General features: G+C 39.7%; 2 protein-coding genes, 1 long non-coding RNA gene, 1 other non-coding gene and 1 pseudogene across 15 annotated transcripts; 3 read left to right on the top strand and 2 right to left on the bottom strand.

The window, feature by feature from the left end:
* Window positions 1–7,443: 7,443 nt before the first annotated feature.
* LOC146889158 (uncharacterized) lies at window positions 7,444–9,360 on the bottom strand. The gene is made up of 2 exons (XR_015000370.1): window positions 9,259–9,360; window positions 7,444–7,695 (listed from the first exon to the last, which is right to left on the bottom strand). It is a non-coding gene; the product is annotated as an uncharacterized LOC146889158 (long non-coding RNA).
* A 67,162-nt stretch (window positions 9,361–76,522) lies between these two features.
* Window positions 76,523–87,314, top strand: Fgf16 (fibroblast growth factor 16). The gene is made up of 3 exons (XM_085684456.2): window positions 76,523–77,186; window positions 84,870–84,973; window positions 86,311–87,314. The coding sequence occupies exons 1-3, from the start codon at window positions 76,913–76,915 to the stop codon at window positions 86,554–86,556; spliced, it is 624 nt and encodes a 207-aa protein (XP_085540582.1). The 5' UTR covers window positions 76,523–76,912; the 3' UTR covers window positions 86,557–87,314.
* Window positions 87,315–112,790: 25,476 nt separating this feature from the next.
* On the bottom strand, window positions 112,791–273,111 carry Atrx (ATRX chromatin remodeler). 12 transcript variants are annotated; one of them, XM_085684635.2, is made up of 37 exons: window positions 272,869–273,111; window positions 257,869–258,007; window positions 242,529–242,752; window positions 228,953–229,065; window positions 220,472–220,527; window positions 218,896–218,948; window positions 217,858–217,982; window positions 215,020–215,133; window positions 208,859–208,968; window positions 206,469–206,536; window positions 202,772–205,818; window positions 196,751–196,823; window positions 186,179–186,312; window positions 185,596–185,772; window positions 183,574–183,667; window positions 182,216–182,318; window positions 180,220–180,444; window positions 176,207–176,348; window positions 175,103–175,212; window positions 174,032–174,178; window positions 173,709–173,886; window positions 170,253–170,390; window positions 168,906–169,081; window positions 167,145–167,262; window positions 160,772–160,902; window positions 159,582–159,670; window positions 159,281–159,453; window positions 152,659–152,812; window positions 150,601–150,707; window positions 144,679–144,787; window positions 142,157–142,334; window positions 140,923–141,117; window positions 119,182–119,331; window positions 118,116–118,241; window positions 117,174–117,269; window positions 116,544–116,672; window positions 112,791–115,631 (listed from the first exon to the last, which is right to left on the bottom strand). In XM_085684635.2, the coding sequence occupies exons 4-37, from the start codon at window positions 228,966–228,968 to the stop codon at window positions 115,353–115,355; spliced, it is 7,320 nt and encodes a 2,439-aa protein (XP_085540761.2). In that variant the 5' UTR covers window positions 228,969–229,065; window positions 242,529–242,752; window positions 257,869–258,007; window positions 272,869–273,111; the 3' UTR covers window positions 112,791–115,352. The 12 variants fall into 12 exon arrangements, with proteins under 12 accessions (XP_085540761.2, XP_085540762.2, XP_085540763.2 ...); XM_085684636.2 differs by lacking the exon at window positions 257,869–258,007; XM_085684637.2 differs by lacking the exon at window positions 257,869–258,007 and having other exon boundaries at window positions 242,529–242,744.
* LOC125389512 (U2 spliceosomal RNA) lies at window positions 143,570–143,756 on the top strand. Its single transcript, XR_007228465.2, has one exon. It is a non-coding gene; the product is annotated as a U2 spliceosomal RNA (small nuclear RNA).
* Window positions 246,957–247,057, top strand: LOC146889159 (U6 spliceosomal RNA; annotated as a pseudogene).
* Window positions 273,112–288,358: the final 15,247 nt, after the last annotated feature.

Here is a 288,358-nt window from a genome sequence, read left to right as displayed (position 1 = left end):
TAGGGAGGAGGAGAGGGAGGGGGGAGTGGGAGGGTGTTGGGAAGAGGGGCATAAATGGAAACTTTTATAATTTAATAAAATTACTTAAAAAAAAAAGAAAACCAGCCTAGTTAATATGAAAAAGCACCATTTTGAAAAGAAGAAAAGAAAGACAGGTATAGAGGCTCACACCTGTAATCCCAGCTCTTGAGAGGCCGAAACAGGAACTCTGTCGCAGCTTCAGTGGCAACCTGAGCTACGCAATGAGCTCTGGACTAGCCTGGGCGACACTGTGATATCCTGTCCTCCCAAAAACAGAGTTGATAGTGGTGATGCATACTCCCAATACTCAGGAGGCCGTAGCAGGAAAACCACCAGTTCCAAGTCAGCCTGGACTATAAAGCAAAACTCTATCTCAAGAAAACCCAAAAATTATGAAAATGAAAATGTCTGAAATTGTCAACTTTAAGAGAGAAATGGTTTATTTGCCCTCACAGTTGCAGAGGTTCTAACCAGGAGAATGATATTTGTGTTGCTTCAGAGCCTGCAGTGAGACAGATGGTCATGGCAGAGAGGGCACGGTAGGGATGCTCACCTCATGGTGGCTAAAACGGAAAAACAGAGGCTAATCCCAGCAGCATCTTCCAGGACATTCTCCCAAGGGCCATACTTCACTTCCTAGGCCCTACCTCCTAAAGGTCTCAACACCTCCCAATGACATTCCTGGTGGGGACCAAATCTTTAACAAGTAGGCCTTTTAGCAAGAGGAGAGACTCAAACTACAGCCATGATCACTTACCTAATAAAGCAGGAAGAGGGAGCCAGCTCCCTCGAGTTGTCCTCTGACTGCTCCATGTGCATCATGGCATAGACGAACTAAGTATATGGACCAATAATTTTTTTAAGAACCATAACATTTATTGAGATCAATCATGATTGTCTGCATATGTGTGATCTTTGGTTATTTGTTTTATTATTTTTTAATTTTTATCGTTTTTATTGAACTATATGTTTTTCTCAACTCCCTTCCCTTCCTCCCCCGTTTCTTTCTACCCTCTCCCATGATCTCCATGCTCCCTATTTACTCAGGAGATCTTGTCTTTTTCTCCTATGTAGTTCCACACGTGTCTCTCTTACGGGCCTCTTTTTTGTCTGGGTTCTCTGGGGTTGTGGGCTATAGGCTGATTTTTCTTTGCTTTATGTCTAAAAGCCATTTATGAGTGAAGACGTATTATTTTTTCTTTCTGAATCTGGGTTACCTAACTCAATATTTTTTTTCTAGATCCATCCATTTGACAACAAATTTCAAGATGGCATTGTTCTTTTCTGCTGTGTAGTACTCCATTGTGTAAATATACCACATTTTCCTTATCCATTCTTCATTCGAGGAGCATTTAGGTTGTTTGCAGGTTCAGGCTATAAGAAACAATGCTGCTATAAACATAGTTGAGCACATGTCCTCGTAGTACAATTGAGCATCCTTTGGATATATACCCAAAAGTGGTATTGCTGGGTTGTTGCAGGAGGCTGCCTGTTTGTTCCCAGATGCCCAGAACCGAAATAATGACACAGGAACTGTATTAATTACAACACTGCTTGGCCTATTAGCTTAATGCATATTTCTATCTCACTCTTATCTCTTTAATTTAACCCATTTCTATTATTTTATATTTTACCACGAGGTTAGTGACTTACCGGCGAGGTTACAGATGGTAGCTTATGTCTTTCTCCTCTGGCTTCTCCATGGTGTCTCTTCATTCTGCCTTCTTTCTCCCAGCATTCAGTTTAGTTTTCCCCACCTAGCTCTGTTCTGCCTTGCTGTAGGTCAAAGTAGTTTCTTTATTCATTAACCAATAAAAACAACACATAGACAGAAGTACTTCCCACACCACTGGGTCTTAAGGTAGGTTGTTTCCTAATTTTTCTGAGAAACTGCCACTCTGACATCCAAAGGGACTGTACCAGTTTGCACTTGCACCAGCAATGGAGGAGTGTTCCCCTTACCCCACATCCCCTCCAGCATAAGCTGTCATCAGTGTTTTTGATCTTGGCCATTCTTACAGGTGTAAGATGGAATCTCAGAGTTGTTTTGATTTGCAGTTCTCTGATGGCTAAAGATGTTGACCATTTCCTTAAGTGTATTTCAGCCATTTTAGATTCTACTATTAAAAGTTCTCTGTTTAGGTCTGTACCCCATTTTTTATTGGATTATCTGTGCATTTATTTGATGACCAATTTCTTTAGTTCTTTGTATATTTTGGAGATCAGACCTCTGTCTGATGTGGGGTTGGTGAAGGTCTTTTCCCATTCTGTAGGCTGCTGTCTTGTCTTGTTGACCATGTCCTTTGTTTTACAGAAGCTTTTCAGTTTCAGGAGGTCCCATTTATTAATTGTTTCTCTCAGTGTTTGTGCTACTGGGGTTATATTTAGGAAGTGGTCTCCTGTGCTAATGTGTTTAAATATACTTCCCACTTTCTCTTCTATGAGGTTCAGTATGATTGGTTTTATGCTGAGGTCTTTGATACATTTAGACTTGAGTTTTGTGCATGGCAATAGATATGGATCTATTTTTATTATTCTACATGTTAATATTCAGTTATGCCAGCACCATTTGTTGAATATGCTTTCTTTTTTCCATTTGTTACTTTTTGCTTCTTTGTCAAAACTCAGGTGTTTGTAGGTGTGTAGATTGATATCCAGGTCTTCAGTTCGATTCCATTGGTCCTCCTGTCTGTTTTTAATAAATAATGTTTTAATGTACACTTACATTGAGAAATCAGAAAATGTATGGCTCTTTAGTATGGAATATCAAAAGCACCAAGCTACTCTCTCTCTCTCCCTCCCTCCTGTCTGTCATTTTGTGAGTGGCTTTACTATACCACATAGCTCCTTTCCTGAGGTTCTGCCTCCTCAGGCAGAATGAAGTCAGCTGAGCCTGGACAGAAACCAAGGTAGACATCTATAGGCAGATATGGAGAACAACGGCAAAACATCGTGTCTTTCCAAAAATCTTAGCATGGAGAGGGGTAGGGGCTACAAAGCTCCACCCCTAGATGAGGAGCTTTGGGTATTGATTGTTACTGGGTGAGGGAGAGTAAGTTTTCTTCAGTGGAATGATTCCAGATGCATTGATCACATTCAAAGGCATGTCCTGCAATCAGAATTAGTCAGCCAACACAACACAAACTAGATTCAGTGGAGAAGGGAAGGAAAAGGGAGACAGAGAGGAGAGGGAGAGAGAGAGAGAACATGATGCTTGGGTGAGTAGAAAAAGTTGAGGTAGATATGATCAAACTATCTTATAAGAAATTTTCAAAGAATAGATTAAAACATTATTTTCTAAAGGCACTGTGTCTTTCTAGGTCCTTCGAGAACAAGGTTTCCTGTACTACACACAAGACTCCAAAGCTCACCCTACCGACTCTAGGCTGCTGGCTTAGTGCTCTGGCACACTGTAGGTCTTTTCAATCATTAGAGGACAAGAGACCAACCATTCCTGACCTTTTGCACTTTAATGATGAGCTCCCCATCCAGGAAGTACTGATAAAGTGATACCAGGCATTGCCACAGCAGAACCTTCTAGAGCCCAGACATATTTAGACTTCTCTTTCTACCAGAGACACTGGAAGATTATGCTCTCTTGCCACCTTGTAGTTAAGACCCTGCAATTTGTCTGGAAAGTGACAAGGCTTGCTTTGGGGCCAAAGCTTTTGTTATCAGTGTGAGCCCTCCAGCAATCTGTATGCCAGTCTGGCCTCAAATTCCTTGGCTCAAGACTTTCAGACCAGTGAGGACCAGGTATTCATGTGATGATGGATGCCAAAAGTTCCCCTCTGTCAGGCTGGGCTCCAAAAGGACTGGAATGAACCCCTGGGAAATGCATGTTAGACACACACATGCACAAGTAGGATTGATCCTACGGAATCACTAGGAGTTTGGAGAAGAACTTGCTCCTGAAGAACAGCACATCATAACCTATCCTAACACCAAAAAGAGAGACAGCCAAGGCAGCAGGAAGAGGCAGGGACAAAGGAAGATTCATATCCTTCTTATCTCTAAAATAAAAGAGGCTATTACTTGCTCAGTTTATATGTTTTCTGTTTTGAAACATGTTGTCCATATGGTTTAATCTTGACTTGTGCTTAACTTGACTCTGCTTCTATATGGTCCTTTCCTCCTGACCTTTCCACTGGGCAGTTATTTTAAATCTTTCTTCGTTGGCTAGATTCCATCCTTGAGCAACTTTTTCAGTCGTTCATTGTTGCTTTCATATTCAAATAATTATCTGAAAAATATATAAAATTCTTAGATCCATCGTTCTCTTATAATTTTCTATACTATGTCCTACATATAATCTCACTGAAAGTAGCAGGCTTTCTTTTGGGCCACCAACCAGCTCCCAAATCATGACATGGAGACTTATCAGTTTTGAATGCTCAGCCTTATCTTATGCTTGTCCCACTAGCTCTTTTTTTGTGTATGTGTTCAGAGTAGGTGTGTTTTTTCTTTTTAATTTTATTTAGTTAACATTTTTATTTATTTTACATACCAACCAGGTTCTCCTCCCTTCTCTCCTCCTGGATAGATGTTTTGCAGACAATAAGAGACCACAGATGCCAGCCCAGACTATTATACCCAGCAAATCACCATAGATGATGAAAACAAGATATTCCATGACAACACCCACTAGCTCTTATAACTTATATTAACCTATTTCTCTTCAGCTATGTTTTGTCTCAGGGCTTTTTTCCTTTCTTTCATTCTGTATGTCTTACTCCATGTCTGTCTATCTGGCCCCAGGCATCTCCTCTCGTTCCCCCTTGTTCTCTCTTCTTCTCTCTTCTCTTTCAAGCCTAGATTACTCTTCTTACTTATTCTCTCCGCCCATCAGTCCCATCTTTCCCTCTGCAGAGTAGCTGTTGGCTGTTCAGCTTTTTATTAGACTATTCAGGTGCCTTAGGCAGGCAAAGTAAAACAAGTGCAACACCTCTTTACATAGTTAAACAAATGCAGCATACACAAATGTAACACATCTTTGTCTATTAAAATAATATTCCATGACAACTGAACTACTCATATCACCCTCCTAAGTACTGGGATTGCAGGCATGTACCACCAAGCATGGTTTGATTTGATTTGGAACCCTTGAAGAAAACTTCTTTTTCTGGGGTGTGTGTGTGTGTGTGTGTGTGTGTGTGTGTGTGTGTGTTGCGGGTGTTTTGTTTTGTTTTTTTGAGGCAGGGTCTCACCATGTTGCCCTAGCTGGCCTGGAATTCATTATGTAGACCAGGTTGGCTATAAACTCACAGGATTTAAGCTTACCTCTGCCTCCCAAGTACTGGAACTAAAAGCACGCACTGCTATGCCTACCCCTAAAGCTCTTAATTTAGCCGATTTTAAAGAATTTTTATTTTGCTCATGTGTATATGTGTGCTGCTATGTATATGTATACAGTTTATGTGCTGGTACTCACAGAGGCCAAAAGCAATTTGGAAGGAAAGAGTTTATTTCATCTACAATTCCCCATGAAAAGAAGTCAGACAGGAAGTCAAGGCAGGAACTGATAAAGAAGCCATGGAAGAACACTGTTTACTGACTTGCTCAGACAACTTTCTTTCCAGAATTACCAGCCTAGAGGTGGCACTGCCCACATCAATCAGCAGTCAAGAAAAAGCACCATGGATTTCCCTCAGGTCAATCTAATGGGGACATTTTCCCCATTGAGGTTCCCACTTCCAAAATAACTCTAGCTTGTGTCAAGTTGACATAAAACTAGCTTTGTTCTTGGTCTTAAAGGAAATGTTTTCAATTTTTCCCATTTAGTATCATGTTGACTCCATTATATTGTACACAGTCTTTTTATGTGGAAAGGTCTCTTCTGAATCTATTGAAGTGACCACACAATTTCTGAAATTAAGTCTAATTACACACTTATAATTGTTAATTTACATATGTAGAAACAATCTTGAATGAAACCAACTTGGTCATGGTTCTTGAGTACAATTTTCAAGAATTTTATTGAGCTTTCTTGTGTCTGTGTTCATCAGTGAAATTGGTGTATGACTTTCTTTGGTGTTCTTATAACCCTATCTGATCTTGACATAAAGATAATACGGTCTTCATTAGTGCTTCGTCCCTTTCTGTCTTGTAGAATAGTTGTGTAGTGCTAGTGTTAGCTCTCACAAAAGTTTGGAAGATGCTAGGCTTTTCCTTGTATGGGAGCTTTTACCATTGCCTTGATGTCATTGCTTGTTCTGAGTCTGTTTACTTCATTTTTGCCAAGCTGTATGTGTCTAGGCATTTTTTTAAAGTATTCCCCAAAGTTTCTCTAGATTTCACTGGAATGTGTTGTACCTTCCCCCCCCCCTTTTTATCCCCAATTTTATTAATTTGGGTTTTTTCTCTTTCCTTCAGTCTGAGGTCTGCTTGGCTAGGAGATTGTCAATCTTTTTATATTTTAAAACAGCCAGCTTTTTCTTTGCTAGATTCTATGCATCGTTGTTTACTCTTCATTTTATTAATTTCCATGCTGGTCTTTATTGTTTCCTGCTGGCTAGCACTTTGGGGCTTGTCTTGTCCTTGTTTTTCTAAGACCTGACTCATACTACTGGCTTATTTTATATCTCTCTAATTTTTCAATGTAGGCTCTCATAGCTACAAACTTCCCTCTTACAACTGTCATAACTTAAAGAGGGTGGAAGTGTGACAGGCCCGCAAGATGGCTCAGCAAACAAAGCACTTGTCATGCAAGCCTGGTGAGCTGAGTCCAGTCCCTAGAGTGTGAAGGTGAAAAGAAAGAAGCAATTCCAGAGCCCTGTGACCTCCACATGGTGCTGTGCTTGTCACGCGCCCACTCTCCACACATAATCATACGCACACATACATCATAATAATAAAGAAAATAATTTTGAGAAAGAACTGTTTTAAGTTTACTTGAGCTAATGGGAGCTCACCAACTCCAGCCAGACTTGGAAGGAACAAGCATAGGATCAAACTAGTCCCTCTGAATGTGATTGACAGTTGTACAGCTGGGGCAGACTGGGGGTGGGGGGCACTGGCAGTGGCACTGGGATTTATCTCTACTGCATGTACTGGCTTTTTGGGATCCTATTCTCTTTGGACGTATACCTTGCTCAGCCTAGATATAGTAGGGAGGACCTTGGACTTTTCACAGGGCTGTGTGTCTTACCCTCTCTGAGGATTAGAGGGGGTGGGGTGGGAGGGTGTGTGGATGGAATGGGAGGAGAGGAGGGAGTGGGAATTTGAATTGGTATTTTTTTTGAAAAAAAAAATCTAGTAATGAAAAAATAACTTTAAAAAAAGAAAGAAAGAACTGTTTTAAATATACCTTAAAGGTTCTGGTAAGTTGTGCTTCAGTTTTCTTAGATTCTAAGAAGTTTTTATTCTCCTCTCTGATTTCAATGACTCACTCCTTATTCAAGAGTATATTGTTCAGTCTCCAAGTATTTGTGTAATTTCTCTTGCTATCAATTTCTAATTTTATTGCATCGTAATCCAAAAAGATACAAGAAATTACATTGATTCTTATTTTTAAGGCTTGCATTGAAGCCTATAATGTGATCAATTTTAGAGAGAAGATCCCATGGGCTGCTGAGAAAAATTTGTACACTTCTTTTGCATGGAATATTCTGTAGCTATTTGTGAGATTCATTTTTAATTCTGCTGTTTCTTTGTTGATTTGCCATGTGGTGAGACCTAAAAATGAAAATGGAATATAGAAGTCATCCACTATTCTTGTATACGAAGCTCTTAGACATTTTACATTCATTAGTGTCTGTTTATGAAACTTGGGGCCACAATATCTAGTGCACAGATATCTAGAATTGTTGGATAGTCTTGGTGGAGTTTTTATTATAAAGTGGCCTTTTAATCTTCTGTCTAATCTTGTCTAAAAGTCACTTTCTCAGCTGTGAGAGATATTGCAATAGCTTTTTCTGACTCCCATTCACTTGATAGATTGACTTTAGCTATCAGTCTGTGAGTGTCTATACCAACGAAATATGTTTCTTGGAGACAACAGATAAAACAGATTTGGTTTTTTAATGGAGCCAGCACCTCTCTGTTGGTGACTTGAGTCTATATTCAATGATGTTAGTGAGAGATGTTCATTAATTCTTGTGAAATTGTTGTTAGTTGGGCTGTTGTTTGCTCTTTACTTTCTCTCCTATCACCATTAGGGGTTTGCTGATTCGCTGTGTTGGACATGACACATTACTTCCTATTATTCATCTGTGCCTCTCATGAAATGTATTCATTCTTGTGCTCTCGTGATGGAGATAACCTTCCTTCCTTCTCCATCTGTAGTTTTACCTTAGGTACCACCTGCAGTGATAGCTTAGCGGTCATGGACTGCCTTTGTTTATGCTTGTCTTGAAATGTCCTTATCTCACAATCAGTTTTCAAAGATAGCTTTTCTGGATATAACAATCTTGGTTGGAAGTCATTTACTTTCAGGACCATTCTCTCCTATATTTTAATGCTGTTGGTTAGAGATCTGATACTAGTGGATATTTTTGTAAGTAGGTTGACTTCCACCTTCTTTCATATTTTAGCATTATTTTCTTATATTTTTGAATCTTAACAATGATATGTTGTAAGGGCTTTTTCTCTGCTTGTGTCTATTAGGGGACTCAAATGTCTCTTACATCTGGATATCCATTTCTTCCTCTAGATTTGAGAAATTCCATGCTATAATTTCACTGTTAGTCCCTTAGCTTTTATCTCAGCTCTTTCTTTTATCCTATAAACTCTTAGATTTGCTGTTGTAGATGTTTGGGTCATACTCAGTATTTTCTTTGTGTGTTTTCTTTGTTTTGTTTTATTTTCCCTTATTGATGTGTCAGTGTGGTATTTCCTTGAGCTTTCTCTCTATCCTTGGTAGTCTTTTTTCTGCTTGGTCAACTCTATTAGTGATGCTTTTTACTGCTATTGTTTTATTTTAACTCATTGAGGTTTTTCTATTTTCAATATTTCTAGGAGTTTTTCCAAAATCTCCATTTCCTTGTTGAATTTTTCTTCCATGTTACTATTTTCAGTCTTATTGTGGAATTTTTCTTCCAGGGTGGTGATGCTTTCAACCTTTTTTCATCTTTAACTTTTTTCCTCTATGTTGTTGACTTTCCTATTGAAATAATCTTTTTGTATCCATCTTAAGGTCACTGATCATTTTTACTAGTAATCTTTTAAGATCTTTATCTAGCATTTTACCTATTTTAGTGTCATTGAGTTGGTAGTTGAAGAGGACTCATGCTGACTTACTTTTTCATGCTTCATGTGATTCTTGTGATACAATTTGATGATCTGTTGATTTTCATATCTCTTCCAGCTTGATTTTGAGATCTTATTGAGCAGCTCAACTCTGTTTAATGAAGAGAGAAGAGATTGCTGAAACAGCAACAACATCAACCTTTACAATATAGGGAAATGTACTTAAAACTAATTAGATGCTACTAATCACCAGTGTCCATGCTCAAGCACTGTAGACTGTGAAAGACGTTGAAAAATTATTTAGGGCTCTGGAGAGATGACTCAGTGGTTAAGAGCACTGACTGCTCTTCCAAAGTACCCAGGTTCAATTCCCAGCACCCACATGGCAGCTCACAACTGTCTTAAGTACAAGATCTAACTTACTCACAGAGACGTACATTCAGGCAAAACACCAATGCACATAAAATAAAAATAAACAAATTTTAAAAATTATTAATAGTAAAAGTGGAAATTGTAAAGGCACAAGATAGATGAAGAAGGCAGAAAAGGGTAGAAATAGAGGAGAAACCAGGTTAAATTAGTTAAAAGACAAAGGAAATGAGTTGGGAGAGGGGTGAATATGATCAAAATATATTGTACAGAATTGTAAGAATATTTTAAAAACAAACAAAAAGAAAAAGAGTGGAAAATGTTAGAGAGTGAAGAGAAAGCAGCAAAAGATTAGAAAAAATTAAAAAAAAATTATGGGGCTGCAGAGATGGCTCCCAGGATCCAGTTCCCAGCACCCATATGGTGGCTTGCAACCCTCTGTAACTCCAGTTCCAAGGGATATGATGCTCTCTTCTGGCCTCTGCAAGCAACAGGCATACATATTGTGAACACACATACATGGAGGCAAAATACTCATCCATTTAAAATAAAAATAAATAAATTATTTTTAAAAATATAGTAAAGAAAAGATTTTTCAATAATGACAAAGTTTGAAAACAAAATTAGGTAAATATAAAAAGGGGAATTAAAACAAAACATGGGTTTTTAGCTGGGTATGATGACACACCCCTATAATAACAACACTTGGGGTGTTGAGGCAGGAGGATCAGGAGTTGAAGATCAGATTCAGCCACATAGCAATTCAAGGCCAACCTGAGCTACATGATGAGATTGTTTTATTTTTATTTTATTTATTAAAAATTTCCACCTCCTCCCATTTCCTTCCCACTCCTCCCCCTCCCCCTCCCTTCTTACGACTGCCTAAGAGAAGTCAGGGTACCCTGCCCTGTTGGAAGTCCAAGGCCCTCCCCCCTCCATCCAGGTCTAGGAAGGTGTGCATCCAAACAGACTAGGATCCCAAAGAGCCAGTATATGCAGTAGAATCAAATCCCAGTGCTATTATCATTGGCTTCTTGGTCAGCCCCCATTGTCAGCCACATTCAGAGAGTCCAGTTTGATAACATGCTCGTTCAGTCCCAGTCCAGTTGGCCTTGGTGAGCTCCCATTAGATCAGTCACACCATCTCAGTGGGTGGACATACCCCTCGCAATCCTGACTATCTTGCTCATCTTCTCCCTCCTTCTGCTCTTCCTCTGGACCTTGGGAGCTCAGTCCAGTGCTCCAGTGTGGGTCTCTGTCTCTATCTCCATCCATCGCCAGATGAAGGTTCTATGGTGATATTCAAGATATTCATCAGTGTGGCTATGGGAGAAGACCAGTTCAGGTACTCTCTCCTAAGCTGCGCTAGGACCTAGCTGGGGACATCCCCTTGGACATGAGGTTGTTTTTTAAAAGGTAGTTTTAAGCAAACAAAAGCAAAATTTCAATAACATAAAGTCACACTATAACTAAAGATATAATAAAGAGTGCATAAAATAAACATTTTATGGAAAATAAGGGAGCAAAAAAAGATTGACCAATAGTGAGGAAATTTATAAATAAAATCATTATGAATGTATGAAGGAGAAGAAAAACATAGTTTAAGACTTTTTGTGTACAGATACTTTACACGCATGCACAAAATGTTTATGCTTAGTGCCTGTAGAGGCCAGAATAGGTCATTGGGTCCTCTGGAACTGGAGTTACATGACGTGCCACATAGGTGCTAGGAACTGAACCTGAGTCCTCTCCAAAAGCAGCAAGTGTTATTAATTGCTAAGCAATCTCTCCAGTTTCTAAAGACATATTTTTAATCCCACAATACAAAAGTACTACTGACAGTATGATAAAAAGAAAAGCAAGAAACACAAGGGACAGAAAAATGATGGTGAAATGTTGAAACAGCTCCTTTTAGGATGCTCAAAATTTAGAAACTGGTAGTTACATGCTCAGGGTAAGGAGAGGTGTGGTCTCTTGTCTTTCCTATGGCACATACTGATTTTGAACCTGTACTGAACACTGTCCAATGTCCAGCAGAGTTGTCTTCATATTGTTTTCATACCAAGGGACTCTGCCACCACAATTAGCTTTACAGCTAATTGGGCAGTTTCTCTTCCCTTCCCGCGACTCCTCAGATTGCACTCCCTGGGTTGGCTAATGTTTTATTTGGGGTATCTGCCAAGTGATAAGCAATCAAAGCACTGAGATTGATGTGACCAGAGGACCTGTCTTCACATTTTTAAGACCTTCGAAGTTGTAATCACCCTGTTGAAAGGATGCAGCTATGGTAGACTTCTGGAGCCACAGAAAATTGGGGCTCTCTACCCATGGATTGCAGATGGGCGGCTCAAGCTGACCTCAGGTTTCAGCTGTCAAACTCCAGGGTTATTCTTAGTTGATGAAAGCTGCTCCCAGCAGCTAGATGGGGTTACTGTCTCCTATACATTTCACTGTTGGACTGAATCTCTCTGCCTTTGAGACTCTCTGAACCTCTCTGAACCTTTGAGCTTGTCAGTGTCTTGTTTTTCCACTCATGTACATGTATGAAAACACTATATACCCATTATTAATTATAATTAATATATGCTAATAAACCATTTGAAAATTTTTAAATACCAAAAAAGATTTTCACATACTAGGATGATACATATTTCCATTTGCATAATGCCTTGAAACTTATAGTTATTTCTATATTTATAGGCATTATAGTTAGCTTTAAATATCAAATTGGCCCAGCCTAGAGTCATCTCAGAGAAGCCTGAATTGAGGAATTGTCTAGATCAAATTGGCCTGAGAAGCTGTCAGTGAGGGATGACCTTGATTGCAAATTAATACAGGAGGGTCAGGCCCATTGTGGGTGGCACCATCCCTAGGCAATAGTCCTGAACCATATAAGAAAGATAGCTAAGCATCAGCCTCTAAGTGAGCCACAGAGAAGCCAGGATGTAGCACCCACTTCAAGACCCTGCTTAAGTTTCTGTCCTGACCCTCAAAGACAGATTGTGACCTGGAAGTATAAGACAAACCAATGCTTTCTTCCCTGTGTTACTTTTGGTCAGTGTTTTATCATATTAATAGAACGAAAATAGAGCACAAGTCCGTGTCATACAGTCCACAGATTTAACCTTAGTAATTGTGTAGAATAGAGTCACTGTCCTGGACAGAACCAGCAAAAAAAAAAAAAAAAAAAAAAAAAAAAAAAAAAAAAAAAAAAAAAAAAAACACACACAGATTTTTCTGAGAAATCGCCACACTGCCATCCAAAGGGGCTGTACCAGCTTTCATTCCCACCAGCAATGCAGGAGTGTTCCCTTTTCGCCACACCCTCTCCAGCATAAGTTGTCATCAGTGTTTTTGATCTTGGCCATCCTTCCAGGAGTAAGATGGGGATCTCAGAGTTGCTTTGATTTGCATTTCTCTGATGACTAAGGATGTTGAGTATTTCCTTAAGAGTATTTCAGGCACTTTAGATTCCTCTGATGAGAATTCTCTTTTAGGTCTGTACCCCATTTTTTATTGGATTATTTGCTCTTTTGATGACCAGTTTCTTGAGTGGTTTATATATTTTGGAGATCAGCCTTCTGTCTGATGTGGGGTTGGTGAAGATCTTTTCCCATTCTGTAGGTCGTCGTTTTATCTTGTTGACCGTGTCCTTTGTTTTACAGAAGCTTTTCCATTTCAGGAGGTCCCATTTATTAATTGTTGATCTCAGTGTCTGTGCTACTGGGGTTTTATTTAGGAAGTGTTATCCTGTGCCAATTCGTTCAAGTGTACTTCCCACTTTCTCTTCTATGAGGTTCATTGTGGCTGACTTTATGTTGAGGTCTTTGATCCATTTGGACTTGAGTTTTGTGCATGGTAATAGATATGGATCTACTTTCATTCATCTACGTGTTGATATCCAGTTATCCCATTTGTTAAATATGCTTTCTTTTTTCCATTTGATATTTTTAGCTTCTTTGTCAAAAATCAGGTGTTCTAAGGAGTGTGGATTAATATCTGGATCTTTGATTCGGTTCCATTGTTCCTCCTATCTGTTTTTATGCTAATACCAGGTTGTTTACAGTATTGTAGCTCTGTAGCAGAGTTTGAAGTCAGGGATTGTGATGCCTCCAGAAGTTCTTTTATTGTACAGAATTTTTTTGGCTATTCTGGGATTTTTGTTTTTCCATATGAAGTTGAGTACCGTTCTTTCAAGGTCTATGAAGAATTTTGTTGGGATTTTGATGGGCATTGCATTGAATCTGTAGATTGTTTTTTGTAAGACTGCCATTTTATTATGTTAATTCTACACACCCAAGAGCATGGGAGATCTTTCCACTTTCTGGTATCTTCTTCAATTTCTTTCTTCGAAGATTTAAAGTTCTTGTCATACAAGTGATGGCAGAAGTCACAAAATAATACCACACTAGTTCAGAATTATGAATGATAAAGGGTTATTTATTTAAGGAAGACTTATAGATCACTGTTCTAGATAACAGTCCTCTTCATAAATGGGGAACAGGAACAGAGTCTAGCAGCTGAAAGTGAGAGCTAGAAGGAAGAAACTGAACACTTGCTTTACAGCTGCACTTATAAGAGACCACGCCCAAGTGGGCTAATATCTTAAATGCTATTGGCTGAAGGAGCAGAATGTGCTCCTACAGAATCTCCCCCATTTGTTTAAATAAGAGAGTTTCAAACCCAATGCAAAACTACATACACTAGGAACAGATATCAAGTATAAGATTAAAATTACAACCAGCATAAACAAAATTAAGCAAGGAATGTATGCTAAATGTTTTAATAAACATTCTATTCTAAGGAGTTTAAGTCTTGTATAGGAAATGATTTGGCTAGATCATAAAAGGGTGATAGCTATGACTATCTAATCTTCAACCCCATCAAAGGCCTGAGAAGGGAGATAATATTATGTGAGTAGGCAGGAAGTGCACTCAAATAGCTTCCAAAGCAAGCAATATATGACAGAGACAATTAGCTACCTGAGCAATCACCCAAAGTCTCATTTGCAATGTTGAAGCAACCAACTTTGGCTAAAGTCTAGTGTAACTGACAGATGATTTTCAGAGGCATAAAATTTTTCAGAACTATCTAACCCTGTCTTGGCAAGATTTGACAGTCTTTTTCCTTGTGTCCTGCTTATCCATTTCTGGATACCATGTGCTTTGTCAGTGGTTGAGGTATGGGCAGTTCCATGCCCAAAGGTCAATTGTGCCAAGCAGAAAACAAACTCTGAATGGAGTGTCTTTGGTGCTCAGTATTCTCTAGGAAGTAGATTGGTGCTGTCAGGAACAATCAGGTCTCATGTCAACAGAAGCCTAAGTTATTTAAATGCCATGTTCTACAGATACTTGAAGTGGTTGAAGATTATCAATCTAGACAGAATACAATCTCTATGCATCTAAAGAATCTAATTGATCTGACTGTATGTACAATAAACATGAACAACTATAGACCTATAATATTTAATACCTTAAAGACTAAAACTTCATGTCAGAATATTAAATAACCTGTAAACAAATGTGCAACAAATGAGGACAATGACCTCAAAATATAAACAGTGTATAAGTATCTTGATCAGAGGTAGGAGTAATATATAATGCAATATGAAAATCTATCCTAAAAGTTGTATCAATATACAACATGTCCTAAACAGAGGTAGAATTATTCATATATACAATCTGACAGAATAACTTTGTATAGGTGTACAAATATTGTAAAAAGAAATAAAAAATATAATTTGAACTTGTATCAATATACAAAAAAACTGTACCAATTTAAATTACTCATAAATAATAGCTCACTCTATTACCCACTATTATTATTCTTTTTTAAAAAGACAAACATAGTTTTTATCCCAACTCTCTATCTAATACAAGTAATAATTAACAACCCCTAAATGGTGTTTTCAACCCTGAGGACAAACCTTTTTGGGATAGGGGTGTCATCCTCTAGAATTGCTTCCTGCTGTCATGGGGACGATGTTTTCTTAATAGGTGATGGTTAAAAATAAATATAAAAAATATAAATAAAAAAATAAAAATAAAGTGATGGTTAAGTTTCAAAATTACTGTCTAGAACAGTTGCAAACAATTTCTGAGTAGTCGATAAGGTTTTTTCCAAAGTTCTTATTTGGAGTTCTGGCTAAAATGTCATGAAAAGGAGCACCATTTCAGCAGCTGGTACCCAAAAAACTGGTCTTATAGTAGCACTATCAGCATCACGATGTCATCTCAACCAGATGGACTTGTTACTGTGGGGCCCCATTTTCTTCCTGGATTATGACCTCATAATCCATATTCCTTTTTCTAAATGATCCTTAGTGGATAGTTATTTTTCCTTCTGAGAGCATTCAAACATACAGGGTCTCTTGAATTTTTGAAGATGTGTATTTTCCAGTTAAGATAAGAGCAGATCCCTGCCCCAACACTATATACTTTCCTTACCACCTGTATGATTGTCACCATTATGGATGAACTGTCATTTCTCTTTTTCAGGAGGTTTCTCCTTTTCAAAGCGAATCTTTATTAATTTTGATGGTATCCATAGTTTTTCTTCTCCTGTTGAAACAAAAGCAGAACCCCTTCCCCAACATAGCACATCTTCTGGTTTCCATTGTGATGTAACAACATCCTTGAAATACACTGGTTGTTCAGTTCAGGAGTTTTGTCCATTATCCAATGTCTCTCTCCTGCTGTTGTTCTTTTCTCATTAGCATTAAGAAAATTCAAGGTTAATTAAGCATTATGCAATCTATTTCTGGGGGTATTTTCCATCCCTTTCTGTTTTCTCAGCATATCCATTATTGTACGATTTAACCTTTCTATAAATGCCTGACCTGTAGGATTATTTGGTATACCTGTAAGGAACTTTATATTATAATAAGCAAAAATGTTTTATTTTCTTAGATTCATATGCTGGACCATTGTCTTTCTTTATTTGTGCAGGAATGCCCATGATGACCATAACTTCTAGTAAATGCATGATTACTGAATCAGCCTTTTCTGAGCTCAGGGAAGTTCCCCATTGAAAACCTGAGTACGTGTCTATGGTGTGGTGCACATATTTTAATTTACCAAATATGCAAAGTAAAACACATCCATCTTCCAGATTTCATTCCTTTGAGTACCCTAAGGGTTACTCCCTACAGGTAATGGTATTTGTTTATATAAAGAGCAAGTAGGACATCTCTTTATACTCTCCTTAGCTTGTTGCCATGTAATAGGAAACTCTTTCTTTAAACCTTTGTTATTGACATGATGTTTTTATGAAATTCAGGGACCCACAACACATTTCCAATCAATAATTGATTGATTTCTGCATTACCTTGTACTAGAGGACCTGGCAGACCCATATAGGATTGGATGTGTGTTATGTATGTAGGATAAAGCATATTCTTGATTATGTCTTGCACCTGGATAAATAATAAAGTCAATTCCATGTCATCTAGTATAAATTCAGCAGTTTCAATGTGCAAGACAACTCTTTCTGCATATTGTGAATCAGTAACTATATTTAGAGGTTCATTAAAATCCCTAGTACCATAAGAATAGCATATAATTCTGCCTTCTTGACAGAATTATACGGGCTTTATTCTACCTTACTCAATTCTTCTGATTTGTAACCTGCCTTCCCTGATTTATTTGCATCAGTATAAAATGTACAGGCTCCAGTTATTGGTGCATCACATGCAATTTGGGGAATAATCCAAGAAGTTCTCTTTATAAGTTTAATTCTATCACTTTTGGGATAATTGCTATTAATCCCCCCCAAAAAAATTAGCACAATCCCTTTGCCAGGGTTCATTGTCTTCCCATAACTTTTTTATTTCATCAGCAGTAAAAGGCACTATAATCTCTGCTGGGTCTATACCTGCTAATTGACAAAGTCTCAATTTACCTTTTATAATTAATTCAAAGACCTTTTTCACATAAGTTTTTAATTTTTCACTTGGTTTATGTGGTAAAAAGATCCATTCTAAGATAATATTGTCCCTCTGCATTAAAATTCCTGTAGGAGAAATTCTGGAAGGCAATATGACTATAATACAATTAAGATTTTAATTCAGCCTATCCTATCCACATGTGCCTCCTGCAATTTCTCCTCAACAATTGTCAGTTCCTTTTCTGCTTCAGCTGTTAATTTTCTGGGACTATTTAAGTCCTTATCACCATCTAAAGTTTTATTCAAATGAATTATTAGGTCAGTTGTTATCCTAATAGCCAGTCAGAGACTGGAGATGTCTCCCAAAAATCTTTGAAAGTCATTAAGAGTCCGCAAACAGTCTCTCCTAATTTGTGCCTTTTGTATTCTAATTTTCTGCAAATCTATTCTGTAGCCTAGGTAATTAACAGAATCTCCTCTTTGAATCTTTTCAGGAGCAATTTGTAATCCCCATTTAGGCAAAACTTTTTTTACTTCTTCAAACATCCTTTCTAAAATATCTGTATTTGAATCAGATAAAAAAAAATGGCATCCATGTAATGGTAGATTATAGACTTAAGAAATTGTTTACATATTATTTCCAATGGCTGGCTGACAAAGTATTGGCAGAGGGTGGCGCTATTGAGCAGTCCCTGTAGGAGGATGGTCCATTGATATCTCCTAGTAGGCTGGGAATTGTTATAAGTAGGCACCGTGAAGGTAAACTTTTCTCTATCCTGTTCTTGTAAAGGTATAGTGAAGAAACAAGCCTTGAAATCAATAACTACAAGAGGTCATGCCTTTGGTAACAGAGAAGGTAGAGGAATTCCAGATTATAGAAGGCCTATAGGTTGAATAACCTTTTGATAGCTCTAAGATCTGTCACCATTCTCCATTTTCAGATTTCTTTTTAACAACAAATACAGGAGAATTCCAAGGGCTGGTAGATTCTTCAATATGCCGAGTATCTAGCTGCTCTTGTACCAGCTGTTGCAGATGATGGCTAGTCACAAAATATTTCCACACTAGTTCAGAATTATGAATAATAAAGGGTTATTTATTTAGGGGAGACATACAGATCACTGTCCTAGATAACAGTCCTCTGTACAAATGGGGAACAAGAACAGAGTCTAGCAGCCAGAAGCAAGAGCTGGAAGCAAGAGAGTGAGCACATGCTTTACACCTGCATTTGTACTATAAGAGACCATGCCCAATTGGGCCGGCATATTAAATAATATTGGCTGAAGGAGCAGAATGTGCTCCCACAGTATATAAGTCTTCCACTTATTTGGTTAGAGTTACTCTGAGATATTTTATGCTATTTGTTGCTATTGTGAAGGGTGATGTTTCTCTGAGTTCTTTCTCAGCCTATTTATCATCTGTGTACAAGAGGGCTGCTGATTTTTTTAGTTAATCTTGTATTCCGCTAAATTACTGAAAGTGTGAATGAGTTGTAGAAGATCCTTGATAGAATTTTTGGGGTCATTTATATAAACTAACATATCATCAGCCAATAGTGAGACTTTGACTTCTTATTTTCCAATTTATATTCCCTTGATCTCCTTTTGTTGTCTTATTGCTGTAGCAAGAACCTCAAGAACTGTATTGAATAGCTATGGAGAGAGTGGACAACCTTGTATTTTTCCTGATTTCAGTGGAATTGCTGGGAGTTTCTCTCCATTTAGTTTGATGTTGGCTGTTGGCTTGCTGAAAACAGCCTTTATTATGTTTAGGTATGTTCCTTGTATCCCTACTCTCTCCAAGACCTTTATCATGAAGGGATATTGTATTTTGTCAAAAGCTTTTTTGGTATCTAATGAGATCGTCATGGGGGGTTTTTTTCAGTATGTTTATATGGTGGATTACATTGACAGATTTTTGTATGTTGAACTATCATCCCTGCATCTCTGGGATGAAGCCGACTTGATTATGATGGATGATGGTTCTGATGTGTTCTTGGATTTGATTTGCCAGTATTTTATTGAGTATTTTGGCATCAATGTTCACAAGTGAGATTGGTCTGTAATTCTTTCTTAGTAATGTCTTTCTGTGGTTTGGGGATCAGGGTAACAGTACTTCATAATAAGAGTTTGGCAATGTTCCTTCTGTTTCTATTGCATGGAGCAATTTGGGGTGTATTGGTACTAGTTCTTCTTTGAAAATCTTGCAGAATTCTGAACTGAAACCATCTGGTCCTGAGCTTTTTTTTTGGTTGGGAGACTTTTGGTGACTGTTTCTATTTCTTCAGCAGTTATAGGACTGTTTAATTTAATTATCTGGTCTTGACTTAATTTTGGTAAGTGATATTTATCCAGAAAGTTGTCAATTTCCTTTAAGTTTTCCAATTTTGTGGAGTACAGGTTATCAAAATATGATCTGATGATTCTCTGTATTTCCTCCACATCTGTTGTTATGCCCCCTTTTTTTACTTCTGATTTTTGTTAATTTGGATATTCTTTTTCTGCCTTTTGGTTAGTTTGGATACTGCTTTGTCTATTTTGTTGATTTTCTTGAAGAACCAACTCTTTGTCTCAATGATTCATTGTATCGTTTCTTTTGTTTCTATTTTGTTGATTTCAGCTCCATTTGATTATTTCTTGCCATCTAGTTCTCTTGGGTGAGTTTGCTTCTTTTGTTCTAAAGTTTTCAAATGTTCTGTTAATTCAATAGTGTGGGATTTTTCAGACTTCTTTTTGTAGGCATTTAGTGCTACGAACTTTCCTCTTAGCACTGCTTTCATTGTGTACCATAAATTTGGGTATGTTGTATGGTCATTTTCATTAAATTTTAGGAAGTCTTTAATTTCTCCCTTTATTTCTTCCTTGACCCATTGATGATTCTGGTGAGCAATGTTTAATTTCCATGTGTTTGTGGGCTTTCTGGAATTAGTATTGCTGTTGACTCCTAGTTTTAAACCATGGTGATCTGATAAGATACATGGGATTATTGTAATTTTTTGTATTTGTTTAGGTTTGTTTTGTTACAGAGTATGTGATCAATTTTTGAGAAAATTCCATGAGGTGCTGAGAAGAAGGTACATTCCTTTATGTTTGGATGGAATATTCTATAGAGTCTGTTAAGTCCATTTGAGTCATAACATCTGTTAGTTCCCTTGTTTCTCTGCTAATTTTTTGTCTGACTGACTTGTATAGTGATGAAACTGGAGTATTGAAGTCTCCTACTAATAGTGTGTGTGATTTAATGTATGATTTAAGCTTTAGAAATATTTCTTTTACATATGAGGATCTCCTTGTATTTGGGGCATAGATGTTCAGTATTGAGATTTCCTCTTGATGGATTTTTCCTGTGACTAATATGAAATGCCCTTCTTTGTCTCTTTTGATTGATTTTGACTTGAAGGCTATTTTGTTAAATATTAGGATAGTTACACCAGCTTGTTTCTTAGGTCCATTTGATTGGAAATTTTTTCCAAATCCTTTCCTCTGAGATGATGTCTGTCTTTGAGGTTGAGGTGTGTTTCTTGTATGCAGAAGAAGGATGCATTCTGTTTTTGTATCTAATCTGTTAGCCTGTGTCTTTTTATAGCTGAATTGAATCCATTTATATTAAGGGATATTAATGACCAGTGATTGTTCTCTCCTGTTAATTTAGTTTTCATTGTTGGTGATGCTAATTTGTGTGTTTTTCCCTTCTTTGTGATTTGCTGCTATGAGACCATCAATTGTTTGTATTTTTGTTGATGTAGCCAACTTCCTTAGATTGGAGTTTTCCTTCTGGTATTTTGTGTAGGGCTGGGTTTGTGGCTAGGTATTGATTAAATCTATTTTTTTTGTAGAATATCTTGTTTTGTCCTTCTATGGTGATTGAAAGTTTTGATGGGTATAATAGTCTGGGCTGGCACCTGTAGTCTCTTAATGTCTGCATAACGCTTGATGATGACCTTCTGGCTTTCATTGTCTCCAATGAGAAGTCAGGTATAATTCTGGTAGGTCTGCCTTCATATGTTACTTGGCCTTTTTCCTTTGCAGCTCTTAATATTCTTTCTTTACTCTGTATGCTTAGTGTTTAGATTATTATGTGGCAAGGGGACTTTTTTTTGGCCCAGTCTGTTTGGTGTTCTGTATGCTTATTGTATCTTCATAGGCATAACTTTCTTTAGGTTGAGAAAGTTTTCTTCTATGAGTTCCTTAAATATATTTTCTGTGCTTTTGAGTTGAACTTCTTCTCTTTCTTCAATACTTATTATTCTTAGGTTTGATCTTTTTATGGTGTCCCATATTTCCTGGATATTTTGGGTTAAGAGTTTCGAACATCCTTCTGAAGTTATTTTTTAGGTAATTTTCTTCTGCTTCATCTATATTTGGTTATTCAAGTCTTGCTGTTGTAGGGTCTATAGATTTTACTGGTGGTGTGTTGCCTTTTGTGGTGTTACATGTGTTCTTACCTTGTCTACTCACCTTTTCCTCTAATGGGTGTATTTGGTGCTGTCTGTGATTCTGGTGATTAATCTTCTAGGTGCCAGTGAATCCAAGGCTCAGATGGTTGTTTCTCATGGTACAGTCAGTGCCACAGTTCTAGTTACGCTGTTGGTCATTCCGTGTTCCTGGAGATTACTCAGCACTCCTGGGTTTTGCTCCACTCCCATGGAGTTTGCTGTCTCAGGCCTGCTCTGGCCTAGGTTGTCAGCTCAGACCTGTTTCTGTAAATGTCCCTGGTCTGAATCTGCTCCTGCAGAGATCCCTGGCTTGGGGTTGGTCCTGCAAAGGTCTCTGGCTCTGATCTACTCCCTCAGAGGTCCCAGACTCGGTTGTACCCAGACCCACAGAGGACCTGGCTCAGGCCTACTCCCTCAGAGGTCCCAGACTCATGCCCAGACCTACAGAGATCTTGGCTCAGGTCTACTCCCTCGAAGGTCCCAGATTCATGCCTAGACCCACAACAGTCTCTGGCTCTTGCCCACTCGCTCAGTGATTGTTCCCCTGTACCTTCTTCTGTGGAGTTTGCTGTCTCAGGTCTGCTCTGGCCCAGGTTGCTGACTCAGTTCTGCCTCTGCAAATGTCCCTGGTCTAGATCTGCTCCCTTTACCATGGAGCTCTCCATTTCAGGACACTCTGACCTAGGTATCTGGCTCAGTCCAGTTCCTATAGAGCTCACTGCCTCAGGCCTGTTCTTGCCTAGGTCACTGGCCCAGTTCTGCTTCCACAAATGACCCTGGTCTGAATCTGCTCCTACTCCCATGGAGTTCACTGTCCCAGGCCTGCTCTGGCCCAGGTTGCTGGCTTAGACCTGCTCTTTTGGAGTTCGCTGCCTCAGATCTGCTCTGGCAGAGGTTGCTGGCTCAGCCTTGTTCCTATGGAGTTCACTGCCTCAGTGTTTGTTTGTTTTCTATTGTTTGGTTTAGTTTGGTTTGTGTTTTTTATTGAGGGGGTGCAGGGTCTCACTATGTAACAGTGACTCACCTGGAACTCACTATGTTGACCAGGCTGATCTTGAACTTACTTAGATATATCTACCTCAGCTTCTCAAGTACTGGGATTAAAAATATGCATTACCATGTCCAGCTAACAGTTCACTTTTCACATAGAGTTTGATATTCTCCCCAAGATGCAGCCAGAGGAGCTGATCTTCCAAGAGATGGCCTGTTTGGCCAGTGGCACTAAAGGTCTACTCAGGTCAGGAAGCAAGAAACTTCTACCTTCCAGAAGGCTCTTACATGCCCTTCTCAGTCCATTTCTGCTCCACCACACAGAAGTAGCTATTTTCTGACTTCTATCAACACAGATTTGCCTTTGACATCAACTGTCAATTTATGTAAATTGTCTTGAATCCTAATTTGTGAAATTCCATTTATGTTACCAAAAATTTATCTTACCCATTCTAGCATGTGTACTGGGATGATCCTACTCACTTTTATTTGTCTGTTCCCAAGTTGTCTGGATTCCTGGTGAGCACTGTGGATGTCTACAGTGGGCATGTACACAGGTTCTACTGGATGTCCCAGTTGACTGACACTAAACAAGGTCAAATCTTAACCAGGGAAGTGGGTAAATGGGTCAGCCATTTACCTTTCCTTCAGACTGTGATACCTGTTGTGGAATATTAGAAGTAAAGAAATGTGGGAACTGCAGCCCCGAGTTACTTATCCCTGCCCCCATTTGAGGTGCTTATCTGCAAAGAAAACATAATAAATTCCCTCTACTCCTGGAGTTGGGAATGGAATTTTGAGTTCCTTAATCCCTGCTGAGGTCAGGTGACAGTCCCTTCGCAGCCCACTCCTCTTTTGGTGCCATGGTATAAAAGCTAGCCCCAGCAGGACAATAAAGAAGCTGTTCCACCTCAACCTCGTGCTCTGTGGATTCATTCAACCTGGACACCCTCTGCCAAGACTTGTGGTTCCAGACTGTGCAGGCATGGTAATTGGAGCCCCTCCCCACCCTGAGATCGGAAAGGTGAGGAAAGTGGACTGGGTCATCCTGTAGTCCGGCCAGGATGCATTGGGGATTAAGATTTAATTAAGAAATAAGAGATACTTAAGATAATTAAGAGATAAGAGATAATTAAGAAATGGGGAATACTCTGGGTAAATCAGAGCTAAAGTTTCAGTTAAAAAGGTTATTGAAAGAGCAGGGAACAGCTGTAAAAACTAAAACTTTAGAAGATTTTCTTAAAACTATAGAAACGAGGAGTCCCTGGTTCATCACCAGTGAAGCCCTCAATATTTCTGAATGGGAACAGGTTCGTGGGGATCTTCAAAAACCTTTGAGAAAGGAGGGGCCTGAAGTCCTGCCAATCACCACGTTCTCCCTTTGGAGACTGATCAGGGATGCTTTGCTTACAGAGAAAGTCCGGGTTAAGCAGGCTTTGGAAGCAACAAAAGAGGTGTTATCTGAGATTCAAGATAGTGAGACTAAGCTCGCTCAGCCTGGTAAGGTAAAGGAGAGGAAAATTAAAAAGAAAAAAACCTCCAGACAGGGAGGGAGAAATGAATCACGGGACAGAGTTTCCTCTCAGAATTTAGGGGCTCGTCCCAAGCTCACAATTTTCACCTACTGGTGTTTTTTGGCAAGGGGGACCCATTTATTGGTTACATTTACCTGCTTCCCCTAAGAAGGTAGTGACCCCATATTATGAAATGGTGCTACAGCTGCTATGGAAGGCATATGATTTTAGTTTACAAGTTTTTGGCAGGATCCCAAATAAATTTCTAATCCCTTATCAAAAAAAGGAAATAACAAGGCTACAGAGGGTTCAAGATGGATGGACCTTGTTCATCGCAACCACTGGAGCCATTTTTGATAACCATTATACTGATTGCCATTTAATTTCATTTCTTAAGAATCATCCTGTTATCTTTCCAAGAATTATTAAAACTTCCCCCCTTAAGGGAATGCGCTCAGTGTTTACTGATGGTTCTTCCAAGGGCTATGCAGTAGTGGTCTCTGGTTCATTTAAAGAAAAGCAGCCCCTAGGTCCAATTTCTGCCCAAGATGCAGAACTCACGGCCTGCCTTATGGCCTTTTCTCTTTTCAAGGATCAACCCTTCAATTTGTATACTGATATGGCCATTGGAAACCTTGCCATACATATTACCTACCTCTCAGGTTTTCCACCTTTTGGTTCAGCTGCAAAGTCTTATATGCCGAAGAGTGTTTCCTGCCTTTGTTGGCCATATTTGGGCCCATACTGATCTGCCAGGGTCCTTGACAGAGGGAAATAAGCTTGCAGATTCCCTCACCCACCCAATGGCATTGTTCCTTTCTGAGGAACAATGAGCCCGTCATCTTCATGAAAAGTATCATTTAAATGCCTCTTCTCTAAAGTTTCACTCTGGCTGTACTCTAGCCACAGCTACTCAAATCACATCCCAATGTCCAGCTTGTGCTCCATTTCATAATTCCCCCAATGAAGGTGTTAATCCTCGAGGCCTCCGTCCTAACCACCTTTGGCAGATGGATGTTACCCATTTGTCTCAAGCTGGCAGACTTAAATTTTTACATGTCTCTGCAAACACTTACTCCAAGGTAATTTATGCCTCTCTACATTCAGGAGAAAAGGTTAAGGACGTTATTGCTCATTGTCTACAGGTTTTTGCCTATATGGGCATCCCAGATTTTCTTAAAATGGACAACAGACAGGCTTATACCAGCCAAAGGTTTACAAAATTTTGCCAAGAACATCAAATTACACATACCTTTGGAATTCCACATAATCCCACAGGACAGGCCATAGTGGAGCGCACGCATGCTACCCTTAAACAATTTTTTTGTAAAATAAAGAAGGGGGAGTATATCACCTCCCCAAATACCCAGTTATCTACAATTTTATACATTTTAAACTTTTTAACAGTAGATAAACAAGGTCTATCAGCAATGGAAAGACATTGGCAGAAACCTTCCCAATCTCTGGGTTGGGTTAAATAGAAGGATAGTATCACGGGACAATGGCAATTACCACACCCATGTTGGCTAGGGTGAGGGGAGCCATTTGTGTCTTCCCTCCAGGAACCAAAAATCCCATTTGGGTGCTGGAGCAGAATGTTCCGCCAATGGAGCCAGGCCCTACTGGTCCTGATAACATGGATTCAAGTGAAGAACATCGAGGGAGGCCTGAGATGGGCACTGGTGAGGAATCCACACATACTGATGCCAGTAAGTAAAATAAGTTCTGTTTTTCCATCCTTTTATTCCACCAATTATACATTGGGGGTTCCTGCAGCAAATACAGCATTAGAAAGATCTCCATTGGGTAATTTAACGTTTGATATATCCCATGCCCTCTGCTTCCGGAAGATTAGCAATATTTCAGAGATGCCTAGTATCTCTTTTTCTGGACCATGTGTGGTCCTTAGTAATTATTCTCTGGGAGACTTTTCTTCTAATTCTTCTGGGCATCCTTGTTTTGGATTGAGAGATATCTTGTACCCAATAAATTTTAAAAGAAATGTTTCTGGACTTCCAACTCCTCCGAGACCAGCTCCCATATGTTGGAAGACACCACAATCCTTCAGATTGTATTTACCATTATCTTGGGGAAATTGTGCTCCCAAGGAACCATGGAAATTGGAGGGAGATAAATATTTATGGTGGTTTGGTCACCGACCTACTTTTAAAAACTCCTTGAAAGGGGCCTTTGATTATTCCTATAGAAATCCAAATATGGCAGGAGTTTCACCTACGTTCGCAGGCATGTTTCTCTGCGGCCCTCGTGCATGTACAGATATTAGGCCTTTAGCCCTTCAAAGGGGCTTGACTTTCAATGCTACAGCCAGATGGAACACATCAGACATCTTTGAATCATCCCTCCAGATTAATTATGCAGCGGGAATGAATTTCTCTATTGTCAGTCTAGCTTGTGTTTTGCCTCCCTTTATGTTTGTCTCCTTTAATGGGTTGGTCGGGGAGGATGGTGTCCTTAATTGTTCTTCCACCTCCTGCTTTTTGAGCAACTGCTGGTCCCCAACGAATGAGTCCGTGCTGATGGTGAGAATTCCTGCCCTGGTTCCCCTGGTGGTAGAAGACCCACATGATGGACGAGAGCTTATCTTGTATCGAGAAAGAAGAGACTTTGGGATCACCACTGCAGTCATCACAGCTATTGCCATATCAGCCACAGCTGCCACCGTTGCAGGAATCACCGTGTCCCAGAATGCAGCTACTGCAGAGACTGTTAACACTCTTGCTGCCCGCATTACCCAGGCCTTAGAGACTCAAAATACTATTAACTCACATATTCAATTGGGGATGTTAAATTTAAATCAGCAAACAGCCTTATTGCAGGAACAGATTAATGTGTTGTGGATGGTGCAACAAGCTTCTTGTTCTCATTTTTATCATTCTGCCTGTGTGACCCTTATGGAAGTGAAAAATATGTCCTTTAAGGTGCAACGCCTTAATGCTTACCTTAGGGGGCCTTGGAATGATTCCTTTGTAAACTTTACCCACTCTTTGGTACATCAAATTATTGCAATTAATGAAACTCGTGTTAAACCTGTATCTGCTGAGGGATGGTGGAATACCATGACCCAGATTGGGGGTTGGGCACAGCGATGGGGATGTGCCTTGTCCGTGAGGATCTTGGGACTAGTAGGGGTGGCAGTAGGCCTGCTCCTCTTAAAACGAGTCCTAAACACCTTCACCATGACTGAGCTTGTCCACCGTCAGGTGTTACTCAGTCTGGCCCATGACTCTCCCGGAAGTCATGAGGTATAGCTGCAGATGCTGAAAAAATGAGGGTCTCCAAGGATGGGCAACCTGTGAGGAGACCCCCCCCCAACCTAAGACAGAGCATCGGGGGCCCAATGACAGGTAAGGGAAGGTACTTCCTTCGCAGAACCTAAGACAGGACCCCTCATTATAAAATAAAGTAGGGGGAATTGTGGGAACTGCAGCCCCGAGTTACTTATCCCTGCCCCCATTTGAGGTGCTTATCTGCAAAGAAAACATAATAAATTCCCTCTGCTCCTGGAGTTGGGAAAGGAATTTTGAGTGCATGGTGACCGTTCCTTGATCCCTGCTGAGGTTAGGTGACAGTCCTTTCGCAGCCCACTCCTCTTTTGGTGCCATGGTATAAAAGCTAGCCCCAGCAGAACAATAAACGAGCTGAAGTTGTTCCACCTCAACCTCGTGCTCTGTGGATTCATTCAACCTAGACACCCTCCGCCAAGACTCGTGGTTCCAGGCGTGGTAAAGAAAGGTATCTAGAAAGGTAAAATTTCAGAGGCAAAAGACAAATGGGATAATTTAAGTTAAGAGAAGCTGGCAAAAAAAAAATGTAAAATATCTTGGGGTAACTCTGACCAAACAAGTGAAAAACCTGAATGACAAGAACTTTAAATCTTTGAAGAAAGAAACTGAAGAAAACACAAGAAAATGGAAAGATGCTCTTGGATATGTGGAATTAACATAATAAAAGTAGCAATTTTACCAAAAGCAATCTATAGATTCAATGCAATGCCCATCAAAATCCCAGCAAAATTCTTCACAGACCTCAAAAGAACAATACTCAATTTCATATGTAAAAGCAAAAAAACCACGATAGCCAAAACAATTCTGTACAATAAAGGAACTTCTGGAGATATCAGCATCCCTGACATAAAACTCTAAGACAGCCTGGTATTGCCATAAAAACAGACATGAAACCCAATGGAACTGAATCAGACGACCAGATATCAATCCACACACCTATGAACACCTGATTTTTAACAAAGAAGCTAAAAACATAAAATGGGGAAAAAAGTATATTCCACAAATGGTGCTGGCATAACTGGATATCAACATGTAGATGAATGAAAATAGATCCATACCTATTGCCATGCACAAAATACAAGTCCAAATGGATCAAAGACCTCAACATAAAACCAATCACACTGAACCTCATAGAAGAGAAAGTGGGAAGTACATTTAGACACATAGGCACAGGATAACACTTCCTAAATATAACCCCAGTAGCACAGACACTGAGATCAACAATTAATAAATGGGACCTCCTGAAATGGAAAAGCTTCTGTAAAGCAAAGGACATGGTCAACAAGACAAAACGACAGCCTACAGAGTGGGAAAAAATCTTCACCAACCCCACATCGGACAGAGCTGATCTTCAAAATATACAAAGAACTCAAGAAACTTGACATAAAAAGAACAAATCATCCAATAAAAAAGGGGGTACAAACCTAAACAGAGAATGCTCAACAGAGGAATCTAAAATGGCTGAAAGACACTTAAGGAAATGGTAAACATCCTTAGCCATCAGAGAAATGCAAATCAAAACAACTCTGAGAATCCATCTTACACTTGTAACAATGGCCAAGATCAACAGCTTATGATGACAGCTTATGCTGAAGAGGATGTGGGGTAAGGGGAATGCTCCTCCATTGCTGGTGGGAGTGCAAACTTGTACAGCTGCTTTGGAAATCAGTACAGCGATTTCTCAGAAAATTAGGAAACAACCTACCTCAAGACCCAGCAATACCACTTTTGGGTATATACCCAAAGGATGCTCAATCATACCACAAGGACATATGCTCAGCTATGTTCATAGCAGCATTGTTCATCATAGTCAAAACCTGAAAACAACATAGATGCCCCTCAACTAAAGAATGGATAAGGAAAATGTGGTACATTTACACAATGGAGTACTACACAGCAGAAAAAAGTAATGACATTTTGAAATTTGCACACAAATGTATGGATCTAGGGAAAAAAACATATTGAGTGAGGTAACCCAGACCCAGAAAGACAAAAATAATATGTACTCACTCATAAGTGGCTTTTAGACAGAAAGCTAAGAAAATTCAGCCTACAGTCTACAACCCCAGAATACCTAGACAACAATGAGGACCTTAAGAAAGACATGTGTGGAAGTACATAGGAAAGAGAAAAAGACAAGATCTCCTGAGTAAATTGGAAGTGTGCATGGGATCACAGGAGAGGGTAGAAGTGGGAAGGGAGGAAGAGAGGGGAGGGAACAAAAATATATAGCTCAATAAAAAAAATAAATTAAAAAAATTAAAAACATGTCTCATCAGTAAGTATTAAGGAAAGCCGCACTGTATAGTTTAAGGAAAGATCACTAAATCTAGAGACATGCAGAAATCCTTAATCTGTACTAGGAATTATTGTAATCTCTATTCCCACCCCTATACCTCGGCCACTTGTCTTACACACTCAGAATAGTTGGGGACAAGGAACAGTGGTCTGAGAATGATGCAGAGAAGGTGGCCCTGCTTTAGAAATAGAATAGATTTTAAAAAAAAAAAAAAAGAAAGAAAGAAAGAAAGAAAGAAAGGCTGGCTAGAAATAAGCCAAGCTATGGTCAGGCATTCTTAAGAAAGAATAAGTCTCTGTGTTTTTATTTGGGATCTGACTGTCGGGCTTCCAAAGAACAAAGAGAATATTCAAAAAAAACCCTACAGATATCTCTATAGCCAAAGAGCTGTTTCATAGGGCCATACTCACTGGAGGTAGAACTCCCTCTCACCCCTAATTTGCCTCACAACAGTCTCCCTGTAGTCTTGTTCTAGGATGATACCAGTGATTGCTCTAAACATTTGCTAAAAGCAGTAATTTACAGGCATTGCCTTTGTGTACTATAAAAGAAAGCTCCAAGGCAAATGTTGGAGGAGCCGCTTTTTCATCCCAGCTGCCCAGAAATGAAATAATCACACAGAAACTGTATTAATTAAATCACTGCTTGGCCCATTAGCTCTAGTTTCTTATTGGCTAACTCTTATATCTTATTTTAACCCATTTCTATTGATCTGTATATTACCAAAAGGTTGTGGCCTACCAACAAAGTTTCAGCATGTCTATTTCCAGCTGCAGATCCATCGCTTCTCCCTGACTCTGCCCTTCTTCCTCCCAGCATTCAGCTTTGTTTCCCCTGCCTAAGTTCTGCATTGCTATATTCCAAAACAGTTTCTTTATTCATTAACCAATAAAAGCAACACATAGACTGAAGGACCTTCCATACCAGGCAAAGGTCAGTTATCTCTGTGAGTTGCTTTCCTTCTGCCACTCAGCAGTCCAGAAGTCTAAGCCCTCTGGGGGCCAAAAGGACCCTTTCACAGGGGTCACCTAACCACCAGAAAACACAGATATTTGCATAATGATTCATAACAGTAGCAAAATTGCAGTTAAGAAGTAGCAATGAAATAATTGTATTGTTGGGCATCATCACAACATGAGAAGCTGGATTAAAGGGTCACAGCATTAGGAAGGTTGAGAACCACTAGTCTAAGAAAAGCCTTTAAAGGGAGGCATGGGGAGGAAAGAAGAGTGGGAACCTGGCAAAGTCACATTTGACTGCATACCCTTCTGATCATCCCATGATGTCTTATCTCAGAACTAGTGACTGAGCATGTGGGCCCTAACCAGAGCAGGGAACACAACTGGTATCTGGATTCAGATGCATCCAGTTTATAGGAGAGTTCATAGAAGTGTGTAGATGATGCGTAGCAGAGATAGGCTTTTCCTGCTGAGACAAACACGTCAGACCAAAGAGCAAAGACCAAGGCTGTTTTCTCCCTCCCTGAGGCTGCCCAGCCCAACCCTGCAAATGTAGCTGTGTTAGGAAACAGCAAATCCTCATCGTCTACAATGGTACCACGGAGTCCCGAAAGAAAATTTCTTCAGGAAATCCCTGGGAATTCCTTTGTGCCAGGAAGGTCTACCAAAGGAGGCACTATCTCTTGGGAAAAGGATAATTTCACAGTTCTGATTACTTACCTTACAAACAAGTCTCCAGATACATGTTTGCTGGCTCCGTTCATCTTATCTACATATTGTAACACTGCTACAGACAGGGCAGGGAGATTGCTGAGAGTTTTTCTCTCCTCACTTCTTACCCACACTGTAAGTAAACTCATTTCCTTCTAGCAATTCCCAGCTCATGGGTTTTTGGTAAGGAAAAAAAAATGAACTTCAGATTCTGCTAACACCCCTGTGCAATGATGTGAAGGTGAGAAGGCCAGACCGATAGGGGATTTAGTAGCTGGCTGCAGACAGCATCCCTCTAATTAGCTCTTGTGACCTTTTTCCCTGGAAGTGCACAAATGATTCTGTGTCACTTTCAGCAAAGCTTTTCACCTCATGGCAGCAGGGAAACAGAGGAGCTTGTGGCTTTGATTCTATAATATTACCCATGAAGCAAGTGTAAACAGAATTCTAAACCTCGCTCTTCTCTTTCTAGTGGCCATGGCTTTTTTGTTATTGTTGTGGGGTTTTTCCATGTTATTTTCCATTTGGGAGTTTGTTTATTTGGTTGGTTGGGTTGTTTTGTCTTTTGAGACAAGGTCTTACTTTGCAGCCCAGGCTGGCTTCAAACTCACTTTCCTAGTTTCCTAGCTGTCAACATGACACAGCCGAGAGTTATCTGAAAGAGTCACCGTCGACCATATTGGCACATCTGTAATGCATTTCCTTAATTGCTAATTGATTTGGAAGGTCCCAGGCTACTGGAAGCAATGCCAGCCCTAGACAGGTGTGCCTAGGATGCATGAAAAAGCTAGTTAAGCAAGCCAGTGGCAGAAAGTCAATAAGCAATGTTCCCTATGGTTTACGTTCCAGTTCCTGCTTGAACTCCTGCCTTGACTTCCCTGGATGATGGACTATGTGACTTGAAAGTATATCAAATGAATCCTTTCCTCCCCAAGTTGATTTTGGCCATTGCGTTTACCACAGAAACAGAAAGCAAACTAAGGCACTCAACATCCCCCTGCCTCATCCTTGCAGGTGCTGAGATTACAATTGTGTGGCTCACCACACGTGGTACTTTGGAAACAGCTCTTGCCTTCAGATACAGACACAGGGTGGTTAGCCTCGCATGGGGCTAGGGAGTATCTTGATTATTGCTGCTTTTCCAAGTTCATAAGGCCCAAGATGAAGTTTAGCCTTGACAGGACAAACTACGCAACACCTTGTTGACCACAATACGGCTCTTTGCTCATTTTCATAAAAACAGGAAGGCACTGAGGGTCTGAGCACAACCGTGGCATGGTCACCTGACCTCAGTCTGCTGTATCCTTCCACTTGACTAACTCCCTGCTCACCAAGATTCCTGTCTTGGTCTTCAGTGGCCATTGAAATCCAGTTCACTATTGCTCCAGTGTCTGTGCCTGACTGGATGGCCACTGAAGACCTCCGGCTGCCTCTTTCACGCTTCTTGCCTATTTTCAGACCCTGTGCCTCAGTTGGTCTCCTCTCCTCTGCAGCAGGGCCTCTGCCTAAGGCCTTCTCCACCAGGATAAGTATTGAGATCCCAGGGATACAAACTGGCCCAAAGGAGCCAGATAGTCGACGTGAAGGAAATACGCAGAGTTTTTATAAAAGACCAGGAGATGTGGGGACCATGGTAAATGTGAGGGCAGATCCTGCCTCAGTGTGGCGGGCACTATTCAGTGCCAAGCAGGCACCTTGCCCAGTGTTATCTGATCCTACTCTTTTCAGTGTTCTGAGTTTTCACATGTGGGCAACCAGTGCGAAATGTTTCAAAACACTGTAGGTCACACAGAGTGTGAATGCTGGCTTGAGCCTTCTGGGGCCCACTTGGTAGCTTCTCCTCTCATTCTAAGGAGACCTGTCACTCTGCTTGCTCTCCACCTCACTTACCAAAGGTGCTCAGAGAAGCAGTTCTAATGCCTGGGTCCAACAAGGCATCAGCCTGCAGTTCTATTGTCCTAAAAGAAAGTCATCTGTTGATCATCTATTGAACACCTCTCAGCTTTAGCAGCCTCGTTCAAAGACCAGATCCATCCAGATCTCTCATAAAGTATACATTCCCATGTTCTTGAGAGAAGGGGCTCCATCTGCACCCCTGGAACTGACACTACCTATAAAGGCTAAGAAATAAATCCTTTCGAAACTGAAGAGATGTGAGGCTCCTTCTCTTCGCATTTCTTCAGGAGCAGTGAGCAAGAGACAGAAGATAAATGGGGGGCATGTTCAAAATGTATTCCGGAGTGGCACCTTCTGAGTGGAGAACAGTAAGACCCAGAGGGACCGCATCATGTCCTGGGTAGCTCAACAGAATCAGAAACAACGTTTGGAGGAGCCTAGGTGGTAGCTTTATTTACCTGCCAGGCAGCAAGGAAAAGCAATTTATTTTTATAACCAGGGCTAGAGAGAAACCCAGCTGCAGAGCGTTTGCTTAGCATGTATGAGGTGTTAGGTTCCAACCATAACACCATGGGGTGAAAATAGGAAATTTCCACAACCAATTCCAGAAAAGAACCAAAAGACAAGTTACAGAGTATGCATACAGAACACACACATGCAGAAACAAACTCATGCCTGGATGAAAAGAAAAAGAGAGGGAGGGAGGGAGGGAGGGAGGGAGGGAGGGAGGGAGGGAGGGAGGGAGAGAAGAAGAGAAGGAGGGAGGGAGGAAGGAAGGAAGGAAGGAGGAAGGAAGGAAGGAAGGAAGGAAGGAAGGAAGGAAGGAAGGAAGGAAGGAAGGAAGAGAGGGACATGACTGTTCCTAGGTATGGTGGAGAAAGTTTATTGTAGAAAAAGAAAGGAGCGCATAGCCAGAGGCAGAGACATAAAGACATCTGGGAGAGTCCAGGGTGAACCTGACCAGACTGAGCTGGGCCAAATGAGGAGAGGGGTGAGAAGAGAGGGGAGAGGAGCAGCCAACCAAGAGGGACAACCCAGACCAAGAGACTAGCCAAGAGAGTAAATGACAGACCAAAGGGAAAAAAGGAGCAGCGTTGCAAAATGGCTGGATTGTATAAGGAAGGGCAGCCCAGTCCAATCCCTGGGCTGGAGAGTTCAGGATAGGAAATAGGGGATGCCAGCCAGAAGGGCCCTGTAACAGAGACTGAGGTATCCAGGGAGAACTTGGCAGCTAGCATCTGTTTTGATACCTTATTGGACACCTTGGGTAACCCAGTTTGAACCTAACAATATAAATGCACTCACGTATGTGCCCACACGTGCCCCTTCCCACACCTGTAAACTCCAGCTAACCTTAGCCAGTAAACCCTTCCCTTCCCCTCCCACCTTTGCAACCCATGCACTGATATGTGAGGCACAGAACTTTTTCTGCTCAACATTAATAGCACCAGAGGATCTTTTAACCCAGAATTCCACCTCTTTCCAAAGGAGTTTAACACTGGACCCCAGCAAAGGCCCCAGGCTCTGTGAGCATGTGAAAAGCCTCAGGGGCTGCCTAGGGGGATTAACGGAAATAATCTTTCCAGGATAGTGGCTTTTGTGGACCCCGGGACTGGTCTCCAAGCCTGAAACAAGCTCATCAGGCTGGGTGAGTCAGTGTGACTCAGGCAGGGCTCTGGGTAGAAGCAGGTAAATTGTTAGTCGGCCTTCCACATGCTCTCAGAGGCCAAGCAGAAGGCATCTTTAGAGTGACTCCCAAGGCCTCAGGCATTTCCTGAATACAAATTCATTGTGTTTGCTGCCTGAATAAAATGCACAGGGCCCCTGAGTGAGCAGTTTGAGAAACAGCTTCAGAAACCCCCTCTTTCCCCAACAACAAACCCTGCCTCTCCAGCGCAAGCACCTGGCCTCCACCATTACTCATTCCTGCCCACCCTGGGAAAGCTCCCGGTGGAAATGTAAATACATCATCCAATTAACACCTATTAACACCTCAGCACGGATGCCTTTTTCTAGCTTTGGTGACAAAACAGCGTAGAGAACAAAACGTCCAGTGCTGAAAGGGATGGTAAATAGGTTTAGGTAAAGGAAGAAGTTTCTCTGCCAGATAAGAGAGGGCTTGATCCTCACGGTAACCCGGGTGTGGCCTCTGAAACACCTGGGCTTGCAGAGGCTAATTGACTTTCTCAAAGCCTATCGGTGCATCATTTCACTTCAAAAACCCTTCTGGGCCCTCTGCTCTACTGGGCAGTACGGTTCTTTGTCCGGGGATATAGAGACTACAGAGGTGGTCAAGACATTAGCTCCACTTTCAAGGCCCCGAAACTACCCCAGGTGGACCCTCAGGAAGCAGTAGCAATGGGAGGCAAAGACCTCCAGGTGAGAACCTGTAGGTCTTGCTGCAGCAGCTGAGTCTCGAAGAGAGACATTCTCCATGTGGGCCATTTACCGCCCTGCTGATAAATCAGCTTCAGTTGCCTCCACACCGGCTTTCCCAGCCACTGGTTCCGGGAGAACGTTCTTTAAGACACTAGCATCCTGCTTGCAGGCCCTAACTCAGGTCAGCCAGGCTTCCAAGCACTCAAGGACGTGATTGAAGTCCAGGTTCCGCTGCACTGAAAACGAACCGTTTGTTCCTTATTGGCGAGCGCTAATTAAAAAGAAAGGTGGGGGAGTGTGTGCCAGACTTCTTTGTAGACATTATCTCATTTTGTCCTCCAGCAGCCCAGAGCAGTAGGTACCAGGAACAGCACAGGTTGACAGATTGAGGAAAAGAAGCCTTGGAGAGTTCCAACTTGGCAGAGCCTGGGATTCTAACCCAGGCCTGTGTAGTGTGGTTGACCATACTATTGTTTCTGGCAGGTCGTGAGCCGGCCTTCTGTAACCTTTGCCTCTCGGCTACTCATTCCACCCACTCACTCACCCATTAAGCACCATTACACTGAAGATACTATTCTTGAATAGGCTTCAGTAGAGATTCTAAGTTAGACAAGCCAAGGACATTATCTTCCTGGACTTTCCAGAACATAAATCCGCCAATGTTAAAAACTAAGAGGTCACATTGTCCCACCTCTTCATCTTACCTATAAGGAAGCAGAGTCCTGGCAAGGACAAGGGAGAGGTGAGGGGAGCTGAACCAGGCGGTCAAGCTTTGCTGGTTCAGAAACATCTAATTTAAAATGCATATGTCATTTTCTGACTTGGTGGCTCTCAGAACTCCAGAGCTCTTGCAGGGAGGATTGCCGCAAGTTCCAGGCCAGTCTGAACCTACATAAGTGAATTCCACGGCTGCTTGACATACGGAGTGAAATCCTGTCTCGAGGGTGGCAGAGAAGAAGAAAGAAAGGAAGGACATGGGGGAGGGAAAAGAAAACAGAGAAGAAACAAAAATAAGGAGAAAATGATGGAGGGGGAGGCAGGGAAGGAGCATAGACAATGAAGCTGTAGTCAAAGAAGATTCTGTGCTGATATCCCAGAGGCCTTCCTGGGGGGGGGGGGGGGGGAACAACGCTGACATTGCAGGACAAGAAGGATGAGATGGGCAGGGCAGAATATAGTACAGGGAGGGGACATACTCTGAACAAAGTGAAGACAGAGAAAGGGTTTGCCCAGTGCTGCCACATTCAGGCCATAGAGTTTAAGTGAGGGGCTTCTCTCATGGAGCTCATACAGGACAGGCGACATAGAAAACTGAACACCAGAAAAGCTAAGCTGAGGTGGTGACAGGTGTCATAACAGTAACAGTAAGATGGCTGTGGTGAGAGATGCTACCTAACAAGGGGATGGGAGGACACCCTCTGAGGGGTCATATTTACCATAACCCAAACGGTGATAGATGTGGATAAATGGTTACTGAGACCATAATCAGGGCCTTTTGGTTTATCTACTTTCCTCTAAGCCCAGGTAAAAGACAAGTAGGGCAACATTTGCCCTATTTTCTGATTTGTTCAAGCTACAGTGGGGTTCAGAAGAGAGGAAAATGGTTTCTGGGTCACTGGCTAAGATTACATGGGTGGAGCCTAGCCTGGCAGAGTAGGTATCTAACAGCACACTGGGCCTAGCATACAGGCCTCTCACTGAACCTAAATTCTCAGAGTTACCAGCTTCTCTGGCTCTGTAGGATGCAAAGACCTTGCAGCCAATGCCTGACCCACAGAAACTGCACAAGGCCCTGGCCTCTGACTAAATTGAGCAGACAGCCACCTCTGTTTTTTAAACTTGGATTCTTGCTCTACAACCAGGGCTTGAGTTCCAGGCTGAAGAAATGGCTCATTAAACTTTAGTAACTTCCCCTTGCCACCTGTTGCAGGCAGGAAAGCTGGCCCCAGGGTTCTGAGAGCATGAAAGCAGGCCCTGCCCCTCATCAGCTGCAGCTCTCAGGGGAGCAGACCCTGCACCTCTATTGGGGCAGCCCAATAGAGCTAACCCTGTTGACCAGGACCCAGGTAGGCCAGCCCTGAGAACGTGAGCATGAGCGATCTAGTCCCGCCCCTCATCTGCAATATGGTAGCTTGGTCAAGGGAGAGAACTCGCTCCCTTGCCACCTGTGGCGATGGAAGAACTGTCCCTGAGGTCACCAGCTGCAGCACTCAGGAGAGTGGCCCCAGCACCTCACCTGAGCAACACAGTAGAGCTGGCCCTGGTGGTGTAAGGGCAGGTGAGCCAGCCCCAGGGGAGAGCAGGAGAACTGGCCCGCTTTCTGCCTGCTGCATTGGGTGAGCTATCTGGGGAGGGGCTGGAGAGTTTACCCTGGTGATGAGGATGAGGGAGAGCTGGCAGGCTGACCAACCCAGCTACCACCCAAGACCAGAACCTGGGCTATGAGTTGGCCCAGCCTAACATCCACCCCATCTATAAACTGCTGGAACATATGAAGGGGCTGGTTCTGCAGATCCAAAGCTGCAGGAACTCCACGACACAGGGCAACAAAAGCTATCCAAGAGGAGTCCCGGTGAGGGCCTGTTATCGATAGTGTAGCAGAAAGCAGAGGCTTCAAACCAGACCAATGACTCATTGCAATGAGCACTTACAAGTAAAGATGTACCGACTAAAGAGTATACTGTGTGACTCACTGTGTCACACTACAGTTTCCATGATGCGATTTTTTTTTCTTTTAAATTTTATTTTATGGTGCTAGAGAGATGGCTTAGTGGTTAAGAGCACTGACTGCTCTTCCAGAGGACCTGGGTTAAGTTCCTAGCACCCACATGGCAGCTCGCAACTGTCTGTAATTCTAGTTCCAGGGACTCTGACACCTTCAGAACAATAAAATAAAGTTAAATTAATTTATTAAATTATTTTATTTTATTTTATTCCAGGGGTGGGTTGCGAGGACAGAGAGCAGATAGGAAGGGACAGGGAGATGAATGGGATCAGAATGCATGATGTAAAATTCACAAAGAATCACTAAAAAGTTCAAAATTCTTTTCAGTAACTTGCCTTGAACAGGTCACACCTAAAATCTCAGAATACAGGAAACTGAGTCAGGATGTTCTCAAGTTCAAGGACAGCCTGGACTTAACAGAACAAAACCCTATTTGCAAAAACCTTTTCCAGTGACTCTTTTAGTACTCCCTTCATTACCCAACCTCTAACCCTGCAGTAACTTCACCTGTCACACTTAGGTCCAAAACTGCTTTCTGGCCAAGCCATCAAGTTGTCTCCTGTCCCAGCAGCCCCTCTCTGTGGTCTTCTCTTCCTTGAGGATGCTATTTTTCCCCTGGCTATGTGTTCTACACTCTGTGGTCTCTATGTTCACTTCATCTCCTTCGCTGAAGAAAATATTAAAATCTCATTAATATGAAGACTGAAGCAGTTAATGGGGATGATAATGCATGCCTATAATCATAGCAGTAAGAGGTTGAGACAAAAGGATGAATTCATGGCCAGTCTGAGCTACATGTCGAGGCCTTGTCCCAAAAGAAGCAAACAAAAGATGAAAGTGATTAATGAGGTTTGGGGAGCGTTTGTGTGTTGACTGGAATTTTAGGTCTTAGTGAAGTGATACGGAAGGGTCTATTTGGTTTGTTGGTTTAGAGGGAAGGTGAGATTAGGTGGATGAGACAAGGTGTGGCTGTGTTGCTGAAGCTGGCCTTGAACTCTTTGCCTCCTAAGTTTCCTGTATTGTATAGGTGTTTACCACCGTGCCTGCTTGGGTCGGCATTATTTTGCTCATTTTTTGAGACAGGTCTTACTGTGTAGCCTAATTCACAGTCCTCTTTCCTCACTACGCTGAGTGCTGGATTTTAAGCAAGCATCACCATGCCCAGATGGCTATCCCTGCCCCACCCTACCACCACTTTCTTAAATTAAGTACTTTGGGTGCTGGAGTGATGACTCAGTGGTTAAGAATATTGACAACTCTTCCAGAGGACCCAGGTTTTATTCTAAGTACCCCACATGGTGGATTGCAACCGTTGGTAATTCCAGTTCTAGGAGATCCAACACCTTCTGCTGACCTCCACACACACGATGGCTAGCAACCACCTGTAACTTCAGTTCCAGAGGATTTAACTTTCTCTTCTAAAATACATGTGTTGCACAGACATATAGGTAGGCAAAAGACCCAGACATACAAAAAATTTAAAATAATTTAAAAAATAAGTTAGGTACTTTGGAATGGGGCATGAACCTCATGGTAGAATACTTCCCTAGTATACATGAAGCACTGGGTTCCATCCTCTGTGTGACAAAAGCAGAATCAAATCAAAGCAAGTACTTTGCCTGCAACCCTAAATGTTTTTAGATAGCTGCCTGCTGGCTTGTGGAGGCACACCTGTGATCCCAACGACTCAGGATGCTGAGGCAAGAGGATCGAGAGACTCAGGCCAGCCTGAGTAAGATAGTAAGACCCTGTCAAAAAATTTTTTATTTTACTAAAATAAAAGAAAGACCACTGCCTACTCTGAAAATATAGAGTTAAGCTGTGCTTCCAAAAGGCACAAGCTAAGGACAATGTAGGAACAAGAAAGAGCCAAGACCCAGATTTGTCATAACTGCGGGGGTGAGTTTTGTTTTTGACCATAATAATGATTAATATTATGGCAACACCCTACATTGCGGGTATAAAAACACAATTCTCTCCCAAAATATGACTCAGCCTCCGTGCTCCCAGATATCACCAGCACTCCTTGGAAGGCAACTGGGGCTGCATCCCTTGCACCTTCCACGGCTGGACGAGACAAAGCAGACTGGAATCTGCTGTTAAGTGCTCAGTCTTAAGGGAAGGATTGTACAATGAAGGAGACATCCTGCCTACTACCTGCTGCCACCTAGGCTGCTTCTGGACCAAATTCTACATTTAATGGCAATCCAAGCACCATCATAGTTTTGGGACAGGAAGGACTTATGACAGATGAATGGGGGAGGGGGTGTTTTTTATCTTCTTCTGCAACATTCTATATTTTCAGAAGCATGCCCCCGACACATACACACACACACACCCTGTTCTTTCTTGGGGACTCTGTAATTGTATCTTTTATGTTAAGAAATTAAACAATAACTTAGCTCCTTTGCTAAGACCATAGCCTTGGGTGTGGCTTTTCAGTTAAATGATGCCTGAGGAGCAGAGGTGGAAAAGGATGGGGGATGTGAGAGGCAAAATCTTAGAAGCCCAAGTATTCGAATTAGCATCACTTTTGAGTGCATGATCCAGACCTTCTGACTCCAGCCAAGAGCTCCATCCAAAAAGATGTGTGATTCTCCCCAGTGAGTCAGCGAAACTGCAGAGAAACAGGGTTATCAGAGGAGAGGGCTGCAGCTCCAGCGCTTTCATTCAGCCTGCTAATATGAGCAGGACAGAGACAGACAAACAGGGCCTCAGTGGATCAGCCAGGAAGGCTCAGCTTGCAGAGCAGGAGAGGCAGCAGCATGATCCTCTTTCAAAGATGCTGCTCCAGTACGAGGCCACCCTATCTATACAAATGTCCCTCACTATGGTGACAGGGGTGGGGAAACAGTGACACATGAGAAAGAGAAAGAAAAGAAACTGGGACAAGGGTTTGGATGGGGGGATGACCCAATGTTTGAAAATGATTGAGACGCCACCACAGGATTATTTGGTATCCCAAGAGAAGAGATGCTTCTTTCTCTGCACCCCCACCTTGGGCTCACCCTCTTTTCTTTCCAGGTACCTGGCTTGGGCTCCAAAGCCTCTGGACTTAAACTGTTTTGAAGGAATGGGGTCAGTTCAGTCTGTTTGCTGTCTGACCTATATATGCAGATGTTAGTAACCTCTACCATTCCCTAGGAGACCCAAGCAAAGAAAACAGGAAAATATCTACTCCAAGTACTCTACTTATAGCTAATGAGGGAAATGGCATATTTCCTGACTTTCATGTCCACCGCCACAACATACACACACACACACACACACACACACACACACACACACACACACACACACACACACACTGTAGCAGTGGGCTTTACTAGTCCCACAGGCAAAAAAATAAATAAAAAACACAAACCACCAAGAAAAAATTGTGGAATTCAAATGAACAACACTTCATTCATCTGGAACAAACTTCTCTGGAAAACTCAGATCCGGAACAACAACAAAAACAAAAGATGAAAGACAGGGATGGTGGCTCCCGCTGTAAACCCAGCTACTCAGGAAACAGAGATTGGAGATTGCCATACATTTGAGGGTAGCCTGGACTACTTATCGAGATCGTGTGTAGGAAAGAGAGGGACTATTAATTTCTTCTGCTGTTACCCAGAGGACTTGTATAAAATCTTGTACTCAGGATTGTATAAAGATGGTTATTCCAAGAGGTTTCATTATAGCCAATGGGACAAGGAACTGTCAGATTTCCCGCTCCCGCACCGTATCACAACAAAAGGACTTCTCAGTGTCCCTACTGAGGTAACCGGCTAGGATTATGGATATAGCTCAATGCAGAATGCTTACCTAGCAAGTTTGAGACTTAGGCTCAATTCCCAGAACCACAAAAATAAAAGATGGAAAAAGCCCCTAGGAGACCTAAATAGATGTCAACATTCGTACACTGAGCTTTGCAGACTTCCTTCATAAAAGAATTTCACAGGTCTATTTTTTTAAGTTAAGACTAAATCCTTACAAATGTGTTTGTTGTTTCCAGAATCATAAAGAATGAGGAATGACAAATAATGAGTCAGAAATGCTGAAGAGCATGTCGTAGATGTAGGCAGTGTATCAGAGAGAGAGAGAGAGAGTCAGAGACTCTGGGTGCTTCATACGACAGCAGGCTCATCCCTCCAGTCCAGTAGGGAGTAGCTGGCTTAGCAATAAGAAAAGTGGCCAATTCTTGCCGGCCCGGAAAGCCCAGTGGTCTGCTCTAGGGCACTGTCAATTGCTTCTCAATTATCCTTCCAGCCTGACCATTTGCTTCAGGATAATGAGTTCTGGTGATGGCCATTTGTAAGGCTCCTCCCTAAATTTAAGAAATCAAATTAAGGGGAATTGTTTTTCCTTAAGCTCTACCAAGGTAAAGTCAGTCCTAGTGGATTCATCACATGACAGCGCAGACACCGGAGCATTCTAAGTAGCCCAGAGGTGGGGCAGCAGCAGCAGTGTCTGGGGCAGGATTTAGGGCACCAGACTTGTCTCTGCAGAAGAAGCGACCACAGACAAGACACTCTTCCAGTACTGGTCCTACCAAGTCGCCAAGTCACTGGGGACTTTTCTGTCTTTTTTTTCTGTGGGGGTGGGACTGCACCCAGATCCTAGGGCCTCCTGAATGGTAGACACGTGCTCTACTGTTGAGCTGCATCCCCTACTCCTTTGTGAGTCCTTAACGCCTATCAAACCCTTCCCTAGGAAGACGCTCGACTTAAGAAGGCTGGGATAGTCACCTGCCTCACACTCCCCTGTCCACGTCGCTTTCTAATCAGAAGCCCACCCAGCCATCAGGCTCAGCATGTCAACAGTTCCTGCATGTGCTCTCTGCGGTAAAGACAAGCTGATAAGACTGCCACTCCACTCTCGTTTCTGTGTGTCAGGGTGTGACCCATGAGTAGGGAGGGGAGCAATATTAGCCCTAGAAGACATGAAGTTGAGTCACTACCAAGATCACTTTTAGGCCCTGAAGGAAGAAGTACTGGCATAGAAACATGCACCTTGGTACCAGTCATGTGGGGCTCAGTAGGTCAGTTTGGTATCAGGATGCAGGGTCCCAGACAGCAGGCAGACACAGGGGCTACCAACTACCATCATAGCCAGAGAACTTAGGTGGCAGGCAGCAGAACTTCTCCCAATTAAACAGATGGCTGTAGAAGTCTCATTTACAGCTGTGCCTCAGCTTGGCATGCTAGGAAGAAATGTAGACCCTGACCAGCAGGCCTTAGTTCAAACAGAGAGCCAGAGCTCCAGGAGGAACATTTTTTTCAGGCAGTCGCCAGGGGTCTGAACCAGCTGAGGTGTCTCCTGTCCATTTGGAACTGGCTCAAGAGTAGGAACTGCAAAATGGTGTGGGAGAATTGTCTGTATTCTGTCAATCGTGTATTTTAATAAAACGCTGATTGGCCAGGCAGGCAGTATAGGCGGGAAAGCAGACAGGAAGTAGAGGTGGAGCAGAGACTGGGAGTATTCTGGAAAGTAGGAAGCTCCCTCTGCCACTCCTGCGCAGACCACTGAAAAGGCAGCATGTAACTTGACTAGCTGAGAAAGGTACTGAGCCATGTGGCTAATGTAGATAAGGATAATGGGATAACATAAGTTATAAGAGCTAATAAATAGCCTGACCTAATGGGCCAATCAGTTTATAATCTTATAGAGATCTCTGTGTGATTGATTTTCTCTGGTACTTGCCGGCTGTGGGGTACTGGGCGGGACAGAAACCCCAACAAGCCAGCCCCTCATGTTACAGCAAAAGACTGAGAAACGTAGGGCTTTCAGTTCACCATCAAGGTCCCCAGGTATGTCAGGAAAAAACTCACCTTGTGTTGTTTAGATTTCTTTGACAATTCTTCAGCCTATTTTTAAAAATAAACAGCTTTAAAGAGGTCTATATTCATGTACTAGAAAACCATATTGCTCAGATAAATGTACATTCCCTTGCCCACTAGCCTGCCACCAATCCCTCCCATTACACTAATCTGGGACTGCTTAGAGTCTGAGCTAAAAGTTCCAACAGGAGTATCACTCAGCCCTCATCAGAGAAGCGTTTTCTTTCAAGAGATAGTAGTTGGTATAGAGATCTACACATGGACAGTGTGAGCATTTGGTCCTAAATGGGATGTCTTTATCAAACCACTTCCCTCAAGGCTCAGGGATCTATGCAGAAGAAGAGAGAAAAGATTACGGGCCAGAGGCGGTGGCTGATGATGCACGTGTGAACTCACAGAAATTATGAAAGCATCAATAAGTCCTTCACAGGTTCAAACCAGACAAAATTGTTGTCTAAGGTTTCTGTCCTGCCTGGTTGGTTCAGTCCCAAAGAAACACACAGAGGCCTACATTAATCATAAACTGGTTGGCATATTAACTCAGGCTTCTTATTAACTCTCACATCCTAAATTAACCCATAATTCTTGTCTGTGTCAGCCAAATAGCTTGGTACCTTTTATCAGTGAGGCAGTCTCATCTTGCTTCCTCTTCATCTGGGTAATGCCTGCAGACTGAGTCTTTCCTATTCCCAGAATTCTCCTGTTCTCATCACCCCACCTACACTTCCTGCCTGGCTATTGGTGAACAGTGTTTTATTAAAACAATACAAGTGACAAATCTTTACAGGGTACAAGACTATTGTCCCACAGCACAAAACTTCAACACAAAAGTTCCACTTCTACCCAGTCAGCTTTTTGCTATTGACAGCTGCTCTGAGAGATAAAATCAGTTTTATCAACCACACTCCAAGTCAGACCTCATGCTCAGCAGTAGTTGACCAACAACACAAATGTTTGGTGTGTGTGTGTGTGTGTGTGTGTGTTAACAACTTAATATTTGTTAAGAGAGAAGAAGAGGGCTGAAGCGATGGCTTGGTGATTAAAAGCACTGCCTACTCTTCCAAAGGTCCTGGGTTCAATTCCCAACAACCACATGGTGGCTCACAACCATCTGTAGTACATGCATACAGGCAGAACACTGTATACTTAATAAATAAATAAATGTTTTAGAGAGAGAGAGAGAGAGAGAGAGAGAGAGAGAGAGAGAGAGAGAGAGAACACTTTAGTAGGTGGAGTGTGGGAAGAGAGCTGAGAGGAGTTGGAGGAAGGGAAAGAATATGATCAAAGTATATTGCATGATAAGACTCCTAGCAATAGGGAATATGTAGCCTGAACTAGCGATCCCCTGTGACCAGGAAAGACTTTAGTGGAGGGATCAGGACACCAACCCAGCCACATAACTCTTGACCTACCTAAAGTCTGTCCTGCCTATGGGATGTGCTGGCATTGGTCCCTAGCCCAATTGACATCAGAGAGATTTCATCTAGCAACTGATGGAAACAGATGAAGAGACTCACAGCCAAACATTAGGTGGAGGTTGGGGAATCCTGCTGAAGACAGGAAGGAAGGATTGTCTGAGCCAGGAAGGTCAACTACCCTGGCTTCAAAGGGGCTCACAGAGACTGAACGAACAAGCAGGGAGCCTGCATGGGACTGACCTAGGCCCTCTGCATATGTGTTACAGTTGTGCAGCTTGGTGTTCTTGTGGGACTCCTAATTGTAGGAACAGGGGTTGTCTCTGACCCTTTTGCTAGCTTTTGAGGCCCTACTCCTCATACTGTGTCACCTTGCCCAGTCCTTGTATTAAACAAGGGGAGGTGCTTAGTCTTACTGTAACTTGATATGCCATGTTTTGCTGATATCCATGGGAGTTCTGCCCTTTTCTGAATAGAAACAATAGAAACAGAGGAGGAGTGGATGGGGGGGAGCAGAAGGGAGGTAGGAGAGAGGGACTGGGAGGAGAAAAGGGAGGGGAAACTGCAGTCCAATGTAAAAATTTTAAAGAAGAAAGAAAAAATATATTGCATGGAACATTTTAATTAAAAATAACAGATTTATAAAGATATATTTTACATACCACACAAGCGACCCATTTAAAATATATAATTTGTCAAGCATGCTAGAAAGCACCTATAATCTTTACATTTGGGAAGTTCTGAGTTCAAGGCCAGCCTCATCTTCATAGAAAGACCCTGCCTCCAAAAAAATGTAAGATTGTTTACATTATTATAGATACAGTCTTTTTAAATTTTTTTATTTTTAATTTTAAAAAAAAATTATATGTATGCTGGGTTAGAAATATTGCTCAGTGGTTAAGGGCACTTACTGATCTTGTAGAGGACCCAGGTTCCATTTCCAGTACCTGCATGATGGTGCACAACCTCCTGTCACTTCAGGGAATCCAGTGCCCTTTCAGACCTCCATGGGCTCCTGCACACATGTGATACACATACACACACTAAGGCACACACGAACATATTAAGTAAATGTGTGCTTCTCTGTGTGTGCCACGTATGCGCAGAGGGTAGAGAGAGCATCTTGAAGCTGGAGTTGTAGATGGCTATAAGATGACGGAGCTGGAAGAACAGCAAGTGGCCTCCGACCCCCACGGCCACTCATCTGCAAGTAACATTTTTATTTAACACTTTGGTGACTCATATGCATTTATAAGAAAAAATACAGGGGCCAGGTGTGGTGGCACATGCCTTTAATCCTAACACTCGGGAGGCAGAGACAGGCAGAGACTTGATCTCTGAGTTCAAGGCCAGTTTGATCTACTTAGTGAGTTCCAGGACAACCAAGCTACACGTTGAGACCTTGTGTCAAAAAAGAAAGAAAAAGAAAATGAAGGAAGGAAGGTAGGAGGAAAGGAGGGAAGGAAGGAAGGGAGGGAGGGAGGGAGGAAGGGAGGAAGGAAGGAAGGAAATTGCGAGGATTGAAGCAGTAGCTCAGTTGGTAAAGCCCTTGCAAGCATGAGAACCTGAGTTTGATCTCCAGCATGTACATGTAAAGCTAGGCATGGTGGCTGACTAGCATTTATTATCCAGGGTTGTAGAGCTGAAGACAGTCAGATCTCTGGGGGCTCACTGGCAAGTTGCCTAGTCTAATCTACAAGCCTTAGGTCCCAGTGAGATACTAAATCTCAAAACACAAGGTGGGCCTGCGGCTCAGGTCCTTTCACACGCTCCAGCAGGTCACAGAAGCGGTGGATGTTGGAGCGGGCCAAGTCATAACCCTGGATCTGGACCTGGGCAGCTGTAGAGCTGGTCTGCCAGCCAGTTCTCCCCTGTCCTCACCACCAGAGTGAGCTTTCCTGCATTGCCCCAGCTAATTCACCTCTTACCTTAACGAACAAGGGCAGAGCTGGTTCTCCTGCTTTCTTGCCCCCAGGGTTAGCTCTCTCACACCTACACCATTAGGGCCAAGTCTACTATGTTGCCCAAGTAAGGTGTAGAGGCCATTCTTCCAAGTGCTGCAGCTGACAAAGGGGTTTACTGCGTGACTTGGTGTGTCACACCGCAGTTTCCATGATGAGATTTTTAATTTTTCCTCCTTTTCTCCTTTTTTCTCTTAAATTTTGTTTTGTTTGAGGGGAGTGAAGGGCAGGAGGGCAAATGCAAGGAGATGATGAAATGAATGGGATCAAGATACATAATGTAAAAGACACATAGTATAAATAAAAAGAAAGAAAAAGGGAACGAGGTGGGTAGCTCCTGAGGAACATCACCAGAGGTTGACTTTTGGGCTCCACCAGCATATGAATACACACACACACACACACACACACACACACACACACGTGCACCTGAACACAGGAATGTGCACACACATCTACACACACAAAGAATACATAAATTTCTATTACAGTTTCCAAGTGTCTCTAATAATAACACTTGGTGAAACTATAGTACACTTCTACAGCTCCTTCTTTCAATCCCTCCAAGCTCTCTCTCTCTCTCTCTCTCTCTCTCTCTCTCTCTCTCTCTCTCTCTCTTTCTCTCTTTCTCTCACTATGCTCTCCTCCTCCAATAAATACAAGTAAAACCAAGGAAATCAAAGAACGCCAGCAGGGTGTGAGATGGGGGAGGGGAAGATGGTTCTGTAGATAAAGGCATTTACAGTGCAAGCCTGGCCACTTGACACCTGAATTTGACCCCTGAGCCCATGTAAAGGTAGAAAAGGAGAACCAACTCCACAAGGTTGTCCTCTGACCTCTATAGGTGTACCATGATGGTACACCCCTCATACACAACACACACACACACACACACACACACACACACACACACCCTGCTTGCTTTCTCTGATTTCTTTGGGTTTCCTTGTATCTGTTGGAGAGGGGAACATAGCAAAAGCATGGGCCTGGAGGGGTTGAAGCATGCTGAAGAAGCTGCAGAAGTAGGGGCCACAGGCCCAGCATAACCCTTCCATCTTGAAGATGTTCCTGGAGTCTTGAGCTGCACTTAAGCACATACCACCCGCCCCCCTTTCAGTTGAAGTGTGAAGCTCAGTTCTCCAGAAATCAGACGCCAACATTTGTCACCACAAGACATCTGGCATTTGGGGACTCCACCCATGTCAGACCCCATTCTCTAGAGGGGACGCCTCGGAGGTAAAAATCATTAATTATAGCAGAGCCCAACCATAGAGTATGGAACATTCCAGAAACTGTCCACGCACCGAGCGGAGGTTGTCTTTGGGGGAAGAAAACCCACTGTAGTAGCCAAGGAACCTCAGGAAAGCCAAAGACTCTTGCTTTACGCTTTGAGTGGTTGCGCTGGGGAGGACACACTCCAGCAGCCTGGACAGGGCTCATCTGCGTTTAGTCTTTTAGGCACTGAAACCTAGAGAAAGGTGTGCACCTGTGGCCCCAGCTGCTGTGAGACAGGAAGATCATGTGAGCTTGGGAGTTCAAGGCCAGGGCTGCAACACAACAAAATCCTGCCTCAAAAAAGAGAAACAAACCTGATGAGTTCTGCTGCTTCAATTGCTCTTCATCAGAACGTGCTACTTCTTATAATATCTGTACTTTACCACAATGCTAGAGCAGAGCCACATACAGAGAACATGCCTCAAAAAGTTTCCTAAAGCAGAGACAGAGGGCTTGCTAAGATTACTAGTTAAGGTTACTATTGCTGTGATGAAACATCATGATAAAAAAAATACTGGTGAGGAAAGGAAAGGGTTTATTGGGCTTAGAGTTCTAGACCATAGTCCATCATTGGAGGAAGTCAGAATATGAACTCAAACAGGGCAGGAACCTGGAAGCTGATGCAGAGGCCATGGAGGCGTGCTGCTTACTGGCTTGCTCCCCATGGCTTGTTCAGCCTGCTTTCTTATAGAACCCAGGCCCACCAACCTAGGGATGGCACCACCCACCATGGGCTGACCTTGTCTCCATTAATCACTAATTAAGAAGGTGCCTTACAGGTTTGCCTACAGCCTGATCTTATGGAGGCATTTTCTCAATGTTTCTTCTTTTTCATGCCAGGTTGACACAAAACTAGCCACCACGGCGATACTGTAAGGGCTTCTTGGAGTTAGGCTACGTACAAGAAATCCCATGCTGGGAGTTAAAATGTTTCTGAGGTCAGCAGAAAGACTCATCTGCAGTTCCATGAGGGAACCAACACCTAAACTTCCATATGGATACTCCTGAAAGATGGATACATCTTTCATCCGGATTGTTCCATCTTCTCCGTAAGTCGGAACGCTGCTGAGGGAAAGGCAGAGACCAGTGGAGCATTTCTCACTCCACAGATTTGCTCAGAACTGTCAACAAGGCCATTTGCTCGCTCTCATCTATGTTATAACATTTTCTCGTAATGTGGGTGAGCAAATGGACCCAGGGCCAGGCCCTGGCAGAGCTCAGGTAACAGTGCTCCACATGACTGCTTCAGCATGGACAGTCCGGTGCCTTACTCAAAACTCTCACTCAAAGAGATGATCTAGGCCCCTGCCCTAGCACCATTCCAACTGACTACGATGATTAGCATGACTAATGCTGGCAATCCATTCTCATTGACAAGAACCCAGGCTTGTTCATTTATATAATAGAGCCTGGTAGGCTAGCTACACAGGTCAAGGTGCCTGCTGCCAAGCATGACTACCTGGCTTCAACCTCCAGAACCCACCTGGTGGAAAGAAAGAACCAACTCCTTCAAGATGTCATCTGACTTCCACATGCTTCTGCTTGCTCCTGCTTGCTCCACTAAGTAAATAAAATGTCATAATAATGGCCTTTAGGAGAAAAATGTATATAATTAATAGGCATTTAAATGGGATTTGTGTGTGTGTGTGTGTGTGTGTGTGTGTGTGTGTGTATTGTGTGTGTGTGTGTTCATTGCTCTTGCAGGTCAAAGGAGGATAACAGATACCCTGAACCTGGTGTTGTGAGCTGCCCAATGAGGATGCTGGAAACGGACTCCAGGTACAGAAGAGTAGCAAGTCCTTTTAACCTCTGTTCCATTTCTCCAGTGCCTAAAATAGTTTGTCGCTGAAATTAGCGACATACAAAATATGTGGACCAATTTGAATAGTTGTAGTTGACTAAAGTATAAAGATTCCAGAGTTCCTTTAGAACTGATACTCTTCTCTTCTTTTCTCCATTCTTTTCTTTCTTTCACAATCTTTCTTTCTTTTTAAAGACAGGTGTTCACTTCAAAGCTCTGGCTTACCTGAAGCTTACTACATAGACCGGGCTGGCCTCAAACTCACAGAGATCCACCTACCTCTGCCTGCTGAATGCTGGGATTAAAAGCATGTGCCACTACCCAGCTAGAGATGGAACCCTTTGATTGGTGTTGTAACTCAACAGCAGAGCACCACTTGGTACACATGTGACCCTGAGTTTCATTCACAGCTTCCAAAAAAAAAATAATAAAGAGAGGGAGAGAGGGGAAAAGGAAAGGAATGGGGAAGGAAGAAAGGAAGAAAGGAAGGGAGGGAGGGGCAAAAAAGTAAATCCTATATTTTCAAATAAGATGCAAGAAGTCCACAAAAGGAAGGCCTCTGAAGTGGCCCACTGTGACTAGGTGTCCTGGGCTTCCGTGTGACCTTTTGGCAAACCTTAGTTTCCTCATCTATACAATGGTGTCAAATAACACAGGACTGAACGGTACAGGGTGGGTCTACATAATCTAGGACAGTGGCTGACACACAGAAGATAATTTGTGAGCTGCAGACATTGTTCAGTTGGTGGAACAGTTGCCTGGCATGAAGGAAGCTCTGGATTTGATCGTCAACATCATATAAACCAGGCACAGTGGGCACACACCTGTAATCCCAACAATGGGGAGGCAGAGAAAGCTGGACCTAGATGGAGTTCAAGGTCATCCTTTAGCAGTAGCTAGCTTTCTGCAGGAAGTCAGCGCACTACTCTGGGTGGGTCATGAACCAGTCATATAGTACATGTGACTGAACACTCTCCTGATAGGACAAGTACCATGATCACCTGTCTAGTTGGGCTAAGAAAACAAGCATAGAACATGTGGAGTCTTCATGGGTTCAGCTCATAATACACTCAAAAATAACCAGTCTCAATAAAGGTGAGCTCAATATTCATCCAATTCACACAATGAGATCCATAAGAGACCACTGGGTGGGGCAACATGGTGGTATTAGTCCCTTGGAGGTCTTTCTCACTTTTTCTTAATCTACATTCTTTCTATTCACTACTTATCTGCGGTCCCTTGTTCTTCTTGGGTGTGAAATTATGAACTCACAAAACAGTTCCAGGGTGATATTGGTAGCCATGACCATTTGGTACCATAGCTCCCTGGGTTAAGCTCACCAAAAGCTGAGAAAGGCTCTGTTACTCTCAAACAAACAATGTCAGTCCTTGGGTACACAGTAGAGCCAGCCTGGGCTACATGAGATCCTATCTCAAAAGAAAAAAGATACTTCATAGATGAGATATACACATAAGATTCCTAACACTAGGATCAAGGTAAGCAAGTTCTCCTTGATCTTTGTATGTGTGTGTGTGTGTGTGTGTGTGTGTGTGTGTGTGGTGCTTGGGATTGAACCCAGGACCCTGCTCAGTGTCTTTCTCTGTCATAAAGAGGGGAACTCAGTAGCTAATAGATGTTCATTGGCCTCATCAGAGGGGAGTCTCACAGTATAATAGATATTCCAGAAAGAAAAAGAAGCCAAGTGAGGAGTGCACTTGCAGTTCTAGCAGCACTCCAGGGGTGAGGCAGGAGCATGGTAAGCTCAAGAGAAGCCTGGGCTCCATTGCAAGAGCATCTTTTATAAATGCAAAACTAGAAACAATACAAAGACAGAGAGATGTCGCATTCCTGCAGCTTTCTGTCCTTTTGCCCTGGATCTTGGTCCCCAAGCACAGAGAGCGATTCCACAGTAATGACTCAGAACTCTGCAGCTGACTGAAATCCATCAATCCTTAGCACTATTCCCCAAGGAAAGTCTTCTTGAGGCAGACAGAATTCTACCCTAGGCTACAGAGCCTGATATCTCTTGAAATTTGGATGATGTTCAGGAATTGAATGAAATAAAATATATCATTACACTCCCTATAATTTGTGCTGCTGTATTATGGCAAGTAATGGATGAATTCCCATGTCCTGAGACATGTCTTTGGATGACCACTCAGTTGCAGTGGAGAAGGACCATAATATAGGCAGGAAAGCCAATAAAGAAGTTCCTGCAAGGTGGGCATGTTGGTACATGCCTTTAATCCCAGCACTTTGAAGGCAGAGGCAGGCGGATCACCAAATGTGAGGCTAGCTCAGTCTACAGAGCAAGCTCCAAGACAGCCAGGGCTAACCAGAGAGCTCCTCCACCCCCATCCCACTCCACCCAACCCCCACACTGGAGAGATGACTCAGCAGTTAAGAGTACTTGCTGTTCTTCCAAAGGACTTGGCTTCAGTTCCCAGCATCCATCACAACCATCTGTAACTCCAGTTCTAGGGGATCCAATACCCACTTCTGACTTCTTCAGGCACAAGGCACACACACACATGGTGCACATACATACATGTAGGCAAAATATTCATACACATAAGGTAAAATAAATAAACCTTAAAAAGAATTAAAAGACACTCCTGCAGCTGTACATGGTAGCGAATGCCTTCCAGGCATCAGGAGGCTAAGGCAAAAGGATCACAAATTTGAGGCCAACTTTTACTACATAACAAGATTCCGTCTCGGAAAATAGAAACTCCTGCAGTTATCAGTAAAGAGAGTGCATGGTAGTTTGAAGGGATGGAAGAAAAGGGGAATGATGGGTAAAATGAGCTAAGGAGAAGGGAAGAAAGCACAAGGTACAAAGCAAGGGTAAAGGCTCACTTGTTTGTGACAGGGATTGCGTTGGAAGGAGCCTGAGCCATTCTAATCCCATACTCTCAACACTGTCAGCAAATCGGCAGCTAGCTCATCTCCCAGACAATGAAAGGACGGTGGCAGCATAGTTAGGCATGTGTAGGGGGGTTTGTATCATGGCTTCACTGTGACTCCATCCCATTTGGTCATGAGATTTCCTAGGGAAACAAACATAGGGTGTGGTGTACTCAGATAGCATACCTGACAGGACAGTGCCTTCTACTGAGAAGCCTATGTGTGAGCGAGGATTAGGGAGAAACTAGAGATAAAAGGACAGGCCACACTTTCAAGAAGTGTGTCAGAAGCCTGGCATGGTGCATGCCTTTAATGCCAGCGTTTGGAAAGCAGAATTAGGAGGATTGCTCATCTGAGGCCAACCTGAGCTAAGTAGAGAGCTCCTGTCTCAGCAAACAAAACTCCCACTTCCTTATCTTGAGCAATTATGGGAATGAAAAAGAATCAAAGGACTCTGTCAACAGTAAAACCATGTGTCTAGAAAGAAAAGTAGCTGGAAAGATGGCTCAGCAATTAAGAGCACTGGTTAATCCTCCAAAGGCCTAGGTTCAATTCCTAGCACCTGCATGGTGTCTTATAACCATCTGGAACTCCAGTCCCAGCTGATCCAACACCCTCTTCTGGCTTTTACAGTGTTTAATATTGACTCACTGTGAAATTGCCAGATCATGTATGTAGCTTATATGGTCCATAAAATACATATCATATATTATATTTTAGCCTTACAAATCACCTATCAGCTAACTTGAAATATTGTTTCAATTTTCCAGCCAAAGAGATCGAATTGGAAAGATTCAGGGATTTGCCTAAGGTCACACAGCTGGTGAGAGATAGATCCACACTGAGATCTGTCCAGCATCTCTTTGTTGTGGAGTTTGAGACAGGGTCTCACTCTGTAGTCAGGCTGGCTTTGGACTCTTGAGTCTCCTGCCTTTGGGCTCCGTGTGCTAGGATTACAGACATGCACCACTGCACCTGGCCCGATTTCTTCATTGTCGTGGTTATTGTTGTTATTGTTGTTTGAGCTGGGGTAGGTCTCTCTGTGTTGCCCAGGCTAGTCTCAAATTCCTGGGCTCTAGAGATTACCTCCTACCCCTGCCTCCCAAGTAGCCAAGCCTACGAGCATGCCACATCCAGTACTTCTCAAGCCTTTATCTGATACATAATGCCTTCTACAAATTCTCTCGTGGACTCCAAGAGAGCCTGAGGTATACCAATTATGGTATCTGATTCCAAGACTGTCACTCCTCTGGATGGCCAAGCTCCAAACCCTTGCTGGAGGGCAAGTTATCCCACCCCTAGTAAGCAGCCAGCTGGCCCCACTTATGGTTTAAGAAGCTGAGCAATTTCCGCTTGGGTTTTCTCTCTTTTTTCCTTTCCTTTTTCAGGTTGAGGTCAGTAGGTTAAACACCCTCTGCTTTGGAAATCTTGAGAAGATGAAGCTTTTTGTATCTGCAGAAGATTTGATCTCTGTCACATCAAGACAAACATTCAGTGTTGGCCCCACCCTGGCATCATGTGAACCATGCTTACCTCCCCAGTGCCCAACCTTCCCATATGCCGTACTCTGTTCAGGCGAAAGTCACAGTTTTACAAATAGCTTCATGGTCGAGGTTTTGTATTACATAACCCCTTGGGTAAACTATGAGAGTACAAACTTTAGCTTTAAACAAAGCTGTTTTATGGGCAGCCAAGTCGTGACACTGTCATCTCATCTCACACCAGGCTGACCTCATCCTCCACTGTGGGCCTCAGATGCTAATCAAGAAAGGCCTGGGCTTGGGGAGGTCCAGACAGTCAAGAGCCAGTGAAGTTAACGCCCTGCAAGGGCAGTTTTATATTCCCTTCTTGGAGTGATGGGGAAGACCAGGGAGCTGAACAAATGTATCCCTCAGAACTCTGCTGTGGAGATTTGGAGCAACAGTGTGCCTATAGGTGCCGGTATGGGTAACATTCTGATGATATGCCCAGCAATATGTCCTGTTGACCTAGGGCCACCTACCACGATTGACGGGTTTATTCTCCATCTTTATAAAACCCAAATTCCAAGTGTGTTTATCAAGTTTCCCTCAGTACAACAAAATTCCTGCAATAATTGACTTGCAAAAAGAAAAGGACTATTTTGGCTCGCTGTTTGAGGGCTTCCAGTCCATGACTGGTCAGACCCATGGCTCTTCGGTCTTTGCTATGGGTGCCAGATGGCAATGACATGAAGCACAGCATGGTGATGTGAAACATCTCATCTCATCAAGAGTCAAAGTCAGGGCTGGCAAGATGACTCAGCAGATAAGAACTCCTGCTGCCAAGCCTGATGACCCAGTTTTTATCCCTGGGACCCACATTGTCTTAGGGTTACTGTTGTGATGAAACACCATGATCAAAGCAACATGGGGAGGAGAGGCTTACACTTCTGCAGTGCTGTCCATCATGGAAGAAGTCAGGACAGGAACTCAAACAGGGAAGGATCCTGGAGGCAGGAGCCAATGCAGAGGCCATGGAGGGTGATGCTTACTAGATCGCTCCACATGACTTGCTCAGCCTGCTCTCTTATAGAACCCAGGACCATCAGCCCAGGGATGGCACCACCCACAACATGCTGGGCCCTCTCCAATCAATCACTAATTAAGAAAATGTTCTACAGAGGAATATATGGAGGCATTTTCTTAACTGAGGTTCTCCACTTTCAGACAACTCTAGCTTGTGTCAAGGTGACATAAAATGAGCTGGCACACACATGGTAGAAGGAGAAACCCAACCCTGGAAACCTGTCCTCTCACCTCCATATAGGCATCATGGCACACATATGTTCACACAAATAAATAAGTAAAAATGCAATCTTAAAAATAAGATTTTCTTAAATACAAAGGGCAGGTGGGTAAGATGGCTCAGCAGGTCAATAAACTTTCCCTACAAGCCTAGTGACCTGAGTCCAATTCCTAGAACTCACAGAAAAGCCCAAACACAGTAGTGAACATCTGTAATTCTAGCACTTGAATGAAGAGGTGGAAGGCAGAACCAGGAGCATCAGCTGGCAGCTCTCAGGCCAGCTTGTCAGTGCTCAGCATCACAGAAACGAGGGAGATCCTGCATCAGAAGCAAAGTGGAAGGAGAGAAAAGACTCCAGAAAGTGTCCTCTGACTTCTACATGCCATGACGTGTGTGCAACCTCCCTACACACACAAACAGTACCAAAAGCTATTTATTTATTTTATAATAAATATATTCTTCTCCCTCCTCTTCCCCCATCTTCTCCCTCTGCCTCCCCTCTATAACCTCCCCCAATCCACTCCTCTTCTGTTTCTGTTCAGAAAGGGACAAGCCTCCCATGGGTATCAACAAAGCATGGCATATCAAGTTGCGGTAAGACTAAGCATCCCCCCCCAGCTTGTATTAAGGCTGGGCAAGGCAATCCAGCATGAGGAGTGGGTTCCCAAGAGCCAAAGTGTTAGGGACAACTTCTGCTCCCATTGTTAGGAGTCCCACACAGTAAACCAACCTGTCACAGTAAACAACTGTCACATATATATAGAAGACCTAGGTTAGTTCCATGCAAGCTCCCGGGTTGATGGTTCATACTCTGTGAGCCCCTATAAGTTCAGGTTAGTTGTTTCTTTATGTTTTCTTGTGATGTCCTTGACCCTTCTGGCTCCCACAATCCTTCCTCCCTCTCTTCAGCAGGATTCCCTGAGCTTGGGCTAATGTTTGGCTGTGGATCTCTGTATCTGTTTCCATCAGTCACTGGATGAAGGCTCTATGATGTCAATTGGGGTAGGCACCAGTCTAATCACGGGTGAAGGCCAGTTCAGGCTCTCTCTCCATTACTGCTAGGAGTCTTAGCTCGGGTCATCCTTGTAGATTCTACCTCCTGGTAGTTTCCCTTGCACCAGGTTTCTACCTGACCCCGAAATGCTCCCCCTTTTCCAGTCATCTCTTTTAGTACTCTCCCCCTCCATCCACCCCCCAACCTGATCCCTCAGGTTCCCCTCTCCACCCACCCCCAATTCACCCAGGAGATCTCCTCTATTTCCCCTTCCCAGGGAGTTTCATGCATCCCTCCCTTGGGCCCTCCTTGTTGCATAGCCTCTTTGAGTCTGTTGATTATAGAGTGGTTTTCTTTTGCTTTACATCTAATATCCACTTATAAGTGAGTACATACCATGTTTATCATTCTGGGTCTGGGTTGCCTCACTTAGTATGATTTTTCTAGTTCTATTCATTTGCCTTCAAATTTTCTGATGTCATTGTTTTTAACAGCTGAGTAATATTCCATTGTATAAATGTAAACATTTTCTTTATCCTTTCTTCAATTGAGGGGCACCTAGGTTATTTCTAGGTTCTGGCTATTATGAATAAAGCTGCTATGAACATAGTTGAGCAAAAGTCCTTGTGTTATGATTGAGCATTCTTTGGTTATATGCCCAGGAGAGGTATCGTTTTAAAAGAACCTTTAATTCCAGCATGTAGGAGGTGGAGGCAGGCAGATCTCTGTGAGTTCGAGGCCAGCCTGGACTACAGAGTGAGATTCAGGACAGTCAAGGCGACACTGAGAAAACCTGTCTCAAAAAACAAACAAACAAACAAAAAAGAACCAGAAAGTACATGGTGGGACTGAAGTTGCACTGTCCCCTTCAAGGGTACACTGTCAATAACCTCCCTTCCTCTCCCTAGGCTCTACTACTTCCCCACTGCACATGAGCTTTTGGGGGATATTTAAAATGCAAACTGTAGTGTCTGGATATGTTCTGTTAAGAATCAGAGGAAGATTTGAGCTCTCCATCTATAACTCACCAACTAAGACTCATTTTTTAATATTTTAAAACTATTTTGTTTTATTTTTATCTTGGTGCCAGAGACCAACAACCCCAAGCTTTATGCATCCTAGGCAAACCCTTTGTTGTTGGCTCTTAGTTGACCTCTAAGTTCAGTCTCAGCCCTTGGCAAGCAGGGCAAGTGCATCTTTATGAGTTTGAGAGCAGCCTGGGCTACATAGAGAGTTTCTGGCCAGCTAGGGCTGCATGGTAAAAAAAAAAAAAAAAAGGAATTTCGGTTCCGGTAACTGGGCTCTTGTCCCTTCCTTCACACATGTCTGCCTCTGTCCCTATAATTGGACTCTCATCTTGCCCCCTCAGAGTCTGAGGCTCAGGATATATCCTTAGGTACCTAAATTTATCCAGACCATAGGCGAGGACTTCCCTGCCAATCCCTCCAATCCCCACCCAAGTAGGAACTTTGTGGATGAGTCCTTTGGAATTTTAAATTCTTACGTATTCCAGTTCCAGACATTATATTTCTTGGCTTCCTATAGGAAAAGGTAATCAGCACTCATCCATTTCTGCCTTTTCTCTCTTGTTGCCTCTTTATTTCCTTCTTCGTTCTCTCCCCTACATTCTCCCCTCCTCTTCTTTTCCTTTTTCGATGTCAGGACTTGACCCTAAGCTTTATGCATGCTAACACTTCCTATTTAGTCATGTCAACATTTTCACTTCGCCCATTTCTAAGGTACTGTTAACACACCCTGCCACCTGTTGCTGCTTTTCCCTAAGACCAGTTCCCTTCCTAGACCCTTAGCTCCAGTCAGCTGCTCGACTTTCCGGATTCCACCTCAAACTGCCTTAAAGCAGGTGGCATCAAAGAAAAGTCTCACCTACAGGGTGCAGAGCTAGTGAGGACTGAGGCTTTTTGCAACAGGTCCCCGGACAACTCACTCCTAGGCCAGCAGTGGTGCCAGGGGTTCCAGGATGGAGAACAGAACTGGAGAGATGGCTCATCAGTTAAGAGCACTGGCTGCTCTTCTAGAGGACCCAGGGTTGGCTCCCAGCATCCACATGACAGCTCACACATGGCTGTAATTCCGGGAAGTCCAGCTCCTCTTTCTACCGTATTCTTGAGACATGGAGCTCACCACTTAGCAAGGTTGTCTGGAACATCCAAGGTACTGCCTGTCTCCTTCCCTCTTGGGATCCAGGTTTTCACATCAATGCTTAGTGTCCAAGCTCAGGTTCACATACTGACCTGGCAGGCGCTTGACCCGTCGAGCCATCTCTCTAGCCTTTGCTTTTGTATTCTGAGACAGAGTTTCCCCCAATAGCCCAATCTGGTCTGGAATTCCTTGCAGACCTTCTGTTTTAGCCTCCAAACACATTGGGATTACATACCAGACTCCAGAAACTCCATTTTTGGTTGCTTCAGCTGAAAAAAAAATGAAATAGACTGATCTAGCTCAACGCTATGTTTTCATGGGTAGAACAACAGGGACTCACAGGTAATGAATAATTCGGCCAAAGCCACATACAGTGCCTTCGCAGCAACAGCTAGAACTATAACCCACCTCTGTCAGAATGGCAGTTTCTTCCCAGCTAGTTTGCTGTCCTGTGTCTACTGTCTTATCTATACATCGTTGCTGACTATTGTCTGTTCTAGCCATGTTTGTTTTGAGGAGGCTCATACAACCTGTCCTGAAGGAAAGCTGTAGCTAGGAAGCTCCGAGAATAGGGTAGATGCTGGGCTTCCTTTCTATAGCATCAAGTACACTGAGTAACAATGTGTTTCTCAGCTGTCACCTGTGAATGATGAGCATACACGTTCGTGCACACACATGCAGGAGCATGCATGTATGCACATGTGACCCACAAAACAGAGCAGGGTTTCAGGACCTTCATAGACAGAGGCAAAACAACAAAGAAAAGGTTCTGCTAATCAGAAGGCGCAGTGGGAAGAGCTGAGCTCAGGACTGGTGAGCTAGCTCAGAGGATACCTGTGCCCTCAGCGTAAACCTGACAGCCTGAGTTCAGTCCCTGAAACCCACAATGAAAGGTCTAATGCAGTGATGCACATCTGGAATCTCAAAATTCCTCTGGGTAGACCAGTACAAACAGGAGAAACTGCCCCCAACAAGGTGGAAGGAGAGAACTAACTCTTGAAATTTGCCCTCTTAACCCCCATAATTGTGCTATGACACATATGCATGTGTGTGCGTACACACACACACACACACACACGAGCTAAGTCAAGCTAACTGCCTTCCCCCTCATTTACACAGAGTTCTATAAGGCCACTTCATCTCATGTCTGGCATCTCGTTCTCCCTCAGGCTGCTAGGCTAAAATAATTACTTCGTATGAAAATGAAATGAATTTGAGCTGGCTGTTCTGTGATCTCAGCTCTCAAAGAGGCAGCAGCAGGAGAGACATCTGCTGTGTAGACATCCTGGTCTACACAGCATTTCAAGCCGGGTAGGGCCACATAGCAAGATTCTGTTCAAGGTTGCAGGAAGAGACCTTGAATTTAAAAAGTCAAACCACCTTCAATCTTCCAACCCGGAACACTAGGGTCCAGAGAAGAAAGAAAGGCTCTCTGGCTGAGATGAGCCCCTTGTCTTACCTTTCTGCTCAGTCTCCCGCAGTGACACAGGGCCCCAAGGCTCTTTTGTCCCTGCTGTCAACTTTACAACCATCAAGTCTATTTTTCATTCAAATTAGCAGAGACTTCAACTAAATTCATAGACTTACAGATACCTTAAACCTAAACCTATAACTCTGGATTCTACCCAGTCATATGCAAATGCCTGTACACTTCACGTTAGAGAAAGCAAGCAAGCAGAGCCCTCTGACCACATTCCCCCTCAACACCCAGCTCCACGTGCACACAGCCGCCATGGAGAGCCACATCCAGAGTCTCAGACAGCAGCCTGAGATGTGGGGCAGGTCGCCAGCCTTAGAGTCACATTCCATAGTGTCCCAGTCCTCTCGAAGAACTAACAGATCGATTCACAGAGATGTCATCACCTGCCGGCTAATGTCAAGTTACAGCCAGAATAAATGGTCCATTACCTCCCCCATTACAGGTAGGCCCAAGGGAAAATGACAGCAGGGACAAAGGAGACTTGTTCCTCCGTGTCACTGCGGGAGACTGAGCAGAAAGGTAAGACAAGGGGCTCATCTCAGCCAGAGAGCTTTTCTTTCTTCTCTGGACCCTGCTGTTGGGGGTGGGGAGATTGAAGATAGTTTGAGTTTTGGAAGACTTCTCAAGCCCTGGATACCTAGGACAAAAGAAAAACAAGAGGAGTGGGGGAGGGGAGAAGGGAGGGAGAAAAGAAGCAGAGGGGAGGAGAAGGGATAGATGTTGCCTCCTTTTTGCAGTACTGGAATGGAGGCCAGCCTCAAGCATGCCAGGCCAATGGTCTACCATTGAGTCACACCCCAACACAGACTAATGTTAACTGGGTTCATCCTTCCCAGGATGATAGATACTTCCTCTTTCGCATCAAACCTCACAATTCTACAGACAGTTCTTTATCATTAGCAATCACTGACACCAGAACCCAGGTCTCTAAATTGCAGTTCCACCTTATGACACGTCTGTATGACATTAAGCAAGTGACTTTAACCTCTCTACCCGCAGATTTAACATTTGTTAAAAACTGAGATACTGAGATAATAATAGCATCTACTTCCTGGTGTTAGGACATGATTTAAATCTAAGGCACTTACAAAAGTGTCTGGAACTTAGGATGCTCAATGAATGAATTACACAAATAAGCAACTTCTCATTTTCCACTCCCTTACTATTTGCTTGCCCACCCAGGGCTGACAGTGTGGTTGCTTTGTTTCTGAAAGACAGGCCTTCTGAAGCCCAGAGAGAAGAGGGACTCAATACCACGGAAAGAGGAGCAAGGTTAGAGCTGCTTGCTTCGGTGACTCTGCCAGCAGCCAAGCTTCTCACGTACTCCACCTGTTCTTAGGTGCAGAAAGCAGAATGTCATTTTTAAAGACCTATTTTTATTATTGTTAATGACGTGTCCTGTGTGAGCACATGCACATGAGTATAGGTGCCCAGCGGCCAGAGGCAGCAGATCTCTCTGGGGGTTGTGAGCTGTTGGCCTTGAGTACTGGGAATGCAAGCCAGGTCCTCTAGAAGAGGAGGACGTGTTTGTGACACCTTCCTGCCCAGAAGGAAAAGAAAAAAAACAAAAAGAAAAGAGAAGAAAGGGCATAATTTAAAGAAATTAGAAGAAGAAACATAGCTGAAGCTGGGGAAAATGTAAATAATAGGAATGAGAGAGATGGCTCAGCAGGTAAAGGCACTTGCCATGAAGCCTGATAAACTGGGACCCATGGTGGAAGCAGAGAATCAACTCCTAAAGTCTGCCCTTCATCAACATATGAATTTCAGGCACATAAGTAATAAATAGATGATGATAGATAGATAGATAGATAGATAATAAGCAATGACATATTAATATGTGCCAGGCACAGTTTTGCTGCATATTATTTCATTTACATTTCATAGCAGCTCCTGCCATCCATCTCCTAGAGAAGAGGAAACTGAACGACCTGGTGCTGTGCTTATGAAGCTAAGCCGTCTGACTCTCAGGATGGAGTGTTCACATCCTATGCTACCCTGTTGGCCTCAGGAAATGGAAAGTAGGAGAAAGGCAGGACTGAGGGCAGAGGAACAACACAAGTTCTTTTTGAAGTAAACTAGGGTGGTCCATCATTTTGGGTCACTTCAAATCAAGATTCAGAGTAACTGGTTGCCTGCGGGTGGAACTCAATGCTGGAGCTCTTGCTTACCCTGTGTGATGCCCTGAGTTCAGTCTCCAGTACCCTCCAAGAAAGAAATACACCTGGACTTAAGTCTGATCTTCGCTACTAGGTGCTGACTCCCTTTGGGTCTGTTTCCATACATGTGAAATGAAAATAAAACTATTTCTTACAATTGTGATAAGGCTCACTGGAGATAAAATATGCAAATCATCTTGGCTTAACCCGTGGTCTATAAACAGGAAACTTTGATGTCCTTGGCTGTCCTTTACCCTCCTTGCAGTTCTTCTTGAGCCTCCTCAGCGAAGCCTCACCACAGTGGAGAAAACATTTCTGAGTTGTTGATGAAGTAAAGAACTGGGTAGGGTAACGGCACTAGGGATGCCTTGCCACTTCCTGAGCAGTGAGACAGCTTTTTCAGCAATGCCTTCTTCCTCCAGAAACAGGTTGGCAGCTTGTTTGGAGCCCCGTTCCCAGCTTCACTTAGAGTGGAAGTCAGAATGTTCTTTTGTGGGTTTTGAGTGTAACTCAGTGGTAATCTGGCGTGTATAAGGCCCTGGGTCCAATGACTATGGGTGCAATGAAAAAAACTTGCCTTTTTTCCTTCCTTCTTTTCTTCCTTCCTTCCTTCTTTCTTTCTTCCCTCCCTCCCTCCCACTCCCTCTCCCTCATTCTTCCTTTCTTCATTTATAACACATCCTTGTTTTATAGCCTACCCTGGCTTTGAGCTGGCCACTCTCTTGAATACTGGTCTTACAGGGCTGTTTTTCCATGTCCTTTCCACACCAGTCTCTTTGTTTGCTTCGGTCTTGGGAGGTATTAAGAAAAAAGGAAGGTGGTGTGGGAGTCAACAATTCTCCATGTGCTGGACCATGCTGAATACTTTCCAACATTCAGCCTCACGGTGCTCTTGGGAACAGATGCACTTATACGCCCTTTCTAAATCATGCCCTCAATCCAATGAAGATTTTTGTTCTTTTGGCCCCATCACCCTCAGTCCTGGGAACCTCATGCATGCTACATTCACAGCCTCCCTCCACTTTGAAAATTTTGAGGCAGGTTCTCACTAAGTTGCCCAGGTTTCCTTTGCACTTACTCTGCAGGACAGGCAGGCCCTAAATTTGAAACTCCCCGGCCTCAGCTTCCAGAGTAGCTGGTTCTGCTGGCATCTGCCACAGAGCCTGATGAGTTCTTTTTGTAATGTGCATTTTCTTCTCATCCCATTCATCCAGCCCACAACTAGCCTAAGACTGGGTCCTCATGAGCGATTTCACTGGGCTGAAATGTATCTGTTTTTGCATAGTCACCAAATTCATAAATTGAGAGTAGTTGGTCGTAGTAGATCTGAGACCAGATTCTGACTGCTACTTTATGACTGATGACTCAGTGCTAACCACCTGAAATAAAAATATTGGCACCTCTTACTCCACAAGGTTGTGAAAATGCTTTCAGGAACATTCTGCTGATTGGAATGATTCATAGAAATATTGCTTAAAATAGGGACAGCAAGTGGTTGGCTCAGTGGGGAAAGGACTTGCCTCAAACACCTGACTACCTGAGTTCAATCCCCAGAACCCAGGTAAAGTGGAAGAAGAAAACTGACTCCACAAAGTTATACTCTGACCTCCACATGTGTACTGTGTATACAACACACACACACACACACACACACACACACACACACACACACACTAATAATACTAATAGTTAAAGAAATATTTCTTAAAATAGAAGCATCAGTCAGATTAATCTCAAAAGAACTCCAAATGGGGCAATGGCGTTCTTCAACCTCTGAACTTCATAAAGTCAGGGCTTACAGGTCTGACAACTGTGGTTGTGATATTGAATTTGGGGGCCACAGCCTGTATCCCAAGTCAGGTCCAACCACCCATCATCCATAAGTCAATTAGAAAGGATAAATTAAAAGTAGAAAGCAAAAGCCGGGCCGTGGTGTCACACACCTTTAATCCTAGCACTCAGGAGGCAGAGGCAAGCGGATCTCTGAATTCAAGGCCAGCCTGGTCAGAGCGAGTTCCAGGACATCCAGGGTTACGCAGAGAAACCCTATCTCAAAATACCAAACAAACAAACAAAAAACAATGCTAATGGACAAAACCCCACAAAATCCTGTTGAATGTGTGATTTGCTCTCTGTTCCCCCAGTCTCACTGCTAGCACTGCAACAGAACACCAGCTACAGCCTTCTCTCCTCCCCTGCTCACACCTCCTGTGGACCCCACAGAGCATCCCCTCCTAACCTCACTCCCCCGCTCACTACTGCATCCCAGCCCCCAACTCTAGCAGTCACCCTCTGTTAAACCGCAGGCCACACCTGCCAGAAAACCAGGTAGGCTGTCCACACACAGACCTTCTCGTCTCTGTTCCACCAGACCCATTTCCTCAGTCTTGTCCTCAGTATTGCAACAGAACACCCACAGCAGTCCTCCCTCACAACTGCCCACATCTCCTATGGATTCCACAGATCTTCCCTTCCTAACCCCCTCCCCCAACTTCTTGATTTGTTCCAGACCCCCAAATCTACCAGGCACACCCTGCTAACCCAAGTTTAGCTCTTCTCAGGGCAACAAGTAGGCTGAAGGCAAAGTGACACCTCTCTCATCCCCAGCTCTGTAGCAGGAAACCCACTGTGATCTGTATGACTCCGTCTCCAACAGATCACAAAGAGCTGGTCCTCCAACCTTCCTTCCCTCAACTCATCCAACTATCCCAGCCTCCAACACCAACATGTTCCCTGTGAACACACCCGCTGAACAGGCCAGGGAAATGAGCAACACACTCTGAAAATCCAGAGAGGAAATCGAAACCAAGAAACAAAACACCCACCTAACAAAGACAAACTCAGAGATCAGCACCCAGACCTACAATCTCTTGAAATCCAGAAGCCTAGATACCAGTTTAAGAACAAAATCAATAGCAATCAGGGCAATATGTCTCCACCAGAACCCAGCTATTTTACCACAGCAGGCCCTGAATAGTCCAGCATAGTTGAAAGCCTTAAAGATGATAGAGATCCTTAAAGAGGAAATGAATAAATCTCTTAAAGAATTCCAAGAAAACACAAATAGTATAAAGGAAATGAATAAAGCTGTTCTGAAATTGGAAATTTGGAAGCAATAAATAAAATTCCAAATGAGGGAAATTTTTAAATGAAAAATTTAGGAATTTAAACAGGAATTACAGAGGTAAGCTTCACCAAAAGAATGGAAGAAATGAGAGAATCTCAGACATTGAAGATATGGTAGAAGAAATAGATACAACAGTCACAGAAAATGTCAAAAATTTAAAAAAACTCCTGACACAAAACATCCAGGAAATATGGGACACTATAAGAAGACCAAATCTAAGAATAATAGGAATAGAGGAAGAAGAAGAATCCCAACTCAAAGGCCCAGAAAATCATAGAAGAAAACTATCCTAACCTAAAGAAGGGCATGCCTATAATGGTACAATAAGCTACAGAACATCAAATAGATTGGGCCAGAAAAGAAAGTCCCCTTGATGCATAGCAATCAAAGCACTAAACATACAGAACAACAACAACAAAAGAATATTAAAAGCTGCAAGGGAAAAAATCAAGTAAAATATAAAAGCAGACCTGTTAGAATTACACCTGACTTCTGAATGGAAACTCTAAAAGCCAGAAGGGCCTGGATAGATGTGCTGCAAATGCTAAGAGACCACAGATGCCAGCCCAGACTACTATACACAGCAAAACTTTCAATCTCCATAAATGGAGAAAATAAGATATTTCATGACGATATCAAATGTAAACAACATCTATCTACATATCCAGCCCTATGGAAAGTGCTAAGAAAAGTCCAACTGAAGGAGAGTAACTACACCCATGAAAACACAGAAAATAAATAATCTCATACCAGCAAAACCAAAAGAAGGAAAGCATGTCTGCACACACACACACACACACACACACACACACACACACACTAACTCACCCACTCATCCATACACCACAAACAACACAACAAAATAACAGAAATCAACAATCATTGATCACTGATATCTCTCAACATCAGTGGTCTCAACTCTCCGAATAAAAAGGCTAATAGAATGAATTAAAAAACATAATCTATCCATTTCATCCAAAAAACACACCTCAGTATCAAGGGAATAGACATTACCTCAGAAAAAAGGATTGAAAAAAATATATTCCAAGAAAAGAAGATCCAAAAATCAAACTGGTATAACTATTCTAATATCTAAAAAAATAAACTTCAAACCAAAATTAATTAGAGATGGGAAAAAAATCTATCAAAATGATATTTCAATTCTTAACAACTATGCTTTCAAAACTAGGGCACACACTTTTGTAAAAGAAACACTACTACAGCTTAAATTACATATTGACCCTCAAACATTGACAGTGGGAGACTTCAATACCCCTCTCCCACCAATGGAAAGGTCATTCAGACAAAAAAAAAATAACTAAACAGAGTAACAGTAGAGCTAACAGACATTATAAACCAATGAACCTAACAGATATCTACAGAACATTTTACCCAAACACCAAAGAATATACCTTCTTTTCGGTACCTCATGGAACCTTCTCTAAAATTGACCACATACTCAGTTATAAAGAGAATTTCAACATATGCAAGAAAATTGAAATAACTCCCTGCATCCTATCAGACTACCATGTATTGAAGCTGGGCATCAACAACAGAAACAACAGAAAGTTTAAAAATTCATGGAACTGAAAAACTTCTCTACTGAATGAAAAAAATGGGTCAAGACAGAAATAAAAAAGAAATTAAAGACTTCCTAGAATTCGCTGAAAATGAATGTACAACATACCCAAACTTATGGAACATAATGAATTTCAGAGCACCATCACATAAAAAAATTTAGAGAGATCTCATATTAGCAAGCTAACAGCACACCTGAAAGTTCTAGAACAAGAGGAAGTAATTACACTCAAGAGAAGTAGACAGCAAAAAATGATGAAACTGGGACACGAAATCAATAAAATAGAAGCAAAGAGAACAATACAAGGAATCAATAAAACAAAGAATTGGTTCTTTGAGAAAATAATAAAATAGACAAGGCCTTATCAAACCAATTAAAAGGCAGAGAGAATATATTCAAATTAACAAAATAAAAAAACAAAAGGGGGATATAGCAACAGACATAGAGGAAATTCAGACAATCATAAGGACAAACTTTAAAAACCTGTACTCCAAAAAATTAGAAAATCTAAAACAAATGGGTAATTTTCTCAGTAGACACAACTTATCAAAGTTAAATCAAGATCAGATAAACGACTTAAACAGATCTTTAGCCCATAGTGAAATACAAATAGTCAGTAAAAGTCTCCCAAACAATAAAAACTCGGGGACAGGTGTTTTTAGCACAGACTTCTACCAGACTTTCAAAGAAGAGTTCATGCCCATACTTCTCAAATTATTCCACAAAATAGAAACAGAAATATCGTTACCCAATTCATTTTATGAGGCCACAGTTACTCTGATACCCAAATCACATAAAGACTCAACAAAGAATGAGAATTACAGACCAAGTTCTCCCGGTAGGTAGTTATGTGTGTTAACTTAACACAGTCAGAGTCATCAGAGGAAGGAGTCTCAGCTGAGGAAATGCTTCCTTGAGATTCAGCTGTAAAGCATTTTCTCATTTAGCAATCAATGGGGAGGGCCCAGCCCATGGTGAGTGGTACCATACCTGGGATGCTGGTCCTGGGTTCTATAAGAAGATGGGCTAAGCAAGTCATGGGAAGCAAGCCAATAAGCAGCACCCCTCCATGACCTCTGCATCAATTTCTGCTTCCAGGATCCTGCCCTGTTTGAGTTCCTGTTCTGACTTCCATCAGTGATAAACAGCAATGCTGAAATGTAAACTAAATAATCCCCATCCTCCCTAACTTATTTTTTGGTCATACTGTTTCATCATAGCAATAGAACTAAGACACCCCATGAACACTGATGAAAAAAATACTCAATAAAATACCGGCAAGCCAAAGACAAGAACACATCAAAAAGATCATTCGCCATGATCAAGTAGGCTTTACCCCAGAGATGCAGGGATGGCTCAACATATCAATATCTGTCAATGTGATCTACCATATAAACAAACGGAAAGAAAAACCCATATCATCACGTCATTACATGCAGAAAATTAGACAAAATCCAACAACTCATCGTAATAAAAGTCCTGGAAAGATTAGGGATACAAGGGACATACCTAAACATAATAGAGGCAATTTACAACAAGCCTATAGGCAACATCAAATTAAATAGGGAGAAACTCAAAACAACTCCACTAAAATCGGGGACAAGACAAGGCTGCCCACTCTTTCCATATCTCCCCGATACAGTACTTGAAGTTCTAGCTAGAGCAGTAAGACCACTGAAGGAGATCAAGGGAGTACAAATCAGAAAGGAAGAGGTCAAAGTACCTTTATTTGCAGGTGACATGATAGTATACATAAGGGACCCTAAAAATTCCACCATGAACTCCTACAGCTGATAAACATTTTCAGCAAAGTGGCTGGATGCAAGATTAACTCAAAAATTCAATAGCCCTCCTACATACAAATAGCAAATGGGCCGAGAAAGAAATCAGGGAAACAACACCTTTCACAATAGCCACAAATAATATACATTATCTTGGTGTATCTCTAAGCAAGTGAAAGGCCTGTATGACAAGAACTTCAAGTCTTTGAAGAAATTGAAGAAGATACCAGAAGATGGAAAGGTCTCCCATGCTCATGGATCAGTAGGATTAAAATAGTAAAAATGGTCATCTTACCAAAAGTAATCTACAGATTCAGTGCAATCCCCATCAAAATTCAGACACAATTTTCACAAACCTTGAAAGGGCAATTCTCAACTTAATATTGAAAAACAAAAAACCCAGGATAGTTAAAACAATTCTGAACAAGAAAAAGACTGCTGGAGGTCTCAACCATACATAACTAAGTTATACTACAAAGCTACAGTAATAAAAATAGCATGACTTTGGCATAAAAACAGACACATTGATCAATGGAATTGAATTGAAGACCCATACATAAATCCACACACATATGGACACCTGATTTCTCATAAAAAAGCCAGAAATACACACTGAGAAAAAATGAGCATGTTCAATAAATGGTGCTAGTTAAACTGGCTCGCTACATGTAGAAGAATGCAAATAGACCCAAGTTTATCACCCTGCACAAAACTCAAGTCCAAGTGCATCAAAGACCTCAACATAAAATCAGATACAGTGAACCTGATAGAAGAGAAAGTGCGTAATAGCTTTAAACACACTTGTAACATGAGGGCCGGCTTGTTGGGGTTTCCGTCCCGCCCGGTACCCCAACAGCCGGCAAATCCCAAAGAGAAATTACACACAGGACTCCATAAGGTTATAAACTGATTGGCCCATTTGGTCAGGCTACTTATTAGCTCTTATAACATATATTACCCCATTATCCTTATCTATTTTAGCCACATGGGCTTAGTACCTTTCTCAGTGTGACAGCTTACATGTTGCCTCTTCGGTGGTCTGTGCAGGAGTGGCTGAGAGAGAGCTTCTGCTTCCAGAATACTCCCAGTCTCTTTGCTCCACCCCTACTTCCTGTCTGGCTTTCCCGCCTATACTGCCTGCCTGGCCAATCAGCGTTTTATTAAAATATGATTGACAGAATACAGATAATTCTCCCGCACCACACACTGGCACAGGAAGCAACTTTTTGAACTGATAGCGCAGGCACTAAGATCAACAATCAATAAATGAGACCTCATGAAACTGAAAAGCTTCTGTAAGGCAAAGGACACTGCCAATCAGACAAAACTGCAACCTACAGAATGGGAAAAGATTTTTACCAACTCCACATCTGACAGAGGACTAATATTGAAAATATATAAAGAACTCAAGAAACTGGATATCAAAAACAAATAATCCAGTTTAAAAATGGGAAATAGCTCAGCAGTTAAGCACACTGACTGCTCTTACAGAGGACCTGGGTTCAATTCCCAGCACCCACATGGCAGTTCACAACTACTTGTAATTCCTAAAAATCAATGTATATAAAATAAAAATAAATGCATTATTTTTTTTAAAAAATTGTTAAATGGGGAACAGATCTAAACAGTAAATTCTCAATAGAGAAACCTTAAATGGCTGAGAAACACTTAAGGAAATGTTCAATATCCTTAGGCATCAGGAAAATGCAAATCAAAACTACTTTGAGATTCAGCATAATAAAAACCCAGAGACAGATATTGGGGTCCAATCTGAAGATCAGAAAAGCAAAACAACCAAGCCACTAGAGAGCTCTTACCTCTATGAAATCTTCAAACTGAAAAGCAAGCTCTTATCTAATCCTGCCATATATTCCTCTCTAGTTCTGGGATTAAAGGCATGCACCACCACCGCCTGACCTCTATGGATAACTAGTGTGGCTTCTGGGATTAAAGGTGTGTGCTACCACTGCCTGGCCTGTATGGCTGATTAGTGTGGTTGTTTTGTGTTTTGATATTCAGGCACACTTTATTTATTAAAATACAAATGAAATATCACTACAATCTTACACCTGCCAGAATGGATAAAATGAATTATACAAGTGACAGTTTATGCTCATGAAGATGTAGAGCAAGAGGAACACTCTTCCATTGCTGGTGGGAGTACAAACTTGTACAACCACTAAGAAAATTAATATGGCGGTTCCTCAGAAAATCAGGAATCGATCTACCTCAAGTTCCACCTATATCACTCTTGGGCATATACCCAAAGAACTCTCTATCCTTCCACAAAGACATTTGCTCAACTATGCTCATAGCAGCTTTATTCATAATAGACAGAAACTGGAAACAACCTACATGTCTCTCAAGAAAAGAATGGATAAACAAATTGCGGTATATATTTACACAATGGAGTATCACTCAGATATAAAAAATGACATCATGAACTTTGTAGGAAATGGATGGAACTAGAAAAAAATCATCCTCAGTGAGGTAACCCAGATGCAGAAACATAAATATGGTACTTATTCACTTATAAGGGGATAATAGCCATTACATAAATGATAACCAAGCTGCAATCTGTAGACCCAGAGAGGTTAGGTAAAGAGGGTGGGAGGCGTCTAGGAGGGAAAAACAGAATAGATTTTACTAGTTGACTGGAAATGGGGCCAGAACAGGAATGGTGGATCAGATGATGGGAAGATGGGGTGGAGGGAGAGAGCAGGGAGAGATGGCTGGAATTGTGTGTACATTTAGGGGTGGGTGAAAACCTAGTGCAGTTGAAACTTCCTGGAATGTATGAAGGTGATCCTAATAAAGACTCCTAGTAATGGGGGATATGGATTCTAAATTGGTCATCTCTTGTTGCCAGGCTAGGCTTCCTGTAGCAGAACTAGGATTATTCAGGTGAGTTGTTGGCCAAGGGGGTTCTATGGGAATTCCCAAACAACCCAGGCTGTTGCTAAGAAAGAAGGTTGCTCTCTGAAAACTGACACTGGGCTCCATTGAGGAAGACAATACACACACACACACACACACACACACACACACACACACACACACACAAACTCATTAAGCATGAAGAAGTCAAGCTGGTGCCTGCATGGAACCCTCATCCCTACACTCTAGTCCCTTTGGTACAGGAAGGTACTCTGTAAGCTACTGAGAGACACCAACCTAACCACAAAACCTTTGACCTACAATCTGTCCTTCCTGCATAATATGCTAGAGCAATGGTGGCACAGAAGTTGTGGGAGTAGCCAATTAATGTCTGATTTGACCCTAAGGCCCACTCCATGAGAAGGAACCTATACCCAACACTGCTTGGGGGACCAAGAACCAGAACCTGGATAGCCCAGAGACTTAGGGTAAAACCAAGTACTACTAGTCTAGAAAAAAAATCAATAAAATAATCCCTAATGATATTCCCCTATTTGAGTATATATCCAGTCATCATTAGAGAGACTTCCTCCAGCAGCAGCAGAGACCCACAGCCAGACATTATACAGAGAGAGAGTCTAAATGGGAGGTCTCCGTCAAATCATTCCACTTAGAGCTCAGGGAATCCCATGGAAGATGAGTCAGAAAGAGTGTAAGAGTCAGAAGCAATGGAGGACACCAGGAGAACAAGGCCCTCTGAATCATCTAAGCAAGGTGTATATGAGTTCACAGAGACTGGAGCAACAAGCACAGGGCCTACATGGGTCTGCACATCTGCATATATGTTATAGATATTAGCTTAATATTTTTATGGGACTCTTTTGCTTTGTTTTGTTCTTTGAGACAGGGTTTCCCAGTAGTTATGGATCCAGTCCTAGAACTCACTCTGTATATGAGGCTGGCCTCTAGCGCAGAGAGATCCACCCATCTCTGCCTCCTAAGTGCTGGAATTAAAGGCGTGAGTCATCATGGGCTCTTGACTGTGAGAACAAGTGGGTCTCTGACTCTTGCACCTGCTCTTGGGACTCTTCTTCTCCTGTTGGGTTGTCGAATCTAACTTGGATATGATAGCTTTTGCTTCATCTTATTATATTTTGTCATATTTGGTTGTTGTCTCTCAGAAGTCTGTTCTTTTCTAATGACAGACAGAAAGGGAGTGGATCCAGAGGAGAGGGGAGGGGAGGAAGAACTGGGAGGAGTAGAGGAAGGGGAAACTGTTATCAGGATATACTGTATAAGAAAAGAATCTATGTTTGATAAAAGAAAAATATGTAAAAATGTATGATTTATTTTATCATAAACATCTACATTCTTTATAGATTGTGCTTATCAAAGTTGTTTCATCTAATTTTTTCATTTGACACTCATTAAAATCTTCAAGAATTACTTTTTAACAATTAAAATTGTTCCATTTTCTTTGTTTCTATTTTTCTCCACTTTGGAAGTGATCCTTCTGACTCTACAAAAAATTCTTCCCAGATTTACCTCAGGGCCCATTCATTACAAAAAAATCATCTTAGCCCAGAATGGGTCCAGGACCCCTACCTAGATACCTACATCACTTCTCTCTCTCTCTCTCTCTCTCTCTCTCTCTCTCTCTCCCTCCCTCCCTCCCTCCCTCCCTCCCTCCCTCCCTCTCCCCCCTCTCTCTCTCCCTCTCTCTCTGCTTCATGAATCTACACATCACCATAAACCCTTGTTTTGTTGTTGTTGGAACAGGGTATCAAGTCCAGTCCTAGCCTTAAACTCCTGATCCTCCCGCCTCCTCCAAAGTGTTGAGACTGCGAGCGTGTGTTACTGTGTTCAGCACTTTAGATCGTTTCTTATTTGTTCAGTCCTTCATTTAAAACAGGTTCTTGCTGTGCAACTCAGGCTGGCTTCACTCTAAATTCTGCAAGGGCTGGAATTTCAGGCCGGAGCCACCACATCAAGTTCTTACTTGGGATACTTTTAAAGTAATCCAAGAGAGCGTGTAATTTCTTTTATATGTATTCTAACATGGACTCCACCCTTTTAAAGATTTTTTTTAGTTTTTAAAAGTTATGTGTACATGTGTGCCTGTGCACATGTGTGTGGGTGCCTGTGGACACCAGAAGAGGGCATCAGATCCTCTGGTGCTGCCGTTCCAGGAATCTATAAGCCAATGTGGGTGGCTGGGGCAGAACCTGAGTCCTCTAGAAGTGAAACACTCGCTCTTCAGCACTGAGCCATCTCTCCAACCTCGGACTCCACCATTTGCATTCGTGGGTCCACTATGACTGGGTGGTAACTTGCATCTGTGTTCTCTGTTACTGAGAGCATAATATTACTTTTGAGTGCCTACATGTGTCAGGCATTGTACTTGGCCCTGGAGGTTCCCTCTGAGCTAAAGAGGCACAGCAGGGCCAAGCCACAGTGTTATTCCAAACTGAGAATTGCTACAGGAAGTGAGCACAGAACGCACATGGGAGCTTAAGAGTAGGGCCCCTAATTGCACTGAGTTGTGGGGAATCTTGTTTACTCGTTTTTTTATGGTAACCCTGAATTTGAACTTGCAACTCGGTGGGGTCTCCAGCAGGAGGCGCAGCAAAGGCGCGGAAGGGTAGAATTGGGGGTTCAGTCACCACAGGAACCTGGGAAGGCGGCCAGCGCCTGCTGCGTGTGAAAACTGCAAGCAACAACGCCATTTAATAGGCAAGAAGGAGGCCAAGCGCCAGAGCCCCAGAGGGACCGTGGGGTTCAGGTGCGGGGCAGAGAAGCAGGGGCTCACCGCAGGCAGGCACCTGCTCGCCAGGTCCTCTCCACCCAGCCTGTCGTCCTGGCTACCGCCAGTTCCCACCCCGACTGCCTCTCTTCCTGATAGAATATCTTGGAACAGGGCACAGGACAGAGCGAGGAAACACCTGTTTCCAACAAGAAAAGAGATGGGGGGAAGCCCCCACCCGGCTTCCAACAGCCTCTCACCGAGTTTGCTCTCCTGAGCCTTGTAAAAGTGCGTCCAGAAAGCCATGGAGATCATTTTTCAAAAAGATCGCTTTCTATTTCTCAAACCCCCCACCCCGGTTTCTATGCCTAAACCACAGCGTCTCTTTTTAAATCTTCTTTCCCTTCTGGGGTTTCCCGCTCCTCCCAAACCCCTTAAGAGCCCCCCTCCCTCGTTTTGGTGTCTTCATGGACCTTCACCACCTCTCAGTCCTTACTGTTGCAACTGTATTCGGCTTCAGGATCTTTTTCGCTTCCTCGGCCCCTGTGGACCTACAGGTGGGGAGTGGGACTACGGGACTACAGAACAAAGGAACCGGAGCACCCCTGTCCCGGGCCAGACACCCCTTCCGCAGTCTCTTATGGGCCAGAGAAGAGGGGCTCAGCGGCTCGAGGATGCCCTCCCCAAACCCCAGTCTCAGTCACTTTCCCGAGGGGAGCAACCAGAGGATGCATGGGAGGTGGGGATTGCCCTTGCAGCAGACCAACAAGCAGACCCCCGCGGAACCGGCCTGCGTGGCCGTGGGCGCCGATGGCTTCCACGTACTGGACTCCGTTATTTCATCAGCAGTTTAAGAAATCCTGCCAAAAGCAGTTATGCCTCACTGCAATGTGTAGCTTTTTCCTGCCTTTTTTTTCATAATAAAAGAGGGAGTGAAGCTCGCTCGCTCCCCCCTCCACCCCCTCTCCCAAAAAGAGCCAAATGGATACGAGAAGGGGGGAAAAAAGGAAAGAACCCACACACCAATCTCTGAGGGGATGCCAGTGAGGTGTGGCTTGTATTTAAATATCCAATATGTCAATGGAAGGGGAGTGGGTACGTATATAAAGTGCCGTTTGCATCTGATAGCTCCACGAAGCCAGCTATGAGAGGCCAGGAGAGATGGATGCGGAGGGGAAGCCGCACTTTAACTGAGAGCAAGGTCAGGAGCGCGCTGCCCCACGCTCCCCGCCGCTAAGAAGTTCTTTGGACGCGAACAGACGTGTGCTGCAGCTGGGCAGAGCACGGAGCCTCGCAGCGAGCGAGCGCCGCCGACCCGCCCGCGCCCGCCGCGGGGAGAGGCAGTTCGCGCCCCGCGGCCCCGGTTCAGCCCGCGCCGCCGCCAGCCCCGTCATGGCGGAGGTGGGGGGCGTCTTTGCCTCCTTGGACTGGGACCTGCACGGCTTCTCCTCGTCTCTGGGGAACGTGCCCTTAGCTGACTCCCCGGGTTTTCTGAACGAGCGCCTGGGCCAGATCGAGGGGAAGCTGCAGCGCGGCTCGCCCACAGACTTCGCCCACCTGAAGGGTATCCTGCGGCGCCGCCAGCTCTACTGCCGCACTGGCTTCCACCTGGAGATCTTCCCCAATGGCACCGTGCACGGCACCCGCCACGACCACAGCCGCTTCGGTGAGGACGCGGCCGGGAGGAGAGGGAGGCGGGTGGACCGCGTACGGGGAGCCGACGGCTCGGGGCTGTCACGCAGGGGGCCGCTGAGCCTCCCCGGGCCGGGTGCCGTCCGGACCCGTCGGGGCGGGACGCAGTGGCAGGGCCCTAAGCCTCGCGGCGACCCTGAGGCCCCCCATGCCCCGCGACGCTCCCCGGAGGGGGCGGAGGCGCCTTGCGGTGCGGCCTCTCCCACCCACTCCACCCTCCCTCCTTCGGGACCTAGGGGCTCCTTGTGAGAACCCCAACGTCGGGCCTCTGATGGAAGCAGGTGGAGCCAGGAGAGGAGTGGGAATCCTAGCCTAGGAGGCAAGGGGACTGCGGCTGGCGGAACCTCGAGGGTGGCAGGCCCATCGCAACTGATCACCCAGAGCAGGAACCTTCAGGGCCCACGGGCGTGGTGGCCGGCGGCTCGCACCCGGATCACTTTTATCTGGCCGGGACCCTGCAGCCATGGCACTGGCCATACTCGGGATAGCTCAGACCAGGGTAGGAGCCAATTCAGGCAGCATGGCATAAACCGGCTACCTGAGAATCTAGGAAAAACTCGCGGTACCCATCGCAGAAGGACACAAGTCTTGGGCATCTTTTGCCTAGAACTAACTCCCTATCCACGTGAGGAAACTGTCCTGAGCCCACTGCCAGCCCCTGAAACAGGTGTCCCCTGAGCCCAGGACAGGAAATGTCTAATCTCCAAAGCGGGATTGCCTCCGCCTGCCCGGAACTATACAGACTGTTCAGAGCACCCAGCTGCCTGCCTACATTCAGAACTAATTACGCGATTAATAGAAACCTTGATCCGCGACAGAAATCTTTAGCTTGCTAGCAAATGTGTTTCCTCTTCAACAATTTGCCATTTTTATTTTCAATTTCCTATTCTCTATTAAACCATCAAACAGGTGCTGTGACCGTTACCTTGTCTCCTCCATCTTTCAATGTCCTCTGCTTCCTCCCAAGATCCTTGTAATGCAAGAAGTGTATTTTCTATGCCTACCCTTAAGCGGGACATGCTTCGTTTTCCCCCCATCCTTCCTATCTTTCCATTCTACATGCTTTTCTAGAGCTGCATCTGGAGTGCTCAGTTTTAAACAAAAGAAAGAAAATAAAGGGGAGCAGAAGAGGGGGCACAGAGGAGGGCCAGCTTAAGGCCAAGAGTAGCAAACAACTAGGACCAGGGTTGGTCTTCCTTGCTGGGAGCAGGCAGGAACCCTAATGAGGTCTGTGTCATCTTGGAAAAATGCACTCAACGAGAGCTGGAGTACAGTAGGTTGGGAGGGGTAATGGAGGGGTGCAGGTGTCTGTATAAACTTGCAGCAGGTCCTCAAAAGGGTGATGAGGTGGGGTGGGAGGAGAGGGAGTGTTAACTTGGCTTCTTTCCCTTCCATCACTTGTGATTTAGAAGTCCCCTTTTGTTCCTCTTCCTAAGGAATGGGACTCCCACCCCGAACTCAGACGCTCCCAGAAATAGCCTAAAGAATTGGACTGGTTCATACATAAAAGAAGTGCATATATGTGCGTGTGTGTTTATATGTATATGTGTAAAAGCAAAGTCCTGAAATGATGGTGAAATGTGGGGTGGGGGTAATGAAATTGGTGAACTTGTGCACTGCTCCCAGCTGCTATGTTTGTCTGACTCTGCCTGAGCTGAGCCCAATAATCTACAAGGTCAACATAAATCAGTAATAGGCTCTTGGGATAAGTGGTCTTTAATTGCCTCCCTAAAGACACATCTTGATTTCTTTTCATCTCCCATACCTGCTAAGGGTGTTAAGTTTAAGGAGAAACCAGAGGAAGTAAAGCTGGCGGAGGAGGGGATGTTTGCACTGCCGCTTAACTGGCTGCTTCAGTTTGGGTTTGGCCTTTTAGAAAAAACAAACTTCCTGAGACCACCTCCACATCACCTTTTCCCTTTCCTCCTTCCTTGATTTCTTGGCAGATCCGTGGATTTCCTGTAAAGGAAATGATAACTGGTCAAAGCTGTCTCTTCGTAACCTCCCCTGCCAACTTTCAAACACACTCTTACTCGGTTTAGCATTTGGCACAGGATGAGGTGGTGTTTGAGTTTGCTCACACTCTCCGCCCTCCACATTTGAGTTAATCAGCCAGAGTATTCAATAAATCGAAACTTTAACATTCCATAAGTGCTTTAGCAGTCAACATTCCAGCAGGGTAAAGTAGGCCAGACTTAAGATATAAAATATTATAGATTTCTGCTTGGGGGGAGGAGGGAGTCTCCGAAGGCCATGTAAAGTAAATAGCTATTTGTTGTAATTGGAGAGCAGGGCCCCCAAGGATTACCCTGGAATCCATGTGTTCTAAACAAGTCAGGCTGAGCCCAAGTGCAGCCCCGACTCCAAATAATAACCTGTTGGCACTGCACATGCTCTCTGCTCTCCATCTGTAGTCAGTAGCCAGGAGTCTTTCAGTCCCAGCCTGGCTGGTGGCATTTACATGAGCTTCATAGGGAGCCTGACATTCCTGAGGGGCACCTGTGGACTGACCGAGCTGGGCTGGGGAGCCAGACTGGAGGAGAGGCCTCCTGCCAGGTGGGATGGAGCAGGCTGCTGCAGCTGCTTTGGGTTTTGAGCGATCTGGTTCTTATTTGGCCGAGGGCCAGGGCAGCACTGTCTTGGCCCTGATGGTCTGACAGGATGGCTGAGGGAACCAGATTAAATGACACATTAGCCAGTCATCTAGCAAGGTCCTGAAACAGTGGGGCCCAGGATAGATCCGTTTTGATTGAGGCCCTGGGGAGGGAGGTGTAAGAAGAGTCTGGAAACTGTCGAGAAAATGCCAGAGCATGAGGTGGGCAGGTCAAGATGAGGCAGAGGGGCTGGCGGTCCTGGGCCTCGAAGGGGTGAGAACCAATGACAAACTTTGTCTACTTAATACTTTGCCTCAACGCTCTGCTGTTAACACCCCTGTCCAGCTGTAGCTGGGAAAATATGAAAATGGCTTGTTTTCTCTCCCCTTTCATGCTGGCTGGGATTCAGGAGAAGGTTTAGAAATATCTGTTCCATCATCATGTGCCACTGGGTTCCCACAGTCTGAATCCAACTAATAGGAAAGTTGGCAAAGGCAAATGATGCCCAAAGACAGCTGGGCAGGGATGACTCCAGCTGTTGGAGACCCCTGTTACTGGACACAACCCAAGCAACATCCTGTATGATCTGTCCTTTGGCATCAGGGTTCACAGAGAGTTGGAGGGAAAAAAAAATCTGGTGACTCAAATGGCCACACCTCTTGGGTTCATGATTTGTTCTCACACCAGGTCTCTGGAAGTGAGATCACAGGCTTCCCTCTGCTACTTAATGAGCTCAGGGTAGTCTGGGACATGGGATACTTCGAGAAAGGGGCAACTGCTGTGATTAGAGGCTCAGAGGTGAGCTGCTTTGGCAAAGCAAAGATGGTTAGTAGCACGGTTTGGTGTCCCTCAGGGTTTAGCACCCAGAACAGAATCAAAGTATGGCTTGGGATCGTCTTGCCAGATAGGCCACTCTAAATTTTTTTTCCAACACCCTTTCTCGGCACAGTAGAACCAGACACAGAACCCCAGCGTGATCCTGTCGGGACCGAGTGGAGGGGCAGAGCAGGCCCTTCTCTCATGTTAGTAACTAGCGCTCTCTGAGTACAGCCTACCCCCACTTTTGTTTCCTATTTTATACTAGGTTTTAATATATTTTTCAATTTTAAAAAGGCATCAAGGTGCACAATCTGTAATACCAGTGCCTAGGAGATGGAGCAAGAGGATCAGGATCAATCAGGTCATCCTCAGCTGCATAGAGTTCAATTTCAAGGCCAGCCTATACTACCGGAGACCATGTCTCAAAAACAAAAACAAATTTAAAAGATTTAAAGACAGCGTTTCACTATGTAGCCCAGGCTGGCCTCAAACTTGGGACCCCCATCTTTCAGCCTCCTAATTCCTGGGATTATGGGTGTGTGTCAATTTACCTGGTCTTTGTTTGTTTGCTCTTTTGTTTTGGTTTTGTGTTTTCCAGACAGGGTCCCCCTATGGAGCCCAGGCTGACCTTGAACTACCTGTCTTCCTGCCTCAGCCCTCATGTATTAGTAGTACAGATATATGCCTCCACACCCAGATAACAATCCATTTTTGTTTGACCTGTTTTATATTAGCTTTTTGAAATTTTATTTTTCATTGAAGGGTTGGGGAGGAAGAAGAAGCCCCAGTGCCTGTATGGAGGTCAGAGGACAGCTTGCAGGAGTCGGTTCTTTCCTTCTGTCATTTGAGTCCCAGGATCAAACTCAGGTTGGAGGTTAGGCAGCCATCTCTTTTATCCACTGAGCCATCTTGCCAGCCCTACCTTAACTTTAAAAATATTATTATATTTTATTTCTTTAGTATGTGTGTGTGCGTGCGTGTGTGTGTGTGTGTGTGTGTGTGTGTGTATGAGAGAGAGAGAGAGAGAGAGAGAGAGAGAGAGAGAATGAATGAGTGTGTGGAGTGGTTGGGTCAGGCATGTGTGCCACCCACAGCGGCACGTGTGGAGGTCAAAAGGACAGCAGCTTGGGGAAGTTCTCACCTTCTACCATGCGGGTCCCTGGAATTGAATTCAAGTGCACAGGTCTGTAAGCAGGTACCTTTACCTGCTGAGCCACTTGTCAACCCTACATTAGCTTTTCAATAATCCTGTTAATCACCAACATAATGAGCTAACTGCTCAATGAAATCCCAGAAGCCATTGCTATTTGAGTTTCACTGGGCTACACTCCCCCATTGTAGAAACAGGCAGACTTATATATAATTAAAATACACACTGCATATTCTGGGTACTGGGTTCAATCTTCAGCACCAAAAACCAAGAGAGAGAGAGAGAGAGAGAGAGAAAAGAAAAAAGTATTAAGTGCACCACAGAAATACAAAAGTACACACACTCTCAAGAAAATACACAGGTTCTAGGTAGATAGTGGCAGATTACTTACCTGGCACATCCAAGGCCCTACGTTCTGAAGTGGGAGGTGTATGGGGGTATGATGCAGAGATGTCAAGAGAGAGATAGATGGTGGAAAAGCCCTCGAACAACGCAACTATGACAAGAGGCCACCAGCTAAAGAGTGAAGTTAGCTGTGTGCATGTGACGCTCACCCTCCCTTAACAAAACCCCAAACACAAACCTCTAGTGAAGCTGATTTGGGGGACCAAGGTACAATACTTTTATTGACTTATAATTATGCTTATTCTGTTGGAGCCAGCCCATGTTCCAACCTTCTGAAACCTCTTTGGATCTTGAGTATCTCATCCCTTCCAACTGGGTCTCTGCTGGCGCTAAGGGAAGCTGCGCTCCTGTGTCCTCTTTTGAGTTGTTCCTTAAAATGTTTAAAGGGCCGAACCTCTTTCAGAGCAGTTGAAGCTCTGTGTTCATTAAGTCAATGGTTGACTAGCCCCCATCATCACCGTCTTCCCCTTCCTTCCTTAAGGCATATGGCATTCTCCTCCTGAAACCATCTGCACTGTGCTATAAAAGCTACTAGGAAACAGGAGCCTGATGAGATAGATGGCTCAGAAGTCAGATTTGCTGCGCATGCCTGAGGACTAGAGGTCAATCCCTGGAACCCACGATAGGAAGAAAGAAGTGATTCCCCCAAACTGTCCTCTGATCTCCACACGTGTGGAGATCATACACAGCAACACAACAATAACAATAATAAACAACTTTTTAAAAGTTACTAACAGTCAGAATAAGGATAAGACTCAGAGAATTTGAAAAGACCAACCCTCAAGTGTTCCATAGACAGGTAGCAGAGCTGTAGATCCTTCAAATTGATCAGAATGAGCCATCCAAATATGTCCCCCCCCAAAGCTACCATGATTGACTGACTACCTCCATTGCCAGGCTAGCTACTAGAACTTGAGAGAAAGCTTCCCACTGGAGTTTTCAACCTGATTGCAGAATGCAGTACTTCTAAGTTTTTACTTTAGCCCTTGGGAGATTGAGGCAGAAGGTTAGCCTGGACTACATTGCTAATTACTTTCTCTCTCATTAAAAAAAAACTTTATTACATTTATGTATTTATTTATCTATTGTGTTCATGTGTGTGTATGTGTGTGTGTGTGTGTGTGTGAGAGAGAGAGAGAGAGAGAGAGAGAGAGAGAGAGAGAGAGATGCATAGAGGGATGCATAGAGAGATGCATAGAGGGATGCATAGAGGGATGCATGTACCATAGCCCAAATGAAGGGCAGAGGAAAACTTGCAGGAGTCAGTTCTCTCCTTCTACCATATGGGGCCCGGGGATTAAACTCGAATCTCCAGACATAGTATTAAGCACTTTTACTACCCTCTGAGCCATCTCAACAGTCTCCAATATCTTATCTTTCTGGGACAAGTTCTACTTCTCATATAGAATATCAAAATATTACCCTTACTAATCAATCATACTTTTGGCATGAAAGATAGCTAAGTGTGTGAACTCAGTGCATGCTTTCAGACAAGTGTGTGAGTTTTTGGTCTCTGCTGAAAATGTGGTTAGAGGAAGGAGTGGCAAAGAACAATCTAGCCGGGCAGTGGTGGCACAGGCCTTTAATCCTAGCACCGTGGAGGCAGAGGCAGGTGCATCTCTGTGAGTTCAAGTCTAGCCTGGTCTACAGAGTGAGTTCTAGGATAGCTAGGGCTACTCAGAGAAACCCTGTCTCAAAAAAACCAAACCAAACCAACTGAAGAAGAGGAGGAAGAAGGATCTAGTTGACTGTCTTCAGTACTATTTTGATTTAGTTTCTGTGTCCCTTTACCCCTTAATAATTCATTTTTTCTCATGGGGTAAATGAAAAAATTTTCAAAACTTCACCTCTAACCTTGTCAGTTTAAAGGACATTTCTAATTTCTTCCCTTTCCCCTTAAAGTTACAACATCTCAAATCAGTTTAGAGTCCAAAACTACCTGCCAACTCAGCCATGGCTCAACTTTAAATTCTCAAGAGAGGGCAGGAGATTGACAGGCTTGTCAGTTTGGGGCTGAACGAACTGAGAATGTTTTCAGGCCAACTTTTCCCTCCTGCCATAAACAGGGGAAACAAACTTAGTGCATGGCCTGTGTGGCATTTGTTAGAGTCAGCTACAGGCAGTTGACAGCCTTGTGTGGTTTTTAAGGACATGGCAGCTGAGAGGGTGAAAAATGCGTTCAGCTTAGAGGACAGCAAGGGAATGCAGGTGGGTGCCAGAGAGGAAGAGGGTGGCTTGGCATTGAGAACACTGCTTTACCGTTTCTTGAGAGTGTGGTATTCCACTACACTGATGCCATAATTGTGGAGCGTTTGTTAGCAAGCCTTTCCATGAGTTCTTCACCCTAGCATACCTGAGGGGCCTGGGGGTGGAGCCTAGTGATCAAGCTTTTTCCTAGCATGTCCTAAGTTCCAACCCCAGCACCGCAAAATAAAGAAGAAAATCGCAGTGTTAAGTGGAGGAAAGGATTGTTTCCCGTTTCACACGTGGGGAAACTGGGGCTTAGAGAGAATGGGCACTTTCCCTGAGGTTTTCCTTTTTCTCTGCAGAAGACTGATTCATCAGATGATTCTCCATGGATACCCAGGGTTACCTGTAGTTGGGGGTAAATGACGGGTAGTTCTGTCACCTGAACAGCCTCTTCTAGCTCCATGTTAGTAACAGAATGATGGTCTACTTTTTGTCCCAGGAATTCTGGAGTTTATCAGCTTGGCTGTGGGGCTGATCAGCATCCGGGGAGTGGACTCTGGCCTGTACCTAGGAATGAATGAACGAGGAGAGCTCTATGGATCGGTAAGTTTCAGCTTTCCTATTTATCAGAGGCTATTACCACCAGTGTTTGGACAACCTAAGGCAGAGGATAAAATTGTTTACCTGGCACTTGAAAGGCCTGTTACGACTGTACGGGATTGGTGTCTTCTTGTTCCTGGCTCCTCAGGGCCTTGCTCCAAAATACCTTTACCTGTTCAGCCCTCCATCTTAAATTTTCTGTGATATACTTGCTTTCACCTTTTCCATTAGAGGACCCGCTAGTGCTATAATAACAGGAAGCCATGCTGGTTTGTCAGGAGCCGCTTAGGCTTGGGGGCATTAACATTTCGAAAGAGCACATCCTAGTTTTAATGGGTACCCAGAGCAGTAGCTGATGGGCAGCCACAAAATAGCACAGTAAAAGATTCGGTCTTCCAGTAAGAAGCACAGCCCCCGATTTCCAGATTGTCTCAGCTGAACCTCAAAGGCCAAATAACACCAACAAATGAAGAATGAGGGTTCTAGGGACTGGTGACAGCCCCAATCCCCTAGTTAGGAATGGGCTGGCTGCAATACATTTTCTGTGTTCTGGAAGCTAGCCCAGCAGTGGGTCATGGTAAGTGACTTTGCTGACCTTAACCCTTTCGGGGGATCCCAGGATCCTGGCTCGGACTTTCGAGTCACATAACACCCTTTCTGGCTGGCTACACCCCATGAAATCAGAACACATTTTTCTCTGACACCTAGGAGATAGGCCTGTCCCCAGCACTCGGTATCGGACACCCCAGCAAGCAGTATGGCGGCCTGATCATGTATGAGAAGGGCCAGAAGCAGGAAGCCCAGGAGCTGCCAGCTTTAAGTAGCCAGATGGGAGGAGCTTTTCAAGGAGATCTTTTCTGAGCGTTCCAGCTGACAGGCTGCTCATTAGGAGAGATCACAGCTCACCTCCCATGCAGCTTTATATAGACCCGTGGCCTTTGCCTGCCAGTTGATGTGGGTGACTGTAATCTCAGTGCAGTCAAACATTATTAGCCCTAAGTAGGAAATGAGCCCGGTGGGTGCCAGAGGGGCATTGGAAGGCCATAATAGAAATTCTGGGGTTAAAGAGCCAGCCAAGGCCAGCTCCTCCAAATTCCTTCCCTTCAGGAAAGATCACACCCAAAACATTTTTGTGTGGCTCGTGAAGGAGGATGAAGAAGATACAATGGGGGTGGGAGAGTTGCACTGCACGGAGGAAAGACTCCTTGGTCACACAGGGAGACAGGACTGAAATTTTCTAATCTCAATGTGCTGTTGCTATTTCAGGCTTTCCCAACCAGCAAACTGGGATGGCGGAATAGTCATATAATGGGCTCTGCTTTATTTTCTCACCCTCACAGAAGAAACTCACGCGTGAATGTGTTTTCCGGGAACAATTTGAAGAAAACTGGTACAACACCTATGCCTCCACCTTGTACAAACACTCGGACTCGGAAAGACAGTATTATGTGGCCCTGAATAAAGACGGCTCACCCCGGGAGGGATACAGGACTAAACGACACCAGAAGTTCACTCACTTCTTACCCAGGCCAGTAGATCCTTCTAAGTTGCCCTCCATGTCCAGAGACCTCTTCCGCTATAGGTAATGGACCTCTGGTGCCACCTCTGTGACCCGTGTACTCTGCGGCCATGGTTGGCTCTGCAAACACTATACTCATAGCTTTTCAGTCCTTCCTTCCTATCAATTAGATAACAGAGAAGCACTTACTGTTCAACTTGACCCAGCTGTCCCCTTGTTCAAAGTGTATATCAAGGTTGGGTTATTTTGGGGAGGGACATGGGGGGAGGGGTGGGTCAGAGGGAATCTTGTATATACTTTTTGCTTTACTCATGTTCTTTCCCATGAGGTGGCATGACAAAGAACAGGGGCCCCCTCACTAAGGGCCAAGGCTGTCTTGCCTCACAATCTACCCAGCTACTTTGAGATGGGGTGCAAATGAAAGACCAAGGAATCTGCCATAGATGCTACCTACAGAGCTTTGGGAAAGTGTCATTTGGAAAATCCTAGGGGCTCCAGCCCTGCTGCAAGCCACTCCTGCCCTGGCTCTGCAGATCTCTCATTCGTCCTGACATGCAGTTTTCCTGCCACCGAAGTGGGAGATATGGGGTAGGTTGTAAGGAAATGATATTAAAATGTAAGCATGGATACTGTGCATAAGGACAAACTATTTATGAAATGTATATGCTATTTATTTTATATATTTATTTATTTCAAAATAATTTTATTTTTAATGAGAGATGCTATGACTGGATTTTCATCAGAAAGAATAAGGTCCTACTGAAACAGGAAAAAATGAGTTATTAAAGGCTTTTATTGGCAATAAAATTGTCTTTATATTATAAACCAGTGTCTAATTCTATTGATTTGTGCATTCAGTAGCATGAAACAGCTGGCCAGCTTTCTTCTATCCAGGTCATTAGAATTCCTGATGGCAGGCTCATGCAGCTTGGACTGGGTGACTCCAACATCCAGTGTGGCAGCATTATCTAGGGGCCTCCTTCCAGACCTAGCATTCTTTTCTATCCTATGACTTACTGGAGAATTAGGAAGGAAGGCCTCAACCAACGCTCTTACTAAAGCTACTATTTCTTTAGGACTGGGTATAGAGGAACCCTCTTTAGGGACTTGATGAGGGCTCTGAGCCCCCAGGGTGGACACTATTGGTGCACCTCTACTTCAAATGTGAAAGAAAAGCAAGTGAAAATGGTAGTCAGCAAGGAAAGGAATTTTTGAGCCAGTCAGTTTCCCTTCAAGAAGATATTATCCTACTGGTTCTGACCACACCCAGCATCTCTTGCCAGGGCTCCTCCTAGAAGACTCTGGGAAACTGTCAGTACATTCATTCCCTTAGAGAAGCAGTGCTCAGAGCACATGGTCTCTTGCCCAGCAGCATCACTTGGAAACCGCTCAGGAATAGAAATCAGCAGAAATTTGTGGCCAAGCCAGACACCTTGCATGGTATCAAGCTTTCCAGGGAACTCCTAAGCACAGCATGATACAATTTGGGAACTAACACCCTAAAAAGATGTTGTTTTTGCAACCAGATGGTTCATACGTGAATTGGTGGGATAGTGTTAGTCCAGAGAATGAAGGAGGCATACCTCAGAGCTCTCCCTCCCAGATCAGTCTTAAGGTATCTTGTCTTCAAATCCCTGGACTCTTGACTGGAATTTCCAGAAGTAGGGGTAGAAGAGATTAGAAACAAATGGATGAAAGCCTTGTTAAGCACACAAACAATAGGAAAGCCTGGTGGGCAAAGGTTTGGCATCTAGGATAGCTCTCCCTCAGCCTGCCCATCATATAGGCATCGACTATTTTTCTAATTAATTGAACATGTGAGTCAGACTGGTTACATACCAGCTCACTTGTGCAACAAAACCAGTAGTAGAGGTATAGATCAATGGTGAAGTGCTTCTTAGCATGTGCCAGGCCCTAGAATCCACCCCCAACACTGTCACCTTCCAGCACCACAAAAAAGCAAAACAAAAAGAGTTATAAAAGCTCACCCAAATTTACGTGCCCAATAGAGAAGTCACACACCTGAAATACCAAATAAGACTGTGTGGTGAGAACTAAACAGGGCTGGGAATACAGTTCAGTGGAAGAGTGCTTACCTCCCATTCATGGTTCAATTCCTAGTGCCGAGCAAAAAGCAAGTTATTGCATGACATGTATGATCATTAACCAGCATGCTGATTGGTGGGATCCCCAAGGTGGACATTTCAGTGGTCTAGGCCAACTAGGGTGTTTTCCAACAAGGAAATGTCTGCTTTGAAGAAGCAACAGGATTAAAAAGAGCAAAGAGCCATTGTGTGTGTTAAACTGTGGAAAAGAGACACAATCTGTAAAATTCTCCAAGATTAAGACCCAGCTACACTAAAAAACAATTATGTTCTTTTGAGACAGGATATCTCTATGTACTCCAGGCCGAGAAACTTGCTGCATATCCTAGACTGACCTCAAGTTCCCAATCCTTCTGCATCAGCCTCCCGAGTGCTGACTTTACTGAGGTGCATCTCCTCACCTGGATTATCATGTCAGTAATGAGCATCAGACTTTGATGGCTTGTTTGTTTGAGACAGGGCTTTGCTATGTCATCCAGGCTGACCTCAGACTCCTTTGATCAGGTGATCTTTCTGCTTCAGCCTCTTGAGTGCTAAGACTACAGATGTGTAACACTACACCCAGTTTTACATCTGATAACTGTGGTTTTGTTGGTGGTGGTGGTTGTTAGGTTTGGTTGTTTCTTGTTTTGTTTTGTTTCTGTTTGGGGGTTTTTGTTTGTTTGTTTGTTTTTTGAGGCAGGACTTTATATAGGCCAGGCTTTCCTTGAATTTAATTTATGGCTGAGAATGACTTTGAACATTTGATCCTCTTTTCTCTACCTCACAAGTGCTGAGATGACAGGCAGATACCATCATGCCTGGCTGCACTTTGGTTTTTCTAATTCACTTTTATTGCATTATTTATTTATTTATTTAGTGTGTACATGCATGTATGTGTATCTATCTGTGTGTAGGCATGTATGTGCCATGGGTGAAAGTCAGAGGACAATGTGCAGTAGTCGGTTCTCTAGTTCTTCCATGTGGGTCCTGGGGGTTGAAATTAAGTTATCAGGCTAGACAGCAAGTGCCTTTACCATTGAGCCATCTCGCTGGCCCTGCATTTTGGTTTTAAGACCTAAAATTTACCTATGCTATCTATCAGTGTCCAGCTACCTAGAACTTTTGATAAACAGCCACAGTTTGAGACATTTTGTGAGGTACATAAAATCTGCTGTAACCAAAAAGAGAATGACATTTCTCTGTAAGCAGGGATACTGTTGTGGAAATGAGCCCATTATCTCCAGCTTGGAAAGACCACAGGCACCATATTGTAGAGCAGGATGTGAAGGAGAAATGCCATAGCGATGAGACAGGGAAGAACCCCAAATGCCAAGTCAGTTCTTCTTCCCTCTGGACAGGAGCAGAAGGGACAAGCCTAGAAGAGCGCCTCAGTAGGGTGCGTGGACCTGGTGATTGACTCACAGTAGCAGTCGATGAGGCATGGGGACAGAGATTAGGAATCCTGGCTACTCTCACTTTCAAAAAGAGAGGTCAGTTCTGGAAATGGGAGTATAAGATACATGTGCTAGTACCATTACATCAATCAACAGCAGATCAGCACCATAGCCCTAAAGTGCTAAAACAACCTAGAGAAAATTCTAGAAAAATAAGCTCTGCAGCTCTGGTCTTGGATTAAATCACATAGAGAGACCACATTTTAGTTGTCTCTGTATCCCTTCCTCATGGCTAGGACATTCCTGGAGCAAAGCAGGCACTTGAGAAATCTTGTTTACACTGAGAAGTTGAAAGAATGAATGGACAAGTGAGTAAATGGACAGAGCCATAGGTGTTTCCTTAGCATGTATACATGTCTCTGTATATATGCATACAAATGCTACAAATACTGGGCAAGAAAGAACTTAGGTATTATATAACAAAATAATCTAGAGGGCTATGTCAAGTTTTATGTGAACCTAAATAGGACTATGACAAACTTGAGTGTGTTAAGGGAAACTAAAAGGGTTCAAAGGGTTCCCTGTCACTATAAGTGCAACCACTTGACAAGAATATTGTGTCATTTGGTGTACACAGGGTAAATACGAGATAGATGGTAGGGTATAGTATTAATTTACCACCTATATAGTCTATGAGGCTCCCAGAATTCTCCTGAACACCAATGTTGGTTCTAGAAAGAATATATAAGGCCTAAAAGTGCTACCCAATTGCTATCTCTGTCAAGGAAAACAGTGATGATCAGAGATTCCCAATTTGGAGTTCATGAGATTTTTAATGGTCCAAAGAAGGCATGAACAAAATAATATGTTTGGTCACATATATTTGGTCCTTGAAGCATTCTTCAAGAGCTAGAGATGGGTACCTTAAGAGTTTTCAGAAAGCATCTGACATAAGAACTGGTGGGCACTGTTGTCCTGTGTGAAAACGCTAACAAAGTCTGTAGGTGTTTGTTTGCTTGCTTGCTCTTGCTTGCATACCCCCAAAATGTGGGTCTTCTGGTCCTCTGAGGGAGAGCTTCAAAATTGACAAGATACAAGTGAGGGCATGGAGGATAGCGCCACCCCTTGGCAGCAATGCTAACAGCATTATTCCATTCCCTTCTTTGTCCCCTTCTGCCACTTGTCCTTAATGACTTGCTTTGTTCTTTTCTCTTAATTTTAAAATTACTATTATTTTTAAATTTTATGCATGGGGGTGTTTTGCCTACATATATGTGTGTATCTTGTGCCCAAAGAGGTCAGAAGACGGTGCCAGATGTCCTGGAATTGGAGTTTCAAATGGTTGCGAGACAACATTTGGGAGCTGGGACTCAAATCCAGGTCCTCTGGAAGAGCAGGCAATGCTCTTAATTGCTGAGCCTTCTCTCTGGCTCCTCTTGCTCTATTTTCTACTTCAATTCCAGTATACCAGAGACTAGTTTATAAAGAACAAGCATTTGGCTCAGGGGTCTGAAATGTAGGAAATTTGTGCTCAGACAGCTACATCTGCAGGTCCTCTTCACTGGCAGAGACTCTAGGCAGAGTCCCAAGGTGGCACGGGGCGTCATGGGGCAAGAGGAAGCCATCTGCCTATGGCATTAGTGCTTCCCCTTAAAATCTCCTTAACCTTAACCACCGCCATGACACCACCACCACCTTCTCCACCACCAGATATCACAGTCAGATCAAGTCTCCACCTTGAAAGAGTCTGGCCGTGTCTAGCCCAGGATGATGTCAAACTCTAAATCCTCCTGCCTCAGCCACCAGAGACAGCAAGCATGCATCACCGTAGCTAGTGAGTCTCTACCTTCATAACAACACAAAATAGAGATTAAAGTTTAACAGGAATTTTGGTAGAGGCATTTGAGGCACAAGGGTTGTTTATGCTCAAAAAAACCATCAAAGTACTGAACCACTAGGCCAAGCCACAGCAGCTCATTGGAGGCACATGGCAGGGCCTTCCCAAAGGAAATTAGTCAAAGAACGTAAAAAAAGGACCTGAAACACTCTCACCTCCAAATCTCTACATTAATTCATTGAGTATTTGTGGAGCACATATTACATCCTTAGAGGCAGAAATGTGAATAGGACAGTTTCTGTCTTCCTGACATAGCTTGATCAGATAGTCTGACACAAGCAAGTGAAGTGATACAGATCACAGAGAAAGAGAAGTACAAAGTGTTGCAGTAGTGTGCCCAGAGAAGCTGGCTGTGATGGTATGCCCCTGCCACCCCAGCTACTTGGGGAGCTGAGACAGAAGGATCACTGTTAGTCCAGGAGTCCAAGATCAGCCTGGCCAGCACAGTAAGGCTCTGTCTCAGACCAAGGCTGCAGGTTGGTGTGGTGCATGAGAGAAAAATAATCAGTTCAGGGGATTGTGAAAAGTCCCCAGACACTGATGCGTAGGCCGAATGCCCACCACTAGGAAGATACTAAGAGTCCAGTGCATCATAAAGGAGCCTGAAATATAACTCAGAGAAGAAGGAGGTGGAGCCACTCTATAGGAAGGCATTGTGTCCTTCCATTGCCCTGTCCCACTAGCCCAAAGCCCAGCACAATTTCCAGATCCCTCCTCTAATGGAGGAAACGATAGGTTTCCTCAGCTTCCCCTCTTAGGCTATTATGTCCACATGCCAGAGGGACCTGAACTCTTCTCCCCCCACATAATCCAGGTCAGAGCTTCTCAGTGGACAATCTGCATGCCAGCCGCATGTATAGTACAAGGTGAATTAAAGAACCTCATCCGAGCCCCAGGTAGCTGGAGCTTCCAGTGCCCACCTTCTGTTCTGTCCTTGGGTTGTCGGCACAGTTAGATCCAGCTATGCAGATCAGCTCATCGAGCACTGTCACTACCCACACAACCTCCAGGGGACCAGCTATTTGCAGCCTGACAAGTCTGATTCCTCTAGTTTTAATTCCACCCGTCAGTCATAAACACTGCTGGCATGCAAACATCTTTACATTGGCTCAACATGTACCAAGCATCCTCAGGAAGTACCCAGTCCAGTTGTCTAACAACAGAGTCCAGGGCCCCAAGAAAGACTTCCTAAATCAAAATTTCCACACTTGCTCCTAACCAAAAGGCGAAGAAGCCATCTAAAGGACAATTTCTAACTGAAATGATTGTTTTTCTCTGTCAATGGTTCTCAAGTTTTTGTTCTCAGAAACAAACCCTCACACTCTCAAAAATTACTTGGAAAATTGGGAACAGTGGTACATGCCTATAGTTTGTATAAAATGTTAATGTAAGTCATATTTAATAAAAATGACTATGTTCTCAACAATTCAATTAAGGGTGATAGTGTTTTACAGTTCCTACTCTTTTGTGTGTCTTTTATCAGGAGTGTGTGTGTGGGGATTACATCATTTATTTATTTCGGGGAAGGCACAGAGTGTCAGAGGGCTACTTTTCAGGGGTCAGTTCTCTCCTTTTATCTTGCTTGAGGCAGCATCTCTCTTGTTTCTATTGCATTTTGTGCTCCAGACTAGCTAGCTTCAGCTAATTCTGTCTCTGCCTCCCATCTCACCACAGGAATACTGAAATTACAAATGCTCACCCTCAAGATCAGTTTTTTAAAATAGTTCTAGGGATTGAACTCAGGTCATTAGGCTTGCTTAGCAATTGCTTTAACCTGCTGAGCCAGCTACTTCCTTGGGCATACAACATACATACAAACATACATATATATATGTATCATGAGGGGGGTTGGCTTGTTGGGGTTTCTGTTCCCGCCCGTTACCCCACAACTGGCAACTCCCAAAGAAAATCACACACAGGACTCCATAAGATTATAAACTGATTGGCCTTTAGCTCTGGCTACTTATTAGCTCTTATAACTTATGTTACCCCATTATCCTTATCTACATTAGCCACATGGCTCAGTACCTTTCTCAGCTGTGCAAGTTACATGCTGACTCTTCGGTGGTCTGTGCAGGAATGGCAGAGGAAGCTTCCTCCTTCCTATCCTTCTCCTGTTCTCATTGCCCACCTCTATTTCCTGTCTGGTTGACCCGCCTATACTTCCTGCCTGGCCAATCAGCGTTTCATTAAAATACATGATTGACAGAATACAGACAATTCTCCCGCACCATATATACACATATGTTTTTCAAGACACGGTTTCTCTGTGTAGCCCTGGCTGTCCTAGAACCCACTATGTAAACCAGGCTGGCCTCGAACTCACAGAGATCCACCTACCTCTGCCTCCTGAGTGCTGGGATTAAAGGCGTGTGCCACCACCACCTGGCCACAACAGATATTTTAATAATTAATTTTTTTAACATTGTGAAGATTGTTTTAGATGGTGCAGGTTAAACTCAGTGGGCCACGAAACCAAAAGGCATGACCATTGAAAATGAAGAGGGCTTGCTGGGGCAGAAGGAAGATAACAGGGGGTCCGAGGTGAGAGGGAATCAGAATGCATTATGTCTGGATGAAATTGTCAAAGAAGAAATTAATTTTAAAAATGTAAGAGAAAAGAGATGATTTGAGAGAAACATCTTTTCTCCTTGGACGTTTGATGGAATGCTTCATGTGTGACTTAATCTATAGAGAGAACTGAATTGGGTAAGCTGTGTTAACATTGGGACCTACAACTATGCTCTTTTTCCCCCTACCGAGGCTCAATTCTGCTATGGTTTCAGCAGCAAATAACCAGTTCCCACTGTAACAAGAACTAACTCACAGCATTACAAAAGTTTACAGAGCCCCTATCTTCTGTCATTTTTTTCTAACTGCAAAAATTACAATGGCAGAATTGAAGAGATGCTCACATCTGCCTGCCCCTGCATTCAATTTGCTGCTATATGTTCTTTTGGCTGAAATATAGAGGAAAATCCAGCTAGTTTCAGAGATATGTAACTGGAAGAGAGAGGGCCTCACATGACCCCCAGGACTCCTTGGACAGTACTTTGAGAATCAGTGCTCTGTATGGTTAACAAGTCCCCAAGTGATTCTTATCATGAGAACGGGGCGTGAACATTGGTTCAGCTCCATTTGCCTCGAGCTCAGCTCCAGTCTGTTCTGTATCAAGTACTCTTTGGTCTCTGAGGATGAGCCTCCCTCACGTTTTGAAGAAGACGCAAGCCATCCAGTGGTATTTCCTATCAATCATTGTGTGTGTGTATTTTATTTTTCTTTGTTTTTTAATGAAAATTTCATTTTTGTGATAAGATATACATAGCAAAATCTGCCATTTTACCATGTACACACAATGACATCAATTATACTTTCAGTATTGTGCAACTGACACCACAATACTTCCAAACATTTTCATCACCCCAATCAAAAACTCTGAAACCATTAAGCAATATCTCCTCATTATCCCCTTCTCCAAGTCAGCCCCTGGTAACCCCTAATCTACTTTCTGTCTCTATGGGTTTTTTTTTCACTCTGGACATTTCCTATAAATTGAATTTTACAATGTGCAATCTTTCATGACTGGCTGCTTCTCTGTAGCACAATGTTTTGAAGGTACATCCATTTTGTAACAATATCTTTTTTTCTCTCTTTTGGTTTCTCAAAACAGGGTTTCTGTGTAGCCCTGACTGTAGACTACACTGGACTCAAATTCACAAAGATCCACCTGTTTCTGCCTCTCAAATGCTGGGATTAGAGGCATGCGCCACCACCGCCTGGCTGCATTCCTTTTGATGCTCGAATAGTATTCCTTTCTAAGAATATACTATATTTTACCAGTTGCTAGGCATTTTGGTTGTTTCTACTTTTTGCATATGGTGAATAATGCTACTGTAAATATCCACATACAAGTGTGTGGGAATGGTTTTCTCCTCTTGGACATATATCTCATCATGGTCAGCTCTAAGAGGAACAGCTTTGTTTGAAAAGGTTGCTCCATTTTGTACACCAATAGTAGATGAGAGTTCCAGTTTTTCTTTTCTTTTATTTTTTTCACCTCTTAGATTTTTTTTGAAACTATGTCTCAATATATAGCCCAGGCTATCCTTGAACTCACAGTCCTCCTGCCTCAACCCTGAGTGCTGGAAATACAGGCTTATGCCAGTACACCTGGCTGGCCTCTAACATCTGGACATCCTAACCTCCACTTGTTTCTCATCATTCCTATAGTCATACTAATTAGGTATGAACTAGGATCTCATTATGATGTTTTGAGTTGTACTAGTTTTAACTGGCAAATTATAATTGCATATATTAATAGGATATAATCTAATAATTTAAAATATATGTACAATGCTGAATGATTGACTAAGGCTAATGAACATATTAATTGCCGCACTTGTTTGGTAGTGAGACGACCTATAATGTTCTTTTGTTTCTAGATATATTAATTTGTTTTATGTGTGTCAGTGTTTTGCCTGCATGTATGTACGTGCATCACATGTGTGCCGGGTGCCTAAGGAGATCAAAGGGGGCATATAATCCCTTTGAACTGGAGTCATGGATGGTTGTGAGGCATCACGTGGGTGCTGGGAAGCAAACCCAGGTTCTAAGCAAGAACAATGAGTTCTCTTAACTGTTGAGCCATCTCTCCAGTTCTAAGTTTTGTTTTGAAATATACTATGAGATGCCATTTTACACCGGTCAGATTAGCTAAAGTCAAAAACACCAATGATAGCCTATGCTGGAGAGGATGTGGAGAGAGGGGAACTCTCATCCATTGTTGGTGGGAATGCAAACTTGTGCAGCCACTGTGGAAATCAGTGTGGCGGTTTCTCAGGAAACTGGGAGTCAACCTCCCTCAAGACCCAGCAATTCCACTCTTGGGAATATACCCAAGAGATGCCCTATCATACTACAAAAGCATTTGTTCACCTATGTTCATAGCAGCACTATTTGTAATAGCCAGAACCTGGAAACAACCTAGGTGCCCCTCAATAGAAGAATGGTTAAAGAAGGTGTGGAACATATATACATTAGAGTTTTACTCAGCGGTAAAAAACAATGACATCTTGAATTTTGCATGCAAATGGATAGACATAGAAAACGCTTTACTGAGTGAGGTAAGCCAGACCCAAAAAGAGGAATATGGTATGTATTCACTCATAAGTGGATTCTAGACATAATTAAAGGTCTTTGAGTCTATTATTCGTGATCCTAGAGAAGCTAAATAAGAAGGTGAATCTGAAGAAAATCATGTAGTTATCCTCCTGGAGATTGGAAATAGACAAGAGTCCCAGGTAACCTCGGGTGCATGGGGGGGGGGTGGGAGGGTTGTTGGAAGGGGAGAGGGTTAGAGAGAAGGGAGTAGGGGAGGAATGGGGAAAGCTCGGGGGACTGGGATGAAGGATGGATATGGGATCAGGAAAGAATATATCTCAACTAAGGGAGTCATTTTAGGGTTTACAAGAGACTTGATTATAAATGGGATCCCAGGTTCAAGGAGAGATCCCCGGATTGTTCGCTGGACAGAGGAGAGGGTGCGTGAACCGGCCTTGGCCCATAACCATACTGATGAATATTTTGCTTATCACCATAGAACCTTCATCTGGCGATGGATGGAGATAGAGACAGAGACCCACATTGGAACACTGGACTTAACTCCCTAGGTCCAAACGAAAAGCAGAAGGAAAGAGAACGTGAGCAAAGAAGGCAAGACCAGAGGGAACCTTCATCCGACGATGGATGGCGATACAGACGGAGACCCACATTGGAGCACCGGACTGAGCCCCCCAAGGTCCAAATGAGGAGCAGAAGGAGGAAGAAAATGAAAAAGAAAATCAGGACTGCGAGGGATGCGATCACCCACTGATACAAGGGGACTGATCTAATGAGAGTTCACCAAGGCCAGTTGGACTGGGACTGAACGAGCACGTGATCCAACCAGATTCTCTGAATGTGGCCAGATTCTCTGAATGTGGCTGGCCCGGAGTCTTTCTGAAAAGCCATTGACAATGACACTGGGACTTGTTTCCTCTGCATATACTGGATTTTTTGGGATCCAGTCTGTTTGGATACTCACCTTCCTGGACCTGAAGGGAGGGGGGAGGAACTTGAACTACCCACAGGGCAGGAAACCCTGACTGCTCTTAGGGATGGAGAGGGAGGAGGAGAGGGAGTGGGGGGAGTGGGAGGGTGTTGGGAGGGGGGCGGAAATGGAAACTTTTATAATTTAATAAACTTTGAAAAAAAGAAAAGAAAAGGCAAAAAAAGAAATATACATTATCGTTCACTATTATCACCCTACCGTATAGCAGATTTCAAAACGTCTACTTGAATGTTTGCATCCTTACGCCAATTCTCCACCCCACCCCCGATAGCCATCATCCTAACTCTCTGCACCTTGAAGCTTGATTTTTCCCCCTGAGGTTGTACATACAAGCAAAACCAAGTGGTATTTGTCTTTTGTGTCTGCCTTATTGTGCTTAGCAGAAAGACTTACAAGTTCATCATGTTGTCACAGCATCAAGATTCCTTTTTAAAACCAGCTGTAGCGGCACATACCTTTACTCCCAACATCTGGAAGGCAGAGACAGGCAGATATCTCTAAGAATTTGAGCCAGCCTGATTTACAATAGCTAGTTCTAGGCCAGTCAAGCTACACAGTGAGACCCTGTCTCAAAATCAAAACAACCAAACAAATGCCTCCACCAAAAAAAGAGAGATAATTTCTTTTTACAAACTAATATTCTTGGGGCTGGGAATGTGGGTCAAGTAGTAGAATGTTTGCCTTCCCATAAACCGAAGCAAGGTGGTATAAGCATGGAATCCAAGTATTTGAGAGATGGAGACAGGAAGACCCCAAGTATAAGGGGATGTTTAGTGAGTAGACAATGTCTCAATACATACATACATACATACATACATGAAATTAATGGTGTGGGAGAATTGTCTGTATTCTGTCAGTCATACTTTAATAAAATGCTGATTGGCCAGGCAGGCAGTATAGGCGGGAAAACCAGACAGGAAGTAGAGGTGATGCAATGAGAACAGGAGAATTCTGGGAAGCAGAGAGGTTCCTCTGCCACTCCTGCGCAGACCGCCGAAGAGGCAGCATGTAACTTGCCCAGCTGAGAAAGGTACGGAGCCATGTGCTAACATAGATAAGGATAATGGGGTAATATATGTTATAAGAGCTAATAAGTAGCCAGAGCTAAGGGCCAATCAGTTTATAATCTTATGGAGTCCTGTGTGTGATTTTCCTTGGGACTATGCCGGCTCTGGGGTACCGGGCGGGACGGAAACCCCAACAAGCCAGCCCCATCATACTACAAATTAAATTAGAAAAACTAGTATTCCAATGTGTTTAGACCATTGTGCCTTTATTTGTTCAGCCTTTGCATAGTTCTGAGGGTGACTCTATATCTTGGCTATTGTGTCTAATGCTACAATGAACTCAGGGGTAAGAGTCTCTTCGACTATTAATTTTACTTCCTTTGGTTTCTTGACAGTGAGACTGCTGACTCATAGGACAGGGCTTTTGTCTGTCTGTCTGTTTGTGAAAGGGCTTTGACAGATAGCCCAGGCTGGTCTCAAACTCACATCCTTCCTGCCTCTATTTCTTATATGCTGGGGTTACAGATGTGGCACACAGATGTGGTGCACTGCCAGCAATACCATTTAATTGTTGCTATTGTTTTGAGGCAGGGTCTCACTGTGTGGTCCTGGCTGGCCTGACACTAAACATGTAGACCAACCTGGCCTCAACCTCACAGAGATCTGCCTGCCTCTGCTTCCCGGGTGCTAAAATTAAAGACTCTGTTTTAAGGGGTCACCATACTGTTTTCTCTAATGGCTATCCTAATGTCCATTCCTGCCAATAGTGTACCATGTGCCATGATTCCCTTTCCATTACATCCTTACCAGCACTTAGCCTGGTCCATGTGTGTGTTCGTATGGGTGTGTGCCCGTGTATGCACATACATCAAGAGGCCAGGGCTTGACTTTGAACGTCTTCCTCTGACACTCCCCATCTTATTTCTTTGAGACAGTGTGTCTTACCAAATCTCTGTTCTCCAATTAGGCTAGGCTGGCTGACCAATGAGCTCCTGGAAATGCTCCTGTCTCTGTCTCCCCGGTGTTAAGATTAGTAGATGGGCTCACCCAATTTTTTATGTGGGTGCTGGAGATCCAAACTCAGTTTTCATGCTTGCATAGATATCTAAGTCATCCCACTCAGCTTACCTCACTTGTGTTGGTACAATTGCCTGGAAATACAGAGTCCAGGAATCTAAGGGAGACTTAGTCTTTTTCATAGCCATTGTACTGCGGCCAGGTGCATTGAGGTTTGGGTTTGCATTCTCTGAAAATTAGTTAAGCTCAGCTCAGCATTTTCCTATACCTTCTGGCCATTGGCATGTGGTCTTCTGAGAAGCACCTGTCCATCTGGTCAACCCCGTTCCCCTTTGATTTGCTTCATTTTGTTTGACAATGCCAGAAATGGAACACAAAGTGCTGTAATAGCCAAGTATTCTGTCCCTGGGCTAGTCCGCAGTCCCCTTTGTTCAGTTTTTAATTGCATTGTTTATTTTATTCCTATTGAGTTGTTTGAGTTCCTTGCATGTTTTGGATATTAACCTTTTAGCAGAAAAATTGTTTGCAAATGCTTTCTTTTACTCCATATGGTAGTATTCCTTCTTTCTTCCTTGCTCCTTTCCTTCCTTCTTTTGTTTACCTCTCTCTTCCTTCACTACTCCCCACTTTCTTTTCTTCTCTTCTATTTTCTTGAAATAGAGTTTCAAGCAGTCCAAGGTGACCTTGAACTAGCTTTAGTTTTGAATGAAACAAACCTTCTTACCATGACATACCTGATCCAAATTCTGGGATTACTGTTTTTCTCTCTGTGTCTCGCTGTCTGTCTCTCTGTCTCTGTCTCTCTCTCTCTCTCCTTTTCTCTCATTTTCCTTTGAGTCCTGTGTTTTGTGGATCATATCCAAAGAACCCTTGCCCAGTTCAATGTGGAACATTTCTCGTATGTTTTCTTCTAGTAATTTTACAGTTTCAAGTCATACATTTAATTTCTTAATCCGTTTTAAGTTGATTTTTGCAGATGGTGTGAAGTAAAGATCAAATTTCATTCTTTTGCACGTGGATATCCAGTTTCCCCAACACCATTTATTGAAGGGATTATCCTTTCTACAGCATGTATTCTTGGCAACTTTTCTGAAAACAAATTGACCATCAATCCATGAATTTATTCCTGGCCTTTCAAATCCTGTTCCAGTGGTTGATATGTCTGTTTTTTATGCCAGTACAATGCTGTTTCAATTACAATTTCCTTATAACATATTGAAATCAGGGAGTATGCTGTCTCCAACTTTGTTTTTTTCGTCAAAATTGCTTTGGCTTCAGGATCTGGAGAAGTAGTTCAGTTAGCCTAACATGAGCAAGGTACTGTGTTCCATCCCTAATTATCTATCTATCTATCTATCTATCTATCTATCTATCTATCTATCTATCTACCTACCTACCTACCTACCTACCTACAGACATACATACATACCACCAAACTATCTCTGTTGGCTATTTGAATTCTTTTGTGGTTCTGTACACATTTAAGGATTGCTTTTATTCTTTCTGTAAAAAAATGGAATTGGTGGCCAAGTAGGACACTTCATACCTTTTATCCTACCACTGGGGAGGCAGAATCAGGCAGATCTCTGTGAGTTTGAGGCCAGCCTGGTCAACATAATGAGTTCCAGAACAGCTAGAAGTACACAGTGAGACCCTTTCTAAAAAACAAACAAAGAATTGGAATTTTGGTAGGGCTGTGTTGCATACGTAGGTCACTTTGTGTAATATGGGCATCTTAACAGTAGGAATTCTTCCAATTCATGGGCATAGGACATATGTGCACATTTTAATATTTTCCTGATTTTCATCAGTGATTTAAATATGATTACACTGAACTACATTTCATTGCTGTTATATTTAGAATTGTCTTCTGAAGTCTTTTCTCTAGATTGCTATTAGCATATAGAAATATTGCTGGGTTTTGTATGGTTTTCAAAAACAAGTTTGCACTATGTAGCCTATGCTGGCCTCAAATGTGTGACCTGCCTACCCATGGCTCTGAAGTGCTTCTATTGCAGGTGTGTGCCGTCCCCACTAAGCTCTTGGTGCATTTAAGTGGTTTTGTCTTATGTTATTAAGTTTATTTATATAGTCTTGATTTTTGAGACAAGGCCTCATTATGCACGCTATACTGGCCTTGAGCTCACAATCCTCCAGCCTCAGCCTCTGGAGTACTAGGTGTAAACCTGTCTCCTATTCACGTAAATCCAGTATTAGCTATACGATTTGTCAATATTTCTCCCATACTTCAGTCTCTTCTTCCTTCCTCCTTCCCTCACTCCCTCCCTCCCTTCCATCTTTTCTTTCTTCCTTCCCCTTCCTCCCTTTCCCTCTCTACCCGCCCCATTATCAAATTCAAGGCTTTGCGTTTGCCAGCAAGCACTCTGCCACTGAGCTAAATCTCTAACCCCATCACATTCTTGGTAATGTCATTTTTGTAGGTGAGGGTTGAAACAGGACCTCACATTGTGGCACAGGCTTTCCTTACAGGGTAGACCAGGATAACTTCAGATTTGTGGCAATCTTTATATTTTATCCACTCAAGTGTTAGGTTTACAGGTATATCATAATACCTGGCCTTAACAATGTCATTACTTGCCTAGCATGCCCAAGACTGTTCATGAGATCACACACATGAACACACACACAAATCAATAGACCAAGGACTGGATTCAACTTGCTGCTCTTGCAAGTAAAACACTCATATACATAAAATACAAATAAATCTTTTAAAAATTCAATGGACCAAAGATATATACACTTGAGAGGCGACAGAATAAGCATGTATATCTTTACCCCAACACATGATTGCCATGGATGCCCTCCCTCTTAACACCCGTGTCCTTTTCTGTGCTTCTCCGTGAATTCTTGCACTTTCAATACATTCAAGTTTCTCACTAGTTGTGGCGGTTTGAGTGAGAATGACTCCCATAGACTCATGTATTTGAATGTTTAGTCCCCAGGGAGTAGAACTGATTGAAAGGATTGTGAGATGTGGTCCTGTTGGAAATGTGTCACTGAGGGTGGCCTTTGGGGTTTCTAAAACCTACACCAAGCTCAGTGGCTCTTTCTCTCTCTCTGCCTATAGATTAGGATGTAGCTCTGAACTCCTGCTCCAATGACTACCTGCACGCTGCCATTCTCCCCACTATGATGAGAATGGATTAAGCCTCTGAAACTGTCAGCAAGACCCCAGTTAAATATTTTCTTTTATAAGAGTTGCCTTGATTATGGTGCCCCTTCACAGCAATAGGACAGTGACTAAGATGCTGGTCATTACAAACCTATGCTATCAAAGAATGAAACCATCAAGAAAATATAAAGAAGTTTGACACGTCTAAATATAAAAAGGAATAAAATAAAAGGTAAAAGAGAAGACATTTGCAACAAAATTAAAAATTTGCTTTTAACATGCAGAATACATTACTCATACTCATCTGTAATAAAACCCACTATTTCCAATATAATATGAACAAAGCACATAAACAATTCACCAAATAAGACATTGAATTTATTTTAAAAATTTGCTTCAACCTCAAAAGCAATTAATAAAACACCAAAAAATGAAGCAAATTTTGCCCATAAAATTTTTTTAAAAAGTTTTGGTGTTCTCTTTTGGTAATTTTTTTTTCAAGACAGTTTGGTTGTATAGCTCTGGCTGGCCTTGAACACCTGATCCTCCTGTCTCAACCTCCCAAGTTTTGGAATGGCAGGTATGTGGTGCCATGTTCAGCTCAAATTTTTCACTCCTACAAATTATCTCAGGTTATTTTGCCACAATGACAGAAAGTAGACTAATATAATACTTGAGCCAATGAGGATATAAAGAACTAAGTAAGCATAATCATATCAGGAATGAATATAAATCTTGAGACTACAGCTATAACCCAGTGGTAGAACACCTGCTTAGCATGCAAGAGACCCTGGGTTCAATCTCCAGTACTGCAGGAGAAAAAGAGCTTTTAAAAAAAAAGATCATGTCTTTAAAGCAGTGAGAACGCAGAGTCATAAAGAAGCTCATTAAAGTATTCTGCATAAAAACCCACACTTTCAGTAACAGAAAAATAGCTGTAAGTTATGGTACATCACTATGACCTGTTATCATACTGTTTCTTCAGTTATTTAGTTTTAGAGTGTCACTTATTTATTGGGGATTGCATTCATGTATATGCAAGGGCTTGCTTGTGTGGGGGCATGTGGAGGTCAGAGGATAACCTCGAGTGTTTTTTACTAGGCAAAAAAAAAGGTGGATGGAAATCAGGTGGCTAATCAATTGACTTCAAGACGGCAGAGGATGGTCTAGCTTGTCTGGGTGGGTCTGTCTACCTTGCATTTGCTTGTTTTAATTGTAACAAAAATATCACATCAATTTTTTGTCACCTGATAATAAAACTACTAAGGGCCACCAAAATCATATGAATAAATGTTTCAGGCTGTGCTCCCAGCAGAAGAAACTACAAAGGAAAAAAGATACACTGTATTACCTCCTCAACCTCTGGCATCCTCCATCATTTCTAGCTGGAAACTCTTTGTAGCAAAGCAGATCTCCTTTTAGTACTAACTGCCCCAGCAGTTTCTTGACTTTCTTTTAGCGTGGCCCTCTTCTGTATCATCTAGTTCGAGGCTCGTGGATCCACTGAAACCAATAATCCACCCCTCTAGCCACATATTCACTCATTAATAGAGCCACAGCTGAATGTGAGATCTACTTTACAAGTGTCTGAGGATGAGTGTGATGCTGTTCCATCACCTTCATCACCTTCTGCACCTTCTGATCCTTCCAAGGTGGAAGTCACAAAGCCCACACAAAGGAGAAGCTACTTTCTGTTTTGAAACAGGATCTTTCATTAGGCTCTGGGACTTGCCAATTAGGCTAGGCTGACTGGCCATCAAGCTCCACGGATCCACCTGCCTCCACCTCTCCAGTACTGGGATGACAAGTGTGGACCACTGTGCCTGGTTTGTTATGTGGGTGAGATATATATAGATTGATTGATTGATTGAGATAATGAAAAGAAAGACGAGGTTAAGTAGATAGCTCAGCCAATAAAATACTTGCCTTGCAAGAATCCACATAAAACAGCCAGGTGTGTTGGCACAGGCCTTTCATCGTGGCACTCAGGAGGCTAAGAGGGGAGGATCCTGGCAAGCTCCAGGTCAGCCATGGCTACATTGTGAGACCTTGTCTTAAATAAAAAGCTGTAAATGTTACTACAAAGTCATGTGTGATGACCCATGCCTACGGCCCACGCCTGGTGCGGGAGAATTATCTGTATTCTGTCAATCATATTTTAATAAAACGCTGATTGGCCAGGCAGGCAGTATAGGCAGGAAAGCCAGACAGGAAGTAGGGGTGGAGCAAAGAGACTGGGAGTATTCTGGAAGCAGAAGCTCTCTCTCAGCCATTCCTGCGCAGACCACCAAAGAGGCAACATGTAAGCTGTCACACTGAGAAAGGTATTGAGCCCATGTGGCTAACATAGATAAGGATAATGGGGTAATATATGTTATAAGAGTTAACAAGAAGCCTGACCTAATGGACCAATCAGTTTATAACCTTATGGAGTCCTGTGTGTGATTTTCTTTGTTGCTTGCCGGCTGTTGGGGTACTGGGCTGGACAGAAACCCCAACAAGTCAGCCCTCTTACTACATATGGCGCCAACGTGGATAACTGAATCCACAGAAAGCTTGAGAGAGCTTGGGAACAAATAGAGTAAAGCATGTTTTGTTGGTAGCAGCAATTTCTCAGGTCTGCTCTGTTTGCTAGAGGCAAGCAAATGCTCTCGTCTAAGGGAGGCTTCCTGACTCAGCTTTAGCTGCAAAACTTTGTAGCTCATTAAGAGGTCCTGCCACGAAACACTTAAACGGTGTTGGTGAAAAACTGAATGCATGCTTTTCGGTTTTCAGCCGTAGCAGGAAAAAAAAAAGCTGCGCTGTTTTAAAATGCCGTCTTTCTGGGCTGTCCTGCCAGAGCAAACTCTGACTCTTTCAGGCAGGCAGTCCGACTGAGTGTGGTCTGTGAGCAGAATGCTGCAGCTTGCTTGCTGGCAAGGACCTTGAAACGCCATAGAGTTGTGGCAGTGAACACAGCTCTGGCTGGTACCTCAGCCTTGAGGCTGAAATGCTAAGGAATGAGCTGGATCTAGCTGTCAAAGCCACGGCTCTCCATATTGCTTAGTAAATTAATGGCTCATGTGGTCAGAAAAAGAAAAATATACAGTAAAGAGAGATTCAAAGAGGAAGAAAACCTCTAAATGGTTTACAGTGTGTATATGCAGGCTAAAAGTTAAAGTTCTTAAAGTTAAAAGGAAAGAAAGAGAGTAGTTGGGTGTGGTGGTACACACCTTTAATCCCAATGCCTGGGAGGCAGAGGCATATTGACCTCTGTGACTTCAAGGGGTAGAGGTAGATTGACCTCTGTGACCTCAAGGTGTGGTAGTACACGCCTTTCATCCCAATGCCTGGGAGGCAGAGACAGATCTCTGTGAGTTCAAGGTGTGGTAGCATACACCTTTAATCCCAGCACTGGGGAGGCAGAGACAGGAGGATCTCTGTGAGTTCAAAGACAGCCTAGTCTACAGTGTTATTCCAGGACAAAGATATACAAAGATCCTGTCTCAAAAAGTAAAAGTAAAAATAAAAGAAATAGAGGTTAAAATAAAGCCACATAAAGATGGAAAATGCACAGAGAATCTTCATACTGTATGCTTTTATGCTCTCTTTAAATTGTTTGATTGCTGAGGAAGGAGCAACAACTGCTAAAAGACTTTTGTTTATAAATGCTGCTGAACTAACCCAAGATAGGAATTTTGAAAATACCTTGGCTTCAAAACTGAAGTCAAAAGGTATGTTACTTTGGAGAAGAGATTTTGCTTTTGTTTCCACAGAAAACGAGAGACTCTGGATTTATTCAGAGTTAAGAATAATCACCTTTGACCAAGGGAGGCCACCTGAAAAATCTCTGATAGGAACAGATGGCCCAGATGACAGAGGTCTACATCCAGAACTGATCCAAGGCTGCTGCCTGAGATGATCGAGACTCACAGGATACTCCAGTCATGACTTGATTATAACTCTAAATTTTCTTTAGGTCCCCTTAAGACTATCAGCGCCCCCAACCAGCAGGAAGTAGCCTGAAATACTACGCCCACATTCCCAACAAATGGATTATGGGTATTTTCCTTTGTTTAAAAAAAAAAGAGGGAAATGGTGCGGGAGAATTATCTGTATTCTGTCAATCATATTTTAATAAAACGCTGATTGGCCAGGCAGGCAGTATAGGCAGGAAAGCCAGACAGGAAGTAGGGGTGGAGCAAAGAGACTGGGAGTATTCTGGAAGCAGAAGCTCTCTCTCAGCCATTCCTGCGCAGACCACCAAAGAGGCAACATGTAAGCTGTCACACTGAGAAAGGTATTGAGCCCATGTGGCTAACATAGATAAGGATAATGGGGTAATATATGTTATAAGAGTTAACAAGAAGCCTGACCTAATGGACCAATCAGTTTATAACCTTATGGAGTCCTGTGTGTGATTTTCTTTGTTGCTTGCCGGCTGTTGGGGTACTGGGCTGGACAGAAACCCCAACAAGTCAGCCCTCTTACTACACACGCCTATAACCCTGCACCAAAGGGGCTAGGCATAGGGCTAGGAGGACTGCTGTGTTTGAGGCTAGATTGAGCTACATAGCGAGTTCCAGGCAGACCTTGTCTAAGGAAAGTGACAAAACAAAATGAGATTCATGAATATCTTAAATGACACTGGAATTAAATTATCCCAGGATAATTTAAAGGGGAAAGCAAAATGGAAATCACATTGCACTATAATTTTAACCATGTCCATATTCCACACATGCAAACATATCCATAGGAAAAAGGAATAATGGTAACTAGGACAAAGGTTGGTGGTTGTCTTCAATAAATCCTTAGCTTCTGTACTTTCTGCCTCCATTTTCAAGGGCTTTGTGATTGTTTGGACCCGTGAAGGCAAACTAGGTAACACATCTCCATCTCAGACTAATTGAGGAAGTATTGAACGTGCGTTCAGACACTTGGCTGAGGCAGGAGGAAACATATCAAGTCCTCTGTGTGACAAGTGGAGTATTTCAGCCCTCCTACTTGCCATTTCAGACACATGTTTGGATCAAGGAAGGAAATGAAAAAAAGCATCATGTGCCCTGGGTGCTGCTTGCAGGGAACACACGAGAGTACCTGGAAAACACCCATAGGGTGGGAGATTCTAGTTCAAAGCCTTGCTTCAGATAAGACATCAAAACAGGCGGCGCTGGTGGCACACGCCTTTAATGCTGGCACTTAGGATACAGAGGCAGGCTAGCCTTGTCTATAGAGTGAGTTCCAGAACAGCCAGGGCTATACAAATACACTCTGGGGGGTGGGGGGGGCACAAAACAAGTTCAAAATGGCGAAGGCCTGTGAACCGTTTTCAAAGGGCTGGGCTTAAGTAGCAGTGCAAGGAAGATTTGTCTTGCTCAGCCACAAAGTGAGCCATGAGCTCGGAAACCTGCCTCTTCTAGGTAGCATGACACTGCATAGAATTCTATTAATTCAAACCTAGTTCCTCGTCTGTAAAACAAGAAAAACAAAAGGCAACTGAGCGTAATGTCTGTGACGTTCAAAGTGTCCAATAAGGACTGTTCGCCCTGTGAGAGGAGATTCTGAGGGATGAAATGGCACGAGGTGGAGGTACCTGTGGGGTGTTAAAATTGAGTCTTTCAGTTCTTTGCAAATATGTAAGCTATTCATGGTCCTTTATGGCACATTTCTATAACACAGCAAAAGTGCCGCATATTCTAAAGAGATTTTAAAATATTTTTTAAAGATTTGGTTTATATGTATGAGTGTTGAACCTTCATGTATGTTTGTGCAGCACATGTGCACCTGCTGTCCATGGGGGTCAGAAGAAGGTAGCAGACCACCCGGAACTAGAGTTACAGAGGATTACGAGCTACCATATAGGTGCGGAGAACGTACCCGGGTCCTGAGCAAGAGCAAGTGCTCTTAAGCACGGAGCCAACTGGGTTGGCCGGTAGAGATTCTTAACATAGACCTTTCTATCTTGTTCCGGAAACTACATAAAAATTTTCCATTCTAAACAGAGGTTTTTGAAATACTATGGGAACCTGCCTGGCCTGAGGAAGGCTGAGGGAATCCATCCTAGGCCTTGAACACAGAGATGCATAAAGCTCTCAGATCCTATCAGTTTAGCCCATGTTAAGTGTGGTGAAAGAAAAACCTTTTAAACAAATTAAATATCCCTCTGAAACAAAATCCTGAGGCCAATGGGCTGGATGCCAAATTAAAGGCTTAGGGAATATTCCTGGGTCTTCCCCTTCCATGCTGTGTGTGTTGGTTGCAGTTTCCCACCCCCCGTTTTGGTTCACATATTCTTCCACGTCCCAGAAACAGTGCTCATTTGAAATGTTTCTTCAGTAAAATTACTCGGAAAATGTACCTAATGTTGGCTGACAGACTGAAAAAAAAACCTCAAGAGGAATTAATTGTAGTAACCCATCTGAAGGGAGTCGAGAGAACTGGAATAGGAAGACATAGGTGTGGGATGCACCGCATTCCCTTCTCTCTGGTCGGAGGCTGGCCTACCATCCTTCTAGATCCAGCATCCTTTGATTCTAGGTCTCCCCTTAAGCATTATTAATGGGGCTGTATGTGTAGAGTAGATTTTGGGGAATCCAGTATGGAGAAGAAAAGGGTAAAATTTGGAGGCCCACACTTGGTTTGTTTAGTGCATCCAGGAGGTGGGAAAAGAGGGTGGGAACCCTACAAATAGAATAAATTGTTTTCTTTGCTGAGTAGGATACACTCCAAGAAGCCGTGCTTCACTAAAGACTTTGAAGCCCAACCTCTCCCAGCTGTATTGTTGCAAAGCTGAGGGCCGGGGATGAACTAACAAGACCTCTGACGGTTCTAAAGCACAGTTCCCGCCTCCTTTTCTTAAGTTTGGTTTTGTTTTCATTGAGATTTATTCACAGGCTTCTACCTGCTTTCCTGCTGGCATGCGGGGACAAGCAGCTACAGGAAAAAAAAAGATCACTATTTCACTCTTCTATTAGTTTGCTTCACTTTTGTCACGATTGGACTATGAACCTATATGGCAAAAGAAGACACATCCTATGTCAATGTAAATGTCACCTCCTCCGGCTCACTATAAACTTCATCCAGACTGGACCGTTTAGGAATTGCTCTAAGCTGATTTTTGTTTTGTTTTGTTCTTCTGTTGTGAACAGCAGAATGGGAAATCACCAATTGTTTGCTTTAGAAGCTGGCTTTGAAAAGGCCGATTTGCATTTACCTTGATGTTTTCTCACACTCATTCCAACCACGCAGTTAGGATCTAAGAAAGAGCCTCCTTGGAAACATGTTTTTTCCATTTTCAGCAATGAGTTCCAGAGGCAGTAAGAGCCACACAGCTCTGGGAGTGCCTCTGGGCAAAAGATAAAGGAGGTTATAGCTAGTGGAAGTGGTAATTAGAGCCAATTACAACGTGACTTATCTGCTTTGTCATTAAAATGCCTGTCAGACCTCTCATTTTTCTAAACTAGAGGAAAAGAAAAGGTATAGCTTAGTGGGGGAGAGGGTTAGCCAAAGGGAAAAGGATTTCTAACGCCGTTCTCAAACTCACCCTGTAACCTTAGACAAACACATAGTCTTTTGAGCTTCACAATGCTTTGCTCACAGTTAGACTCTAACTCTGGAAGCTAAAAGGAACTTGGGAATCACTTGGTACAGTCGCTTGCCTTCCCGCAGGTATTATAGCCACGCCCCCTTCCAAATGAGACATGAAAAACTCAAAAGACTAACTAGAATCTATCTTGTGTTTATATGTTACGGCTTTGACTTTGATCTCATTTTTACTGTTATTAAAAAGAATGTAATTTCCCTCACAACTCTCATAGGTATTATACAGGTTAACACATAACAGCAAAGCACTTTGAAAACCTTCAGAGAACCTTATAAATAGGACCTGGCCAAGAGATACTACCACTCTAAATGAATTAGTCTTGAGGTAAAGCAATAGAGCAGGCTTTTTGATGGACTGGCTTGATGCAGGCAGGGCATGGTGGCTCCCACTTGAAAGCCCTTACTATTTAGAGGTCAGCCAGGAGGACCTGTATCCAAAGACCAAAAGAGAACTGGCTTGAGAAAACATTACTTTCTGCAGAACAACAATGTCACTACTGGATATATCATTTTGAAAAAGTAAACAGTAAATGAAAAATGGAATCCTGACATTTGGTCTCTTGGGGGCACAGGTGAAAGGAAGTAGCAGGTTTTTCTTACAAACACCATATACATCTACTATTCTATACAATCTCTTAATGCTGGGCTCCTTTGTTCTTCAAAGTAGTCTGGTCACTGAATACCAGGACTCTGTCTTCTAGTCTCCAATCTTTCTTCACTTTACATTCTAACCCATTCAAATGACCCCACCCTAAAACTCCATCTTTACCTGCTACTTTGAACACATTGCCTGCCTTACAAACCCTAGTTATCCTCTATATTAAATTACTCATTCGGAATTTCAAGGTCTTTCTCCATCCCTACTGACCTTTGTTCCCTTTCTTTCAATACTACACTTTCTCCTCATATACCCGAAATAAAGTCCATCATCTATCTGACAAGCCATCTCTCTTCACCGTTATTGAAAGCCAACACCTATTAAATATGAGGATACAGGGATGGAGCTGGGCACATAGGAACAGGTAAAGGTCTCTTAGTAGTCATCTCATGACAGCCAAGCTCCCGCCCTCGCCTGGATCCTCTGCCAGAGAAGGGCACTACAGGCACAATGTCCAGGAGAATGTAAAGCATTGCCTTGCTGAGCAGATTGTGATATGCCCTGAGAATTAAGTTTGTATTCTTACTCTTAATAGAGGCTTCCATTTTCCTGACAAATGTTATGTATTGGTCACTAACACACAATCACCCTCTCTAGTCTTAATGAGGACTAGAGCGCCAGGCAGGTAATTTTTAAGAGGGTTTTATGTATACTGAGAATACTGTGGCAGAGCATACCCTAGGGACACACTCTTGAGGTGAGGTACTCTTGCATTCTTAGACCCAACACTAGACAGATTTGATTTTGAGACACTCAAAAGTCACTTGAAACAAGTCTGCTGATACTAGATTGGTAATGGCCTGAATATAACTTTGAATGAAACAAACATGTAAAATAACCAACCTATTCTACTTGAAGAATCACAAACATGTGGTACCTTCTTTCCAAAGAATTTATGGTTACTAGATCATGTAATTAATTGATTTCAAAGTTTTGTCTGGAAGAAACTGAATTCATGCAAAAAAAAAAAAAAAGGTGGGGTGGGGTGGGCAAAGCTCAAGCAGTCTACAAACTTGCAGTTCTTTTAGGGCCAGGTACATGACTTCCAGGCATCCGCTTGGACTTTTGGGCAGTAAATACCCAAAACATGGTTGGGGAGTGGCCTCATTTGACTTAAATGAATGGCAGAGATGTCGGGAAGCAAGGAATGGTGCTGGATTACACAGAGACAACCAAAATGGAAACAACACACACAAGGCTTCCTGGTATGTAAATTCTTTTTGAGGTTAGAGATCTCCTTTTACAGAATTTAGTATATAACAGATTCAAAAACCAAACTTCTTGACCTCTCAAATAGTAAACAACTAAATGTGCAAAAGAACCACCATTAAACAGGACATCAAAAGCTATACATTTTCTATGAAACAATATGTGCACAGATTTTTTTCAAAGCTGTGAAAATGCAATAAAGAGCACAACACATTTTGGTCACTTTATTAAATGACATTAAATAGTTTAAGTTTCAACTACTAAACAGCACTTTGAATGGTGAAAACACAGATAGTATATTGTCATACTTGAATGCTTTTCTTTAAAAACACAATTCCAGTCCTTATATATATTACAAAACAGCCTTAAAGAAAGAAGTGACATCTTTTCTACAGTACTTAAGATACTCAATACAGAACTGAAAAGCAGTCTAACAGAAACCAAGGCAAGTCTTCACAGCTGTATGATTTCAGCAGCCAAAGCTGGATGATGGACTGAAACATTACTATACAACTGGGACAAAACATATACAATATCACAATTCTAGGCCAAAACGCTTTACACCCAAAGAAATAAAACAGGTTACAAAATGTGGAGAATTTAGCAGGCAAAACTGTATTACAAGCAACATTTTTAAATCGTCATTTTAAGCCATTGCAACTATTTAAAACATCTAAAACAAATATAAAAATGAGCTTTTTAGTATCTTACGTGATTTTTGTCTTTAAATATTTGTTAAAAGTTGATGTTATACTCAAAGTACATATATCATGTTGCTAAAATATCAAGTGAGAAGAGCGTATGCAAAGTGGTCCAAGATTTATTTCAAACTCTCTGATTTCCAATTAGTCCTTCTAATTACTATTCAAGTTATAACTTCATCCACTGTGAAAACAGATTAGAAGGTTGCCTAAAATTTTCACATCTATGTCTTTGAGTAATTAGACCATGTTGAAAATTCCCAGGTCTAGTAAATCAGTTTAAAAGTATTCTGATAACAGTTGGCCAGAGCATACTGCTTTCAAATATTTATCTCATAAATCTTGCTTCTTTTATTTCTTCCAAAGTAAACACACATCTGCCCCCCCCCATTAAATGAACTCGATTAAATGGCTGGGATAGTATCTAAATACATAAAATTCATTAGTGTGTTTTATCACAGGAAGGTGGAGCCACCAAACCTCACATATTCTCCATTATTAACACAGTGTGTGTGAATGTTTCAGCCACTAGTTCTTCCAAGATAAAAATGGAAATCTTTTATTATTCAAACAACTAAAACCATGATCAATTTTAGCTCATTGTTTAGCTCATGTTCAATTCGATTAAGTCCAAAGATGCCTAGAACAAATACTCCACCCAGATTTTCTTCAGCTATTCTACTACTTGTTATATCATTCCATAAATGATATTGCTATGATGAGTTGACTCCCATAGTCAAACACAATGTTTTTATTGAATAAACTCAAGCAATCAAATTGAACATGAATAAAATTATACGTCACATTTCATAAATATGGATCTAGAAAATGAAATAATATGATTTTCTAGTAAAAAACCTTTATGAATTGGGTGAATTAACTTTGCAAAAAAAAAATCACCGCAGAGATCAAAACAGGAAAAAAAAATCAAACTGAAAATCAATTTACTAAAATGTAAAGGAACCAGGAAAAAGGAACACGGTGATGAGCGAAAAGGAGAGCATAGAAGCCAGTGATTCTAATCTTTAAGAGGAATATTTCACAATACTGACAGTACTGGGGACTGTTAAAGCACATTCCTCATGTGAACTTAAAGTCAGCAATGATTCTGCCATTTTGATGTTTATAAAACAGGGTGTGAACCTAAAACCACAACTTTGGCGCTAACCTCTTCAAATGCTCTAACATGATTTTCTTAGTTTGCATCCCACTGCCAGCAACAGGATGAAGCACCAGCACCGGCACCATGGCTGACAGGTATGTTTCCATTAGTGCCAGGAGACAGGAAACTCATGTGCAGAAGATAATCCACAACCCTGAAATCTTACCAGTAATTATTTCAGCACATACAACTGAAAATAAAAATGGCAGAAAGACTAAATAAGAAAAAGGAATTTCCTTGTATTTGACTGTACTTAAGGCTGTTTATACAATGTGAAGTTAACTGCAAAGCTCCTCCAACTTTAGAGTAGTAGTACTTAAGAATATTGCACACGCTTCTCTGTCTAAAATAATCCTTAGATCTAACTTTTAATCACAGAGACAATATAGCAGGAGCCCAGTTTCAGACTTCAGTCAAAAGAACAGTAAGACCATTTCAGTCACTCTAATCAAGAAATGGATTAAGTATAAAAGTATTTTTATAACTTGAGGAATCAACTCTAAGAACTCAGCTGTGTGTTTTTATATGTAAAGAGCGAATATATAAATCTTTATTCATTTCTAAATTCGTTAATTTTATGACAATTTTATGGTTGCTAAAAGCAGGCATAAAAATTTAGAGAGGAAATCTGTGGAGCTGTTACTGTTAGGGAAGGATTTGTTTTCACTGAAAACAATTTGAAATATCTTCTGTACTCAATGCGTGTAAGAAGATTGTAGGCAATATCACTGACAAATGTCAGAGAGAAATGGTATGCCCTATTTAAAAAAATTTAAAACTAATATGGAAGATTGGCATTTAAGGGGTCCAAACTATTTATACAGTTGAGTTCTGTTAAGTCATTGATTCCTAAAAAAATAAAAGATCTTTCTATGATTTTAATAATCCTTTAAACTTTTAGTGCAAAATCACATAGATTTCCCTGGGGAAGGTCCTGGATTTTTGCTTCTCATTGGGGGTGGTGCACGTTGTAAGGGTGGTGGCTGCATACCACCAGCCACTGACTGATACATTCCTCTCATATCAATCTGCTGGTAGTTAGAAGGAGTCATGATTAAACTTGGAGGCTTTGGCATCATGAGGTGACTCAGAGTTGCTTGCTGATAAGTCATTTGTTGTTGTTGCTGCTGATTGTATTGTTGCTGGAGCCTTCTGTTCATAAGTATTCGCTGAACACAGCTGATTAACTGCAGAGAGAAAAGGGAACTGTATATATACACAAGTGTATGTCCCGCCTCAAAGACGCAAGTATCAAGTTTTGAGTTAAAATCAATTTGTTAAGGGAGTACCATACCAAAGGGAAAACACATTATTGTTATCACCGTTACTAATTTGATGGTATTCAGAAGACCATTACTGTAGAAACCAGTTAGTAACAGCATTTAGGACTAAATTCTCTTAATGACGTGACTATTAAATTGCAGTCCTGCACTGTGATTAGTCTCAAGTATTAGTTACAGAACTTTTTGTAAACTCCCCTTTCTTTGTCATTCTCTTAAATATTTTACATGACGACAGACAAACATTTCAGTGATGAACACTAAAGGGAAAAGCATTTGTGGCAGGAATAATTCCTACCTGAAGGTCTCAAATTCCCTAAGATAATTTAAAAGCACAATTCCATAGTGCTTTCTAAGTAAAACTCATGTCACAGAGATTGATTCCCCGGTGTCAAGATAGTGCTGGGAAAGATGATCAAGGATCATGAAATATGGCAATTTTTGGAAGAGTCAGGATAAGCAGGAGCTTATACATCATTCAGGATACCACTTCCATTTTCCAAACAAATACACTGAAATTTATACTTTTAGAAGATATTAGAAAGTGATAGAAGAAGTAAAAGTCTTGAGACAATTCTAAATGTTCAAAATAGATAAAAAATAAAATTAAAGAAATAGGTCCCATAAAAACATACAGGAGAACTGATTGTGGGGCCACTCTTTTGGCCAAATATCTCTTAATATTACTAGTTGTGTTTTTTTTTTTTTAGCAAAACTTGAGCATAATCAATGACCATTCATCCTGTATGGTTATTACAGTCTTATCAACTTATTAGAAACTGAAGACAATCCAACAAAGCCTAGAGACAGAGTTCTTACCATCTGTTGTTTTGTCAATACATCGTTGTAGATTGCTTCTCTTCGTTTCACGTCAAGCTCCTGGCTGGCTTGTCTACTTAATGCTAATGCCTGTACTTGGGCCTCAGAGAGATTCATGTTTTCTTTCCACTAAAAGAAAGACATTTCCATTTACTCCTTATAACTGTACAACAGAGGGGAAATTATTAAGGTACTTAAATACAGTCAGAATTTTTTAATCCCTGTTCCCCTTTCTTTACTCGTTTCTAAAGAAACCAAGGTTAGAAAAACAGGGTACTAAGTTGTCCACTATTGTATGTGTGTTGGCTTCCTCTGGAATAAAGAACTGTTTGGATTTAATCTGTATAAATGGTACATTTAAAACATGATTATGCAAACAAACAATGCACACATTTTTTCCTATGCTTGATGTCTCAATTCTTATCCATTTCTGTCAGCATTTATGCAAAATGGATGAATTACAATCTAAGACTGTTATCCAGCTTATTGATACTTCACTATTTCTAATCCAATTATAAGGATTACATGATTCCCCCTCCCAGAAAGTAGAGAAGTGAACAAACGTTAAAACAAATGATGTGAGATGCACATAAGCTGGAAGCTGATGTAAGTCAACTGTCAGTTACTTACTACAGTTGAAATGATATCTTCAAGAGGCTGGATCCTCACTGCTGTCACACTGTTCGTTGCTTCTACAACTTTTTCTCTTCCTTGATTAATAAGGTCCTAGAAGGATGTAAGAAATAAGCTATATAGGGTAGAAAGACAGCAGAGTCCTAAAGTACACAGACCATTCCTCTTGTCAATTTATAGAACTTGATTTAAAACCTAAACAATTAAAGACAGCAACAAAACTCAGCATCTAAAGTGAAGTAAAACTCAATGATGCAGAGGCAGGTGGATCTCAAGTTCAAGGAAAGCCTGGTCTACATGGTGAATTCCAGACAGCAAGGGCTACACAAAGAGACCTTGTCTCAAAAAGCAAAAAAACTCAATGATGCAAGAGACATTTTAGAAAGATGCAAATTTGGGGTTTATTGAACCAATTAATTTAAATAAACCCATTAAGTAAATTTTAAAAACGAAACCAAATTCAGTTAAATTATAAAACTATTGGTATAACTGACTTGTCTCATTTAATTAATATTTTATTCTAGTTTTAAATCACAAACATCATAACGATGGACAGTAGTATATACCTAATGGCACCTCTACATTGCTTGTAAACTCATGTATGCATTTAACCTACTTTCAAACATTAAGTACTTTGTTTGTTCCAGGTATTTTATAATTGATCAAAGTGCTATTTCCCTAGCCGTTCAGCTGCCCTATTGTTCCTTAATTAAAATAATTCAAACTACATTAATTCAAGGATTGATTCCTTTGTGCTCTGTACAAACTCCATTTTGCTATATTAGGTTGGTGAAAAAGGTCAACAAATAGACGAAAACTTTTTTGGTCTATTCAGGGTAATCTTTCAGAGAATGTGATAGTGCTGCAGTGGGAGCCGGCAACAAGGCAGCTGGCACTGCCTTTAATTCATGTTAACTACTTTTGTCCTTTAAAACTCACCTCCAGCTGTTGATTACTCATTGCTGACAGGGCTCCCAAATTAAAAGGGATATAAGGAGTCTGAGAGCTGAAAGTGACAGGGGGTAAATTGGTCCCAGTTGGTATGTTGAAACGCATGGTCAGTCCCTAAAAATCAAACCAAAAAAAAAAGGTTATGTGCTTTTCACATTGTGATTAAAAACTTGAAATTCTACATCACCTACTGGTTTAGTAAAGAATCTACTTTCTCAGATCTAGGAAATTATTAACACTCTTCCACACATAAACAAAACACCCTTTTTACCTGAAACTAAGATCTTATTACATGGAAAGGTTTAACCCGTAAAGGTATATTCTTTTTTTTTTTCCTGGTAATTCCCACAGACCAAGAGAACTCTGTGAATTCTGATGAGACTCCCAACATCATATTAATGTTAAAGAAGTTTGGTACAATAAGTTAGGAGTTAGGGATTCAGGTATTAGGATAAGGTTTCCATGCTCAGTCACATTCTTGTTCAAGTGGGCTGCTGTTTAAAACAGACAAGAATTACTTTAAATAAAATTGCTGGCAGAGATTGACATTAAATGTACAGCTCTTAATTAAGGAAGGGCTAAACAGAAATGGAGATTTTTTTTTAATATAAACTGCTTTCTTCTCCCTACTTTACTACCAAGCATAGGCAAACCCCATGAATTGAGACTCCTAATTGGGGAGCCTATACCCGAGGACCAACTATATTAATGTCTTCCTTCAAAGATGACACCTCTCTTCTTCATTGCTCTGTCCAATGACTAACAGAAAAGCAGAAACAAAGAAATCTTATTTGACTTGTTTCTAATTTGTTACCCAGACCAGTTTTTAACTGTTGAGCTCAAATAATTCCCCTGTCTCAGTCTTTCAAGTATCTGGGACTACAGACACTGCACCTAGTTCCAAAGAATTATCAGTTATAAGCAGATCATTATGATATAAAATAAAAAATTTCACTGTGGCATACATGCAGAGAATGGACTCAAATCACAGGCACGCTAATTAAGCTTCTTTTCCCTCCACAGATCCAGGAAAAGGGCATTCTGAACAAAATACCTTCTTTTCTGCTTCATATTCAGCCCAAGCTGCTTTTCTTTCTTCTTCAGTCAGCTCTTCTTCTTCTTTGTGGTCCAAAAGAGAATCATGTTCATGATATCCTACAATGTGTTCTTTGTGTATCTGAAGAAGCTCTGCAAGTATGGTATCCTGTTTTGGGGGGTGAAATCATAATTATTTCCCCTCTGGATCATGTCTTCATAGTTCTAAACTGTTAAGAGTAGAAATCGACTGCTTTTCACATTTCCAATGTATACTATATATTACCTAGAAAATAGACCGCATATCAGAATTTCATAATTCAAAATATTTAGAGATTTTTTTAAAAGAGAGTTGATCTCTAACTTGTTATGTAGCAAAGAATGACTTTGAATTTTTCATCTTCCTGCCTCCATCTACAAAGTGCTAGGATTACAGGTAGGTACCACCCCATCTGATTATCTACAAATTTAAACTGATATACATTATCAATTAATTACAACAAAGTCTTTACAAATGGTGTCCTGAGCTTATTATTATTTGTATTGGTGTAGTGTGTGTGTGGATACACATGTATGCCACAATATACACCATAGCATGCATGTATTGGTGTGGTGTGTGTGTGGATACACATGTATGCCACAATATACACCATAGCATGCAAGTGAAGGTCAGACAACAACTTGCTGGAACTGTTTTCTCCTTCTACCTTATGGGCTCTGGGGCTCAAAATTCAGGCCATTAGGCTTGGAAGCAAGCACTATTTCCTACCAAGTAATTCTTGCCAATGTGTGTTTGTGTGCTGAGTACAGTGCCCTCAAAGGATAGTGGCATTGGATTCCCATGAAGCTTAAGTTACATGCAATTGTGAGCTGTGGACATATGTTATAGAATCAAACTCCTTTACAGGACGGTATATGTTCTTAACTGCTGAGCTATCTCTTTAGTACTAAGTCTGTCTTTGAACACTAAAAATTGAATGCTTAAACATAAAATCCTGCTCTTTGTAATTATGACTATGGGAGTATGTTACAAGAGAGAGATGGGTGCAAGTTGAACGTGATAATTTTGCTAATAGAAAATTAGTCAGACAATGTAATACAAACCTGTAACCCCAGCAACCCTTTTTTGTTTTTTCAATAGGAGGTTTCTCTTGGTGTAGTTTGGCTGACTTGGAACTCATTCTGTAGGCCAGGCTGGCAGATACACTTGCCTCTGCCTCTTGAGTGCTGGGATTAAAGGTCACAAGCTCTCAGTCACTCTTCAGGTAAGGCAGAAAGGCTCACAAGTTCAAGGACTATTCAGTGTATGACCCTGACTCAAAAACCTACCAAACCTAAATGTGGTACATGCCAGTAATCCCAGTACTTGGTAGTAGAAAATGAAGTTTGTTTGAAAATATCCACAAGCTGTTAAAAATCATACATGAAAACATGGATATAAAAGAAAATTTATTTACAAATGATTTTGCAAAGTTGTTAACAAGTTCTCCTTGATATACTTTCTAGAGAACAAATTACTGATCAAATGTATGGTTGTGGGGCATACGGCACATAAAAGCAGACAATTTGCATCAAGCAATGCTTAACTCATGCATAAGTTTAAGCATAGACAAATCCCACACTTGCAAAAAAACTGTCTCCACATATTTAGCCATACCTAGAAATAGGATCCAAAAAAGGCAGGAAGTCAAATGTATGTTAAATAACTCAAGATGAAAGATTTAAATCATGAAGCCCTAAGTCTTTTCCTGTACAACAGCCAACGCTGACACTAATTCCATATAATGTGATATTTAATCTCATATAAACAACCTTTAACTTGCTACTGTAGCAAACCCTTGAAGTAGTTACTTCCTTTCAAGAAGGAAAAAGAGCTGACTTTTTAAAGCTATAGCTATAATTCATTTTGACCTGCAGCATGTGCTTTGTTGAAGTAAGCAAGCTTTTAAAGGACCGTACAAAGAGAGGATTTCAAGAAAATTTCCTGGTAGAACCCAAAGATGCTATGAAAGGTACTTCTGATATAGAAATCTTCCATCCAATCTCAGTTGCTGGCCTGTGGACCACTAAACAGGCTTATCATCAATTGTTCAAAATCCACAGCAGTTACCAGGACTAGCGGACAAAGAGATGTGCCTGTCTTTATGAACTCATCTACGAAATGATACTCCCATGACCACCCCAAGCACAAAAGAAATAAACCAGGTAACACTCAGTTTTTAATTTATATATTTTGTTTTGTTTTCATGAGACAGGGTCTCAGACTGGCTTTGAGCTCCTAATTTCTTGCCTCTACTTCATACGTGCTGGGATTACAGACATGAATCACTGTACTCAGATTTTTTTTTTTGAGGTAAGAGTTTTGCTATACATCACAAATTAGGCTCAAACTCATGATCTTCCTGCCTCAGCCTCTTGGGTACTGGGATTACAGGCCTCAGTCACCACATTCAGTCTCTAATATTTTCACAGGTGAACATTCAAATAGAACTATTTAAATTACAAGGCTCAGAGGCTTGATGGATAGTACCTATTTTATTTCCACCTGACAGTAAGAGAAAACTGTAACCACAATTACTATCAGTTCATTTCTCTGACCAAGCTACCTACTCCAGGGACCAAGAAAACTCTACACCTTTGGACTTGGGGCTATACCACTGATAACTCTGGCTTTGAAGAGAAGTTAAGTATGGATGAAATACTACTTGCTCACAGAATAACAAGATGGTACAAGAATGGCAGAATAAATGAAAACATCTAACCTTTAAAATAATAAAGACCTTGTCAATTGAGTAATGTCTATTTCTCAATTACACCCCAAGTCAGATATTACTTGTTTACTGTGAAGGAGAAGCCTTTCCAAAAATACATGTGTACACACACAGTAAAAATGCCTGAGACATCAGCGAGTTTTATCAGGTTGGTCCTTAGCATCCTATAATTTCAAAACCCAAATTTACTGACTTGAAATTAGGAGAAATTGAGGACCAGGCAAGTGACTTTTCCAATTATACAAGGGACTAGCTGGAACTAGCAACTGAATTTTCCAACTCTTCCCCAGTAATTATTATTGTATCACACTGTAGACAATGCTTATTTTCACTAGGCATGGCTCCTCCATTTCCTAGATCTACATATTTAGATAAAAAACATAATCACTTAAAGGACTCTGGGCAAGGAAGAAATATAATGAGGTCTTTCATTTTTCTTTCCTTTTAATACTTGTAACTTCTTTGAGATTTTCCTTAACAAGTATAATTTTTTCAAGATTTATTTATCTTAACTTTATGTATATGGGTATTTTGCCTATGTGTATGTTTGTGTACCATGCATGTGTCTAGTACCCACAGAGGCCAGAAGAGGGCATGGCTTAACTGGGACTAGCCTAATAGATGGTTGTGAGTCACGATGTGTGTGTGCTGGGAAGTCAGGTCCCTTGGAAGAAAAGCCAGTGTTCAAGGGCTGAGCCATCTTTCCAGCCTCAGTGGAAACTTGTGAAAGACTAGTTCATGCTCATACCAGAGTTGGCATGCACTATTTTAACATTTAATCCCAGATGCAAGATTGATTCTATCAAAATGAAACACAGGAAATGAGTTCAATTTCGAGCAGCCACATGGTGGCTCACAACCATCTTTTTATAGGGGGATCTGATGCCCTCTTCTGGCATGCAGTTGTACATGTGGATAGAGTACTCACATACATAAAATAAATTCCTAAAAAAAGAAAGTTATTTTTTTGAAAAAACGAAACACAATTGGCCAATTAAGGTCAGGCAATGGTGACAATTCAGCCTCTGTCCCAGCAATAATGTTCCTTTTGATTCACAGCCAAAGAAATAGGAGTAAGTCACAGGAAAAGTTTACATTTCTTTGATTTCTACCACTAATAAATTTTATAGCCTTACTAACATAGTACCTTCCACATTTTATCAAGTCAAACCTCAAAAACCAAAACAGAAACTATTCATATTGTTTCTAATGAATGTGATAGTCTCTCTTTTTAAAGAAATTAATGAAAATAATACTGGTATCTAACTATACAAATTGGGAACAGCTATCAGCAATATGTTATGTATTCGTCCACATATTTATACACTCAGCTTTGCATAAAAATGGGAATGTATTATATTTAGTTGAAACCTACTTTTCTCTCTTGCTATCTTTGCATGAACATCATTTTACACCAAATACAAACCATAAGTTTTGATGGTTGCACATTATTATAAGTGTTTTTCAACCTGTGGGTTTCAACCCTTTGGCAAACCTTTCTCTCAAACAATATTTACATTATGATTCATAGCAGTAGTAAAATTACAGTTACAAAGTAGCAACGAAAATAATTTTATGGTTGGGGGTCACCACAACATGAAAAACTATATTAAAGGGTCACAGCATTAGAAGAGTTGAAAACCACTATATTATACAGAAAAACGTCATCAACTATTCATTCCTAAAAAGTAATAGTGTTTGAAGACATTAATTTTTTCCTGTTATTATGACACCTGCAATGAAATGAATTTGTGAATATATTTTAATAATTTCTTCATATACTAATTATACTCAAGCCCTTAAACAAACATTGTGTACGAGCTCAGTTGGTAAAGTATTTGCTCTGTAAGGACAAGAGTCAGTTTGGATCACCAGTACACATGAAAAAAGCTGGGCATGGCTGTACATGTCTGTAAACCCAGGGCTGAGGAGGAAAAGAGAGGAGGAAATCTGGGGCTCCACAGCCAGCTAGCTTAGTCAAATCTACAAGCCCCAGATTCAGCAAGAGACCCTATCTCAAAAATTCAAGATGAAAAAAAGTCGACTTCTGGTCAGATGAGCTTTCACTCACAAATTCGTACATATGCCACCCCCACTCTCTCTAATTTACAAATAAAAAGACAACACACATAAATGAAGCTATTGTCTTAGAAAAATAAACTAATAGTTCAGAAGCAGGAAAGCAGACACCGTTTCCACATCTTTGGTTTTTAAATTAATTGCAGCATTCAATAAATACAATTAAACAAATAATGATATTAAGAGGGCCAAAAAGTATTTGTAACACGATCCTCAAGATTACTTCTTCAAGAAAATAAGTTTTGCACATCCCAAATAAACTATGAAACTTACAGTTCTCATCCCATGTAAGATACAATCAGTGGAAAGGGTTTTGTTTCCCCCTTTAAAGCAGCATTTATATTTGTTGCTATAGTAACACTATTATTGAAAACAATACTGGAACAGAATCTATAATCACCAAGCCAACAGTCATCAAAATGAGGTTTAAATTACATCCAAATGTGTACCTTTACTTTTCTTTGTTTAAACTTTATTTTTGCTTAAATACCCCCCTTTTAAAAATAAGCCTACAAGCTGAAAATAGAATGGTTTGTAGTTCAGCTAACCACCTAAATTTTAAGGTTTAAAAATGACTAGTTCAATTAATAAAACAAAATTAATGATAAATTAAAAGTTTAAGTTAATTTATTTAGAAGTTTAAAGTATTTGGCAAGCTGACAAAAATTCCTATCTAATTAATTCTGAAATCCAACCTTGAAAATAAAATTGTTAAAAAATAATCAAGGCTTAGCCTGGGGTTAGGGTAGGAGGTTTGCCACATTTCAAAAATATTTTGCTTACTATCACTTTGAATTTGGGTTTTATAATATCTGGAAATAAAAGGTCACTAGAATACTTAACTGCCATATAACCCACTAACAAGGCTATGAAAAAGTCCCTTTTATTACTTGAAGAAGTCTAGCATTTAAGTGAAGCAATTTAATAATCCTAGTCCAAAAGCTTTTCCTTTCCCATTTGAAGTCAGTTTCTTCCCACAGACTGTAACGGGAGAAAAACTAGTGTGTGCAGTAAGAAACTGGAGAATACACTGAATGAACGTCACATTAGACTTGTGTGTCTGGAGCTCCTAACCTTTGCTAGAGAACATTAGAAACAGGCCCAGATTTCCAGAGTATTGGTGTTAATTGGTGACAACCCTAGAACTTGTCACTTCTAGGGAAAGAAAAGGCATGTCTGCTAAGCTGACATTCGCAGGAGGTAAGAACCACGTTTAGTAAGAATTTTTTTTTTCTTTAACATTTGAAGAGCTTAACATTATACTTGGTATCTAGACCTCAAAAATCTGTTATCGGGTTACAATGATTACATGTGCTACATGCCACTATGAGATGGAGAGTTGTCATTGTAGAGTTTATATGACCACAGTTAGTCTACAGACTATAGTTTTCCAAGTAGGACCTAAACTGGAAATCAATTTTCATCTCACACAGTCTGTAGTTAACATGACCAACTGCTATGTTTTTGCAAACATTTGTACTCTCTAAGTCAAACTAGGTATGTTATAACACTAACACACACACACACACAGAATAGAAATACAAACATCAGAAGACAAGTAAATGATAAGAAGGATATAAACATTTAAAAGATACGGATAAGGTCATTCAGTAATTCTAATATTGAATAAATAATGCTCTTCTGTAATTTCTGTTCTTTTAAGGGTCCAGAATAATAAATGTAATACAAAAGCTTAGCTATGCAATCTAGTAGCTGAATCTAATAATTCTCGTAAAAGGGGCACAGCTTCAGCTCCGGTCACTCTTCCTCTTCTCACATGTTAAAAGACCCAAATTTGAATTAGCGAAACTAACTGGTAGTAACAACTCTATTAGCACACAGAAACCGCGCTACTGAAATTACTATCTCAATGAAGGGTTGACCCTAAGGAGCTGACAACTTGTTAGATGTGTCCTCCACTCCCAGAAATGTAAAAGAAAATGCCTCATGGGCTTTCTTCTGTAATAGACTCCACAACTAAACTGCCCGAAATACTAAGACCAACAATAAAACTGTGCAATCAACTTATTTTATAAAAGAAAACCCGCATTAGCTTTCTGAATTTCAGATGGAAGATAGGGCAGGATTTTAAATGCAACATACACATAATCACATAAACAGAAACCATGGTAGTAGTTCAGAAGAACTAAAACTTTGGCTTATTTGTATATTTTTGGTTTTTGAGACAGTTTCTCTGTGTAGCCCTGACTGTCCTAGAACTTGTGAGGTAGACTAGCCTGGCCTTGAAGTCAGAGATCTGCCTGCCTCTGCCTCCCAAGTACTGGGATTAAAAGCACGTGTCACTACCCACTGCCTAGCCAAGAAGTGAAGGTTTAAATTTTAGTATAAACAGCCATATGTAGCCTGTTGTACTAGACAGTGCAACTCTAAGGTTATTAAGTTTTTCTCCTTTACTAGCCCTATGTCTGAGCACATTATTTTTCTTTATATGTGTATAAATTGAGTCTACAACTTTTGTGGTGATATATGCAATGGTCGCAGACAGAATCATATCTTTTGTTTATTTATTTAAAATTTCTACCTCCTCCCATTCTCCCAGTTTCCCTTCCACTCCCCCTTCCTCTCCAGTCCTAAGAGAAGTCAGGGTGCCCTGCCCTGTGGGAAGACCAAGGCCCACCCCCCTATATCCGGGTCTAGGAAGGTGGTCATCCAAACAGACTAGGCTCCCAAAAAGCCAGTACATGCAGTAGAATCAAAACCCAGTGTCATTATCATTGGCTTTTCAGTCCGCCCTCATTGTCAGCCACATTCAGAGAGTCCGGTTTGATCACATGCTCGGACAGAATAATATCTTATGTGTAAATAATTATCAGAAAGAACTGAACCGCTCTTTCTACCAAAGTAGTTTCTCCTCTTAGTAAGCTACTAGGAAAACTCCATTGGCATTATTTATCAGTTTTCTAACACCATTTCCAAGAAAATCGTAAACATATAGCTGCTAAAGAAAGACTAATAAAACCTGTCTTAAGAATAAGTATCTATATAATTACACATATACCCACAATATGCAATGTATATACATATAGTTTTGATCTTAAAAATTAAGATATTTAGCTGGGGTTTCTAAGATGGCTCAGTGGCTAAGAGCACATATTGCTCTTCCAGAGGACTCAAGTTTAATGGCCAGAACCCACATCAGGTAGCTCACAAGAAAGAACCTGTAACTACAGCATCAGGGGGTAAGATGCCTCTAGATTCCATGGGTGTACACACACACACACACACAGACACACACACACACACACACACACACACGCTTAAAATAAATCTTTTGGGAAAAAAAAGAAATCTAGCAGATACTTTCCATTATTTAAAGTAAAAAGAATGATAAATCCTAAGCAATTTATATGTAAGAGTATCAAAAATTCTAGAACTACAGGGAACTTTTAGCAGTCAGTGTAAGAGACTGAGGCATGGAAAAAACTTGAATGCTAACAATGCACAGGTTTGTGTAGAGAGCTATAGGGCCTGTTTTACATTTTCTCTTTCTGAGTGCTAACTTTGCTCCTTAATGAGTAGGTGGTCCCTTACCATAAAAAGATAATAGCACAGATAATTCACATTAAGGATTCATTTTAAACTGTTCTTTGAGTTCTAGATTGAACCAGAGTCTCATGCATGCTAAATGCACACACCACCACAGTTATACCCCAGCCCAAAATAATTGACTAAAGGTCCACATAAGTACTTCAGAGATATTAATCTTTTATCCTCAAACTTTCATTTCTGTTCTTCTGTCTTTCTTTTTACTCTGGGCAAGGGCGATGAAGAGGGGAGAGTGCCATCTTTAATCCTAGCACTGGGGAGCAAGGGATAGGCAGATCTCTGTGGGCTAAAGAACAGCCTTGTCTACATAGCAAGCTCCAGGCAAACCAGGGATATATAGTCAGATCCTGTCTCAAAAAAGGGAAGATTCTGAAAATTAACCAAGTTTTTCTATGCTTTCTTTGCAGTAAGAAGTCCACACAGCAGACTGTTAAGCAGATTAGGACAGCTTGATCTCTAAAAGAGTAGGTCAGAAAAACTTAGTCCATAGGATATATTTTAGCATATCAAAAAGTATACTGCTCTAAATTTGAGATGAGAACACAAGTCAGACCCCTGTAAAAAAATATATTTTATATATGCCTGTATGGCAGCACTATCATATGAACTTTGCATGGAACACCCAATGTTCATATCACTATGAAGGATGTATTACTACACCCAGTTTATGGACCACACTACAGAAATAAAGCAATATGGGCTTTGAACATGCAACCATTGTGCTTCAGTGTCTCAAGATGTTGGGATCACAAGCATGCATCACTAGACGTGGCAAGTAGTAAATATTTGTAGTGGATCAAACTCTCCATAAGGAAACAATTTAAAACTCCAGCTCAATTCTTCACCAATAGAATCTTGCAAAACACCCTGGCCAGCAAGGATACGTTACATATGATGTAATTTCTACTGGCAATAATTTCTAAGACAGTGCAACTTGCCAAAGTTTGAGAATATGCTATCTGGAGGTATCACAGGCACCATGGTCTCTATAACCTAAAGAAAGACATGGTGGCCTTGGCTTACTAATTTTCACTGTGTTTTAAAAAGAGGAAAAAGAAAAGGGAAAAAAAAAAGATCCAAAGCAGCACCATAAAGCACTAATAGCAAGTATATTTTGTGTCGTTTGTAGGAGGGAACCAAAAGTATTCTTTTATTTTGAAAAATTACTCTAATTGAAAACTGAGATTCTCTACTAAATAAGATATTCTAAAACCTAAACAAATACTCCAGAAGCACCAGGTGACTAAAAGATAATTCTCCTCCTATATTATCTAAGAAAGGGGTAAAGAAATCCTTAGTTATTGGAAACTGTATTCATTCTTTGGTAACTGCATGCTAGCTTCATTGGAAATGATTATCACTTTTGAGTAATTAATGTTATTATTCTGCCAACTGATCCAATTAATATCTAAGGAAACTCAAGCCTCCAATACATGTTTCTTCTATAATGTAGCAAAGATTATTTCCTTTGGTCCCTAAAAGTTTTTATTCATGTCAAGTTTTGATCTTATAAGGAGAAAGACCTCATGTAGTGCCTTTTTAAAGAATTTAAGTCTACCAGGCAGTGGTGGCACACGCTTTTAATCGCAGCACTCTGGAGGCAGGGACAGGCAAATCTCTGTGAGTTCAAGGCCAGCCTGGTCTACAGAGTGAAATCCAGAACAGGTTCCAAAGATAGACAGAGAAACTCTACCTCCACAAACCAAAAAAAAAAAGTCTATTATTACTTTCAGAGAATTTAACTTAGCAAAATGGCAACACAGCAACAGCTATGGAATGAAAACTAGTAGTGAACATTGGTGCAGTTACCACATATGTAACAATAAACACACACGCACACATTTATGTCATCTCTGTGGCATCATGCCCCCTCACCAAAAATAAACTTTAAAAGTTAAAGGAAATGACAAGATTTACCTCCAAAGGGGTGTTTAGCAGATGACTTGGAAGAAGGATATATATAAACTATCGCAACGAACACCAACTAAGATAATTTAATAACCTACAAAGTAATGGTACAACTTAAGTAATTCCTCTTAAGCCTGTTGTATTTTCTAGTATTCTATTCTTACTCAAATAAATAATAAGCCTTTTTGTACCAGTTAACATGTATGTGTGAATAATAGTAGACTTTGTTTTATTAAACAAAAAAGATTAAAATCATAATAAAAGGCAGAGAAGTAAATGACAATGGCAATAAACTTCATATTTCAAATAGAACCATGGCTTCTTAGAAGTCATCAGAATTTGAGTTCATGTGCCACCATGTGGTTTTTACATCTCTAAAGTCAATGTATGCAAGCTCAGAGAAAGGTCCTGAGATAAGCTGATTAGCAATTCTGTTTTACATCGATTAATTTTGATGAAAAATATTCCACTCTAGTGATAAGAATGACAAAGGCAAAACCTTATATTATCATGTGCTGGCTAATAAAACTGTACAATAACATCTCTGTTCAGTAAACTATGCTTTGAGGTATTAAAGCTTGAATAAAGGACTAAAGACTAGGAGAGAAAATTGTACACAAAATCAGGGTGGAGAAAGCCAACCTAAAGCCTCACTTAGAGTACTTTAACTTAAATCCCCATTTTGTCTTCTCTATAATTACCACCATGCAGTCCACATTTAAAGAGACATAAGTGGTGCAGTGCTGAAAAGGGGAAGTGCAGAAACGCTTCTATGCCAGTTCTACTGGCTTTTGTTTTCTTAATAAAGGGTACGAAACTTAGGCTGTGTACACTGTACTTAAGAGGAAAAAAACCACCCACTTAGGCGCGTATTATGAAATGTGGCCCTGGCCAAGATTTTAATCACTGAAATCTATGCAATCTATAAGTTTATTGCCAGAACAGCATTTTCCCAAAGAAATTTACATAAACGTTAACAAAGGTGAGATATTAATATTTAAGAAACAAATCGTTCACAATCAGTCTCCAACTCCATTATCAATATAGCCTGGTTTGGCAAATTTGTAAGTTTGGTGAAGGCTTACAATGACTGAAAAACGTAGCATGAATAATAAGAACCCAGAGACAGATACTGGGGTTCAACTTGATGATCAGGAAAGCAAAGCAGCCAGCCATTGGCTCTTTCCTCTACCTCAGACCAAAAATGGCCAATATCATGTTTCCACAAATCCTGAAGACACCACACCCCAATGAGTTCCTATCTCTCTACCCTTTATATTCCTCTCTCCACCCAGCCATATCACACATTTCTCCACCTCCCTATTTCTGGGATTAAAAACATGTGATACCAAGTGCAGGGATCACTTCTGAGTGTTTCTCTTTTAGACAAGATCCAATCTTGTGTAGCCCAGGGTGGTCTTGTAGTCACAGAGATCAGTCTGCCTCTGTCTCCCAAGTTCTGGGATTAAAGTTGTGTGCCACCACTACCTTGCCTGTATGGCTGACTATTATGGGTGCTTTGCCCTCTGATTTTCAGGCAAGCTTTATTTATTAAAACACAAATAATATAGCACTAAATTTCCCCTTTATTGTATAAAATAAAAAGGCTATAACTAATATAAGAAAAACTATATGCAATAAGTATAATAACTATACACAATATGTACAAGCATTAAGTACATCAACAATTATCTAGTCAATTTCCATTTGACAAATTCAGAGAAAATACTCCATATCTATTCTATCTTGGTGAGTTCAAAGCCTTATATCTTATTTACTTTGTATCATAACTTGTTTCCTGTGTATGACAAACAAGGAAAACTAAAGCTATCTGCAATTCCTTCAGAGACCCAAGAAAGAAAAATAATATTAACTAAGCAACCATTAAGTGTGAGCAAGCAACTTCCAAAAACTGTGAGAAATGACACCTGGCTGCCTGGACAGTCATCCAAAGTTCCTCTACAATGTTGGGGTATCCATCTTCAGCCTACAAGCCTAGCATATGATAGACTTTTCTGTTAAGGAAGGTATTTTGAAAGACTGTCCCTGTTTGTCTTGACAATGTTTGGCAGTCACTTTCTTTTCTGTCTTGCTTATTAAATTATTACAGCATACTGTCAGCAGTTGAGGTAAGTGCATTTTCTTGCCAGGTGACTTTTGCTAAAAAGAAAGTAAACTCCATGTACAGTTTCTTCAGTGCTCATTATCTCCTCTGAAGTAGGTTGGTGCTGCCAGGAGCAGACAAGTCTTATTGTCATAAAACAAAAAATAAAAACATAATGAGGCTGGAAGTTTCTGTCCCTCACAGTCCAGCAGCCATTCAATTCCAATTAAACACAGAAGTTTATATTAATTATTAACTATATGGCCTTTTGTTCAGGCTTATTACTAACTAGCTCTTATAACTTAAATTTCATCCATAATTCTTGTCAATGTTTAACCACATGGCCAGGTACATTTTCTCAGTAAGGCAATCTCACCTTGCTGCTTCTTTATTTGGTTGGTAAATGGCTGTCTGCCTTTCCTTTTCCCAGAATTCTCCTAGTCCTGACTATACCTTCTGTCTGGCTACTAAACAATGAACATTTTATTAACACAATATGAGCAACAAATCTTTACAGTGTACAAGAGCATTATTGCACGTTTTCCCTTATTTTCTTTTCGAAACAAAAACCCTGAATCTATTCTCCTTTTTTAGCTTTCTTCTTGACCATTATCCATAACAATCTGTAACCAAAATGCTTCACAAAGACAAACATCCATAATTCATTTTGGGGGAATGTGGGTTATAGTTTTCCAGACTACTTCCTGCAGACTGGGGGCACTGATAATCTTATGGGAACCCAAAGAAAATTTAGAATTATGATCAATTCCTGACTGGAGTATTCTCAGTCTTGAGGCTGAGAAACTGCAACAGAGGTACTTTGAAATGTTGGATCATCTGGGCCATCCATTCCCATTGCAGTTTTTTCGGGGGGGGGGGTCTTCCTTGATAAAAACCTTATTTTTCTTAACCCAGAATGAATCCACAGCCTCTCATTTCCTGGGGAAACAAAAGCAAAACTTCTTCTCAAAAGTAACATATCTTTTGACTTTAAATTTTGAAGTCAAGGCATTTTCAAAATATATAGGTTGGATTAATACAGCAACAGTTATATACAAATGTGTTTCAGCAGCTGTTGCTCCTTCTTCAATAGTCAAACAATTCAAAAACACAGTAACATACAGTATCAAAATTCTCTGTGTACTTTCCATCTTTACGTGGCTTTTTAAAACTCTATTTCTTTTACTTCTTTTTTTAATTTTTGTTTTGTTTTCAGAGAGGGTTTCTCTGTGTATCTTTAGCTGTCCTAGATCTCACTCTGTAAACCAGGCTACCCTCAAAATCAGAGATCTACCTGCCTTTCCCTCCCAAGTGCTGGCATTAAAGGAGTGCACCACCACACCTGGCTACTCTATTTCTTTTTTCAAGGGCTTTCTCTATCCTTTTTCTTTCCTTTCCCAAGCCTACATATATTTTTAGATACACTATAAATCATTAAGATGCCTTTTTCTGTCTGAATCCGTCTTTACTACATATCTCTATCTTTTTCTGAGCACAAGTCTTTAAGCTGTTATGCGGAATGGCTAGGATTAAAGTTGCAGCTTTGGTGGCTGACTCCGTCCCATTCCTTAGCTTCCAGAGAGACTAGCTTCATGTTGGAGGGACAGGCAGGAGTCACATTTATTGCCAGAACTCTGGAGAAAAGAGGGTTACAAAGAAGATTCATTTGACTCTGTTCTTCTCTGTCTAGAATCCTTTTTTCTTTTTTAAAAAGCTTTCTCAGGCTTTATGTGGAAATACTTGCCAAATGTTGGGCACAAATTATAGAAGGAATAATAAAAATCCAGAGAAGGAAGGATATTGGGGTTAAAGCTGAAGATCAGAAAAGTAAAACAGCCAAGCCACTAGAGAAGTCTTACCTCTAGAAAGGCTGGGTGACTGCAGACAGAACCCTGATCTTCTGTCTCCTCCCATTTTATATTCTCCACTAGTGCTGGGATTAAAGACATGTGACTCACTAGGACTGAGATTAAAAATATGAGCCACCATCACCAAAATCTATTTCTGCATTGATGTTGTGTAGCCCAGGGTGGCTCACAGAGATCCATATGCCTGTCTCCCAAATCCTGAGATTAAAGGTGTGTGACAATATTGCCTGGCCTCTAGTGGCTTAGTTTTACCTTCTGACCTTCAAGGTAAGCTTTATTTATTAACAAATAAATAAAATATTGCTGTTATTGAAACATCTTAAATGCCATATTCTGTAGAACTCTGAATAGTTTGATAATGACCTGTCTATCTAAAATAGACCTTTGTTTGACCTTGAAAATCTACCTAATTTAACTACAAATTTGATTATAATAGAGGCTTAACTACTAACCTGCATTTCCTTATTATCCTAAATAGTTGGTAACAATTTAAAAGGACTAAAAATTTGTATTACATTGTTAAATGAGTTGTACAGGTACAATAACTTGAAGAGTAGAAATGTATGTACAGTATGCTCTAACAAAATTAATCTGAAATTTTTATCAATATACAAAATTTATACAATATACAAGAGTCCAGCCCAATGTATAACATTTAAAACTAGTAATTGCTCTTTAAAAGCAGACTCAATAATCTATCTTTTTATCATTTATCTATAACCTCTGTTTTTACTTTTCAGAGTAGATTCAATCTACCATTTTATCCTATCACATCTGTATCACTTCTTTTTAGAATAGATTCAAAAATCTACCATTTTATCCTAACACATCTATACCCCTTTTTTCTTTTCAAAACAAGAATCTTAAATTTAATTTCTTTTGTTTTGATTTTTTTCCTGGCTATAACCAATAACAACTTATAACCAAACCCAGTCTCTGTGTAAAGGAAAGTACAAGACTTGTCTCAAGTATTGGCTAGAGTAGTCTGCTAGGGTGGCTCACCTCAGCTAGCCACATCAAAATTGTTCTGAGAAGTTTGTAGTCCAAAGTCCATCTTTAGGTGGTGTTTTTCAGCTTAGTGATATTATAATACTCCTGAAGGAATTGTCAAAGTCATGGTTCACTGCAGAAAATTGATAGAGACTAAAACCCGAAATCATGTACAGGAAGGTAGATAAAACCTTTTTCTAGAATTAGCACTCTATATGACCATTAATTTCATGACAAAAGTTATATATATATATATATATATATATATATATATATATATCTTATGAATCTTACACCTTAAGAAAAGCTGTTAAAGAGTCAAAAACCAAAGGATTATGAGATTAGTGGCAATAAAAGTCCTTAAAGGTTTGCTTTTCTTCTGTCCCATATCAGGTGGCTCTTCTGACATGAGACAGAGATTTTGGATTTCACTTTAATAACATGCTTGGGTTTAGTCCAATTCAAAGCCATCTTTAATCTTTAATTGGAGTGGGACTTGAAAAATATCATTTGTATTAATATGTCTATAGAAAATAGAAGAAACAAATGTTTGGGAAGACTTATGAAATTTTATCCTGTTTGGAAATGTGATATACCAATAGGCCAATTTACTTTTATTCTTGAGACATTTTTTTTGGATGATTTGTCCTTTTTCTTCAGATGTCTCGTTTGTCCAGTGTTCTTTGGGTTCCTTGGCGGGATGCTTTTATTATCCAGAAAAGAAAGAAATAAAACCCTTTCTCAACCCTAATTTTGGGGAGGTTCTTTGTTGGCAAGTTATTTCTGATCAAATGAAAAGCATGTTAGATTTATAGGTCAGTTTAGATAAAACAACCATGCTGCTTGATAAAAAAAACAATTTGGATGCCAAGATTCGGATGAAATTATTGCTACATTCACACCTGTGTCTACCAGACGTTTTTATAAAATTTTAGTATTCATTTATAGAAGTTTGCCAAAATACTTGCTTTCCTGATTTTTTTTTGTTCTCTTTTCTATAGTTACTCTATTATCCAGAGCAGTATGGTTTCTTACAATAGGCATTAGGTTCATTATTGCTCTGGAAAGGAGTTTCCTCTACTATGGCAGGAAATGACTGAACAAGATTTGGCATAGGGGACTGAAAAGAGACCCCTCATGGAGTTTCTGGATGGCAAAGGATTACATAGAAAACCCCTTGTTGACCCACATTCATTAGTCCAATGTCTGCCTTTGCCACAACTTCTGCGTAATACAGAAGGGGGGTGTTCTGAATGGATTATGCTTGGAAAAAATAGTTTCTAGAAACACCCTGTTTACAGTCTCTTTTAAAGTGACCTTGTTTGCCACAATTGAAACAAAACCTGACATTTCAATTTTTCTTCAAACCTCTGAAAAGTCACTTCTCTTACCAAGCATCATCATGGTCATGAGATTCAACACTAATTGTATCTAGGATTAATTACTCCAAAGATGCTGACCTTGTCTTTAACAGCCTAATTATCCTTCTGCATTGAGAATTAGTATTCTCTCATATTTTTGGTTATAAGCCTAGCCTTTTATGGCTGAGACATCTCTCGAGCCCGATAATTAGCAATCTCAAAAGCCAGAGATTCAATCATTATTTGTCTATGTTCTGAACTTTGGTATCATTCTATTTATTACTGATGTCAATCTTTGTAAGAAATCCATGAAGGTTTGTTTCTTTTGGCCCCTGTACGACTTTAGTAAATGATTCAATCCTACTTCTTCTTTCCATCCCAAGGATTTAAAACTGCTGCGTGACATAAAGTCACAATGTGATCATCATATAGAGATTCCCTTGCTATAGTAGCTATAGTAGCATACAAGAAGTTCATTGGGAGATTTCTATACCTCTAGCTCTACTCCATTCTTCAACAGTATTAGTCTCTTCTCTGAACCAGGTACTCCATTGTAATAATGGGACAGGCTCTAAAACAGCTTTAACCAACTCTATCCAGTTGTTAGGGATAATTCTATTACAAACTGTAATACTCTTATCTCAGTTGGCAGAGCATGAAACTCTTAAACTCAGTGGAACATGGATAATAAAAACCGAGAGACAGATAATTGGATCAAGCTGAAAGCAGTCAGCCACTGACACCTCTACCTCAGACTAAAAAAAATGGATGGGACCCTGTCATCATGAATCCTAAAGACTCCACACCCCACATTTCACTGAGTTCCAATATTTTCCCCTTTATATTTCTCTCTACAACCAGCCATAACACTCCTGTCTCCATTTCCCTAGTGATGGGATTAAAGGTGTGTGATCCTAAGTGCTGGGATCACCTTTGTATGAGCTGTTTCACTTTTAGACAGATTCAAAATTTTTTTTTAAATATTTATTTATTTATTATGTATACAATATTCTCTGTGTGTGTGTGCCTGCAGGTCAGAAGAGGGCACCAGACCTCATTAAGATGGTTGTGAGTCACCATGTGGTTGCTGGGAATTGAACTCAGGACCTTTCGAAGAGCAGGCAATGCCCTTAACCAAAGAGCCATCTCTCCAACCCTCAGATTCAATCTTGTATAGCCCAGGGTGGCCTTGTAGTCACAGGGATTCGCATGCCTCTATCTTCTGAATCCCCGGGATAAAAATGTGTGCCCCAGTCCCTGGCCTGTATGGCTGCTTTGCTCTCTGATCTTCAGGCAAGCTTTATTTATTAAAACACAAATAATACACCACTAGAGAAGAACATTATAAAAGGATGGACTGAAGCTAGTATTCCAGGTTTTTGTTTGTTTTGTTTCATTGAGTTGGTTTTTTGTTTGTTTGTTGCCAACTGAACTCAAACTGAAATTATCTGAGACGAGGAACCTTAATAGAGAAAAGGCCACCATTAGATCAGTCAGAAGGCCTTTTCTAGATTGAGTATTGGTATGAGAGGTACCAGCACACTGTGATTGATATCAGTCCTGGGCAAGTGGTCCAGAGGTGTATAAGAAAGCAAACTGAGATGATCAGGGGGAGCAAGTGAGTAAGCAACACTTTTCTATGGTCTGTTTCAGCTCCTCATCTCAGTTTCTACCTTGACTTGTACTGATCATGGATTACTAAGCCTGTAAGCCAAAGAAACCCTTTCTTTCTCATGTTGCTTTTGGCCTTGGGGTTTTATAAATGCAATAAAAACCATAACTAAGAGAGCTGAGTATATAATTCAAACCAGTAATCCCAGCCTTTAGGGTGATGAAGCAGGAAGACTGCTAGGTATTCAAGAACAGCCTGAGCAACAGAGTAAATTCAAGGTGAGTCTAAGCTATACAGCAAGATCCGAGATTAAAAAAAAAAAAAACTAAAAGGAAGAATATGAGAAGAATATACACATTTAGAACACATGATTCAGAAAACCCTAGAATTAAATCACTAAAAGAAAATATTATCATTGGCAACAATAATGAAGAATCCTGTACGCAGATTTAAGGAAATATGAGTAATGTGATAAGGTGGTGAATGAAGCTGACTACTATGATAGTTTCAAGAAGGAACTGAAGACACAATATAAAAGGCTAGTGTGAGGCTTAGGAGTAAAGCACTTGTGGAACAAGTGCAACGTCCTGGGTTCAACCCCAGCAACACAAAAAGACCCACACAAAACCAAATACAAGGTAAAACAAACCAATTATCTTCCTTTCAGAAATCTACCTTGAGTTACTAACGGAGTGAGACTACGCATTCAACTGTAACCACAATTTTCAATGGCAGTAGATCATTAAGGAAAGATGGAAGTTTTATTAAAAGACCAGAACAATATGCCAGTGTTACAATTCTCACCATGGAAGACAGCAATGGAAGAATGTAGTTCTTACTTTTAAAGAGCTAGTAAAATAATAAACCAAATCACAGTCAAGTGATTAATAAACAAAATCTGAGACATCAAATCTAGTTAGAAAGTTGCAAAGTACAACTAAATAGTAACAGAAATACAAGACAAGAATTGTGTAATAAAGAAGATGTGATAAGGCAGAAAGACACATAATCATATCAGGGAAATAAAAGTTAGGTATTTTCAGGAAAAACAACTCATCAAAAGGCATACTACTTAGTAACTATTTAGGTAACACTAGCTAATAAATTTAATAAAAATGAAGAAGATAAATCATTTATAGTGGTCTTAAAAATAAAAAAAAAACACAAAATGAAAATCAAAGCAAAGGAGGGGGAAAATACCATAACAAAACAAAAGAGAGAAAGAACATAAAGTTGGTTTGGTAGGAAGGTGTAGAGGAGCTGAAAGGAGGTGGGAGAAGGAAGAAAACATGATCAAAATATATTGTATGTAGCTAGGTGCTGGTGGCACATGCCTTTAATCCCACCACTCAGGATAAAGAGGCAGGTAAATCTCTGTGAGTTCAAGGCCAGTCTGGTCTACTAAGCAAGTTTCAGGACAGCCAGAGCTACACAAAGAAAGTCTGCTTCAACAAACCCATATATTTTTAAATAAATTTTAATTAAAAATAAAGAATAAAAAATTATAGTTAAAAGGGACTAGGGCCACATTTTTACTGTAATAATAGGAGGTAGCTTTGATGTATCTTTAATAAAAGCAGATTCAAATGACAAAAAAATTTCACTATAAATATCAAAATAAATACTATCAAAATATTGGCATGATGAAATGAACTTGTAAATACAAGACTAGAACAAATATAACATTTATTGAGTAACTATACCATACCTACCCCACTATAACCACCTTGCTTTAGGTCTGCTATTACCTTTCACCTACATCATATTAACAGTATCCTAACAAGTTTCTTAACATCTATTTTACTTTCTCCAGTTCATCTTCTACACTGATACACAAAATTATTTTCCTAAGATAGAGAATGTTTCTGTTTAAAATTTAATAGATTCCACAGCCATAATATGATTCCTAACTTAAGTACTGTGATCACAATTCCCCGCTGCCTTGGAGCATTTTTCTTCTTCTCTTGCCAAGCCTACTTCTGCACTGCCACTGGAAACTTACAGTGCGATGATCTGATTTCTTGAGGCTCCTAAAACTTGTGCCATTTTATGCACATTTCTTTTGCCTGTCCTCCCTGTGGTCTCAGCAATGCCATAGCCACGCACTTCTATTTTCAGCATTTCTTCAAGCCTTCTTCAAGCAAGTCCGCACCCTAACTTTCCCCAGTGAACTGGGTAGTCCTTTTATATGCCCTGTATAGATTTCTAATATACAGGCCAGAATATTCATTTTGTTACTTAAGGCAAGATAAAAAACTTATTAAACTTACAATGAAGTACATAAAAGCAAAGGGACTCTACCTAAAAGGGGATACAGGCTTGAGTGTCTGCTGTTTTGGCCTACCTGATCTCATTTAGTCACACATTGCTAGCCCTGAATCATCTCTGTGAAATAGCAAACACAATTATGAAAACTAGTTTCAAGTTTTAGCTATAACCTTGTAACCTTTATTCATTAGAGACTGTTGCTTGTAAAAAAGAACTTCCTTCCTAACCCTATTTGCTTTACTTAAATGTGCACAACCACATGAAGAACTAATGCATACTTTTACAAGTGACAGAAGTTACGCTGTTGTAGTGATATGGTACCCAGATAGATGCTTTCCTAATTCTCTTAATGTTAATGATTTTTTTGAGATAGGGTGTCTTAGTGTAGCTTTGGAGTCTGTCGTGGAACTTGCTTTATATATGTAATTTTATTATTTTTTTTAAAGGAACCTCCACTCCACTTTAATCCCAACACTCAGGAGGCAGAGGCAGGAGGATCTTTGTGAGTTCAAGGTCAGCCTGGTCTATGCAGTAAATTCCAGGACAGCCAGGACTACACAAAGAAAACCTGCCCCCCCCCAAAATATCAAAGCACCTCCTTACTGTTTTGAGTTGTGGCTGCACTAATTTACATGCTTACCAAAAGTGCACAGGGTTCCCTTTATCTACATTCTCACCAATACTGACTACTTATTCCTTGGATTCTTAGCTACCCTAACAGATATGAGGTAGAATCTCATTCATTATGTTTTTGATTTGCAGCTCCCTAACAAGTAGTGATGATGGGAATTTTTTCATACACCTATTTGCTGATTCTTAATTGCTCTATGAGAGAAAAAAAAGGTTAAAGAACAGACAGCTAACTTACTAGTAGATTAGTCAAATATACATGCCTTAAATTTAAAGCTTAGGAAAACACAGTCTTAATGATTTCCACTCGGATTTCTGATTAGATTTCTTTCTGGGTGGTGGAAATGTTATTTGGCATAAATAACATTTATGTTTTTCAGAAATATTATCTTCTTTGTGGTGTTGTATTGAAAAGTAATTAAGCATTCTTTCACTTATAATCATATAGACTAAAGTTTATTAAATATAAATTTAGTCTCTGAGAATCTATGAAGTACACACAGCCTTAATCAGAACTCTCATCTTCATTGTAGTTGTACAATTTCCTCGGTCCCTGTTGACATTTGATTTGTTAGTTAACCTAATAATCTGAAAAGACATACCTTTGGTAGCATGGGGGTATCCCTTTTCTTCTTCTTTTCTGAATTGGGGTCATCTAATAGGTCTGGCTCAAAAGTATAAAGTTCAGTAAGCTCATTCATGGTAAAATGACGTTCAACCTGCTGTTGATCAACAACTCGGAAAGACAGTGACTGCTTTGTTACCTGTCGATCATAAATCTTATCTTCCATGGTTCCCTTTGTTTAAAAAAAAAGAAACAATACACAGAGAAAGAAAATTTGGTCAACATGAAACTTATGGATAAATCTAGTTACAGGTTAATATGAAATGCTAAAATTTCAAGGTTACATGTTGCCACAAAAAATCCCTAACAATGTTAGTCCATTCATGACAGAATTCGTCTAATCTAGGAAACTTACCATCTAAATTTGTCATCAAGTTAATAAAATTTGACTATGAAGAGTTACTCTAAATTATCTGATCAAAACGGATTTGTGTCATGCTTTGAGATAATTCTATATTTTGTAAAAGTCAAAGAGCAGGCAGATATCAGGATAAATAGAAATGGAAGGCACAAGAAATAAGAATTTAGATGGGTACTGAAATTAGAATACAAGAAACCAGATTTTTAATGTGATACACAATAGGCTAACAATATGCAAAACGTCCTATAGTTCAAATATGGCTTTCTAAAATTCAGTATAAACTAATATATTGACATATACTATACATTATTTATAAACTAAAATACAAAGAAGCTGTACACATATCACAAGTAAGTAAATATCTGCTAGTAAATATCGGGCTGTAACTGAGAGAAGCCCAGATTTGGGTTCAGGTGGAGTATATGTCCTACCTGCTCCTGAAACAGATGTGTCAGTTAAAAAGGCACCTTGACTCTATAAACACAAATGACCTTGAAATGCATCTATTTCTTGAATTTTGATGAATTTTCTTAAATCTGAATTCTGAGGGGAGTTGATTTTGTTTTTAAACAGAGGTCTCACTATGTAACCAAGACTGTCATTGAAAGCGCCACCACCCTACCTACAGGTTCTATGTGCTGGGACCACAGCTGTGGAACACCACCTCTGGCTTCTGTCTGACCTAACTTGATATCAGTTTTTTTATAGAATATTTTCAAGTATGACTCTTTCTAAGAGACCTATGTTGGGCATGTCTAAAGTATTATCAGTTTCATCTGTACATGTTCTGTACTTCTAGATTATTAACATCAACCTCTTAGTATAAAAAGAATGCAAATGACAAACCTACCTGAGCTAAGAACCTATACACATAAACAGGCTTAGTTTGTCCAAAGCGATAAACTCTGAAAATACTCTGGATGTCATAAGATGGATTCCAAGAAGCATCAAATATAATGACTCTATTAGCAGCTACCAGGTTAATTCCAAGAGACCCTGCTTTGGTGGAAATGATAAACAATCGCCCTCTAAAAACAAAAATGTAAAATAAATGCTTAGTTATTATGACTTTAATATTACAAAAGTACACATACACCATATACTTTAATAAGGCAAACCAACTTCCCACAAAGAAAAAAATTGTACTATTATATTAATTATAGCTATATTATTAATATTAAAACCTACAATAATTTGTAATTAAAGATGACTTAAAGATTAAGAGGGGCTGAGGGAGGGGATAGAATATGATCAAAATATAGTATGTATAAAATTGACTTAACAAATAACAAGGTGAACCCAAAGAAAAAAATATATAAATTCCCCTGGAAATTGGAAGCAGACAAGAATGCCAGGCAAAAGTTGGGAGCATGAGGGTGGGGGTAAGGGTGGGGTTGGGGGAAGGGGAGAGGGGGAGAGAGAAGGCAGAAGGGAAAGATTGGGGAGAGCATGGGGGAGTAGGAGGGCTGAGATGGAGGAAGGGCAGGGAAGAAGATATCTACATTAAGGGAGCCATTTTAGGGTTGGCAAGAGACTTGGCTCTAGAGGGAAACCCAGGTGTCCAAGGGAATATCCCCAGCTAGGTCCTTGGACAGCAGAGGAGAGGGTACCTGAACTGTCCTTGTCTCATAGCCACACTGATGATTATCTCAAATATCACCATAGAATCTTCGTCTGGCGATGGATAGAGATAGAGACAGAGACCCACATCAGAGCACTGGACTGAGCCCCCAAGGTCCAGTTGAATAACATAAGGAGGGAGAACATGAGCACGGAAGTCAGGACCGCGAGGGGTTGGTCCATCCACTGAGGCAGTGTGCCTGTTCTAATGGGAGCTCACCAAATCCAGCTGAACTGGGACTGAACGAGCATGTGATCAAACCGGACTCTCTGATTGTGACTGACAATGGGGACTGAGAGGCCATTGATAAAGGCACTGGGACTTGTTTCTACTGCATGAACTGGTTTTTTGGGACCCTAGTCTATTTGGATGCACAGCTCCCTAAGTCTGGATGTAGGGGGGGAGGACCTTGGACTTCTCACAGGGCAGGGAACCCTGCCCTCTCTTAAGGCTGGAGGGGGAGGGAGGAGAGGGAGTGGGAGGGGAATGGGAGGAGGAAGGGGAAGTGGAAATTTTTGAATGAAAAAATAAAAAGTAAATTAATAAATGAAAAAATAAATAAGATTGGCTCAAATAAAGTTATCAATATGCATATTAAAATTAGTTCTGCATCATTTATGATTGAAGAAAAGCAAAGTAAAAATCACTTCAGGCCTTTTGGCAAAAATCAAGTATAGTATCTGTTATCAGTTTAATATCCAATGTATCCTCTAACAAAAAAGAGCGTGTTATACGAATTTTTGGAGCTAAAAGATAGAATAGGAACAGTTTATGAACACTCCATGCATCGACCAGGTAGTGCAGTTCTTCCAGGAATAGTGCACCGCCTTTGGAGAACTTGAACGAATGAATGAATGAATGAACAAACAAACGAACGAATGAACAAACTAGATTTTGTAAAACATGAAAATACTAAGTTGCGAGTAGAATGTAGAATCGCAGTGTCATATACATTGCTAAAAGCACAAACCATAAAGTCACTGTCGAAAACTGACAATCTCATAGATAAAGATAAATTAGCCAGGCAATGGTGGCGCACTCCTTTAATCCCAGCACTCAGGAGGCAGAGGCAGTCGGTCTCTGTGAGTTCAAAGACAGCCTGGTCTTGAGAGCTAGTTCCAGGACAACTAAGACTGTAGACAGAGAAACGCTGTATAAAAAAAAGAATTATCACAAAAAAACCCAGAAATTATGATCACATATTTTTTTTTTTGTGATTGTATCACACCTAGGGAAATAGCATTGAGGAAAAAAATTACACAAGAACATTCATAATAGCTTTCATTCCAAAACCTGGGAAGAATTCAATGTCCCTGAGAAGGCAATGCTACACACACTGTATATATCCCTATGATAACCTAGAAGTCAAAAATAATCAGGAAGTAAGCATAAAATCAGAAATAGATTTTTGAAACAGAATCTCACAATGTTGGCCTAGCTGGCTTGCAAATTGCTACATAGATGAGGCTGGCATTGAACCTACAAAGATTTACCTGTTTCTGTCTCCCAGATGCTGGAATTAAAGCATGTGCTACCATGTCTGGCACAAATAAATACATTTCAGTAAATAAGAGAGACTCGTATTGCTACAATGCATAGGATTCCATAAACAAATTTTTGAATGAAGTGTGTGATTGACCTGGTTTGGGGCCTTAATGTCATCATTTATTAAAATTGAGAGGATATATTAAAAATCTAATTTTACTGAAGCTACATTTAAAATATCTATACATATAGAACAAGCATCATACCTCACATTGGTTTCATCATTAAATTCCTCAGCCCACTTTTTCCTTGACTGTGCAGTAGTAGAACCATCCAAGCGGTAATAGTCAATATTACGGAACCACTTTCCTTCACCTGAAAATGTAAACAGAAAATTCAAAAGAGGAATCTGATGTGCTACCCTGCTAATATTGGTAGATTTTCTTCCTTGAGTATCACTTAAAAGGAAGATGGCCAAATGGCTAAAGATTCTTGCTACAAAGCTTGACCTGAATTTGATCCACCAGGCTGAAGGACAAAGCTGAACTCAAATTGTTTTCTGACCTCCATTCACATCCCCGCACATGCACACACTAAATAAATGTAATAAAAAAAAAAACTTCAAGTGGATGATAGGCCAGGCATAATACCACATGCGGTGAATTTCAAGTTCTGAATCTGAGAAGCTTCTATAAAGCAAAGGACAACATCAAAAAGATAAAAGGCAGCCTACAGAATGAAAAAAAAATTTTCACCAACCCTATATCAGACAGGACTGATCTCCAAAATATATAGAGAATTCAAGAAAATAGACATCAAAATTCCAAATAACCCAATTAAAAAATGGGCTACGGATCTAAGAGAATTCTAACAGAAGAATCTCAAATGGCCGAAAGACACTTAATAAAATGTTCAACAACCTTAACCATCAGGGAAATACAAATTAAAACAACTCTGAGATACCATCTTACACCTCTCAGAATGGCTAAGATCAAAACCACCAATGATAGCTTATGTTGGAGAGGATGTGAAGTAAGGGGAACACTTCTCCATTGCTGGTGGGAGTGCAAACGTGTACAGACACTTTGGAAATCAGTATGGCAGTTTCCCAGAAAATTGGGAACTCAACCTAATGTACAACCCAGCAATACCACTCTTGGACATATACCCAAAGGATGCTCAATCATACTATAAGGACATTTGTTCAACTATGTTCACAGCAGCATTATTCATAATAGCCAGAACCTGGAAACAACCTAGATGCCCCTCAAACAAAGAATGGATAAAGAAAATGTAGTACATTTATACAATGGAGTACAACTCAGCAGTTTAAAAAAAAAATGACATCTTGAAATTTGCAGGCAAACGGATGGAACTAGAAAAACCATCCTCAGTGAAGTAACCCAGACCCAGAAAGAGGAGTATGGTATTTACTCATTTATAAGTGGATATTAGACATAAAGCAAAGGATAACCAGTCTACAGTCCTCAACCCCAGAGAAGCTCGGTAACAAGCTTCTGAGAAACATATATGGAACCCCCTGGAAAGAGGAAACAGACAAGATCTCCTGAGAAAATTGGGGCATGGGAATGGGGGAGGAAGGGAGGGTAGAAGGGGAGGAGAAAGAAAGAAGGGGAAGGGGGAGGATTAGTTGAGGAAATGGGATAGTAGAGATGGGGGAAGGACAGAACAAAGGGAGAACAAAGAAAAAGATATCTAGATTGAGTGAGACACTATGGGGTTAGCAAGAAACCTGGCACTAGAGAAGTTCCCAGGAATCCACAAGGATGACCCCAGCTAAAACCCTAAGCAATAGTGGAGAGGGTACCAAACTGGCTGTGTCCTATAGTCAGATTGATGAATATCTTAAATGTCATCATAGAACCTTCATCCAGCAACTGATGGAAACAGATATATGCTATGGGATAATACTCTTGTACCCTGTAAAGATTTGTCACTTTTATTGGTTTAATAATTAAAAAGACTGATTGGCAAGTAGCCACGCAGGAAGTAAAGACAGGGTGACCAGACTAGGAGAATTCTGGGAAGAAGAAAGGCTCAGTTTCCATCTAACTCGCCACCTAGATGCAGAGGAAGCAAGATGAAATGCTGCAGTGAGAAAAGATAGCAAGCCATGTGACTAATCATTGATAAGAATTATGGGCTAATTTAACTTGTAAAACCTAGCTAATAATAAGTCTGAGCTTAATAGCCGAACAGTTTATAATCAGTATGAGCCTCTGTGTGTTTCTTTGGGACTGAACTTGTGGGACCTGGAGGGAAAGAAATTTTTGTTTACAGATGCAGAGATCTACAGTAAAGCACTATGTTGAACTACCAAAGTCCAATAAAAGAGATAAGAGCAATAATATGCAGAAAGGGATCAATACCATGATGCAGATACCTACTGAAATAGCTTAAGTGAGTTAATGGGAGTTTAGCAACTCCAGCCTGACAGCAGGGGAACCTGCATAGTACCAAACCAGGCCCTCTGAATGTAGGGGACAGTTGTGTGTATTGGGTCACTGGCAGTGGGACCAAGATTTATCCCTACTGCTTGCTTATACAGGTTTTTGGAACCAATTCTCTTTAGATGAATACCTTGCTCGGCCTAAATATAGTAGAAAGGGCCTTATCCCTGCCTCAAAGCAATGTGCTAGACTTTGCTGACTCTCCATGGGAAGCCTTACTCTCTCTGAAAAGTGGATGGGGGTTGGAGTTGGGGAGGGGGGAAGATGGGGAGTTGGAGTTGGGGAGGAGGAGGAGGGGAGGGAATGGAAACTGGGATTGGTATGTAAAATGAGAAAAGACCTTTTTTGTAAAAAAATAAATACATAAATTTTTAAAAATGTAAATGGATGGTAAAGCAGGCATAATAATACGTGCTTATAATCCCAGCACTAGGATAGAGAATTTCAAATCCAGGTCAGGCTAGTACTCTATAACTAGACATTCTTAAAAATCAAAGTAAGATTAAAAAGATAGAGCTAAATTGGCAAAGTGCATGAAGTCCTGGATTCTCAGTACCAAACCAAACCAGATGTGGTAGAGAGTAAATGCATACAATTCCAGCACCACTTAGGAGGTAGAGGCAAGAGGATAAGAACTTCAAGGCCAGGCTCAGATACAGAGTGAATTCAAGACTATATATTTAGGAACATATATAGGAATATATATTATATATTATATATATATAGGAATATATATTATATATTTAGGAATATATATTATATAATTAGGAATATATTTTATATATTTAGGAACAGAAACAAACTGGATTAATGGCTCAAGGCCAGCTGTGCAAATATGAGGATCAGAGTTCTGATCCCTAGCACCCAGGCAAAAGCTGGGCATGGTGATGGGCACCTGATGCTAAGGGCTTACTGGCCAGTCAGCATAGCTGGATTTGTGAGCTCAAGTCAGTGAGAGACTTTGTTTCAGAAAATAAGATAAAGAGTGACTGAGGAAGATACCTGAGGCTGACTCTGATCCCCAGGTACGCAGAGGTACTTGTGCACAGGCACACATATACACACAAAAACCAAACAAGAAGGTGGGTTATATTACTGTACAGACGAGCAGCATACAAAGCCCTGAGGTTCCATCCCCAGAAAACAGAAATGAGTTTATCTATTCTTATTGTACAAAATATATCCTACCCCCTTTTCCAGTATTGTATTGAGACAGGGTTTCACCCCATAGCCAAGACCGCCAACACAATCCTTAGTGTCTCTGCCTTCTTAGTGCCAGAATTAAAGTACTGTCATTACGTCTAGCAGAAAGACGGTCCTTTCCAAAACAAGGGATAATTAATTACATCATAAATAAATTCACCACACTGGCTCTGGTGGCTCATGCCTATAAATTCTAGTACCTTGCTCAAACAAAACGTAGAAAATACCTGAGAAATGTCAACCTCTACCCTCACTGGCCTGGAACTTTAGGTCAGTACCTAAAATTCTCAAGATTCTGGAGTTCTCTGACTTTTGACATTTTGCACAGACAGCCAGATTATAATTTCTAATCTGAATCTGATACTCTAAATTAAAACCCACAGTATTCCAAATTCTGATACTTAAAAATATTCAGATTCCCAAACACTTTAATTTGCAATTAGGGTTATATGTGTTTGATCAAGCTCTACCATGATTTACTGTGGTGTTCCTTAAATCTAACGTACACAATACACAGTGCCAATTCTAGGAGTAGAAAAAAAAATTGTCACTTAAAACACTCCATTTGTAGTTATAACCAATACTTGCAAAGACAAATTATAAAATTAGAAATAAACTGAGCCAGGCAGTGGTGGTACATGCAGCACTCAGGAGACACAGGAAGGTGGATCTCTCTGAGTTCGAGGCCAGCCTGGTCTACAAAACTAGTTCCAGGTCATCCAGGGTTAAAAAATGCACCCCGAACTCGATTATAAAAAAAGGAACCAAATTGATAAGCATGTTAAAAAAAAACAAAAACAAAAATGGGTTAACTTTACTAGTGATCAGAAAAAAAATATAAATTAGCCTAATGGAAAAAAAACACCCAAAAACAAAGTCAAGGACTTTGAGTAAAAACGGTGATTTACAAGCTGTCTCTGAAATACAAGAATCAGAGTAACTGCTAGGCGGTTGTGGTGCACGCCTTTGATCCCGGCACTTATGAGGCAGAGGCAGGAGGATCTCTGTGAGTTCAAGGCCAGTCTGGTCTACAAAATGAATTACAAGACAGTCAGATCTATTATACAAAGAATTCCTGTCAGAAAATCAAAAAGAGAATCAGAGTAATCAAGGGCTTTATTCTGGAGAGAGAAGGGAGGGAAAGCATGAGGAAACATGACAATTAGACAGGACAGTTGACAGGCATAGAGAAAGAGAAAGGTTACACACACAACCATGGGAAGCAACCTAAGCCCATAGCTCGGCCTCCAAGGTCTGATTATCTACTATGTGTTGGTTTTTGTTTCTTGTGGTCCTGGAGCTGAAACTTGCTTTGTACATCCAAGTTGCATGCTCTATCACTGAACTACATCTCCAGACTCTTCTATAAGTTTAATAGAGAATTGCCCTGTAGAACTATGACAGCCTGGCAATTCCATTCAGAACATTAGAAAATTTGTGTTTAAATATACAAAAACTCAAAATAGTCAAAACATCACCATTTACAACAGCCCAAAGGTAAAAACATGCCCAGGATCAATGAATGACTGATTACAATGTGAAATGAGGCAGACAGTGGGATGATGGGGGATTTCCCTCTGTAGGGTGTGATTAACGTTAATGAACAAAGAAACTGCTTTGGACCTATAAAAGGGCAGAACTTAGGTAGGCAGAGAAGACAGAACTAAATGCTAGGAGAGAAGGGCGGAGAGAGAGATGCCATGGAGCCACCACCAGAGTCAGACATGCCAAAGCTTTGCCAGTAAGTCACTGCTACGTGGCGATATACAGATTAATAGAAAAGAGTTAAATTAATATAAAAGTTAGCCAATAAGAAGCTAGAGCTAATGGGTCAAGCAGTGATTTAATTAATATGGTTTCTGTGTGACTATTTTGGTTCTGGGTGGCCAAGACAAACAAGCAGCCTTGTCCAACAGTGGGATATTATATCATACACAAAGTATAACTTAATAACATCTGCCACAAATAGAATAGCATTGAATTTCGCTCAAAAGTGAAAGGAGCTAATAATGAAAGACTGTATTATTACCATATTAGATTCTTGATAAATAAATTTTAGCAAATCTTGGCACAAAAGAATAACAACAGAAAAATACATTAATATAATTCACTGCAGTAGTCATTTTACTATTTGTATCCCATACACGTCATACCTTAAATATACAAAAGAAAGATTTAAACGAACAAAACAAACTAAAATAAAACAAAACGAGCAAGCATAATAACTAATGCTGTGATGCGTTCATGCACGAAGTTGAGGCCAGAAGATCATGAGTTTGGAGCCAGCCTAGTTAAACATCAAGAACCTGTTTTAAAACAGGGGATGAAAGGGGAAGAAACAGAGATGATACATAGATGTCTGCGAATAAACACAAGGAGAAAAATACAAGCTAATTCTGAATGTCAGGGTTGTGAGAAATTGGGTAGTTTAGTTTCCTTTATCCTTAAAATGTTTATATATGCTCAGGTGAGTGTTTTAAAACTTATAATAATGTAGGCATGCTTATAACTTACCTTTATAGATAAGAGGTTTATCTTTATCTTCTGTTTTCTCCCTACTAGCCAATTCAAGAAAATCTTCAATCAAGTCCAAAGATATGAGCGACTGGCTAAAAACAAGACTTAAAAAAAAAAAGACTAGTGTTCATGGATTAGAAGAACAATCCAGTAATTACTTTTCCTAATTAAGTATTAATTTAACACAAAATCTTATAAGTAAAATCTAAAATGTTCAGCAAGATATACATTGAAAAAAATTAAAAAGCTGACTATAAAATTTGTATGAGTGTTAGGCACAAGACGAACAAACAAAAAAACAACTGAAAAGGTAACTCAACTCTAAATCACCAGAAGGCAGGAGACTATCAATAGAACATAGACTATCTGGACACAGACATAGGAACAGTTCGGTTGTCTCAGTTCTCTTCCCCAGAATCAAGCACTCTACTCAATCAATTAATTCTGAACTACAAATTAAGTTCTTGATGGAACCGAAGTTCCTAGAAATGCTATTTAATTGCTATTAATATAGAATTTGGACAATTATTCTAGACAAGAAGTTAACCTGAACCGATAAGCAAGTAAGACTAGTCTGGGAATCACTGAGCTAAGAACCATGCAAAGAACTTAAGAATCACTAGGAACAAATGTCAAAATACTAATAACTGTTTCTTAGCTGCAAATAACGTAAAGAAAAGTTGATATCTGATTGACAAAAATGTTCATACCTGCACAAGACATTTTGGTTTTACCTACTTTATTAGCATTTCATATGAAAATATAAAGAGCAGAGGGGTGGTGGTTGCATGTACCTTTAATCCCGGCACTTGGGAGGAAGAGGCAGGCAGATCTTTGTGAATTTGAGGGCAGCCTGGTCTACAAGTGTTAGTTCCAGAACAGGCTTCAAAGTCAAACAGAAACCGTGTCTCAAATACCCACACACACAGAAAAAAGAGAAATGGAAATATAAACAGCAACAGTGGGTAAAATAGCTTGCCATCATCAGTCCAGACAAGTTGAGTTCAATCCCTGGGTCCCACAATGATGGGAGGAAAGATCCAATTCCCAAAGTATTCTTGTTACTTCCTCACATGTGCTATGGCAAGGCAACATTCACACATGTAATTAGAAACTTTTAAAAAGCAATACCCACAAAAACAAATCATTGGGGATAGATGGACTTTATTATCTACTTCCTGGCACCTGTGAAAAATGGCCGCTACACACTGCCTTTGCCATGCGTATCCATTTATGATGAATGGACTAAAAATCCCTCTGAAACCATGAGCAAACTCTCTTCCTTTAAGCTGTTTCTATCAGGTATTTTGTTACAACAATGAGAAAGTGAGTAAGACAGATAATATCCAAAAAATTGAAGGTGCTAATGATCAAGTCCAGTAGTCTTCTATACACTAGGGAAGCACTCTTACCACTAAGCTATAGACACCCCTAAGCTCTCAAATTGATTTTAAGCCACAGAAATTGATAACAGAAAAACATATCTGTAGTATCATTTCTTCCCCTGTACAAACTCTAAACTCAAGTATCTACTTCCTACTTTTCATCTTTCATGAATAACAAAAATTATTCAAATTTAGCATGGCCCAAAGAAAATTCTTTATTTCTTCTAATGTACTTGTTTAGTCTATAGCCCTCTTTATTTTAGTAAATAATACCATAAACAACCAGTCATCTAAATTACAGATCTAGTAGTCATTCTTTGATTATTTATTGCCCATATTTAATCTATCAATTCTTATTGTTTCTAAACCAAAACATAACTTTTACCAATTAACCCCAGTACCAGAGAGGCGAAGGCAGAAACACTACTGAGTTTAAGACCACCCTGAACTATATACAGTAAAAACCATGAAGCACTGAAGAAAAACTTGATTATATACTCAGAAACAGACACTTAAAAGGAAGATAACTGTTTATAATGTCATTTCATTGTAATAATAATAAGATACTTTACATGAGAAGAAAACACTAGATTTGTTTAAATAAGCTTTATAAACAATAGTAAGGATACTAAAAAGTTCATTTATATAATAGATATATGAAAAAGCTTACACTTTATCCCCAATTTCTTCTGCCATTCGAAGAATTTCAAAAAGAAGTACCATTTTTCCAGAATGCTCTAAAACCTCAGCATCAGCATCTGTAACAAAATCTTTGTACCAATCTGGAGCTGGACTACTTGGGTTAGAAGTGGAAGTAGTTTTACCTAAATAAAATAAATAGAACATAAGTTAAGTATATTAATCAGGAAAAAAAAAACTGAATGAGACCAAAAGAAGCAAAACAAGCCAGAGTAAGAAGGGTAAGGGACTAATGAATATTTGGTACAGGGACAGACAGATGACCATGAAGGCCATCACAAGAGAAAGCTCTACACTGAGGAAAGAGCACTGAATGGAAAGAGATGAAGGTTGGAGATATGCAAGGTGGTAGCAAGCAAAAGATGAATTCTGACAGAACGCAAGAAGACAGATGCTACAAGCAGGGCTGAGGAGCTCAGAACAAGATTATAAGAGGTGGAAATCCCACAGACCATAAAAAACTAAAATCTTGAAAATAACTATGAAAGACATGAAACAACACAGACAGAGAGAACAAGAAAGAAAATCTCTTCCCCGGGCCACTAAACCCAAACACTGACCTGAGAAATCATCCACTCACGCTGAACCATTTTGTTTTTAGTTTAAAAGAAAATTTGGCCATAAAAGAAACAAGAAGAAAGTATAGGAAATAATCTGCTAGGTAATTTAAATGTAATTAAAATTAAAATTAAAAAATTAGGTTAACATGCTTCTACACTTTCTCTCAACTGTGATACAGTGAAAAGTATTTTAATGTTATAAAAAGCTTAGAGCACAGTGAACTGTGCTTTCATATCTCATCTTCATCAATATTTTAACTGTACTTAGTACAGATGAGTCTAAGATATAATTCATCTCTGCTGCTTTTTCTAAGACCAAACTAATCCTCTACTTTCTATATATTTGTCATTTCCGTTTTACTCCAAGTATACCCCTAAACTGTGCATCATCTTGGTTGGCATTTTAAGCTGTGGACAAATAGTACCATCCTGCTTGTATCATTCTGCAAATTATTGCTCAGTGTGGTTTCTCACTTGAAATGTGGTTATTTGTGTGTGTCATTTAGCTTTTTTATTCAGTCACACTAACTGCCATGTAGTATGCAACTGCATGATTATGTCATCTGTTATTAACGTTCTGTTTGTAAGATTAAATGTTTCTCTATAAAAGTAAAAGGAATGTTCAACGCTGAGGCTATATTTTCTCATATACCATCCATTTTATACCACAAAGTTACAGGATGATCCCTACAACACCCCAACATACTGACTTTATAGAGTCTTTATCCAGTATTTAAGAATCTTATTTTCTTGAGAATCTGGCTATGCTGTTTGTTTTGTGAGCTCACTTTCCCCAGGCTGCTTATTAGCAATTTTCGTCACTAAATTTTCCTAAGGTTTCTAGTATTCTATTATTTTCTTTTTAAAATTTCAAAAATGTGACAGTCAGTGTGGTGCACACCTTTAATCCCAGCACTCAGGAAGCAGAGGCAAGCAGATCTCTGTGACTTGTAGGCCAGCTTGGTCTACAAGAGCTAGTTCCAGGACAGGCTCTAAAGCCACAGACAAACCATGTCTTGTAAAACAAAACCAAAAAAAAATTTAAAATGTACTTATTGTGTTTGATGTACGGGGGACACACCTGTGGGGGTCAGGGGCCAACTGTGTGGAGTTCATTCTCTCCTTCCACCTTTATGTGGGTTTCTGGTATCAAACTCAAGTCTGCAAGCTTATACTATCTTGCCAACCATGTTTTAAAAATTATTTCTATTTTGCTTTTATCAATTACACATGTGTACACTTTGAATACTGACTACTCCTCACCTCCAACTTTCAACCAGTTCTGCACGCCATTTAACCTCCCTTCTAATCTCTCTTTATAAAAGAGAGATTTGTGTGTTCATTTTCTTCTGTGACACACAAGACAAACCAGGGTCATCTGTGTAAATGTGGGTTTGGAGCTATTAACTGGAAGGTGGTGGCAACAGCAGAGGATATACAACTAAGACAGTCATTTATTCACCCCTTGTCAGAAGCTAACAACTGCCAATAGTTGAGAGATAAAGAGTGACCCTGTGGTCTCTCTCCTATTTCCTTGACTCAATGTTGAAAGAGCTGGTCTGGTGTGGGCTCAGCTCGGGTTAACTACAGTTCATATGAGTTAATGTTAACAGTGAGTGGTGCTCCATTGCTCTTCACCTTTAGCTTCCCACTCTTACAAAAGTCCAGGTCCCTGAAATTACTGGCCCGTGATTAGCCTGGGAACATGAACAGTAAACTAATAAGTAGCCTGACCTAAAGGGCCAATCAGCTTTATAACTTATAGAGATCTCAGTGTGATTTTTCTTTGGGACTAAACAGCTGGAGGGCAGGGCAGGACAGAAACACAAACAAGCAGGCCCAGCCTTCTCATGTTACAGTAAACAGTCCTCTTCGCTGACATGAAAACATGACTTGGTGACCACAACTCATTGCCCACAGGTAATTTGGGAAAAAAACAATGTGGCTTATTCTGAGCACTCTTTGTGGGAGTCTAGAATTTGGAGTCACCACATACTTAGTAACCAGCTCCCTATAAAAACACTTGAACAAGGAATCTCTAGTAAGCTTCTCTAGTAAACAATACTTTGTATATGTAGTAACTGAATGCTAAAGAAGAGCTCTCTAGAAGACTCCAAAAAGAGCGCACTTGTTTGAAAGAAAATGACCCACAAAGTGAGTGGCACTATTAGGAGGTGTGTCCTTATTAGAGGAAGTGTATCACTGCAGAGGCAGGCTTTAAAGTCTTTTTTGCTTAAAGTTCCCTCAGTGTGACTGGCAGTTGACTTCCAGTGGCCTGCAAGATGTAGGACTCTCAGCTGGTCTAGTCTGCCTGCATGCTGCCATGCTCCCCTTTATGACAATTATGGTCTGAACCTCTGAAACTAAGTAAGCTACAACAATTAAATGTTTTCTTTATAAGCGCTGTCATGGTCATGGTGTCTCTTTACAGCAACTGAAACACAAACTAAGTTATGGAGTGATGTTTAGAAGTTTCCTTTGGACTTTACTCCATGTCCTTTTCTCTTTGTTGACTTTGTGTTATAACTTTGGTTATAATCAACCATAGTCTTGAATATGACTATCCCTGGATCTTCTGATCCCTTCTAGTCAATCAATGAGCTTGGACACAGTCTTGAGGACCCTGGAACATAACTTATTAAACAAATGTGAACACTTTTTATAATCTGTCACCTAGCAAAGAGCCAATTCTTCTGGAGAATAGTGCACTAAAAAAATTTTAATATGAAATCATCAGAACAGAAAAAAACTAACAGAAAGTTAAAATGTGAGGTTATATAGGAAGTAATTATAATTTCCATGCAAACAGAACAAATTCCACTCTTTTTGTGTGGGTAACAGGGAATCCTGAATGCTAAACATGTGAACTACAATTGAGCCATGACTTTAGCCCTTCCATTCTAATTTTGCTCCTACTAAATATAATAATAGTCTATTATCTTGCTGGTAGAATGTTTTTCTAGCATACACGAACCCCTGGACACCATTCTCAGCACTGCAAAAATAAAGTATCATGGCATATATCTATAAGCCTAACACTATGGAAATAGATACAAAGAACAGAAGTTCAAGATCATACTCAGATACATATAAACAACCTGGACCCTTTCTCTAAAATAAATAATACAGAAACCTATGGGCTACTCTAAGTAATAGATATTCTGGCTAGGCATGGTAGACCATGTCTCTAATCCCAGTAGCAAGGAGGTTAAGTAAGGATAATCTCAAGTTCAAGACAAGCCTCTGTTACATTGCAAGTTCCAAGCCAGCATAAACTACACAGAACTTATGTCTCAAAAACAAACAAATCCTTAGGAGTACATAAAATTAAAACTCATAAACAAGTATGTCACACTGATTTTTCTTATTTCATCATCCACATAATTTAGTCATAACTTATGTTATAACTCTGTGCTGTATAAAGATGCATGACATGTTATCGGGAACTGAATGAATTCAACTATTTTATATACATTCTAGATCCTCAAAGAATCATAGAAGGCACAAAATATGATATGTTAAAAAGCAATACACTTACTCGAAACTTTTTGATGCCTTCTAAACATATTTAAATAAATGGACTACAATTGTATTTGGAGCAACCATTCACTGTACATTTTAAAGGGGAAAAAAGCATTAACATGCTGGCAAACCACCTATACACATAAAATAGAGGGAAGAAGGGCAAGGGGAGAGAGAGAGACAGACAATTAAAGTGTATGTGGGGGAGCAAAAGCAGCAGCAGCAGCAGCAGCAGCAGCAGCAGCAGCAGCAGCATGGCTCTATGGTCTGGAATATGGTTTCCCCTCACTAAAACTCATTTTAAATTTTGATTCCCAAGAGATGGTTAGGTTGTTAAGGCAGATGAATAAACCAGAATAATGGTGAACACCTATAAAACTCAGGAGACTAAGGCAGGAAGATCATGAGTTTGAGGCCCAGAAAACCCTATCTCAATAAATAAATAAATAGATAGATGGATGGATGGATAAATAAAAGAGGAATTAAAGGGGGAGTCATCTTGTGAGAATTATCATGATAATTCCTTTTATGTTTTATCTGCTCCTTGAGTGCCCATTTGTTCTCTTATTTTCTACAAGGTGAACAGCACAAGGCTCTCACTACATACACGCAAACATGGGATGCTCAGCCTCTAGAACTGTGAGCCCCAATAGAACTTTTTTTCCTTTACAAACTATACAATCACTTGGATAAAAACGAATATAGTATATTCTTAAATGAAGATCATTTAAATCTAAAGAACAAAATTGTATTTTACCATCTATCCTAGAGACTGCTTATGATAAAATATGAATGTGTATATATATATATATATGCTACAAAATATATCTCCAAATAAGTAACTTCTACTTAACTTCACACAGACATTAAAAAAACAAAAGTCGTAGACTAGCAGTCAAAACTTGTCTTTTGGAACTCATAACTTTTTCTGCCTTCTTTCAAGGACACACCATACTGCCTTCTACACCCTGCCCCAGTGCCCAAGTCCTTCACATTAGGGCATATATAAAAAGAAGAGATATTTCAGAAACCATACCAGAAAAAAGAATGAAAGCAGCTAAACATTTCTAGAAGCAATCCAGCCACACATACCACTTGCACTTTTTGGTGATAAAAGGAATGTTGACCAACTTTTAAAGTTAATATTTTATTCCTTGAGAATTTCATACATGCATCAAGACTATCCGCATTGCCTCCCAGCTTCAATTCTCCCACCCCTCTGACTTCCATGTTACTTATTTACAGCACTGAACAATTCTTTCTCTTTTTAGCCAAAACAGAAAAAAGAAATTCAGTAAGAATATTTCCATATAATTATTTCCAGGAACACACATATAGAGAGACTGCAGAACTATAAGCAGAAAAGGGGGAAGAAGAGAGCACAGAAGGAGACAGAATAAGCATTAACTCTATAAGAACAGGCTTTGTTGTTTTAATGAAAATATTCTTTTAATTCTGTTAGGAAGATGAATGCTGATAGAGCTGCTTTAATGGATGGAGTAGCCAAAGAGAAGAAAAAAGGAAAATTTTGTAGTTTAAATCTCATGACTCCCCTGATTTGGAGAATCCAGGGTTTGTGGTTAGGCTGCCACCTGTCTATTCCACAGAGGTACTGAAAAGAGAAGCGTTTATAGAGGAGTCACTAAGTTAGTCAGCTGCAGACCTTTGCTCACACAAGCTTATCTGATCACAAGATCATCCAGCTGTCACCCACAATGCTTTCCTCCTCACTGATGTTTAACTGTTGGCCTCTAGAGCTTTCCAATGCCAAATATTTAGAGCCATTTACAAGTGCAGAATTTGAAATAATCTGATATTTGGTCCAGGCTTTAAAGCTCCTACAGAGAACATAGAAAGGCTGAACACTAATTCTTCAGCATATACAAGGGGAGAAGAGCTGAACCCACTGGACAGTAAACTCTAAGACTTTTACTTTCATATAAAAGAGAGGAAAACAGCAAAATAAACAGCACCTGTTATAGAGGAAACCAAAGCATGTAATTATAGACTATGAAGGATTTGAAAGAAAAAAAAAACTAAATGATTAAAATTCATTCTAATATATACAATTCATTACCTGAAATGCTTCCAGATTTCCTATGTAGTTAAGTGGAAATCTTTGAGATTAGACATATTTGGGCCTGAATGATAGTTCTACAATTCATTTATAAACCTAAATTTACCAATGACATTGCAGTATCACTTAAGAACTGTTAGTTACACACAGAATCTGAATAATTGCGTGCAGGTTTATAAATTCAACTAAACAACTACCTTTCCTTTATGTCCTTCCTCCAAAATACCAGATGGAACAAAATGAATTGCCTAAAACTAAACATTAGCTGGAAATTGTTGCAACTCTTTGCCCTCTTTCATTTTAGGTTCTTAATAACCTAAGCACAGAAATTCCTTTGCATCAACATTAGGATAACAAAGGACAAAAAAAGCACTAACGACCTAACATGGTCTAAGTCAAGGTTCCGCAAGAAAGGCAACATTCATTACACTCACTTTCCTCTAGCTTCACAGAACCTGAGGGGTTGATTCCTGTTTCATCCACAATTCCTTCTCCACCTCCTCTAGATCTTGAATTCCAGACTTTGATGACTTCAACATCATTGTCACTACCACTTCCACTTGAGCTACTATCCTTTTTCCCTTTTTTACCCTTTGTTTTCTTCTTCCTAAAACAAACAGAAAGAAAATTTCATGTTAAGAAAGTATATTAAAGTTATAAAGTCAATTCTTAGCCGACAACCACAAGTACAGGGTTTTGAATATATCAGCATAGGTAACAAAGTACTCAATTTACTTTGCATACTCATCTGAGCTTAAGCTCATGGAGGTTTCATCAGAATCTGAAGCTATAAATTCATCCATACTATCTTCATCAAAATAACCCTAAACAAAAAAAGACATATGTTTTAGTAGCCCATTTCAAAATATATTGGAAATTCAAGCATTTCATTTCACTTAAATTAACCAACATCAATAAGGTCTAAGGAACTATTGAAGGCAGGAAGAAACAATGGCTATTTAACAGGATTATACAATAGAAGGTCCTGTATGGGATGATCAAAAAAAAGACACTAGAAACACGAAGAAACAAAGTTTGTTGTTTTGTAGCACAGTTAATTTCTTAGCTCAGATAAGTTACTACAGCTATACAAGATATAAAAATTAGGAGAAACTGAATTAATTTCTATTCTAATCTTTCAATAAATATAAAATTGTCTTATTCAAGTCTCAGCCAAAGCTGGCCTCACAATGCTTGATCTAACTGCCTCAGCCTTCCAAGTGCTGGGAGTACAAATGTGTGTGTCACCATACCCAGCAGGGGTTTTGTTTATTTGTTGTTGTGGAGACAGGGTTTGCTGTACTATAGATTCCCTATATATCCAAGGATGACTGTGACATTCAGATCATCCTACTTCCACTTGTCAGGTGCTGGGATTAGAGATGCATGCTACTTTGCCTGGTTCTCAACATCCAGGGGTATTATGCATGCTAGACACTCTACCTATTGAGCTAAATTTCCAGCCCAACTTTTTGCATTTTTTCCAGTGTGTGTGCGCGCACACGCACATGCGCAATCGCACACGCACATGTGCAATCGCACACGCATGTGTTGTCAATGGGGATCAAAACTAAGAAACCTGTGCTTAATAACCAAGTATTCAGGTAGGAAGATATGCTTCTACCCCTCTAAAAAAATTTAAAAGAGCTCAATACAAAAACTTTTAGGACTAGGGCTATAACCCCATTGGGTTCAAAGTCAACACATAAATAAGTTAGGCATGGTAGCCACAAGTTGGAGGCTAAAGTGAACTACACATTTAGTTTCAGGTCATCAAGGGATATAGAGTAAGACCCCTTCTCAATGGCAATAAAAAGAAATAAAAATGAACTAAAAGTAAACGAGGCTGAATTAATGAAACAGAAAGTTGCTTCAGATAGAGAATATAAAAAATAACTTTAAATAATTTGAGGTACTTAATTTACCTTATTTTCTTTGCTAATGTAGTCCAGCTGCAAACACCAAGGATGAGTCCAAATTCTACTTAACATCTGAAAGTCTTGAAAAAGCTTTGCACCTGCCTTTCCTCTTCCACCTTCAGTGCTATTACCTACACCTAACAAAAAGAAACCACAGTTGAAGACACAAGAATTCTCCATTTCCACCATGGTGATTCTATACTAGTTCTTATACATGCTCAAACCACGCCCAGTATCTCACTTCACTTCCTGGATAAAGATGGAGCTCCTTCTCTACTCAGCTCCTTCTCTCAAACTGTAGACTACCCAATTAAATGTTTTTTTTTCTTTTTTTTTTGACAGCTGTAATGGTCATGGTGTCTCTTCACAGCAATAGAAATTCTAACTAAGAAGTGACAAAGATGGAGAGCAAGGAAAGAGATATTTTGATTGAGGGAGTCATTATAGGGCTAGCAAGAAACCTGGCCCAAATTGCTCTTGCCCTGTGGTCAGGTTGATGACTATCTTAAATATCACCATAGAACCTTCATCCAGCAATTGATGGAAACAGAGGCAGAGACCTGCAGTGGAGCATTGGGCTGAGCTCCCAAAGTCCAGTTGAAGAGTGGGAGGAATAAGAATATGAGCAAGAATATGAACAAAGAGGTCAAGAGTACAGTGGGTATATCCACTGAAACAGTCTACCTGAGCTAGTGGGAAGGAACCAGCTTAGGACCAAACTAGACCCTCTGAATATGGGTGACAATCAAAAGGCTGAGGCAGACTGCAGGGTCACTGGCAATGGCACCAGGATTTATCTCTACTGCTTGTACTTGCTTTTTAGGAACCCATTCTCTTTGCTCAGCCTAGATATAGTAGGGAGGGTCTTTAACCTTCCCCCAAAGCAATGTGTCTTACCTTCTCTGAGTAGTGGATGGGGGATAGGGAAGGGAATGGGAGGGAGTGGGAACTGGAACTGATATGTAAAATGAAAAAACATAGTTTGTTTTCTTTAAAAAAATAGGATTAAAGAAAAAGAAAAACCAGAAGTGATAAAATACAGGAAGTAAAATACCTAAAATTTTGAAATGTTTATGACTATAATATCAATAGAAATAGCAAATAAAAAGTTCTGATTTTAGTCACAACAAAGTCATATCTACTAATACAAACTATAATCTTTTATCAGTCCCCATAATGGGGGGGCTCACTGCAATTTTAATTAAAAAGGTCACTAAAAATACATACTTTCCTTTAGATTTTTGAAATCTCCTAAATTGTATTCATGGCCCCTTTATCTATTACAGATAGATAAAGCATTGCTCCATACAGATAGGTCTTCAGCAATTCTTCCAAACTGTGACAACTCAAAAATGCTTCTTTCAAAAATTAGGCTGAACAAAATATAAATGAGAATAGGGGAGAAAAACATTCTAGATAAAGACAGACAAATAATAGTGATTTTACTACTATGGGAGGAAAAAAAAAAATCAAAGACCTGAAATCCACAGAAATACAGAACAGACATAATAATAAGCATAAGGACTATAATGTATTGTATACTATAAACTGCTAAGAGTGCATTTTAGGTATTACTACTATACACAAAATATATGAGAAAAGAACAGGTATACTTGATTGGCTATATTAATTTTCTTGCTATGTAGATGTATACATTAAGGGTGTCTTAAGTATTGTTCATAATGTTGCTCACTTAAGTCCAATGATGATCTGCTTAGCTACTCTAGGAATCACTAAAAGCCTTTTGTGTTTCTTGGCCATATTGGTGGAAGAAGAAAAAATAACGAAGGCATTAAAAATGGGGAAACTTGGGGCCAATGTGGGGCTGGGAAAGGCACATGTTACTAAGCGTGGAAGCCTAAATTGATCCCCAGGACCCACATAAGGTCATAGAGAACTGAGTGTGGTCTAACCTGCACATGAGTGCCATGGTCCAAGTGTGTACACATACTCATAAAAATAAATGTAATAAAAAAAAAATCAAAAATTGGATGTGGGAGTGCACACCTTTAATCACAGCACTCAGGAAGCAGAATCAAATTGGAGGCCAATCTGGTCTACATGGTAAGTGTCAGGGTAACAGGAGAATCTGAAAACAGAACTGAAAAGGAATATGGTAGCAAAAGCCTATGATCTCAGGATCTGGGACACAGAGGCAAGTGAACCATAAGTTTAAAGACACTCCTAGCTAGATAGAAACTTTGAGGCCTGCTTGGATGGTGGTGGCGAAAGCCTCTAATCCCAACACTTGGAGGGGGGGGGGGCCTGAGGCTGCCAGATCTCTGTGAGTTCCAGGAAAGCCAGAAAGCTGTTACAGAGAAAGCATGCTTTGAAAAACCAAAAAAAAAAAAAAAAAAGCAAGAAAAAAAAAACCAACTAAAAGAAATATGGAAACACCTTACAGGAGTTAGCTCTACAATTAGTTTATCTCAAAATATGCACTGATGAAATAATCTCCTTTAACATAAAAATTTGATTTTATATCCTCTAATATTTCTGAGTCAATTAGTGGAAATAAACACTTAAGATGACCTAAAAAAAAAAAAACTCCAAGACATTACATACCTAATACAAAGTATCTAAGAGAATTCTATATATTCACAAATAACTGAAAAGAATATGATATTAAATTATCTCATCAACGCAGGTCTAGAAAGTTGAAGAATGTGGCTTACTTTTCATGTACAAACATGTTTTACATCAGTTGAAATCGAAACCGTGCAGTTCCATCATTTGCTAATTGGCTTCAAAATTCAGGCATTACGTATCATTGCTGAACTGTCCTCTAAAGGAATTGTGTTAAAAACTGTGATGTTCTTACTTCATTCAATATTTGATGAAAGAAGCAAGATTAGAGATACTACAGAAATCTTGTCTGTTCCACCAAACAGTTCAACACAAGCTGTGTTTGATTTATAAATTGTACTATAGTGGGATACCAGAATAATAAAATCTTCACACTGACTGCTTAAGAAAAACAACAATTTCATGAGGAAAATTAATCCTTAGTCAAAGGAAAATCAGGAACTATGGTCAAAAGTGCTTCCGGACATAGGGTAACAGAAAACATTCATAAAAACAAAGAGAAATGTGAAGAAAAGATGAAGGAATTATTGGAGCATAGCAACTGGAATGCTCAGGTAACGCAAATACAGTTTAAAGAAATGCTACAGAAAAATCTTGATGTTATATAGGACTCTGAAATCATAAAATAAAATAAACAACAGAATAATTGAATATAACTTTTGAAAATAAGTCACTGTGTTTTTCTTTCAAAGACTTATTAAGTATGGGAATACAATGCATCCTGTCCTTCCGTCCAGTACTCAAAAGCTCAGAACAGAAGATCATGAGTTCAAAATTATCCTGATATTGATATATATCAAGACCTTGTTTCTCCCCTAAAAAGTTTTACAGAGATATAATATATACAGTATGAAATTACAAATTAAAAGTATAAAATCCAGTGACTTTTACACTACTCACAACCATTGTCACAATTCAGAGACTTTTGGCTGCTAGAGTGCCTTTGCTGGTTTTGTCTTTGCAGTGGTGGGTATTGATTCTAGAGTAAAACACATGCTGGCTAAACACCATGTATCTGAGCTACACCTCAACCCCACAATTCAGCTTGAAAATACTTTCATAACCACCACAAAATACTACACGACTTAAGCTCAACCTCCTTATTCCCTCCTTTGCATAGCCCTTAGCCACACTGCATCTAACAAATCTGTAGATTTGCCAATACATGTTTCATATAAGCAGCATCATAAACACTTATGCATGGCTTCCTTATTACCAAATATTACCCATTATATGTATACCCATTCTGCATCCATTCATTTTGTTAACAAACACTGTTTCTGCACTTGGGTATTTATTTATGAAAAATGTTGCAATCAACATTGAAATTAAAACTTCATTTCAATTATGTATACATCTAGGATTAGAACTGGTGAATAATTCTAAATCTTGGCCACTTTTTACTTTTCTTTTATCATATCCTATTTCATGTATAGTGATCCATCACTGTGTGCCTGCCTTGCATTCATTTCCTGAGTAATAATAATATGAGTAAATGCCAGTTGTCTATATTCTTTGAAGAAAAGTTTTCTTAATTCCTTAACACCTAGCAGAGACTGCAGGAGAGGGAAGTTTGAGACACTTTCTCTATTATCCCTGGCTGGACTGAAGTTCATGATTCTCCTATCCTAGCCTCCTCAGTGTTGGGGTTATATGTGCGTACTACCATACTAGGCAGGAATGTTCACTTTTATGAGTTGTAAAAGTTCCTTATATATGTTCTAGATATAAGTACCTCATTAGACAGTATTCACTTAGGTTACCTCTTATCACAAGTTATCTTTCATCTTTTTTTATCAATTGAGACAGGGTTTTACTCTGTAACATATGCTGATACAGAACTTGCTAGGAAGCCGAGGCTGGCATCAAACTTGAGATCCTCCTTCTGCAGCTTCATGAGTACCTGGATCACAGGCCATGTGTCACCATGCCAGGTTAGTTTTAGTTCTTAAATACAAGTCTTTCACAGTTTTTGGTAATTCATTGAATGAGGTAATGCATGGATGTGCATGATAACCTCATTGAGAGGATGGGATGAGATTGTCTGCTTGAGCCCAAGAGTACAAGACAGCCCGGTGAACACAGGGAGACAATATCTGAAAGTGAGAAAGGTGAGTGGGAGAAGCAAAGAAAGGGAGGCAGAAGAGGCTAAGAAGAAGCAAGGAGAGATACGGTGACTCCTGCTCAGTTTTGTTTTCTTAGTTTTTCGAGACAGAGTTTCCCTGTTTAACAGTCTTGGCTTTCCTGGATCTCACTTTGTGGGCCAGGCTGGCATTGAACTCGGAGATCTGCCTGCTTCTGCCTCCCAAGTCCTGGAATTAAAGACCACCATTGTTCCCAGCCAGTTTTGTTTTTCATTTTTTTCAGATGAGACATTTACTAAGTTTTCTTACTCTGTCAAGCCTGCCCCACTTCTCCTTTTCCATCTTTCTGTCTCTCCCTCTCCTCTTACCTACTCCCCCAACCTGGTCTGACTAAGCAGCTGGCTGTCCCAGAATTCATTATGTAGAACCGGAAGGACTGGAGCTCACAGCGAGATGCCTGCTACCATTCCCAGCTAAGCATCTCTCTTAAGATGTCTGTGCCAGGAGCTTCCAACTTCCTACATAACAGAAGACAATGGCCTTGAACTACTAATCCTGCTGTCACCTCCTAAACACTTGGATTATAGGTACGTGCCGCCAAGTCTAGCTTCTTTTTAAATCAATAACTATATGCAGGTGGGCTAAAGGGCAACTTTTCACCTATATTTACTACTCTTATTGTATGTATTCATCAGTTAGGGCCAATAAGTAGAAACCTAACTCCAAACCAGAGATGTAAAGAAGTATAACATCAAGTATACTGGATAGGACACATAGATAATAATACCTGTGCATTCTATTTTTAAAAGGATACTGTGAAGAATAAATTAACAGTACTTCAGTAAACATTTTAAACATTTCTCTGGTTTTTAAAATTATAACATGGTGAGGATAATATGGTTTGCCTTGGATTTTGCCTTCAAACCTTGTGAATTTGATAACTAAGACACAATTTCATGGATATAATTTACATACTTTTCAATACAAATGTAGAATATTTTAAAAATTACTCCGAATTTGTTTTCTTTTACAGATTTAGATTTACTCTGCATGTGTAATTCTTCTGAAGTAGCCCTTTTTTTGGTTTGGTTTTGTTTTTTCAAGACAGGGTTTCTCTGTGGAGCCCTGGCTTTCCTAGAACTCACCCTGCACACCACGCTGGCCTCAAACTCAGAGATCCACTTGCCTCTATCTCCCCAGAGCCATGACTAAGGTGTGTGCCACTGGGCCTGATGTGAACTAGTTCTTAACAAATCAAAGGCTTTATTAACATAATACACAGATACTTGTGGGGATTTTCTTGCATATTGTTGGGGGTGCTGAAAATCAAGCTGAGGTTCCCATATATACAATGTTTAGTTGAACAGCACTTCAACTAAACAATTATTGCTTTAAATTTGTCCCTTGAACTTAGCTTGGATAGTAATTTTAATTATAAACATTGCGATTGAGCTCTACATTTTTCTCTGCTCCCCACTCCTTCAACACTCTCCCAAAGTCCCCATGCTCCCAATTTACTCAGGAGATTTTGTCTTTTTCTACTTCCCATGTAGATTAGATCTATGTATGTCTTAAGCATACTTATTTCATTCAAATGTAAAATAAGAAATATGAGATAAACTTAAAATTGGCAAAATTACCAAGATCATATTGTTCAGAAAAAGAGCATATTCACACAGAAGATGAAAACAACTGAACGCATTTGTTACCTGTTAAGTGATCTAAGTAGTACTGATAGAGCTTGCACTGAATAGCAGTCATTCTCACAGCTAATACATATTCATGTTTTGGAGGCAAAAACTTTGTTAATGCTGTATAATCTTTCCTCTGCAATTAACAAGACAGAATGCAAATCAGTTATCTAAACATATAAAAACTGAAGAGCTCTCATTTGTTGGGAGTTGAAAGACACATAGTCAATATTTTCTAAATGATATTTACCCTCTCAAGTCATAATAGGAACCGCATGACTATACTTAATATATGTCATATGACTATATAATATGATACATTGGTTTAAAAAAGATACTGCAACATGCCCATCAGATTTTAAAATAAAGTGGTTACATGTGATTGTTTAATAAAATTCAAGTTCTCAAGATAATCTTTGGTATTTAAAAAAAAGTATAAGTAGTAGAAGTCATGTGGTGTAATACTATCAAAAATGACTTGCTTTTCATGTAAATCATGGGAATCAAAAGTGTCACATAGGCAGGGTAGTGGTAGTGTGCACATTTAATCCCAGCACTCTGGAGACAGAGGCAGCCAGATCTTTGTGAGTTCGAGGCCAGCCTGGTCTACAAAGCAAGTTCCAGTATAGCCAGGGCTACATAGGGAAACACCTGTCTCGGAAAAAATAAAAGTGTCATGTAGCCAACTGTTGAAGCATATGCCTGTGATCCTAACACTTGAGATGCTGAGGCAGGAAGATAAAGGCTTCCAAGCCGGCATAGGCTAAAAAGAAAACCCATCTCAAAGGAGAAAAGAGAAAAAAGGGAAAACACACACATACACACAAAACTCAAATTCTAAGGCAATCTGAATTATGCCAAACACTAACACATAACTTCTGAAGCTATGCTTGTCCCTCTAAGAAAATAAGTCATGTTTAAAAAAAAAAAATCAATGAAATCATGTTACTATAGGGACAGAAAATAATACTAATAATAGCTAAATAGAAATAACTACTTAAAACAAAACATAAAAAAAAACCAACTTAAAAAAAAACCAACTTACTACTTGGGTAATAATAGCAATAAAGAAACAAAGTACTTATGAGTACATGTAGCCAACCTAATTAAACACAACTGTCTACTATGATAGTAGTATTATAGCCATCCTAAAGGATATTCTGCTTCACTGTGGATCATCTTTGTAGCCACCCTTAGGGTTTAGTGTCCTGAGAGAATGTAGATCTTAAAATTTCTGAATTGATTAACAAGATAGTTACCTATCTATAAACATAGATTCACGAACAGTCTTACTTAAATAACACTACTAACCTGTTCAGTATATACCTGAAAGCAACCAAACTAGTGTGTGCATGTGTGTGTGCGTCTATGTGTCTCTGAATGGATGTATGACTGAAGAGTGAATGAATATATGAACCACATATGTGTCAAAGCATAAATGTGGAGCCCAGAGGAAAACTATGTGAGCAAATTTTCTCTTTCCACTTTTACAGGAATTCTACTACAACTATTTTCAAACAGTGAGGTTCTGAACACCATGCCATAGTACAAAACAGAATTTCTTAATTATAACAGCTGTGCATTTTTAGAACTCCCTTTTCTTAAGACATGAATTTAAACATGAACATAGCAATATATGAGGCAAGATATTACAAATATGAATGAATGGAAGATTTTTAAAGAGATGCAAAACATAAAAAAAAAGAACAAAAGTAGTTGAAGTTTCAACTCAGAAAATAATGTGGGATGGTAGTATTATTATTATGGAAGCATCTGTACCTGAACACATCCGGCTAACATCTCATAGAGAATATGAGCACGTTTTTTCATCACTCTCACATCTACCATGGTAGAATCTGCACACTGACCATTCTGGATTGGATTTATAAATCTATTCCTGAACTCCTTGATGGATCCAAGCAAATTTTCCTTGATAAAGTTAACCATGCAATGATCTAAGAGACAAAACATTGATTCATTAATAACATTAAAGATGGAAACCCAGAAAAACTCCCCAATATATTGCCCATGCCAAAACCTCAGATTATAAAAAGAAGGGAAATTAGAGGCAGGAAGGGAGGTGAGGAGAAAAAGTCAAGTTTAGAAAAATATCTGGTTCTAAGCCTGATCTAGAACTACATGAATCATAAAAGAAACTGAAAGAGACCATCCATAAACCCTAGGCCTAATTCTTCTAAAAAGTGATTGACTCTAAATCACTATTCTTTACATGAGAAACAAAACAAGTATATATAACTATAATGATTTTATGGTCAGTGAAGGCATGTTGTAAAAAAATAAATATGAAATAAAAGTAATAAAAGTAGATAATAAGCTACTATGACTAAATTATGCAGTTAATTTTGTTCTTGATTCCTCAGCTGTGCAAGCCTTTAAAGGTGCCACCACTTGCCCTATATTAAACAGCACCACAGTGTAAAATAGCATTTCTATAGTAAGGAGAACAAAAGAACAGTGGGAAAAAATAACAAACAAATAAAAAGCCTGATGTAATGGAAAACACAATAATAACAATTGGAATTTGCTAAATAAGCTCCTGTTCCATTCCAAGAAAATGAAGGATATTCACAGGGCACCTCTCTGTATATTTCAGTTTTCTCTTCCAAAATTGTTTACAACCAGCATTTCTTTTTATACTTTTTTGCAAATGGAGTGGAGGTTTCACTGTGTAGTATTGGCAACCCTAGAACTCACAAAGATAAACCTCCTCAGTGATGGGATCAAAGGTGTATACAACCACATTCAGACTCTTTTGTTTCCTTACTAGTACTTTCTCCAAATTGGATATACGACCTTATAAGACACATTGAATAAGCACATATACACTTTGTATATTTTAACGCAATTGTTAAAGAATTCTGATACTTTTTCAAATATTTGAGTTTCCTTAGCTATATCTGAGCAATAACAGCAGCACATGTCTTGTGGTATGCTACTCATAACCATATAGCACTTCAGTTATAAGCATGTTGTTCTTTAACAGAAGGATCAACTATAGATCATGGTAAGGGACTACAACAAACAGAAAGAAGGAAAATGGAAACAGTGCAAAATTATATGAGTCAACAACAGCATTCTAGAGCATAAAGGTGTATATTAACTCACATTCAATCAGGTTATTTTGAAGTGGTGTTCCTGTTAAAATAATCCTCCTTCTTGATCGTATAGAGTTCATAGCTTTTGAAACAGCAGATGCTTCATTTTTCAGAATATGGCCTTCATCACAAACAACAAAATCAGGGCCTATAAAAATGTAAGCAAAAACAATGCTTAATTTAAATCCAATGAGACTAAAAAGGCTGTTCATGGAAGTATCTATGGTTAATCATTTTATAATGCTGGGTCTTGAAAGAAGGTAACATTATGACAAGCATGATCATATTTTATGTGTCACTGTGTTTGGTTGAAATGGCACTGAGTAGTATTAATCAAAGCAACTACAGCAAAGTATTAAAGTATTAAGGTCTATAAACCTTGAAGACTAAAGCTTAAAGATTTTACCAACAACCAGATGATATTAGCACACGCCTTTAATCTCAGCACTCACTCAGGAAACAGAGACAGAAGGATCTCTGTGAGTTTGAGGCCAGTCTGGTCTACAGAGCGAGTTCTAGGACAGCCAGGGCTACAGAGAAACCCTGCCTGAAAAACAAACAAATAAACAAAAGACTTAACCAACATAAAAAGAGAGAGAGAAATACAAGCGAAGAAGATCACTCCCAACAGACTTGGGTTTTTCAAAAAAGAACTATCTTCTGGGGGATGACAAAAAAAAAAAGAAATAACTTTTAGAACTAAGATATTTTAAAATACTTAACCGCTTTTAACAATTAGAATGAAATATCTTCAAAGATAATATTTTGGCTATAGATTACATTATCACAAAAGACAAAGAATTTATATATACATGAAAAAGACAAATATCAAAACTTTATAAGGAATAATATAAAGGCTGAATAAAGAAGTGGCTCAGTGGTTATAAAAACTTGATGCTCTTCCACAGGACCTGGCTTCCACCTCCAGCACCTACATCATGGCTCACAACCACCCATATCTCCATTTCCAAGAGATTTGACACACTTTTCGGCCTCCACGAGCGACAGGCATGAACCTGATGCACAAAAACACATGCTGGCAAAACACTCACACACATAAATAAAAATAAGCATTTTAAAAAGGAAATGATAAAACTAATTACAAGAAGTCATGCAACATTTGCAGCTTATTTAAAATAACTAACACTAAATGCTGGAACTATTTTATGTTTTAAACACATTCCTCTTGGTATATGTTAAACGTGGTATATATTATGAGATACTCTTTGCAATACAAATAGTTTGAGACAAAATTATCTCTAATCTTAAGGGGACACTAACAAGGACAGTAGAAGGATCAAGCATTCAAAGCCCATCACAACTATGTAGAAAAAAACCTTGTCACAACCCCCCCCCACACACACACACACAATTTAACAAAACACTAATGGACAACCAAAGTATTGTTGAAGTCATAACAAGGATAACCTAGACATTTAAACTTAAAAATTAACAAGAGGACTGGAGAGATGGTTCAAAGGCTAAGAGGACTTGCTGCTTTTATAAAGACCTAGGTTCAGTTCCAAGGGCCAAATGACAGCTCACAACTTTCTGTAATTCCAATACTTGGAGACCTAACAAGCTCTTTGGGCATCTTCAGGTGCCAGACATACACATGGTGCACAGATATAAATGCAGGCAAAACATTTACACCAAAAAATACTTTAAAAATAACTTAAAAATTAAAGTAAATGAATACATTTTAAAGTAAAATAAGCATTTTATCAGCTAAAACTACATTTAGAATTGCATTACACATTAACCAGAATTTACTAAAGCAGTGTTAGAATACATGAAGAAAAACCCATTAATTTCAGATCAAGCTGGATACTGTACACCTAGCACCTGGAACTGTTTGCTGGAAAGCTGAACAGCAATAGACTTAAATTCATAGGTTTAAAATTGAAGACATTTACTCAGCTAACTAGCCCTCCTCTCCTTTGTGTTCTTAAGAGCTCCTGCTTGTCCTCTGATCTACTAGTCTCTCCGAATTGTTGTTTACATTTTTTTGATCTTGGCTCTAAGGTGATCTGTCTCTTTGCCTCCTGTCTCTGCCACATAACACTAAGTCTTGTTTTAAATCTTTTACGTATATTCTCTTAGCTTCCTCTTCTCGCCTAAAACTGTACCAACTTTGTTGGTGGCTAAGAAAGCAAAAATTCATGAAGTGGCAGCAATGTGCTCATGAGTTAAATAAATGGTAAATTGCTATCCAAGATGTACTAACTAGGAGCCAAAGAGAACCTAAGAGTAGTGGACAAAGAAGAGAAAACAGAAGCATACGGGAATTATATGCCAGCTTCCAGTTTCCAATAGCACTCAGACCACTACTAAAATAAAAGTAAGCCAGACAGATGATTCAGTAAGTCAAAGTGCTCAGGATTGTTGCAAATGCATGAGTACTAGCACAGAAACCCACAGTGGTGGAAAGGTGCCAAGTTGTGTTCTGTCCTCTGTACATGCAAGCCATGGAACACATATGTTCACATTTATCGATTCTACTCATTCCTGTAATCTCAACCTCTCTCTCTCTCTCTCTCTCTCTCTCTCTCTCTCTCCCCTCTCTCCTCTCTCTCCCTCTCAGAATAAGTAAGATGAAAATTAAGAATAAAATAAATCATTGCATCTTGAACTGATTCTGGAATCCATTCTTGCACCAATTTCCAGAAATTGAACTCAGATCACCAGGCATGCAGAGTAACAGCTTTCATCCACTAAGCTAGTTTAGTGCATGCCCCATCCTGTTTCAGATGGACATATCATCTTACTGCCTTCATTTCAGAAATACTAGGATTACAGATGATTTGCCGTGCCCAGCATATAAAATTTACTTCAAAATTAAATTTCAGGCTGGGCATGTGACCTAGCATGCATGAGGCATTGGGATTAATCTGTAGTACCACATCATCACGTAAACCACGTGACAGGGTTAATGTCAATAATTCCATCACTCAGGAAGTGGAGGCAGGAGGATCAGAAGCAAAGATGACCCTCTGCTAGTCACAGAGACATCCCTGTCAAATAGGGAGGACTATGATTATAGGCACATGCCACCATGCCTGATTTGAAAAACTGTTTTAAAACCATTCACAGGATACACTGAAAAAAAATCTGCTGAAATGATACAATAGTTAGAATTCTAATAATACACCAAACTCAGATCAAAACACTAAAACTAAATATCTAAAAGTATTAAAGATGATTTTATGCTATTAAAATTATATTTAGTACTAAGAAAAAATAAAACCTAATGGACAAAGGAAACAAGTACTGGCTACTTAATAAGTATTCAATTAATAACTCTTAAATTACAGATAAACACATATTTTCAACTGGCTTTGGTCAGCGCTGATACCTTACCTGGACCAACTAAAGCTTTATTGACTTAAAGAAATTAAAATAACTCTTAAATTACAGATAAACACATATTTTCAACTGGCTTTGGTCAGTGTTGATAGTACCTTACCTGGGTCAACTAAAGCTTTATTGAAAATTTCTTTAAGTTTCCGACTCTTCACATTCCTTCCTTGAGCAAGATTTCGGTACATCTCATAACCTATGATCATAACGCCACCATCTTCTTGCCATCTCTGTAGCATATAACTTCTCTCCTGAGGACGTTTCACGGTTGCTAATTCAGAGACCTTGAAAAATAAAGGTTTAACAGCAGCTATTAAAACAACTGAGTTTTAAATACTGCCATTAAAATGTGCATTAGTAACTAAAAATTGTCTTCCCATATAGGAATCTCATGCTATTGTTTCAATAGGAAACATAACTAAACGTTACCTCAAGCTTTTCATCATCATTTAGTCCCTCCTGCCACTTCTCAAATTCATTCATCCAGTTCAAAGCGGTGTTAAGAGGACAAACCACTAAAGCTGTACTGAAATCCAATTTGTCACACAAAAGAACTGTGTGAAGAAAACTGACCACCTACAATAAAGTAAATAAAGTTACATTTCCATTTAAATATATACAAAACAAATTAAAAAAATCAAATAATCACAACTTACTCAGTATGCTTTAAATAATAAGTCAGCCAAGAAAGCAAGACCATAATTTCAAACCCATACAAAATATAAAGAAATATAACATTAAAACCAGTCCTAGAAATGGAGGAGTTTTAGTAGTGGAAAGGACTTTAAATTCTTACTACCATCACAAACTATAAAGTTCAGTAAGAAGGCCGGGCAGTCGTGGTGCATGCCTTTAATCCCAGCATATGGGAGATAGAGGCAGGCTGATCTGTGAGTTTAAGGACAGCCTGGTCTACAAAGCAAGTTCCAGAACAATCAAGAATGTTACATAGAGAAACCCTGTCTTGGAACAAAAACAAATTTCATCTTGTATCGCTGAAGTTGCTGGTAGTCACACCTGCAAGCACACTTGCCTCAACTCTATCACTCAGCACTTTACACAAGCGTCACTCTTTTTGTAGTGCTGTCAAGAGTATTTGGGTTTTTAACTTTTTCTTTTATTTGAGATTGTAAAATAATTGTATCATCTCCTCCTTCCCTTTCTTCCCTCCGAAACTTTGCACATACTCCTCCTTGCTCTCTATCTAATTCATGGTCTCTTTTTCCATTGTTTTTATGCATATATATGGATACGCATGCACAAACACCACCTCTTTAAATATGTTTACCCTAACTCTTGATCCTCCCCTTTTAACAGAGTATCAGAAAGTACATTTTAAATTTCATTCCTCACCACAATATGCAATATACAATACTTGAGAAGGGACCTTATCATTCTTATTTACTGCTGCATCTCTACAACCCACCTAAAACACAGCAGAATCCAAAACACTTTTAGTATATGTGCAAAATGGATAGGTTTATTTCTTATAGCTCTTACCTGCAAGGTCTTACCAAGGCCCATGCAGTGGGCAAGAATACACCCTGAACCTGGAGATTTCTTTGTCTTTTTCACAGACTCACAGCAGCAATCCCACATAAACTGAACACCTAAGAATGAGAAACCAAAACTCGTAAGAAACAGCAGGCTTTTAGATTTTGTTTTTTAACATTTATATTTTATGTGTCTAAATGTATACCATATGAGTGTTGGGAACCAAACCAAGTTTCCCTACAAGAGCAACAAGTACTCTTAGCTACTGAGCCATCTCTCCAACACCCAAGAAATAGCATTCAAAACACAATGGGTGCTAAAGATATTTTGTTGTTGTTATTGTTGTTGACTAAAGAAATTCTTAATATAAATAGAATTGGTTTTTTTTCTGCTAAAGTAAAGCAGAACTAAAACACAAACAGAAAACAAGAGGGATGTCTGCTCAAATACCCTAAACTATAACACTAGATTTCTCTATACCTTAAGATAGCTTTAAAAGGTAGAAGAATACTTGAAAAACAGAAACTTTAACCAAAGAGGGCAGAGCTTCCTATCAAATACACATTAAGAGCTACTGAATGAACCAGAAAACTATTCTGGGAAGAAAATTGTTTGTTGAGCATTAGAAACTGAACAATAAACAGGGCTGGTAATCCAAGAAGTAGGAATAGTTGAACTTCCCTTATGGACTACTTCACATATACATTTAAAATTAAAGTAGTAGTTCTATACTAACACAGCAGAGAATAGGAACAGTTGAATAACTTCCTAATACTAATATGGGAAAATCAATTAAACACTTACTTGAAAATATTGAAATGGCATTTCCCTAAGAAAGCTTTTGGTTAACTGTGTTTCTTCCTAACTGCTCTAGCCAAGCACTATCTACTCTGCTTCCCACTTGTAAGAGCACCTCTTGCCAATTTAAAACACTATGCTTGCAGTCACTAAAACCTGTTCTCCCTTCCTGGTGAGATCTAAAACAGCTGTAATCATATTATTGCTCGACAATGTATCTCCAGTGATTAGCAAAATGCTAGACAAACAGAAGAAAGCAAAATATAGGTAAAATTTAGCTAAAAGTGATTGAATCATTTAATAACTTCTTACCATCTACTTGGTGGGGTTTCAATTTTATAACCATGTTTCTATGAACCTGAACTAAAGGTTCTTTGGTTTCTTCATCTTCATCTAAAACCAATTTGGTTGTTATTGGACACTTGGTAGGTGAGGCATCCTCAATTTCTATCACCTACAAAAAAGGGAGTTGTCGATAGTTAAGCTCACGGAAATCTTTCAAGCAATGGTGGAGTAGCAATCTCTTTTGTTTTTGTGTTTGTTTGTTTGGTTGGTTTTGGTTTTCAAGACAGAGTTTCTCTGTGTAACAGTCCTTGCAGTCCTGCAACTCACTCTTGTAGATCAGGCTGGCCTGAAACTCAGAGATCCACCTGCCCCTACGAGCCAAGTGCTGGGATAAAAGGCATTAGCCACCATTGCTCAGCTTAGTATCAATCCTAGATAGATTTTTTTCAAAGCATAAACACACCTATAACCAGGTTCATGTTTTCCAGAGAAAAAGAAAATCTCATATAGACTTGAAATCACTATAGCACCCAAAATTTTGGAATAGTTGTATTAAGTAGGATTTTAAGCAAATAGCTCTCTCAGTCAATGAAGTACTTGCTTGTACAAGCATGTAGACCTGAGTCCAATCCCAAAAATGCATGGAAGGAAGGAAGGAAGGGAGAGAGGGTGGGCAGGCAGGCAATTAGGCGGAGGGGGGGGAGAACAAAAAGACAAAAGAAGGCAAGAAGGAAAGAGGCAAGCTAGCCTTTGTGGTAGTAGAGAAAGGCAGATTCTATCACTCAGAAGCAAGTCAGCATAACATACCTGGCCAACTCCAAGTCCCTGAGAGTCCCTATCTTAAGTGCAGTTGATAGTTCCTAAGGAATGACACTCCAGGCTGAACTCTGAGTTCTACATAAATATGCACCTCACACACACACACACAAATACATATATACTAACAAAAATCTTAATTTAACACACACAAGCACAAGTATGTGCACACACATTTTTTGTCTACCCTAACTCATACTTTAAAAATAGGAACTAAGCAACAGATTTAGATCTAGAAAATTGCTTCCAGATAGCCCAAACCCAATGATGTTTTAACAAAAGAAATGCTTATGTGAACAATTTATTGTCACATGCAAAAAACAAACAAAAATTCTTAATTAGAAAAATTGTAGAGGTGGGGTATGGCTGGATAGTGGAGAGTTTGCCTAACATGTGCCAGATCCTAAGGTTCAATTCCCTAACATAGAAAACTAAACAAAACGTTGTATCAAGCATGGTAACAAAGCCTATACTCTTACTACCTGGAAAGTAAACACAGGAAAATCAGGGGGACAAAGACAGCCTAAGCAAAATATTGAGTTCATAAAAAACTTTGCAACATGAAACACTGTCTCTTAAAAACTGAAAAACAAAATACTCCCTTGAAGTGATAGTCAACCTCTCTCCCATTCCTAAATGCTGGGATTACAGTTGTTTATATCACCACATCTAGCCTAGAAGTAATCCTGAAGCAAACATAAGAAACTAAGAAATCTTATACATACAAATTGGAAATCAAATCACAGGTTCATAATGAATTACATGGACACTGAATTTACATGAAATTTTAAGTGATAAACACATTAAGAATAAGGCTGGGAGACAGAGTTGAGCATATATATTTAGGTACAAATTCCATTTCATTTTGCTATGTAAATTTTCTTAACATTAGTTTCTATACTTGAAAATTAGGAATGTGTTTCAAGAGCCCTCAGGGAAACTGTGGAAAATAAAGCAGCATATATTAAGAATTTAGTACATAATAAGTATTCAACAGTTATGTCCTAGCATAGATGGTATCATGGCAAATCACAAGGAAAAGCCACTAAAAAAAATTAAATTTCTTAAAATGCCTTGGCCTGTTTGCAAGACGTGATAGGCAAAATGTTAAAATGGCACCAGTATTCTTGCCTCATGATCTAAACGTCCTGTATAATCTGCCTTCGTTGAGTGTGGTTAAGACCTATAAATACAATGTGATATTAGTCCCAGATATGACTAATCATTATTTAACTCAGACTTAATCAAAACATACTCTCCTAAATAGGCCTGAACTCAAAGTTAGCCATTCAAAAGATTGAAATGCTTTCCTATGGGGCACAAAATGGAAGCAACATGCCATGTAGCAGAAAGAAGCGTGTAGTAGATAAGGGACTATGTACGCAACTGCAACAAACTAACACATTATGTAAACGAGTTGAGAAAATAACACAAACTCTTAGACAAAAGTAAAGCCCTGGTGAATTTCTTAAACTTAATGAAACACTGAGCAGAAGATTCAGTAGAGTCATACCCAGCTAAGTCATTCCCAACTTTTCTAATAATGGTAAGATAATGGATTTATCTTCTTCAAAGAGGTTAAGTGTATGCAAACATTTTCAAATAGGAGGAAAATCCCTTGATGTCTGCAATCTCTTTCCTTGGGCAAATCTGAATACTCTGAGATCATTACACAAAGTACCAGGGAATGTGAGTTCTCCCCTTCTACTATGGTATAGAATGCTTTGCATCCTTCTCCTGGGTTCTGATGCACACGAAAAACATAGCACATGGAGGGAGAACTTTTTGTCTTGGAAACTTTGCCAGCCTTGCTTGCATACAGGAGCTGGCCACTTACACACACCACAGTAGAAAACCTTACTGTGACCTTGAGTAGCATCTGCTAGTAAAGATGGGAAGTTCTTTTCCTCCATATAATATGCTTTCTTTGCTTATTTCCCTACCTCATTTTAAATTAAATATATTCATTATTATTTTTACAATAATTTTTCACTTCATAGCTTACTCTATATCATTATTTTGGTCATTTTTCTTCCTGTGGTTCTTAGTGGAGTCATAGCTGGCATTTACTAATTTTAAATGTATTCATCTACCTGATTTAATTTTGGGTTGCCTAGATATTGGGTTCTGAGTGTTGATAAGGAATGAGCTCACAATAAAAGGCAACTCACAAAGACACCCATAAAAAGTCATCAGGTGTATGTATCCCAAAAGTTGTAGAGGTCACAACATAGAAAAATAAAAATTCAAAGCAACACAACTTAAAAAGAAAACACATTTCTCAAAATACTACAACCTGAAGGAATAAAATATAATATGACCTTATAATAATGTTTAAAATTACTGATAGATGATGATACCATTTCTGGGATCTATTCCAAAATAATCCAAAAGTAGGAAAATATATGAAACAAATCTGGTACTGTTAGTAATGGATGATGCTAGAATAAAGGATACATGGAGGATTATTATATAATTTTCCATACATATATTTGACAGCATTTTCACTATAAAATTCATTCAAAAAGAGAAATCCTGGGGCTAGAGAGATGGCTCAGAGGTTAACAGCACATACTGCTCTTGCAGAGGACAAGCAATTCCTACCACCCATGTCTGGCAGGCAACTCTAGTGCCTGGAATCTCAATTCCAACAGATTCGACACCGTCTTCGAGCCTTCATGGGCAAACACGCACACTTATGAAGCAAACCCACATGAAGACAAACATATAAACCCATAATTTAAAATAACAAACTTTTAAAAAATATTTTATACATATAAGAAATCAATTTAAAGCTGACACGAGAACTCAGCAGATAGAGGTACTCTCTACACAAGCCTAACAACTGAGTTAGAGCTCCAGAACCCACATAAATGCAAAAGGAGAGAACCAATCACAAAGTGCCTTCTGATAAACACATGTGCATCATGGTACACATGTACCCCATACACACAATTTTAGAAACTAGAAAGAAATTTTAAAAAGGAAGTAATTTTCCGAACTAATCATGATTACAATCATTTGTGATCATGTAACAGTCTCAAGTGTTTTCAAATCCTTAATTCTACAAGCAAAGCCTAATAAGCATAGCAGGCTAACATTGGTGTAAAAGAATTTTACCTAGAAATCTACAGTTTATTAAAACATTCAACTCTTGAAAATCTGTATGCATCTGTGACATACATCTATGAAAGTTATATATCAAACAGAAATAAGATGGCTACCTCTCTTAATTTCTCTCTCTCACGTTCTCTCTCTGCAATACGTTTTCGTCTCTCTTCTTCTTCTTTAAGGGCATTCTGGGTTTCTGTTCTTAGTTTATCATCTTTGAGAATCTTCCGAATTTTCTTTCTGCCTTTTCCAGGGGACTTAGAATCATCATTTTCATCCTCCTCCTCCTCTTCCTCCTCCTCCTCATCATCTTCCTTTTTTTCTTCTTCAGAATGGCTCTGTGGAATTCAAATACAGAGAAAAACAGTAAAAATGCTCTAATCCATTTACTTCATGCTGTATTGCATAATGTGCCAACAAGGAGTAGATGAAAAACTTTATTAATTATATCCAGAAATGAATAAGTGTTGAATAAAGCTTCAATTAAACCAGGACAAGGGAAAAGAATCAGGGCTAAAGAATCAAATAGGTATTAATTTTAAAACTGTATACGACTAGCTAACAAGAACATGAAAAGATATCCAAACTGACAGGTCGGAGAAAAAAAATTCAAAACTGCAATTAGATACCATTTTATGCACATTGTAATTGTTATTATTGATTAATAAAGCCAAATTTAAGAAACTAAATGTCAGTGAACATGAGGAAGTATAGTGCTTTTAAGAATGCTAAATGATGTAACCAATGTAGAAAAACTACGTGGAAATCTGACCCAGCAATTACAACTTGCACACATACCAGAAACAACTAAATACAGAAATAAAAGCAAATATTTATAGGTATGTTCACAATCGCCTGACTCAAAACAATTAAAAGGAGAAAATAAGCAATGTCCAACAACAGTTGAATGAATACTCAAAATGTGATATACATATACAACAGTTTATCCAGATGTACAAATGAAATGCTGATATATACTACAACATGAATTAAACTTGAAAACAATTCATCAACAAAATAAGATAGGAAGGAAAGCAAGTATTTTATTGAAAAGGGTACTTTAAATGTCAAATTCATAAATCAGAGTACACCAGGAGCAAAATAAAGATCAGACAGAAAAATGACAAAGATCAGTGAGTCTTGGGCTGAAGAGATGACGGCTTGCTGTTCTTCCAGACGACCTGAGTTCAATTCCCAGCACCCATATTCAGTGACTCATAATGGCACCAGGGGATCCATTGCCTTCTTTTAGAGTCCTACCTGCACACACATGGCATTAAACACACACACACACACACACACACACACACACACACAAATTATGTTTGAAACTTCTGAAAAGTCCAGTGGGCCTGAAATTATTGTTTGTGAAAGCAATTAAGGCCATGAAATAGTATATTCTAACATGTTTCCAAAGTTAGTTTGTCAAAAAGTAAAGCCTTCTGGCCTAGGAGATTGTCTCAAGTGAAGGGTAGGTATCTAACATGCATGAGACGCTATGTCAGCACTCAGGAAGCTGACACAAGAGGGTCAGGAATTCAATGCCTACTTCAGAAACAGAGTTAGTTCAAGGTCAGGCTGAACTACATGAATCCTTTCTCAAAAGAGGAAACCATGATCAGAATATATTGTGTGAAAAAAATATTTTTGAGAATTTAAACAAAGAAAAAAAATGAATGAAGATAGTTATGTTTTGGGGCTGGAGAAATGGCTCAGTGGTTAAGAGCACTGACTTATCTTGTAGAGGACTCAGGTTCAATTCCCAGCAACTACATGGCAGCTCACAATTGTTTAAAACACCAGTTCCAGTGGATCAACTACCCTCACACAGACATACAAGGAGGCAAAACACCAATTTGCATAAAAAGGTTATGATTGCATTATATTACAATGTTTTAAATGTGAATAAAATAACATATTAAAAATGAATTAAAGACTCTTGCTAAAGGTGGAAAATAAGAAAGAACAAATGATTCTTTCAACAATAGTAAAATTTAAATAATAAAATGTAATTACTGAATGGAATACAAACAAAAATGGTGAATTTATTATGAAGTATAATATAATGGGTGAATAATAATTCAAACAAACAATAAATGCCATTATTACCTTATTTTCACTGGATGAATCCTCTTGAACTTTAATCCGTCGTCTTTTCTTTTTCTGTTTATAACTCCGCTGATTTTCTTCCAATTCTGCTTTCTTTGCAGATCTTAAGAAAATTTTAAATGTAAAATAAAATAAAATAAAATGCTTCCTGATGAGCATGTACTATTCTGGAAATACCATGCCAGGATCATGTATACGCTGGCACACATACTATACCACTGAGCAGCATACATATGCCATGTTATTATTTTAGTAATAATAAAAGGCACAAATCATAAAATTAAGCATCTTAGCAATATTTAAGCATATACTTTAGTAGTATTAATAACACTGACTTTTTCTGGACACCATTGCTCAAATGTATGGCATGCACACAACATGCCTAAGACCGCGGGGTTTCATTCTCAGCACTAGAAAATCAAAATCAAGCAATTAAAAACATTAACGAGGGGCTAGGACTGTAGCTTAGGTGGTAGAGCGCTGGCCTACAAAGCACAAAGCTCTAGGTCTAAGCCCTATCACAGAGTAAAATGGTGATAGGAAACACCTGTCAACTCAGCACCCAAGAAGTGAAAATAAGAATAACAATGGTTCAAGGTCATCCACAGGTACACAGAAACTCCAAGTCAGCAGCCCTGGCTGGATATATAACACTGCCCACCCACCCCCACCCCCAATAAAACAGGAAGAAAGGAAAGACAGAAAAAGAGGAAGATCTGGGCCTGTATCTCATTGGTAGAATCACTGTCAAAAAACACATAAAGCCCTGAGTTCAACCGCCACCACTATTACAGACTACATATAATTACTTGTTTTCTTAATTTTTATCAACATATATTAATTTGTACAATGTTAAGGGTTTCATAAACACATTTATTCCCTGTGTGTGTATAAGTGAAAGAGAGAGAGAGAGAGAGAGAGAAAGAGAGAGAGAGAGAGAGAACACGCACCAATGTGTAGCAGTTAAGAAAACGTGTAGGCATCAGTTCTCTCTTTGCATCAATTTATTTCTAAGGATAAGGCTTATCAGCAAGTATCTTTACCTACTGAGCTTTCTCACTTTCAAACATTAATTTCAAACCTATATATATACATATGTGTGTGTGTGTGTGTAACTTTATTTGCAATCAATCATAGCCCTTTTTTAGAGGGAGGGGGCCAGAGTACCCATGTATGCAGGGAAACAAGAATAGCTTACAAGTATCGATTCTCTCCTTCCACCACGTGGGTCCTAGAACAAGCTCAGGTCAAACTCAGCAGTAGGCAGCTTTACTCTCTGGGTCATCTCATTGGCCCAATTCCTAACCTTCTTTGCAAAATAAAACAGACATACAAACAAAAAACTGTGTAATACTGACCTTGTTCTAGGCCGCTGTTCATCCTCAGATTCACTGACTTCCTCACTAACTCCTGACTCTTGAAAGTCAGTGTCTTCTGAATCCTCACTGCTCACTTGAATTTAGAAAGAAATGAGTAAATAGTTTTCAAAAGAAACAAAATCCATTTAGTCATTTCACATTAAAAGACTAGAGAATTATATAAAGACCATCAGGAGAGAGACAGAAAGAGAGAGAGAGAGTATGTATTAATAAGAGAGTATATATTACATAAGATATACCAAATTCAAGCATTCAAGCCCATCATGGTGGCACACCTTTAATCCCAGCACTAGGGAGGCAGAGGCAGGTAGGATTTCTCTGAGTTTGAGGCCAGCAATCTGGTCAACATAAGGAATGCCAGGACAGCCCAGAATACATGGTAAAACCCTGAATCTCAAAAAAAAAAAAAAAACAACAACAACAACAAAACGGCCAAAACATGATAAACCATTTAATGAATCAAATGGTAAGGGCTGAACAACCTTAATCAGATCTGAAATGCACTAAAATCTGAAGTCTATGAAAATCAACATATTTCATGAATGAAAACATCTAAACTCATGTGCTAAATTGCTATCAAAATGCAGGTGCACTGGGAATACTGCATAAGTACATGAAGTAGAGATGACACATAAATGAACTTTGTGTTAACAAGGATCCATTTCCCAAAGATCTCATTATTTACATATCAATATTTCAAAAAAGGGGAAACCCACTAAACTAACGCATTTCTGGTACTATGCATATCAGATAAGGTATACTAAATATATATTTATAAATATAAAAAACTATATTTCTATATTAAGATGCAGGTGTTTAGTACTACATGAATTAACAAAATGAGAATTAGCCATACATATGTAAGTAATAATCAAAAGTAAATTAATGGAAGTAAGTCTGGCTACAAGTGAACAAGGCTGTTCAAGGTAAAATGATTATAAACTTTCTGCCAATGAGGATGATTAACAACCATGTGCAGGACACAGAAATCCATGACCCAACGATTCTAAAAGAGAAACAACAGTAGGCATATTGGTGGTTGAAATCAAGACTGATATAATGACTCTATAGTAAGAGGGAGACATAAGACAAGCCAGCTGTTGTCTGTCATGGGTAATTTTCTTCCTTTGTCTGCTTGTATTGCTTAAGCTATTTGTTTGTTTGATTGGTTGGTTGTTGTTAAATGTTTTTTGTCAGCTTGACATAAGTAAGAATCACTTGGGGAGTCAGAAGATCAACTGAGAAAATGTCTCCACTAGATTGACCTGTGAGCAAGACAGTAGGGCATTTTCTTGATTCATGATTGATGTGTGTTGGGGTGACGGATGGTGATCAGCTCTGGACAGGTGGTCCTGAGTCGTAAAGCAGGATGAACAAGCCTTGGCTAGTAAGTCAGTAAGCAAACTGTTCTTATTTCTCTATGGCCTCTGCTTGTATATTCCTGATCAATAATCAGGAATCAGCATTTCTCAGTGATGGAGTGACCTGAGAGTTCTAAGATGAAATAAACTTTTCCCCAACACAATTTTAGTCATGGTGTTTATCACAGCATTAGAAACTTTAAGATACTTCTGGGTTTGTTTTTTTGTTTGGTTAGTTGGTTTGGTTTGGTTTTTCAAGACAGGGTTTCTCTGTAGCTTTGGAGCCTGTCCTGTAACTAGCTCTTGTAGACCAGGTTTGGCCTCGAACTCATAGAGATCTTCCTGCCTCTGCTTCCTGAGTGCTGGGATTAAAGGCATGTGCCACCATTGCCTAGCTAAAATATAAAATACTCCTGGTTTTAAGGTGTAAGACAGGCTGAATTCTAAAACTACAGAGACCATTAATGGCAAAACTGTCAGAGTTTTCTAGTTATGCACTGGGACCAAACATGAGATCAGATGTGTACAGATGCTCTCTCAGGAGCAGTGTTTAAGTGTCTGAACAGATATACTCAAATTTCAATGAGAACTCACTCGCAAAACAAGTATTTGCTTTACAATCAAAATTAAAATGTCTTACCCTTCCTTCTACTTCTTCCTTTGGCTTCTTTATGCTCTTTAGGCTTTGTCTTTTTTTCTTCTCCAGATTCTCCATCACTCACCGTCAGTTTGTATCTCAAAAGTCTATGTCTGTATCGTGGCTTCTTAGATTCTTCGGAATCTGAATCTGATTCAGAATTGACTTGATTTGGGGCATCTAAATAAGAAAAATATATTTTATCAGAATTTCCTTTAAATATATTTTAAAATTATTCTCTCCATTCATGATTAGCATAATTTATGTACCTTAATACCACCACTGATAACAGGTAACTTATCAGCCCCAGTTCCTGACTATGGACTGACTATCCATCACCAGTGTGTGACACTTGAAAGTAAGAACTATTTTGCTTACATGTTTACTGACAGTAAGGGAAACAATGAGCATAACTTACACAATTATCATAATGCACACAAATGATTTGTGATAGTAAAGTTTTAAATATTTTTTAAACTCTCAAATGCATTTACTGAGATTTCTTGGTCAGATAATCTTCAAAAACTAAATGGCTAAGGAAATAAACTATAAATCCAACATGGCAACGTCTCCTTGGGGAGCTCACCCTCATCTCCTGGGGTTTCTTCGCTTTGTTTTCCAATTCTTTTTTTCTCTCCTTCAGGTTCATCATCTGAAGATCCATCCTCATCAGAGGAAATATTGGCTTTAATTTCTTCTAAAAGCATCTTCTTGGCAATTCTTGGGAGTAAAAAAAAAATAAAAAGCTGTATTTTTTGGGGGGGTAAAGTACACCAAATTAAAAACAAATTCTCTGTATCAAAGTAAGAATAAATACTGTCAAACAGACTCTAAACTGCAAGTATGAGACAGGCAAATAAACATGTCTTAGCATGAGCTACCAATGAACACTATTGAAAATGTTCACTGATCATTTGTCAATTCCATACATTTTTTTAATGTACTAAAAACTCTCCGGGATATAGTCTAATTATTTTAACCAATCAAAAGTTGATGCTGCCATCCTCCAGTAACTACCATGTGAGATAGGCTAACAACAGTAAAATTCGCTTATCCAGACAACAAAAGTCCAAAACAAATCTACAGAGAAAGGGATACTTAACAGAAAAACAAAATCTCAGAAAAGCAATGAACAACAAACCAATCTAATAGGAGACAGCACGTCAAACTACAGGATAATATGTTTGGACCTTAACAAAAAGGTTAACCAAAGTAACACCATTAAAATTCAATACTGAAGCAACCATCAACCATTAGTAATAGTCAAGCTGGGGCATTGAAGGGGCATCACTGCCACTTATTATATGGTGAAAGAACACATATTATAACTGAATTTTAAGTTTCAGGAAAAATACAGAAAAATAGCTTTGCTCATACAATTTCTCAAGATGCTTCTAAAGACAAATTTGCTAATAGAAAAACTGTTTAATGAAGATACACCTTTTACTAATATGAAAATACACTACTTGGTAATTTCCAACTTAAACTAAGGAAAATATCTGAAAGTGTAAAATAAAAGCAATAATGAAATTTTTGTACAAGTCATGGTCATGGATTGCTCTAGGTATCCTTTTGTCATATATTTGTAAATCACAGTAATTAATAAAAGAAAAGCTTATAGAATGGTTCACAAAGAAGGTAGCAAGATCCTAAAAGATTGTCATGACTTAACATTTATGAGATAAACATCCATTCGGCAATACAGACGGATTGATTAAGTGAAAATGGTGTTCTTGTGACTACAGAACCTTTGTTTGGGTTGTTTCATTAGTTTTTCGAAACAGGGTATCGCTATATAACCCGAGCTGACCTTGAATTCAGAGAGGCCTGTCTCTGCCTCCCAAGTGCAAAAAATTAAGGATATGTGCTACCAAACCTGGCCACTTTGTTATTTCTTGACTTGAAACCCTTCTCTACCTTGCTTAGCACGCAGTTTCACTTCAATCAAGAGTTCACTTCTTAGTAAGGAGCAGTAATATGGCAAGGCCTCAATTTTGAGAGATACAATGTTCACGGCTACTTACATTCAAAGACGCAGATCAAACAGCTACTAAGCTGAAGCAAAATAGGGAATCACTTCAGAAATGTTCATTATATGCCATTTTGAACTATCTCCTTCACACAGATAGATCAGAAGACAACACAGAAAATCACCAGGAAATGAAGGAAGCCATGGATGACTTTATTTTTCTGATGGTTTCTGCTATGATTTTATAGATTAAATCATCTCAAATTAACTCTTTATAAGGTTAAGGAAGCAAGCTTTGCTCTTAAACATAGGGATCAGTGGCTCTGGCTTGTAATGCATATAGGAAACATTTTCTAAACCGTAGACTAAATAAGGGGTGCAATATTGTATTTTGACAAGAAAAATAACAAGTATCATTTACTTTCATCAGTTTATAAAGAGGATCCACTATATCTTCCTCAAATTCATAAGCCATTACCAAATAAAGGAAAGTTCTTTAGAACTAAAAGAAAAGACCTTTATAGAAGGTTTTCTAAAATCATCCTAAATACATACTAGATCAGTACTTCTCATCAACTAGGAAGAAAATCTTTCTCAAGCTAGGTAACAGAGTCTTTAAAAATGTGTCTATATATAAAACTTGTACATGACGTGTTGTTGCATATTAGATTAGAGTCAGAAAACTGTATTTCACTAAAGGCTATAAGAAGATCTATAAAATCATTTGGGTAAGACAATATATTCTGAATCTACTTACTCCAAATGTCAATGCAGTAACCTGACTTCAGGTTGTGACCACAAATTCAAAGAGCTTTAAAAGTTCATGCTAACCATAAAAACATTGTTAACTGTAAGAAACCACACGATTTTTCCTCTTTCAAATTCTAGATTCTTAAGACTATGTCTAAGTGGGATGTCAGACTATATAAATCTACCTATTCACAAGATTTAGATTGTCAAATACCAAAGGAATATTAATGTAAATAGTGATACAATATGTTAAGTAATAAATTATACAATAAATCACTGAAAATGACAGCACACCCACACATTAAAGAATTACAACTTGTCAACAACCTTCAGTAGTGTTAAAGTGTGAGAAACAATTATGGTCACTTTAGAAGCAGATAAACCACAAATTTCAGAGAATGGTCATTTTTCTCCAAATCACAAGTTAAATATAGAGATTTTTAAGACTAGGGCATTTTCAAACTGCCCTGGAACATTATCTTATCAAAGTAAAATCTTATTTATAGCAAAGGATACTAATAAAGTTGAATAATTTCACATAAATTATAGCTGATGGGGAACGAATGAAGTGGCAAAATGTTGTTAAGCACACATACTGCTCTTTCATAGGACACAAGTTTAATCCCAAGCACCAGCATGATCAGGAAGCTCACAACCTTCTGGAACTCCAGCACTTGGGGTAATCAACATCCCTAGCCTCTGTGGGCACCTGCACACATGTACATATACCCACAATAGACTTATAGATAAAAATAAATTTAAAAAGTAAAATGATTGATGGTTCAAGCCTCATGTCAAAGAATGACTGTTATAATCATAACACATAACATATTCTGCTACATCAGAAAATTATAATTTAAAGGACCTAAGGGCTGAGACCAAACTTCAGTCTGAGAAGAAAGCATGCTGAGGTGAAATGTGTCCCACCTACAAAGCCATCAGTGAGACACTTTAAAGGGAAACTCCACTACCTTAACTCTGGAGTCATGGGCCACAGAGACTTCAAAGACATGACTCGAGAACCAGCTGAGGCTGGCAAAGCATCATTTGAGGCCTTGGCTGGACCCATGCTGGTATGCATGTGATGGATGTATAGTCATGATCCCTAGTTGATTCTGTTTGCTCTGAAGTTCCTTTCTTGAGGCTTTCCAGGACGTTTCTGGAAAATTCACCCAGGCAATAAGGTGCCCCCTGGAATCTCAATGATCAAAATTATACCATGGGACCAAGTAGAGCATTCAAAGCAGTCAGGACTCTTATTGGAAGCATTAAAGGCACAGGCTGTGCCATCCTTGTGGCAGCATACCCAGGCAGAGCCTGATGTAATAAGAGCCTCCATTTTCCTGAAAGGAAGGGAAAGAAGAGAGGAGAAAGCAAAACAATATGGAGGGAGGGTATAACCCCACAAACAATGATCAGGATGATGCATAAGAGAACAGGACTCCCAAGTCCATACAACAAAGACTTCTAAATTACACAGCAAATGCTAAGATAATGTTTTATTACACCTCATCTACTAAAATAAGCAAAAAATGATAAGAAATGAGCCTGATAACACAAAAAAATCAGGAAAACAAAATTATGGAAAATAAGTGAGTAACAAATGCCTAGGTAAAGTGCTTAAACAGGAAAGGAAACTGCCTCCTGCTGGTATGTAAATCAATAATTCAAAAAAAAGTGAATTTCTCTATAATGAACTACCTGGACAGATCTCCTGTACCAGAGCACTTTAAAAAAAGCCATAACAAAAGTAACACAAAATGTTATAACCAGAAGTCCAAGAACATAAATTCTGGTGAGAGACAGCAAATGACAATACTAATGAATGCCCAGACAAACACATCAAAGTCGTTCCAAAAGACAACTATGTGTGTATGCATATACATATAAATGCATCCCACAGTCATTTTATGTCTTTACAATTGAAAGAATCAAAGTTTTGATTTTTTTTAAAAGAAGAGCTCTAAATATAGACATGTCAGTATGTTTTTATCTCTAAAATAGAGTAAAGAGACATCAGGTAATACATCCTACAACTATAATTTTACTATTTAAGAAGCTCTAAAACAAAAAGAAAACTCTCAACTTAAAATTACATCCCTATATGAAATTAACAAAATTTATTAAGAATTGTTGTTCTACATTCTGCATAAAATACAACAGTGGAATATATGGCTGTGAGGATAATATCCTTGTATCCTGCAAAGATTTGCCACTTATATTGGCTTAATAAAACACTGATTGGCCAATAGCCAGGCAGGAAGTATAGGCGGGGTGACCATACTAGGAGAATTCTGGGAAGAAAAAAAGGCTCAGTCTGCAGTCACCAACAAGACATAGAGGAAAGAAGATGGAAATGCTACACTGAGAAAAGTTACCAAGCCAAGTAGCTAACAAAAACAAGAATTATGGGTGAACTTAAGTTGTAAGAGCTAGTTAATAGGAAGCCTGAGCTAATAGGCCAAACAGTTAATAATTGTTACAAGCCTCTGTGTGTCTCTTTGGGACTGAATAGCCTGCAGGACCAGGCGGGACCAAAACTCAGTCTAAAATATACAGCTAATTAAATAAAATCATTGGCTTAAATGTATTTTATTTAGATGACATAGTTTCTGAGTATACATAACATAAAACACACATTATACTTTCCAAATTTATTCGTAAAACAATTCCAGGGCGAAAAGTTAAGGAATGTTTACTATTTTCAGTGAGAAAAGAATAGTGAGCACATATTTTGCAGCAGAGTATAAGGCATTATTTTAATCACTGTCATTTACTTCAAAGTTTTAAAAAGTTTTATAATTATAGAAATTTTTTAACTTTATACTAGTATATTATTTTAATACAACTTCAAACTCCCTTAATGTGAAGTTTTCTATCAAAAAAGTAAATAAGCCATGATGATCTATACCCAAAAATGATGAGTTCATAGGAATTCAGTAAATAATCAAAAGATAAACAACAGCTTCATCCAATCACTTCTTCAATCACATATCCTATAATGTCTGTCATCAGAAACAAGTAGTCCTCTTTTCTTTTGGTAGGAGTATCTGGAAAATTTATATCAGAATTTTCAAAAAAAAATCAAGACTAGCAAAGTAAAAGCTGTGCAAAATTAAGAACTCATATTCAGAGCCCAAGGTGATGGTGCGTGCCTTTAGTCCCTGCACATCAACAGCAGAGGAAAGTGGATCTGTAAGTTCAAGGCCAACCTGGTCTTGACTCCAGACCTGCAAAAAAAACTATATGAATGAATGAATGAATGAATGAATAAATAAATAAATGGGATTGCCCATAGCTACTAATATTTTATACATGGGCAATTCTGCTTAAAATACACTAAATTAGAAAATGAGTATTCCAACTGGGCATGATGTGCACACCTTTAATTCCAGCATTTGGGAGACAGAGGCAGGTGGTTCTCTGTGAATTTGAGACCAGCCTGGTCTACAGAGTGAGTTCCAGGACAGCCAGGGCTACACAGAAAACCCCTGTCTTAAAAATAAACAAAAAACAAATTTTAAAAAAGTCTAAGTTTTAAAGGAATTTTATTGAAAAAATATATATTAACGTCAATACAGGACATTTAGTCATATGAAGGAATTCAATCTTTATTATTCAATATTCTTATAATAAAAACAGAATTAAATGAAAATCATGAATTTAAAACATAAAAAATAAAAGCAAAGGATATCAGGTCAGAAAAATGAGTTACATCTGCTAACACTATATTGTATAAATTTTTTAACCTGGCAAAATATTTCTTATTTGCTCAAAGTCCCAATATCATCAAAGAACAGAAAACAAGAAAGGGTACATTAGTAGACTGTCTAAGCCCTATCCACAGAAGGAGAAAGGTCATCAATACTAAAACTATTTTTTTCTTTGATGAGCCATCTAGTAAAAAAAAAATAAATTTGCTGGCACTTGCAATTAGTTGACTCATTAGCCAGGGGACCCTATTGTCTCTGGCACCTCCACTGACTTCATTGACCATACTTACCAGGACTATCTCAACAAAGTAACGGAAAAGAATTACCTTAAAACTGCTAAATACTCAAAACATTTAACTCCAAAAGAAAAAGGGACAAAATTCCCTATTTCAAATGCTGTTTTTTAACAATAAAGACTCAAAATAATTTTACTAACCAAATGAAACTCATTAAAAAAAGCCACATGAAAAATTTATACACACACACACACACACACACAAACACACACGTATGTATGTGTGTGTGTATATAGAGGGGGGTCAACTGTAAATATATTTCAAATGAAAACTGTAAAGGGATTTGTTTCACTACTTCTACCAAATTGAGATGAGTAACCATCAAATATGTTAATTATACAATAATTAATGGCCAAGAATCATTATTCTCTTCTCAAGTAATTAAGCTGCATTAAAAGTATAAATCATTCATTAACAGAATATCCACATCATGCTGACAGGGCAACAAAAAATATTGTATATTGCCTAGATTGAAAGGCAAAACCTATTGTCAAATGATACAAGAGTTCCAACTCTCCAAGAGTACCAAAAACTTCAATCAATAACTTCCATACCAGAGTTTGCATTTATGAAAAAATTAACTTAGTGCCGTCTATAAGAATTCTAAGAAAAAATTACAACATTATTTAAACCATGTACACCTTCAACAATTAAAAAATGTTATGTGCCAGGCAATGGTGGTGCATGTCTTTAATCCCAGCACTGGGGAGGCAGATGCAAGTGGATCTCTATGAGTTAAAAGCCAACCTGGTTAGTTCCAAGATAGCAAAGATTAACACAGAGAAACCATGTCTCGAAAAAACTAAAAAGGGAAAAAATATGTGCTAATATGTTGAATATACATTAATTAATACTCTATTACTGAGTGAGGCCCCCTGACAGCATTAAGTTCTACAATATATACAATTAGAAAAGTTTTAGTCAAGAAGTCCCCAATCATAATGAAAAGAAAAGAATCACAAAGCATGAATCCACTGAACGTTCCTAATCTCAAAATTTTGATATGCTGTGAAATACTTTAGATTTGTAGATCTTCAACATTTAAACGGTAAAGTCTTGCTAAGTAAAACTGAAAAATCTGAAACACTTTTGCTCCCGAGAATTTCGGCTGAAAACTGTAAAACAGAAGTTTTTATCGATTGCATGACGTTTTTTCAAAGCAAGAACCAATTTAAAACTAAACTAAAGGTGGTGCATGCCTTTAATCCCAGCACTGGAGAGTCAAAGGCAAGCGGATCTCTGTGCGTTCAAGTGTGGTCTACAAAACAAGTTTCAAGCTAGTCAAGGCTGTTATACATAGAAATCTGTCTCAAAAAATAACAACAAAATAACTAAAGGCACAATGAATCCTTACCACACTGGCACAGTCATATAACTAAAATAAACTATAATTTAAAAAACTCTTGTCAGGCAGTGAAAGTGGTAGGTAACACACATCTTTAATTTTAGTAATTGGGTAACAAAGGCAGGCAGTTCTCTTTCAGTGTGTGTGTGTGTGTGTGTGTGTGTGTGTGTGTGTGTGTGTGTAAATATATATACATATATACCATGAGCTATATAGTGAAACAGTTTCAAAATCCAACCAAGAAGGTATTATCATGATGATGATGATGATGTAAAGCCTAAGGTGGAAAATCTGAGTTAACTTGTCAGATGCATAAATGTCAAGATTTAAGAACACTAATTTTTTCTTATAAAAAAAGATCAGAAAATGATAGCTATCTGTTTCAATCAAACCGTATCTGGTCAACTAAATAGAAATGTACAAACAGGACGATTCTATCTAACTCACAGTGGTCTACACTTACTTTCAAATGTTAAACTGACAAGAAGTATTTTATTTAAAGTAAAATGTTGAAAATGTAACTTTTTAATGATCTCAAAAGCCTTATTTTTATTATCTCACTATCACAGCTTTAAAATAATAAAGTAAATAAAAAGAATTGCCTATTAAGCCTTCACCAAAATATAAACATATGTGTTTTAGAAATTTAAAGTACTGACTTCCTTAATTTGAGGAATAAAAGAACTTCTTTGGCTTACAAACTAGTCCATTTAACTTTATTCTAACAAAGACCTATAAACTTTATTTTATTTTATTGACTTTTCAAGGCAGGGCTTCTTTATGTAACATAACAGTACGAGCTGTCCTGGAACTAGCTCTGTAGACCAGGCTGGCCGCAAACTCACAATGCTCTGTTTGCCTCTGCCTCTCAAGTGCTGTGATTAAAAGCAAGAACCACCACCTCCTGGCCTTATAAACACTTATGAAACATACATCATAATTAAAATTAAATGCTTAAACAAGAAAAAGTTTTACATAAATTTATTGCATTCAAGGTTAAGCTTTTATAACAATACACTATTTACCTCTTCATAAACACCAACACTGGACATAAATTACAATACTACAAAAATAGCAAAATGTAAAAAATCTATACACAATTTACACACAATTATACAATTGTGTACAAATTTAGAATTACAATATGCTTTCTATCAAGATACATCTTGCTAAAAATATGAAACTGAAAGATTTAATCATGATCTTCAGACAAATTTTTGAAGGTTGCTTAGAGCATGCTCAAATCTGTTCAAGTACTTAGTCTGAACTAAAACAGTACAAAGAGGTATCTGTATCCCCATGAAGGAGATGAGGAATAGCTAGCCCATGCGTATTAAGATGCTTCTTTGGTATAGTGGCTATTAAACAAGTTATAAATTGTAAATTTTATAAAAGCACATTAAAATGAGTATAAAGATATGCTCAAAAAAATTCAATTACTCTCCAAAGTATCCAGAAGAGTTGCAGTTTTTTAAATCACAAATTTAAGATGGAATCAATGAGACTTTTTAATAAAATAGTTGTCAGTTAAAAAAAGGTAAAAATCAGAGAATTTTAGAAGTGAAAATGTTAATTTTTGACAAGCTATAACAAAAAATATACTTTAATAACATTCTTAATTGGTGACTAAATATAAAAGCTCATCTCTCACAGTTAAAAAATTACTAATAACTATTAGTAAAAAGATTTTGTAATAACTACTACTAATATCTGAGGGCTTGTAATTTATATGAAAACAGCAGCATATATGAATGGAAGAATTCTAAAAGAAAATCAAGTTCTAAATGCTTTCATAATCTAGCCCTAATGGTGTATACTATAAAACCTCTGGACAGACATTTGTAAGAGAAAAACTAAATAGGGAAGCAGAGACTGAGTCTCTGGGTTTACAATAGAGCTCTGATTAACTGTAGAAGTAAGTATGGTCTTTCACCCTAGTTAAAGTATTCAGTCTACTAACAGAATGTCAATGGCTGAAACAGAAATCTGTCAGCACTAGCAAGACACAAACCTGGGAAGAAATAACAGATGCCCTTAGAGAACTTGGTTCATCTATCACAAAATTATGACAGCAAGTATGTATTATTTTCAGTTTCTTAATACTAGAGCTTTCTATTGGAAATAGATGGTCATTTTCATGGTCTTTACTAAAATCGTTTTCAGACTATTGCATATTTTTTGGTATCAGAATTAAATAGAAAATATTAATTTTTCATTGTTAGAAATAAAAAATTATGACAAAAATTCATATTCACCAGCCCAATATTACACAATTAATTATTAAAAGGTTAGAAGTTGACCATCTACTATACATACCAGGCTATGTTCTCATTAGGACTACTATCCTAAAGAATAGAAAATGTTTAAAATGTATGCAGAACTATGTCAACTATGGTTAATATGGTTAATATATGTTTAATTTACTCACTGTTGTGACAGGGTTGTCTTTTTTTTCTTTCAGTCACCCTTTAGATAAGGATAGGTAACTGTATAGACTTCACTGTTTACATTTAAACGTACTGTTTAAGTTTCAGTGAAATTAATAATGTCATACTATATACTTCTATTTTATTTGGGAAAAGAGGTTAAAATATGAATCGGCCTAGATACGTCATCAACTGATACTTAGTTTGAAAGAAATTTTCTAAGCTTAAATATATGAATTTTTTCATTCTTCACAGGTCTTCATAAATAGGACCACCATGTTGAATGACAAAACAATAATCAAATATAGAAATGTCTGTTCTTGCCATTTATTATGATTTACTTGCATCAAAAGTTAATTTGTCAAAATTGAAAGCCTCAAAAAATGATCACATTTTACATGGAAACATAAAATTGACAGTTCTTTATTTATAACACACCCTAGGCTAGGTGTGCTAATATTGATATTTATTTTCTTTTAAGGTTTCTGAGCTTTAGCCCATTTTCTGGCCTTTCTTTCAAACTTGCAAGAAGACTGGCATGAGTCTTTCTAAGGCAGGGAACTCCTGGTTTTTACAACCTCCTTGCTGTTGAGTTATTGCTGTCTGCGCCCATGCCTAGGGTGTGTTATAATCTTAAGTCCTTACAGATGGAATCATACCTATTCTCAGGATCATTGTCGTCGTCGTCATCATCCACTGTGACAGGCACTGATTTAGATAAGGCTTCATCTCCTTGGGAGAAAAAGTGTACTTGAAATTAGCTTTGAATTATCTATACAAGTAAAGTTGTGTAAAATAAAACTGAAACACAACAATGCTAGAGCAAACTAGTAGGTTCTATACAAAACTACTGAAATATAAATAAGTACAAGGAATGTTGATAAAATGCATAAAAGGAACTTTATGAAGGATCGTGTGTGTCTGAAGGTTCCTTTCAAAGCACAAGAATTTTAAAGGCCACTCTTTTTACAAGGGCTGATTAGTTGCCATCATTACCTGTAGTTTGTTACAGTAACTGTATTAATCTACTGAAAGCGCAAAGTTAACCAGTGTCTACTATATCTGGATTCACTAAAGAATAACAAAACTGTTTCTATTTTGATAGTGCCAAGTAATAGAAAAACAAACTTTGAATCGGTATAAAGCCTACAATTTGAGGTACCCAAAAAGACATTCGAGCACACTAAGACTTACTTCATTTTTAAAAGTTTTTTATTTAAAATCTAAGGAGATAGCTGAGGCTGTAGTTCAGCAGCATATCACTACTCTTTAATATTCACAAGGTCCCAGATTCCACTGCAACATAGCAAAAAGGGAACAAAGGCAGGACGACTGGAATTTGTGCGTTTCAAAGTACAGAAATTTTACCTTAAAAGAACAACTTAAATATTAAACTCTAGTTAATATTATGAATGCCAAAGCACTCATGGTTACTTATGCTGATGTTCACTATTAATCCACAATTAATTCAATATTATTCACTATTAATGTACGGACAATGTCAAGGACAATACATAGGGGGAAAGGTCATAATAAATACCAATCTCAAATTAAGCAAATTAATTAGTAATGGAGAAAAGGAAAAAAAACTCTACAGTGAGGAAGGAAACAGGTGTTATAACAATGAAACATTTAGGCATTTTTTGTTGTGTTGAGGTTATACAGAGCAAACACAAGAAAAACCAAAATAAATAAACACACACACACGGGATGGAGAACAAATGTATATTCAACTATTGAATTAAGTCAGGTATGGTGACTCACAACAGTAATCTTAGCAATAGACAGGCAGAGGCAGAGGATCATAAATTTGAGGCCAGCTTGGGCTAACAAAAGTCTAGGCATGGTGGTACATACCTTTAATCTCAGCACTGAGAATCAGACACAGGAAGATTTGTTTGAATTCAAAACCAACCTGGTCTACATAGTAAGTTCTAGACCAGCTAGTGTTACATAGTGAGACTTGTCTCAAAAAAGAAACATGAAGGGGCTGGTGAGATGGCTCAATGGTTAAGAGCACTTGCTGTTCTTCAATAGGATTGGAGTTCAGTTCCTGGCACCCTTGTCAGGAAGTTCACAATTGTCTGTGAACTCCAGCTCCAGGGGATCTGACACCCCCTTCTTCTCTGTGGGCACTCACACAGTTGCAGAGACACAAACATACAAATAAATAGCAATGTTTTCCAAACCTATCAAAATCTAATAAATCTTCAATTTCCTGGACTTGACACTGTATTAGTTACACAAGTTATCACTAGTGAGGAAATCCAGTAAAGGGGATATCTAAGACCTTTTTTCCCTTATTCTTTGCAACTTTTTCCACAACATAAGAGAGGAAATGGAGAAAAATATATATAAAGAACAGACTTTGGGCTAAGTAATGTAGCTCAGAGATACAGTACTTGCTTGGTGTGTGCAAAGAACTGAAACCTAGTACTGAGGAAGGGTGGACAGATACCTACAGATTTCAGGATAGAAGCATGCTAACTGTAGAAAAGCAAAAATAACTCTCAGGACATTCTGGTAAACATACCACTGAAACAATATTAAAATAACATATTCCTAGCTGTATTACCTTCATTCCCTCCTTTTTAGAGGCAGGATCTCACTATTTGGCCCTACTTGATCAATAATTTGCAATGTCATCCAGAACAACTTCAGATCAATTACAATGATTCCTTTACCTTTGCCTCTGGAGTGCTGGGATTATAAACCATTAACTCCATGCCATCCGATGTAATCCCCTTTACTGTCTAAATATTGACCTAAACTTCAAAAACAAGTTCAAACACTACAAATTATTCTAAATTTTTTCCTAGAATACTTAAATAGCTCATTTACCATTACAATACCCATTGTGGCTTTCTCAGCTTTATTTTTGATAGCTTTTTAGGAGTCAAGGAATCATTCTTTTTGTTCTGTTTTGCTTTGTGTTTGAAAACAGGATTTCTCTATGTAGTGAGGCAGTCCTGGAACTCACTACATAAACCATACTCACTACATAGCCCCATACTCAAGAGATCCAGGCAGTCCTCTGCCTCCCAAGTGTTATGATTAAAGGCATGCAACACTACAACCCGGCTTAAGCAATTTTTTTAATCACTGGCTTGTACCTAAGTTTATCTTGAAAAAAAAACAACAGTATTTTCTGCATAGTGTTTATCTTCAAAACCTTTCATATTCTATTATGTTTGCATATTTCTATTGGTAGGATAAAATTCCTAGTAAATTTATATTCTATTTTTTATTCTAAATATTCCACTTGGTCCTAGCAAATTTATATTCTATTTTTTATTCTAAATATTCCACTTGGTCCTAAGAAGTTCACAAGCAACAAGGTTTATTTCATCAAACTGTTGAATGATTAGCATCTGATTAAGAGACAGATACTCAAGGTATTTTGGATATATAACCCTACCACCTAGTCAGTCCATGTCAAGGTTCTATTGGCCAAAATGGAACAAAATTGTCTAGGTTAGTACTGAATTATAAGATTACTGGGAAATGCTTTCATTGTGTGTTTGCCACGTATTGCCAGCTTCTAAGGTCTAATGAATAATAGTACTTATTACACAAAATATTAATAATTCCAAACATAAGACAGATAGAAACTTTCTGTTGGCCATAGTGGTACAAGCCCATAACTTCAGTACTCAAGGTAGAGGCAGGAAGATTACAAGTTTGAGGCTACTCTGTCTACATAGAGCAGTGAGAGCTGTATAACAAGAGCTTGTCTTAAACATCATCAAAAATAAAGTAAAATGAAATAAAATAAATGATGGGTCTGGAGAGATGACTCGGGAGCGAAGGGTCAGCTTCCCGACCCTTGACTTGATGCTTTCACTGCTCTTGCAGAAGACCTGTGCTTGATTCCCAGTCACCACATAGTGGCTTCCAAACTTCTCTAACTCAAGGTCCAAGGGATCTGAAGCCTTCTTCTAGCCCCCAAGAGCACCACGTAAAAATATGGTGCACAGACGTACATGCAGGCAAAACACCCATTAAATACCAATTTAAAAAAGAGAAATAGGTCTAACATGTCAAATCACTCAGTGGTAGTGCATTTGCCCATCACACATGAGAGGCCCTGAACTCCCAATATTCCACACCCAGACCCAGAGAGGGAGAGAGAGACAGAGACAGAGAGAGACAGAGAGAGAGAGAGAGAGAATGAATGTTGTTTAAACTCAAGAGAGAAGACAGACATTTTTGGAAATAAATTTAGTAAAATATTTTAATTAAATATGCAGAATTCACCAGGGAAGTTATTTAATTGCAGAAGCCAAGCTTGCAGTTTAAGATCAGATCAATTACCTATGATTTGCTAATGATAACACTCCGCACAGTAATAAGCTAATAACAACTTTTCATTCTACCAGACTAATCTTTAATAGGGATTTTACCAACTAACCCGCTAACTAAAACAATTTCTATCAAAGTAACTATTACACTTTGCATTTGTTTAAATTATGTATATATGTCTATTGTATGAGTATATACATGTTTGTACATATGGCCATGAAGGCCAGAGAACTAGGGCCTCTTGGAGCTAGAGTTACAGGTGTCTGTGAAAAATAAAATGTAGGTCCCAGAATTGAACTCTAGTTCTCTAAAAGAGCAACAATATGTGCCTTTTTAAAACTATTGAGCCATCTTTCCAGTCCCTAAATCCATTTATAATACAAGTCCACAATTCTGAAGTTGAAAAAAAAAAACCTTATTTGACAGGAAAACCTGATCTGAAATGCTAATTCCTCTGTGTTAATACTCAAGTATTTCATTTGTGGAAACACTGTTTAATTTTGTGGCATCACATCAAATCTCTTCAAGAGTTTTTTTTTTAATGCCCCATACATTTAAAGCTTTTTTTCCCCTCAAAAATAAGACTGAACTTAGTTTTATTTAGAAAGTTGGAATAAATGAGAAACTCATAAGTAATAAAGGGAAAATTCTTCTGATTTTGCCTATACTGGAAAGTTTTCTAAAAAAAAATCTATTTATATATTTAATAATTCTAAATATTGTTGACATTGTCTTAACTAATTAAAAATAAATACAATTAACCAATACACATATACCAGTCAAGTGATTTTCTTAAAACTATAATAAAAATTACATGTTAAAAATTTTTTTCTAGGTATTAAGGACAAACTGATTTAATTCACCAGGGTGGGGTGACTTTGGGATTTTTCTTTCTTCCTTTATTTTGACAGTGTTTTTAAAAAAGAAATACCTTTTCATATCATTAGATACTAGTTGATGAGGAAAAGGATTATAATAAAGTAAATTCCAATTATTTAGATGTTCAGTGCTAAAGCATTTGTCTAGTGTACAGAAGGGCCTACAAATGATCACCTCCTGATATCAAAACAAATTATTTTAGAGAACCAGATGTGGTTATTAGAAAAAATTAGGCAGTGACCAGCCTTAGCTAACTTGGTTACACTGAGTTCAAAGCCAACTGTGTATAAATGAATCCATCTTTAAAACAAAATATGTCAAGGAATTTGATGGGACACACAAAAAAAGATGTTTTGATTTAAATAGGAAAATCTCCTAGCAAAGCAGTCAAAACTTTTATATGCCATATTATAGCATTATCAAGCACTCCCCACCACTGCATGAATACTTACTAAACTATTGACACTGTAAGCAGCCTCACAGAATGAACACACACTGGTGCCCCCTCAAGTTGACTATTGATAAAGAGATCCCAAGAAATGGGAATTTCCCCAGAAATCTCCAATTTCCTTAGAAATCTCATGCTAGAAGAAGGAAAAGGCTAGGATCCTGGAGCTAGCCAAAGAGAGAACTTGTTTCTACCAAAAGAGGTCCCACCGGTCTATCAACTTGTCAAAATACCTTGGAGATGTTAGCTTCAGCAAAACGTACACAAACTGAAATCATAGAGAAAAAATAGCACTGACCATGCTCAAGGATCTCTGTCTGTCTCTGTCTCTGTCTCTCTCTCTCTCTCTCTCTCACACACACACACACACACACACACACAGAGCCATGAAACTTTCCATATTTTAAACAACAAAAACAAACCAACAAAAATCCCGTCTTGTAGGAAAGACTGACTAAATGATAGACCAACTGGTGAGTCAGTGGCAAGTGGAACGACACCTTCACCAGGAGTGCTTAGATGTGCATGGATCATCCTGGCCCTCAACAAACTTTAATCTCACCTCACTTCAAACATAGCTGGCGGACGGGAGTTAACTGAACCTCTATCCCTCTTTCCATTGTGGCCATAGTGAGGAAATATATTTTGACTTTTTACTCTAAATTTTGCTGTTTTAGTTGGCCCCTGGGAAACAGCAGCTAGCCAAACAACTTGGCTTCATGGGATACAGACTGTAGCGCCAGGTTTGGTAACAACATCAACTTGATTTTATTTCATAACTACTGCACATTATTCCAAAAAACACTAAACACTCACAAAGTAATTCCGCTGTTTATCCAACAAACTTGGGGTGCTTGACAAAGAATGCTTGAAATGCCCTCTAATGATGGCATAGAAATAAGAGAAGTATCTATAGTAAATGTCTAAATAAACTTTAAATGGGTTTTTCCTCAATAGTCGCTCTGAATTTCACCTTAGGAAAAATTAAACAATACGGTTATCATAGAGAGGGACAGGTTACAAACCCTAAGCTGAGATTTACTCTGCATACCTGAGGACTGACAAAATCCGCTGTGTGAGGGCAGCACTAAATTCTCAGTCACAGGCTTGATTTTCTGTTCATCACTGCTCTCGTCGCCTGCAGAATTCTGATCATCATCTTCTAGATCAGAAGACGAAGAAGTAATGTCTGCTTGCTTCCTTTTAGTACTTGTTCTCAAGGACTTTCTTCTTTTATCCTTGGCATTGCCTATCTTCTTTTTGGCTGAAGTTCTTTGTTTCTTCCGCTTTTTATTATCTTCTGAACTTCCCTCAGCATCAGAAGACGATGAAGCACTCCGGATTTCCTTGGTATTTCTCTTGGAATTTAAACTTCTTCTTTCTCTCGATTCAATTCTTTTGGGTCTCTTCTCGGTGGAGTCACACTCTCCTTTCAAGGAGTATTTCTCAGTATCCGAGGATGAACACTCTGGCCTCTTCCCTGAACCCTTTGCAGCCAAGCTGGATTTTTTCTTCTCTTTCTGAGACACTCCATTCTTGCTCCTTTTCTCTTCTGAAGAGTCACAACTGTCTCCTTTGCCTGGCAACTTATCAACACTATCAGATACATCTTCCTTCTTTTTGGAAAACTTGTCTTTCAATTTTTTGCCTTTCTTTTCTCCATCAGTTGTGCCATGCTTATTTGGCTTTATGCCTTTAGGAAAATGGCCAATTTCTTCTCCCTCCTGCAACTTCTCAATACCATCAGAGGAAGACTCATACTGTTGCTCAGACTTAATTGTTTCTTCCTTTAGGTCGGAAGTTTTCTTTCCTTTTGCTCCAGTTTCCCGTCTCTTCTGCTTCTTCTCGCCTTCCGAAGATTCATCGCTGTGCTCTTTCTTTGGAAATCTATCAGCACCATCAGATGAACCACTCTGTACTTTCCTACATGCTCTGGTTCTCGCATGTTTACTCCTCTCTTTAGTTTTAGAAACTCGTCTGTCATCAGAATTTCCATCCTCCTCTCCGCCGGAAGGCTTTTCCGCAAAATCGGAGGAAACACTTGGCTGCTGCCTTGCACAAAGCGCCCCGCTCAACTCCATGGCACTCTTGTCTTTCTCAACTGAACCTTCGGCTGCAGATAAATTCTCTCCCTGTTTTTCAGTGTCGCCAGTGTCGTCACTAGACAATCCTTCTTGTAACGTCTTCACCCTGGCCTGCCCTTCATTATCCACTATGTTTTTGCTCTGTTTTTCATCTTCAGAAATGTCACATTCTTTTTTGCCTGAAACACTTTTTTTAGTTATTCTGGCAGTCCCAATTCTGCTCATGGTTTTTATCTCTCTCTCTAACTCTGAGTCATAGTTAGAGGACTCTGAGTAGCTTTGGCGTTTCTTTTTAGAGATAATAGAGGTGTCAGTTGACTTTCCTTTTTTAATGTCAAAGTCTGACCCAGAAGTAGAATTTTTCCGTTTCCTTTTTCCATTATCGTCGGTTCCTGCTTCAACTTTATGATTCATGTGTGTTTCATTAGCGTCAGTGTCTGAAGAAGAGCTGTGCCCCATCTGGCTTACCTCCTTAAGGACTGCTAGCATTTCATCAGAATCTGAATTCTGATCCACAACCGTGGGTTGCTTAGCTTTGGGCACCTTATGAGGTTTAGGGTTATCAACAGCACAGTCAGAAGAATTTCGCTTATCCTTTTTTCTTATCGGAACTGACAACTTTTGTTTCTCTTTAATAGATTCATTACTTTCTTCATCTGAATTCGATATTGCAGGGTTACTTTCTGTTTGTCTCCTCAAGGGTGTAGTTTTTACACGTGGAGATCTTCGAAGATCAGATTCTTCTAAAAGTAATGCAACATCATTTTGAACTGAACGCTCATTATCACTATTTTCCTCTTCCAGTCCACATTTCTCTGAGTTGGGGACCACCCCAGAACTTTTACGGCCATCCTTCTCTTTTGAAACTTCCTGAAGGTCAGCACCTTTAATTGGGGAATTAGAAAGGGAAACAGGGGTGAGTTTAACAAATAATTCCTTTCTTACTTTCGCTGCCATTTTTGACTTACTACTTCCTCTGCTATCTTTTGAAGAAGTGGTAAGTTTTAGAGATGAGCCCTCCACTTCTGGCACAGTCCCACTGTGGCCATGTACTGGATAATCAGCTGAACACTGAACTTCCATAGCATTCTCAAGGCTGTCAAATATGTCTTCAGGAACTGAGGAAGGAACGGACACAATGTCCATGTCTAAGTCTTCAGAAGTATTAGAAGCTCCATACTGAGATCCATCTTTCCTACTTGAACTCTTATGTTCACCACTAGTACTTTTATTTGCTTTGTGCTCTTCTCTTGGGATGTGCTCACTGCCTATGACCTTAGCTGACGATCTAGCATCTACCTTTAAAAGATATTTCTTCTCTGTAATAGAGGATTTGTCCCCCTTTCGCGCTTTTGTTTCAGACTTTACATCTGTGATTTTAAGCTCTTTGGTATTTTTCTCTTTGTGCACAGCATCCAAAGCTCGGATCTCTGAATTTAAATCTTCTTCCAATGCAAGATGAGTCTTCTTGATATCAGCCAACACAGATTTAAAAGCCTTAAGCTGACGTAGCTTCAGAGCAGGACTCATTTCTGAATTATCTGCTGCCTGTTTCAGAAACTTAATATAACTGGAGTTCATGTTAGATGTAGTCTCAATCAGCTTCTTTGTCTTCTTAGTCAATTCTTTGGGCACAGTGAGTGCTGAGTAAGTGCAGGTTACAGAACCAGAACATGGATCCTCTAGCTTCTTTTCTTCTCCATTACAACTAGAACTATTCTTCTTTGGAGAAAATCTGGATGTTTGGTCACATACTTTGCTACTCTTTTCACTGTCAACTTTTATCTTCTTCTTATTTTGTTGCAACAACTGTTCTAAGTTTTCAAATACGCTGTTACATGCAGTGACCAAGTCCAATAGAGGCTCGGGTTGACATATGTAGCAATACCATTGATTGTTTTCATCCAGTATTGTAGATAACTCCTTTCGACCAAGGTTGCGCAAGATGCATTTCTTACAGAAGGCATTATGGCAAAAGTCGCAACAAATCAAGTTCCCACCTTCTGCACACCATCTGAAATGGTTTAAGGATTAAAATGTTATTTCCAGTGAAACTAATTTTAATGTCTTTATACTGGCAAAAAGAATTTAAAATTTCCATCAGCATTTTCAGTGGTAATTTAGATCACCTCCTTACTTTTAAAAGAAATGTAAAAGTAGACAAACAGGTTTTGTGGACAAGACAACCAACAACTAAACATAGCAATGAAAACACTACAAAAGATGTAGTTGATAGACAGATGGCCCTGGAGTTAAGAGAGCATAGTGCTCTTGTAGATGAATGAAATTGGGTTCCCAGCACCCATGTCAGACAGCTCACAACTGCCTGGAACTCCAACTCTAGAGGAATTCAACATGTCTGGTTTCCAAGAAAACCTGAACACACCTGCACAGACCCACATGCATATATACTTATAATTGAAAAAGAATTTTTAAAAGTAATTAAAAAATAATTTTTAAAAATGTATCTAAAAAGATGAAGAGTGGTGGGGGACGACTTTAATGACAGCACTCCAGAGGCAGGCTAATAATCTCTGTGAGTTCAAGGCCAACCTGGTCTACAGAGTGAGTTCCAGAACACCTAGGATGTTAACACAGTAACAAAGTTGATAATAACCCCAAAGTAGACAACAATGAATGCTAAATTAAGAATTTATTACCTACCTACATTGCTCATCCATTCCATCTGAGTCACGGCTAATATCATCACTCATATAATACTTAAAACAGTTCTAGTGAAAGAAAAGAGGAAGGCGCAATTTATTCAAAATATACAAGTCCCAAATGTTCCTTTGAAATCATTAAAAATGTGAAAGGGATGTGCATGGTTTGGATGATGAAAGTAAAACCACTGTACTACCCGATATTATTTTTTTAAACATAGGACTATTTCAAGAAACTGGTTCCTTGAAATGCATTTTTTTTCTCATCTCATCCACAACCAATATTCGTTAAACAAAAATATGCTAAAAATTCTATTAATAGCCGGATGGCGGTGGTACATGCCTTTAATTCCAGTCCTCAGAAGGCAGAGACAGGTGAATTCCGTGAGTTCAAGGCCAGTCTAGCCTACACAGTGAGTTCCAGGACAGGCTCCAAAGCAACATACGAAGAAACCTTGACTCAAGAAAAACAAAAGACTAATTTGTTGTTTGTTTGAGGACTGGAGTTAAAAACAAGAACACTGACTCTTCTTCCAGAGGACCTGGGTTCAATATCCAGCACCCACAAGGCAGCTCACAACTATCTGAAACTCCAGTTCCAGGGGACCTGGCACTCGCACAGTCATACGCATAGACCAAGGTACATAAAATAAAATAAATCAATTATATAAAAATAAAAAAAATTAAAAAAATTTTATTTAGTAAACATTTCTAATCCTATTCAACTAGCTACCAAATTTCTACAAAAAAGCATACATGCTTTTGCTAATTAAAATGTAAAATAGTCAGCATATACAAACAAGTACTATGTCTACAGCTAAACAGTTAACAACCTGCATTATCTTAAAATCTCAAAATAAACTGAGCAGTGGTGGTGCTCACCTTTAATTGGAGCACTTGGGAGGCAGAGGCAGACAGATATCTGTGAGTTAAAGACCAACCTGGTCTACAGAGTCAGTTCCAGGACAGCTAGGGCTGTTACACAGAGAAGCCCTGTCTCAAAAAACTAAACAAAATAAAAAAATAAATAAATAAATATCAAAATATCTACCATGCAAGATAGGATACATCATGATCAAGAAGTCTGAGATTCATTAAAAAGTAAATAATACCCAATGTCTAATGCAGGTGTCTGAGAAGCAAAGCAGTTATTCAAATCCAAGTCTGCTTAACCTAATTAGTTTCCAGTGGAACTGTTATTAGTGAAATGGTCAGTACTGAACAGTCAGACCCCATGGGAAACTGAAACACAGCAGTCAGGCATATAACGACAGAGAGCAAATGTTGAACCCAGTGATAAAAGATCTGGTTGTCAGAACTTAAAACCCACAACACTGGATAGGCCTCTGGGGGAAATGAATTCAAGGAAAGGAAAATAAAAGAAAAAATAATTAAGCTTAGCAGAGTTGTGGAAGTCAGAATCTACCAAAAATTCATGCCAGTAAAGATCTAGCATATCAAGAAAAGTATGGCCTACCTCCGCATTTCAAAGGGGTTTTTTTTTTTTTTTTGGAGACAGGGTCTCAACTGTGTACCTCTGCCTGGCATAGAACTCACTGTGTAAATGAGCCTGGTCTGGAATCCACAGAAATCCACCTGCTTCTGCCTCCTAAGTGTTGGGATTAAGTTGTGTATCACCACTCCTGGCTGAAGGCAATAGCTTTTTATTGAGAAACAAGCTAAAAAAAAATAACTTAATCCAATATAAGCTGGAGATCCTGCAAGCTTGGTATCATAGATATTTGAAATTAAATCCGGGGTGTTTGGCAAGGCACAGTAGCGCTCACCTTCAATCCCAGCACTGGGGAGGCAGAGGCAGCCTGGTCTCTGTGAGTTTGAGGCCAGCTTGGTAAACAAAGCAAGTTCCAGGACAGCCAGGGCTACAAAGAGAAACCAACCTCATTTCTTAAATGAATGAATGAATAAAGGTGTTCTTAACAAAAACGTGCACAAAGAGTTAAAAGCTATAATCAACATATATGAAACACTTTAATGCCTTTAATTTCGTACTCATATTAAAACTATGTTTGAGATGCAGATTTAGAGAAGTAGGATATGCAGGATAGAAAGTTATAAACCACACAAATACACACATAAGAAACTGTAGGTTTTGAAAGACATTTGACTTCCTTAACTTCCCAATCTCTGAATATCATGATACCCACCTAGAACATGCTAAACTAATTCCACTTAAACAATCTAATTCTTACTGATATTTTAAGTATCAACTTGTATCTCTCAAGTTGTAAGGACACAAGCTTTCTGGATGCCCCACAATCACAGTAGCTTTCACATAATGGCCATTTTCAGGATATTCCTGTGTACATTTGTGTCCTTCATACACTGTGAGCCCTCCAAAGGGCAAAGTCTTATCACCAAATCTTTACATACCTTACAAATAAGAACTTTCAGTGAAGGGTGTCTATAAATGGAATCTTTTTGAAAATGATTGACCTGCTGTCCACAAGCTGTGCAGCTCACAATCCCATGAAGTCCATCTTCTAGGAAGAAAGAGTGATCATTACTCACATATTTATACTCACAGAAAAAAGATATTTGTCTTAGCCACAATTTTACAACCTTTGCTTTGTATCAGAAATAATGTATCTCATAATCCTGGAGAAAATGACATTTTGAACACAGGTTAAAAGGCTAATTTTACTGACCTTTTAAAAGACCATAACAAACGTGGTAGACTCTGAGGCCTAAATGCTAACTACATTCATTCATCATAAAACCCATCCATTACATCTTGACATAACCTAAAGAGATACCATAAAGAAATTCTTAAAATGAGGTTAAAAGCTCTTTGTTTTTTGAGACAGGTTCTTGCTATGTAGCCCTGACTGGTCTCATACTTGAAATGTAGCCCATACTGGTCTCGAACTCACAGCAACCCTCCTGCATCAGTCTCCCCAGTGCTGGGATTATAGGCATACACTACCACACCCAGAATCAAGCACTTTCATTTGCTAATGCCTTGGAAACAAATTAAGTACCAGTTCTTAAGGAATGAAAAAAGTTAAGTTACAACAGTGGAACAGCTTATTTTTCAATTGTACAGTTAGGTTAGACATACCATAAAGGCTTGGCTTCTTAAATAAAATTTGTTTATATAAACCCTACCAATATGGTACATAAAAACTGGGTAGTTTATGGTGTCACCAATTTCCAAAATTTACTTCAATATTACTAATCAGCAATCTTGGAGGACGATGTCCCCTCTCCCAACAGAGTTTGCCCTCAGGTTTAGGGATATCATTTAGGGGTTGGTTATAACTGGTATAGGGTTGAGGGGATGGGGGAGGTATTTTATAGATTCAGGGATGCTTTTTTTTTTCTAAAAAAAAAGAGGGATTAATTGCTGATGGGATAATATACTGGTATTTGTGAGGTTTTTTTTAATTTTTTTAAATTTATTTATTTGTCTGTTATGTGTACAATATTCTGTCTGTGTGTATGCCTGCAGGCCAGAAAAGGGCACCAGACCCCATTACAGATGGTTGTGAGCCACCATGTGATTGCTGGGAATTGAACTCAGGACCTTTGGAAGAGCAGGCAATGCTCTTAACCTCTGAGCCATCTCTCTAGCCCCAGTTATTGTTTTTATTGGCATTGATTCTTGTATATTGATTGTATGTGAGTATGCTTCTACCTCTGTTTAAAACATTTGTTTTGTATTGATATATATACATACATTTCTACCTCTGATTAAGATACTTATATATTATTTATATAATGATATACATTGTTTACATTTGGAGGTCATTGTCCTCATTTATTGCAGTTGTTTATAGGTATCGAGAATTATAAATCAAGAGTCATACATTATTTATGTTTGTTATATTTATGTTTAGGCTAATCGGGTTTTTTTAGATACATAGAGATTACATTTAGTATAGATAGTATAATCTCCAACCTCTTCGAAAAGCTGTGGAAAATGGCCTTTAATCTAACCTAGAGTTCGTGCTAGTGAGGCACAATCACTCCTGCCAACATCGCTCTACTCTAGAGAGAACAATGAGCACCAAAGACACTCCACCATGTGTCTCCTTCTTGTCTCCTTCTTGGCAGAACTGGCCTTTGGGCAAAGAAAAGCTCATACCTCGACCACTGACAGAGATACAGAGTATCCGTAAATGGATAAAAATAGGATTGTCATATCTTGCCAAGACAGGGTAAGATAGTTCTAAAAAGTTCCTTGTCTTTGAAAATGGCATGTCAGTTAGGTTAGGCCTTAGCCAAAGTTGGTTGCCTCAACACTGCTAATGAGATTTTGGGTGATTGTTCAGGTAGTCAGTTGTCTCTGTCATTTGTTGTACATTTCGGAAGTTTCTCGTTTGTACTTCCTGGCTGCTTAAGTAATATTGTTTCCCTTCTCAGATCTTTGATGGAGTTGAAGATTAGATAATTGTAGTTACCCTCCTCATGATTTAGCTAAACTCAATTCCAATACATTATTTAGACTCTTTGAAATAGAATGCTTAGTAGAACTTTTGTTATATGTCTCCTGCTTAATATTGTTTGTTGTTTTTAAATTTTATATTTGGTATCTGTTCCTACTGTATATAGTTGTATTGGGTTTGGTTCGATCTTGTTTAGAAAAAAGGGGGAGATGATGGAGAAGCTCAGCCAATCACATTCTGTTTAGGGTGTGTCCCCCTGGGGCCAAAGAAAACAGATAAAAGATCCAGGTCCACTTGCCTCTCCCCTTTTGTTCCCTGTGCTTCTGGATCACTGGAACCCTGGTTTTTGTAAGTTTCCTTTCTTCTGTTTATTAAAGCTGAATATTATTTTAAGTTGGTCTGGTTAATTACAACTTGCGATCGACCACGCTCATCACCTTCCTTCCTACTTGACAGCCTGTTCCTTATCAATAATGTCTACTATTTGCAAATACGACACTGTGACAAATGCAAATAAGACATCATCTTAGGAAGTAGAATGTCTGCAAGGGTGGGAGAGAAGAGCTCCACTTTATATTTACTACAGGAAAACGAGACGAAGACAACGTATTCAAGAAACAATAAGCAGAAAATCTCACCTGCCTCATTCTTTCTTTTAAATTTTCTATTATTATTTATGTGTATGGGCGTATTCTTGCACTATATCTGTTACTCTCAGAGGTCAAAAGAAGAAATTAATAACTTGGAACTGGTGATAAAGATGGTTTTGAATCACTTGGATACTGGGAATTAAATCTAGTTTCTCTGGAAGGGCAGCTGGTACTCTAAACCACTGAAGCATCTCTCCAGTCCCTCCTACTTTAATCTCCGTCCCTAGTTCTTTTCATTCTGAGAATATCAAATTGGAGAAATCTTAAAACAAAAACACAACAACAAAGTCACAGAACTGGAATCCCAGCAACTGAGGCTGAGACAGGAGGATCACCTGAGCCCAGGAGTTGGAGTCTAACCTGAGCTACATAGTGATACTCTGTCTCAAGAAAGAAAGAAAGGAAGGAAGGAAGGAAGGAAGGAAGGAAGGAAGGAAGGAAGGAAGGAAGGAAGGAAGGAAGGAAGGAAGGGACAGAAAGAAGAAAAGAGACAGAAAACAGAAAGCAATTCCTACCTATAAACACTAAATAAGACAAGGTTTTGTAGATAATCCAGATATGCAATCAAGACCTTGATTCACATCCCATAGTAAAATAATCCTTCAAAGTAAATCAGTGCAAATGTGTACACTCAAAAATGAAAAGGAGGCAACTGGTGGGGAGTAACTTTCTCTACCCCTAGACAAAAGATAAAATACTATGTATATTTCTCACCATTTAATTATGTATTTTGTATTTTTGCTACTTTTAAGGCCCAAGGCACCATGGACCCAAATATTAGTATATCTTTATTTGTCGGTGTTTTTAAAAAATTAAAGAACACAGTCATTCTTTTTCATAAAAAGAGAATCTGAAGGCTTGCTGTCACACAGAAACCGGTGTCCTATATCAATGCTTTTTCACCTTAGATACTTTTTAAAAGAAAAAATACAATGTTATTTATGTTAAATAATGTTTCAGATAAACAAGATAAATGAAAGCTACAGTTTGAGTTTTTATCTAATGTTAAATTTTATCCAGATAAACATCCATGTACTTTTGTGTATATATTATACATGATATTTTGTTAAACTTGATGACCCTTTGGAGATTTCCTTTCTAACATGTGCAAAAGGAATCACAGATGAAGACAGCAACTGCTTCTTATTTGGGAAACAGATGGAAGTCTTTATACATACAACATTGTATATAGAGTAATGAAACTAAACCCATGCATTTACTGCCGTGGATAAATTTCAAAAATCAACACTCCCAAAGCACATTAAGAGCATACAATTTCTTGTACTTTTTTAAAATGAAAAATGGTTTTGACTCACATATTAATAGATAACCATGCACATACATGCACATGCATAAAACTTTAAGATAATCATTACCTGTGGGGTAGGAAGAAGGGAAAATGGATGAGAGTAGGACTGAATCAATATATTATTTAAGTGAGATCTGAAGCAAATATGGTAAAATGTTGAAATGTTATTTTACTTATGTACTTGTTTCTGTACATGTAGGTTTCAATTTTTAATTTTTAGTTATGAAGTATCTTAAAGGTTCTAAACTGTGTAAATGGAAAAGAGGCATTTTAATTTATTGGCTCAATATATTTTAGTGGTTTTAAGAAAAATAAAATTATTTTTTCCAAGTAGAAGAATTATGTAATAATATATGTTTTAAACAATTTAACTGGGCAAACTATATCAAAAGAGGCTAAGATTGTTTAATTTCCGCCAATGTACTTTTGCTTTGTTATTATCCCATAATTTTGTTCCAAATTAATTTAAAATTATTTTATATATAAAGTATGCATTCCTCAAAGTATTCTAAATTCAAGTTCCATTTTAGAACTAATCTGCTAAAATGTTTGAATACTAACAATAGCATCCTTTCTCTCAAACCACTAGTTTATTCACACATTCACATATTAGCAATCCTAAAATTTAATTTCCTGTGAGATTCCTGACAGCTTAGACATGCAAATCACTGAGATGAAAATAAACACGAAATAAATATTTAGGCACTACATACACAGCCCCTTAAGCATGATAGAAATATTCTTACAAAGAACATCCAAAAATATTCCAGCAACACATTTGCTAAACCTAAGCACCAGCAGCATATCACAATGGCCCAAGGAATTCTCTCCCAAGCAACAGTGGCTCCTCCTTTTATTCAGCTTTCAAGTTGTATCCACATTTCAGGCACTGACTACTCTTAGAGCCTCCACCCGGACATTAGTCTTAATACAATGCTGTGTACAGTCATTTGTCTTCACTATGAGAGCCATGGTACCCCCCACCCCCCCAAAAAAAAACCACTACAGTCACTGGTCCCTGGTCCTTACCATTACTCTTCATGTGATGATGAAGTCTTAAGAAGAATACCTTAGCTTTGCTGACCTATGTTGTTGAAATGGCAACTTTGCTACTATAAATGTGAAGAATCTCAGAAAATCACTTTTATGCTCAAAAGAGGTTAAACACCCTCTTGTGGACAAAAGACTAAACAACAGTCTCTTGATTTTTACCTGCACCCTAACAAATAGTTTAAGTACAGAAAATATTTTACTAGTTCTATCAAGATAATCATACCATTAAAATAAAAATCTTAAAATTTTCTTCAAGAATCTCAGTATAGTTTCACAATTATGTATTATAAACAAATAAAAAAAATGGACACTTCCAGAACACTCCTACTTGGAAATCTACTGTCATGTTCTACTTTTCAGATTTATTCCTCTCATAGTTACAGATTCTGACTCTGTTATTCTGCCCAAAAAGTATATATAGGCACTATTTAAAACCACACACCAAAAGTGTGACAGAAACTCAACTGTAATAATTTCTAGGCAAATTTTCCTGCTGCTCTATCTACAGATGGCAAGGTAATCCGGCCATGTATATGAGGGAAGACAAAGAGTGGGGAAACTGACAGATGGAAGGAGCTTCATTAACTCTAGCTCCCATCTCTTCTACTTATTGTTGCAATGCAACTATAGTGTCCATGAAGAACATACTGAGGCACAATGCTGACCTCATCCAGAAATTATAGCTAGTCATGAATGAAGGGATTGAAATTTTTAATAAGTACGCCAAATAATACCTAATGTGCTCTACTACTATACATAGTATTGCTCAGTATGTATGAAGTTGTATACGTGGAGGCCACAGTCAAATTTTTTGCACAATTTTGAAATTGCTTCCCCTGGAGGGCACACTCATGCTATTCTGGCATGTAAGTATGTCTTCTGGAACCAGTATGTGGAGAGGAAAGGCTAAGCTTCTTGCAACAACTTGACAGCCACTGAAGGCAAAGGTGTTTTTCAAAAATGGACTTTAACCTTTTCTGCTTCAGAGCGCAAAGAGAAACAGAAGTTATTTTTAAGTAATGCTTTTAATAAACAATGGGCAGAAAAGTGGAGGTATTTTTAGTAAGCATATCAGATTTTCCAATATGGTCATAGACAGCAATTTAAACTCGTTTCATTTTCACTTGTATTTACCTCCGCGTTTTTTGAGATTTTCAGTTTTCATTTTACTTCTGCTTCTAAATTCAGGCCCTTTAAAATCATCTTTGTCTTCATTCAGCACTGGCTCTGGTTGTACAATCACTGTACCTAGAATGATTTCATTTAAAAAACCAATTACACATATTAAATGTGCAAGTGAAGTGCAAGACTTCAGTTCAGATAAAGCCAACATTGCTGGTACATAGTTTGTCAAGTTTTTAGTACTTGGATAAGGATCACAGGATAGTAGTAAAAGGGCCAGGTGTCAACAATCAAATTACTTGTTGCAGTTTAGAGATCACAAAACAGGAGGGGGAAGTATTATGAACTAAAAGAAAAGTGTCAATTAAATAGAAAGCCTCAGCCCAGCTCATGATGTTTATTGTGCCTATCATAAAAGCTGTTATGAAATGAACATTCATGCTAAGCCCTAAAAAGTCTAAAGTAAGTGGCAGAAGGGGGAAGACATCCTATTTTTCTCACAGTCCAAATAAGAAAAAAAATATTAAAAGATTTTTAAGTGTGTTTTTATATTGTTTTGGCAGGAGGGACTTGTGGGGGTAGGCAACAATGAAGTTCATTCTATTACTACAGTACCTAGGCTACACAATTTCCCCAACAGTACAAAGCTTCTCTAGCTTCCCAAGTTCTTGAAGAACATTAAACTGCAGGCTGTTTTAAGACACTTAAGCTAAAGTAGTCTACCAATAAACTGTAAAATAAGATCATCCGTTGGTATCTACTAAAATATTTTGGAAACATCCTTCCACAAGCTCTAAAACTTCCAAACTGTGAAAAGAACAAATAAAACGAGCATCATAAAAGGGGTTCAAGTCTCAATGTTTACTTACATTACTGGGCTTAGTACTAAAGTGGCCATTATTGGCAACAATTAAGAAAGTCAAAGCAGGGAGTCGTCAGAGTTCCCTCTGAAACACAGGAATATGTAACTCAGCAAGCAGATTTTGGCAAATTCTTAGCATCTAGTTTGTAAATGGATATTTAAGCCTTGGGGGGGGGGGTGAATATAAACGGCTGGGTAGGCACAGAGGATTGAAGCGTTTACAGGCTGTGGAAAATTTAATACTCATATTTCACATATATACTTCAGAAAAGAGCTCTCAAAATTTAAAACTCAAGTGTTTCTTCCTGAAGCGGGAGAAAGAATACCCACAGGCACTGGATTAAAGCAGGCCTGGGCTGAAATCTGCGCTTCTCAACCTAATGTAAGGAAAATCCCTTGAGCTCTGAATTTGAACCTAAACCTCTAACAGCATAGAAGCAATAACTGCTATATAACACATTGTTTAGAACAAAGGTGCTCAAGCTATGGGTTGTAACCCTTGGGAGAGTTGTTGAATGACCCTTTCGGGGAGAGTGCACCTAAGATCATTGGAAAACATATTTCCATTACAATTCATAACAGTAGCAAAATTACAGTTATGAAATAGCAACACAAATAACTGTATGATGGAGGGGTCATCACAACATGATGAGTTATAAAGGGTAGGGCATTAGGAAGGCTAAGAACCACTGTTGTAGAGGATTAAATGAGGTAAATTCATTGACCTATGCATATTCAATACAGAACTGTAACAATGAAGATAGTCGCCCAGATGTATGGAAGCTTATGAAACAGGTCACAGTTGAATATAAACTTGAGCTTAGCTCAGGTTGGTAACATCAGATACCAACTTCCGACTACAATACCATTAAAAGTAACGTTTGGACTCCTAGTTCTTACACTGAAGCACTCCCAAGAATCAAAAGTGAGTAACTGCCATTAGGACTCAAACTCCCACATTAGTTCTTCCTACTGACAGCCACAAAACAACTACATAAAATTGCTATAGATAATTTGCAAAAAAAAAAAAAAAAAAAGATAGTCACCATCAATTTCTTCTACCTTTCTATCTTTCTCTCTTTATTTTATGCATTTTTTCATTTTGTAATTCCTAATTATTCTAACTTACCCTAATTAAGTGAAGCCCTAACTTTCATACTCACATTCAAAAGACTTCCATAATTGAAAAAAATTATGAGCATAAATATGAACAGGAAATCAGGTTTAATAAATACTGCTATAAAAGATCTGCTAAGAGGCTAGAATATATTATTTAACAAAGGAAAACAAAACTCTAAATAGTTGACAATTTGAAACACCATAAAATCACCAAGGCCTTTATCATTCTGTAATTATCTAATCACATAGCTCTCAGTCTTGAATTATGAAGAATCCAAGACCTCCATTTGGCAGTTTTTCTCTCCAACCTAATCAATAATGTTTCACAAGTAGGACTAAAACACTCAAAAGGTCTGTGACAAGGCTTGTTTAAAGGATAACTTCTAGAATATACCTAAATCTACTGAATAGTTAACATTTCAGGGGATGTCAGAATGCAGTTAAGACAGGGTAGAAGACAGTGATGCTGGCCTAACATGCAAAAGGCTGTGGGAATAATGCTCAGCACTGCACAAAACTGAATTAAAAAAGACTGAAGTAGACCACAAAATGCTTTATGTCTTCAAGAAAAATCCATTACATTTTGAAATAAGAACAGTTGACATTTATTAAGTCAAAACTTAGTATCTTAAAACTTTAAAACTACTCCCATAGTCAAATGTAATTTGGAAAGTTTGTCATCCCCTTATTATAAACCCAATGAAAACAAGAGAATGTTTGATTTTGTTCTTTTCAAAACTAACTGAATTATGTAACACCTAAATGTTTTCATTTCCAAACTAATATTTCCAGACCACTATCAATGTAAAACAATGGTCATTTTAAAATACATTTCAATTTAAGTTCATGTGAAAATTAATACACATTACCTTTTGGCAAGCTTTGCATAGTAATATCATTTTCTGAATTCTCATTAGCAGCTTTTTCATTTACATTCTCATCCATTGGTTTTTCATCATCAGATTCTACATATTTTGTCACAATTGAAGGTTTCCTATGAAAAGAGTTAAGTTCACGGAATTATAGGCATTTCTGACAACTGGAACAACATAACAAGTCAATAACATGTTTAGATATAATAATGGCTCCCAAGCAAGTACGCCATCAGAGTCACTGACAGAAAGTATTTCTTTATCATATCACTAAAGATTGTGACTGAACATACACATTATGGTAACAAGTGGATTTTTAAGGAATTATTTTTATATCACTACTTCAGGAGGAAAGTCAGTAATAATCAAATTGTGTTTAGTAAGAGATAGTTCTATTGTATAAGGAATGGCAAAAGCAAGTAGTACCACACAGAAAATTTCTAGGAAGGGCTGCCCATCCATGGGTCTTTGTTATACCTGGAAATAATTCCTGTCCTTATGAATAGTTTGGCAATTCAAAAGAAAAAAGACATCTTAACAGTTTTGGAACTTCTTATAACATACACATATAATGTCTTTTTCCATCCTCAACAACATCATGTAACTCTTAAAAACCCACATTGTTGCAAAAGAATTTCAACATTTCTCTTCTTTGTAAAGTACTCTATACTGAAAGGGTCACTAATACATAAATCTGTCACAAAAATTTCCTTTTGACTGAAACTGCACTACAGATCTATTAGAATTTATTGCATTACCCATCTCAAAGCATTTTGACTGGTATAGAATGGTTTATTTAAAACAATGGCACTTGAAATAAGTTCAGGAAAAAAATACATTGTATTTTCAGAAACAGTAAACCAAATAACCAAAAAAACAAATAGAATGAAAGGAAGAAAGGAGGGAGGAAGAAAGGGAGAAAGGGAAGGAAGGAGAGAGGGAGGGGTAAAGAAAGGAGTGGGGGAGGGTGGAAGGAAGGCAGGCAGAAAAGGCAGAAAGAAAGAAAGAATTGTATTTCTTCCAATGTCAACCCACCTCTTTGACCGTGAAGATCCTAATGATTTGGATTTTTCTGAGATGCTAGTTCCCTAAACATGAGGAGAAAAACACAAAGGTGAGTAAAACTTTCCCAGTAACACTATCTCTATAATCAATCATCTTCCTGTAGGAAGATCTTTCTTATAGTAATATAACAAAATACTATTTCAAACACCCAAATCTTTTTTTCAAAGAATTCCAGAAACAAATTCTGAAGTTGAGAATGTACCTCAGTGGTAAAGCTGCAAAGTCCTAGGTTCAGCACCAACACCAACAGGCCACCACCCCTGGCCACCTCAGCCCACCTCAGCCCACCACAACCCACCACAGCCCACCACAGCCCAATCTATCCACAACACACATGCACACACACCACTAATTCTCATTACTCTCGGGTTTTCTTGACTGAAGATTAAATCTGTCTCTTAAGTGGGAGGGTGGTAAGGATGCTAGAGCTTTAACCTAAGAGACCTAGCATGTGTTCTTCCATTTATTAAGATTTATTTTACTCTTTGATAATTGTATACATTTAATAAAATGTACTTCAAAGCAGTCATGATCACATGCACAAGATCAAGCCACCAAGTCAGAATTCCAGCACTGATAGGGGAGTGGCTCTTGAGGCATCACCTTTAACATGTGCCCTAACACTGAACTACTCCCCAGCTCTTCCATTTTCTTTTTACTAATGTTGTTTTATTTGGAGATAAAGTCCCACTATGTAGCCCCAGCAGACCTGGAACTTGCTATGCAGACTAGGCTAGTATCCAAATCAGAGTTCCACTCTCCTCTAACTCCTGAGTACTGAGGCTGCCACTATGCCTGATCCTTCTGGATTCCTTTGTTTATGCTTCTGTGGTGTTGGTGTGTGTGTGTTTAAGTGTGTAAGTTGCTACAAAAGCACTCTACCACTGAGCTACTCTCTTGAAATAATTATAATTACCAGCTAAGGATGTGGGAAAGAATACAATGTTTATATCATGATCTCTGTCTCATCTAACACAAAATAAAGGAGCAGAGGCAATTAGATTTATGAGAGGCAGGTGTTTTTATGAAGATACAAAACGTGCCATTCTTCTTTAATAAACAGCACAAAATAATCTCTCTAAAATGTAAGCCTGGCGAAAGATGGAGGACCTCAGTGTGTGTTAATAGGATAATGCTTAGAGACTCTGAATATCATGTTTTGAAAACTCTTACAGCCAGCAGAGCATGGTGGCACACACCCTAATTCCAGCACTCAGGATGCAGGTGCAAGTGGATCTCTATGAGGTCCAAGACAGACCAGACTAGACAGAGAGACTCTATCTTAGGGGGAAAAAACTAAAATTTTAGAGCTATTTCCACAATGTATACCTCAAACTGATAATGACAGTTAAATATCTTCTCAATTAGCAAGCTAGAGTGAACTGCATGATAAACACCCTAACAAACACAACAACAACCAAATTAAAGTATCACAGTGATAAGTGCATACAACAGTAGCCTTAAATGTTGACATATATTAAAATTGGAAGCACTAAAGACAAATATGTTGATTAATAACCTTTAAAATATTTCAAATTCTACTTACCTCTTCCTTGTTATTTTCCATCATATCAGAGTTAATTACAGAACCACTGTTTTTATCTAAAGAAAAAGAAGAAATGGAAGAATATTTACCGTCTCTTCGACGTATTATCAAAAAACACCAAAAGTGGCAGTGTGGCCTGGGCCGATAATCCAAGCACTCAGGAGGCAGGTGTAGGAGTAGTAACACAAATTTGAGGCCAAATGGCTTACATAGCAGGTCCAAGATCAGTCAGGGTTACATAGGAAGATCCTATCTCAAAAAATAAAATAATTAAAAAAACAAATAGCAGAACACTAATACCTAGTATTAGTATTAATACTAATACCAGAACCATTTTGTAGCTATGAAACACAGTGATATTGATAATACTAAAAGCTTTTTATTTTATTTTATTTTATTTTATTTTTTAGCTTTTCAAGACAAAGAGTTTCTCTTTGTAACCCTGGCTGTCCTGGAACTCACTAGGTAGACCAGGCTGGCCTCAAACTCACAGAGATCTGCCTCCCTCTGCCTCTAAGTATAACATGACTACTAACAAGCTGTATTTCATCTCACTATAGAATACTGGCGACAGGGACTGGAGAGATGGCTCAGCTGGCAAGAACATTCACTGATCTTATAAGAAGACCCAGGTGTGACTCCTAGCACCCACATGTCAGGTCACAACTATCCAGAGCTACAGTTTCCAGTGATCGGAACATTGCCCGTGGACAATAAGCAGGCAAGGGTTGTACAGTAATATGTGGCAAAACACCATACACATAAATCCTGGTAGGGACAGGCAGTGGTGGCAAATGCTTTTAATCCCAGCACTCGGGAGGCAGATGCAAGCAGATCTTTGTGAGTTCAAGGCCAGCCTGGTCTACAAGAGCTAGTTCCAGGACAGTCAGGGTTGTTACACAGAGAAACACTGTCTTAAAAGACCACCAAAACAAAACAAAACAAAAAGCAAACAGAAGAAAATAATACAGATTAATAAAACCAGGAATAAAAAAATTTCAAGAAACTAAAAAGTAATTGTTCAAAAAATGGAATCAACCTTAGGCTAGACTAATCAAGAAATAAAAAAGAGGATTATTATTGCCAACCTTAACAAAAATAAAGATTATAAAGAAATTGTATTAACTATACACCCCCCCCAAAAAAAAAACAGAGGAATGTAACAGGTAAACAAACTAATGAAATAGGCTCCTGAAAAATTAAGACAATATGAAAAAGATTAGTCATCAAAAATGACCCACAAAAAAACAAAAGTCCAGATGTTTTAATCAATAATTTTAACAAACACGTAAAAAGGGATGTTGATGCTTTATGAATTCCTCTAAAAATGAGAGGATACTTCTCAACTCATTTTGATGCCATAATTACCCTGATACCAAATCAAAGTAAGATAATCACAAAAGAGGAAACTACAGATTATTATAACTTCTGAAAGCTCCACACAAGAAGACACACTACAGGACTGGGGATGTGACTCGACTGGTAGGCACATGAGCGCATTTGACTCATAGTTATAGCCCTGGGTTCTTTCCCCAGTACCCCACAAACCAGACAAAGAGGTACATGTCTGAAATCCCAGCACTGAAAATGGAGAGAGAGGCAAGGGGACCTGGGATGGCACCTGAGAGACAAAGGAGGATCTCCATTGAGTTCAAGGTCAGCCTGGTCTGTATAGTAAGACAGTCTTAAGTAAAGCATCCCAAAGAATCTATAAAAATACAGGAAAAAAATTACTAGAACTAATAACTAATTTCAACAAGAGCACAGGACACAAATTTGACACAGAAATGTCAAAAGAGTTCCTAAACAGTTCAAAACAAGATTTTCATATGTAAACTAAGCAGAGAATGTCATACTTGAAAGACTAAACTGGAGGTTTAAGCACTAGCCTGTGCAACACAGCCAGATGCCCCACTTTACCAACTGGGGGGGAGGGATAGAGAGATGGCTCAGCAGTTAAACACATTAGTTGCTTTTCAAGAGAACCCGAGTTCAAGTCCCAGCACCCACATGGTGGGTTCACAACCATGTATATCTCCAGTTCTAGGAAATCTGACACTCTCTTCTGACCTCCATGGGCACCAGACGTGCAAGTGAAACACATACATACATGCACACAAAACACTCCCATTTAAAAAAAGAACTAAATCTAATTTAGAAAAAAATGTAAAACCCTGATGTGTTTAGGTAAAAATACAACAAAAATACTTATAATATTAGTATTCTGACAACAGAAAAGCACGAGGCTAAGAATGTATACAGTTGTCTACTAATTAAACATTCCTAGTCTTTGTTTTTTTAAAGAGTCTCCCTGTGCAGTCATCCTCTTTCCTTATCCAGTGGAAAATGGAGCCAAGTTCAGGTTCATCCTCCACTACACAGGAAGTTCGAGCCTGGGCTACAAGACATCCATTCTCAAAAATAAAAGTAATAAATAACAAACAAAAAGAATGTCCAGCCTGTACCTCCAAGAGCTTTTGATTTTATCATCCACCATTCCCAGCTGGCTATCTTCTGGCATTGCCACTGCTACCCCTACCATCCCAGGCTGGGTCTTGAATCTAAGGCAAGCAAGCACTCTACCCCTAAGCAATACTGCCAACCTAACATTCTTATTCATTATATGAAAAACTGTTCAGTTTTATAGTTATCTCTTGAAGAAAAAATGATGACCAGTTTTGAATATTCATTACAGGGTAAATAATTACTATTAATCTATCACCAAATTCACCACATCTCTCTAATGTTCTGTCAAATATTTGGTTGTTTATAAATTCAATGCTTTAGCTGCAGAATTTCAAATTGGTTTTCTTCTTAAGTTTTTCTATAATTGAACTTCCTCATTTGTTTGTTCCTAATTATGCCTGCCTTTTGATATTTGAACATAGTTACAATACTTGTCTACTCATTTCAACACCTTCATTTCAACACCTATGTTTCAAGAGATCCCCTTTTCCTTTCATGAATGAGTGCCATTTTCTCTTTTGGTCTATCTAGTATCTTAAACTGGATACTGGACACTGTGAAATAGTCAAGCTACGTCTGCTGTGTTCCTGAAAAGAGCTGCTGACTGTGTGGCTGCACCTGAAATCAAAACCTAGCCCTATACAAAGAAGACAGCCAAGGTTTTGTCCTACCCTTTCACAGCCCACCCCCACTGCTGAGACTCCAGCATACACTGAGGCAATTCAGCCAGAAGACTACATAGGTAGGTCTTTTTTTTTCTGCTTGAGGGTTTTATTTTCTGCAAAAATTAGAGTTCCCATTTGGTAGCTCTAACCAAGATGAGATCTCCTAGCTCACTTTCTAACTACTTAAACAGTGCTCAAAGTTTTTCCTTGACACTGCATCCCGTTAGACCACCAGATTTTAGTTAAGTCTTAACAGCTACAAAAGGTAACTGGAAGGAACATATCCTGAGGCAAAGCGGCTTTATTTTAACAAATGGAGATTTCAGCCAGTGTCATTTTCTTCTTCTAGGTTCTGCCTTTCCTTCCATTATCCCCACTACTTATCTAACTCCTTATTTGTGCTGCCCACAGCACATATAGTATTGGATATTTGTGAACAATAAATACTATGATTTGTTCAACTGAAGCCACACTCTGCCCTGCCACTAGAAGTAGACCCTTAATGTGCCCAACTAATGAACACAGGACTCTGGCAATAAATTTCATTCTAAAAACAAGAAATTAGCTGGGCAGTGTAATTTAAGTCTGTAAGTAGAGACCCTCCACCCCCATCTCCAAAATATATCAATTAAATCAATAGAGTTGAGCATGGTAGTTCATGACTGTAATTCCAGCATTTAAGAAACTGAAGTAGAAGACTGCTTACCAGTTCAAAAACCAGCCTGGGCTAGGGAAGAACTTGTCTAGGTACACTAGAGCAGTGGTACATCCCTTTAATCCCCACACTCCTTAGGTAGGGGGAGAAAGACCGCTTAGCTCAAGGCCAACCGGGTCTACACAGTGAGTTCGTTGGATAGCAAGGACTATCTAGAGACATTTTACTTTAAAACAAAACTGAATGGATGGATAATTTCAAACAAATACTAAACTCCAATTACATTTCTCTTCTGTTATTAGCAATTATAATGAACTTGTAAGTACAAAGAGGACTAGGCAAATGACTATAAAAATTGAAGATGGTAGGAGCCCAATTTCTTTATTTTAGAAAAAAAGAACTCTAAATACAAAAAAGAGAAGGCTGCAGAAGTGTGGTCTGAAATTACAAATGCTGACATCAACTCCTAAACATTTAACACATTTGCACTAGCTTTCCTGAAAAAGCAAGCAAGGCTTTCCTGGGGACAATGGGCACACCAGGCACACTAAGGTCTGCTGTTAGCCTCAGACATGTTGTGGAGACAAAAAACAAGGAAGGATCCAAGAAATGATCAGTACTTGTTTTAAAGAAAAAGTCAATGGATGGTGGCATACTCTAATCCCAGCACTCGGGAGGCAGAGGCAGGCGGAGTTCGAGGTCTGTCTAGTCTACATACTGAGTTTCAGGACAGCTAGAGAGAAACCCTGCCTCGAAAAACCAAATCAAACCAAACAAAAACAAACAAACAAACCAAAACCAAACAAAAAAAATCAAACAAACAAAAAAGTCAATGTAAGCATCCAGAAAGCATGAAATTTGTAAAATTCAAGTGTCAAGAAAAAATGAGGATTGGTAACATTGGTAACAGTAGGTAAAGGCTCTTGCTGCCAAGCCTGACAACCTAAGTTCAATCCCTGGGATTCCATGTAGTAAGAGGAAAAAACTGACTCCTGCAGGTTGTTCTCTGACCTTGACAGGCATGCTTTGGCACGTAAGTGTACGCACACTCATGCATATACACATATAAAAAACTACCTAAACATAATAAAAAGTTTCAAAATAAATGAGAGTTATAATATTCATAGGAAATAGAGCATTCATATATACTAATAAATGCATAGAGGATAAATCATAAAGCCCTCCCTCAGTAACATTGTAACTAATAATGCACCAATAAATTATCAGGCAACGAACAGACCTTGGGATACACAGACTTTCTAGGAATGGCCAACAAGATTCCACAACCTCAGTTCCCTGAATCTGTGATTACTGCTCCACTCTGTGTTTGTAAGTTGGTACATACAGTTAACCTTAAAACTGAGAGTATATCAGGAATAAGTGAGAAGTGAAACTTAATCTAATCATGTGATACCTTAGAAACAGAAAATTTCAGACGAGGAGGGAATGGTAGCACACATCCTGAGTTCTGGGCCAAACTGGTCTACATGGCAGGTTCTATGATGAGAGCCTGTCCTGTTACAAATCTAAAGAGCAAGAGAATCAACAAGCAAGTAAGAAAGATGTGCTGTGCTAGTCTTGCCAAAAGAAGGGGCAACATGAAAGGCAGGACTGTGAGATGACAAACTGGGGCTGGTTGAGCCACCTAACATAATCACTTGGAAATAGAAAACACATTAAGCTATTTTGATGGCAGAATAGTCTCAAAATCTTCCAGATCTCATTATTAGTTATAAAAGAATAAATCCTAACTTTCTAGTAATCAACCAAGCACAAATATAACCAATATAACAAAATAACTTAACAACATCAATAAAGGGACAAATGAAACCACATGTTTTGTGATAAAATTTACAGAAGCATATTCTCCTGGTTAGATTTTTTTTTTGTCAACTTGACACAAGCCATACTCACCTGGGAAGCTGACTATACTATTACTGCTATTCCTTTAGAAGTAATAACATTTTTCTTCTGGAAAGATTACAGGACTTGTTAGATTTTGCTCATTAAAAATTATGATTGTGGGTTGATGGCCCATGCCTTTAGTCTCAACACTCAAGAGGCACATGGTCAAAGCCAGTCTAGTCTACATAGGAAGCATCAGACCAGCCACAGTCATAAAATGAGATCCTATCTCCTAAACACATATGGGGGCGGGGGAGGGGGAGCAACACATGCCTTTTCTGGAGGAGAAGCAGGCAGGTCTCTGGGAATCTGAGGCAAGCCTACCTCAGTCTACAGAGCTACTTCCATGACAGTCAAGGCTATACAAAAAAACCCCTGCCTCAAAAAACTAGGGGAAAAGACCATGTTTAAAACATCTGATAAAAACTAGCTATAGTTCTCCTTTTAAAAAAATTGTGTTTGTGTGGTGGGGACAGAGTCCATGGGTGGGTACGTATGCCACAGAACATATACACGTGAAGGTCAAAGGGAAACTCTGGGGAACTGGTTCTCTCCATCCAACTCTGCATGAGTTCCAGGGATCAAACTTGGATTGTCAGGCTTTCACAGCAATAACTTTTATTCATTTAGCAATCTGGCTGGCCCTAGTGTAGGCCTTCTTGTGTTTCTGTGAATCCTATCAGAACCTCTTCAATCTGTGCTTGATATTCTAAGACATTAGAAAATGCTTAGCCAATGACTTATGACATTCTAACTGCATACATAGTTGAACTTTTCACGATGATTTTATTATCTATGTTATATATAGGTATATACATGAATGAGGTTTTTTGTTGGTTTGTTTTGATTTTTTGAGACAGGATTTCTCTGTGGCTTTTGGAGCCTGTCCTGGAACTCACTCTGTACACCAACCAGGCTGGCCTGAATTCACAGAGATCCACATGTCTCTGCCTCCTGAGAGCTGGAATTAAAAGTGTGAGCCATCACAACCCAGCCATGAATGAGTTTTTGTGATGTGCCTGCTGCATAAGTCAGTAGTCATGATAGGATATAGTTTTTTTTTAATTTTTTAATTTTATGTGCATTGGTATTTTACTGGCATCCATGTCTGTTTGAGGGTGTCAGAAGCCCTGGAGTCAGAATTATAGGCAGTGGTGAGCTGCCATTTGGGTGCTGTGAATTGAACCAAGGTCCTTCACAACAGCAGCCAGTGCTCCCAACGGCTGAGCCATCTCACCAGCCCTGGATATAGGCTATTTTTAAAGATGCTTAGTATGCTAACTTCAACATTCAAGAGGCTTAGGCAGGGTGATCACAAGTTCAAGGACAACCTGGAATATATAGCAATATCCTACCTCTAAAATATTTCTTAAAAAGAGTAAAGGAGTAATGAGAACAAATTCCAACTTGTTTTATAAAAATATATTTACCAAATCCATTTCAGTGTTTTGTTGTTGTTTTATAAAAAATAAAAAAAATGAGTCTGAAAGTAGCCAGGTTTGACTGAAAGTTACTATGCAACATTGTGGAATATTAATTTAAAATGTGTTACATTAATGTTTTGGAACATTTATTTAATGATGCAAAGATGTATTGCATTTGTTTAACTCTGTGAAGTTGTGTTACTTTGCCTGTTTAAAACACCTGACTGGTCTAATAAAGAGCTCAACAGCCAATAGCAAGGCAGGAGAAAGGGTAGGTGGGCCTGCCAGGCAGAGAGAATAAATAAAAGGAGAAATCTCAGAAAAGAGGATCAAGGAACAAGATAAGGAAAAGGACTCCAGGGACCAGCCACCCAGTTACACAGCAAATCACAGAGTAAAGAAGTAAAGAAAGGTATATAGGATAAAGATAAAAGCGCAGAAGCAAAAGATAGATGGGATAATTTAAGTTAAAAGAAACTGGCTAGAAACAAGCCAAGTTAAGGCTGGGCATGTATAAGAATAAGCCTCGATGTATTTATTTGGAGCTGAGTGGTGGGGCCCCCCAAACGAGCAAAGAGACAAGAGCAAAAAAAAGCAACTACAGTGTAATCCATGCTGGCCTTGAACTCGGAACCATCCTCCTGTAACAGCCTACTTGCCTACTGAGTACTGACATTTTAGGTATAAGACATTATTCCAAACTTCACTGAATGGTATTATTAAATAAGCAACATAACAATTTAAATTCTAAAACACACATAACCACTGGAATAAAATATTTCTGTACTTCATCAGGGATACAGCTGTAGAGCACTTGCCTAGAAGGCTTAATTCTTGAATTCCACCACCTGAAACCTATGCTGCTCATATCTCTGCTAATACTTATCTACTCGTTACCTCCTTCACCAGAAACATCCATTAGACAGAAAACAGAATTAAGTGTTTCACTCTATGCATCATCAGTTTACACATTTACACTTTTCCTTCCAAAATTAAAAATACAGCAGATACTAGCAAACATACCCAAGAAGGACTTCTACAAATTAAGTACTCCATACAAAAACAAATAAATGACAACTAGAGAGGTGACTTAGCAATTAAGAATGCTTACTACTCTTGCAGAGGACCCAGATTCGGTTCCCAGCACCCTAAACAAGCGGCTCACAACCACCTACAATGCCAGTTCCAGGGAATCTGAAATTATAATACAGAGGAATCCAGGCCTCTGCAGACACCTGCACACATATCGCAGACATAAACTCATGCAACCTCATACGCATCATAGACATAACTAAAAGTATAAGAAAGTACTTAAAATAAATGAATAGAAATAAATAAAAAGGGACTGCATACAGCAAAGGCTTACCTGTGCTTTGGTTCATAACAACTCGTGGAGAAGAACACGTTTCCTCAGATTCTTCTGATGAATGTGCTAGGAAGTCATGAAGCTTCTGCACCAATGTATTCAACTTGCTTTCACTATCAAAACAAAAATTTTAACAATGCCCTTATAATAAACATAAATCTTTAACAAACAGTGAAGTTTATTCTATAGTCTTATGAGAATATACATACTCAAAGTCAAAATTAAGGCAATGAATTTTACTTTGCTGAAGATAAAAAATATAATTAATAGCCAGGCGTTGGTGGCACGTGCCTTTAATCCCAGCACTCAGGAGGCAGAGGCAGGCAGATCTCTGAGGTCCAGGCCAGCCTGGTCTACAGAGTGAGTCCCACGACAGCCAGGACAACACGGAAAAACCCTGTCTAGAAATCAAACAAACAACAAAAAAAAAAACAAATAACACAATCTACCCAAATAATTTTGGACAGGCTAAAATGCTGATACTATTCACTAAGCATTTCTAGAATATTAACATCTGTCAATATGCTCAATATGGTATCTATAAGTTACATTTTAAGAAAACTTAACAGCAAGTAAAGCTTATCACATGCACTGGGAATAGAGATCGGCATCAAAACTATTTACTTTGCACAAGGCTCCGAGCTTAATTCCCAGCACTTCTAAAAATAGCAAAGAACAAAAACAAATCACCTATTTTTTTTAAGAAAATACAATCTTACAACCATTGTAATCGAATGGTTGTAATTGAATGAGTTTCAAAAGAAAAACTGCAGCAATAAAAAGCAAGAGATACTCATGTTTAAATTTTATGCATCTTTAGCTGGGCATGGTGCACACCTTTGATCACAGCACTCAGAAGGCAGAAGCAAGCAGATCTCTGAGTCAGAGGCTAGCCTGGTCTACAAAGAATGTCCCAGGATATCCAGAACTACACTGAAAAATCCTGTCTCAAAAAACAAACAAAATTTTATCTACCTTTATTTCACAATGTCTAGCTGTCCTTGTATATATTTTCTCATTACCATTAGTAACTTAAGTAACTCTTTTCTTATACATAAGCTATATCTGAAAAGACCTCTGAAACCAAAACACTGGTAGATCACCTTCTCAAGAAAGCTTAAACACACCAACATGCAAAATATGTTAACAGTTTTCTTCCTCTAAACAAGAAAATTAGTAATTTATCAAGTATATTTATTTGTTGCCCTGACTAATTTGTTTCTAATTATTCTATCTTCTGCCTGGCATAGAGTAGTTGTATAAAGACTGATGGTAAAATGAAACAGATTATAGAACAGGACTTGAAAGAATGAAGACTTTTAAGAGACCAATAACAGAATCATAATTTACAGCATAAACTGTTAAGTTGTTTAATGACTGAATAGGGTTGCCTTACATGGTGGCAAACACCTTTAATCCCACACTCCAGAGGCAGAGGCAGGCAGATCTCTATGACAAGGCCATTCTGGTCTATAGAGTGAGTTCCAGGACGGCCAGAACTACACAAAGAAAACCTGACTCAAACAAATGAGAGAAATAAAATAAACTGATAAGGAATTCAAAACTTAAACATTTAATCCTTTCTTTTAAAAGATGAAGATCTTTCAAGACTGGAAAGATGACTCAGCAATGAAAATCACCAGAATCCATATCCCAGCATCCACATTAACAAGCAACTGTCACCCAAAGGAAGCCAGAAACAGAAAGATCCATGGGGTTTGCTAGCATCCAGTATAGAAAACACAAGTTCCAGGTTCAGAGAAATCCTGCCTCAACAGAATAGAAAAGGATAGCAATAACCTTTTCTAGCCTGTGTGCACACAGACATGAGCACCAAACAAATAAATATACAATCACATCACAGAAATCGTTTTAAAGAAGATTTTATAAGCTTAAAAGCAAGACAGAAAATAAACAAATTTGACTGCATCAAACTTCAAAACAATTGTGTCAAAGGATACCATCAAGAAAATAGAAAGATTCAAAACAGAAATTAATGAAATGTGAAGGGGCTAAAGAAATGGTTCACACTGCTTTTTCAGAAAACAAAGTTCAGTTGTCAACACCCACATTGGACAACAAAACTGCCTCTAAATCCCACACTCATGTGCAAAGACAAACATACACACACTCACACATTAAAAGGGGGCTAGAGGAACAATTCAGTCTTTAAGGGCTGTTCTTGCAGAGTGCCTGGACTCAATTCCCAGCATTCACATCATGACCATCAGTAACTCGTTTCAGGAAATCTGATGCCCTCTCCTGGCTTCTGTAGGCACCATGGAAGCATGTGATGCACATGCATACATACATACATACATGCATGCAAATACTCACACATAAAATAGAAACTGTAAATAAGTACTGATCTTAAAAAGGAAATTAATGAAATGGGAGACTAAGAGACAAAAAAATCATGAAATAAAGAGTTTGGGGGAAGGGGGTTTACTCAAGCTTGCAGAATACTTGACTAGCACACACCAATTCCTAGGTTTGATCCCCAGCACCAGATAAACTAGGAATGGTGACATGTGCCTATAATCCCATTCCTCTGATGCTAGAGGCAAGAGTACCAGAAATTTAAGATCATCCTTAGCTGCATAGCAGTATGAAGCAAGCCTGGGATACTGAGATCCTGCCTCAAAAAAAATTAATAAAAAAATAACAAAAAGTTGAAAATGGAACTCAACCTTTGACCTGCCTATAGAATAAACTAGGGTAAGGGTGGTACATAGATCATGAGAGTGGCCATACCATGAAAGTGAACCCACGCCTGACAATGCTGAAGTGCCATGACCCAATAGCTAAATGACCCAGAGACCTAGGAAAGAATCAAACACAATTGGGGGAAGAAAATATGTCAACATAATGACACCTAACGATATTATGCTATATTCATAGATTGGTGCCTTGTCCAATTGCCATCATAGATGCTTCATCTAGTAACTGATGGAAACAGATACAGAGACAAACAACAGCCAAGCACTTGACAAAATTCAGAGAATCCTGCCGAAGAGAAGAAGGATTATACAAACCGGGAGGGGGTGGTCAAGGAAATCACAGTGGAACCCACAGAAACAACTAACCTGGGCTCAAAGGAACCCACAGAGTCTGGACCGACAGCTAGGGAGCTTGCAAGGAACCAACCTAGGCCCTCTACATATGTGTGACAATTGTGTAGCTTGGTCTACTTATGGGACTCCTAGCAGTGGGACCAGGGGCTGTCCCTAACACTTTGGTTGGCTTTTGGGAGCCTATTCCTCATTCTGGATTGCCTTGCCCAGCCTTAATAAAAGGAGGAGCTTATTCCTCCTGCAACTTGATTATGTCATGGTTTGTTGATATCCATGGGAGGCCTATCTCTTTCTGAACAGAAACTAAGAAAAGGATTGGGGGCGGGGGGAGGAGAGAGAACAGGAGAAAGGAGGGGAAACTGCAGCCTGGATATGAAATAAATGAATAAATGTAGTTAATTAAAAAAGGAAAAAAAGTTGAGGCTGGAAAAATGGCTTGGTGGTAAAAGAGCATTGGCTTTTCTTCCAGAGGACCCAGGTTCAATCCTCCAGCTCCAAGGGATCCTTCATCTTCTTCCAGCCTCCACAGACACCAAGCATATATGTGGTACATAAACATATATGCAAACAAACTGCAAATATACATAAACACACACAAAAAAGGACACCAGAAATGATTCTTTGAAAAGATAAAATTAATAAACCCATGGACAAACTAAACAAAATACTGAAATTAGAAGGAAGTTGAGAGGATGCTTAAGAAATATTTTAGAAATTTACATTCCAAGTAGATGGGAAACCTAGAAGTAATGAATAGATTCCTAGAGACATACAACTACCAAAATTAAATCAAGGAAACACAATTTAAATGGCAAGCGAGATTGAAGCAGTAACAGTCTCAAAAAAGAAAAGCCTAGGCATGACCAGAAAGATTTACTGGCAAATTCTATCAGACTTCTAAAATAAAGCTAACATTGATGCTTCTGAAACTAATCCATAAAAGTAAAAAGGGAAGAGGCAAGCAAGATGATTCAATAAACAAATAAAGGGACTTGTGGCAAAGGAGAACCCACATGGCTGAAGAAGAGAACCAATTTTCAAAAAAATGTCCTTTAAACTCCATACATACTAAGGTACACCCATGAGGGCACAAACAGGGAGGGGGAGGGCACTCACTAGATGAATATTTTTATTTTTTTATTATTACTTTAGCACTTTATGTGGGTGGGTATTTTTTCCTGTACATATGTCTGTGCATATATGTGCCCAGTGGCCACAGAGGGCAGAAGAGGACATTGGATCCCCAGCAACTATAGTTGCATATGGTTGTGGGGAAATGGAACCCAGGCCCTCTACAAGCCATCAGTGCTGTTTACTACCCAAATGTATTTTTAAAACCCCATTCTGAGACAGAAAGATGGCTCAGAAGGTAAAGGTGTTTGCCACCAAGCCTCAGGACCTGAGATCATCCCCAGAAGAATGGCCCCTAAAGGTTGTCCTGGCCTCCATCTATGCTCTATGGTACACACACGGAAATAAGTAAATGAACAAAAAGTATAAAAATAGGTTGAAAAGCTAAGAAAACAGCTCATGGTTAAGAGCGACTGCTGTTCTTCAAAAGGATCCCTATTCAGACCAAGCACCCACATTAGGCAGCCTTAGAACGCCAGCTCCAGGGTATCTGATACCCTCATCTGCTTCCCTTGGGTACTGACACACATGTGGCATATATTCACACATACACGTAAGGAAATCTATTTTATTTGAAAAACTGTCAAATAACTTTTATATAAAGATATCCAAAGAAAATGCACAAATGGCAATGCAAATTAAAACCACATACGAAACCATCTGAGGCCAGGCAGTGGTGCAAACTTTTAATCCCAGCATTTAGGAGGCGGAACTCTGTGAATTCCAGGACAGCCAGGGCTACATAGCCTTTTTTTGTTGGAAAAGAAACAAAAACAGAAACCAAACAACAAAAACAAACAAAAAAAATGATACTCAATAAAATGAATAAAACAATTTTAAAAATTTCTGACAACGCTACAGAAATTACATATGCATTGCCTGTAAATAGAACTGGGGATGCAGCTCAATTGGTAATGTGCTCACCTAGCATGTATGAGGCCAAACTTGAGTGCCAAACAAATTGGACAAAGTGCCAGTACTGGAGAGGTATAGGCAGAAGGGTCAGGAATGCAAGACAACTCAACTTATTTCACCCCATTAAATAAGGAATTCAAGGCCAGCCTGAGCTATGAGACCTCATCTCCAAAAACAAAACTTAATACAAAATGGTACAGGCACTGTGGAAAAAACTGGCCTGTTTTATATATATAAATACACATACACACACATACATACAAGGCCCTGGGTTCATTCCCTAGCACTGAAAAAATAATAAAGAGTAACAAAATGGAGCCAGAAATCCTACTTCAAGAAATATACCCAAGAGAATAAAACCACATCCTAATTCATCAAAAATACTTGTAAGCAATTGTTCATAGCAACAAGATTCATAATTAAAAAACAGAAAGTACTCAAATATACATCAACAGATAAATGGATAAACATGCAGTTTCATAAGAGAATATTACACTCCAATAAACAGAATGAAATATTAATGTATGTTAAAGAAGAATGACTGTTAAAAGTGGCAATGTTAAAGAAGACATACAACACAACACATTTTAAGATGAAATTTCTCTATTTATATATCCAAAATGACCAAGTCCATAGAGACAGAAGTAAAGTACCAATAGCTAGGGGATGGGAAAAAGGAGAATTAGAAGACAGAGGGAATCCCTATATCTTTTTATGATGATAAAAAAATCTGTTAGAGGCTAAAGCTTAGTTGATAGACTGCTTGCCTAGCGTGCACAAAGCCATCCCTAGGTGTAGATGTTTCTGTCCCACCTAGTCCCTCAGCCATTCAGTTCCAAATAAACACATAGAGGCTTACATTAATTATAAATTGTAGTATTAGCTCAGGCTTATTATTAACTAGCAATTACAACTTAAATTAATCCATCATTCTTGTCTGGGTTAGCCACATGGCTTGCTACCTTTTCTCAGTAAGGCATTCTCATCTTGCTTCCCTGTGTCTGGAATGGTAACTGACTCTGCCTTTCCTCTTCCCAGAACTCACCTAGTCTGGTTGCCCCATGTATACTTCCTGCTTGGCTACTGGCCAATCAGCATTTTATTAAACCAATATGAGTGGCAAATCTTTATGGTGTACAAGAGCATTATCCCACAGCACCTAGTACCACATAAAACCATAAAATGGATATGGTAGTACACTCAGAAGCAAGAAGCAAGACCAATGTCATTATTGGTTACATGGTGAGTTTAAGACCAGGCTGGGATACATGAGACCATGTGCTCAAAAATAAATAAATGAAATCCTAGAGCTAGATTGTAAAGCATTGAGTTTATTTAAACACTTAATGTTTTTAATTTTCAAGTAATTAAGAAATAAAAACATGCAAACATTCCAAAAAAATCCACAACCAAAATTTAAGGTGCAAACTAGCATGAAAATTTACATAAAAAACAAACATTTGGGCTGGAGAGATGGCTCAGCATTGGCTGCTCTTCCAGATGTCCTGAGTTCAATTCTCAGCAACCATGTGAAGGTACATAACCATCTATAGTGGGACTGATGCCCTCTTCTGGAATAAAGACATACAAGCACATAGAGCACTCATACATAAATAAATACTCTTTTTTTTGAGACAGGATTTCTCTGTGTATCTCTCTCTAGCTGCCTGCCTGGAACTCACTCTGTAAACCAGGCTGGCCTTGAATTCACAGCAATCCACCAGCCTCTGCCTGAGTGCTGGGATTAAAGGTATACACCACCACCACCTGGCTATAAAGAAATCTTCTTTAAAAATAAACATTTAAGTAGCAGGCCCAAAAAACAAAAATGACCTCTTGGGTCTCTCTGTGTAGCTCTGGCTATACTGCTACTCACTCTGTAGACCAGGCTGGCCTTGAACAGGAGATTTGCCTGCCTCTGTCTTCTGAATGTGAGGATTAAAGGAGTGAGCCACCACCACCTGGCTAAAAGAGTATTCCTTTTTAATAATGTATACAGGTGCTTTTTCTGCAAGTACACCTGCAAACTAGAAGACAGCATCAGATTGTTAGTTGTCATGTGGGTACTGGGAATTGAACTCAGGACCTTTACAAGAATAGTCAATGCTCTTAACCACTGAGCCATCTCTCCAACCCCTAAAAGAGTATTCTTATTTGACCTCTTCATCACATGTTCTATATAACGTTTAAAATATCAATGCTTACATAAAACAAAACCTGCCTTTCTGCTGTTTACTATAAATTAGGCAAACACACCATGATCATAACAAAATTAAAGTGATAGGATTGTGGGTTTAAGACTAGATGCTCAAGGAGATTTTTCAGAGATTTGGATCAGTGCCTGTCCTATTCCATACTATAACCACATGACCACATTCACGAGGCTTGTAATCAATCACAGCACCAAAATGGGTCAGTGGTTTAAAAGTGTTTGTCTCTACTTATTTTTTGCAGAGAACTCAAGAACTTCGTTCCTAAAATCCTGCAGGTGGCTCGCACATGCTTGTGTTCTAGGTCTAAGGATCTGGCAACCCCTTCTGTTCTCTGAGGGCATCTGCATTCTTGTGAACACATAGACACATATGTGCATGTACACACACAAATAAAAATACATCATGGGGAAAAATGTACTCAAGAGTCATAGGTCCACCTAGAAAGCCATCAATAATGGAAGAGAAGCCCAAACCTCTTGATTAAAAGTTGGAACTGATTAAAAACAGGACAGAGGCTGGAGAAATGACTCAGTCGTTAAGGGCACTTATCTTGCCAAGGACTGAAATTCAGTTTCCAGCATACATGTGAGGCAACTTATAATCATTCCAATTCCAAGGGATCAAACACTTTCAATCCCAGCACTTGGGAAACAGAAGCAGGTGGATCTCTGAGTAGGAAACCAATCGGATCTTAACAGTTTCAAGCCAGTGAAGGGGGGAGCCACCCCCAACCTAGTCTATCTCAAACTAACTTCACTTTTTTGTATTTTACTCTTGTAATTGGGATTATTGTGCTAGAATTGAAGGCATGAGCCACCACCACCCCACTAAACTTAATTCGCCAAATGAAAATTCCTACAAATACAGCAACCTCACCATGCAGTCACTTAGAGACAGCACTATGGATGCGACACAGTGCTATAACAGAAAGGGTGAACGTGAGATGCATTTAACGTTGTCAACCTTTTTCCCTTCAAGAATCCTATTTACACATTTCCATTCTTTTTTGCCTGGATTTCCTATAGTACGGAATCAGCTGCACATATTCTTTCCCACTGTAGCTTTGGGAGAACGCCATTCCTTGTTTTATGGTGTCATGGTCTTGCTGGTGTACAGTTAGTGTCATAGAAAGGTATTAACAGCTTTCATTTCAAATAAACATGAATAATTATCAGACACTTTATACAGAGGACTAAAAACTGAATCTGGCATTTAAGCAATGTGAAACAGTCCAGTAAAGGACGGTGGTGTAGTACCATTAAGACATGACAATGTACTTAAGTATCATTTAAAGCATGTTTTGTAACTTTTTTGGTTGGTTTGGTTTTTTGAGGTGGGGTTTCTCTATGTAGCCCTAATTATCATGGAACTAGCTCTGTACCCCAGGTTGACCTCCAACTTAAGAGATTTGTTTTCCTGTGCCTCCCATGTGCTGGGATTAAAAGCATGTGCCACCAAACCCGGCTCTACATGACTTGACTTCTGCATTTGCTCCCTTAATTTTCTTTGGGGGGGGGGTCACTTTCAGAAAGCAACTTTTCCCAGCTCTTACTGTGTTCCTTATTATTAGGAATAAAAAACTATTACAATGTTCCAGCATGGAGGCACATGTCTTTAATACTAGCACTTGGAAGGCAGGCAGATCTTATGAGTTCAAGGCCAGCCTGGTCTACAAAGCAAGTTCCAAGACAGCCAAAGCTGTCTCGAAAAAAAAAAGAAAGAAAAAGAAAACCAACTCTACATGGTAGTTTTCTTTTGACCTCTGCACATGTGCACTGTGTCAGACACACCCACATCCATAGTAAGAAGTAAAAAAAAAAAAATTAAAAGTAAATGGGGAGGAGAACGAGTAATATTTCTCCTTCTACCTGCTTATGTTAAAATGAATACACAGCTTTCATTGCTGGAAAAATTTTATTGCCTTCTTTAACTCACCTAATTTTCTTTTAAAAGATCATATATAATTCTGAAACTAAGATAAAAGCAGAAAGTATCATTGAACATATTTCCCCAAAATTTTTTTATGATGATCTAATACCACTCAGGAATATACACCAGAAAAGGAGTGCAGATGTGACAATGCAGTACAATAGCACTAAGACTGTGATCCTAGCTCTGCAATCTGAGTCTGAAGCCAATCTGAGCTATATTGCAATGCCTGTCTCAAACCACTATCCTCACAAAAAAGGAAATTAATTACATCTACATGTGTTTCTAGTTTCAAGATCATCATGTCTAAATAATAACAGTGATTTCATTTGTCCATCCCCATAATCTCACTTTAAACATTAACTGACAACCAGTTTTTCACTAATCAAATAGATTCATGCCTTACTTTATTTAAAAATTCAATACTCACTGGATTTGGCACAGTTGATCTTACTCGTCAACTTTATTACTAAGTTGAGAAGTGCCTTGAAGATTAGCAAAACACATTTCTGAGTATATATGAATTAAGTGCAGAGAGAGGATTAACAAAGTGAACCATGACTCAGAATGTGCTCAAGACATTCCAGATGTTGAAGACCTAAATATAATAAATGGACATTTTAAAATGAGTGTCCCTGGGTGGTGGTGGTACAGGCCTTTGATTCGATCACTTCAGAATTCAAGACCACCCTGGTCTACCAAGTAAGCTCCAGGACAGCCAGGGTTATAACAGAAAATTCCTACACCCAAATAAACAAGTTAGTAAACAAATAAGGTGATATTTAAGAAAATAAAATGAAGCTAGAGCGGTGGTGGCGGTGGCGGTAAACAAAACACTCAGGAAGCAGAGGCAGATAGATTCCTGTGAGTTCAAGGCCAGCCTGGTCTATAAGAGTAGTTCCAGAACAGATTCCAAAATTACAATAGCTAGTTGCAGAACAGGTTCCAAAGCTACAGAGAAACCCTGTGAAGGGGGAAGGAGACAGGGGAGGGAGAAAGGGGAAGGGAGAGAGGGAGAGAGGGAGGGAGGGAGGGAGAGAGGGAGGGAGAGAGGGAGGGAGGGAGGGAGGGAGGGAGGGAGGGAATAAAAGCAAAAGTACTTTCTGTTTCTGGAGCTGCTTTGCTGCCATACATCCTCACCATCCCAACAAACTGAAAACTCTGAAGCCATGAGCCCAAAGAAACTTTTCAATGAAAAGGTCACTAGCATAGAAGTGTTTAAAAAAAAAAACTCCTAAGGAACACCCCATCCAAGTATCATAAAAATATTCTTTTCAAGGCTGTGAAGCACTAACTGTGCAAATATAGAAAATAAGGTCCAAGCATCTGTCAATTTTTAATTATTTAAATTTATTACATGCCATGCCCAAGGAGATCAAAGTAAGGGTCACTGATCCCCTGGAACTGGAGTTCTGGAGAGTTGTGAGTCACCACGTAGATACTGGAACTACAACCTGGGCCCTCTGCAAGAGGAACAAGTGCTCTTAATCACCAAGCCATCAATCCAGGTCGTCTGTAATTTTCAAAAATATATTTACTTTATGTGTATGCATTCAGTAGCTCGTGAAGATCAGAAGAGGCATCAAAAGCCCTGGAACTGGAGTTACAAGCTGTGAGCTGCACGTGGGTGCTAGGAAGTGAATCTGTGTCCTCTTAACCACTGAACCATTTCTCTGGCCACACATATGCCCATCTGTAGATTTTATGCTTTGATTTTACTACTAAATAAGGCAAAAGTCCATGCAGGTTTTTGCTAAACCACTGAATACCAACCACTGGAAAAGCAGCTGATAAGAGAAAATGGTAGCCAGGCGGTGGTGGCAACATGCCTTTAATCCCAGCACTTAGGGGGCAGAGGCAGGAGGATCTCTTTGAGTTTGAGACCGGTCTGGTCTACAAAGCAGATGCCAAAACAGCCAAAACTATGAAACCCTGTCTCAACAAACCACAAAAGAAAAAAAAAGAGTAAATGCTTGTCTGGTAGAGTTGGTAGTGACAATGTACACATTTAATTCCAACACTCCAAGTTCGAGACCAGCCTGGTCTACAGAGCTAGTTCCAGTTCAATCAAGACTACAAAGAAATCCGGGGGGGGGGGGGTAGTAAAGGTTGGAGAACGTTTTTAACAAACATGCCAAATTTCAGTAAATTTCAATGTGTATTCTATACATACTGACCAAATTTTAAAAAACAAAAGAATCAGGGCTGGTGAGGTGGCTCAGCAGTTAAGAGCACTGACTGCTCTTCAGAGGTCCTGAGTTCAATTTCCAGCAACAACATGGTGGCTCACAAACATCTATAATAGGATCTGATGCACCCTTTAAGTAAGCTGGTACCTAGCACTCATACATAAAAAACACATAAATAAATTTCTTTTAACAAGAATCTTTTCTAAATGATTTATTTTATTTTATATGCATTGGTGTTTTTGCCTGCCTGCATGTCTTTGTGAGGGTGTCGGATCCCTTGGCACTGTGACAGTTGTGAGCTGCGGTGTGGATGCTGGGAATTGAATCCCAGTCCTCTGGAAGAATAGCCAGTGCTCTTAACCACTGATCCATCTCTCCAGCCCCCTTAAAAAAGAATCTTACTAGAGGAAAGTAAGACTCAGAGAGACACTTATTTGCAAAATGTAATAAGAGAATCATAGTTTCCACTTTTAACTACTAATATAGAATCAAGATGTGCATGATCCAATCCTATCATGCATCCTTTAGGGAAACTCAAAAGACTTACTAATAAAGGCTAATGAGTAACAGGGCTGGGGATGTAGGTCAGTGTTAGAGTGCATGCCTAATATAAGCAAGGCCCTGGGCACAATCCACTAACCTCACAAAAATATTTTCTTAAAGAGTAAAAAATGAGTTATTCTGATAGATAATACTCAAAACTAAATACTTAAAAAGACTAAAGATACAGTAAGGCAAGCACACAGCTGTTTAATACAGCACGCTATTTCCAAAGTGTGTGTGGGTTTGTTTTATTTTGTGGTGATGGTGGTGGTAACTGTCATCACCATTTGAGACACAGAGTCGTGTACCCTGGGGTGGTCTCAAACTCAACTGTGTAGGTGAATGCAACCAAGAACCCTGTCCCCACTAACTGAATTATAGGATTATCACTGGCACTGTCATGCCTACTCTGTTTCCAATTTTTTTAATTGTTTTCTATTGTCTTTACTAATGCCTTCTTTAAATTCTCAGATTTTTAAATTTTTGTTTATGTATTTTTATTATATATACACAAACACACACAAGTGTTTTGTCTAAAATGTACATGCCTGATGTCCAGAGAAGCCAGAAGGTGCTGAAAGACCTAGAACTGGAGTTTTAGATGGTAGTAAGCTGCTATATGTATGCTGAGAACCAAACTTGGATCCTTTACAAGAACAGGAAGTGCTCTTAACTTGTGAGCCAGCTCTCCAGACTTTGTGATTTTAATATTTATGAACACATAATAAGTCTCTAGCTTTATTTTTCAAGCCGAGGCTACTGTGCCTACCACACTATGCGATAAATACAGCAATAAGAAGATGAGGTTCTACCAATAAAAAAAATTATCTAATTCCTGCACTGGGGATGAAACACAGCTTCTGAAGAGCTTATGTGTGACGCCCCAAACTCAATCTTCAGCACCACAAAAAGAAAATTAGAAGCTGATGGTGAACCACACGTTTAATCCCAGCACTCAGGAGGCAGAGCCAGGCAGATCTCTGTTGAGTTCAAGGCCAGCATAAGCTACACAAAGAAGCCCTGTCTTAAAAAACAAAACACAAAACAAAACAAAAAGAACTGGAATCTATAGGTGTTTGCCTGTATGTATGTCTGCACCAGGTGTGTGCCTAGTACTGGAAAAGAACATAAGGGGACGTTTGGATTCCTTGGAACTGGGTTATGTGCCGCCATTTAGGAACTTTGTATGCTCTAGCTGACTTTATTTTGAGCTGGAGCATGACCTTATGTAACACATTAAGCATGGCCTTTGTCACTGAGAACACTCCAACAATGAGTTAATAATAATAAAAATAAAGATTATCTTTTTGTTCTATCTATTATTATCTACTGCTCTATGTAAAATTTTGCTTTATTTTTGGCACTCTTATTTTGAAATACTTGTGGAGCACTTTTCAATGCTTAGTCTTTTGTAGTAGGTTCTAATTCATTCGAGGGAGAGTGAAGGGGAAAAAACTGGACAAACTGGGAATTATTAGCTTATCTTAGATCTATCAGATCTCAGGTCCAGGGCAAAGCAAGGCACACTCACACACACCACAAAAACCCTAGAGACAAGCAAATACAAAGAGCCATTGTTTACCTGAAATCGGGTATTTAAACAGTCTCTCTCGGACAAGCTGCTGGAAGCCAAGGACCGATTGAGTGAAGAAGAGTTACAAAACTTCAGGCCTGTGGCAGGGCTGGAGAGATAGCTCAGCGGTCAAGAGTCTTGGCTCTTCTTCCAGAGGACCTGGGTTCGATTCCCAGCAATCACATGGCAGCTTGAAACTGTCTGTAACTCCAGCTCTAGAGAAATCTGACAAACTCACAAAGATATATGCAAGCAATGTAAAATAAAAGAACCACTGTGGCCTAAGTCTTATAGAACACCTGTATTTTTACTTCCAGGAACCACCCTCATGATTTTAGAAAGATCTCATTGGAAAGATCTGAAAACTGATCTTTGAGCAATCAAAATATGCCCAGAGAATTATCTACCCTTTTGGAGAAAAGGCAATAAAATAACCCTAGACATTTCTTACCTTCCTGTGTTACCTTAGTGGATATAAAACTCAGGAAATTATTTTTGAAGGTCAAAACCAGAAACCTGGGCTGGAGAAACCACTCAGAATTAAGAGCATTGGCTACTCCGAGAGGACTCTCATTTAGTTCCCAGCATCTACATGGGAGCTCACAACAGTCTGTAACTTCAGTCAGTTCTAGGGGATCCACTGCCCATGCCTGGCCTCTTCGAGCGATAGGTACACATGGTACATAGACATACACACAGGCAAAACACATATACAGATCATTTTTAAAATAATAAATACAATAAATCAGAAACTGGGGACAGCACTAAAAATCAGATTTCAGCTCACACTATAGTTCCAGCACAAGACAAGAAAGGAGGATTGACAAGAGTTTCAATCCAGTCTGGGCTACAGAGAGAGATCCTATTTCAAAAGACACAACAGATTTAATTGTAAAGGACTCCCTAACTCCCTACCAAGGAGACTCTAGCATAATAACGGTGAATTAAAACTAAGTTAGCTCCAAGATAAGGCATTGTTTAGGGAAGAATTCATAGGAAAAATCAAAAATAGTAAGTTTTTTTTTTTTTAAAAAAAAAAAAAGACAAGAGATGAAGCTTTAAGTCTGGGACTGTGGTGCAGTGCTCTGGTTGCTCCTCCAGAGGACCCGGGTTTAATTCCTAGCAGTCTCACAGCAGCTCGCAACTGTCTGCAGATCTATTGCCCTTCCACAGACATATGTTGCAGAATATTATTTTAAGGTATGTTACATTTGTTTATGTTCCAGAACATTTAATGATACAAACATGCTTCATTAAATAAAATTCTCCTGTGGTCAGGAGGCTGCATCAGCAACTTGCTGATTGGAAGTCGTAGGGAGGAGCCAGGTGGAGAAGGGTTTTCAAGGAGGGGCAAGGAGAAGTTTGAGGGCTTCTACAGGAGAAGAGGAGGCGAGCAATTTGCTATTCAGCCTCCCTGAGGAACAGAATTCCACCTCAAACCTGGTATCTTGAATTCTTTAGAGGGTCAGAGATTTAGTAAAGTTCCCTTTTTAGCTTTGAAAGAACCTGTGTCTGAGAAAACAGAATTCCCTCAGGCTGCAGCCCACCGGCCTAATCTGTGTCTGAGAAAACAGAATTCCCTCAGGCTGCAGCCCACCGGCCTAATCACTGCTGACAGCAGCAGAGTGGCAGCTGCTGATTCTGACAGCCATGGCTTAAAGGGCGGCAACAATCTTAAAAAGAGGACAACAGACTTATATAAGCTGGTGAAATGCTAATGCCACACACACAAAAAATCTTTTTTTTTAAAAAAAGAATATCCATCTTGGGCTATGTCTATACACCTCCCCCCTAAAGATTCTGTTCCTTGCCCACCTCTGTATGGGACCTACCATCCTGTAAAAGGCAGAAAATAATAACATTTAGACTGTATTAACAAAACCCTATTCCCACTAATCAAAGAACAATGCTAGTTATAAATATATCCTGTAACTCTAAAGCAAGCAATAACAAAAACAATTAAAAGGGCCAGTGAGATAGTTCTGATATGTGCTTACCACCAAGCCTAATTACTTAAATTCAATCTCCAGGACTCATGTGGTGTCGACAGAGAAAGAACCCCACAAGCTGCTTTATATCTACACACATGCAGTGAAGCATGTGTACATACATACTCATGCACAAATAAATATAATTTAAGTTATTTTAAAAAAAGTTCTTTGTGGCCAGGCATGGTGGCGCACACCTTTAATCCCAGCACTCAGGAGACAGAGGCAGGCAGATCTTTGTGAGCTTGAGGCCAGCCTGGTTTATGAGAGGTAGTTCCAGAACAGCCAGAACTGTTACACAGAGAAACCCTGTCTCAAAAAAACAAAAATAAAATAAAGGTCAAGATGTCCAACTGTGGTGGCTCACGCATGTAATCTCAGCACTTGGGAAGACTAAGGAGGACTGCTGCAAATTCAAGCCCAACCTGGTGCACAGAGAAAGTTCCAAGAGGGTCAAGTTCAGTCGATGAGAGTGTCTCAAAAAAAATGTTAGGCAGGGAGGCAGGCAATGGTGCAGACCTTTAATCCTAGAGGCAAGCGAATCTCTGTGAATTCAAGGCCAGCCTGGTCTATAGAGCAAGTTCCAGAACAAAGCTACACGCGAAACACTATCTTGGAAAACCAACCAACCAAATAAATAAATAAGCAAAAAATGTGAGAGCAACAACAAATGAGTGAAGAACTGACTGAAATTTAATAAAAGGGTATGAATATGCACTTGCCCTACCTATAATTAAAGGAATCATGGACACATAAGAAATAAAAACACTGCTCTAACGTACCAGTTCCAATGGGAACAATGTTTGCTCCACAATACCTGTGAAAATGTCTGGAGACTGCTTACAGTAACAAGTGTGAAGAGTGACGTTTCTTATTATTTATTGGCTTATATATTATTCCTGTGTATGCTTGTGTATATAATGTATGTGCGGAGGTCAAAGGACAACTTAAGGAATTAGTTCTCTCCTGCTTTACATGGGCTCTAGGAACTGAACTCAGGTCACAAGGCTGGCAGAGCAAGTACCTTTACTCACTAAGGCATCTTGTGTCAGCACAGTTTCTTGGTTTAATACACAGATTTTGGTCCTTTTTTTTTTACATTTATTGTATGTATGTGTGTTTCCATGAATGTGGAGATCAGAGGCAACTTGTAGGGGTTTTCTCCTTAGAGCATGTCGGTTCTGGGTATGGAACTCAGGTCCTTGAGCTTGGCAACAGATCTCTTAACCAACTGAGACATCTCTCAGGGCTCACCCCTCATCCCCCACTCCACACCCCCACCAGCCAGTTCCTTTCTTTTTAATCGGTGCACATTGGTGATTTCAAGTTAAGGTCATACTCAGTTCCTCAGGCTAGGCAAGAACTCAAAAATCCTCTTGCCACAATTTCAAGAATGCCGAGATTACACTGCAGACATGGGTCACCATGCCCAGTACCTATGTTGTTTCCAGTGCATGTATGATAAACAAAAACACATTAAAAAGCTCAGAGTTAGGGACATGCAAATCTTTTCTTTCTCTTTTAAACATCCATCAAAATTCACCATTTTTACAACAAAAGAGAAAGGTGAAGGGTCAAATCGCAAAAGAAGAGAAAATTGTAAAGCAAGGATTAATTTTTCTATAAACTGTCTTGAAATGGGTAATAAGAAATGGTACACTAATGTGGGCTGTGGTGGTGCATGCCTTTAATCCCAGCACTCGGAAGGCAGAGGCAAGCAGATCTCTGTGAGTTCCAGGCCAGCCTGGACTACAAAACGAGTTCCACGGCATGCTCCAAAGCTATACAGAAAAACCCTGTCTCTAAAAACCAAAAAAAAAAAAAAAAAACCACACACACACACAAAAAAAACAACAACAAAAAAGACCTGGCCATATATTGATTTTTATTGTTTTCTATCATGTTTTATTTTTTTATCCCTCCTATTTTTTTCAACTTACTTTTTCATCTACGGACTGTTACTGTTTCATACCACTGCTTTAAGGGAATGTAATTTTAAAAGTTTTGCTTCCTGGGGCTAGAGAGATGGCTCAGCAGTTAAAAGCACTTGCTGCACTTCCAGAGGACCTAGGTTTGGTTCCCAGTACCCCATGGTGGCTTATAACTATCTGACTCCCGTTTCCAGGAATCCAATACCATCTTCTAGCCTCCGTAGGCACCAGGCACACATGTAGTGCAAGACATACATGCAAGCAAAATAGCTATACAGATTTTTTTCAAATAAATAAATAAATTATATATACACACACACATACAACTTCCTCAAGGTCAGCAAGATAGCTCAATAGCTAAAGGTACATGCCACCAAGCCTAACTATCCCCAGGAATGGCATACTAAAAGGAGAAAACAGACTCCTGCAAGTTGTCCTCTGACCTCCACAAGCACATTATGAATCATACACACAAACACACAAGTAAATGTAAAGACGTTTCTTCAATGCTCACACTGGCAGCTGTTATATATGCTGAAACTGGAACAATGCAGGGAAGATTAACATGGCCTAAGCAAAGATGGCCCACAACTCCATGAAGTAGTCATTCTCCATTTTTTAAAAGGAAAAAAAGGAACAGGTGAGATAGGAAAAGGTGCCTGATGCCAAGCCTAACAACCTGAGTTTGTTCCTGGGACCCAAATGGTGGAAGGAGAATAGACTTCTACAAATTGTCCTCTGATCTCCACACACTCACTGCAGCACACACATGCTCATACACGTACACACGTACACACACACACACACACTCATACATGTACACACACACACAAAAAAAAAATACCTGCTGAAAAAAATGTTTTTAAAAGAAATAGAAAATCCCAGCACTTGAGAGACAGAAACAGGAGGATCTAAAAGTTCAAGACAAGCAGGATTACCTGGTGAGTTCCAGACCAGCTGAGGTTAAATTGTGAGATCCTATCTTGAAAAACAAAAAAAAAAAAGAAAGAAAACAGGGCTGGAGGCAAATGCTTACCTAGAACCTTGCACCGGGCCCTAGGCTCCACCCCTAGAACTGCACAAAGTCAGAACTGGTGATACCTCACTATAATGGCAACACAGGAACGTGGAGGGAGGACCCTGAGACTTTCACCTGAGTTATAGATACACAGTTCTGTCCTAATTGCACATAGTCTCTTGGAGCGGCTTAAATATATATGCCTGGGAAGGCTCGGCATGTGATCCCCACCATTTCTGTGGCAAGGGGATGCTATCATCTCTGTAGGACAAACACTTCCCAGTGCAACCTTTCCTGAGAGTGCACCCACACTCCTTTAAGTAACCCCTCAACCTATGCTCTCGAAGTAAGCCCAATAAACATAGCGTTTCCCAAGTGAACTCTAGAGGAATGCATTTGGTCGTCTTGGGACCTGAGGAGGAGTAGACTTGTTTGTTATCTCCTCCAGGGAAGGAATTTTAGCAACAATTGAGTGGTCAGACTTGCTCAGCAAGACTTTACCAGTCGAGCCCACACCCAATGAGTTGAAATCTCTACTCCTTGTTAATTTCCTACTTTAGGTTTAGACTTCTAAGACTTTAAGTTATCTCAAGTCTAATGCTCGCCAACCATACACTTTTTTTTCAACACTGGGGACTGAACTCTTTTGGCAAACATTCTATCATTAAGCCACAGCCCTAATCCTTTTTCATCTTACTTTGAGATAGTGTCTAGCTAAATTTCCCAGGCTGGCCTCAAAAATTTGAGATCCTCATACCACAGTGATCCAAGTCACTGAGGTTACAGGTATACTACCATACATAGATTCCCTGACAGTTTTCAACATTTCACTATTTCATTATGATTTATGATTCAGGGTCCCATGGCCTTCCACTGCCAGGAACACAGCAGTTCAAGATACAGGCAGCCCAGAGCTCTCGCACAGGGCTCCAGAAGGGCTATGATGAGCATTTACCTAGCACTGAGCACCAGCATGCAGTACGCTGTTTCCGTGCATTACCTCAGCTTTACACTGTGCCCATGACAAGCCTAAGGGCCATCAAGATGCCCCAGCAGTGAAGGTGTCTGCAGTCAAGTCAAGGTTGTCTTCTCCACATGTGCATCGTGACATGTGAACACAAATTTGAATGCTAAATTAGATAAATGTAAAAGGAGAAAGTGAACGGCAGACAGACCAGATAATTTGGGCAAACTGGTTCTGTGTACATTTTTTTTAATTTTATTTTTAGTGCTGGGATTACATACACCATCTCCCTCAGATGCTAGACAAATTTTCCACTTCCAAAGTACCTCACTAATTTTTTTTTCATTTCAAATTTCTGGTTTGCCTTTAAAAAAATAGAAACCAAACAAAACCTCAACAATAGTACTAGTATTAGGAAGTGCCTCAGTGGGTTTGTTTTCCTTCACTGAGTGGCTATAACAAAAATAGGGTCCCTTTTTCATGCATTGTAGGTTACTTTTCTGTGTTTGTTTTTTGAAATAGGGTTTCTCTGTGTAACAGCCCTGGCTGTCCTGGAACTCACTCTGTAAATAAACCAGGCTGGCCTTAAACTCACAGAGATCCACCTGCCTCTGTCTCTCAAATGCTGGGACTGCAAGTGTGAGTCACCATGCCCAGTCAAAAGGGCTTTCTGGAGCAAGGCACGCTAATCACACCTACAATTTGAGGACTTGGGAGGTGAAAGCAAGAGAATGGAGTTCAAAGTCAATCATGGCTACAGAGCAAGGTTGAAGCTAACCTGGGCTACATAAGTCCCTGTCTCCAAAATATGAGGGAAATTGCTTTCTGGGCTAGCGATAGAAGGCTCAGGCCTCCATGCCTAACACTGCAAGGAAAAAATCCAACCAAACAGACTTTCTGCACTTGGAATTATTTGCAAACTCCTCGCTCTGACACTGGTAAATCTGAGAAAGTTAAGGGGTGCCTTCACCACACATTACCCAAGTCGCTATATGCCCTATTTCACTGTGCTTCCCTTCACAACTTCTGAGTAGCCAGACTCGGGTATGAGTGTATGCATGGGTTTTAAAACAAGGTCTGAATATGCTAACCCCAGCTGCCCTTAAACTCGGATCCTCTTGCCTCAGCCTCCAGAGCAGATGGAATTCACATGTGGAGATGTGAATCTGGCAAAACTTTTTAAATCTACACATACTGTGTCTGTTTTCCCCACTTCCCAGTCACCCTTCAAACTGTTCCAATCCTAGTTCCCACAGCTATTATCCTACTTCAAAGAAAGGGCCAGTGAGAGATCTAAGCAGATGAGGGCCTAACTTCAATCGTCAATGTCTCACAAGCTAGAAGACTACTGCAGTTTGTCCTCGGTTCACTGTTCACTGTACATGTGCTGACATGTGACTCCATACACACATAAACACAAAATGAAAAAGTAAATGTATAGTGAAAGAAAATGGCCCTCAAAGGGGGCACTATTAGGAGGTGTGGCTTTCTTGGTGTAGGTATGGCTTTGCTGGAGGAAATGTCACTATGGAGGCAGGCTTTGAGGTCTCAGACCACTTCCTGTTCCCTGTAAGTCAAGATGTAAGAACTCTCAGCAACTTCTTTATAAACATGTCTGCCTCATGCTGCCTTGCTTCCTGTCATGGAGATAACGGACTAACCCTCTGAACTGTGAGTCACCACAATTAAATGTTTTTGTTTATAAGAGTTGCCATAGTCATTGTCTCTTCACAGCAACAGAATCCCTAAGACAAAATATAACATTAGAGTTTTAAGAAATAAATACATAGGGGCTGGAGAGATGGCTCAGAGGTTAAGAGCATTGCCTGCTCTTCCAAAGGTCCTGAGTTCAATTCCCAGCAACCACATGGTGGCTCACAACCATCTGTAATGGGTCTGGTACCCTCTTCTGGCCTACAGTCATACACACAGACAGAATATTGTACACATAATAAATAAATAAATAAATATTAAAAAAAGAAATAAATACATAGAAATAAATCTAATCAGGTTCAAACTCTGTACGATGAAAACTACTATCATTGCTGACAGAAATTAAAGAAACATAAATAAATGGAATGATATCACACATTCAAACTGAACTATTTCATTAACAACAATATTCAGCTAGAGACGGTGCCATGCACCTTTAATCTCAGCATTTGGGAGGCAGAGGCAAGTGTTGTTTCTGTGAGTTACAGGCCAGCCTAGTCTACAAAGCAAACTTCAGGCCAGCCAGGGTTACAGTGAGACCTTGTCACCACCACCTCCCCGAAAAACTCCACAAACAGAGCAATACTCCCAAAAGCCAACTGCAGACTCAGTGTAATAGCTATCAAAACTAATAGCCTTTACTGTAGACATGGAAATATCAACCCAAAACCTCATGTGGAAATTCAAGGTTCCTAAAGAATGAAACCAGTTGTGAAAAGTAATGATAAAGCTGAGAAGCCAGGTAGGATGACATATTATCCACAATCCCAGCACTTAGAAGACAGAGCAAGTGGATTGCTGCAAGTTCATAGCTAGCCTGGTCTACATAGCTAATTTTAGGCTAGTCAGGGCTACATACTAAGACTTACCCTAGGAGGAAAAAGAGTACATTTAAGTCCAAGTATGACAGTACATGGCAGTGCACAGGCTGGAGGCATGGTCTCTAGCACTTAGAGGCCTGAGGTATAAGGTATAAGGAGATTAGATCAAAATTCAAACCCAAGCCAGATAGTGACTGATGGTGCACACCTTTAATCGCAGCACTCAGGAAGCAGAGGCAGGCTCTCTCTCTCTGAGTTTGAGGCCAGCCTGGTCTACAGAGTTCTAGGACAGCTAGAGGTATTGCACAGAAAACCCCTGTCTCAATAAAACAAGAACAAAAGAAAATTAAGCCCAGGCTGAAAAATGTCTTAGGATTTCTATTGCTGCTAACCAAAAGACAACATGGGGAGAAAGGGTTTATTCAGTTTACACTTCCCCACTGCTATTGTCACTGAAGGAAGACAGGACAGAAATTCAAACAGGGCAGGATCCTGGAGGCAGGAATTGAAGCAGAGGCCATTGAGGGGTGCAGTTACTGACTTGCTTCCCCCAGCTTGCTCAGCCTGCTTTCTTATAGAACCCAGGAACACCAGCTCTGGGATGGCACCACCCACCACAGGCTGGGCCCTCCCATTGATCACTAACTGATAAAATGCCTTAAAATTGATCTCACAGATTCAACGCAATGCCCAGCAAAATTCTTCACAGACCTTGAAAGACCAGTACTCAACTTCATATGGAAAAGCAAAAAACTCAGGATAGCCAAAACAATCTTATACAATAAAAGAACTTCTGGAGGCATCACAATCCCTGACTTCAAACACAGCTACAGTACTGAAAACAGCCTGGTATTGGCATAAGAACAAACAGGAGGACCAATGGAACCGAATAGAAGATCCGGATATCAATCCACACATCTTCGAACACCTGATTTTTGACAAAGAAGCAAAAAATATCAAATGGAAAAAAGAAAGCATATTTAACAAATGGTGCTGGCATAACTGGATATCAACATGTAGAAGAATGAAAACAGACCCATATCTATCACCATGCACAAAACTCAAGTCTAAATGGACCAAAGACCTCAACATAAAGCCAGTAACATTGAACCTTATAGAAGAGAAAGTGAAATGTACACTTGAACGCATTGGCACAGGAGACCACTTCCTAAATAGAACCCCAGCAGCACAGACACTGAGAGAAACAATTAATAAATGGGACCTCCTGAAACCCGAAAAGCTTCTGTAAAGCAAAGGACACAGTCAACAAGTCAAAACGACAGCCTACAGAATGGGAAAAGATCTTCACTAGCCCTACATCAGACAGAGGTCTGATCTCCAAAATATACAAAGAACTCAAGAAATTGGTCACCAAAAGAACACATAATCCAATAAAAATAAAAATGGAATACAGACCTAAACGGAGAACTCTCAACAGAGGAATTTAAAATGGCTGAAAGACACTTAAGGAAATGTTCAACATCCTTAGTCATCAGAGAAACACAAATTAAAACAACTCTGAGATTCCATCTGACACCTGTAAGAAAGGCCAAGATCAAAAACACTGATGACAACTTATGCTGGAGAGGTTGTGGGGAAAGGGGAACACTTCTGCATTGCAGGTGGGAATGCAAGCTGATACAACCCCTTTGGATGTCAGTGTGGCAATTTCTCAGAAAATTAGGAAACAACCTTCCTCAAGACCCAGTAATACCACTTTTGGGTATATATCCAAAGGATATTCATTTGTGCTACAAGGACATGTGCTCAACTATGTTCACAGCAGCATTGTTTGTCATAGCCAGAACCTGGAAACAACCTAAATGCCCCTCGAACAAAGAATGGATAAGGAAAATGTGGTACATTTACACAATGGAGTACATTTACACAGCAGGAAAAATAACAACAGCTTTAATTTTGCAGGAAAATGGATAGAGCTAGAAAACATTATTTTGAGTGAGGTAACCCAGACACAGAAAGACAATTAATACATGTACTCAATCATAGGTGATTTTTAAACATAAAGCAAAGAAAGCCAGTCTACAAACTACAATCCCAGAGAACTTAGACAACAATGACAATAAGAAAGCCATACTTAGATCTACTCTACATGGGAAGTAGAAAAAGACAAGATCTGCTGAGTAAATTGGGAGCATGGAGACCTTGCGGGAGGATTGAATGGGGGAAGGAAGAGGCAGGGGGGGGAGCAGAGAAAAAAATGTAGAGCTCAATAAAAATCAAGAAAAAAAAGAAAAAAAACTGGATCTCATGGATGTATTTCCTCGATTGAGGCTCCTTCTTCTCTGATGGCTCTAGCCTGTGTCCAGCAGACACACAAAACCAGCCAGTATAATACATTTAGTCTGAAATGAATCAGAAAAAAATATCAGAAGAGAAGCAAAACTGCTAAATAGGTTCAATTCCTGAAACCCACGTAAAGGCAGGAGAGAACTGACTCCACCAAGTTGTCCTCTGACCTCCCTAGGAATACAGTGGCAAGTGTTTCATCCCCCCACACAAAGAGGTACACATATAATATACACACACTGCACACATAATTCATAACAATAAATACACAGTGAATTCCAGGCTGTCCAGGACCACAGAGAAACCCTGTCTTGTGTGGAAGGATTTTTTTAAAGGGATAGAAAGATGTCTCAGTACTAAAGAGAACTAGTTGCTCTTCCAGAAGGTGCAGTACATGGTGGTGGCTAACAGCCATTTGTAATTTCAGTTCCAGGAGATCTGACATCCTCTTCTGGCCACCATGGGCACTGCATGCACATGGTTCTCATACACACATGTAAGCTAATATTCATGCACATAAAAGCAAAAATACACAAAAAATAATTTAATAAAATGTTGCAGCTGGGTGGTGATGGCACATGCCTATAAACCCAGCACTCAATGGGTAAAGGCAGGCAGATCTCTGAGTTTGAGGCTAGCCTGGTCTACAAAAGAGTTCCAGGGCAACTAGAGAGCTGTTACACAGAGAAACCATGTATGGAAAAAAAATGCACAAGTCAACAAAACACTGACCATGAACTCTTGATCTTCTATGACCCAAGAGCTTGGGTTACAGGCATGCATCACCAACCCCAGTTAATTAAGTAAATATGTTTTATCTACAGATGAATATTAAAATACCTTTTCAATAAGACCAAAACATTTTCCAACTAGAGGGTTGAATTACTAACCAAAATATATAGTACAGGTTTTATATTAATGTAGTATGTTGATCATATACATTAATTTCATTGACACTTTCATATATACATATTTTTATCATATTCATCTCCATTACCGTTACTGTTCCCTTTCTGATACCCTTCATCTTCCAACCTAGTCTGTAGCATGAATGATAAAAACCCAGAGAGAAATATTGGGGTTCAAGCTGAAGGTAAGAACACCAAAACAGCCAAGCCACTAGAAATCACTTATCTCTACCAAGACTGGGCAATTACAGACAGAGAGCTGAGCCTCTGTCTCCTCCCATTTTATATTCCTCTTTAGTGTTGGGATTAAAGGCATGACTCCCTAGTACTGGGATTAAAGATGTGAGCCACCACCATCTGGATCTGTTTCTGCATTGTTCTTGTGTAGCCCAGGGTGGCATTTAAACTCACAGAGATCCATCAGCCTCTGTCTCCCAAATCTTGGGATTTGGAGAGACTGCCTGGCCTCCAGTAGCTTAGTTTTTACCTTATAATCTTCACGCAAGTTTTATTAAAACATAAATACCACTATATTTCCCCTTTTGTCTAAAATAAAAAGGCTATAACTAATATAAAAACTATATACAATAAGTAAAATAACTACATATATAATTTATACAGGCAATAAATGTATCAACAATTTCTATACCATTTGCATTTGACAAATTCAGAGAAAATACTCCATATCTATCCTATCTTGCTAAGTCCAAAGTCTTGTACCTAATTTACTTTCTATCATAACTTGCTTTCTGCATCTGGAAAACAAAGAAAACTATAACTATCTAGTCTTCAACTCCACCACAGAACCAAGAAGGAAATAATAAATTAACTGAGTAAGCAGGAAGTGTGAGCAAACAACTTTCAAAAATTCTGAGAAATGACAAAACAGGGCTGCCCCAACAGTCACCCAAAGTTCCTCTGCAACACTGGGGCATCTATCGTCAGCCTACAGGACTAGAATACCTGACAGACTTTTCTATGAAGCAGGGTATTTGAAGGGCTGGCCCGCCATGTCTGCACAAGGTTTGGCAGTCACTATCTTTTGTGCCCTGTTTGTTCCAGTGGGACAGCATACTGTCAGAAGTTGAGGCAAGAGTACTTTCTAGCCCAGTGGCATACTTTTGCCACAAAGAAAGTAATAAATTCCATATGAAGTTTCTTTGAGGCCCATTATCTCTGAAGTATATTGGTGCTACCAGGAGCAGACATGTTTCACTGTCATAACAAAAAGAAAAAGAAAAACCCATGTTATCAAAACATTTTAAATGCCATATTATGCAAATCTCTGAAGTGTTTGAAGATTGCCTATCAATTTACTATATATCTTTGTATGTATGACCTTGAAAACATACCTAATGTGACCACAAGTTCGAATGTAATAGGGGACTAATTACTAACCTGCATTTCCTTATTATAATCTTAAACAGTTGGTAATAATAATTCTCAAGGACTAGAAATTTGCATTACATTGCTAAATGAGTTGTATAGGTTCAAGACCTTGAACAAGAGTAGAAATGTATGTACAACATGTTCAAACAAAATTAATCTCAAATTTGTATCAATATATAAAAATTTGTATACAATATACAAAAGTCCAATCTAATGTAAAACGTATCAAACTAGAAGTTCAATTTTCCTTTTAGAATTAACTCAGAGACCTTTTCCACATAAGTTTTTAATTTTTTACTCAATTTATGTAGTAAAAAGATCCATTCTAAGATAGTATCTTCCCTCTGCATTAAAATTCCTATAGGGGGAATATGTATGACCAGAATGCAGTTAAGATTCAGATCTACACAATCCACATGTGCCTTCTGGATTTCTCTTAAAGTCAATTCTCTCTCAGCTTCAGTTCATAATTCTCTAGGACTATTTAATTCCTTGTTATCATCTAAGGTTTTGTTTAAATCAATCACTTCATCAGGTTTTATCCCAATAGTGGGTCATAGATGGGAAATGTCTCCTAGCAATCTTTGAAAGGCATTAAGAATCTGCAATCTCTCCTAATTTGTACCTTTTAGGGTCTAATTTTTTGTAAACCTATTTTATAGCCTAAATAATTAATAGAATCTCCTCATTGTATTTTTTTCAGGAACAATTTGTAATCCCCAATAAGGCAAAACTTGCTTTACTTCTTCAAACATTCCTTCTAAAGAATCTACATCTGAATCAGATAACAAAATGTCATACAGGTAACAGAAAACTATACATTCAAGAAATTACTTACATATAATTTCCTGTACAAAATATTGGCATCGGGTGTGGCTATTATCATACCCTCTGAGATAACCTTCCATTGATATCTTTTAGCAAGTTAAGAATTATTATAGGTAGGTACTGTGAAGGCAAAATTCTTTTTCTCATAAAGGTATTGTAATAGTCTGTCCTGTCCCTTTAAGAGACAAGTCCTGCCCACCCCATTCCACCACCAGGGAGAGCTAGTCTCTCTCCCAAAGAGGCAGCTTCTGCCTTGCTCCCTTTTCCCCACTTCTCCCCTCCCACCCCCTCCCCCTCATCCTCCTCCTCCTTTCTCTCTCTCTCTCTCTCTCTGTCTCTCTCTTTCTCTCTCTCTGGTTTTCTTTCTCTTTCTCTCTGCCTCTTTCTGTTCTTTCCCCTTCTCCCCTTTCCCCTTCTCCTCCATAACCCACCTCATATATAAATATCCAACCTCATGCATGCCTATCCGTCTATCTCTCACCCACTGTGGTTCCTGATGTTCTATCCCTCTCAGTCTCTCACCCGTCACACAGCCTGGTACTTGCTGCTCTCAGTTTCTCACCCACCATGCAGTTCCCTGCCTAGGCTCCCTGTCTAGGACTTGCTGACCCTCATGGCCACTAGGGGGCTTCCTGCCTAGGGCCCAGCCTGTGGTCTCATACTCATGGACCACTGCTATCACTTGGGGACCTGTGGTGTTTTACTTTTACTGTAACAGGTATAGTGAGTGAGGCCATCCTTTAAGCAATAGAGAAGTCAAAGGAATGCCAGACTGTAGAGAGTCCACTGGCTGAATCACCTTATTAACAGCTCTTAGATCTGTTATCATTCTCCATTTTCCAAATTTATTTTATCAACTAGTGCAAGATAATTCCAAGAGCTGGTTGATTCTTCAATATGCTGAGAATTTAGTTGTTCCTGTTCCAGCTGTTCTAAAGCCTGTAGTTTCTCTGTTGTTAAAGGCCATTGCTTACTCCATACAGTTTTGTCTGTCAACCATTTTAGTGGTAAGGGTGTTGATGCCTTTGGAAGATCAGCAGCTGTTGTACTCTGTTCTTGTATAACCTGAAGGGTCAGTGACTGTTTTTATAAAACCTTCTAACATTTTTTCCCAGAAATATATGTTAATTTATGGTTTGTTTCTAAGACTGGGGAAATGTTAATCCGCATATTCCATTGCTTTAACAAATCACGTCTCCAAAAATTCATTGTTGTGTTAGCCACATATGATTTTAATATTCCTCTTTGACCTTCTGGCCCTATAATTCGACCCATCTCACACTCTAATTTACCTGAGATAAAGTTCTGATACCTAAAAACTGAACATTTACATCATGAAGAATCCAATTTGTATGCCAAGGTTCTAATGAAATTATTGTTACATCTGCACCTGTGTCTATCCGACCTTTAATGACAATGTCATTTATTCATATTTTTAATTTTGATCTTTATTCATTTATAGAAGTTTGCCAAAATACTCACTTTATGGTTTCTCCTGAATTTTTTTTATTTTCTCTTCTATAGCTGTTCTATTATCCACAGCAGTATGGTTTCTTACAATAGTAGGAAGGTAAAACAGTACTGGTGCTGAGATGGCTTCATATGGTTTCATCCCTGGTCCCTGGAATCCATATAAAGATGGAAGGAACTCATTGCCAAGCCTGACGAGCATTCAATGCCCAGGACCCACAGGATAGGAGGACAGACCCAATACATACAAGCTGTTCTCTGAACTCCACATGTGTACTCCTATACTCACCAGAAAAGTAAATAAAACACATAAAAAGGTTTTTAATAAAGGCCAGGAAATAGCCTCAGTGGATAAGGCATTTGCTGCACAAGGTAGAGAGAACCAGAGATCAGATTCTAAAACCTACATAAAAGCTTAGCAGGTGTGCCAGCTGCTTGTAATCCCAGTATTCATATGGCAGACATAGGACATCTCTGAGGGAAACTGGCTACCTAGAGTAGTCAGAATCTGAGAACTCGGGGTTCAACAAGAGACTCTGATTCAATAATTACAGTGGGGAGATATTGAGTAAGATACCTAACATCAACCTCAGCCCTCCACAAACATGTGCAAACATGTGTATGTGTACACACACAGGGAGGGACACACAGATATAAATATATAGATGCAAAATAAAAATCACTGGGCAAGCAGGGTGTGGTGGTGCATTCCCATAATTCCAGAACTTGAAAGTCTTGAACTATTAATATACAGCAAATTAGAGGCAAGCCTAGTCTAAAAGATAGCCTGTCTTACTTAATAATGGCAACAACAACAACCAGTGGATGTTTTCTTCAGTGGTGTAGCCAGTAATAAGCTGCCTGTGTACCAGTAAAGAGTTCCCATCCAACTGCCAGGTGTATCACAAACCTTCAGTCCCAGCCCTTGGGAGGAAGAGGCAGGCAGAGCTGTTAGAAGCCAGCCTGACCGATACAGCAAGTTCAATGCCAGCCAGGATTACACAGTGAGATCCTGTCTCAAAAGTAAAAAATAAAACAAGAAGACCATGCAAATTTGTGCAATCAACACCAGAACTCATAGGGAAAAAATGAGATTAGAAGCTCAACACTTGCTGGGTTAAAAGTAGAGCACACCTTTAACCCCATAGCCCAGAAGGCAGAGGCAGGTAGATTTCTGAGTTTGAGGTTAGCCTGGTCTACAGAGTGAGTTTCCGGGCAGTCAGGAATACACAAAGAAACCCTGTCTCAAAAAAAAAGCACACCTCAAAAACACCCACTACAGAGTCAAGCATACTAGTGTACACCTGTAATCCTGACACTCGGGAAGCTGCAGAAGGAGAATAATGTGTTCAAAGCCATTCTCAACTACATACAAATTCAAGGCCAGCCTTGGCCACGTGAGACCCTGTATCAAAACAAAAAAAGAAAAAAAAGATAAAAGAAAATACTGTATGTGGTGACTTATAATCCTAGCAGTGGGAGGGAAAGGTGATGAAGAAGATAGACCGGATGGACTAGAGTGAGACCCTGTCTCAATACATGAAGGAAGAAAGAAAGGACAGGGAGGGAGGAACAATAGCAAGAGTTTTTTTCCTTTATCTTATTATGTATGTGGTGTTTTGCTTATATTAAGCAATGCTGCAGAAGTCCAAACAAGGCCTAACTGGAGTTACAGACAGTTGTGAGCTGCCTGTGCATAGTAGAAATTAAGAGTAGCCAGTGCTCTTAATCTCTAAGTCATCTCTCCAGCCCCAAAATGATAGCAATTTTACAGAATTTACACATGATCCAGAAATGCACTAACATTACGTATGACACTTTGCCTTGAAAACAGACCTGAAATTTGCTTATGGAAATGAACTTCAGAAGAGTTGCAGTTCATAAGTCAAGTGTGTTAGAACATGAATAATCTTAGCACTCACAAGAAGCGTAAGAGGATCAGGGCAAGTTTAAGGTCAGGACAGACTTTACAAGGTGAGGTTCAGGCATCCTTGCTCTACAGAGTAAGACTGTCTCAAAACAAGTAGTTGCAGCTTGTGAATTATTGTGAAATAGTAGAAGGCAGGCTATGGAAATTGAATGGAAAACTATTAACAGATGCAATTAGGTGTGGCTCCTAACATGGTGAACTAAGGTAGCTGATAAATGTTTGGCATGAATACATGTTTATGCATGTATTTTTATGCAACTCTACTCAGCTGGGTGTGGTTTTCCTGCATTTACCTAGTGCAGAAATCAACAAAACGCTTTCTATAAAGGCCAAAGAATACTTCCTTTAGGCTTTGTAGACCATAAGGGGCAACCATCCAACTCTGCAACTACAAAACGCAGTTGCTACAATCGCATCAGGTGGCATAAACAAACAGGCTTGGGTGCATTCCAATAGAACTTTACAAAAACAGGGCCACAAATTGGTGGCTAGATCAGTTTGCTGACCTCTGACTCGCAGAGGAAATCCTGCATAAGCCAAGTATTAAATTCTGCCTTATGCTCAAATTGTTCTTTGATGTATCAATCTTTTAAAAGAAGTTAGAGGCGTGTTTTCAAAACAACCATCAAAACTAAATTTGGAACCTATCAAATAAATCAAAATATGTTTTGGTTTGGTTTGATTTTTGATTTTTTTTTTTGAGACAAGGTTTCTCTGTGTAAGTCCTAGCTGTCCTGGAACTTGATTTATAGACCCGGCTGGCCTTACACTCACAGGGATCGACCTGCCTCTGCCTCTGGAAAGCTGGGATTAAAGGTGTGCACCACCCCCAGCTGCAAAACATGTTTAATATAAACAAAATAAACAAAACAGAGCTGTTTTACCTTCCTCACAGACGCTGCCCTATAAACACTAGTGGCCTGGCTGTCAAGACAATAGCTCTGTTGCTGTCACTACAGGCAGCTTTAGCTAAATTTCTACAGTTCTACTAACACTGCAGATTCAAAAGCTAGGGTGAAAACCTGAAAGCTCAGAGAGTTAGAGTAGCAAACTGGCTAACCTTCTCTCTTCACTGGTGACCCTAATCCTTTTAGTACCTGTGAACTGAGATCAAACCCATTCACAAGAACACAGAGCATCTATAAAATCACCAGGTCCAAAAGCTAACTAACATGACACTGTCTAAATGTTAAACAATACTTTCCACAAGTTAAAGGAAGTCTTACCTGACCTTCTTCCAAAATGAAAATGCTAACATACAGTTGTCTGGCCCTTTTTGTCTGTTTATTTATTTGTTTGTTTGTTTGTTTGTTTGTTTATTGGTTTTCTCAAACTGCAATTCCTCATATGTGTAATCTTTTTACAGTCTTGTCAAAAGTGTGCCCATCCTTAAAAAAAAAAAACCTTTCCGGGTAGTGGTGGCACACACCTTTAATTCCAGCACTCAGAAGGCGGAGACAGATGGATCCCCATGAGTTCGAGGCCAGCCTAGTCTACAAAGCAAGCTCCGGGACAGCTAGGGCTTTAATAAAGAGAAACCTTGTCTCGAAAAAAATTAAAAAAAAAAAAGCGTGCCCACCTCTAAGGACTAGATTGAAGTATCTTCTGCGTCTCTATTTCTTAGTCCCCCATCAGAAATGCCTTCGTATCAAGTTGGTGCAGTGACACACACCATCATGAGGCTGAGGCAAGATTATTGCAAATTAAGCCAGCCTGAGCTACAAGAAAAGATTGCTCCAGAAGAGACAAAGGGAGAGAAATAGGCAGTGGTGGCAGTAGCAGAAGAAAAGATGCAGGGAGTAAATTGTCTTCCTGGGCTTGAAGAATTCATCTAAGATAGGGGGCGTACTTAGCATGCTGAAGATGTCTGCAGCATTACCAAAAAGGAGGGGGGAGTTCCTACTCACACAGTAACTTCACTGTACCTTGTACAGCATTTTTATCACTTTTTAACTTGCTCTAAATATTTGTGTATATGTCTTATTTCTTCTATTATGTGTAAAATAAGACTAATTTCTAACCGTACTAATCTTTCCACCTCACAGTAAAATCTTTAATGTCAACACATTCAAACTCAATAGAAAGCTAGGGTTGTATGGCACATGCCTGGAATTCATGAGCCAGTCTCTGTCATATAAGTTCAAGGCCAGTCTAGATATGAGATTCTGTCTCATGAGATTCAATGGCAATCCCATCTAGTCTGTAAAACTTTACTAGACCTCTCTGAAGTCAGCATTCCCTCCTTTTCTGATCCTAGTAGAGCCAATAAATATGACACTATAGAACTGCTTCCCTACTCAGCCATCTCCCTCTCTTTATTAAGAATGCCTACAGGGCATCAAGTCTTTATTTGGGGAGGCAGCATGTGCTATCGCACAGATGGAGTCTTGTCAATCAGGTCTCTCCTTCTACCATGTGTCTCAGGAGTAAAACTCAGACTTGGCCATAAGCACCTTTACCTGATGAGCCACCTTGCTGAATGTGGGTGGAAGGTAAGAAGTTGGCATGAAGAAATAGAGATGGAAAGAAATGCAGAAATTGTTATTACCCTATGCACAGATAGTGCGCAGCCTTGTTCCTCACTGACACTCAAATATTAGATTAACTGGCAAAGTATTCTCCCAAAACATAGTGTAGGTTACTGATATGCCAACACTACCCTAAACAAAAACTATGAGGAATTAAATAAAGCGGAACTACAGATACCAGGAACAGGAATAACTATTTGAAGCGAAAACTGAGAGACTTCTCAGAGGCAGGATATGAAAATAGTAGCTACAGGGCAAATCTCGAACAACTTTTTCTAGAGCAAGAATCTTTCTCCAGACAAAAAAAAAGAACTGGCTAGGGTAATATCATTTTAATTATAACAAAAATTTAATGTTGTTATAATTTAACAAAAGGACAAAACTACACTAGATAAAAAGTAGAACAAAATCTAAAGCCAAAATTAGCAACCTTCCAGCAAAATAGTTACTCTTCTCAGTAAATATCTGCACTTGTATGTATACATGATATGTAGCACATCAGCAATAAACCATCTCTATACAATCATTTGCATTTCAGAGCAAAAAAGATGCATGTACATTGAATAAACTTCCCTCTTTACTAGCCTTCTCCCTATACCCCAAAAGTAAACCAAAGCATATCTTATGAAGTCGAGACATTTCTAAAATTAGAATATCTTCTACAAATTCATTCTGCTAATAACAAGACATAAACTTGGAAATGAAAATTTATGCAAGCTCATCCAATCAGAAATAAGAGTAGTTATTTGACTAGAAAAGTCAAATGGTGTAGGAGGTTCTTCTGTTCATGTGTTGCTTTCATTGGTTAATAAAGAAACTGCTTTGGGCCTGATAGGGCAGAATTTAGGTAGGCAGAGAAGACATAAATGAATGCTGGGAAGAAGAGCAGAGTGAGGGTCACCATGGATCTTCTGCCTGAGACAGACGCTGGTTAGAGTCTTGCCTAGAGTCTTGCCGGTGGGCCTGTCACGTGGTGATTCACAGATTGGTAGAGATGGGTTAAATTGGGATGTGGGAGTTTGCCAGTGGGAGGCTAGGGATGGTGGGCCAAGCAGTGTTTTAATGAATACAGTTTCTGTATGGTTGTTTCGGGGCTGAGCTGGCCGGGCAGCAGGGACAAACAGGGGCCCGCTTCCATACAACAAAGTCAGGCTTGGGTCAGTTCACAACAGTCCTCAAACTATTATTAAACTAAATTAAGAAGGATCCCAAAGATTTTACTAATAAGGACTGTTGTAATGTTGAACAGAGTAGCAAATGCCTAACTATCCTACACCTCGTGAGGATGAGATAGGAGTACCATGTTGGAGACCAACTTGGACTGCACAGTAATTTTGAAGCTAGCATGGGCTACACAGCCATACTATGTCTCAAAAAAATATTAACTCACATGCCTACATCCGTTCAGAAGTAATTCTTTTATTTTGTCTTGCTTATTATGACAGATTCTTGCCATGCTGCATAGGTCTGCCTAGAACTCATAATCCTCCTGTTTCAGCCTTGAAGTAACTGGGATTACAGACAAGTCTGCACCACCACACCAAGACAGAAATACTTTTATGTATGTACTACACATACTTATCTAAAGAGAGTGACAATATATAACTGACAATTCCATGACCAACTACATCAAAGGCTGCCAAATCTAGTCTGATCAAAATTAAGGTTTAAATCGATGTGGTAAAGAATGCCTGTAATTGGCCAGTGGAGGCGCCCGCCTTTAACACTGTCTTAAAAACAAACTTTAGTATATGTGCTACCAGCTGGACTGGGAAGGAACAAGCATAGGACCAAACTAGTCCCTCTGAATGTGGTTGACAGTTGTATGGCTGGAGCAGACTGGGGGACCAATGACAATGGCACTGGGATTCATCTCTACTGCATGTACTGGCTTTTTTGGATCCTATTCTTTTTGGATGTATACCTTGTTCAGCCTTGGGACCTTCCACAAAGCAAAGTGCCTTACCCTCTCTTAGGATTAGATGGGGGTGGGATGGGAGGGTGTGTGGAGGGGATGGGAGGAGGGGAAGGAGTGGGAATCTGGATTGGTATTTTTTTTTTAAAAAAAATCGAATAAATTTAAAAAAAAAAGCCAGAAGGAGGTGGCGCATACCTTTTAATCCCAGCACTTGGGAGGCAGAGGAAGGTGGATCTCTGTCATTTGGAGGCCTGCCTGGTCTACAGAGTGAGTCCCAGGACAGCCAGGACTGTTACACAGAGAAACCGTCTCAAAAAAATAAATAAATAAATGCCTATAATCAAAGCACCCATTTGAATACATAAGACCAGTGTCTGATAAACAAAAGTCACAATTTTTTTTTGTAGTAATAGGGATTGAACCCCCAGAGCTCATTCACTCACACCATACAAGGGCTTTACCACTGGTCTATCTTCTACTGCCCTCTTTACACTTTTTCATTTTGAAACAGGGTCTCACCCAGCTGCAGAGATTGGCTCTAAATTCACTCTGAAGCCCTGTCTAGCCTTGAACTTGTGATCTTCCTACCTTAGTTTCCCCAATAGGTAGGATTACAGGCCTGTGTGCCCAGGTCTAAGCCCTGTCTTTCTTTTGACCCCAAACCAAAACATAACCAAGTACCTGGTATCTTAATGCTTGCAAATCCTTCTGAAGTTTGCAAGTCGGTGCACATGCTTGCTCTCTCTCTCTCTCTCTCTCTCTCTCTCTCTCTCTCTCTCTCTCTCTCACTTACACACAGGTCTGGCTTAATGTTTTCCACATTGCTGAAGTACAGTATTTTCTCAACTAAACATATTTAAGGGGCTGGAGAGATGGCTCAGTGGTTAAAAGCATTGCCTGCTCTTCCAAAGGTCCCGAGTTCAATTCCCGGCAACTACATGGTGGCTCACAACCATCTGTGATGAGATCTGGTGCCCTCTTCTGGCCTGCAGGTATACACGCAGACAGAATATTGTATACATAATAAATAAATATTTAAAATAAAACTAAACATATTTAAAATACTGGGTTACTATCCAATTGCTTGATAACGATCACCTTACCAGACTCTAAAGTCTTTCTAAGACATTAACTAACATCTCTCAAATCAGAAAACTTCCACTTTAAGACTAGCCAATGTGGTGGCACACACATTTAATCCCAGCACTTGGAAGGCAGACCAAGCACATCTCTAAGTTTGAATCTAGCCAGCCAGGGTTACACAGTGAGACCTTGTCTTAAAATGAGAGATTGGGGATAGAGAGATGAGTCATTGATTAAAAACATCATATATTGCTCTTCCAGAAGATCTGAGTTCATATCTCAGCACCCATACCAGATGGCTCACAGTCACTTGTAACTCCAGTTCCAGGGAAATTCAACACCTCTGGCCTACACAGGCACCACAATCATGAGCACATACCCACTATCTCACACACAAATCCACATTATTAAAAGTAATAATATAAATAAATAAGTACAATTATAAATAAATAAACAAAATCAAAAGTTAGGTCTTGTGACACACCACTGTGCTGTCCCCTTTCTGTCGCTGTTGCTGCTTTTGTGTAATTTCAGTGTGGGCCTCGGCCTCTTTTGTGGGGCAGCTTTCACCATGGCAGGCGAGAAAAATCAAAGCAGTCAAAACTGAGTACACAATCATATTACTCTGAAGCTGCTCTGGCGTAGGCTGGTTCTGTGGCACAGCGAAAGATTAAGAGGACTCCATCCCTTGGCAAACTAATGAAAGCTGATTATGAACAACGGGGTTTGTTAATGAGGCAGATCAGTTTCTGATCTGATGGACAATCGACCAATGAAACAGACACACCTGCACACTTGGAAATGGAGGCCAAACATAGAATTGATGCATTCCAACAACAGACAGGAGCTGTCTACTATAAAGGGACCTTCTGCTTTACTCCATAATTTTGTCAGACCAAGAATATATTCTCCAATCAAGATACACTTTGGTCCCACCACATTGTGACAGCATGGTTCTCTCTATGCTTTCATTCCCCTTCCCCAATCCTTAATTTACATAAAGAATAACGGTGTATATGCACAAGCATGTCGGGCTTTTCTTTTCAAACTAAACTGCCAATGTTGTTTTGGCTGACGTCGAATGGAGATGGTCTCGGGGAAGGTACTGGTTCTGGGAAAATGCCCCCTTTCTCCATTAGTGGCATGCTCATTCAGCTCTTTATATTCCAGGAAGTGACTTTAACAAATGAACCAAACAACATGAAATTCCTTGCATACCTTGTTGGATAAGAGAAGTTTAATGCTTTTGTTTATCTTTGTAAAACCAAGGACAGATTTCTAACTCTTTTGTATGTACTGTTACAAGGATGGCAATCTGTGCTTTAGTAGTGGTAAATAGACAGCTTTCCCTTCAGGCAAAACAATAACAGCCAGGGATGTAATTCAGTGGTAGAGTGGTTGCTTAGGGCTGGGTCCCGAAGACTGGGTAGAGGATATAACACATTATCAGCTGCTGCCTATTCTAAAAATCAGTTGCCATAAGGATTAGAATGGTAAATTTCTAAGCAGTCTCTATGCCATCAAGTCTCTCAATACCAACATCTCAACACCAATAAGTATTAGTTGATCAAAATTTTCCATGATGTCAAAAACATGAAACTCCATGGTTTAAAATAAAACAGTTGTCTGGTGTGATGGTGCATAGCTCTAATCCCAGCACTCAGGAGGCAGAGGCAGACGGAGTTCTGGGACTTCCAGGACAGTCAAGGCTATTACAGAGAAACTGTCTCAAAAGGTTAAAAAAAAAAAAGAAAAAAAAAAGGTTAAGGGACTGAAAGCCAAAAGTGAGGAAACTAATTCCAACTAGAGAGCTTGAGACAGCCTGGGCTACACAGTTTTTAAAATAAAAAAAAACATTAAAAAAAAAACTGGCCAGCACTTGAAAGAGACCTCTGTGAGTTTGAGGTCAGTCTGCTCTAAAGTTCCAGGCCAGCCAGAGATAGAGCCTATCTTTAAAAAAAAAATGTAAAGCTCTTAAAAGCTGAGCCATTGATTATTCAGTATATGACTTAGCCAGGTCATCAGTTTAACTTTCCTTCCTCTGGCTCTTGTCTACTGGGCATTTTTCTACCACAGGTCCCTAAAACATTTGTTTTAAAAAAAAATACAAGTAAAACAATAGAACTAAGCTCTTCTCCCTAAGAAAGTTCTGATGAAGAAAAATATCTGGAATTACTACACAAAGATCAAATTAATGATAAAAGTATAGCTGGCCATAGTATATCTGTTTCATATTAAAAGACAATGAAGCCAGGAAGGGTGGAGCAATGGAGAAACTGGAATTGAGATTGACTGATTTGGAACTGTGGGCTTGGTTCTCAAGCACTGTCTGTCTGTTTCTTTTGTAACTGTGATTGTTATGACTAGGGAGATGAGTGACACTTCAGCCCGAGACAGTTCTTAGTACCCCATGGAATTCTTCCACAGCAATAACCAGGGAAGTACAGCTTTATTGACACTACCATTTAGACACATGGTTTGCCTTGGTTGGGTGGGGGGGGGGCTTTTTTCCCTTCTTCCTTTTTTTAAAGACAGGATTTCTCTGCGTAGTTCTGTTTCCTGGAACTCACTCTGTAGACCAGGGTGGCCTTGAACTCAGAGAGCCACCTGCCTCTGCCTCCCAAGTGCTGGGATTAAAGGCATATGCCACCACCACCTGGGCACGAACACAATTTTAAATTAAAGTAATTCAATCCCTGAAGTCGGGAGTGGTGGCCCATACCTGTAATTCCAGCACTTGGGAGGCTGAAGCAGGAGACTGGTCATTAATAAGAGGCCAGCATAGACTATCAACCAAATTCAAGGCTATCATGGACCACATACTGAGACCTGTCTCAACCAAAAAGAACAGAACACAAGCTAAGTTAAGGCTGGGTAGAGCCCGATGGTGGTGGCATGCACTTTTAAATTCAGGACTCAGGAGGTAGAGGCAGGTGGATCTCTGTGAGGTTGAGGTCAGCCTGGTCTACAAAGCAAGTTCCAGGATAGCCAGGACTGTTTCACTGAAAAACCCTGTCTCGAACACCCTGCTCCCAAAAAAAGACTGGGTAGAATTCAGGCTCCACTAATTACAAGTTGTAAAACTTCAAGTTCTGTTTCTATTTCCTCACCAGCAAAATGGGGAAGATGAAGTAGTATTCTGAAAATCAATCCCAACTATACAAGCTGGGCCTTGCATACTTCAGCACTTTAGAGCTCCTGGAGAAAGCCGGAGTTTGGTTCTGGGCACCAATTGTCAGGTGCTTCACAAGTGCTTGGAACGCCCGCTTCAAGGGACCCAACACCCTCTTTTCTGGCCTTGTGCTTGAGGAAGAATGGCCCACATAAGCTCATATATTTGAATGTTTAGTCATCAGGAAGTGACACTATTTGAGGAGCAGGAGGTGTAGCCTTGCTGGAGATTTGAAAAGCACATGCCAGGCCCAGTGTCTGTCTGTCTGCCTGCCCGCCCCTCCCTCCCTCTCTCTCCCTCTCTGCCACTGCTCCAGCATCATTAGTGCTGACGATGCTCCCACCATGATAATGGACTAACCTTCTGAAACTATAAACAAGTCCCCAAAAAGAGTTGCTGTGGTCCTGGTGTCTCTTCACAGCAACAGAACAGTGTTGGCACTGGCCACTCTTCCAGATGCCCCAGATTCAATTCCTAGCACCCACATGGCAGATTACAACTGTCTGTAACTCCAGGTCCATGGGATCCAACAACTCCCACCCCAAGATATACATATAAGCAAAACACCAATTCACATGAAATAAAAATGAATAAATTAAAAAAAATAAGTTAGTACCAGGGACTGAAGTTTTGTTATAACAAGCCTGACCATTCTGTTGGAGGAATATGGAAGACTTTGGACTAAAAAAAAATCAGACACTTTAAGAGATGGCCATTCTGAGCTTAGAAGACAATGCAGAGGGAGACTTGAACTGTGAGGGCCCAGCTCAAGAAGTCTTAGATGACGGGCTGGAGAGATGGCTCAGCGGTTAAGAGCACTGCCTGCTCTTCCAAAGGTCATGAGTTCGATTCCCAGCAACCACATGGTAGCCCACAACCATCTGTAATGAGATCTGGTCCCTCTTCTGGCCTGCAGACATACATGCAGACAGAACACTGTATACTTAATAAGTAAATTCTTTAAAAAAAAAAAAAAAGAAAAGAAAAAAGAAATTTCAGATGGGAAAAATAGGCCCTCAAGAAGTTTCAGAAGGGAAAAATATTAGTAAGTGGCCTAGAGACCATGCTTGTGAAATTGACAATGTGGGTACTTTTTGCCCTTGTCCTAAAAATCCACCTGAAGCTAAACTGAAGAGTTTTAGATTAATGCCATTAGCAGAAGGTTTCAAGACAGCTAATATTGACCATATGACCTAGAGTGGCTATTAGTCTTCACTCTTATGCAGATCTATGATGAAAAGGAACAAGCTAGACAAGGGGAGACACAAGGGGAGAAAAGGGGCACCAGAAAAAAGTTTAAAGAAAAGCCTGATGCTAAATGGAATAAAGAGAGTGGGGACCTCAGGGCAAGACCCCACCCAGGTAAGCTAACTTGTGAAAAGGAATTAAAGAGAAATTTAGGCAGTGAAGGAAACCATCAGCAACAGAAAGCTGGTGAAGACGTAACTGAATGAGGGGGCCATGTTCCAGCCCCAGCAAGTGGCAGAACTTGATAGCTTTGGCCACATGGTTCAGGCTTTAGAGTCAAGGATACAAGAAAGAGGCTATGGCATCTCCCTGCACGGAGGCCTAAAGAAGCCATTGTGTGAACTGTGAAGGTGAAGCCTGGATTATTACCTTGGAGACCCCAGAGACACTTGGAGAGCCAGAGTCTTGGGACACCTGCTGAGGACAGCTGCTAACAGAGCAGAACCAGCCCAAGAGAATTGGAGACCGGAAGAATGCTCCTCACCACGATGATAATAAACTAAACCTCTAAAACTGTAAGCAAGTTCCTAATCAAACGTTTAAATCAGAGTTGCCATGGTCATGGTGTCTCTTCACAGTAATAGAACAGTGTAAGACAGGCCTCTTCCAGCACTCACACACATGTATGTGTATATACACATAGAAACACATAAATAAGATACACCTTTAAAATAAAAAAATACTGTTGCCTGCCAAGATGGCGCAGTGAGTAAAGGTGTCTACTGAAAGACTGGGGACCTGAGTTCTATCCCCTGCACCCACATGGAAGGGGAGAACACACTCTGACCCCTGTAGGTCTCATATATAAACACACACTAAATAAATGTAACTTTAAAATGTGTTAATTATGCAAGGACAAGTACTCAATTTTAGTTACGATTAGTCATCACCAAGATCTAAAAAATAAAAAAAAAACTCAAGACCAGTAAAAAAAAAAAAAAAAGAAAGAAAGAAAACCCCAGCATTAAAGCAGTAGGCATAATTTCTTCATCCTAAAGAAAGAGGAGTTTCCTGAGGTGGTTGTGTCAAATATTGTGTAGAAGTCTCAGACACTGGAAAAACTGAAATAGGGAGATCTACTGGGCCTAGGAATTAACGAGCCAACCTGGTCAACATGGTAACATTGTTTCAAACTAAACTGCACTAAAACTGGGGTACAGGTCAGCAGGGGAACAGTAGGTTAGCAATGCACAAGGCTCTAGATTCACTCCCCAGGACCGCAAAGAAGAGGGCTAGACTGATAGAACAGGTGGTAGCATGCTTACTTAGCATGCACAAAAGTCCTGGGTTCAATTCCCCAGCCCAGCAAAACCCAGCATGGTGACATGTAATGCCAGCTCTGGGAAGTTTATGATCTTCCTTCACTACACTGTTCAAAGTCAATTTAGTTTACATGAGATTATGTCTCAATAAATAAATAAATAAATAAATAAATAAATAAATAAATAAATAAATAAAAAGGAAAGAAAAGAAAAAAGGAGAAAATCCAAGGAAGACCTATTTTTTTTCCCTTTGATACGGTCTTAGAATGTTTGTTGACCAGGCTGGATTTGAACTTGTGAGATCCAAGATTGTTCTGCCTCAGCCTCTAGATGGCAGAAGCTACAGGCAACACCTGTGTCTTCTGTTCAGGTATTTTCAGTTTTGAGTCAGGCTGGCTTCAAATGCAGCTTCACCCTCCACAAAGGCAGAACTATGGTCTTAAATATAACTAAGAAACTAAATAAAATGTAAAAATCATACAGAACTGAATGCCTAATAATAACCTGCCAATACTTCCCAATACCCCATAAAGATTTGTCTTACTTGAGTCAATTAACACAAATTCATAAAGCAAGGCAAAGATCTTTACACAACTAAGGGTCTGTATTTTAGAACCAACGTATATTTTCCCTAAGTAAAAAGAGCATCTAAGCGCTGCTTGCTGAAAATAGGCTGATAGGCTCGTTCTCAAATTCTACGATCTAAACTGCTCTAACAACATGCTGTCCTAGGAGTAATTCAAAGGCACATTTTGCCAACTATAAATGCAATTATGATCCATGCTACCTGTAATTTTATTTTGCCACTGGGTAACAAGCACGCATCTCATCTGAGCAGGAAAAAAAAAACCCAACCTAATTCACTCTTAGGATGAAAAGTCAAATATCGAACTGCCCACAGAGAAAGGTAACTGCATAAAACCGGTATACATTTCAGATTAACTACTCAAAACAGTCAAGAAGCAAACTGGAAACGAGTGAAAAACAACCTCGGTCTAATTAAAACGTTTGATTAGTAAGATATGGCCTGCTGGGCACAGCTACCTTTGCAATAAATCTTACTTCTGGTGAATCCCCGTTAACCGGCTCCTCATCTCTCCTGGAACAAATAAATAAAAACATGACCTAACTACTTCCTGAAATATGCCCCAAACGCGGGGAAAACAACTGATGTCCCACTAAAAACCGGACTTTGCCAAAAGTAGTACGCCAGGCTTCTCAGAAAGCAAAAGCATTAGCCTGCCCCCCTCCCCCGCCGCCGGCCGGTGGGGGGGAAAAATCCCAGGATAGCCTCCAGGATTTGGGGTGAGAAAGAAGCTAAATACCTTTGGGGCCAACGTCCTTGCCCTCCAACCTCGAAAGCTCTGCCACCGCCAACTGCGGGGAGCCGAGGATTTCCCGTGGCGACTGCCTTTAGAGCGAGCTCGTCCCAGGATCTCACTTCCTCCCGCCGCCCCTCCCCCGCCCCTCCCCTCCCCCCCCGCCCCTCCCCTCCCCCCCCCCACCCGGCACAGTCGCTAGGCCCAAAGATTAGAAAGAATGACCGCAAGCGCCCAGCGCTCGCGACTCCCCGGCCTCCACACTGCAGCCGCGGAGGCAGGAGCCTAGCAGAGGCTCCCGACTCGGCGCCGGCGGGAGGCGGAGAAGTCACGGCGCCAGGCAGGCCGCCCCCGACACACACCCCTAGCCCCGCTTGGGGCTCCCCACCACACTCCCCCAGCCCCGCTCACCTAGAGGGAAAACGATGCCGCTGACCGCGAAGCCGCGCGCGGGCCTAGGGCGCCTAGCGCACGTCTTTGCAAACACCCCACTCGAGTGGAAGGCTCCCGGGAGCACAACGCCGGGGCCCGTGACAAGGGCTTGCGTTTTACCTCATGGGCTCAGCGGTCATGTTTTTGGCTCGGACGCCTGCTTGGCTTCGGCTACCCTTGGGTACCGATCCTCGTTCCCCAGCACCCGATCCCGAACGCAAAGTACTGGAAGCTTAGTAGTCACCGCAGCTGCTGCTGGATCTTCCCCACAGCTCAAAGGCCGTTGCCGCTGCCGCCGCCGCAGGAGCCGCGGAAACAAAGCGACGCCGCCGCCGACGCCATTTTGTTGGGCCGAGGCTCAGGCAGGAGAATTGGCGCGTCCTCCCTCTTCCGCTTTCCGTCATCTATTGGCTACCTCTGCCAGAGCTCAGTGTCTTATTGGCTACGGGAATTCACCTTCTTTGGGGGCCTGTTGCTAAGGCGGTCGACGTCATTTGGCCGTCCACCTTTTCATAGAGATCCAGTTCATTCCTAGCTGACCTTAAAGTACCAGGGATATATCTTGACTTTATCCTAAAAACACTCTGTTGGTCCATCCTCTTTACCTCCATCTAATTGACAAAACAGTGACACCCCATTTACGTTTATTGAGAATTTACTGTATGTCGACCCCTTCTGCAGATGCTTTATCTGAATTATCTCATACAATGCTTGTACCCTCCAAAGTAGACAGACCTAACATTTTCTGGGTAAGGAAACCAAAGCACAAATTCTACATTCAACCAAACACTCATCCTGGGGGGGAAAAAAAAGACATGCTCTTGTGCTGTTTGAACCCAAGGCTTTGTGCATGCTAAGGAAACATTGTATCAATAAGCAACATGATCAACCCCATGCTCTTAATCATTAACCTCTATAAACCATCCAAAATATAAATGTTTTCTTTCCTTGATCTTGTAATGCCCTCTGCTTCTATCCTACATGTTTTACACATAATATTACCTTGCCGATGTGCTTACACCTATGTGCATTTTTACATTGGGACGGAAGGGAGTGAGAAAGGTTCTCACTATGCTGTCCTGGCTGGGCAGCAACTCACTATGTAGATGAGGCTGGCTTCAAACTTGCAATGACCTTGCTGCCTCCCAAGTGCTTAGAAGACAGATGTACCCCATCACACTTATGGATACTTAAAGATACTTACATGTATATGATCAGCCATTGGCATGCAATTCTTTTGATATTGAACAAATTTGAAACTGTTACACAGAGATCAGTCATTACTTCAGTCTGATGAAGGTATCTCTTATAAGCCAACCTATCTAAATCTTTTTTCTCCTCGTTTCATTCTTCATTCATAATCTCTGCAAAACACGAATCAGTTTTTTAAATTAGCAGTTTCCAATTTTGTGCCCATATTTATTCTGCAACACAAGTTCATTCTATTTATTTTGTTTGTTCTATTTATTTTTCGTGAAATATGTACCAGCTTTAGTCATGCTCAGATGTCAGGGTTGCAGATTTGTACTAGAATGGCAAGAGAGCCTCTTTTCAAATAATGCATACTGATAATCAGACTAGCATAACTTTTTTTCCTCGATTTTTAAGTCAGGGTTTCACTGGTAGCCCCGGCTTTCCTGGAACTCACTCTATAGACTAGGCTAGCCTCGAACTTGTATCCTTGACTCTAAAGCCAGAACCACATAGCCCAAGTTGCCAAGTTCTCCTGCTTACTGGGGTTGGAAGATGCTCCTTTTCGTTGTAGATATACATAATAATTACAAATTACTAATAACAACACTTGGTCAATACGGGTCAATACTAGGCTGTCCTGAAATCTCTTTTGTCAATGCTATCAACCCAAAACTCTACAATTTATCATCAGGCACATTTTTAGGACAAAGGCAAAAAGTACCCACATTCTTTTCCAAAATTCCCCAAGAACACTAATTAAACTCAGTAAGTACCTGAATAGAGTGCTTTAATCCCAGCACAAGAGAATAAACAGAGGCAGGTGGAACTCTGTGAGTTCAAGGCTGGCCTAATCTTCATAGAATGTTCCAGGACAACCAGGGCTACATAATAGAGAGATCCTATCTCAAAATAATGTGAGAGCAAACACTTAGGAGGGCAGTTGAGTGGGAGATGAATGAGAGCAAAGTACAATGACATATATGTGTGAAGATGCTATGGTAAAATCTGTTTGTATGCTAACCTAAAAATTAGTACAAAAGGGAAAGAAAGAATTATATTTAAAAGATGTAAGAGAAAAAAAAGCTTAGAAGGCACAACCAAAAACTATAAAAGTTAAAAGATCAGTGTTGAGTATCTCGGTGGGAGGATGTTTGCTTAACCTATGGGATCCCATCCCCAACACCACAAACTGAAAATAAATGTAAAAGGAAAGGTTAGGAGGCTGGAGAGGTGGTTCCGTGGTTACGGATGTGTAGGGGCCAAATTATTGTCAGGGCTGGTCCCTGACACGGGTATGAATTGCTTTCACAAAGAGCCTGCGTTCATTTCCCAGCAGTCACTCAGACAATACACAGTTGCCTCTAATCCCAACTCCAAAGGAATCAAACTGCTCTGATTTCCATGTTCATCTGCACTAATGTGCACACTGTACACACACACACACACACACACACACACACACACACACACACACACTTAAAAATAAAATATAGCCAGGCATGGAGGTGCACACCTTTAATCCTCGCACTCAGGAGGTAGAGACAGGTGGATCTCTGTGAGTTCAAGGCCACCTTGGTCTACCTAGTCAGTTCCAGATAACCAGGGCTATGAAGAAAGACCTATTTCAAAACTCTCTCTGTGTGTGTGTGTGTGTGTGTGTGTGTAATTTTTTTAAATGATAGCTTAGATATCTCCAGATGAAATGTCTTAGTGATTTTTTTCAGTATTGTGCTTTTCCATTACCTCCAAATTTCCCTATAATGAGAATATATTATAAAGGTGATGAGGGAAATTAATTTTAATTGTTGCAAGTAACAAAAGGATTATCCATTTTCTCGTGACAAATATGAAGCAAATAGCGATTATACCAAATAAACCTCAGCACATTATCTTCACAGATGCTCTCATAAAACCCTAATACTAGTGAGGTCCACACACTAGTGAGGGTGCACATCATGGATCATGTGGCAGAGACTCTTTACTCCAAGGCAACCAGGAAGCAGAGAGAGCAAATGCCTTGCTCATTGGCTTGCTTTTTGCCCCCTTCTCGTTCTGTCTGGACTTGTAGCTCATGTGGTGGTGCCATTGTTTACACTAAGGCAGAGCTTTCTCTCCAGTCTGCTGCCTCTGGAAATGCCCTACTAATCTCTCCTTAATCTACTCAAGTCAAGAATCAAGGTTAACCATACTAGGAAGAGGATGTTCCTTCTGCACTCAAGAGGCTGGAACATTCTCTAAATGTCATATCCACTCGGTTAATAATGCTGTCCAAGGTTTTTATACCTTAGTTAATCTTCTGTAGAGTTGTTGTATCTGCCGTTGAAAGGGGAGTGTTTCCTATTATTTGTATTTACTTCTACCTTCTCTTCTGTTTTATTTTGGTTAACATATGTTAACTTGCTGTTGTAGGTTGTGTACTCATTTAAAATTGTTGCATTTTGCCGGGCAGTGGTAGCCCACACGTTTAATACCAGGACTTAGGAGGTAGCTGCAGATGGATCTCTGTGAGTTCGAATCCAAGCTTGTCTACAGAGTTACAGACAGCCAGAGCTGTTACACAGAAAAACCCCTGTCTCAAAACAACAACAAAAAATTGTTGTATCTTACCAGTTATATTTACACATTTCATTATAAAATGTGCCCCTTTGTCTATGTTCTTATGAAGTCTCTGCTTTCTAATATAACATTACCACTCCAGCTCTCCTTAGTATTCATTCAGTTGGCATATCATCTATTATTTACTTTAAATTTGTCTTACTTGAGAAATAGCTATGAACCATATCTACTGGTTTCTTGCAGTTATTAAGAGCCCCGTACATGCTAGACAGGCCCTCTACCAATTGAGCTATATGCCCAGTTCCACATACTTTGATACAATATTTTAATACTTTTGTTGTTGATTTTGTTCATTTATTTTACTTTTTAAAATTAACATATAAAATTATGTATTTTCTGGGTGTGCCAATACATGCTTTAATACCAGCATGAGATGAGGCAGAATTGTCACAAGCTTTTTTTTTTTTCAAGACAGGGTTTCTCTGTGAAATAGTGTGAGAGCCAAAGTTACACTTTAAGTTTTAATTACTATGTCTGAGAGATCCATGAAACAAAAATGCCTCTGATCTGCAAGCCCCCTTGCCCAGGGAAAGATAGTTCCTGAAATGCTGGAGGTTATTGTTTACGGGAAAGTGCAAGTCACGTGTTTTTCATTTCCCTAAACAAGTTTGTTTGACCCATCTGCACCAGACGGGCTTGTTCTCATATGGGTGGGAGGTTCACAGGCTGGAGGTACTTCAGGATGTATGCTTGCTCCTGATTGGACCTGAAAGGAAATGCAATGAATTATGGGTTTTCCTTCATGGCTCCTGGTCATACTTGATTCTGGGCCATTTTCCCAGGAACCTGGATATGGAGCTGGCCAGTATTTAACTAAAGCTTGCTTCAAATTTGGCTTTAAATTGTGGTAGTAGTCTTATTCTCGATCGCTGGGATTAACAACAGTACTAGCTGTCCTGGAATTTGCTCCGTAGACCAAACCAGCCTCGAACTCACAGAGATCCGTCTGCGTCTACCTTCCAAATGCTGGGATTAAAGGCATGCACCACCAACAACCGGGTGAGGCTATCTATCAAGTTCCTAGATGTTTAGGTGGAAGTCCTGCAAGCGTCTACATCTATCCAAAAAGGTGGGGATATTTGGAATCCAGTTCCTACCTGTTCCAAACCCCGCCCTCAGGATGTCAAGCAATGGCCCCTCCCCTGGAGTTGCCTCAGTTCAGACTCCACCCTGAGAAAGCCCACCATCAGCAGCTCCACCCACAAAGGGCATTAAAAAGTTCCTACCTATGGGTTCCCCTCGTGGTCTTCTCAACTTCCCCTGGGGCTACCCAGGAGTGTTTGCTCAAATTAAACCTGGATTTATTAGTTCAGTTTGATTGGTTTATTACATCAGCGGTGTCGGATTCCGTTAACCAACAAGTATTCAAATTAACACAGGGCAGGCAGTGTTACATAATGTGACTCTGTCTCAAAAAAAAATGGTTTTCATTATGATATTTTTTACATGTGTATGTACATACACACACACACACAAATAAGAATAATAACCATAAAAAAAGAAACTGGCTCTTATGTAACCAAAGCTAGCTTTGAACTCCTCATCAGGAAGTCAGAGTCATCCTCAGTCACATAGCTAGTTGTAGGCATCTGGACTACAGGAGATTTCTGTTTCAAATTAAAAGAAAAAAGAATGGAAAAGTATTCTGTTCTATTCCCATGTGCTTGGAAATTCCCCAAATTCCCTTTAGATATTGCTAGTCTCAGTTAGTTGTGCTCAGAGGACATACTTCATGATTTCAGTCTTTTTATTTATTGAGCCTTGTACATGATTGTTGTGTGAGAGGCTTTTCTTAGGGAAACACCACACACACACACACACACACACACACACACACACACAGTATCCCCTGAAAGAGGAACCCATGACAATTCAAAGTACTAATTACATCAATGGCCAACTTGGTGAAGCAGAGTTTTTATTGGGGTTGTTAATAGAGTATGGGTGAGGGGTTATTTTCATAAGCAGGGATGACTCAAAGGCCATTGCATGACAAAAAAAATCCACTTCCCCTGATGCAGAAGAGTCAGGAAAACTGCACCCCTATGGCTCTCTTCCAGGAGGCAAAGACGCCAAGACTCTTTCTCAGTAGCCCAGGCTCCTCCCCTAAGCAGTTGTTTGCTTCTTTTATAAAGCTAGGGGGAGGCCTTAAAGAATCTTTTCTTTCTGCTTTTTAAGGCATGTGACCTGTTGTTTACCTCTTTAGACTCAGGAGTCTCCCGGTTCCTACAGAGCATGTTTCAATTCCCAGGAAACTGCCTTAAAACAGTGACCTAAATTATGGTGGAGTCTAGATTGTTCCGTGTACACATGGAAAAGCATGAATTTGTTTTATTAAATATAAGAAATGTTAGATATTAATCTTTTCTATCAAACACGTTAAGAGAATTGATGTTTAAGACAAGGAATGAGGAGTGTTTTTGCAATTCTTTTTTAATCTTCACCTATATGCAAATGTTTTAATCTTTCAAACACTTCAAGAAAACTTGTAAAAGAAACACTTCTACAGCAAAAATCACTTATTGACCCCCACATAATGATAGTGGGATACTTCAATACCCCAGTTTAGAAAATAAACAGGTCATCCAGACAAAAAAAGAAACAGAGAAACACTGGAGTTGAATAAATCAAATTCTCTAACAGACATCTACAGAATGTTCCATCCAAACACAAAAGAATATATTTTCTTCTCAGCATCTCATGGAACTTTCTTCAAAGTTGACCACACACTTGGACACAAAGTAAGTCTCAAGAGGTGTCGGAATATTGAAATAACACCCTGCATCCTGGATCAACAACAGCAGCAACAGCAGAAAGTCGACAAACTCATGGAGACTGAAACATTAACGAAGAATTGGTCAATAGAGAAATAAGGAAGGGAATAAAACCCTTTTTAGACTCAAATGAAAATGAAAGCATACCCAAATCTATGGAGCACGATAAAGGCAGTTCTGAGAGGCAAGTCCTGGAGAGACTAAAGATACAACATAATAAAGGCAATTTACAGCAAGACCACAGCCAATATCAATCTAAATAAAGAGAAACTCAAAGCATTTGCAGTAAAATCAGAAACGCGACAAACATGTCCACTTGATTCATACCTAGTCAATATAGTACTTGGAGTCTTAACTAGAATAGGAAGACAACCGAAGGAGTCGGGAGATGGTGGCACTTTCCTTTAATCCCAGCACTTGGGAGGCAAAAGCAGGTGAATCTCTGTGAGTTCAAGATCAGCCTGGTCTACAGAGTGAGTTAAGGACAGCTTCCAAAACCCTGTGTCAATAACCCCCCCCCAAAAAAAAGACAACTGAAGGAGATCAAGAGTATCCAAAAAGAAAAAGAAGACATTAGTTAAAATATCTTTATTTGTAGATATGAATTTGTACATTAAAACTTGATCACAAAATTTCTACAACTGATAAGAACTTTCAGGAAAGTAGTGGTGTTTGGGTGGGGTGTTTGTATCCATTAAACCTGGGCTTTTTCTAATTCGGTTTGATTTGGTTTGGTTTGGATTATTGTTTTGGCAGAGAGGCATATTGGAGTACAGAAACTTTTCCTCTGGAGGTCCCACTGAAGGGGCTGTTTCTCCCACCAGCCCACGGCCCTGTGTTGGGAAAGCACCCTTCCCCCCACACCTGCTCTCCACCAGGCTAAGATCGGCTTCATCAGGGTAAGCTGTCTTTCCCATCCATTGCCTTAGAGACCCAGGGCCTTATGCTATTCAATTTTCAGGCTGGCCTGTGAAAGACTGGCTCTACCAGGCTCCTGACCTGTTACTGGGACAAGGACCTGCCTTGTCCTGTGGGACCTTTTTCAGGAGACATTCTGTTCAATGGAATTTCTCACACACACCCGTTCTTTTACCCAAAGCCTACCACAGTGGATACAATGCACTAGGCTTCAAGTCCAGCATAGATTTGTGAAATGGGAACCTGCCATTCAAAGCCAGATTCCCAAATGCCCTTGGGCTGGCTGCCTTTTACAAAATCTTTTAAATTGGGACTATCTGACACCCTGCATTCCTTAACGCCTAAAGATTTTTGCCAGCATGGGAACAAGCAAACAAAACCCCCCATATTCACATGATTTCTGGATACTATCCTCAACCCCCTCCTCAACTTCTCTCACTCTTTGTCTGAATTTCTGGCTTGTGATCTGGTCACACTGGGATTCTCCCTGCAATAGATGCATTCCCCCTGTCCTCCCACTCCGAGCTGCATAGGTGTTCTGTCCTTATGTTTCTGTTCTCCCTCACAGCGTCTGCTGATCTGGCCCTCAGTGGGACCACCTGTGTGCTTGCCTGGATTCTGGAGCCTACTCCAGGATTTTTATGTTGGTCTGCTGACACAGTTTCCTGGAAAAAGTTTTGTTCGTCTGTCTGTTAATATATATGTGTAAATAATGTGGCCACAGTGTGCTTGTTTTATGTCTGTTTATGTATGTGTGCCTGTTTTAAAATCTATAAAACCTGTAACTCCAGATTACAACAGCTCTGGAAAAATAAAAACATGCAGATAGCCGCCATTTTTGGTTGAAGTCAAAATAGAAACCTCAGCGCCATCCTTGGTAAGAGTACCCATGTACACGGTCCTACCAAGGAGACATTCTGCCTCCAATATACTTTGGTTTACTAAAATATTCCTTCTAATCTTCTTCCCTCTACTGACATTGGTAAGCTGTAACTGATTGGGTAAAACTGTATGCTTAAATTTAACTTACATGTCTAATTTAGATATATCTGACAGGTAACAGTACCCTGATTCTCAAGTGCCTTTACAGATCTGAGAGTATGACATTTAACAAAAGAGCTTCTTATGACAGACAGATATGCCAGCTCCTGCAGCATCCTATAGCTCTTCCAATGCATGATTGTAGCAGACCTTTCGCCTGGAGGCTTGCCTTTGGATATGGCAAATCCATCCACATAGAAAAAAAAATCTGCCTTTCAACTTATCAGCTTCCTGGACACTACACGGGGGGGGGGGGGGGGGGCGCGGGGCGGGGGATTGATCATCTCATCCTGCCAAGACAGGTAGACCAAACCCTATCCCTACAGGAAAATCTGTCAGGCTTCCTGGGCTCAGCAGCTAAAAGCAAGAACTGCTGCTAAGACTGGTATTCGCCAAAGACTATGGAGAGACTTGGGATTGCCTGCATAACTGAAAACTATTTCTCACTTCTGCTCATTTACTTATCCCTCTTAGAGCTGTCTAATGGCATTTGATGACTTAGGGTACTGGTAGCTCATTACTTCCTTTGTTAAGTTTCCTGCTAAAAATACAGACAGGTGTGCCTCTTTCACAGGTGTCATAGTCCAGGATTAACAGGTTTCAGATGTATCTTCAGAGGTTCAGGGTTTCCAATTTCCTTTGTCTTCTAAAATGTCCATGCCTTTTAATCTGAAGCCATAGAGCCTTTTTGGTATGACACCAAGATTTAAATCTGTGTCGAAAGTTCTGCTGCTGTATCAAGAAATCTAGTCTGGTGAAAACTAACAATCTCCAGAGCCTATTTTGACCCCACCCATTTTCAAGCATATTTTACAGGTTACTCCTGTCTGGGTTAAGACCAACTTACAGAGGGCCCTCCAGATAATGCCTGCACCTGCACCAGCTCATGGGACTTCACCATTGGTACCACCTCTCCCACCTCAAATGGGAACCTACCCAGCAACTGAAATCTGGTTTTAAAGGGCGTACATATCTGCTCTCATGTCTCACTCATTCACCTCATCTCTCCTGTACAATCAGGGCACTTCTCTGTCCCACTCTTTCTGGCCATTAATCACCCTTCCCGTGGCTAGTCCATTCATAGGGCCGATAATAACAATCTATTTTTTCTCCTAGCAACCTGCTTTCTCATCTCCCTCAAGGAACAAATGCCTGAGGTCTCCAGAATTGCAGTTAACTGAATGCCTCTTCAGTCACACCTCCCATTAAACATCCTAACTCTCCCTTCCCCTCCCCTCCTGTACATTGCCCCAATCCGTGCCAGAAGCAGCCAAACTTGAACCGGCACCCCAATATCCAAAGAGTCTGGAATATTTGGATGAAGGCTTTACCCCAGTCCTTGGCATCCATATATCCAAAGAGTCTGAGTCTGGAATGTTTGGATGGAAGCCACACCCCAGTCCTTAGTACCCATAGAGCAAAAAGTCTGGAATGTTTGGGTGGAAGTTATACCCTAAGCCCCCTCTCCTGGGAGATTCCTCAGTCCAGACTCCACCTCTGAGAAAGCCCACCACCCAATGACCCCTCCCCAGAGATTGCTCAAGACCATTCTCTCAGGGTACTTAAGCTACCCCCCCCCCCCCGCGCGTGCATTCAGAGAACAAATTGTTTTGATTTGCATTTCTCTGATGACTAAAGAAGTCGAACATTTCCTTAAGTGTCTTTCAGCCATTTTAGATTCCTCTGTTGAGAGTTCTCTGTTTAAGTCTGTACTCCATTTTTTATTGGATTATGTGTTCTTTTGATGACCAATTTCTTGAGTTCTTTGTATATTTTGGAGATCAGACCTCTGTCTGATGTGGGGTTAGTGAAGATCTTTTCCCATTCTGTAGGCTGTCGTTTTGTCTTGTTGACCATGTCCTTTGCTTATAGAAGCTTTTCAGTTTCAGGAGGTCCCATTTATTAATTGTTTCTCTCAGTGTCTGTGCTGCTGGCTATATTTAAGAAGTGGTCTCCTGTGCCAATGCGTTCAAATGTACTTCCCACTTTCTCTTCTATAAGGTTCAGTGTGGCTGGCTGGCTTTATGTTGAGGTCTTTGATCCATTTGGACTTGAGTTTTGTGCATGGTGATAGATATGGGTCTATTTTCATTCTTCTACATGTTGATATCCAGTTATACCAGCACCATTTGTTAAATATGCTTTTTTTTCCATTTGATACTTTTTGCTTCTTTTCAAAAAACAGGTGTTCGAAGGATTGATATCCGGGTCTTCTATTTGGTTCCATTGGTCCTCCTGTTTGTTCTTATGTCAATACCAGGCTGTTTTCAGTACTCTAACTATGTAGTAGAGTTTGAAGTCAGGGATTGTGATGCCTCCAGAAGTTCTTTTATTGTTCAGGATTGTTTTGGCTATCCTGGGTTTTTTGCTTTTCCATATGAAGTTGAATACCGTTCTTTCAAGGTCTGTGAAGAATTTTGCTGGGTATTGCATTGAATCTGTAGATTGCTTTTGGTAAAATTGCTATTTTTATTATGTTAATTCTACCTACCCAAGAGCATGGGATATATTTCCACTTTCTGGTGTCTTCTTCAATTTCTTTCTTCAGAGATTTAAAGTTCTTATCATATAAGTCTTCCACTTGCTTGGTTAGAGTTATTCCGAGATATTTTATTCTATTTGTGGTTATTGTGAAAGGTGTTGTATCTCTAATTTCTTCCCCAGCCCTTTTATCATCTGTGTACAGGAGGGCTACTGAGTTTTTTGAGTTCCTCTTGTACCCAGCTACATTAGTAAAAGCATTTATGAGTTGTAGAAGATACTTGGTAGGACATCTGATTTTTGACAAGCAAAAGATACAGACTAGAGAAAAGACAGCATCTTCAACAAATGATGTTGGTCAAACTGAATGACTACATGTTGAAGAATGAAGATAGATTCATATTTATCATGCTGAACAAAATTCCAAATAGATCAACGATATCAACTTATGAGCAGATAATCTTGAATCTGATAAAAGAGAAAGTGAGAAATACTTTTGAACTAAGTGTCATAAGAAAGAACTTTCTGAACAAAACAATGATAACACAGACACCAAAACCAAAATTAATAAGTGGAACCTCATCAACTGAAAAGCTTCTGTATATCAAAGGACACCATCGTTCAGACAAAGCAACAACCTACAGAATGGGAAAATACTTTTACCAACTACACATCCAGTAGAGAGCTAAAATCCGAAAACATATAAAGAACTCAAAAAACCTGGATATTGAGAAAAAAATAACTGCCCTGTAGTCTGTGAACAGATGTGGTTAATAACCTGGTGACTTTTGCACTGTCTGTGTGGTTGAGACCACACTAGATCCTCTTCTAGGCCCTTACAATGAGACTGTGGAAAGTGTCACATGTAGTCAATCTATGAAACCCATCTTTATGGAAGATGTCACATGTACTTTACAAAGAATTTTGATGTAGTCATGCCTTAAGCTTTATTGTGCATACAGGATTGAGTGAATTATCACCAGGAAAATTTTCATCAAATTGTGCTGTGCTTAAATATACCTAAAATAAACTACCTTTCATCAGACTCTCAAAGTGTGAACCAACACTAACTACTTAGTTGGACTGAATCAAATTATGTTCTTGCTTTCCATGGATAGTTACTCTTCTGGTCATTGTGTTTCCGTTAGTCGGGTATAATGATGCACAACTTTAATCTCAGCACTCAGGAGGCCGGAACAAGAGTATCTCATTGAGTTTGAGGCCAGCCCTTGTTGACTTAGTGAGTACCAAGTCAGCCAGTAGTCATTATTATAAGTGTTTCTTATGAACTTGGGTGCTTTTGTGTTTGGCGCATAACTGTTTCAAACTGCAATGTCCTTTTAGTGGATTTTCCTTTAATATTTATATGCTGTCCTTCCCTATCTCTTCTAATTAGTTTTGGTTTAAAGTCTATGTTCTCAGATATTAACATGACTATACCAGCTTTCTTCTTGGATTAATTTGCTTGAAATACCCTTTTCTATTATTTTACCCTGAGGTGAAATCTATCCTTGATGTTGAAGTATGTTTCTTGGATGCAGCAGAAGACTGAATCCTGTTCTCTAATCTAATCTGTTAGTCTGTGTCTTTTTATTTGAGAATTGAGATCTTTTATATTGAATAGTGTTTATTGATTCCTGTTATTCTGGTGTTGTGTGGATTTTTTTAAAATCCCTTCTTTTGATCTGCTGTTCTGGGATTATTTTTTCCTCATGTTACCTTGGGTATGGTTATCCTCTTCAGACTGAAGTTGCTCTTCTAGCACCTTCTATAGACCTAGGTTTGTGGATAGATATTGCTTAAATTTGTTTTTATTACTGTTGGTGGTGTCTGCCTTTAATCCCAGCACTTGGGAGGCAGAGGCAGGTGGATCTCTGAGTTCAAGACCAGCCTGGTCTATAGGGTTAGTTCCAGAACAGCCAGGGCTACACAGAGAAACCTTGTCTTGAAAACAAAACAAAAAATAGTTTTATTATTGTATGTCTTAGATTTTCCATCTATGATGATTGAAAATTTTGCTGGGTATAGTAGTCTGGGCTGGCATCTGTGCTCTCTTAAAGTCTATAGAACGTCTGTCCTGGTCCTTCTGGCTTTTAGAGCTCCAATGAAAAGTCAGGTGTTATTCTAATGGGTCTGACTTTATGTGTTACTTTTTCTTTTTCCCTTGCATCTTTTAATATTCTTTTTTATTTTTTAAAGATTTATTTATTAATTATATATACAGTGTTCTGTATGCATGTATGCCCTCAGGACAGAAGAAGGCACCAGCTCTCATATCGGATGGTTGTAAGCCACCATATGGCTCCTGGGAATTGAACTCAGGACTTCTGAATGAGCAGCCAGCCCTTTTAACTGCTGAGCCATCTCTCCAGATCCTTAATATTCTTTCTTTGTTCTGTATGTTTTGTGATTTGATTATTAAGTGCCAAGGGGAATTTTTTCTAGTTCAGTCTGTTTGATGTTCCGTATGCTTCTGTATACCTTTATAGGCTTCTCCTTCTTTAGATTAAGGAAATTTTCTTCTATGATTTTGTTGAAAATATTTTCCCTGCCTTTGATCTGGGTCTCTTCTCCTTCATCTATTCTAGTTATTTGTAGATTTAGTCTTTTCATAGTGTCTCAGATTTCCTGGATATTTTTGTAACAGAATATGTTAGGATTTAATTTTTTTTGACTGAGATATCTATTTCTTCTGCCTTGTCTTCAGCACCTGAGATTCTCACTTTCATGTCTTGTAATCTCTTAGTGAGACTCTCCTCAACTTTCAATTATCTAAGAATGTCATAATTATTCCTTCTTTTGGGGTGGCCTAAAGTTGATTTGTTGTTGTTATTGTTATTGCTGCTGGTTTATGGTACTAAGGATTGAACCTAGGATTTCATGCATGCTAGGCATGTGTTCTACTACTAAGCTATGTCACTAGCCTCTTTTCCCCCATTTGGGATGAACTGCTATACCACATACAGAATTCTTGAATGCTACATCTTTTTCTTTTAGTACTTGTGTGTGTGTGTGTGTGTGTGTGTGTGTGTGTGCTTCTGGGAGTAAAGCTAGAAGACTGTGTGTGCTAAGCAATTAACCTGAGCTACAAGCCCAGCCATCTTTCACCACATCACTCATTGTGAGACAGTCTCCTGTAGTCAAGGACCACCTTAAATTACTGATCTTTGTGCCTCCACCTCTGATGTGCAGTGATTACAGCCTTCATTATCACGTCCAGCCCTGTCCTATATTCTTTCTGCTTTTATCTCCTTGCCTTCTGAGAGGCTTTCCTTTTGCATGTACTACATATTTAATTACATCCCGCAGGGCTCGTATGTTCAGCTCCATTTTCTTCATTCTTGCTGCTTTTCAGATTGGATTTGTGTGTGCCTGGTATGATGCTGAGGCTCAAACCAGGGGCCTCTCACACATGTTATTCAAGCACTACTAAGTTAGGCTACATTTCCAGCCTAAATGAGAGCATTTCATGTGCTTTATATTCATCTTTGCTATTTCATTCTTCTGCCTGCCAATTATAGTACTTTTATTTACTTTTGAGAAAAGGCCTCATTATGTGGTTGAAACAATCCTGATTAGACTCCACCTGCAGGAATTACGAGCATGTGCCACTGTATCTCCTGAAATGCTTTGGAAACCCTCTAGCATGTTTTATATTTTTATGCTTTTCAGCTCCAGAAATTTTGTTGTTGCTGCTATTTTGACACAGGGTCTCAAGCCACTGATGTTGTGTTGGCTTTGAATTCAGTATGTAGCCAGGATTGGCTTTGAATTTCTAATGCATGAAGGGAAAATATTCATACACACAAAATAAAATATATAAGTCTAATCTCAAAAACATTATTTATTTGTTTATTTAATATGTATGCATATTTAATATGTATAATACATGCGTGCTTATAGAAAACAGAAGAGGGTGTTAGGTGCCCTGGAACTGGAGTTACAAGCAATTCTAAGTCCCATGATATGGGTGCTGGGGACTAATCCTGGGTATTCTGCAAGAGCAGGAAGTGATCTTAACCACAGAGCCATCTCTTTCAGCCCTTATTTAATTATTTTTATTTCTGTGTGTGTATGCATATTTGTGTGTGCATATATTTGTTTGTGTGTGTATACATGAGCACAGGAGTGGAGAACTATTAGAGACCAGAAGAAGATGTCATTTACCCCTGGAGCTAGCGTTACAGACAGCTGTGAGGTCCTCTGGAAAAAAAAAAAACAGCAAATGCTTTTAACACTGATCCATCTCTCTATTCTCCTTGTTTTTCTTTTTTGAGAAAGTTATAATGTAGCCAAGATTGGCCTAGAATTCACTATGTAGCCCAGGCTAGCCTTGAACTCACAGAGACTGATCTGCCTGACTCTGCATCACAAGTTCTGGGATTAAAGGCATATGCCACTATGTCCAGCTTGACATATTTTCTGTGTTACCTTTTTTTTAAAAAAAAAGATTTATCTATTTATTATGTATACAGTGTTGTGCCTACATGTATACCTGAAGGCCAGAAGAAGGTACCAGATCTCATTACAGATGGTTGTGAGCCACCATATGGTTGCTGAAAATTGAACGCAGGACCTCTGAAAGA

Source organism: Myodes glareolus, chromosome X (genome assembly GCF_982192425.1).
Source record: "Myodes glareolus chromosome X, mMyoGla1.1, whole genome shotgun sequence".
NCBI classification, from domain to species: Eukaryota; Metazoa; Chordata; class Mammalia; order Rodentia; family Cricetidae; genus Myodes; species Myodes glareolus.
Note: the sequence above shows the minus strand (reverse complement) of the source record. Positions and strands in the feature narration are given on the sequence as shown.

What these genes read in the sequence shown, in the direction of transcription:
- Atrx (XM_048417791.3), bottom strand. Translation starts at nt 272,888, where the DNA reads ATGACCGCTGAGCCCATGAG. An exon ending in CGGATTTTGTCAGTCCTCAG is followed by an intron (nt 196,824 to 202,771) that starts GTATGCAGAGTA and finishes TTTTCTCCCAAG; the next exon opens with GAGATGAAGCCTTATCTAAA. An exon ending in ATACCCCCATGCTACCAAAG is followed by an intron (nt 119,332 to 140,922) that starts GTATGTCTTTTC and finishes CCCCCAAAACAG; the next exon opens with GATACCATACTTGCAGAGCT.
- Fgf16 (XM_085684456.2), top strand. Translation starts at nt 76,913, where the DNA reads ATGGCGGAGGTGGGGGGCGTCTTTGCCTCCTTGGACTGGGACCTGCAC. An exon ending in CCACGACCACAGCCGCTTCG is followed by an intron (nt 77,187 to 84,869) that starts GTGAGGACGCGG and finishes TTTTTGTCCCAG; the next exon opens with GAATTCTGGAGTTTATCAGC. An exon ending in GAGGAGAGCTCTATGGATCG is followed by an intron (nt 84,974 to 86,310) that starts GTAAGTTTCAGC and finishes TCACCCTCACAG; the next exon opens with AAGAAACTCACGCGTGAATG.